This window comes from Elgaria multicarinata, chromosome 12 (assembly GCF_023053635.1).
Source record: "Elgaria multicarinata webbii isolate HBS135686 ecotype San Diego chromosome 12, rElgMul1.1.pri, whole genome shotgun sequence".
NCBI lineage: Eukaryota > Metazoa > Chordata > Lepidosauria > Squamata > Anguidae > Elgaria > Elgaria multicarinata.
This window is the reverse complement of record NC_086182.1, coordinates 2686531-2973201: the sequence shown is the minus strand read 5'-3', so window position 1 is coordinate 2973201 and position 286671 is coordinate 2686531. Positions and strand designations below refer to the sequence as shown.

Sequence of the window (286671 nt, the reverse complement as noted above, 5' to 3'; positions counted from 1 at the left end):
TGGGTGAGTTTGAGCCAGGGGGAATCCGCACGTCGTTCTCAGGGCGTTTCCATCCGTCCCCAGTGCACCCCGAAAACGATCGTGTAACTTGCCTGTAAAAGAGCCGAGGAAGAAGCGTCCTTGCCGCCGCCGCTGCCACCCAACTCCCTCCTCGCCAGCTGGGACGGAGAGCTCGGGGGAAGAAGGTGGGGTGGAGAGCTTCTTCCGCTCTCCACCCCACCTTCTTCTGCCGAGCTCTCCGACCCGGCTGCCGAAGAGGGAGTTGGGTGGCGCGGCGCCACCGGCAAGGATGCTTCTTCCTCAGCTCTTTTACAGGCGAGTTACACGATCGTTTTCGGGGTGCACTGGGGGCGGATGGAAGCGCCCTGAGAACGACGTGCGGATTCCCCCCGTCACTGACTCTCAGCCTAACCAGCCTCACAGGGTTGTTGTGAAGACAAAACGGAGAGCAAGAGGAGGACTATTCTGTAAGCTGCCTTGGGTTCCTTGCAAGACAGGAAAAAAGAGGATATAAATGCAGCAATAAATAAATAAATAAATAAATAATTTATGGGAAACACTTCCCCCCCCAATGCATATTTTCAAAACGTGCATTTTCCTAGTGAACGCATTTGTCAAACGCAATTACATTCTCGGGAATAATATGCGAGCCTTGGCTCCATTTGCATTTGGCGTTGCAAACAGGGCAAGTTCTGACGCTAAATGAACGGAAACATCCTCCTCATCCATCCCCTCTTGTGGGTGGGTGGAGGAAGGAGGCAGCATGAGCCTGGCTGCTCCACAGCTCCACTCGGATGGTGACAGACAGGAAGAGAAAAGGGGACGGCTGGTCAGGCCAGATAAACAAAATAAAAACAGACCAAATGCAGGGGCGTGCAACATTTGGCCTTCCAGATGTTTTGGACTATAACACCCATCATCCCTCACCACTGGCTATGGTGGCTAGGGCTGATGGGAGTTCTAGGCCACATTATCCACCCTGGACTAATGCGTAAAAACGAAGAGAGTGAAATTTCCTCTAAGAGGCCTGGGCAGCGAGGAAGGCCTTAAACAGCGCTGACAGGTTTTCCCTGGAGGCCACGGCTGTGGCTGTTGCCCGTGGGCCTCTTCTCTTTGGTAGCCCATTTGGCCCTGGCCATTTGCCCATAGCATGGGAAGGGGCTTAGCCTGGGGTTTGGAGCAGGGCCAAGCTGGGCATGAGTGGGGGAGGGGGGGGAGAGAATATAGACACCATTAAAAATAAAATAAAATTGGGGCCCTTTCAAATTCACAGCCCAGACTTCTAGGGAAGATTTTAATCAAGGTAGCTGTTGATCTCCCTATGTTGCTGGACTACAATTCATCCCTGACCAGGATGAAAATGCCCCTTCCTGTTAGCGCCTTTTAATTCTCCTTCTCTGAGTTGAACATGTGTTAACAGCTGGACCCAGCAATCCCACCAGGGTTGGGCCCGAGTGGAGGACTCTCTCCCCTCCATCTATCTGTCCGTCTCCCCTAATGAAATTGTCATCTACTAGCAAACAATGGGAAGGTGGGACCTTTGCATCTTGCAAGCAAGTCTGCTGATTCACTGTAAGTTTGTGAAGTTGTAGAAACATGTTTTATTTCTTCTTCAATGCTGCCTGTTTGTTTTCCCCCATTCCCCTGATCTTTACTTTTAACCATTTTTGCTAAATGGGGCTGAATTGCACACCTTGAGCTCCATCACACCTACTTTTTTTATCCAGTTTTCATCCGCGGTTTCCCCCTCCGTTTCCTTAGCGAGTCGAGCGCTGGGCACTTTCACGCCTGTGCATTGTTGCGCTCCTTCAGCTCATGCGTCTTCTCACCCGAAGCGCTACTGTGCCAGTGAAATCTCCCGCTCTGCCCCCTGCGTTCTCTTTTCTCCTGCAGTTGTTTATTTTTTTTAAAAAAACACATTTCTTTATTTCTGCCAGTTACAATGGTGCAACAGCCTGAAACTGCGCAATTATGGTAAAACCACACACTCTGCTTTCCCCTAAGACCATATTAAAGAAACTCCAAGGAAGGGAGGCTGTTTGTAGGAAGCAGGAGGGAGCACATGGGCTGAGACTGTTGCTGCCCCTTGGCTTTGGAAAGGTTTACAGGGGAAGAGGAGAAGGTTTGTTTTGCTCGTTTCAAAGGGTAGGCAGATGAACAATCATTTTAACTAATTTCTTTTGTAGAGGTGGTCAGGTCCCCTCCCTTGCTCCAAGGTAACCAAAATACTTACAACTGCGTAAGTTTTAAAGATAAAGTGATCAAACTTGGCACAGTGATAGCTCTTAGGAGGGCTTTAGCCACCCCAAGTTTGAATCAGATCAGTTCATCCCTTGATTTTAAGTCATTTTTAAAATGGAAATTAACAAAAATTAGGGTGACCAACTGTCAGGATTTTCCCGGATTTGTCCTGGTTTTTGTTCTTTCCATGGTGTCAGGGGGGATTTTCTATCATTTTCAATAATGTCCTGGAATGACACACCTTCCCCTTTAAGGCTGCCATTAGCATGGCAGGAGGGAATGACATGCGTTCTTGAGGCACATCATTCCCCCACCCCGAGCTCCAATTGAGGTCTTAAAGGGGAAAGTGGGTCATTCGTGGACATTATAGAAAAGGCCCCAATTGGAGTGGGTGGTGGTGGTGCAGAATGAAATCCTTTCCCCTCCTCCACTCCAATCGGGTTCTTTAAGGTGGCGGGGGAATAACGTACTTTCTGCAGGACTCAGAAAGCTGCTTCCCCACACACACACTAGGTGTCCTCTTTTTTGGTTTCCCAAATATGGTCACCCTAACAAAAATGCTTACATCTGTGTAATTTTTGAAGATAAAGAGATCAAACACAGTGATAGCTCTAAAGTAGAGCTTCCAGCATGCCAAGTTTGAATCAGATCAGTTCATCCCTTGATTTTTTAGGAATTTTTTTAACCCCCACCCCTTTAAACCGTTTTCCGGATAGTCCACCAGTGCAAAAGACCACCAGTGCGAAATTCAACCTATTTGCATTAGTGAAGGATCTATTTTCCTTTCCTTTCATCATGCGAAGCTGTGCATCTCCAAGTTCATAAATTAGAGATCTGCTGATTCCCCTACTCAAGAGTAAATCCCATTGCTTTCAACTGCATTTACATCCAAGTCGTACTAAAATAGTTTCATGCTTACCTTTGAGTAAACCCCATTGAACAGAGAGAGACTTACTTCTGAGTAAACAGAAGTAAGACCTCGGAAGTAAGCATAGGGTTGCAGAGCACTTCTTCCCAGTTTGCTGTTTCAGACTTTTAAAAAAAGGTTCTTGGTGACCACACTATTAAAAGTCAGTTCTATATACTTTTACTCAGAAGTAAGTCTCTCTCTGTTCAATGGGGTTTACTCAAAGGTAAGCAGGCATTGGTGGACTGTCAGGAAAAGGGTTTAAGGGAGGTGGGAAATGGTGGCTAAACAGACTCCACTGGGAAGCTACAAGCAGGAGGGCATGGCAGTGGGCGCGTGTATGCAATAGCCTTCCCAACCCACCCCGCTCTTGTTCAACAGCCGCAACTGGTTTTCAGAGGCATCTCAGCCCCAGTTAGCCTATCATGACTAGTAGCCAGGGCTAGACTTCAGGCCTTGCTAGACATACCTGTTAATCCGGTGAGGAGAAGGAGCGAGGCCGCGCTGCAGCTAGCACGGGCCGTCGCCTCTTTCTACACGTGAGACGTGATGGGGTAAGGGAAAGCCCCGCCGCGTCGGCCATTTTAAAAAAAACTTAAAGGGGCCATGTGCGCAGGAGCGCACCAACAACAAGGTAGGTCTTTTTTTTTAAAAAAAAGGGTTCCCCGCTCCCTACTGCCCAATTTTCCCCAATGTCTAATGCCCCCCCGCTCGCCCGTCCACTTGCTCGCCCGCTTGCTTACCCCCCGCTCACTCGTGTGCTCGCCCCCTCACTCGCCCGTCCGTCCGCTCGCCCCCCCGCTTGCCCCCTCACTCGCTCACCCGTCCACCCCCGCTCGCCTGTCCACCCCCCCAGCTCGCCATGTCCAACCCCCCACTCACCTGTCCACCCCCCTGCTCGCTCGCCTGCTCACCATGTCCAATGCCCCCTCCGGGCCCCCATCCATGATCTCCCCCCCCAGCCCAATGGGCACAGCGCTCTGCTTCTCCCTGCTACTTTCGAGTAAGCGAGCAGCCGAGAAAAGCCACGGAACTAGCTAGACCTTCCGCAGCCCCGGGCTCAGCCCCGGGCTGCAGAAAAACCGGGCCACAAGCGGATCCGGTTATCCTGAGTCAAGGGAGGGTTTAGCCCGGCCTGACCCTGGGATCCCCTGTACGTCGTTTGCACGCACAGCAGGGAGACCGGGCCTCGCACCGGGCTAAACCCTCGTCTAGGAAGGCCCATACCCTCCCTGAATTTGTCTCATCTCCTTTTAAATGATCTCATCTCGTGGCGGCAAATTGCGTAGCTTTACCAGGCCTCTGGTTTGTCTTCCTTTCCGCTTGCTCTGCCATACCTGCTACCTGGCTCCTTGGTTCCCCTGGGCAGCAGCGGCTGCCCGGACAATCGCCTCCGTTCTTCTCCTCGTAACCCAACAGGAACTTGCACCTTGGGGAGGGCGACCTGCCAACATCAACCCTTTATCCTGAAGGACTGGGCCTGCTTTCTCCTGACTGCCCCTCTGGGACAGGAAAGAGGTCAGGGGAAGCCTTGAAGCTGAAAAGCAAATTACTGTTCCAATCCCATTGAACAAAAGACCTTCATTCCCGGGATTTTAATTTTCTCTGCAGGGAAGACTGCTTTCGGCACAAAGTGGCCGCTGTTTCTTGGCAAGGTTTTTAGTACAAACAGGCCAACGTTCAATAGAATTCACTAATCCAGAACGGTTAGTTCTTGCAGCAGGGTGGGAGAGGGGAAGGCATGGGGAAATAGGCCTGCATTTCACACCCTTCTATGTATGGCTAAGTCTATTCAGATGACCTCTCTGCAATGCGCTGGCTTTGGGAGGAGCTTGTTATAGAATCATAGAATAGCAAAGTTGGAAGGGGCCTACAAGGCCATCGAGTCCAACCCCCTGCTCAATGCAGGAATCCACCCTAAAGCATCCCTGACAGATGCTTGTCCAGCTGCCTCTTGAAGGCCTCTAGTGTGAGAGAGCCCACAACCTCCCCAGGCAACTGATTCCATTGTCGTACTGCTCTAACAGTCAGGAAGTTTTTCCTGATGTCCAGCTGGAATCTGGCTTCCTTTAACTTGAGCCCGTTATTCCGTGTCCTGCACTCTGGGAGGATTGAGAAGAGATCCTGGCCCTCCTCTGTGTGACAACCTTTTAAGTATTTGAAGAGTGCTATCATGTCTCTCCTCAATGTTCTCTTCTCCAGGCTAAACATGCCCAGTTCTTTCAGTCTCTCTTCATAGGGCTTTGTTTCCAGACCCCTGATCATCCTGGTTGCCCTCCTCTGAACACGCTCCAGCTTGTCTGCGTCCTTCTTGAATTGTGGAGCCCAGAACTGGACGCAATACTCTAGATGAGGCCTAACCAGGGCCGAATAGAGAGGAACCAGTACCTCACGTGATTTTGAAGCTATACTTCTATTAATGCAGCCCAAAATAGCATTTGCCTTTCTTGCAGCCATATCGCACTGCTGGCTCATATTCAGCTTGTGATCTACAACAATTCCAAGATCTTTCTCGTTTGTAGTATTGCTGAGCCAAGTGTCCCCCATCTTGTAACTGTGCATTTGGTTTCTATTCCCTAAATGTAGAACTTGGCATTTATCCCTATTAAATTTCATTCTGTTGTTTTCAGCCCAGCACTCCAGCCTATCAAGATCACTTTGAAGTTTGTTTCTGTCTTCCAGGGTATTAGCTATCCCACTCAATTTTGTGTCATCTGCAAATATGATAAGTGTTCCCTGCACCTCCTCGTCCAAATCATTAATAAAAATGTTGAAGAGCACTGGGCCCAGGACTAAGCCCTGCGGTACCCCACTCGTTGCCTCTCCCCAGTTTGAGAAGGTTCCATTGATAAGTACTCTTTGAGTCCGATTCTGTAGCCAACTGTGGATCCACCTAATAGTTGTTCCATCATAACGTAAGAATCGCCTTGCTAGAGCAGAGAGAGGGTCCTGTTTCCAACAGTAGCCAGTCAGATACTTCTGGAAAGAGACCTCCACTCTATTTGTCCCCAGGATCTGGTGTGCAAAAGTGCACTGCCCCTGTGCATGGAGGTTCCATTTAACTATCTTGGCTAATGGCTATTGATAAACTTATGCTCCATGAAAGCATCAAGAAGCTTTTCATAACATATCTTGTAGCAAAGAACTCCATGTTGCGTGAAGGACCTTTTGTCAGTCTGAACCGACTGCATTGAGTGACTTCAACTAAGCCAATACTGGCTTCGTCCATGATCAGTCCACTGGTATGATTCTGGCTGGTGGCTTCAGGCCGCTGGCTGGCATTATGGCATCGGCAGGAGCCAACTGCTTCCAATCCCACCTGCGCGGGGCAGTTTCTCTCAAGAGCCCTGCTGTCCAAAGCTGTGTCTGCAGAATGTGTCCCTGCCTGTTCCAGATGTTTTGCCCTTTGGGCATTCAGCATGGGAGGCCCCGTAATTGACTTGAGATCCAGGCAAGGGGCTTCCATCCAGACACAAGGCTCCTATTAGAAGAAGGCTTTGCACAAATATTTTTCCCCTGAACGGATTTCTGGGATAAGGAAAAAGACAGAAGAAGTGGTGGTGGTGGTGGTGGTGGTGGGGAATGTGGGAGGGTTACTTGAGGGGAAGATGGTGGCACCTGGGATCCATGAAAAAGTCCGTGAATGGGGCAGGGCAACAACACGATAATGGCCTCATCTGGAAGCGTGCCAGTGAGGTGCAGCGGTGGCCGGAGTGCAACAACTGCGTGAAGGGTCCTGCGTCATGCACTCTGCGCGTGGTCAGAGGGAGCATGCAAAGTGAGAGAAAAGATGGTGGTGCTGATGCCCAGTAGGCCCCTTCATGGGTTTAGGCCTCAGCAAATTCTCAACCGTACCACCAGGGCTAGCAAAGTGGCAACTCTGCCAGTAGGAATTTGAAGGGAATGTGTTCCGCTCAGCTCCAAAACTCTCCTCTGCCTGATACATCACAATGATCTTCATTCAACCTCTTCATTGCAAAGAAGCGGGGTGGAGGAGTCCCAAGATATTTGGTGGACAGAGCACGGCTCCATCTCTGGCGTTTGGTATATTTGATACATCGTGCAGCCATGCTTTCCTTTGGGTAGGGGGGAAAGTAACACTTTGTTTGATTAGCAAACATCGGATCAAAAGCATCATGCAATGATGTGTTTCTCCGATTCAGAGGAGATGTTGAAAGAGTCGGCTGAGCTCAGAGAGCAGCCGGGCAAGGCAAATGGAAAGCATTCCGGCCTGTGGAAACATCCACAGTTTCTTCCAGAAGGGACATTTGGGCCTAAGCAATTATAGCATAAACCACACAGAAAACACAGCAGCTATGGCTTGAGACCAGGTAAGGGCCTTTGTGGAAAGTGTTCCCTCTTCAGTTCCTTAGCAGCATCTCAACATCCAGGAAGAGTTTCTGGGCAGGGGGGCTTTTGCACTCCGCCCTGTTTGGCTAAAAGCAAACAAAGTTGCCACGACTCTGCCTGGAACACAACGTATATTGTGGCCTAAGCTTTTTGTAGGCTCAGGCTCCATCATCTGCTACGAGGTGGTCACCCAAAGGGGTACACGGGCTTTCCCTCACCTGACACCCTCCAGGTGAGTTGCACTGCAACTCTCATTATTCATTCCCAGCCAGTATGTGCAGTTTGGCCCCAAATAAATGGATTCAAACCAGGAATTTTAAATGGTTGCACTCAGAAATCGGTGCAAAGCTGCTAAATTAGTTAGTCAGTTTGACGCTGTGGAACTTAGACCACAGCTAGACCTCAGGTTTATCCTGGGATCATCCAGGGTTCGTCCCTGCCTGAGCACTGGATCCCCTGTGTGTCACCTAGATGAACAGGTTTGACCCCTGGACGATCCAGGGATAAACCTTAGGTCTAGCTATGGCCTTAGTCTCAATCAATCCCACGAGCAACTTGCTCCGAAACACTCTTAAGGTGCCACTTACTGGTGCTGTTGATCTTGCTAGGCCAGCCATTCTCCACCTGGTACCCTCCAGATGTGTTGGACTGCAACTCCCATCATTCCCAGCCAGCCCTCTGAAGGCATCATTACTCACACGAGGTTTTTTTTTAAAGCTGCACCATGCTGGCATTTCTGGTCTTGGGGCCCCAAGCCCTTTTGCCTAAGACATGGCGGCATTTTTGGCACCGCCCCGTCTCTCTTCTGCCCTGCCCACCCCTGGAATGCAGTCCTAAGAGCTCCGCCGGACATGCGGGCAGCTCACGGCCTGCATGAGGCTCAGCACACCTGCTGGGTAGAGTCAGCTGGAGTTCCATTCATTTCTTGGATCATCTGACCAAACACAAATAGCTTCATCCCATGTACCTGTTTCTCTCGAATTATCCCCTACAGCGCTAAGCTGTCGTTGTTGTTGTTGTTGTTGTTGTTGTTGTTGTTGTTGCTAGCTAAATCACACCCCAGGTGGCAGCACTCCTAAGATCCTTTGCATACCAGGAAAAGGATTTAAGGGGAGAAATGTAAAAAAATCATTAAAAATCAACGGATGACCCAATCCAATTCAATTTTGATATGCTTAAAGCTCTTCTTAATATCTATTACTGTGCCAGTTTTGATGTCTTTATCTTTAAAACTTACGCAGATGTAAGCATTTGCTTAATTTGAAGATTAAAAGTATCAAATCGTGCTCCTGCACCCCCAGTGGCCGCTCAGAAAACAACAAATGATTCACTCCAAAACTAGTAGCAAAATAGGTCGGGTCTTTTGGCTTTATAGCACAATTAAAGCAAGATGCATGGGAGTACTTCACAGACAAAGCAGATTATAAACTGGAAAACTTCAGAGTACTTCACAATAAAAGCAGGTTATAAAATGGAAAACTTTGGAGTCCTTTGCACGAGGCAGCAGAGCAGGATGTGAGAGGGGGACTGAATACATCACCTCCCTCTGGCTGCCAGTTCCCCCCTCTTTGTTTTAATTTTATAAGCTCTATCTGCGGAGCTCTGCAGAATCATAGAATTCAAATGAAAACGGCGGGAAGGAATGAGGCAGCCAGAGGACACAATAGGTGGGAAGGCAGGAAATCGGCCAATCACTTTGTCCTGCCGTCAAAGCTATGCCCACATTTCAAATTTTGATTTAATTCCCCCAACTACACATAACTATAACTTGAACAAACTTGAACGTTGATCCAAAAGTCGCGGTAAATCGCAACTACAAATATGCGCATTATCACAATAAAAACCCGGCACTGCGGCGAATGGGCAGCTCGTTATGTGTCCTGAAATGCGAATCTGCGCATTTAGGTCGGGGTAAAGAAGCCGTATAGACATCCCCCAAGATGACCGAGAAGAGATCCTGGCCCTCCTCTGTGTGACAATCTTTCAAGTACTTGAAGAGTGCTATCATGTGTCCCCTCAGCCTTCTCTTCTCCAGGCTAAACATACCCAGTTCTTTCAGTCTCTCCTCATAGGGCTTTGTTTCCAGACCTCTTGTATTAAAATGGGCTGTGATTCTTCTTAGGAAATTTTGGGTCCCCGAGAGGATGCTTTAATACTAAAAACAGCATTTTAATGGAGAAAATGTGTTGCTTTCAACTCTCCCTCTTGAATGTCTTCACTTTATAGTTTTCTTCTTTTTTCTGTTTTCCCATCCTCCCTGCTCCCCCTCTTTTTTTACACTGGAAATATGGGTGAGGATTGGGGAAAGTTAGCTATTCAAAGCATTTCATGTGGGTTTCGCCTCACCCCCACCCGCTGCTGCCTCGTCCAAGCCACCTAATTTGGGGAGAGTATTTTCCAGAACAGAATCACTAGCATTTTTCTTCTGCTTTGGGAGACATGGCAGGCACCCTCTTGAAGGCCGTGAATTTGTTCGTCCTCCACCCCCACCCTCAGATAATTGCCTAAGATTCCAGAATGTTTCTGCTAATGCCATGTCACTTGGGGTGGCTGTTCCTTTGGGACATGGCGTTTGAGGCCCTGATATCACAGGCAGCGCTCTTTCCTACGCCCTGGCGGAAGGAGGCAGCGTCCTGCATTTCGCTCGTGCCACTAATCAGCAGAGGGCACTGCAGGTCATTCAAGCTGTGTGTCAAGGCCAGAATGCCCCTGCAACCAGAAGTCAGCTGGCCCCAGGGAACCAATCATGTGCCACTGCCTGCTATGTATATTATTCTTATGCAAACCACCTTGGGATTTATTTATTTATTCAAATTAGAAGCAGCATATACATATTGCAAATAAATAATCAGCCATAAAATGTAGCTCCAAGGTAAGCTGTATTCCAGTGTTCTTCAGTGCAAGGCTGGAGAGTCACTAGCAGCCTCCCAGGCATCCCATCACTCCTACTTTTTTTTCCTGGTATGCACCCGCAATTTTGACCTCCATTTCATTAGCGCAGCTCTTACACGATTGCCGCTGTTCTTTGCTCTCCTGCTATTGTGCCCTTCTCTTTCCCCCTCCAGTTCATTGGTTCTTGTCGGGTGATGGACGTGGTTGCCTTCTCCCCCCCCCCCTTTGCACTGGTTTTGTTGTCTAGGGTTTTACCGATTCAGCGCTTAATCGGCTGGGCGCCATTTCTGCAGGCAACAAGAGTGGGGTTGGAGCAACAAAAGTCTGTTCGTTCGACTGACAGACTCAGCAAGCTGGAGGAGAACTGGCTGCCCCGCCCTCCTCTTTCATCAGCAGGACCGCCCCCAACAAACACAACATAGCGGGAGGACAGCAATACACGAGATGGAAGGGCGCTTTATTTCACGTGGAGAAAATAATATCGGACTTTCTGGGTGTTTTTTTGTGGTGTGAGGAAGGCCAGAAAGGGTGGAAGGCAGATGACATCATGAGAAGGACCTGCGAAAATCCGTGAGTGCCCAGCAACGAGCTGCAATAAAACACTCGTCTGATGGAGCTCTAAGAGAGTCATCACAAGGGGGGAAATCGCGTTTGCTTACCGTTGCTTCTCTGCCCACGCATTTGTCCCTCATTACTTCCTTTTTTAAAAGAGGAAGGAAACAATGTGCACGTGGCCCATTCAGAGGGTCGTTTTGATCCCATTGCTTCTCCTGCACACAGTAGGAGATAGTGGCAACTTGTGTTTAAAAATTGGGTGTTTTTCTGTGGTGTGAAGAAGGCTTGAAGGGGTGGGAGGGGCACGGGAGGCAGACGACGTTGTGAGAAAGGGACCCATGGAAATCTGTGAGTACCCAGCAACGAGCGTGCAAGAAAACTGATGGAGAAAGCTTTACAGGTGGGGAGCCAGGAGACCTCCAGTCATCAGTTGTAAGGTGCCGGGGGGGGGGGGGGGGCAAAGGGAGAATGCAGAACCAATCAGCTGTGGTGGGGAGGAGCTCAAGTGTCAAAGAGCAGTATGATAGGCTAGCTGCAGTGGCGTACCGCACAACAACTGGGGCCAGAGGAGAGGCCTCCCACGGCCTGTGAAGGGCCCTGAAGTAGCCAAGGCAGTGGTGCCTTTTGCTTAAAAACTAGTGAAGGTCACTGCTGCAAACCCTGGTCTTTTTGAGGGTTATATATGCAGCTTCCCAGCAGAGCTCTTAACGCAAATCTGCAAAAGGGTTTCTTTCTTCTAGGCTGAGGGAAGGGAGAATCTGGCAGCTGGGCTTTCCTGGGGGGGGGGGGCAAAGCACAGGTCACTATTCTGGTATGCCCAACACAGCCTCCAGCTGTCCTTCTTCAACTCCTCTTTCAAAAGGTTTCCCCATATCCTCTTCACCTAGGCTCCTAACCTGGCTTGTGTGTTTGTGTGTGTGAGGGAGAGAGGGAGGGGGGCATTAAAGTAGTGGAAATAACCAATTCATAACCTGCTTTTGGGTAAAGGATCACCTTCTTCTTGCTTCTTCTAGGAAACAAACCAGGCTAGTTATACTAATTGATCCCTGACAATTAGCTAATCACAATCAAGCCAATAATTGCTTCTGCTGTTCATTTGCATTTTTAGCCCGCTGCTTCCCAGTTAGCTGAATGTAGGCAACAGTAAAGCTACAAACTGAAAAACGATCTAAAAATTAAGGCGATCTAACAATTAAGTTGAACAACAACAAACGAAAAACTGAAAAACGATCTAAAAATTAAGGCGATCTAACAATTAAGTTGAACAACAACAAACGAAAAACTAAAAAACCCACCTCCATGTGAATGTCTTGCAGGTGGCTGATAGGAGTTTTAGTTGATTCATCAATTAATCTATAGATTAAATTTGCATGTGGGTTATAAGCAGTCACTCTGGAGCAAGAAGTATTGCTTTGTTTTCAAATGATTGACAGCAGCTGTAAGAGGCACACACCCTCTCCTGGGAGATAAAAGGGGACACCTCTCGTGAGGGGGTGGGGCTCTGCCTGCCTGCCGCAGTTTTCAAAAATACTTGTATTAAAAGCTAGGTGTGAAATGTGCCTTTTCAATCCATTCACCCTTGTTGCCCAACTTGCAATGCTTTTGAAGGATGCTCAGGTTCTGGGTTAATCAAGGGAGGAAGTTCCACATCTGTGGTTCAAGGGCTTTCTGCATGCCCTTGCAGGGGGGTGTGGTGCTCCATGAGCAAAATGCAGGCCATGGGCCTCCCTGACTACCTCGCAGCCCCTCCCCCAGCGTAATTGCAGTGGGGGTGGGCAATGGAGGGTTTACAGCTGGCAAGGGGACTGCAATCTGCAACCCCCATGAAGATCACCCCACCCCCCAGCAACAACTAAGCTTTTAACCCTCTCATTGGTTCCAGTAGGAGGCTCTTTTCAAGTCTAGTCACTGAGGAATGGCTCCCTTTGCTCTCTTCTTAAACCCTCAGTTTCAATTGTCACGCCATTCCCCTGCGAATCCTGGGATTTCAGTTTGGCAAAGGAGCTGGGCATTCTCTTTAGAGTGTCATCACAGGGGGGGAAATTGCCCTTCCTTACCGTTGCTTCTCCGACCCCACTTTTGTCCCTCATTACTTCCTCATCTGCCTGAGGGGAAAGACGAAGTAAACAAAGAACTTGTGGCCCATTCAGGGCCCGTTTTTATCGTGCAGATTTCCCTGCACAGAGCAGGTGATTGTGGCACATTCCTTTAAAAAAAAGAAAAGTCAGAATAAAAGGGGTCTATTTTGTGATGGAAAACGAGCGGAAGGAGCAGGGGGCGCACAGGCGGCAGACGTCGTCATTGTCTTCTAAAGGACGTGCCCACATCCATCAGTGGGCAGTAGCGAGCATGCGCTAAAACGCCTTAGAGGCGAGGAGTCCCATTTCAGCGGAGCTCCTGCGCTGCAGTCTGATCCGAAATGGAATGCGGTCACATATGACAGGCAAATGAAGTTAATTGACTCTTCCTTCCCACGCTATTTTCCTGTCCTACCAACTGTGGCTTTTAATTGGGCCTGTGTGTCACTCTAATCTTTTCTTAGCTCTATGGTTAGTGATGCCTTCACCACAACCTCCTCACTGCAAAGTTAGATGGGAAATGATTTTTTATATTCTTCAGCAAAGTGTTCCACATATTTTATTCCAGCATTCTTAATAGCACGGAGTTTCTCAGTGGACTGTATATGCTGCAATGATTACGCATCTTTCGTTCTGCTGGTTCTGTGATTAAGTGTGTGTGTTTACACCACCCCCACCACCCCCGCTGCCCCCACGAGGGCATGGATGTTGTCTGCACACTCGCAGACATTATGATGTGGCTGTTTGTTCTGTTCCGATGCCTGGGTGGTTCCAGGAGGCTGCCTTCCATAATTACCAACCGGGCATTTCCTCCACCACATTCCCAGGTAACTGTTCAGCAGGCAAGTTAGATCTGCCCCTGGGCAGGCCAAGCACATGCCCCGTGCCTGACTCAGGGGATGAGCTCAGCTTTCCAGAATGCAAATTTATGCTTTTGCTTGGGATTAGCCATCTTGTCTGGGTAGCTGCAGCTGCGTTTCCTTGACTCTGCAAGTCCAGGCTTTCCCAAGAGGGTTCTCGACTTTTGAAATAAAAAAAGCACTGATAACTGGGTGGTGTCAAGAGCTGACAACACATCCAGGGGCAGAAGCCTAGTGCAAATGTCTAAAGAAGCCGTCCCCGACCTGGTGCCCTCCAAAATGTGTTGGACTGCAACTTCCATCATTCCCAGCAGGCATGGCCAATGTTGGCCTGGAATGATGGGAGTTGTAGTCCAACATATCTGGAGTGTGCTAGGTTGGGAAGCTGACATTCGACAGATTTGTGAAAGGGAAGCCTAGCGGTGGTGTTCATGATAGCTGAATGCTCAGTTGAACCTCCGTATCCAGGTGCAGTATACTTCTAGGTTTTGAAGACAAACGACAGGGGAGAGCCACTGCCTCTGTGTGCTGCGCATATGAACTTGGAGGCTGCCTCTGGAATGCTGGGTGGGTTGAACCTTGCTCTGATTCAGTAGGGCAATGAGATGATTCATGCGAGTTTCTCAGCCAGGTGAGGTTAGTTTCTCCCTCGAATGGGATGGAATCCAGTTCAGTGTACTTGTATGGCTGGGTCACAATTAATTCCAAAATTGGCACATTGTGTTTCACTGGAGGGGCCCTGATGCAATCACCCGCAGAGTTCAGGGATCCAATGATAAAGGCAAGGCCTCCAAAGCTGCCACCGTGAGCAAAACCAGCGGGATTTGTCCCTCCCTGCCCAGCGTGCTCGGCACAAAAGCACTTGGCACTGGCTCAGGTAACTCCTTTGCGGGACACAAGCGGCACCTACAGATGTGTGCCAAGCCCCAAGGCGGGGGCCCATGGAAACAAACAGGTGTGTTGCCTAGAGAGCCTTCTGCAAACATTCCTGCCATCACTCACCCAAGCCTGTCTGGCTGAACCGGCTTGAGAAAGCTCAATGTCTCTTGCACAGACACAACATACGTGGGCAACAGGCCTGTTTAAGCGCCCCCTCCATTGCCACCATCACAAGAGGGGGCAGCTTTGAGCCCCTGATGGGGGTTGCTGCATCCAGACTGTCAAGAGTTTTGCAAATGGGCTTGAATCAATGTCCCGGTGATGCTTTCAAGGGGGCCAAAGCAACGAATAGCTTGAGAACAGCACTGGCCTTCCTCGACATGTTTATGCCGCTTTGGAGTGTTCTTCGAAGCACTTCACATCCATGATCTCAGCCCTTCTTACTACAATGCTGCAAGGCAGCCCAATATGATCATCAGGAGGAAGCAGATGGCCTACGGTCAGGTGGTGAGTTGGCAGCAAAGGGGAGATTTGAATGATCATGTTCGTAATACAGCTGGGAATTTGTTTGGTGGCTAAAACAAATCCGCTTGACCACATTAGTTGCAGTGGGATGGTGCCGATAGGACCAGCCATTCCTTATTTCATCTCAAAATGCCTTCTGCTTCTTTAAATAGGAAAAAGCTGTCAATAGTCAGTTGGCAATTACTTATGTTACCTCATAACATTACATTGTGTTTTCCTCTTTACAACGTTCCCAACAGATTATAGGGTTGCACTTCATCCTTCACTTTATTATTCCAAAACATAACAAATTTTCCAATAATTTTTTCGGTTCCCTGTCGACCCTCGCTAAATCAAATAATATCGAGTTTCAGCAGAAAGACCAGGCAAAGACTTCCCCCACCCCTCAGGCATTTTCAAGATCTAGTTCTAGATTTTCATGGCTGGTTTATAGATACTTCTGCTGTTTATTCTTTTAAATATTTTAGTGGGTTTTTAAAAATATTTTTTAACTGTTCTATGGCATTTTAGTTTTTTAACTGTTTCTAATCCAACTGGAGAATTTTAGAAATGTAATAAATAAACACCAGTTCTCAAGGTGGTGAGGTGGAGGGACAGTTGAAGCTCCTGCCTACGGGCCCTTTGCACTCACAGAGGGAGGAGGACATGGAAGGAGCTTTGTCCACAGGAGGTGGCACTGCTATTGGCATTTTGCAATATTTGTGTTCAGCTACAAATATACACTCTTCTCAGTCATGTCCCAGCACACTTTGGCTGACTGGGACACCCAGGAAAGAACTTCCAAGGATGAACTCTGGGAACAGACACATTGATACTGAAATGAGCTCTTGAGCTCCATCACACCTATTCCCCCACCCTGTTTTGCCTCCGTGTTTTTTACCTCCATTTTATAAGCGGGCCAGCGCTCCTCCCTTTCATGATTTTTGCTATACCGGTGAACTCTCTTTTTACTTGTTTACGTAGGGTGACCATATGAAAAGGATGACTGGGCTCCTGTATCTTTAACAGTTGCATAGAAAAGGGAATTTCAACAGGTGTCATTTGTCTGCATGTCACACCTGGTGAAATTTCCTCTTCATCACAACAGTTAAAGCTGCAGGAGCTATACTGCAGCTATATAGCTGTGACCAGATTTAAAAGAGGGCAAGGCACCTGCAGCTTTAACTGTTGTGATGAAGAGGGAATTTCACCAGGTTCTCCATATATACAAATGACACCTGCTGAAATTCCCTTTTCAATACAACTGTTAAAGATACAGGAACCTTGTCATCCTTTTCATATGGTCACCCTAGCTTTAGGCATGCCAAGTTTGAATCAGATAGGTTCATCCCTTGATTTTTTAGGCATTTTTAATTTCCTCCCCTCAAGTCATTCCTTCCCATTAACACACATACATCTCTCCGATTCTGCGCAGGGGTGGTCTTAAGGCACAATCAGAGGTGTGTGTGTGTGTGTGTGTGTGTGTGTGTGTGTGTGTGTGTGTGTTCAATGGAGCTTGTTTATTGCCCGGGCTCAATTCTCTTACTCAAGAGTAAATTCCATTAATTTCAACTGCATTTACATCCAAGTCATTCGAAAATCTCATGCATGATTTCCTTTGAGTAAACCCCGATGAACGCAGAGAGACTTATTTCTGAGTAAACAGAAGTAAGACCTCAGAAGTAAGCATAGGGTTGCAGAGCACTTCTTTCCAGTTTGCTGTTTCAGACTTTAAAAAAAAAAAAAAAAAAGCTTCTGAGTGACCACACTACTAAAAGTGACCAGTACATAGTATGTGAGATTGATCACGGCACTTTCCCGCACCCCCAGCCCTCCAGCCTGGGTTGGTGCTGCACCGAATAACCCAGTGAGCAAAGCTGGTTACTTCTCCATTTGTGCCATCACGTTCCCCACCCCCGCTGCCCCACACATGTTCCTTTCTTCCCCACCACCAATTTCAAATGATTTGAATCAAAAGCTAAACATGCAGAATATCTCCAGGCAGACAAACTGCGGGATGAATATGCAATTAAGGTGACGCAATGCCTGGGGTGGCTGCTTGACTGGAGTTCAACCTATCCAAGAACATCCCCCCCCCCGCCCCCAAGCTGCCTCCTGCCTCTTAGAAAGGCATCACAGCCCTCCTTGGCAGAAGGCCTGCATTCATAGAAATGAATGAGTGACTTGAAAGCGATAGTATTGTTATTTTTAATTTTAGGTGCCAGGTCAATTGGGGAAGGAAGATAAATGGGGTGAACTTTGGCAGAGATCCCCAGCTGTAAAGCAATGGAAAAACAAGCTGCCTCAGACGTTTCCGTTTAAATTCCCTGCTCCAAAAGCCTCTAGAGTAGGAGACGTTACGATTTTGGCATCTGTCAAAGGAGCTGCAAGCAAATAGTATGGATGAATGATCAGTGCTGGCTTCTATCCAGCATCCTGCTTCTCTGCCAGACGATCAGATGTTATTTCTTCTCTAATTGCAGCTAGTAAAATGAAGAGAACGATGATGATACTCATCATTTATATTATTTATGGGCTGCTTTTTGAGTCTTCAAAGCAATTCATACATAGATGATCTCAATAATCTTGCCATATGCCTGCAAGGAACGTCAAACTGACGGTTACTACCCTGCACAGGCGTGGCTGGGGGTGGGGTTCACGGCTGAAGCGCGATGTGACCCACTCGTGGTCTCTCCAGCTCAGGGCTAATGCACGTGTGTTTCATGCAAAAGGCCTCTGCAGGTAGAACGAGGAAAGACCCTGCTGGAAACCCTGGCTAAAGAGGGTTGGTCGCATGGAGCTTGATGGCCTCTTCTGGCTCAGACACTTTTCAAGTCTTGGGGGGGTCATCAGATGGGTGTTTTATTATTGCACACTCATTATTGGGCACTCACAGATTTTCACAGGTCCTATTCACAACTCTGTCCACCTCTCATGCATCTCCCATTCTTTTTGGCCTTCTTCCTGTGACATCAAAGACCCCAGTAAGTCTGATTTATTTTTAGAAACGGAAGTTGCCTCAATCTCCTGTTTGCAGGCGAAGCAGTGCAATAAAAATGCCCACTGAGTGGGTCATGTGGTCATTGTTTACTTATTCTTTCTTCTCAGTTGAGAAAGAGGAAGTATTGTGCAACAGAAGCAGGGTTGGCGAAGCGGCAGCAGGGAACTGTGATTACCCCCCACCCGCCCCGGTCTGATGAAGCTCTTGGAGGTGCATTTGGGATTGGCTGTGCTGTCTTGTAGGGTGACCATATGAAAAGAAGGACAGGGCTCCTGTATCTTTAACAGTTGCATTGAAAAGGGAATTTCAGCAAGTGTCATTTGTATATATGAAGAACCTGGGGAAATTTCCTCTTCATCACAACAGTTAAAGCTGCAGGAGCCCTGTCCTCCTTTTCATATGGTCACCCTATGTCTTGGGATCCATGAAGTCCCAAGACATGGTCTGAAAGCATGTGGGGCGGCCACCTTGCTGAAGCTAAGCAGGTCTGGATCTGGTCTGTGCTTGGAGGGGAGACCCCCAGTAGCCACATTGAGTTCCACAATGCACTCATCAACTACTTTGGCCTTGACATAAAGCAGCCCTTAGAGGAAAGCAAGGGGATCTTGGGCCCCCCAGATTCTGCCAGATGACAACTCCCAGAATCACTGGCCATTGGCCGGGCCAGCAGGGCTGACTGTATTCCAACCACACCATGAGAGCCACACATTCCCCAACCCTGCCTTAGAGAGCCTGATTCTACTGACCTTCTGTGACTGTTGGTTTAATTTTATGTATTGTTGTAGGTGGTGGGTTAATAGAAAGGTGGAATAAAAATAAATAAAATATACCTATCAGGAGATTAAATTTGGCATGACTAAAGCCCTTCCTAAGAGCTATCATCATGTCAAGTTTCATCACTTTATCTTTAAAAATGACGGAGATATAAGCATTTTTATTTATTCCCATTAAAGTAGAGCTGCCCTTTGGCTGGGGAGGATGGGAAAAATCCAAATTGTCTTCAAACTGGTGGAAATAACCCCTCCCTGGAAAAAGTTTACATTTAGAGCTGAATATCCTTGAATATTTGGAATTCACCACATTTGCCAAATTCACCACATACATTTTTGACTGTGGAATTCTCAATGCAGAATTTAAACAATATTTACCCAAAATTTGAAAACCAGGTGTCTTAGGCCGTAGCTAGACCTAAGGTTTATCCCAGGATTGTCCTGGGGTCAAACCTGTTCATCTAAGTGCCACACAGGGCATCCAGCGCTCAGGCAGGGACGAACCCGGGATGATCCTGGGATAAACCTTAGGTCTAGCTACGGCCTTCGAGTGGCTTTGGCACCTTTTCATAGATGTCAAATATGGCTATCAGCTCTCAAATCCTAAATATATCATTGCATTCATTTATCAAATGTTATTAGGTACTAATAGTTTAGCCCAAAATTCTACTTAAATGCCATTATATACTACATGTCGTTACATGCCAGCTATCAAATATTGAAATCAGTTATCATATGGTGCTAATATCAGTAAAGGAGAATTGATAAATCAGAATTTGCAGAGAATAATGTTTGCATCTAAATGCATTCCAACTCTAATTCCTCCTCCTCCTCTTCTTCTCCCCTTGTATTGCTCACCAGTTTCACATGTCAGGGTACTTATTCACCGGGAGCCTTGGCAAGAACACAAAAATGCTTTCCCCACGGGAGCTGGCTTTGAGACCAGCTAAGCCTGATAAGACTCAATGCTTCCGTGTTCTGTTCTCACTGCATTCACTCTCTCATCATTCCTCCAGTGATGCAGGCCTGAGCGTCCACCAGCTTGGAAGAAATATAAGCCAGAGACGTCTCTCGCAAAGCAACTGACAGGTACTGCTAAGGGCCACAAGAAAGGCCTCCCCAGCCTTGCCCAAAAACATTTTCTCTCTCTCTGCTTGTCCAAACCTTGTCAGCTCCCACTGCAGCTTGCTTAGTACCAGTCCCTCATTTATTTAATTTAGGGTGACCCTATGAAAAGGAGGACAGGGCCCCTGTATCTTTAACAGTTGTATTGGAAAGGGAAGCTCAGCAGGTGTCATTTGTATATGTGGAGAACCTGGTGAAATTCCCTCTTCATCACACCAGTTAAAGCTGCAGGTGTCCTGCCCTCTTTTAAATCTGCTCACTCTAGTATAGCTCCTGCAGTTTTAACTGTTGTGATGAAGAGAGGATTTCACCAGGTTCTCCATATATACAAATGGCACCTGCTGAAATTCCCTTTTCTATGCAACTGTTAAAGACACAGGAGCCCTGTCCTCCTTTTCATAGGACAGGGCTCCTTTTCAACCCTAATTTAATTTATCCGCGCAAACAGCATTTATACCTCAACTTTCTTTTGAATCTCAAAGTGGCTGGCCTCATCAAAGTATGTGTAAAGAAAAACGTTTTTGTCTGGTGTCAAAAAGTTATCAAAGTAGGTGTCAGGAAAACTTCCCATGATACAGCAAGAAAGAAAGCCATCTCTCTGTCTACGGTTACCAGCAGCTGAAACTCCAAAGGCTGGAGAGGAACCTGGAGAAGGGGACCTCTGAGGGAAAGCCCCAGGTGTGTTTTGTGTTCCTTCAGCATTTATTTATTTATTTATTTATTACATTTCTATACCGCCCATTAGCTGGAGTTCACAAAAATTAAAAACATTCAAAGTATAAAACAACAGTATAAAACCATAATATAACATACAATATAAAAGCTCAACCAGATAAAAACAGCAGCAATGCAAAATTACAAATTTAAAACACCAAGTTAAAATTTATTTATAGACTGTTAAAATGCTGGGAGAATAAAAAGGCCTTCACCTGGTGTCTAAAAGCATATAATGTAGGTGCCAAGCAAACCTCCTTAGGGAGCTCATTCCACAGCCGAGGTGCCACAGCAGAGAAGGCCCTCCTCCTGGTAACCACCTGCCTCACTTCCTTTGGCAGGGGCTCACGGAGAAGGACCCCCTGAGGATGACCCCATGTGGCATAGCGCTTGGATCTCTAACATTATATATCTCCTTCCAACCCCCTGCTTCCTTCTCTATTCCTTTTTCCTTCTGTGTCGTGTCCTCCAGAATGTAAGCTTGTGGGCAGGGATTGTCTGTTATTGATTATTTGTAAACCATTCCAGGAGCCTTTATGGTTGAGGAGTGGGCTAAAGGTATTCTAAAAGCTCCATCCTACGAGTGTTTTTTTGCACGCTCGTTACTGGGCACTCACGGAGTTTGCTCAGGTTCCTCCCATGATGCCATCTGCCTCCCGCCCCTTCTGGCCTTCCTTGCGCCACAAACAGACACACCCCAATGCTCTCTCTTGCTGTGTGCAGGGGAATCAGTGCCATTAGAACAGCGGACTCTGTGGGCCTCGTGCTCCTTGGGTACTTCCTTTTTTGAAAGGGGAAGTAACTTGAGGAAGGAAAACACGGGCAGAGAAGTGAAGGTAGGGAGCGTGTTAACCCCTGGAGTGATGGAGCTTTAAGAGAGCCATGCTATGGTTGCTGGGCAATTGTCCCAGGGAGCATAGGAGACTCAGGAAATCCCCTTGAAGTTGCAGGCAGAGCACTGACCTCAGAAGGGGGAGTCAGATCCGATCCCAGACCACTCCCCATTGCAGCCCGCATGGAGAGAACCACCTCTCCAAGGTCAGAAAATGCAACCTCAAAGGAGGAAAGGGGGTGTTCTGGTGGGCGGTAAGGGGAGGAGACCAAACAGGCCAGGATAAGAATGATCATGGGCCTCCTCTAGCTTTTATTTATTTAGTTACATTTTTATCCCACCTTCTTCCTTTCAAGGAACCCAAGGCGGCTACATAATCCTCCTCATGTTATCCTCACAACAACAACCCTGGAGATAGGTTGGGCTGAGAGTCTGTGATTGGCCCAAAATCAGCCAGTGAGCTTCCATGACCGAGTGGGGAATAGAACCCGGGTCACCCGACTCCCAGTCCAACACTCTAACCACTACACCTCCTTCCTTCCCTCTGCCACCACCCTGGCTAGATGGGCTGAAAAGCTGTTCGAGTGAAAATCAGGAAAGACGGAGGATGGGAATGTTAAGATCACTTCCACCGCTACTTCCACCCTGAGGGCTTCAACCCAGAAGGGCGCAGGAAACAGGGGAGCCTTGAGTTCAGGGGCTTCCAAGTGGTGAGGGCACAATGGATAGGATTGCACCCTCAGTAAATAAAGAGTGCCCACGGACTTTAAAAATGATCACAACAGGTTGACTTCTGCTTGGAGACGAAGAGGCAGCCAATGATGATGTTCATGCATGTTCTTTCTGGTGGGCTGTCCAATCAACAACCTGCCAGCAGTGCTTTGGTCCTGCTAAATTTCCAAGAGGGCGCAAAATAGTCTGGCCCTGGCCCTGGCTTGCCTGCAACCAGCCGGTGGGTTCATAGCAGTGGTGATATTTCAGGCGGCACCTCTGGGGCCACACAGCTTGGTCTCGTCATCACTAAACTATGGCCCTCATTGCTCGGCTAGTTCCTCTTTGAGTTTTGTCTGGAACCATTATTATCTAAAGCAGGCATTGTGGCCCGCCGGAGTCCAACTGTCCGTTGCCAGCACTGAGCGCGGTGCTCGCGTGGCATCTCTCCGTGTGGCCTCGATTACACCATGAACACTGGAATTATTTTAAAGTACAGAAAGCAGCCTCCTGAAAAAGCCAGTTTCTGGCTTGGGTGGCTTCAGCAAGAAAACAGCAGTGACAGTCATCTTAATGTTGTTAAGATAAGTGGTGCTCGGAGCTTGCAGAAAGAGGGGCAGCAGCAGCTGTGTTGCAGAAACCTGATCCGCCTTCGGGGCTCCAAAAAGTCCCTCCGCCTTCCCGGTAGACACAGCCCTCCCACTTAACTAATGGGGGAGATATTTTTTGCCATGTCACACATTCTCCAGATGCTTCAAGTGCTTTTGCATTTCTGTGGGTTTTGCAACCTCGCAGCTATTTCTTGCCAACTCCTTTGTTAGGAACCTTAAGTTATCCAGAATAGGTTATTCATTACTTATAACGATAATCATTATTTTTATATCAGTAAAAATGTTTGGCAGCTTTGTTTGCCCCAACAACAGCCCTGTGAGGTAGGAGACAGTTCCCATTTTATAGGTGGGGAGCAAGGCCGGTGATTTGCTAGAAACAGGATGGACTAAGGTGCTATATAAATAATAATAATAATAATAATAATAATAATAATAATAATAATAATAATAACCTTGTTTGGGCTGCAGGGTCTATTCCTACCGTTAAGACCCAACTCAACTGGCAAATGTGTGTGTGTGCTTGCGCGCACATGCCCCGTTACTATTCAGTTTATTGTCGTTCTAACACACGATGGGGAGGAGGCATTTGAATTTTCTTCCCTGGTCATCGAACTGTCTGGTGTATTATCACCTCTTCTGGGCAGGTGTGGAGTTTGTGGGGCCTGGGGGTGCTTCTAGCCTCAGCCACCCAAACCCCAGCTCCATTGCTAACCATCAGCCTTCCTGCAGGCCCCAAGTGGACCTCCTGCTTGTACTGCCGTAATTGAGACCCCATCCATTCTTGCAGAAGTTAAAACTGCCACATGCCGATAGGGGAGAGTGAACGACTGAGCCAAGGCATTTGACTTCACGTGAGGTCATTGACATAAATACCCCTGTTGGATTGTTCACAAGGCTGCGGAATGTTCTGGATACTAACAACACAGGATCTGGTCCCGAGGATTACATAGCAGAGCTGTGCAAACATGAATGGAGTCAGGATTTGGCCCATGAGGCAACACCGTTCTAACGGACCAGTTTCCTTATCCCAGCAACACTGGTGGAGAGGTTCTTATTTTGGAGAGAATGCCATCCATTCCTATCAGTTGTGCTTGCCTGGACTATCTTCAATGAAACCTAACCCACAGGACTCTAATTTTATTTGTAGACATCTTTAGGTTTCCACTGTTCTTTCCTGGCACTTCTGTTACAACGAGAGTTGGACTTTCTGGAGAGATCTTGGACAAGATGGCAGCGAGCAGCCCGCTAAGACCCTGTTCCTAGAGGCCCCCTCCTGGGGGCTGTCTTCAGGGTGCCGGGTTGGTGCTGCCTCCCTCTCAAACCCCACACTTTCTCTCTCCCGGGGCGATGCCAAGGAGGGAACATGGGGTTTCTTGGCGGCCATCCGGGTACTGGAGCCAACCCCGCTCTCTTTGTGGTGGAAGGCAGCCAATCGCCCGTCACCTTCCACCAGGAATCACCCCTGGATTGGCCGTGGAGCAATGTCAGATGGCAGAAGCACCATATTGATGTTGCTCCGATTGAAAAAGTCGGGGTAAATCCCTGACTTTTTCAAACTGCAGCATCATGGGAAAGCCCTGCGGTGGCTGCACAGCTGTGCGTGCATTGTCTAACCAATGTGGCACAGCCCCTTGATGCACCACAAAACACAGAAGGTACTTCCAAGGGTCCTAATGTTGACATTCTGAAGACATTGCACAGCTTTTAATGGCTTTTTTTGCCCCATGGTAAGAAAAAGGATAGAAGGAGTGGTGGGAAGATATGGGGTTTTTCATGGACCCCACCCCATAAAATGATGTGAATGAGGCAGGGCACTGGCACAAGAAAAGCAGCCCCCAAAGCCGTCAGGGTCTGAGACGGGCTCCTGAAGTGCCCTGCTCAGTTTGCAACTTCCATCTGCCATCCGGGGTGGAGCGGAGCAGGGGATGACTGAGCCGTGGCCTGTGGGCAGCGCTCACCTCACTTAAAGCAGCGGCAGAGTGAGAATCTCAGGGTATGTTAATCTCAATGTTAGTCCTACTTAGAGTAGACCTACTGAAATGAATGGGCCTTAAGTTGGACATTGCCCTCAATGCTGAGGGACAGGAGCAATGCACATACTCCTCAAAGATGGAGTTCAGGATGCTAGGAAGCCTCAAGATCGTAAGCGGTCCTGGGAGCTCTTGTAAAAGGCAGCCTCTCCATTTTGATCATAAATAAAGCCATGCTAGCTGGGGATGATGGGAGCTGTAATCCAACACATTTGGAGGGTCCCACGCTGGGGCAAAGATGATACAGGTGATACAGAGAGCTGCAGCTGTAGAAACAAGCTGTGTCTGCTGGGTATACCTTTTTTCTTTTCTTTTTGCAAGCAATTTTTCTAACATATTACATTTTAATGTTATTTCCCTTAATCTTTGAATTTTGTACACTTTTTGTTTTTGGGAACACAATTGCAAAATTCAGAGAACTGCAAATTTTGGATAACGGAGTTTCGGGTCAAAAGTGCAAAATTAAAGTGTGAAGTGAACTAATTCCCCCCCTCCCCCATCTTACGGGTCCTTTACATGTTCAGTTTCCACATCATAACTTACCATTTTTATTTATTTATTTATGTATTTATTTATTATTTAAAGAGTAAATTTTAGTGAGCAAAACTATATTTTGAAACGCCGTTTCTTTTGCTAATTGCAAATTAGATCTTATATATTCAGTCCTGAGAGGATAGTTTCGTAAAGGGCAAATAAATTATACTGTAAATAAAGCTAATATATATGTGATGATATAATGATGACCATTATGAAACCTCTAGAATGATTGAACAAAATTGAGTCTCTCATCACAAGCTATGAACCATTGGTTGTACATAAATTAAAAAAGCAGAAATGATAAAAACATAAGAAGGGCCCTGATGCTGGATCAGACCAGGGGTCCATCTAGTCCAGCACTCTGTTCACACAGGGGCCAACCAGCCATCGGCCAGGGATGAACAAGCAGGACATGGTGCAACAGCACCCTCACACCCATGTTCCCCAGCAACTGGTGCACACAGGCTTACTGCCTGCAATACTGGAGATAGCACACAACCATCAGGGCTAATAGCCATTGATAGCCTTCGCCTCCAGGAATTTATCCAACCCCCTTTTAAAGCCATCCAGATTGGTGGCCATCACTGCATCTTGTGGTAGTGAGTTCCATAATTTAACTCTGTGCTGTGTGAAGAAGTCCTTCCTTTTATTTGTCCTGAATCTCCCACCAATCAGCTACATGGGATGACCTCACTGGGTTCTAAGTATTTTGAGAGAGGGAGAAAAATGTCTCCCTATCCATATTCTCCACACCATGCATAATTTTGTACACCTCTATCATGTCTCCCCTCAACCTCCTTTTCTCTAAGCTAAACAATCCCAGCTGTTGTAACCTTCCCTCATAGGGGAGATGCTCCAGCCCCTTCATCATTTTAGTTGCCCTTTTCTGCACTTTTTCCAGCTGTGGTGACCAGAACTGTAGACAGGGACGGCGCTGCCATAGAGGCAGCTCAGGCGGTGGCCTAGAGCGCCAAGCAAAGGAGGGCGCCGAAAGGCGCACCCGGAAGCCACTCCTGCCCTAGCCGGTGCACTGTACTGAAGCCGCCCCCCACGCCCGCTCCTGGCTTTGAAGCCAGGATGCTGGGGTTGGGGGGCGGGGCGGAGGCTTCAAAGCGGCGCGCCGGGTGCGCCGTTCTGAAGCTGCCGCCCCGCCCCCCAACCCCAGCATCCTGGCTTCGAAGCCAGGAGCGGGCACGGGGGGGGGCAGCTTCAGTATGGTACGCCCGGGCATGCTATTCTGAAGCCACCGCCCCGCCCCCCAACCCCAGCGTCCTGGCTTCGAAGCCAGGAGCGGGTGCGGGGGGGGGGGGCTTCAGTACAGTGCACTGGCTAGGGCGCAAAATAGTCTGGCACCGGCCCTGACTGTACATGAGAATCAATGTAAGTAATAAACCAATGGATCAAAAAAGAGAAAATGCAAATATAGTCGGAAAAATAAAGTAATTAAATATATTGGGAAAAACAACAATTGTGAATTATATAAACATAATTGTAAACCTTTATGAATTGAGTTCATAATACCAAACTCATTCTCTACGTGTGGCTCTTTATGTGGCCGTACTGACACCACCACCACGCGCAAGAGGGAAATGTCATCAGATTTTAGGGAAGCTCAACAGTTGCAGGAGTATAAAAAATCTTTAGGGGAGGGGAATCCCTCACCTCACCCCACCCCACCCCATAACAGCTCAATAAGGACTAAGCATGGACAGTGGCCAAAAATGTCTGTTGAGGGGACTAGAAAACTAGGGCAAGGGTGACTTGGAATGGAACCTCTTGGAAAAGAGCCTGGCTGGCTGGAAATCTGAAAAGGGGCACTCCACACAGCAAAGTTTTGTTGCAGGTCTCCCTTACTAAATTCCCTTTGGGATTATTATACTTATCTCTTTCTGTCAAAGCAATATTACTACCAAAAGTAAATGTTTTTGTTTCAGTTCCTTCCTATTACCATACAACAAATTATCGAGTGGCAACAATGTCTGCTGAAATATAAATAGAACAATAAGAAGGCTAGAATTAAGGCTATTTTTACATTATTAAAAAAAGCAAGGTGGCCCATCAGTTCCTAACAGAAAGCCATGTGGCCAGCTGTATTTACTGGACAACTGAATTAATTGAATAAGGGAGCCAGAGCCGTCCATCTCTTCGTTTTTTAAAAAGGCTCTAATTAAAGCATCACTTCATATCAGGAAGCAGAATAAAAACATAAAATAGCAAATTTATGAAGATTAGTATAATCTTCATTATAAGATTAATTGAAGACCATCTATATCCCTGTTTAGGCAGCCCGAGTTTCACTGCTTACAGACAAGGCAGTTAACCCTACTCACGTATTTGAAATAGGGCAAATCAATTAACAAAGGATGTATTAAAACACATTAAACTCAAATAACTCTCCTCTCTGAGGAGAGACACATTCTCGGGGAGAGCAACCCTTTCACTGAGTATAATCACACACACACATTCAGCTCACTTCTCCCCTGAAGCCAGAAAGGTAGAAGCCAGAGGTAGAACACTCTTGATTTGAGTGTTGTTGTTTTTAAAATGGTCCAAGGTAAATGGGGCGGGACCCGGGGTGGGACCCTGCCTCTTAGATATATGCTGGAGCTGGAAAGCACTGAACCAGGGAGGGATGCGCTGAGGTGCAGTGGCCCCAATCCAGTGGCACGGCAGAGCGGCTCCTCCCTCCCCTCCTCGTTACAACCCCCACACTCTCTCCTTTGCATGGGGACAACATGAAGGAGCACAAACGCGGGGTCCCAGGGCTCACGCCACCAATGCACCACCGTCCAGACACGGCCCCTGTCAACAATCTTGCTGCCCTGTTTTGTACCAGCTGAAGTTTGAATTCTTCCCAAGGAATGCCTAGAGAGCGAAGCACCTTCTGGTCCAGGCAAAATCCATCCTCTATTCCCCCCACCCCCAGAAAACAAAAAATGAAGACATAACACAATTTTATTACTACTAACTGCATTCTGCTTTTCATAATTCCATATCTAAACTAATAATAAAACAGCCGCTGCCAGCCATCTGCCCTGAGTGAATACCCACCAAGTGCGCTCACATTAACCCCCTCCAAGCCATGGCAGAACAGCACCGTGAAAATTGATGGCACTATATAAATAAATATTATTATTATTAATATTAATAATGATACAATATGACATCACATTATTCATTTACCTTTATGAACCAAAACATTTCATGGGCTTTCTTTCCTGCTTACTATGCCCCATTACATGGGAAACGCCAATCTGTTACGTTTAGATGAGTCAGAAACGACCAAAGATGGGATTCTATTTTAAAACTGAACATCTGGAAAGCAAGCAACTTTTTTTGTTAGAAAAGTGTTGTGAGATGCAATAGAATGTTATATAAAGAATTGAAAATGAAATTGAATGGGATAACTTCCCCTTGGCTTTTTGTTTCGGGGCCCGTGTTTGTGTTTCTTCTCTTCCTTCTGATCTTTTAATTCAGGGGTTGTCTTGCTACTTGGCTGCTTTGTGAGGGCCGGATCTACACTACTGCTTTAAAGCGATTTATAACAGTTATAAAGCGCTTTAACTGCTTTAAAGCGCTATAAAACTGTTATAAAGCGCTTTAAAGCAGTAGTGTAGATCCGGGTCTTTTTCAGCACAGGCCTGGAAAAGCCGCAGGGTCAGAGTCCTTTTACCGCGTTCGTTTTAGATAAAGTAGCTCCCAGGTGCTTGATCTGCAATGTGCCCCGTGCCTCTGCATTAAATCCTGGGTGTGCCTCTGTGTCCTGGTTGTGACATGGGCTGGCCCTTCCCCTGTTCATTCCTTTAGGGTTCCCATTGCGAGACATCTATGCTCTTCCTGTGTTCATTAACTCCAGAACTTTGTTAATTCACCTCTGATGTGTAGTTAGCTCCTCCGGAGCTGCACAGCACCAGAGTTGCAAATAGGGGACTTCGTTAATTCACTTCTGTGACGTTAGCTCCAAAGTTGGGAGCTGCGTTAAGTGAGTTCTCTGATGTCGATTACTGGTGTGATACTTCTTGGAGTGGCATTTGTGCCAATAGGGTGCTCTCTTAGGGAGCCAGTACTGTGGGTTAGTTACTCCCCATTCCCATTCATTCAATTGTAGTGGCGGGGGGGGGGGCTGGAGAGAACAAGCCTCTCTCCAGATGACGTTGGTCCTTCTCTGCCCTCCGCCCACCTTGAAGTATGTGGTTTTTTGGCACTGAAAAACTGGGGTTTAGGGATGGCTGGTGCCACTATGTAATACTAATGGAGCAGAGAGTAACAACAATGTGCACTCCACCAATGCTTGTTAAGATGAGGCCTCGGTTTCCACTTCAATGCAGGATGCAGCAGAGGTCTCTAGTTCAGCTATAAAATCTATTGCAAGGGCACAACTGTGACAATTTGCAAAAATTGAAGGCATTTCTTGGTCTCTGTTACTATTAGGATCAGGTAGGCTCCCTGCCCTTGTGCATCAGCTTGGGTGTGGCTCAGTCCTTTGATATAACTAGGTTACACAGCAGGTGTAAAACTTGCTTCCAGAAATGTTAAGGTACGGTGACCATATGACCGGATTTGCCCGGATTTGCCCGGGTTTTTGATGGCAAATCCGGGAGGGGAGGGGAAATCTGGATTTCCCCCCGAAGAGCAGCTCTAAAGGGAATTAACAAAAATGCTTATAACTCTGTCATTTTTTAAAGAAAAAGACATGAAACTTGGCACAATGGTAGCTCTTAGGAAGGGCTTTAGTCATACCAAATTTGAAACAGATCAGTTCATCCATTGATTTTTTTTAGGAATTTTTTAAAAATTGAGGTTTTAAAATTATTATTTTTAAAATCATCATTTTTAAAGTTAAAGAGATGAAACTTTATACCATGATAGGATTTAGGTAGAGCTTTAGTTACACCAAATTTGAAACAGATCCATTCAGCCATTGATTTTTTAGGAATTTTTTTTAAAATTGAGGTTTTAAAATTATTATTTTTAAACTGTCATTTTTAAAGATAAAGAGCTGAAAGTTGGCACCATGATAGCTTTTAGGTAGAGCTTTAGCCATACCAAATTTAAAACAGATCTGGGGCCAGTAGCAAACCCTGTTAACAACAGCAGCAGCTTGCAATGAGTGAAGATACAGTCAGAAAAGATATTTGAGGGAAGGGGAGAATGTAACACACAGAGTATAGCAAAAGCTTCAAAGTACAGCAAAACCTACAAAAGTAGGAGTGAGTGAAGTTAATTTCAGATACATTGAATTTCTCACTTGTTCTTTATTTCAGCGATTTTAACATTAAGATGTTATGTAGAACAGATTTGTCTTAAATGTGTGCTGTAAAATCAGACCTGTGACCAAGGCTATGTTTGGGTGGGCACGCCCCCTTGGTACTGGACATGCCCCCTTGGGAGGCGACCATGTTGTCCTGCTTTTTGGTTTCCAAAATATGGTCACCCTAGTTAAGGGCCTTGCTGGCCCTCTCAGGTAGAAACACCTTTCAGCCTAGGGCACATTAATTGCTTGCACCAGCTTTCCCCAGTCCACCCGCCCCTCCACATGTGTTGGAGAGCAACTCTCCAGCATGACTGACTGGGGGATTCTGGGAAGTCACCTTCCACCTGGGAACGCCCCTGGCACAACGTGAGATCAGACAGCAGAAGAGCCATAATGACTGACTTCACACCAGCAGGGAAAGTTGGGGCCAGTGGCTTTAGCAGTAGTCTGGCTCCGAAAGAGAGCAATCAGCCCTTCCTAACCTTCATCAGGGCTCTGATCCCAGAATGGGCCTCCACCTCCTCCTCCTTCCAAAGAGTCTCACCAGTATTCCTTTGCCTCTAGCCAAGCACTTCACTGGCAGCTCTGAAACCCTGCAGGACTTGCTACCATCATGGCTCCTGTGGCCCTTGGGGTGACAAGGGCAGGCCAAGATTGCAGGCAAGTGGTCCTGCAGCCCAGATGCTGGTGTCCCAACACTCTGCAGGAATGGAAGTTTCCTGGGCTGGGCTGAGAAAAAGGGCTAATCATAGCCACACAGCACCAGAAGGTGGACCCAGTTCTGTGCAGCAGTTTAGGCCTCACTCCTTTGCATCTTGCTTAAGCACCAACGTTATTGCCGCAGTGCTGCAACGCAAGAGGAAATCCTTGGGAGGAAATTGTCACCCAATTGCCACTTTCTTGGCTTACAACACCAAGATCTTGGCTTCCTGCCCTTGCGTGCTCAAGATGAGTCAGAGTGGTACATTCAGACCCTTTGCTAAGCAGCTGTTTCTCTTGCAATAGCCCGAGAGGTCCATGAGCCACCGATGTCATCACACAAAGGGGTATTCTAGCGTATAATGACGCAAGACAAAGGATGCCTCACTGTGCGTTGTATCGCATGGCATCATGTCATGGTGGCGAGAGGCTGCAGGGAGGCAGCTGCTCCTGAACGACCAGTCTGCCACTCAGTTTTGCCTTTAAATGTGAAAGGTCACCCAATGGAATAGAGGCCAGTTGGAAAACATTTGCAGTATGTTGCAATTCCAGCTGCTCAGTACTGGGAGATTGATTCAGAGGTTGTTGACCAAGGGCAGTTTCACACATTACACAAAGGAAAATCTGGAGTTGCTGCAGCCGATCATGAGTCCTGGATGAGTCCCTGTATGTTACATGTGAAAAACGCATTCTCTACCTACATGATTCCCTGCATGAGTGTGAAAACACACGCTCATCACACGTCCACACTTCTTTAGGTGTACGCTTAAAACACTGTAAGCACACCTAAAACTGTAATTTCAGTGGAAAGCACTATCCACTGGCTAGCTGTGTGTAGTTTGAAACTTGTTTGCTTTTAGCTGGTCATTGGTCCTTCTATCTGGCACTGATTACTGGTCTTTCTGCACTGTTGATTAATGGCTGACTACTTAGAATCATAGAATAGCAGAGTTGGAAGGGGCCTACAAGGCCATCGAGTCCAACCCCCCCTGCTCAATGCAGGAATCCACCCTAAAGCATCCCCGACAGATGGCTGTCCAGCTTGTTTTCATATTGTGTGTTTGGTCTAAGTCATCTGCTTTTCCAAACCTCCAGGACCGAATCTTCATGGCCAATTCAATGCAGAGGGAGAACACATCAGGATCATTCATGACAGACGACACGGTTGCTAATCCACAGCCACCCTGCCGCTTCCATCTCAAGAAGGTGCATTTTGGGAAAGTCGTTTCCGTGTGTAGTTTTTCTTAAACCTGGCCCCAGAGTGGTGCTGCTGCAACGTGCCCTGTCCCCCTGCATTCATTCCTGGGTGTGCTTATTTCTGTGACATGGCAGAGATCTGAAAGTGGCCTGAGGGCTGCCTTGACAGGGTTTTCCCTGTGGTTTGGGTTCATTGTCAGGTCCTTCGTGACAGATGATGTCATGGCCTGCCATTTCTGCCTCAAAAAGTTGCAGTATCACTGAGTAGTTTTACTTCGTTAGTTGAAGCAGCTCCCATGTGCTTGTTCTGCAAGGTGCCCTCATTCCTCCACATGGCATCCTGGGCACGCCTGTGACCTTGCCATGATGAGGTCAAGCGGTGAGGCTGCCCCTTCCCCCACGTGACTTCTTCTCCTGTCCCACTGAGAGCTGCAATTAGGCACTTCCTTATTGCGACCTCCTTCGCTTCTCCGATGTTGTATTAATTAGCTTCTCTGATGCTGCATTCGTTCGCTTCTTTGATATTTAGCTTCTCTGAAGTTGTGCTACTTCGTTTTGTTTCTCTCATGTGGTGTTTATAAAAACTGTGCATTTATGGAGGGAGATTTTATTCTTTACTTTGCTGTTGCACAGCTGTGCATCTCCAGTTTGTAAAAATGGAGATTTGTGGGATTAGTTCCTTCTCACTCATCCAACATAGCAGTGGGATCCTGGACGGGTGGGTAACAAGCCTTTTCTTATTGATGCCACTGGTTTTCCCCTTCCCCCCCTCCCCCTACACACCCGGAAGTATGTTTTTCCTGGCACTGAAAACCCGGGTTTTAAGTAGGGGTGTGCACGGACCCCCTGCTCCGCTTCACTTCCAGATCCGCGATTTGCGGATCAGGCTGCTCAGCCCCGCCCCCACTCCGCCTATGTCCACTCCGCTCCGCTCGGAGCTCCGGATCCAGATTGGAGCTCCGTTTCCCCCCCCCCCCATAGCCTTGCATTAAGCTAAAAAAGTATACAACTTTTTTTCTGTTATAGTTAGAAACCTCAAGTTTGGCACCATGACACCTCATGGAGGTATACACATGCACACCAAGACTCAAGGCAATCCCATCATCCCCTGATTTGGGGGGAATTTATGAAAACCGGGCACCCCATTCACACCCCTTTCCATAGCTCCGTCAATTTGCACGTTAAAAATCTCAAACTCGCCACCATGATAGCTTGTCCAGGGATACATATGCACACTGAGACTCAAGGCAGTCCCATCATCCCCTGATTTTGGGGGAATTTATGAAAACCGGGCACCCCATTCACACCCCTTTCCATAGCTCCGTCAATTTGCACTTTAGAAACCTCAAACTCGCCACCATGATAGCTTGTCCAGGGATACATATGCACGCCAAGACTCAAGGCAGTCCCAGCGGCAGAGCCCAGTAAAGGACCAAGGGAGAGGGGGACCTTACCTGCCTCCGTCCGCGGTCCGTCGCCGTCTTCAATTGAGCCCGCGGTTCAACCAGGAAATCTGGGCTGCAAGCGGCCCAGACTTCCTGGTGGAACCGCGGGCTCAATTGAAGATGCCGATGGACCGCGGACGGAGGCAGGTAAGGGAGAGGAGGGCGGGGAGGGGGGTTACCGGGCCCTGCCGCCGTCGCAGCATGGGCAATGGCGACAGCGGCAGGGCCCGGTAAACCCCACTTACCTTTCCAGCGGAGCTCCGGATCGAGGCGAAGGATCCACCTTCACCTCGATCCTCTTCGCCACGCTCCGCCGGGCCCCCAATCCTCTTCGCCTCCGCCTTAAGGGCAGGCGAAGCCCCCCGCTCCGCTCCTGCTTCTCCGGTCCGATTAGAAGCGGAGCACATCCCTAGTTTTAAGGACAGCTGGCACTGGCATGTGAAACTGACAGAGCAGAACCCATTTCAACATACAGCAGAAAATAAGAGCAATGTGCTTCCCTCCCATGCTCATCAAGATGAGGCCGTCCTGTCCCCCCATTCCCTCTTTTTAGACATGTTTCTTCCTGCTTAGCACTACTTCACATTCATAAGCATTTACTCATTAATAATCTGTAGTGTCTTTTTCCCATTGAGAAAATTGGAGCTACACAGTTTCAGTACAGCATACTTCCTGCTTTACCCCCATTGAAAATCTGTAGCATCTTTGTCTCATTGAGAAAATAGGAGCCGTGCTATTTACCCCAGGAGGGCTGCTTTCTTATTCACATAATGCAGCTCCCTCCAATCAGGCAGGATTGGAGCTTGGGGCTTGACTCATTCACAGAACGCAGCCTGTTTTCTCCATTCATAAAAGCACAGTTTCAATCATTCATCTTTTATATCCCAATGGAGGATAAGAGGGGAGAGGTTAAACTACGGGGGCTTAATACACAGCTTCCAATTAACATCCTTGAGCAGGGGAGCGTGGGCAGGGGCAAGGAACAAACCTCTCTTGGCAATGTTCAATTCTACTCCACCCACCCAACCCTGAAGTCTGGGGGGGGGGGGCGGGTTCAAGCGCTGTGTGCTACTCAAGAAAAGCAAGCTTTTAGGTGTCATATTCTCCTCCTTTCTTGCCTCGTATGCCCCTGACAGACCTGAATCAATTCCATGAAAATTTAGATAATACCTGGAGGTGCTTCTCTTTCCGTTTTCATGTAGATGACCCCCAGCAGCTCTCTCTCCGCCTGCTGATTTCTAAGCGCAAAAAGCAAATCACTCTCCCCGAACCAAAGAACATCAGAAGTGCCCTGATGCCGGCTCAGACCAAGGGTCCATCTAGTCCATCACTCTGTTCACACAGTGGCCACCCAGCTATTGGCCAGGGACCAACAAGGCAGGACATGGTACAACAGCACCCTCCCACCCATGTTCCCCAGCAACTGGTGCTCACATGCTTACTGCCTCAAATACTGGAGACAGCACACAACCATCAGGGCTAGTAGCCATTGATAGCCTTCGCCTCCAGGAATTTATCCAACCCCCTTTTAAAGCCATCCAAATTGGTGGCCATCACTACATCTTATGGTAGTGCGTTCCATAATTTAACTACGTGCTGTGTGAAGAAGTACTTCCTTTTATTTGTCCTGGATCTCCCACCAATCAGCTTCATGGGATGACCTCACTGGGTTCTAGTATTTTGAGAGAGGGAGAAAAATGTCTCCCTATCCACATTCTCCATACCATGCGTAATTTTGTACACCTCTATCATGTCTGCTGTTAGCCTCCTTTTTGCCAAGCTAAACAATCCCAGTTGATGTATCCTTCCCTCATAGGAGAGATGCTCCAGCCCCTTAATCATTTTAGTTGCCCTTTTCTGCACTTTTTCCAGCTCTATAATATCCTTTTTTAGGTGTGGTGACTACAACTGTACACAGTATTCTAAGTGTGGTCGCACCATAGATTTGTATAATACCTAACATGGAGTTTGCCTTCTTTACAGTGGCCGCACACTGCGTGGACATTTTCATTGAGCTGCCCACCACAATCCCAAGATCTCTTTCTTTTTTGGTCACTGCCAGCTCAGATCCCATTAGGTTATACTTGAAGTTCGGTGGTTTTTTGCCCCAACGTGCATCACCTTACACTTGCTTACATTGAACTGCATCTGCCATTTGGATGCCCACTCTCAAGCTTGGAGAGATCCCTTTGGAGCTCTTCACAATCCCTTTGGGTTTTATAGCTTCATCCCACCAGCATTATACTCTTCCATCAGGGTGAATTGCATTCAAAGGACTCAGATGACAGCCACCTTATAGTCTGCTTTCAGAGTGAAGGACTTGAAGACTTGCACCAGCTGGACATGGTGTTCCCCCCCTCTTAGCAGTGTATTTTGGTTCAGGGAAAGTCCGGTTCTTCCAGTAATGTGCTCAAACTTCAACATGTATTTTCATCCATCTCGTTTTCAGTACGATGTTCTGTGGGCATGTTTTCAATGATGAACGACGGGCGTACCTTTTCTCCAGTGGGTGTTTTTAAATTCTTTCCTCCTCTTGCTTCCTCCTGCATGCCAGATCCAAACTCCCCCACTCCCATTGATTTCAACTGTTCCATCTCACCTACACAGACTATAAGGCTGGTATGATGGAGCTCTTTCTTTTCTCCCCATTTGCAAGACACACAACCTGCAAGTGGTGGGAAGGGCTTCCATGGGGTCCTAAAGTCCCGGCAGCTTCTTCCTCCCCTCCTCTTCTCCATTCTCCATGGGGGGATCCTGGTCATCTCCTCCTAGACCTGCCTGCTGCCCCTCTCCTAAACCAGGGTAGCCCGGTCAGCGCTGTAACTGCCCTTCACTCTCCAAAGCGCTTGTAGGGATTGGGCGGGGAGCGAGGAGATGAGACCAAGGAGAATGAGCTCGCCTCTGCCGCTACTGTATCTGCCTCCCCCCATGGAAAACAGAGAGGAGGAGGGGAAGAAGAAGCTACAGGTGAGGGAGGACAAACTTCATTTTCAAGGGAAGTGTAGCAGGCTGGCTGAATCAACTATCAAAGGAGAGCTCGGGAAACTTCTGCCCAGTACCTTGGAGGTCCTGGTGATGTGTTTGACGTCTCCTCCTCCGTACACTGGGAGTTGAGATGGCCACTTTGTCCCCACTCCGCTCCCCCACCCCAGCCACCCACCCCGTTTTTTTTTCCTTTTTAAAGTTGCAAAAATTAAGGTTGCAATCCGAGGGGCTCTTATTTGGAAATACATTTCGTTGAACTCAATGGGATTTATTTACTGAGTAAGCATGCATAAGTGTTGACTGTGTTAGCAGAACCACCTCCATTTTTAACAGGAAACTGTAAAATCTCCATTGCACACCAAGCGAGATGTCACGTACCAAGAATGTCTTCAAGGATGTTTCCTGTGTAACGCCCCCTTGGTACTGGACATGCCCCCTTGGGAGGCGACCATCCAGAACAATAGCTTTATGTTCCCAAGCGGAATGTACTGTTACAGAGGAAATGTTTTGCAGAAGATAAGGGGGCTCTCTAGTGTTACATTCTGATTGGTTAATGCTGCTACTGGGCCCTGCCCCTTGAAAGCTTTAATACTGTACCATATTCCCTATGTCTTTTGTCTGATTGCTCCCTTTGAAGAGACCAGGCCTTGATTACTAATCAATAAAGCGCTTTTGAACCCTCTGTCGTTGGAATGGTGGAGTCGTGCTTAAGGGCTGTTTGGATCTCGTCCTTGGGTGAAAAGAACATTGATCTAACAAATGGTGCCGTGACTCGGATCTACCCCAAGACGGATTCATGCCTGCCAGTGGAGCGTAGATTGAGAAGCGATCGCCAAGAGAGATTTCTCTTGCCTCAAGTAGGTTAACATGCACTGTGCAGACATGGAGACCGAATTGACGGGACCATTCGAGCCAAGGTTACAAAATCGACTCCACCCGACAGATGGAAGGGAACAGGCAACAACAATTTGCAATCAGACGTGATTAGAAAGGGCGAAGACGGGAGACGGCTATTTGGTGAGTGAAACCTTTAATCCCATGGACCCTGACGGGAAATGGAGGGAGTGGTGTTCACAATTGACCTCAGAAATGGGAAGCTTATAGTTCGTATTGGAAAAGAGTCCCCGAGCCCATTGGTAAAGTTGTTGTCTTTGGGAAGCTTTCATTGAAATTGAAAAAGGAGAGTTTGAAACTGTAACAGTGTAACAATGAGTTAAAAATGTTTGTGACTGTGAATGGATGTCTTTTTTATGTTAGATTGTGGATTTTTTTGAACTTGATCCAAAGTTAATTTCAGCTGTGTCATTGGAATCAATTTGCAAACATAGAAATGTAATTGAGTAAATGTACCTCTCAAAGGATCGCCCTTTAGTGTTGGAATGTGAATTACAGAAAAGTTGGTGTTGTGTTAAAGTGAAAGGAAAAATTGTCAGCTTGTGTTTTCCACCCGGCCCAAGTGAAAGAAATTTGAAGTTTTTGTTTTCCTTCTCCTCCCTAGTGTTTTTTTTGCTTCTCCTATGCTTAGCAGCTAGAGATAAGCAGTTTTATTTTCAGTGAAAGTAGTCCAAAGATTTTGAAGACTTTGTGTATTTTGTCTTTCACTAACCTCAGATAATTAGAAAATGTAGAACCCCATTTTCACGGAAGAAATGTCTTCCATAGCTTTGAAGATTCACTGCCTGAGTTGAAAAGCTCAAGTCCTTGTACAAATAGTTTTGCCAACCATTTTGCCAAGATGGGAGAAAGAAAAGTATGTTGCTGAAAGTGGGGAGAGAGAGAGAGAGAGAGAGAGAGAGAAGGCTGTGCAGAAGAGATAGTTTGAAAGACTTTTAAAAAGGTTGTTTTGGTTGTTTTGAAAAGATGTTGATTTGAAGTGAAGTTGATTTGAAGAAGAGTAAAGTATGTGAATAGCAGAGGTGAAGAAGATGAGAAGTTGAAACATAGTGAAAAAGGAAAGTGTTTGAAGGTTAGTGTACGTGGCATGGTTTTTGACCAGAAGGAAAAGGGGGGTGAAGAAGCCCTGCCTTGAAAAAGTTAGTGAATGGACAATCTTTCATCCTCTGCTGACGAAGATTGGAAATACTGAATTGCTATATTTTTGTGTGTGTTTTGAACGTTGTGTTCTGAAAATTGCCCAGTGGCTCTTTTTTTTGGGCAGAGATATTCTAACTTTAGCCTAATAGAACTTTTGAAATGCTTTGAGCCCTGAGCCTGAGCCCTAAATGCAACTACAATTGAAGCCTAAAAGCACCCCTGTGTTCTTGCATCAGTATCCTTTGAAATTAGAAGCCAGAAGAAGAATACAGCTATTGCTTTTTAAAAATGGACTTGTGAAATGATTAAAGCAATTAAAAACTCCAGCTTGCATTACTGTGTTTGCACTACCAGTCTCAAGTGTGCTGTGCTAAAAACGTGGCACAGACCAGTGGAGTACAGTGGAAGAAGCTGACACCTGAACCCTGCCTGCCAGTCCAGATATGAGATCAACCTCCTCGTGGACCCAAGGCTTGCCTCATTGAATCCTGCCACGTTGATACCTGAACTACAAAGAAAAGAAGTTCCAGAGCATGAATGCCTTGAAGTCTTGCAACTTGGCACCAAACCTCGCCCAGACCTATATGATGACCTCGAGTTGTTTACTGATGGATCCAGCTACAATTGTACAACAAGCAGCTGAACTCGTAGTATGCACAGAAGCCCTGATACTTGTTTCAGGCAAAAGACTATATTTACTGATTCAAAATATCACATGGACAGATTTGGAAAGAAAGAAGATTTGTGACCCATGGAGCAGTGACCCATGGAGAATTAACAGTTGATCTGTTAAAAGCCCTGATGTTGCCAAAATAATTGGCTAATTTGTCTACAAGCGAGCTGCCATAATTGGAGCTAGCCCATTTCTCAGTATTTGAATCCACCTTATGAAAAAGACTTGGAATTAGCACAATAACTCAAAGTTTTCGAGAACCCAGAAAGATGGGATTTGTTACCCCTGATGTGCCAAGAATCATCATAACCTCCCTGTCATGACCTCCCTGAATCAGCCAAAGAATATAAATGCACAGTGAATTGTTTTTACTGGCTTCATTTGTAAATGCATCAAAAGAAAAGCCCCTGCAGACATGGACTTGTTATCTTTTTTTTAAGAATCCAGATTGACTTTGTTGAAATGTAAAAGTTTTTTTGAACACCTACTTGTTTTTGTTCAGGTTTTCTTGCCTGAAACCATAAAATCAGATCTAGAAAGCTATTTTACTTCTTAGGTAGTGTAGAACATGGCACTTTTGTCCTAAAAATAGGCTGGCATCTCATGAAGATTCCAGTCTGGAAGGCAGATAGAGTTAATAGGACCCTGAAAAGAGACCCTAGCAAAAATTAAATTAGAAATTTCCTTGAAATGGGTGGATGTATTTCCAATTGCATTGTTAAAGTCAGAAAAAGTCTTAAATTGTTTCATTTTGAGCTAATGTTTGGCTTTTCCTCTCAGGTTTTAGTGGGGGAACAAGAAAAAAATTAAATAGGAAATGGGGAATGTATTATTCCAAGAATATGTAATTGCCCTGCAGTTTTCTCTTTTCCAGCTCCATCGTTACCTGCACCTTTCCAGAGATTGTCGTTAGAAGAACCCTGCTTGTTCCAGCCTACCTGCTTAAAAGTAGGACCCCAGGATTGAGAAAGCCCTTGCTGCTTTGTACTTGTAAGTGAAATTATTATAGACACATAAATGGACACATTGTTCTAGAATAAAACATTTTCGTCAACCTCTGCCTCCTCTGAGTAGCCGGAGCTCAGAGGACACAGGCAACGATTATCTGCCTTCTGGTGCACCGGAAGCCACCAGCAACATAGGCGAAGAAACCAACAAGGAGCAGCCTGAGTACTCAGCTCAACATTTAGAGGACACTAAAGTTATCTTACATGTGTGTGAAGATTATGTAGCTGTAATTTTGATAATTGTTACTTTAGTAGGTTCCAAGTGTTTCTTTAATTGCCATAGCAAATGTTTTTAAGAAAGGATTTGTGCCTTTTACCACTCATAAGTAACTTGGCTTCGTTCCACAATTGCCAAATGTTCTTTGCAAACGCTTATCTTCCTTGCAAAAGCTTGTGATCACCACACAAGCCAAAATATAAGATAATTAAACGTTCAGAATTGTGTACACATATTATGATTCTACCCAAGGATTTTTAGAGCCCTACGTTAGTTGTAAATGAAAGTTAACAAAGAATCATAGAATAGCAGAGTTAGAAGAGGCCTGCAAGGCCATCGAGTCCAACCCCCTGCTCAATGCAGGAATCCACCCTAAAGCATCCCTGACAGTTAGTTGTCCAGCTGCCTCTTGAATGCCTCTAGTGTAGGAGAGCCCACAACCTCCCTAGGTAACTGATTCCACTGTTGCACTGCTCTAACAGTTAGGAAGTTTTTCCTGATGTCCAGCCGGAATCTGGCTTCTTTTAACTTGAGCCCGTTATTCCGTGTCTTGCATTCTGAGAAGAGATCCTGGCCCTCCTCTGTGTGACAACCTTTTAAGTATTTGAAGAGTGCTATCATGTCTCCCCTCAATCTTCTCTTCTCCAGGCTAAACATGCCCAGTTCTTTCAGTCTCTCTTCATAGGACTTTGTTTCTAGACCTCTGATCATCCTGGTTGCCCTCTTCTGAACACGCTCCAGCTTGTCTGTGTCCTTCTTGAATTGTGGAGCCCAGAACTGGACACAATACTCTAGGTGAGGCCTAACCAGGACTGAATAGAGAGGAACCAGTACCTCACGTGATTTAGAAGCTATACTTCTCTTAATGCAGCCCAAAATAGCATTTGCCTTTCTTGCAGCCATATTGCACTATTGGCTCATATTCAGCTTGTGATCTACAACAATTCTTGTTTGTAGTATTGCTGAGCCAAGTGTCCCCCATCTTGTAACTGTGCATTTAGTTTCTTTCCCTAGGTGTAGAACTTGGTATTTATCCCTATTAAGTTTCATTCTGTTGTTTTCAGCCCAGCACTCCAGCCTCTCAAGATCACTTTGAAGTTTGTTTCTGTCTTCCAGAGTATTAGCTATCTTACCAAATTTTGTGTCATCTGCAAATTTGATCAGCGTTCCCTACACCTCCTGACAAATCCATGTTGGCTTCTAGTAATCACTGCATTGATTTCAAGGTGTTTACAGATTGACTTCTTTATAATCTGCTCCAGAATTTTCCCAGACTGACTGGTCTGTAGTTCCCAGGTTCCTTTTTGCCCTTTTTGAAGATAAGGACAACGTTAGCCCTCCTCCAGTCGTCCGGCACCCCACCTGTCTTCCATGATTTTGCAAAGATAATACACAAGGGTTCTGAGAGTTCTTCTGCTAGCTCCTTCATTACTCTTAGATACAGTTCATCGGGCCCTGGAGATTTAAACTCATTCAGGGAAATTAGGTGTTCTTTGACCATTTCTTTATCAATCTCAAACTGCAATCCTGCCCCCTCAACTTCTGCTTCACTTTTTCCAGGGGAGTCATAGACCCGCTTTTAGGAGAAGACCGAGGCAAAATAGGAATTAAGCACTTCAGCCTTTTTCTTTGTTGTCTGTTATCAATTTGCCTTCCTCATTAAGCAGTTGAACCACCCACTGATGATCTATTTAGATGGCTCACTAGTTAGTTATCCAATATGGAGTAGTTAAAAGAGGGATTTCTTGCATTGTATTTTGTTCCATTGTAATGATTTTTGTTTATCCTTGCTTTTTGCCTTCCCTGTATTTTGTCTTTTATGAAAAGTCTTGCAAAGTCTGTAATCCACCAGCAAATGTATTTGTATTGTGAAGCCTTAGCCACAGATGATCTAAAAGAAGCTAGCAAGCTTAAGTTTTGAATTGCTTTAAAAGGGGGGAAATGTTAGCAGAACCACCTCCATTTTTAACAGGAAACTGTAAAATCTCCATTGCACACCAAGCGAGATGTCACGTACCAAGAATGTCTTCAAGGATGTTTCCTGTGTAACTATCTTATCCATCCAGAACAATAGCTTTATGTTCCCAAGCGGAATGTACTGTTACAGAGGAAATGTTTTGCAGAAGATAAGGGGGCTCTCTAGTGTTACATTCTGATTGGTTAATGCTGCTACTGGGCCCTGCCCCTTGAAAGCTTTAATACTGTACCATATTCCCTATGTCTTTTGTCTGATTGCTCCCTTTGAAGAGACCAGGCCTTGATTACTAATCAATAAAGCGCTTTTGAACCCTCTGTCGTTGGAATGGTGGAGTCGTGCTTAAGGGCTGTTTGGATCTCGTCCTTGGGTGAAAAGAACATTGATCTAACAACTGCAGTCTTAGATCACATTCTACCTGGGAGTCAATCCCATTAAAATAAGTGAGACTTGCTTCTGAGTAAATATTACATTGCATGCCTCTCTCTCTCTCTCTCTCTCTCTCTCTCTCTCTCTTTCTGTCTGAGACTTGGAGTGTATAAGAACCTTGTTCCTCAGCAGCAGCTCTGAGGGCATGGTGTTCAGTAACAAGAGAAGCAAATCCCAGTGCAAGATCCTGTTGTCTGAGGGGGAGTTGTCCCACTTCAAACAACCAATAAATTGTAGGGAGAAGTACAAAGGAGAGCTGGGGGATGGGGATAACAAGCTGTGCGAGTGAACCTCAATGGATCACAGCAATGCGCTACAGCAGAGGTGTAAGTTTGCAAGCTTTCATACGCTATATAAGCGCTTTATAACTGAAGTGGGATAATTTGAAGGAAAACCAGGACAAATTTGTAGATGGAATGGAGTTCTTAACAACCTTCAGTAACTAGGGGTGTGCATGGACCCCCCCGATCCGCTTCTCTTCCAGATCTGCAACTTCCGGATCAGGTCCGCTCCACTCTGCTCTGCCTATAGTCCGTTCCGGTTCGCTGCAAAGCCACGGATCCGGATCGGAGCTCCGCTTTTCCCCCCATAGGCTTGCATTGAAATCCAAAAAAGCCTACAGCTTTTTTTTCTGTTAATGTTAGAAACCTCAAACTCGGCACCATGATAGCTTATCCATGTATACACAAGCCAATCAACGCCTCCCCTGATTTTTGGGGAATTCTTGAAAATCAGACACCCCATTTTCAGACATGGACTTTTCTCCGACATTTTGACAGATAAAAACTTGGAAGCAGGCACATCCACATTCATGGCAAGTTTCAAGCAAATTCCATCATCCCCTGATTTTTTGGGGGGGAGCTTTAACCTCTAACGCAGCACCCCTAACCCCAATTCACACCCCTTTCGATATCTCCATCAATTTTCACGTTAGAAACCTCAAACTCGGCACCATGACACCTCATGCACGTATACATATGCATGCCAAGCCTCAAGCCAATCCAAGCCTCCCCTGATTTTGGGGGAATTTTTGAAAATCATACACCCCAGTATCTCAGGGATTTAAAGCTGCAGACAGCTCAATGGGGCCATTTCAAAGGAAATCCCAACATGCCATGAATTGGGGAGTAGATAACCCTAAATATGAATCTTCTTCCACACTTGAAAAATTGATTTGGAACTTCAAAAAGTCTAAGTGAGCGCAGGAAGGACTTGTCCCCTGAGACAAAACAAGACACACACAAACCATCCCTGCGAGGCGGTCACAGAGGAGGACAGGCGGGCAGAGAGCCAGGCAGAGATATGCCATAGATCTAGTATGGGGGAGTCAGTCCCAGCAGATGCCCCACCACAGCAGCACCCCGGGGGGGAAGGCACGCAGGCAGGCAGGCAGGCATTTCTGGGGGCACAAGGAAGTGAGGCAAGGATGGTTTGTTTCAAAGCCAGCAGTAAGTCATGCATTGCAAACCATCTCTGCGAGGCGGTCACAGAGGAGGCGGACAGGCGGGCAGAGAGCCAGGCAGAGATATGCCATAGATCTAGTATGGGGGAATCAGTCCTGGCAGATGCCCCACCATAGCAGCACCCCGGGGGGAAGGCAGGCAGGCAGGCAGCAGACATGGGGGCACAAGGAAGTGAGCCAAGGATTGTTTCAAAGCCAGTAATGCAAACCATCCCTGTGAGGCGGGAGCAGCACAGAGAGATGCCTTTTCTTTTGCATCCCATAACTAGGAGGCTAGGAGGATAAGAGTAAAGCTTTGTGAGCCTTGCTTCAGAGTTGATTGACTGCACTGTGATCACAGCCATTATTAAACAACAACAACAATAGTAACATTAATAATAGCAGTAATAATTAATATTAATAGCAACAACAACAACAACAACAACAATAAGGAGTTGAACCACAATGAAAGCCTGCTTGACTTCACTGAAGAGGAAAAGCCAGGAGAGCTTGGGCTATGGGGTGTAAATATAAAATGGAATAAATAAATAACTAAACAAAGGAGGGTGGAATTAAAAGCAGCAGTGTTGCTGAATAAACAACAAGAAGATTTTTTAAAAAAAGGCTATGTCTGTCTTTTACCAGTAAGAAGAAAGTGAACGTGCCCAGAGGAAGGGGGATATGCCAATTTTTGACTGGCCCTAAGTAAGTACCAGTGTTTAAGAGGCTACCAAGGAGTGCACTGGGCACATCCACATGCCCTAGGGGACCTCATCCCCTTGCACCTCATCTATTCAGTTGTTCACCAAGGTTAGGATGGGTAGCAGTGCTGTGTTTCCTATCTGTTATTTATTTGCTTAGTATATGATTTCAGGTTGTGTTTGTGCATTTGGTGGGGCTACTGTTTTAAAAAACACTGGGAAAAGTCCGTTCAGACTAAGAAAGATAAGTTTCCCAGTATCCCAAGTTACTAAGTATCCCGTTTTGCCTATCCCCTTCTCCAACTTTGGGATTGGAGGATGCTTCATCAGGTGATCATGACTGGGAGTTGAACCTGCCTCTCAGCACTTCAAAAAGATACCTCTCCCGCTTTTTTTACCCTATTTTTTAGAAAATTATAGCAAGCAAACCGCACCACGCAGAGTGCTGAGAATAGGCTCAAAATGACCCCCACCCACGACTCTCTAAGCACACCATTTATCAGAAAGATAGCTTTAAAAACAAAACAGTTATCCCCTAATCTTTTCTGCAATGCAATCCTATGGGAGAAAAAATCCAAAATGGCGGGCGGATCGTTCCGCGAAAAGAGAAGCGCTCCGCCTATGGCCGCTTCTCTTCGCCATGCTTCTCCAGGCCCCAGGTTCACTTCTCCTCCTCCTCTGGACAAGGCGGATCAGGCCAATTCACTCCTGCTTCTCCGGTCCGAGGAGAAGCGGAGCACATCCCTATCAGTAACCTCATCTCAACTGTATCTAAAGTAGCAATGTCCCTTTACTTTGCCCCAGACAGTGGTGGAGCTAGGCTGTTGTAGACCCTTGTTCTTATGGGGACCATGCAGGTATGTTTTAGCTCACCAGGAAAGTAGACACAGCTGTAAAGCATGGAATAGTGCGGGCGACGGGGAAGAGAACAGAAAACTGCAGTTGTGAAGCACACAACTCGGTTCTCTTCTCCCACGCCACCATGCCATGCTTTACAGCTGCGTCTACTTTCCTGACATGCTAAAACAACAAAACTATTTGCCAGGCCTGATATTAAAAACAATGATCTCTCTCTCTCTCTCTCTCTCTCTCTCTCTCTCTCTCTCTCTCTCTCTCTGTAGTTTCATAGTTTAAACTCACTTAAATCATAGCACCATCATGACTACAGGAATAAAATTGGGTTTGCTTCAGCTGCTCTCTGGGGGTGGAGAGGCACTGGTAGGGTGGGGGGTGCATGGCATTGGACTTTGACCCCTCGGTCCAGGCCTGGCTGCACCAGTGGCCCCAGCAGGCTCACTAGGAGAGCCTGGGAAGCAAGCCCCCTCCCCAGCGTCTCCTTGCCCTGCCCCTGGCTTCTGTTTCTTGGGCGTGGCAAAGGGCGACGGAAGGCCAGGGTCTGGCTCTATTACAGTGCAGCCCCCTGGTTCAAGGCCACTGGCCATTTCAGCACTCTGCCATTATAAAGCCTCTTCTTTGCAAAACAAAGTTTTATCTCATCTGTTTGACGTGTGGCAGGTAGAATAGAATTGCTGGAATCTGGAAAGGGGAGGTGTGGGTGCATTGGAGGCGAAACTGAAAGTGAGCGCAATAGGGGAGACTGTAGAATGAATGGGTTTACTGCTTACATGTAATTATTAGGTGGATTCACAGTTGGCTACAGAATCGGACTCAAAGAGTGCTTATCAATGGTACCTTCTCAAACTGGGGGGGAGGTAACGAGTGCGGTACCGCAGGGCTCAGTCCTGGGCTCAGTGCTCTTCAGCATTTTTATTAATGATTTGGACGAGGAGGTGCAGGGAACGCTGATCAAATTTGCAGATGACACAAAATTGGGTAGGATAGCTAATACCCTGGAAGACAGAAACAAACTTCAAAGTGATCTTGATAGGCTGGAGCGCTGGGCTGAAAATAACAGAATGAAATTTAATACTTGAAAGGTTGTCACACAGAGGAGGGCCAGGATCTCTTCTGGATCTTCCTAGAGTGCAGGACACGGAATAATGGGCTTAAGTTACAGGAAGCCAGATTCCAGCTGGACATCAGGAAAAAAATCCTCGCTGTTAGAGCAGTACAACAATGGAACCAGTTCCCTAGGGAGGTTGTGGGCTCTCCCACACTAGAGGCCTTCAAGAGGCAGCTGGACAACCATCTGTCAGGGATGCTTTAGGGTGGATTCCTGCATTGAGCAGGGGGTTGGACTCCATGGCCTTGTAGGCCCCTTCCAACTCTGCTATTCTATGATTCTGTGTGTGTGTGTGTGTGTGTGTGTGTGTGTGTGTGTGTGTGTATGATACAAAAGCACAATAAAACAGCACAAAATAAAACAATACAAAGTAAAATCAGCAGCTGGAACAGGGCAGCACACAATAACACCAAAGTAAAACCAAAAGAGAAAGAATAAAACTGTGCACAGATCTCAAAGCCATAAAAGAGTTCTTAAACTGCCTGGGAGAATAAAAAGATTGTCACCTGGCACTGAAGAGACCCAATGTAGATGCCAGGCAAGCCTTTCTGGGGAGAGCATTCTGCAGATGGGGTGCCACTACTGAAAGGCCCTCTCTCCTTAGTAGCCATGCACCTTGCCTCATTTGATGGAGACTCCTTGGCTGATGACCTTAGTGTCTGGGTGGGTAAATATGGAAGGAACACCACATGAAACACAATCAGAGCTGAGCAAACCTGCCGCACAAGCCGTTCTCCAACTTTGCAGCTCCTGCAAGGTCCATTGAGCCAGGTGTGGGCCACAATGGAGGGCGGAGCTAGAATGTTTACTACTGTGTAGTGTTTTGGAGACTTATTTGGATCTAGGAGTGTACTTGGAGTGGGCAGGAAACAATTTCCAGCAGCTGCTGAGCCCGTGCAGCGGCCAGGCTAGGCCAAGAGTTATGCCTGTCATCTGAGGAGTCAGCATTGGGCTGGCCATCTTGACATATGGGCAGGCGCTGGCCTCCCACCTCGCTCCAGCCACGTGCCTGGGAAAAATACAAGCAGCCTGTCGTCTGGTGAAGTCATCTTGTTCATGGAGGCCAGGAATGTGACCCCGCTAATTGTGGAGAGTGAACGCATGAGAAAGGCACACAGTCAGTCCCGTCCCTCCCCCCCCCGTCTGACACCCCCCCCCCCAAATTGGTTTCTGACCTCCTGAAGGGCTTTTGCATGAGCTGGCAAGGAACAAAAGGGAACCCTTGCAAGAACGCTTCTGAGTGACATGAAGAAAAGGGCTAATCCCAAAGGTCTGGGCCTCCATTTCCCTGGATCGTCAGCCCAAATCTGTGTACTGCAGAAGTACACCTTTTATTATTATTTAGAAAGTGGGGAAACACCTCCCACCCCCCAAACAGCCCAAAGAAGATTGAATGCATTCAGTGGCAATAGAAAGCAGACTAGCTGTTGTGGGGTGACAGAAAACTGAATGGAAGGGGAAGGGGGTGGAATTGTGTATTCTGGAGCAGGGGAATGGCTGGCTGGCTAGATGGAATAGTGTATACGCCCATGAGGTGTCATGGTGCCAAACATGAGGTTTCTAACTTCAACCGAAAAAAAGTTGTTTACTTTTTTAGCTTTCAATGCAACCCTATGGGGGGGGGGGGGGAAACGGAGCTCCGATCCGGATCCGGAGCTCCGAGCGGAGCGGAGCGGAAGTGGGAGGAGCGGGGGCGGGGCGGAGCGGCCCGCTCTGAAAAATGGCGGATCTGCAAGTGAAGCGGAGCGGGGGGTCCGTGCACACCCCTAGTGAATAGGAGTATTCATACTGCAACATTTTGTTGCAGAACTCGCTTTTGGCTTTCAAACTTCTTATGTGGAGAGAATCCTTTCTGCATTACTGTGTCTAGTGAGGAAGACTTGGGCAATGGTGGAGGCTTCTAGGGGAATGTTTTGGGGTATATTCCCATCACAACAGCCGCCCAACTGCTCCAATGCACCACATAAACAGAAGAATAAGACCGGCAACAGCCCTCTGTGAAGCTGCACAGGAGGCCAGGGCAGGATCTACACTATTCATTACACCGTTGTTTAAGTGCATTGTTGCATCCTCCCTTGCTACGTTACAAAATGCAACTTGAGCCCAGTCAATCAAAATACCTTTTCTTCTATCGTTTTACCCCGGCACACTCTTCTTTAGAACGTTCTTCATTATGCTCATACCGTCTCTGAAGTAAACCTCCTTCTTCCTGTGACTCTGAGCTTTGCTAGACCTGCCGGGATAAGCCGGCAGGGAGGCGGGGCAACGCGTAGGGACGAGGGAAGCCCTGCAGCGTCTTAAAGGGGCCACGTGCGCCCCAAAAGATAAGCAGTTTTTTAAAAAAATTAAGCCTCTGTCCCCTCTTTCACCGCCCTCCCTCCCCCTCCCCCTCCCCCTCATCGCGTTGTGCCAGCTCTCCCTCCCCTCGTCTAGAAAAGCCCTCACTTGTCCTAATCAGGAAGCAAAGACCACGGTCACGAGACATGACTTTGAAAGACGGCATTGAAAACAACGAAAGGTTGGGGCACATTGTTAGTTTTAAAACGATTTTAACAGAAAGTGGAACGGTTTTAAAAGTCAGAAGAAACGTAACAACAACAGCATCATGTGACTGCTGACGTCATCTCTGCCAACTTGTTATGTTTCATCTAGACAAGTGTAGACGGGCCCCTAGAGTGGCTCCTCAGGGCACCTCAATAAGCCAAGGTTTCCCCCAGAACATGGTTGGAAAGCCCCTGTCCCAGGCTGCACGCGGTTCCCATTAAAACTGTTGGTCCTCCTGAGCGGTGTTTCTGCTCTACCTGGGGTTGTGGTAGACAGCTCGATAAAAAGGTCCACCCAGTGTGCGGCCGCTGTAAAGAAGGCAAACTCCATGATAGGCATTATAAGAAAAGGAATATTGAGAATAAAACGGCCGGCATCATACTGCCCTTATACAAATCTATGGTGTCACCACACTTAGAATACTGTGTACGGTTCTGGTCACTGCACCTAAAAAAAGATATTATAGAGCTGGAAAAAGTGCAGAAAGGGGCAACTAAAATGATTAAGGGGCTGGACCATCTGCCCTATGAGGAGGCTAAGGATTACAAAATTATGCATCGTGTGGAGAATGTGGATAGGGAGACATCTCTCTCTCTCTCTCTCTCTCTCTCTGTCTCTCTGTCTCTCTGTCTCTCCCTCTCTCTCTCAAAATACTAGAACTCAGGGTCATCCCATGAAGCTGATTGGTGGGAGATTCATGACAAAAAGGAAAGGACTTCTTCACACAGTGCACAGTTAAATTATGGTATTCACTACCGCAAGATGTAGTGATAGCCACCAATTTGGATGGCTTTAAAAGGGCGTTGGACAAATTCCTGGAGGAGAAGGCTATCAATGGCTACTAGCCCTGATGGCTAAGTGAAACCCCTAGTATCTGAGGCAGTAAGCCTCTGTGCACCAGTTGCTGGGAACATGGGTGGAAGGGTGCTGTTGCACCATGTCCTGCTTTGTTGGTCAAGAGCTGGTTGGCCACTGTGTGAACAGAGTGCTGGACTAGATGGATCCTGGGTCTGATCCAGTAGGGTACTTCTTATGTTCGCAAACAACAAAGCCTTGTGGCAGCTTGAAGACTGGCAAATGGCATCTGATTGAAGCATCCTCGCGCTGGTAACTTCGAGGCTCGACTTCTGCAATGCACTCTACATGGGGCTACCTTTGTGCCTAGTCCAGAAACTTCAACTAGTTCAAAATATGGCAGCCAGGCTGGTCACCAGTACACCTACGGGTGACCACATTACACCAGTTTTAAAATCTCTTCACTGGCTGCCAATTAGTTTCCGGGCGAAGTATAAAGTGCTGGTTGTCACCTTTAAAGCCCTACTTGGTTTGGGTCTAGGCTACCTGCGGGATCGCCTTCTCCCATACAATCCGCCCTGCACACTCAGGTCCTCTGGGAAGAATCTACTTCAGTCAGTCAAAGTTAAGCTTACAACTGTTACCCAGAGGACCTTCTCTTCTGCTGCTACCAGACTGTGGATTGGCCTGCCGGAGGAGACTCATCAATTTAACAGTTTATTAGCATTCAAGAAAGCTATAAAGACTGATCTCTTTCGGCAGGCCTTATTCAGGGGGATTTTAGAGTGTTTTTAGGATGTTTTAACAATGTATATTATGTCCTTAATTCAGTTTTATGTATTTTATATTTGCTGTTGTTCCCCACCTTGATCAAAATGGAGAGGCAGGTAAGAAATAACCCTCAAACAACCCCTGTTGCCTGGGTTTGCATGGCACAACAAGCCACAGCAAGGACGCATGGTGAAACGTCCCCCAGGATTAATTAAGCCATGGCGGGCTGTCGTGCTGTGCAAGCCAAGTCAGAGACACATCCCTTTTAGAGCCCTTGCGTGGTTGGGCCTACACTTGCCTGCAGTCATCCCCATCCCCCAAACCTAAAACTACTACTCTCCAGCAACAACAGGCCACATAACACAGATGCAGACCCAGGAACCGGACCTGCACCTAGATGCCAGGGCTTTCCCCATGTCTACTCTGACAGCAGTACTGCATGATCTGCTAATGTCACCCACAACCCCTGGGGTTCGTACACCTGCTCATCTTCCAGTGTAAACTCAGTCAGCATTGGCCAGCAATACCCTATTGCCTTCTGCATATATGACAAACAGGCCAGTCAGTGTCCAAAATAATACATGATGGACCCAAATCTGGTATCAGAAATGGAAATATTCAGAATCCAGGGGATCCATTTCAATCTCCCAGACTCCTCTGTCACTGACCTTAAAGTAGAGCAAAGGAACTTCAAAGGCTGATTACAATGCAAAACAGCTGAATTCCAATCCACCAAGAGATTCAACTCTATCTCCTGTGGCTTGAATAGGGACAAAGTGTTTTGTTTTTATCACGTTACATGTGTTAATCAGCTCACCACTGCAAGGAACTCTGTGTTATCACCAAACAACTGTTTTGTGAATGGCCACTGCTAATAAGATAATTATCACACTCTGTTCTTTCTGTTTTTCCTTTCCTTTTGACCTCACTGTTTACAATCTCCCCACCCCCCCATGTCCCCATGTGTGCGCGCACAGGCAGGCACGCAGGCACGCAGGCACGCACACACACACACACACACACACACACACACTCAGCATAACACTTCAGGCATCAGCGCAAGCACGCTCCAGTCCATGGAAGCTTATGCCAGAATACAACTGGGCGGGATCTACACTACTGCTTTAAAGCACTTTAAAGCGCTTTATAACAGTTTTGACAACTGTTGGGGCCCAGGACACACTGCATATACGGTTTTCCAAACGTTTTCAAAGTGCTTTAAAGCGCTTTAAAAGCAGTTGTGTAGATCCCCCCCCCCTGCTGCCTTTAAGGGGCCACAATACCCTTTGTTGTTTTTGCTGCTGCAGACCGGCTGCCCCTCTGGGCTCCCTATGAATGGTGAATGGACGGCATCTGGTACATCCTTGGAGAAGGAAATTGTGGGAAAGCCATCTTGTAAGGAAGATGGTCGTGGTCCTGCCCTGAGAATCCCCAGGGGTTGCCTAGAACACAGTTTGACAACCACTGTCCTGTGGGATGAAAATGAGGGTCACAGTTTCCTCCGCATAGAGGGTCATCAAGCGTTTTATTGCAAGCTCGCTACTGCCCACTTATGGATGAGCAGGGGGTTGGACTCGACGGCCTTCTAGGCCCCTTCCAACTCTACTATTCTATGAGTCTATGATTCTATGTGTGCGTGTCCTTTAGACAACATCCACCTCCTGTTCCTTCTGCTCGCTTTTCTGTCATAAGATAGACCTCTTTTAATCCGGCTTTTTTTAAAAAACGGAATTTGCCACGATTTTCTGCTGTGTGCAGGAAAAGCGGCACAATAAAAATGGCCCCTGAATAGGCCATGTGGTCTTTGTTTACTTCCTCTTTCATCTCCAGGCAGAAAGAGAATAATGAGGGACAAAAGCAGGAGTGGAGAAGTGATGATAAGGAAATGCGATTTTCTCCCATGTGATGATGCTCATAGTGTGTTTGTTACACTTATACTTTGCTTTGTCTGCCAACAGTAGCTCCCACAGCAACTCACAACAATTCAAACCTGAGATGGGGGGTGGGGGAAGCTGCAGTCCAGCCCTGGCAGCTTCTGACTTAGGGGAGCTCTTCCCCTTGGAGGGAGGGGGCAGAAGGAGCTGCATGCGTGCACATGCGGGTGTGTGTGTGATGGTTAAAATGCCAACCTACAGAAGCAGCCATTCCGCTGTTGCTAGATTCTGAGGACCAAATATTTCCCACAAAATATGACCTTCTCCAACAATGCAATGTTATTTCACAGCCCTGTTCTTGCAGTGAACAGCGACTGCAAAGTGGCCCCAGCTGTTTTCCAGAGGTAAAGTCAGAGCTGCTCATTCCACAGAAAACAGCAACAGGGATGCAGGATGGAACTGGATTCTCAGGGCATCTCTTTAAATGTGCAAATGCCAAATGCGCAATCTGAGCCTATGAATCAACTGGAGCTGCCACAAAGATGCCCTGCGTTGCCCGAGTTGTTTTTACCCACCGTCCAGAGAGGAACAGGATTTATTCATGCACGGTTGTTCTTCAGAATGACATGGTTTGGTTTGCTTGCTTATTATGGGGGAATCTTCATGGCACCTCCTTGCCACCGCCGATGCTTCTCCTCCTCCTCCTCCTCCTCCGCCGCCGCCTCCTCCTCCTCCTTCTTCTTCTTGAAACCCCACAGTATCGCTGCTGTGGGATGGGAGCAGGAAATCCCCATGGCAGGAAGGAGGGCAGGTTTTCCGACAGGTATTTGGCTTGTTGGGCCCGCTCCCTGCCCTCTACCTGGACTTCCTCACTCTTCCAACAACCTGTCAGCCCCAGAATGCCCCCAGCTCAACACGAAAGGACCGTGATGACCTCGCTGCAAAGTAAAAAGTCCCCAACTTTTAAAATTCCCAGCTTCGGGAAAAAGCCCTGTGGTGGCTGCGAATTGGCAGCTGCATCATATCACTGACACAACGCCACTATATGCAGCCAATGTGGGGCAAATAAGGCATATAGACAGCCCTAAATTTTATTTTTTAATCCATTTGACCAATGAACCAAGGGCTTCCTGATTTGTAGCTCAAGTCTCTTAACCACTCTGCTATACCAGCTCTGGGCAAAATACCACAGAAATATGTGTGTTGTTATGAGAAAGTTGCCTCTTTTGACTCTGCAAAAAATACAACTATGTTTTGATTCCAGCCAAAGACAGCATGCTGAAGAAGAACGGTTCCAGAGAGATGGGTCTTCTGCTGGCTCCCCTGCCACAAGGGGAATTGCATGTGACTTTCCACAGGATCAGGGGTGTTGCAGTTTTTCTGTCAGTGGCTGTGATGTAGCTGCTATGGCTGGCAATGGGAAAGGCCCAGTTCACCGGAGCGGCCATCTCCTCCCCCCACCCCCAACCCTTTAAAAAACACACTTCATTGGAAAGCTCGGGGCATCCACAAGTAGGAAAGGTTTTTCACTATAATTTAAAGTCAAGACTTTACGTATGTCCATAAACCTTTTTTAAAAAGAATTAGACTGTGTTCTGCAACAATGTACTATGAAGTTTATTTTTAACATCAAAAATGTCAAATATAATTAAATAAACATAATTAATTGCAAATTGGATCAAAATTAAATATGAACAAACACAAAATTCTCTGTAAACCTTTAAAAACAAGTGCTAGCCAAAGTACAATGATATGCCATTAACATACAATCTGCAAAATAATCATGAAGGGATTAAGAGACGCCTATAGTCAAAAGTAACCCGCTCAAAGTTTAGTTATTGCTCAGAAAGGAAGTCTGTAGTTGTTAAATTTAACAAAATAAAATTTAAAACTCTCTGTACACCTCTATAAAAATACAGGTGCAGGCTAATGCTATTCCAGTAACATCTGGCCTGAAAACAAATCAGAGACTTGGGCCATAGCTAGACCTAAGGTTTATCCCTGGATCATCCAGGGATCAAACCTGTTCATCTAGGTGACACAAAGGGGATCCAGTGCTCAGGCAGGGGTGAACCCTGGATGATCCCAGGATAAACCTTAGGTCTAGCTGTGGCCAGACTGTGGACTTAGTTGGCATCCTTCATTTCTTTTGCCCCATTGTTGTTTCTGGGACATAAGGCTTTTGCCCTGGGTCAGAATAGCTGCCTCCTGGGGCATTTTCCACACCTAGACTGTGGTGATGGTACCCTGCTATTTACACAAAGGCGCAATCCTCAAAAAGCCTGGCTTTAGCCCTACCTTGAAAAACCAAACACCAGGCTTTTGGCTCTGCTTCAGTGCCAGCAGCCCTAATGGATGAGTTGTTGTATACACTTCAGATGGACTCCTTCCAGCGCCTTCCCATATAAGGCTTGGCAGTTAGTGCAACTATGTCAGAAGGAGCCCTGGAGGCATGTGGTTCCTCAGATAGAGTAAATTTGCAAGATGCTCATGAAATGACTTCACAGGCCTTAATTTAGACCACTCCTCACACTGCCTAAAAACAAGTAGCTGTCAGAAGGAGATGGCTGTGAGCAACCAGAACTGAGCTCCTCAAGGGTCATTCCATCCCCCTTCGGATAAGGCTCCGGTGTCAATGCAAAACCATCAATCTTTTGCAGTTATTCTAGATTATCCATAGCCTGTCTGCTCCTTCTCCCTTGTGCTTCCACAGCTATTCCTTCTCCGTTATTGCTGTCATTCATTACTGTATACACAGTCAATAGGCCTAAATACGCCGCCACTGTGCAGATACAGAAAAGGCACAGAATGTTGGGGGGCGGGGAGGAGGCAGAATTCAGTTTCCTGAGAATTTCAGCTTTCGTGTTTTTAAAGCAAGTTTCCAGGCCTTATGGTGGAAAGATGCTTGAATGAGAAGAGACTGAAAGAACTGGGCATGATTAGCCTGGAGAAGAGAAGACTGAGGGGCGACATGAGAGCACTCTTCAAGTACTTGAAAGGTTGTCACACAGAGGAGGGCCAGGATCTCTTCTCGATCCTCCCAGAGTGCAGAACACGGAATAAAGGGCTCAAGTCACAGGAAGCCAGATTCCAGCTGGATATCAGGAAAAACATCCTGTTAGAGCAGTACAACAATGAAACCCATGACCTAGGGAGGTTGTGGGCCCTCCCATACTAGAGGCCTTCAACATGCAGCTGGACAGCCATCTGTCAAGTATGCTGTAGAGCAGGGGTTGGACTTGATGGCCTTATAAGCCCCTTCCAACTCAACAATTCTATGATTCTATGATCTTGATGTAATCAATGACTGGTGAAATCTCAGAAACCAGAGGGGCCATGGAATAAGGTATCCATGGATCAGGCCTTCAATGGTGTGCATGATTCGTTTGCCCCTCCCCATAACTAGTGGGAGAAGATTTTTTGCAGGATTGTAACAACTGCAGAATAAATCCAAAAAACACATGTGCAGAGTAGACCCAGCCTTGTCCAACAGCCAAGAACACTTAAGTCTGCTCCAGGCAGGGAGTCAAGGACCATTTCCAGACACAGTTTAAAGTGCTGCTGCTTACCTTTGAAGCCCTATATTGCTTAGGACCCTGTATTTCCCCACAACAGCCTGCCTGGATATTACTCTCCTCATCAGAGGCCCTCCTCAAGGGTCCTCCTGCCTGGGAAAGGGCCTTCTTAGTTGTGGCCCCCACCCTAGGAAGTTTGGCTGGCATCATTTCTGGCCTCAGGCAATGGCACTGTTATTTGCCCAGGTCTTCTAGCATCTCTCCATCTGGTTTTAACCCTGAAATTGATTCCTTTTTCTGGTTTTTATTAAATGACTTGCTTTATAGGTTTTGTGCTGTTTTATTCTTTTTTGTTGTAGTTATTGGTATGATTCCGTACATACCTTGCCTTGATAGCTTTCAGCCTGCCCGCTTAACCTGGCAGAGGCGGGGCGTGCAAAGTGAGAACCGTGCAAGTGGCCTCCTCCGACCTTCGTGGGGTTTCAGTGCAAAGCAAAGCTGGTGATGCTGCTGCTGGGAAATGCTGGGCTCTCTCCCAGTTTGTGGGGCCAGCTGATACACTTCCCCCCTCCGCCCCCCGCCACACACACACACGTGGCCAGCCCTGATTGGCAATGATTTTACTTGTTGAATTAAGAATACGTATTATTATTCATCTCCTCATTACGAGGTGGTGAATTATACAATTAATAAATCTAACAGCACATGAAAAGCGGCAGCCATCCCTCCACCCTGCCCCGCCCCTCTTTCAGGAGGGCGAAGCCGCTAGCCACTAATTGGGCTGGATGAGGGAAGGCGACTTGGGCTGACCTTCCTTCCCAGAACAGCTGGATAATAATAATACCCTCAGCAGGCAGCACTTCGTCTCTCTTAAATGGCCCATGGTGAATTCAAGCCAACCACAGCACCAGAACAAAGGGGGGGCCCTCTTTCCCTGGGAAAAGGCCGCCGCAGCTGGGAACCCTCTGCAAAGCCTGCCCGGTTTCATGAGCTCACTGTTCCTGGAATCTTCCTTAGTCTTTTGATGTGAGAAGGTTTTTCCAAGCTTGGAACGGAAGAATGGAGGTGTAAGCTTGGGGTGGCTGCAGGCCACTGAAATGTTCAATGTGGTTGTGGGAGGGAGCCTCATTCATCCAGAGAGGCAGGGAACACCGTGCATGCCCGGATTCCAGCGTGTGTCGTTTAGGTTGGCAACTCGGAGGTTGTGGTTGTGGCTGAAGGAATAATTCCGATTAAAACAACCGTGTGGTGTCTTAATATTATTTGCACTTAACCATTTCCTCCCAAAGAGATGAGGGGAGATGGTTAATTCCTTGGGCCCTGCTTTGGAGTCTGCAGCAGCAGCAGCAGCAGGTGCAGGACCGGTTGGCTGCATTCTCTGCGCTCCGCTGGGTGCTCTCCCCCTCCCCTGTTTCTTCCATCGGGCACCTCATGCAGAACTCAACAGGAGGTAATCAAAGAACAGACCTACCCAAAGGGCGCTTGGTGACTGCATGGCTGAGGCAAAAATTGATCCAGGGACTTTCTGGTTACACCACTCTCTCATGACCAGTCCATGGTACTCACCAGAGGTAGGAAGGCTTCAGGCTCGTGAATCTACTTCGGTGGGTTGTTGTTTTACTAGAAACCTCATGGGAGGGTGGCCACATGCATCACCCACAAAGAGGATAAAAGAGGACACAGATTTGCATAATATTTGCATGCACTAATCTATATACATATAGAGAGATGCAAATTCAGAAAGAATGGCTATAATTTAAATAGAAATGCATCTCACTGCAGTAGGGAAGACTATGGCTGGGGCCGTGCAGCTGAATCGCTTCCAACTAGGCTCCTCTTCCCATCCTGGGAATGGCTCAACATCCCTGGGACGGAATATCCTTGGGTTCTATAGCATGATGTCGGAACCTGGAACTAGGGCTCTCCTGCTGATGGAATGCCCTTGTGTAATTGTTACATGTGAACCAGGTCACCTAGAAGTTTAAAACACAATAAAACCAAAGTTAAAAGTTTTTTAAAAAAAGAGCACTGCAAGAACTGGAAAGCACTAACATGTTTTTTTTTATTATTATTAAAAACTGAACTGAACTACTAAAAAGCCTGAGAGAAGCAAAAGGTCTTCACCTGGCTCAGAAAACACAACAATGTAGGGACCAGGTGTTGTGTTTCTCAAAACCTCCTGCCCTCTTGGGAGACAATAAATGACGCCTGCTAAGTAATCCACAAAGCTTTATTTAAGCAATAAACATCTCTTCCCACCTGAAGAGAGTCTAATCTCTGGGAACTTTCCCCTAGGCAAAACTATGCAAACTAAGCGAGACAATTGTCCTTTCAAGAAGAATGGAAAGCCATTTCTCAAGACGCGTTAACTTCAGAGAGACTAATTCTGAGGCGGCTTCTGACATGATGCGAGCCGGGCCGACTTTCTTTCATCTTCCTTTCACTCCGCCCATTTTAGTCTGCGGCATACTCTAGGATTGGCTAACTTGTCTGTGCTCTCTCCTTCAGAAGAATGTTGGCTTCCCACTGACTGTGTATTATTTGCCCTGGACAAGATAAGCTCTGGAGAGGGTCCACCACCAGTTGACGAAGAGCCTGTGAGAGCTTTCTCCCCCACTGGTACAGGCTGGCCTGTTTCTGGCGCCAACTCCTCTACTTCAGAGTCTGATTCTGATGGATCTCCTGAAACACCTTCTTCCAATCCAGGGGGAGCAGGGCTAGATATGACACCAGGTGAGCCTCTCTGGGTAGGGCATTCCACACACTGGGTGCCACCACTGAAAAGGCCCTCTCCTTAGTGACCCTGGCCTCACGTCATTTGATGGGAGCACCAGGAGGAGGGCCTCTGAAGATGATCGTATACATAGGCAGGTAGAGATGGTAGTCTGGTTCCAAACCATTAGGGCTTTGAAAGTCACTACCAGCACTTTGAATTGGGCCCAGAAATGGACTGGAAACCAGTGCAGATCACAGAGCACTGGCATCATGTGATTGTATGGGCCAGTCCCTGTTAACAATCTCACTGGCATATTTTGGACCAGCTGAAATTTCCGGACCATTTTTAAAAGCAGCCCCACATATAACACATTGTAGTGAACTCAAGGAGAGTTTACCAGAGCACGAATAACTACTGCATGGCTTTCCTTGTCAAGATAAAATTGTAGTTGGTGTACCAGTCTAAGCTGATAAAAGGTGCTCAGTGCCACCGAGGCGACCTGTGCCTCCAGTGACAGAGCTGGATCCAAGAGTATCCTCAAACGAGGAACCTAGTTCAGACGGAGTGCAACCTCTTCTACATGGAACAGTTGTCAGCCTGGCAGACAGCTGCCACTTACTAACCGTGTCTCCATCTTGCCCAGATTGGGTCTCAGTGTATTGGCTCTCAGCCAGTCCATTACTATACCCAGGCACTGATCCAGAACACCCACTGCCTCACTTGCTAGATCTGATGAATAGGAGAGACAGAGACAGAGCTTGGTGTCATCATCTGCATATTGATGACACCTCAATCCACATCTTTGGATAGTCTGTTCCAGTGGTTCATGTAGCCATAGAAAAGCATGGAGGATAAATTGGAGCCCTGTGGATTCAAATAGCATAATTGCCAAGGGACAGAACAATAAACCTCCAGCTCCACCTTCTGGAATTAGCCATCCAAGTAGGAGCAGAATCACCTCAATGCAGTACCTCCAAGACCCAGCCCAGCTAGCCTATCTAGAAGAATACTATGGTCAATAGCATCAAAGGTTACCGAGAGGGTCCACGAGGACACTCCCACATTCCAAGTCCAGCCTGAAACCCAATTGAAGTGGATCTAGATAATCAATTTCATTCAAGATTATCTGTAGTTGATTGACAAAAACCCATTCAAGTACCTTGCCCAGGAAGGGGATTTGGCAACCGGCTTATTGTTGTCCAGGTTAGGCTTCTTCAGGAGTGGGATTATTGCCACCTCCTTTAAAGTGGCTGGAACCACCACTTCTCTCAAGCAGGAATTTACGACCTCCTGGACCCCACCGGATATGCCCTCCTTATTTGATGTAATAAGCCATGAAGGGCAAGGATCACACACACAGGTGGTTGACTGAACTTGACCATGCCCCTTCTCCACATCCTTGGGCCTCAACAACTGAAAGTCATGTAATAAAACTAGACCCATGAGTGCTTTCAACACCTCTACTGATGGGATTGCACTAACTGTGGAGTCGAAGTTGTCATGGATGTGAGCGAATGTCTTGCAAACTTATCATAGGATGCTACCAATGGTTCCACCATATCTTGCTTCCTGGCCCAAATTGCAGCAGCTATGAACCACTGAGAAAAGCTCTGCTGGGTGAGAATGAGAAGCTGCAAGGGTGGCAAAAAAGATCTCTCTCTCTCTCTCTTTCTCTCTCTCTCTCTCTGGGGCTGTCTAAACATCTTGTAAGTCCCTCGGTGCATCAGTTATACGATGCAGCTGCTGATTCACAGCCACCGCAGGGCCTTCCCCAAAGCTGCACAATGGAAAAGTCAAGGACTTTTCCTGAAGAAGTGAAGTCACCACAGCCCATCTGCCGGGTGGCCTCATTCCAGGGTCAATCTGTGGACATTCCTGGGTGGATGGCGGCAAGTGATTGGTTGCCAGGAGCAGGGAAGAGGGTGGGGGTGGGCTCGGGTACCCAGATGACCACCAGGAAACCCTGTGCTCCCTCCTGGCATAGGGATTTTCCACCCCCACTGCACAGCAGTGATACTGTGGGGTTTCAGGGGGAAGGAGTGGTGAAGAGGCACCATGAAGACAACCTCCCCCTCTCTTCTACCATCACCCCCACGTAGGCTCAATAATGTTTGGTTGGACTCAGCATGAGTTTTCCTCCACTTGCATTCTAGCCATCTCCGCTCTTGCTTCATTGCTCTCAGCTCAGGTGTATATCAAGGAGCTACCTGGCTCTGCTCAGCTGGAGAGAGCACCTGGGCACAATTGTGTCAATTGCTTCAGTCAACTCTGCACTCCACAGAATGGAGTGCCAGCCATATCAGCAGGAAACTCCCTCCGGAATCCACCGGGATCCATTCGCCTTTCAGAGAAGCTAATTTTAATGGGTCCACACCATTGCAGAGGGGAAAGATGGTCGAGAATCTAAACCTCAATGCAAAGCGATCTGACCATGACAAAGGGATAGATGTTCATTCCCCCACTTTCAGATCACCCCCCCCCCCCCGCCCACTTGAGAAAACCCAATCAAGCATGTGCCCTGCTGCATGTGCCGCCTGGAACCGCCTGATGGGCGACATGGGGGCCATTTAACCATTTAACCGTGCAATCTGGATTTCTGCAGACTAACTTTCCATGTGCTTCCCTCTGCTGGAAAAGTAGAGCCACTGGCACCCAGTTGCAGCAGGAGAGGGCTCATGAGCCCCCAGAGGTATCTGTTTGGCCTTTGTGGGGAACAAGAGCAGAGAGGGCTTTGGTCGGATCCAGCCGCCAGGCTCCTCTTACCTGCTGATGGTGGGGTTCATCTTGAGGGAGCCCGCAGGAGGCCTTTGGCCCTAGAATCATAGAATCATAGAATCATAGAATAGCAGAGTTGGAAGGGGCCTACAAGGCCATCGAGTCCAACCCCCTGCTCAATGCAGGAATCCACCCTAAAGCATCCCTGACAGATGGTTGTCCAGCTGCCTCTTGAATGCCTCTAGTGTGGGAGAGCCCACAACCTCCCTAGGTAGCTGATTCCATTGTCGCACTGCTCTAACAGTCAGGAAGTTTTTCCTGATGTCCAGCCGGAATCTGGCTTCCTTTAACTTGAGCCCGTTATTCCGTGTCCTGCACTCTGGGAGAATCGAGAAGAGATCCTGGCCCTCCTCTGTGTGACAACCTTTTAAGTATTTGAAAAGTGCTATCATGTCTCCCCTCAATCTTCTCTTCTCCAGGCTAAACATGCCCAGTTCTTTCAATCTCTCTTCATAGGGCTTTGTTTCTAGACCTCTGATCATCCTGGTTGCCCTCTTCTGAACACGCTCCAGCTTGTCTGCGTCCTTCTTGAATTGTGGAGCCCAGAACTGGACGCAATACTCTAGATGAGGCCTAACCAGGGCCGAATAGAGAGGAACCAGTACCTCCCGTGATTTGGAAGCTATACTTCTATTAATGCAGCCCAAAATAGCATTTGCCTTTCTTGCAGCCATATCGCACTGTTGGCTCATATTCAGCTTGTGATCTACAACAATTCCAAGATCTTTCTCGTTTGTAGTATTGCTGAGCCAAGTGTCCCCCATCTTGTAACTGTGCATTTGGTTTCTATTCCCTAAATGTAGAACTTGGCATTTATCCCTATTAAATTTCATTCTGTTGTTTTCAGCCCAGCACTCCAGCCTATCAAGATCACTTTGAAGTTTGTTTCTGTCTTCCAGGGTATTAGCTATCCCACCCAATTTTGTGTCATCTGCAAATTTGATCAGCGTTCCCCTGCACCTCACCCTGCACCTGAGGATGTTTCATCAGCCCCACTGTAAGCAACCCAGAAGGCTCAGTTGCTGCTGCGGCGGCTGCTTTTGTAACTGTGACACCTTCTGCTTTCCCCTTTCTTTCCAAGAACAGCCTGTCACCACAGTGCTTCTAAAGGGCACTTCCAAAAAAGGCATTTCTTTAAAGTGCAGTCGCCCTGCCTCCTATACAGAATATCATGGGGGGGGGGGGGGAGGTGACATCATCATCCACTCGTAACTCTTGCATTTTCCCACCACTTCTTCCACCTTTTAAAATCAGTCAAGGAAGAAAAGACGGAAGCACTGCACAGCGTCTTCTGACAGTCAGTGCTGGAAGCCCTCCGCTGGGAAGCCCCCCAAGTGGCAATTACTGATGTAGTTGATCTACAGAACTGGTGCTGCACAGAAGGCAGGAGCTTCGAGGTCCGAGCCCCCGACCTTCGCTCAGCATAAACATGTGGGAAATGAATTACTTTGAAAAGAGGCCTAAAGGTCGGAGCCACAAACAACGAAAATGACCCCGCCGGGCGGCCTTGGGCAGCCGCCCCTCCTCCCCTCCCCTCCCCTCCCCTCCCCTCCCCTCCCCTCCCCTCCCCTCCCCCTTCTTGTCTGCAACACGGGAAAGAGAAGCCTTTTGCCTACTTTTCTCCAGGGTTACCAAGGAGCAGCGTGTTTTTCAAGTGCTGTTTGGATGGGGGGTGGGGGTGGGGGTGGGGACAAGGCCCCCTGCCCTGCATGGCCCTCTGCCGCAGTCTCTGCATATTTCCATCCCGCTTGCCTAGGAGGTGATGGTGGCAATGGCTCTATTACCAAAGCAGGCTTTCACTGATGGCCAAAGGGTCCTTGGGGAAAGGTCACACTTCCTGCTAGGTACTGCTAGCAACAGAGTCACCATTTCGCTCACCCATTCCTCTTGTCATCTCCTATTTCTCAGAGCCTCACAGCCTCAGAGTCATTATCGACTCACCCTTTTGTGAGATTTTCAACTTCCCCAAAAGGCGTTCTTCCTTTCCTCAGTGCCCACTGATGACACCCTCATCCAGGCCATGGTCACATTTCACCTTCTGATTCCCTCCCTGACCAAATTCCTTCCTGTGATCTCTCCCTTTCGCCACTCCAGTGGACTCAAAACACATTTTGAACTCATCTTTTAATGCCTTCATCATGATGGCCCGATTTCCTTAGGTCTTTGAACACCGATGCTCCTTTTCATGGGGTGGCCAGGTGTCCTCTGCTTTGCGGTCATCTGCTTGATGAGCTTTTGGAGGACAGTCTGTTTGAAGGCTTCCTCTGTTTGAAGGATTGTCCGGTCCACGTCTGGTGTAAAGATAGTGGAGGGAGAGTAGGGGCCTTGAAGTTGTCAACTACCGGTTAGGACCTGGACAGCAGATGGTCTGCATTGTAATTGGGGTCGAGGAGAGGTGGCGAAGGAGCCCATGTTCAGTTGGTCATGGAATCTAGCTTTATTCACTGTATCCAGCAACTCAGGAATTCCTCATTCTATTACTGATGCAGAACCTGCCCTCAATGGATGGCATATTCCAGAAGTTGGTTGTGCAACTAAAGGGGAGCAGAATATAACCATCCAAGGGATTTGCACCAGTGCAGGAAGATCGCCACCTCTGGCACTGATGTTCCTCCTGGCTTGAAGTGTTGGCTTGAACTGAGTCACGATCTCCAGCCACTGAGTGTTCACATTGTGAGTTCAGCGGATTTAAATTCAGTGGAGTCTCCCAGGGCAAAGCCTTTCAAAGAGAATCCATAAATCGTTCTCTCCAGCCAGACCAGGCTGCATCCCTTGGCTTTCTTCGCTGCTTTCCAATGTGTAATGCACTGTGTAGGCCTGGAGTCTCTTGAACTCTTTGACCCCAGCTTCACACACTGCCGCCCTTGAAGGGGGACTTTTCCATCCATTCCGAGCTGTCGCCCCTAATTTTATTTTACCGGGATGGAACTTTTGCAAGAATCATGAATTAGTTAATGTCTGCAAGAGGCACTTTGAAGATGTAATGTATTTTTTTAGCCGCGAGCGTTTCACATTAGGGATGCAGAGGGATTGCTTTGTTTGTTGCAGCTCTGCAAAAACAAACTTCTCTTTTGGTCTTGGTTGTGTGTTGATGCAATTTAAAATTCTGGCAATGAATAAGTACCACATACTTTAGAGTTTCAAAGTGCATTGCCTATATTATCTTACTGATCCTTACAATTCTATATGGTAGGTCGATATTTTTTCCCCATGTTGCAAATTGGGGACTGAGTCCCCAAATTGGGGATTGCGATTTGAATCAATGTCTTTCTGGGCATCATTGTCAAATCACTGTAGTCTGTTGTTTTCTGTGTTTTTCCAGACTTGATTTGTGGCTGGTTTTGTGTTTGTTTACTTTTTTTGCAATAAAACCATTATAGCCTCAGTTTGACCAATGTAGGGCAGGCAAAGTGTTATTGTGGCTTGTCAAGAATGCCAGTGCTTTCATGGAAGTTTCCTGTTTCCAGTCCTGCTTTATTGCCTCCTGCTGATAATGACTCTGGGGCCGTTGCTAGACGAGGGTTTAGCCTGGGCTAATACCCCGGGGTCAGCCCGGGCTAAACCATCCCTTGGCCTGGGATAACCACCACCAGTTATGACCCGGTATTTCCGCAGCCCTGGACTGAGCCCAGGGCTGTGGAAGGTCTAGCCGGTTCCGCAGCTTTTCCCGGCTACGTGGCTTACTTGCGAGTAGCTGGGAGAAGCCACGCACTGGGCACAGCGCTCCACAGGAGTGCTGTGCCGATTGGGCCGGGGGGGGAGTCATGGGGGGAGGGAGATTGGGGCCAGGGGGGAAGAGCAGACCTGGTGGGAGAGATGAGGGGGAAGAGCGGAGCCAGGGGCGATGGGGGGAGGACATTGGACATGGCGGGCGGGGGGGATTGGACATGGGGGGGATTGGACATGGTGGGCTGGCGGGGTGGGTGGGCAGGGGATCGGACATGGTGGGCGGGGGGATCGGACATCGTGGGGGGGATAAATCGGAGGCAGAGGGGGAGTGGCGAACCCTGTTTTTTTAAAAAAAGAACCTACCTTTTTTGTGGTGCGCTCCTCTGCACATGGCCCCTTTAATGCAGAAAAAAATGGCCAATGCGACAGGGCTGTGCTTTACCCCATTGCATTGACATGTGGACAAGAGCGACAGCCCGCGCTACTTCTAGCGTGGGCTGGCCCCTCCACAAGCCGGGATTTAAAGGTAGGTCTACCAAGGCCCTGGGATTAGCAATGAACAGATTTTTTATTATGCCAGTGTCAGTTTCTGTTCCTGTGTGAGACCAGGGCTTCAATTGCTATTTTCCACTCATTGTTTTTCCTTTGAATTTTTAATAATGCTGTTTTGCTATAGAAATGAAAAGAAAACACACACAGAGAAACTAGCCTTTCCCCTACTTCTGTGGAAACAGAAACTGACATTGAGGCAATGAAGAAAAGTTCTTCAAGGAGCAATTAAGACGTAATCGGTGATCCCTCAGCTGGGGTCTACAAGAGAGGGGGGAAATGGGCAGAACCTGATTACCACAGGATGTAGTGATGGCCACCAATTTGGATGGCTTTAAAAGGGGGTTGGATAAATTCCTGGAGGAGGTGAAGGCTATCCATGGCTACTAGCCCTGATGGTTGTGTGCTATCTCCAGTATTGAAGGCAGTAAGCTTGTGCACACCAGTTGCTGGGGAACATGGGTGGGAGGGTGCTGTTGCACCATGTCCTGCTTGTTCATCCCTGGCCAGTGGCTGGTTGGCCACTGTGCGAACAGAGTGATGGACTAGATGGACCCTTGGTCTGATCCAGCCTCAGGGCCCTTCTTATGTTCTTACTAACTTACCTCGGTGTAAACTTACCTGAGTAGAGATGTATAGGATTGTGCCATTAATTACTGTCGGGAAGGACTTTTGCTGACAGTATTTCCCCCAAGATTGAAATGAGTGTGTGTGTGGGGGGGGTGTTCAGGGAGTGAAGTCTGGCAGCCTTCCCCCTTTGGCCAAGGTGGTCTCAGGCTGCAAGGCACCATAGTTAAAATATTAAAAACTTTTCACAATCATCACCATTTCATTAAGTTTAAATTAAAAATTAGCCATCTTTGCAGCGTTCTTGTTGGAATTGTGCACAACTCTGTTTGATAACTTCTCAAATGAATTGTGTTCATTTGCAGCTGCTTCTTGCATAGCCTTCAGCTGATGCACATATATATCAGCTCATTGCTGTGATCAGGCAGAAGGTGACGCCTTCCATACAGGTCTGTTTAGTGATGTCAGCAAACACTGACAGTGGTGACACAAGATGTACCGCTGCCGCCTGAGGTGGGGGGATGCACACTGCTGCTGCCGCCCCTCTGCAGCCTCCTCCCCTCTCCCCGGATGAGAGATTGGGCGGCTGGTGTCTCCAGAAAGGTGCCACGGTGTGAACGCCACGCTTCGAGGAAGGACCCCTTTTGTAAACCACCCAGAGAGCTTCGGCTATGGGGCGGTATATAAATGTAACAAATAAATAAAGCGTGGCATTTGGGCCTGGGTGCCTCTTTTGAGAGCCCACCTGCCTGATCCCTCACTTGTGAGAGAACTCAGAGCGAGGGAAGGGGGAGGTGGCTGGACTTCCAAAGAGTCCTGCATGTTGCTCTCCCACTGCAGCATTTGCCGCAACATGAGAGCAGGACCAGTGCAGCAGGCGTAGCAGTGCCCGCAGGGACCCTCCCAGGAATGGAGGGGGATCCACCACCCCTCCCAGTGCACTGCCTGAGCAAGGGATTCACCCTGCCTCATGGGTAGGCCAGCCCTGAACACTGACCTACTCTTGTTGTGTTTGGAAGTAGCTGGATATGAATTCCTACGTTGTTCTTGAATTCCAGATAACATAGCGTCAAGCCTGGGCTGAAACTATTTCTTTCCCAACTAGAAAATGACAATGCAGCATCCGACTCATTAATCTGTGGAGCAAGTGTTCATCGGGGGTGGATGTAGGGAAACCCCTGTTTACTGAACAGGTTTCAGTTGTGAGTAAATGTTGTAAAATGATTGTAACCATGGAGATATTTATTTATTTATTATAGGAATAATATTACTCCACCCTCCTAATATGTTCCCAGGGTGACTTAGAAATGACAAGATAAGATAAGATAAGATAATTAAAATAAACAACCACAGACTAAAATTAGCAGTTCAAAACACAACTAAATCTAAATCTAGTAACAACCCATTTTAGGCTACCTTTAAAAGATTATTAAAGAATTGCACAATTGACCCTAGTTAAAAACACACACACACTTTAGCATAAATTACTTTTTTTTAATTTGCATGCTCAGATGACTTGCTTCTTTCTCACTCACATGGACAGAATATACCAGAGGGGATGACACATGATGCAGACACCCATTCACCGCAGCGCCGGGTTGTTAATGCGATAATGCACATATTCATAGTTGCGATTTACTGCGACTTTTGGATCAACGTCCGAGTTTGCACTGCATTAGAGTTATGTGCCCTTGGGGGAGTTAAATCACATTTTATTTATTTATTTTATTTTTATTTATTTAAGCATTTTTATGCCGCCATTCAGCCAAAATAGGATCACGGTGGCTTACAAAAGTATTTCTTGACAGTCCCTGCCCACAGGCTTACAATCTAAAAGACATGACACAAAAGGAAAGGGGATTGGGAGGGAGGAGGAGGGGGAAAAGGAAAGCAAATTCAGGCACTACAATCTTAGTTACAAAGTTCAGCAGTGACAGTTGGCAGCAGCAGGGAGGGGGCTCTCAGCTGGAGCTGGACCCAGGCACGATGGAGAGGTGCCTGGCTGCTGCTTCCTCCCTCACTGGTGGTCTCTGCAGAGACAGTTGGTAGCAGGAGGAAGGGGGGCTCTCAGCTGGAGCTGGACCCAGGCACGATGGAGAGGTGCCTGGCTGCTGCTTCCTCTCTCATTGGAGGTCTCTGCAGAGACAGTTGGCAGCAGGAGGGAGGGGGTCTCTCAGCTGGAGCTGGACCCAGGCACGATGGAGAGGGGCCTGGCTGCTGCTTCCTCCCTCACTGGTGGCCTCTGCAGTGACAGTTGGTAGCAGGAGGGAGGGGGTCTCTCAGCTGGAGCTGGACCCAGGCACGATGGAGAGGTGCCTGGCTGCTGCTTCCTCCCTCACTCATTTTGACTTGTGGGTGTAACTTTGTGGGCAGGACAAAGTGATTGGCCAATTTCCCGCCTTCCCACCTATCGCATCCTCTGGCTGCCTCATTCCTTCCCACCATTTTCATGTTGAATTATGGAGCTTTTAAAATGAAAACAAAGAGGGGGGAACGGGCAGCAAGAGGGAGGAGACGTGTTCAGTCCCCCTCCAGCATCCTCCTCTGCTGCCTTGTTCCTTTCCACCCTTGGTTTTCCTCTTCTATGAATCTGCAGAGCTCCGCAGATAAAATGTATAGCTTCACTCATCTATACTCCATAGCACCATATGTGCATATTAATAACTGCACTACAAAAAAATTCAGGAGATAAATTGCTGTTGCTGCTGCAGTGTGACGCTCTTTGCATAGATTCAAATCTATGAAAATTCGGGTTTATATTCAATGTGGAGCAGTCCCGTTGTCAGATAGACAGGGGCCAGGTTGTACATTGGGGTGGCCAGCTATGACCCAGTGGTGGGCTGGATACTCTCCCTCCCAGCCCTCCACGGACTGTGTGACGTCAGGGGGCAGGGGCATGCCTGCTGACATCATTTGGTTCCCTTCAGCTGCATCGGGAGGTTGATGTCTCTGCTGCAGCCGCTGGGAAACAGCTACCCCTCCTGCCCCATGCCTCCTTCTTCAGGGGAGAGGCCAAAGGGCAGACAAAGATGCTGCTTCTCCAACCTGCTTGGCATGTGTGCCACTCGGCCTTCATTGGGAGGGGGAGCAGCGCCCAGGGGGGTCCCCTTGTTCTCTCTGGTCACAGATTCCTCTCCCCCTGCCCCCTTGCCAAGATCTGCCCCCATTAGCCTACAGGCCAAGAAACCTCCATCCATCCTAAGCCCTGCTGCAAGAGCTGTGTAAGGCGGGTGTACGGGGTGGGGGCTGGGGCGGCAGAGGCGTTTACAGGCTCGGCATCGTCCTTTGCACTTATTTTTGCTAAATATGTGGCAGCCCTCGTAGCTGCCACATTCTGCCAGGACCAGGACCTGAGAGGCCTCTGGATCCTCTACCTTTCCCCTTCCTCCCTCGTCCTAAGGGGCTGGGATGGTGGTGGCAGAGTTCCATGATCCAATCTCCTTGCCTCCCAGGAGGGAGACTGCAGCATGCCATGCCATGCCCCCCCCCCCAGCACTACCTCGGGTCAAAGGGTTGTTCTGCCAGTGTCCACTTTGAACAAAGACTGAAGATATGGACACGGCCCTCATCTTGGCGATGACGATAATGCTGTGTGTGGCGGTGCATTGATGCTCCTTCCGACCGTCTACATCGGAGGGAGCGCAGTTGAGGGCTTGGCATCAGCGCCACCATTGCCACCACTCCCACCCACCTGAGCACTCATGTTGCTGGTCCGGGGGGCTCCTGGGAGCATCCGCGCCCCCTCTTCTATGGTTAGTGGGGGTTTTAAGGAAAAAATGGGACTGATGTGTGTGTGTTTTGTTTTTTAAACTGTAAATGCAAAGGATCGCATTTACAGCTAACTGGGGGGAACAAGGGGGGAGGAACGGGGTGATCCCTCCCTGGAAGGATTTCCAACACACACACCCCTTTAAATTTTATTTATTTATTCTTAATAAGGCTCCGCAGAGGCACAGAGCCTCGCTCCAATCTAAAAAAGTTGGGGTAAGTACCCGACTTTTTTAGTGTGGAGCTTTGGGGCCTTGCCCCTGGGTTGCTTCGGAGTGACAGCTGCGTCATGTGGATCACCTGCCCCTACTCCAAAGCAATCCAGGGGCAAAGTGCCCATGTAGACGAGCCCATGGCCAAAGGAGTTTCTGCTCAGCCTCTCAGAAGAGGTCCGTCCGTCCGTCCGTCCTTCCTTCCTTCCTTCCTGATAAGCTGTCTCGGTTGGCCTGGCCAGGGGTGAGTTTGAGGCCTGCCATTGTTTACATGATCAGTAACCCTCGGGAAACAATCCTTGACCTCACCCAATCTTGGGTCTGCGTACACGTTCATGTGGTGAATCAGAAGCCGGGAATGAATTGAATCAGAACCAACAACTCTCTCAGGGACTCTGGGGCCTGAACCACAAATCCCGTCGCCCAAGGCTATGACTTCGGGCACAACTAGATAACACAGCAGGAGACTTGTCATTGGATTTCCTGGCATTCTTTAAAACCAAGCAGCCACTTTGTGGGTGCGTGAGGAGGGGCGGAATAGGGCATATCACACAGAGATTGAGGCTCAGGTGCTGGGGGCCGGTTTCTGACCCTTTCCCCTGCTGGCAGGAGTTCGCACCAAGAGGAAATTTCATCGCGGGCTCGCTTGTTCTTAAGTCTGTTAAAGATCTAATAGCTGAGATCTATTGTGAAAACAATAGCTGAGCTGCTGTAAAGAAGGCAAACTCCATGTTAGGCATTATAAAGAAAAGGGATTGAGAATAAAACGGCCGGCATCGTACTGCCTTTATACAAATCTATGGTGTCACCACACTTAGAATACTGTGTACAATTGTGGTCACCGCACCTAAAAAAGGAGATTATAGAGCTGGAAAAAGTGCAGAAAAGGGCAATAAAATGAATAAGGGGCTGGAGCATCTCCCCTATGAGGGAAGGTCAACTGGGATTGTTTAGCTTGGAAACAAGGAGGCTAAGGGGAGACATGAAAGAGGTGTACAAAACTATGCATGGTGTGGAGAATGTGGAGAGGGAGACATTTTTCTCCCTCTCTCAAAATACTGGGTCATTCAGGACAAATAAAAGGAAGTACTTCTTCACACAGACATAGTTAAATTATGGAACTCACTACCACAAGATGCAGTGATGGCCACCAATCTGGATGGCTTTAAAAGGGGGTTGGATCAATTCCTGGAGGAGAAGGCTATCAATGGCAGCTAGCCCTGATGGTTGTGTGCTGTCTCCAGTATTTGACGCAGTAAGCCTGTGTGCACCAGTTGCTGGGGAACATGGGTGGGAGGGTGCTGTTGCACCATGTCCTCCTTGTTCATCCCTGGCCGATGGCTGGTTGGCCACTGTGTGAACAGAGTGCTGGACTAGATGGACCCTTGGTCTGATCCAGCATCAGGGCACTTCTGATGTTCTTATTTCTTAAGTGTTTAAGATGCCCCAAGACTCTTTGTCAGTTCCCCTTCATACAGCTTCTGCAACACGTTCAACTAAACATCTGGATTGAAGAATACCACCACAAAGGGTGGAATTTGGAGCTCTGTCCTTTTCCACCACTTGAGCCCCCAAGGAATGGGAGTCAAGTTCAGCTTCAAAGAATTCCCTGGGAAGGCCTCCATCCAGATGTCTCCCTGACCAGCTCAACTCAGCTGTGGTTGCGGCTGCTTCTACTTTTGTCCTTTCATGTTTTTAATATGACGGGCTAGAATAACTTCATAGCTAGAAAAGATGCTGTCGCTCTTGGCAGGTCTCAGATAGCTCAGATCAGATTGGCCTGGGGAGGCGCACCACGCCCTCTCTGGGCTGATCTCCCTTCATGGCTAGGCCAGGAAATGAGCAAACCTTTGCTGAAGATGTTAAGAAGCAAGGTCAGGCTGGTGGCGGTGGGTGGGGAGAGCTTTCCTTCAGGTCTAAGGGTGGTTTGGAGGGGCTCACCAGGGTTTGAATTCCATCCAGGAGCACAGAGGCACCTGTGCAATAGGAGGAGAATGGCTGCTTTTCATAGGTGATCATCAGTGCACATTGATTACCGCATGGAATTTACAGGACTGTGCACCAGCTTGCAGACACAGGGGCTAAGAGGCGGACGAGAGGCAACCCAGGACGCTCCCTGCTCAAAACTCATCTCTTTGCCAAAAGCCCCTTTGGCTTAAGCCCAGTTCTCAACAAGACCAAAAGGAAGCCTGAATTCTTGGCACTGCATTTGCACCCTTGCCTCTCTTCCCTTTGTCTCCCTTTCTGGCAAAATATTGCAAACTCCTGGCAGGCGGACCCTGCCCTTTTTGTTGTTGTTATGTTCTACAACTTATTACTATTATGGTTGTTATTATTCCCGTTTTATAGGCATGAAAAATGAGTGACTTTTCCTCCGTGAAACAGTGCAGATTTCTGTCATTTTAACATGCCAGGGTGCCCACCTGGCCATCACGTGGCCTTCTGGGGATTTGGAGCAGCAGCTGTGAGTTAGCCTTCCAGGGAGGGGAACACATGAAAGCTCTGAGGATGAATTGGGAAGAATTTGGGGGTTGGGTAAAGAATCATAGAATAGCAGAGTTGGAAGGGGCCTACAAGGCCATCGAGTCCAACCCCCTGCTCAAGGCAGGAATCCACCCTAAAGCATCCCCAACAGATGCTTGTCCAGATGCCTCTTGAAGGCCTCTAGTGTGGGAGAGCCCACCACCTCCCTAGGTAACTGATTCCTGATGTCCACCTGGAATCTGGCTTCCTTTAACTTGAGCCCGTTATTCCGTGTCCTGCACTCTGGGAGGATCGAGATGGTGGCAGTGGAGTCAGGGTTCGTAAGCGCTTGCATCTCCAGGGGGACTTCCCAGCTTCTTTCGCTTGAACGAGGAACTGAAAACCTTTCCTAGAAAGAGGAAGGGCTTAGGCATACGATACAAACTCCACATCATCACTCAAGTTTTGCCCACGTTCTCTGTGATGAAATGCAGGGCATCTTCCCTTCCGAGCCGAGCCTCCATTCAATGAAGAGAATATCCATTCATTTCCTTCCTTCCAGCCTTTCAGGCTCCTATTATTGGGTGCAAGAGGATTAAAAAAAAAAAGAGATCACCTTTGACTTCATTTCCCCATGCCTATCACAATGTGCTTTTCTGAGTAATTTCCTTTCAGAAATCCCCATTAACCAAATTCTTTAACAGCAGAAAACGTTCTTTGGCATAAGACACATTGCAACAATTCAGCATATTCTCAGAAGGGCAGAGTCCACAAATCCGCACCAGCAAGCAATCAAGCACAAGGATGGGCCCTCCATCACACCAAACCCCAACACAAAACTGCTGTGGCATCTTTTATAAACTGGGCTCAACCATACAAGTAAAGGTGAATTCTCTGGCCCCTGTCAATTATGTAAATTGACCTGCATGATTTATGCAAATTGGATTGGCCTCATTTGCACTTTTATTTTACTATGCTGTATCGTTTATTGTGCTCCATGGGGTAGCACAATAAACAGCATGGAGGGTACAAGGCAGCATGGAGGGTACTGGAATCCCACCACCACTGCACTCTGGAAATCATCTTCAGTCAACTCTCTGGCTTCTGGGGTTTGGCCGGCCCCACTTTCAAGATTTTCACCCCACCCATGAGGGGCTAGAAACTTGCCTTCTTTGTTTACAAGCAAGCAGACATTCTCAGGAAGCTGGATTCTGAACCCAGCAGGCTCAGCAGGTTTTCTGCTCTTCCTGAGAACCGCACAGCCCTACTCATGATGCGGGCATCTCAATAAAAGTTGTGACATTACCACTTGGCAAGACCATCGTTAGCGACTCTCCATGGAGAGAAGGGTAAATGAGACAGGACAGTGGAAAAATGGTGGTGAGGCCTGCGATGGCTAGGTTCAGTCTGAACAGGGAAGGGCACCATCTCCCTATCCACACTGTCTTACCTTTGTTGCCTACGCGCGCACACACACACACACACGTGGAAATGTAGTTTGTATGCTCCTTGGGGCAAAGGCCTGTCTTTAATCCATGTTACTCTGCACTTCAACATTTGAACTCCTGCTTTGGGTCCTCCGGCTGATGACTGTGGTTCAGTGGGTGGGCACAACCCTTTTGGGTTGTGGTACCAACACTCTGGCTTGCCCTCCTGAGAGAGGCCTGCATATAAGCATGTGATATTTTCAGCTCCTCTACATTAGGCAAAAATCCCACATCTTTACCAGTGGGTAAAGTATTTACAGGTTTATGATGGGCATTTTTAGGTGGCGAACGGCAATGCTCTATATGTTCAATGAAACAGCACCATCTAGTGGCTGTATTATAGTGCTACCTAGCATTACACATTGGTGATATGGCACCTTATCTTTTATTACAGCTTATCTGCGATCTCTTTAAAAGCGGGATAAAGGGAAAGCGCAGGAAATGTTCTGGATGTTGACAGTGTCCTGCAAAGTTCTGTGAATGACTAATCATGAGCATGCAATAAATCACTTGTGTAGAGAAGCTCTCTATCTTGCTCTTTCATATTCTCAGTGATATTTCTTGTATCTCTATGCCATTACCTGCCTTGAGCTCCCCTGGTGGAAAAATTAGTACTAAAGCAAGCAAGTAAGCAAATAAATAAATAAATAAATATAATCATACTGTAATAACAATGACAAAGTGCTTTACCAAGTGACACAGACATTTTGTGGGATGTAAATATGTGAAAAACAAACATGCCCACCTATATTTGCACTGCAGGTAGAAGTACATGACCTTTGACCCCAGCCCTCATTTTCTGTCCACAGCAGCCTTCCCTGACCGGGTACCTTCCAGATGTGTTAAACAGAAACTCCCATCATATGCTAGGTGGCAATGATGGGAGTTGCAGTCCAAAACATCTGGAGGGTACCAGGTTGGGGAAGGCTGGTCTACCGTTATTTGCTTTCTTGTTTAAGCAATGCAAGAGCTCCCTTTCTGCTGCCAGCTGTGGAAGGGCGACCCGGCCAGCTGCTCTGCTTTGGTAGCCATTTAGGGCAAATACAGCCTAGCCCTAGGCAGAAAAGGATCGGAGGATCCGGCCACTTCACACCCACCTTAGCTCTTGGTTCTTCTGCTCTCTAGTGGAAAATGGATGCATTTACAACCTATAGAAGATGATGGATGCATCTGGACAGTGACTCCCTGCTTTACCTGCACCACGTAGCCGTTTTGAGCAGCAGATTCTAGGGGAGAAGTTACTGCCACTAGTGTCTGTCACAGCTCCCCTGTTCTAAACTCTCTGTTGCACAACAGCCAAATGCAAACATGAGATATTCAATGGTTTGCTTCCCTTCAACTGTTTGCCCAAATTTTCCATCTTCCCTGCCTAGAGCTTTGTGAAGAGCTTTATTAGCCTGGAGAAGAGAAGATTGAGGGGAGACATGATAGCACTCTTCAAAGACTTAAAAGGTTGTCACACAGAGGAGGGCCAGGATCTCTTCTTGATCCTCCCAGAGTGCAGGACACGGAATAACGGGCTCAAGTTAAAGGAAGCCAGATTCCAGCTGGACATCAGGAAAAACTTCCTGACTGTTAGAGCAGTATGACAATGGAATCAGTTACCTAAGGAGGTTGTGGGCTCTCCCACCCTAGAGGCCTTTAAGAGGCAGCTGGACAACCATCTGTCAGGGATGCTTTAGGGGGGATTCCTGCATGGAGCAGGGGGTTGGACTCGATGGCCTTGTAGGCCCCTTCCAACTCTGCTATTCTATGATTCTATGAAGAAGGAGCCCCTCTCCACAGATGCTCCTGCCAGGGCTGCAGCTGAGCTTCTAGCAGGCTGCCCCAGAGTTCAGGTCTCTTTGTGCCTTATCTGTCACAGGTGAGGCAATGGTCACATGAGGCAGGGGGCATGGCTGGAGGTCAAATGCCAGACTGGGGAGTTGGGGCAAGGCTGCAGTTGCTCCATCTGCTGGACCAGCCCAGAAGGAAGGGCTTCACAGGGCCTGTGGTCTCTCCCTTGGCTTGGGCGGTCAGCTGGCAGCCCTCAGGCCCAAAGCCCTGGGGGCACAGGAGCAAAGGGGCCACTGACTGCTGCTCAGGCCCTTGCGGCATCCTTCTGCAACCCAGTACCCTCCAGATGTTTTGAACTTCAACTCCTGTGGCCAAGGGTCAGGATGCTGAGAGTGGTAGTCTAAGACACCTGGAGGGCCCCAGTTTGGGGAAGGCTGCCTTACACCTTCTCCCCTTATAACTTTTACAAAGTCAGTTGTTCCACCGCTGTTTTTGCTCTTTGATGAATGCCTTCTTGGCTATCATCCTGTCAACACTCACCACCAGAGTTCACTACTAAAGGGAGTGGTGGCTGCCATACCCAGATGTAAGGAACTCTGGGACTGGTAGTTCTTGAGACTTCAGAGATCGCTCACAGAGATCATTCACGTACCCCTTTGTCTCTCAAACTACAATTCCAAACGTTCTTTCTTTTCTTTTTTTCTAGAGGAAGCCAGCAGCTTGAGCTTCAGAGTGCTGCTTGTTCGAACGCTTCTTTGATTAGGGCCTGCAGATCTTGCAAGATCTGGCCAACCCCTATAGATTAAATTATTATTACTTATTACAATTCCATACTGCCCCATGGCCAGAGCGCTCTGGGTGGTTTAGACACGAACATCTTCCTGCAGACTTACTTACATCATTGTGAGGGGCTGGCAGCACCCTTCATGAGTGCCCACCACCCAGCCCCTATGCTTGAGCCTGTTAGAGCGGTTTTATGCTTTGTTATAGTTGTTATTGTCATGTATTATTATGTCAAATTGCTTAAATAATCCATTACCTTTGAATGAATTAACATATAATCAAACCCTGAATATAGCTGTATTTTGAGATACTGAATGGGGGACAAGTTAAATTGCAGTGGATTAAACTTAAGGAGGAAAGGCCATCTTACATATTTTGTTTCATTGTCTATTACAGAATCGAGCCAGAGCATCACAGACCAGCGTTTTATCACACGCTTGTAACTACCCACTCATGGTTTTTCGCGGGTCCTTTTGACCACATCATCTGCCTCTCATGCGTCTCTCACTCCTTCTGGACTTCTTTCAACAACAAATAAGATCCCATTAAATCTGATTTTGGGGGGAGAAGCGAAATGTGCCGCCATTCCCTGCTGTGTGCAGGAAAAGTAGAACAATAAAAATGCCCACTGAATGGGCCATGTGGTCTTTGTTTACTTCCTCTTTCTTCCCCTGTGTGAAGAAAGAGGAAGTATCATGGGACAGAAGCAGAGGAAAAGCAACAGTAAGGAAATCCAATTTTCCCTGTCTGATGATGCTCTACAGAAAAAAACCAAAAAACCAAAACAAAACCCCACATTAAAACAAAAACACAAGTGTAGCCCATCAACTAAAGCTTTAGTTCAATCTGTATCTATCCATTAAAGCTGACATGCCAGACTTGCATCCATAGTGGCGGAGCTGACAGAGCAAAGTGAGGCTGTCAGTAGAACTAGGGCTGTGCACGGACCCCCCGATCCGCTTCGTGGCCCGATCTGGAAAATCCAGATTGGGCTTGATCCTCTTCGGGCTGATCCACCTGTCCCCCGCTCCGCTCCGCAGAGCGAGATCCGGCTTCGCCACTGTCGCCACATGGATGGTGCTGGCAGCGCCAGGTAAGCCACCCCCCCTTACCTGTGTCTATCATCGTGAGCTTCAATTGAGGCCCCGGTCGAAGCCGGAAGTGAAGGCCAAGGCCCCTTCTGGCTTCAAGCCAGGGCCTCAATTGAAGCTCACGATGGACCATGATGGACGCAGGTAAGCCTCCCTCCTCCCTGCCCCCTTACCTGGCTTCACCGCCACAGCATGGACGGCAGCGCCGGCGGCGCCAAGTAGACCAACCCCCCTCGCCCCCTTACCTGCGTCTGTTGCGGGCTTCAATTGAGGCCCCAGCTTGAAGCCAGAAGAGGCCTTGGCCTTCACTTCCGGCTTCAACCGGGGCCTCAATTGAAGTCCGCGACAGACGCAGGTAAGCCTCCCTCCTTCCTGCCCCCTTACCTGGCTCTATCGCCGTCGCCACAGGGATTGCGCCACCGCCGCCAGATGAGTCCCCCCCACACTTACCTGCATCCAGAGCTCTGGATTGAGGCGATCCTCTTTGCCTCGATCCACAGCCCTCCCCGACTCTCTTCGCCTCCGCCTTTTCCAGAGGTGAATCTGGCCGCCTCGCTACTGCTTCTCCAAACCGAAGAGAAGCGGAGCACAGACCTAAGTAGAACTCTTCCCATTTTTTTTGGAACACGTTTGCCCTATGCTGGTGCAGTTTTCTGTGTGGAAATGAATTTATATGTGCATATGTGTGTGTTTGTGGGACTAGTCTGTGTCATGCCCACTGGTGCTGTGCAGCACAGGAGCCTAAGTTTGTATACCCAGACATGTGTAGTTTCCGTATGAGGATCCATACCCTAAGAACATAAGAAGAGCCCTGCTGGATCAGACCAAGGGTCCATCTAGTCCAGCACTCCGTTCACACAGTGGCCAACCAGCTGTTGACCAGGGACCAACAAAGCAGGACACGGTGCAACAGCACCCTCCCGCCCATGTTCCTTAACAACTAGTATATACAGGCTTCTGCCTTGGATACTGGAGGTAGCACATAACTATCAGGACTAGTAGCCATTGATAACCTTTTCCAGGAATTTATCCAACCCCCTTTTAAAGCCATCCAAATTGGTGGCCATCACTACATCCTGGGGTAGCGAATTCCATAATTTAACTGTGTGAAGAAGTCTTTCCTTTTATCTGTTCTGAATCTCCCACCAATCAGCTTCAGGGGATGATCCCACTGGGTTCTAGTATTGTGAGAGAGGGAGGAAAATGTCTCCCTACCCACATTCTCCACACCAGGCATCATTTTGTGCACCTCTATCAGGTCTCCCCTTAGCCTCTTTTTTTTTCAAGCTAAACAATCCCAGCTGTTGTAACTTGCCCTCATAGGGGAGATGCTCCAGCCCCTTAATCATTTAGTTGCCCTTTTCTGCACTTTTTCCAGCTCTACAATGGGCTCCATCACACTTATTCCCCCCCGCTCCCGGCCCCCAGGTTTACCTCCACTTTTTTTAACCTCTGTTTCATAAGCGCGTCAAGGGCTCCATCACACACATTCCATTTCATGTGGGTTTTTGGTTGTTTGCTCTTCCACTCCACCAGACCACTTTGTCGTGTTCTTGCCTGTTCCTTCTGGCATTCACACATGCTGGCAAGCTTACACGAGACACTCACATCAGTGAGACTTCTTTTATTGAGGAAACCACATGGTTACAGAGTCTCCAAAACACACTTAAAGCTGAACAATGGTTAGGAAGCTTTAGGCTCTTTTTTCTGAAACGATCCTTAAGGCAAACACTCGGAGAGGGTGTGTGTGAATAGGGTACGCCAATAACAGCTTTGAGCTTCTTCAGACATCGCATTTGCTGGCTCCTCAAAGGGACATGGCCAAGCTCCTAAAACAAAGTTCCAGGAAATGTTGCTCTGAGCCACCAGAGCCGGGCAGAGAGATCCGTGACGCACTTGTCAGTCTCAGCCTACCACTACTGAGCCGACCCTGTTACTATGACTTCAGGAAAGGTAAAGCCTCAGGAAAGGTTAAGCCTCAGGTTAAGTCCTTCTGCTAAGGACTGGGAACTCCTTGCCACCTGAGTCTGGGCACGAACACAGAATCCACAGCATATGCAAGTCCAAGTCTATGAAAAGCAGAGTGCTTTCAAAGTCCCAAGCAGAGATGGAATCCAAAGCAGGAGGGAGGTCAGGCGTTGCATTGAGATGGAACCTAGCAAAGCCTTTTCAGCTTTGCACCAGCCTTTAAGGCCTATTCAAAGTCACTTGACAGACAGGTCCTCTGACCTGTAAACCATGCCCACATGCCAAGAGGGCAGGATGTTACAACCCACTTCAAAGAGCGTCCCCCACCTTTCCCAAAACACTCTGAAGTTCCCAGAGAACCAGCTACTTCAAGGCCAAAGCAAAGGAGTGAACCAGCTACTCCCATGGGAACTGCTTACAGAGAACAGCTTGCAGGGAACATCTGACATTCTCAAAGTGTTTCCTAATAAATCTAACCACTAGGTACAAGGCCTATACCTGACACCCTTCTCCTTTCTCCTCCAGTTCATTAGTTGTGGTACTCTGATGGGTACCACAACCAATGAACTTTCTCCCCCTTGATCTGGCTTTGTCATCTAGCGATTACTGATTTAAGGTTTCATCTGGGTTCTGTTTCTGCGGGCAATGGGGGGCGGTGGTGGTTGGAACACTAAAATGTCCATTCAACCGACTAACAAGTCCCTACGCCGATGTGCTGGAGGAGGACAACGGCCCTGCCCTCCCCTTTCTTCAGCAAGACTCCATTAGCATATGGCCCCAACAAAGGAAAAAGCAAGAGGGGGAAATAATCCAGACTTTCCCTGCACCAAAATAAAATGCAACAAGGAGGGGAAGGGGCGAAATGAGTGCAGGACAGGGACGACGTCATATGAGTCCCGCGCTGCAAATCCACATACCAGGCATGGCGAATGTGTGATAAATCGCTGGTGTGATGGAGCTCAATAGCTTTTTAAAAGTATGTTACTCTCCATCTTTTCAGGTTATGAGTCATGGGCTGGGGAGGCTCCAAAAGGCTTACAACAAATGCCTGGACAGGGGGAAGCAGGTAGTGCTCCTTGCCCCTGCATGCTTCGCCATGTGAAAACATCTATGCACTGACACGAAGCATGTGTAAGCACAGGGACTGGCAGATGTGATGCTCATTCCTTGTAACCTGTGAAATCCTGTGTGTGCTTGAGTGTAGGCAACACAGTGACCATGTGAAGTTCAAGGAGCAGGAATAATGTTGCAACAAAGCCCTATGAAGAGAGACTGAAAGAACTGGGCATGTTTAGCCAGGAGAAGAGAAGATTGAGGGGAGACATGATAGCACTCTTCAAATACGTGAAAGGTTGTCACACAGAGGAGGGCCAGGATCTCTTCTCGATCCTCCCAGAGTGCAGGACACGGAATAACGGGCTCAAGTTAAAGGAAGCCAGATTCCAGCTGGACATCAGGAAAAACTTCCTGACTGTTAGAGCAGTGCGACAATGGAATCAGTTACCTAGGGAGGTTGTGGGCTCTCCCACACTACAGGCCTTCAAGAGGCAGCTGGACGAGCATCTGTCAGGGATGCTTTAGGGTGGATTCCTGCATTGAGCAGGGGGTTGGACTCGATGGCCTTGTAGGCCCCTTCCAACTCTACTCTATGAACCCTGAACACACACACACACACACACCGCCACACACACATACTTCATGTGTTCACTTGAAACAGCTGAATGGACAACTTGACTGAATATACTGAGATCATGGAAGGAAATTTGACTGCCACATTGAAGACACAGCTTGGTATGTCAGGTTTGAACTTCATTTCAGATGCTGGTGCGTGATCTGTAATGTTCGGAGGCGGGCTACCTATGAGTAGCAGACACTGGGTGCAACGTGGAAGAGGGCAGCTGTCCTCCTCACATCCCAGCTGTGGGCTTCCAAGGGGCCTCTAGCTAGCTGGGCACCCTGGGAAACATGATGCTCAACTAGCTGAGCCCCCCGTCCTTCCTAGGCCTAATCCAGCAGCATTGCCGGCCCTACCACCAGGAAGACAGAGGCTGAGGCAGCAGAACCTGGATGTCACGAAAGGGCAGAATGTGGTTAGCTAATGAATGTGTTGTGAAGGCATTTTTATTACTGGGATGTGGGATTTTCTGCCTCCTGTGCCAAAATAACTTGGCTGCCAGGCGGTACGATGCGCCTGAACTATGGGGCTGGGCACCCTTTGAGCTTCCACCTTGGGCCTTCAGCAGGGCTTTGCTGATATTCTTTAAACATTCCTACATCCACGCGGTGCAATTCCTTCACTAGGCCGACTCAAAGATGTGCAAGCTTTGCAGATGTCCTCATCAGGCAAGATGTGACCGAAAAGGAAGGGGGCGGCAGCGTGGTGGGGCAGGATGGGGGGGACGGGGCAACACACTCCGGCTGAATGCAACCTCTGCTCAGCCTCCCCCCGTCCCTTAGCGAGATGGCGCTCCGTGCCCGCCCAGCTGAAGCGAAGCCAGGGACGTGGGGGTGGGGTGGCTCCACGTTCGGACTTCCGGAATGCGCCGGAAGAGAGAGAGAGAGAGAGAGAGAGAGAATGTATGGGTGCATGGGGTCTTTGAGTGAACGCATGTGTTCATGCATGTGTTTGTTTGGAGTGAGTGATGCTGAGTGTGTGTGTGCGCGCGCGCGTGTGTGAGTTGGAGGGTACGATTTAGAGGTGATATTCCTATTCAATAATGCATTTTAGACCCGTAGACGTTCCTTTCCAATTTGTTTGCTATAATTGGCACGATGTATTTCTTGCACTTTAAAATAATAAATTTAGCAGTTTCAAGTTTTGTGCTTCTTATTTTTTCCAGGAAACATCTGTTCTTCAAAATCAAAGCCGGCATTTTGGGGGTGGGGGGTGGGGGTGAAAGTAGCTCACCTTGCCTAGGGCGCAAAAGAGTCTGGCCCCGGCCCTGTCTCGAGATCTGGAAAGCCTGCGCACCTCGAGCCCCCCAACCCACGCTTCGGGGCTTTCTCTGGCCGCCGCCTTTGCTTGCCGGCGTCTCTTTCAACGCGCTCCGCCGGTGCAGGGGCGGCTCGGGAGGCGGAGATCCCGCAGGCGGGGCTCTGCTGCTGCAGTGCCCGGCGCTGGACGCGGGAGGCTGCTGTGGCGCTCGGAAGCGCCGCGCCGCTGACCCGGGAAGTGCACACGGGGCTGGGCTGGCCGGGCTGCTGTGCTCGCGGGGCGAGGCGAGGCGGCCAGATCCGGCATGGCCGAGGCTCAGCAGCTCCGGGTGCAGGAGACCATCGACCGCATGGTGCAGGGGCTCGAGCGGGAGAACATCCGGAAGATGCAGGTCAGGCCAGGGAGCCACGCGTTGGCGCGCACGTGGGGAAGCGGGCAGGGCGGGCGCCCACGCCTGACTGCCTGCCTGCTCCGCAGGCGCTTCTGAGCCCCGTCAAGGGCTTTACGGGCCTTGCTTCTCGGCGGGAGAGACCCCCACCCAAATCCCTGTTCACAGCCCCGATGGTCGCCCGGAGACCTTGGGCCAGGCACTCTTGCCTCTCGGTCCGACCTACCTCACTGAGGGGCTGTGAGGATAGAAAGGGGATAAGGCCGTACAGGCGACTCTGACCTAAAAGCAGGGGACAGATTCACACGTGGCGGATGATGCGTGTTGACCTGTTGATTCTAGGGACGAGGAAAGTTCGCCCAACCCGCGGGATCCGCTGGGAGGCTGGTTGGGGTAAGGAGGCGAAGGGCAGGGACGGCCTTTGGGGTGGGCGTCGTGATGCCAAGCCGTCATTCCAATCCTGTGACCTTCCTCCAGAGTAGGGTGACCCTATGAAAAGGAGGACAGCGCTCCTGTATCTTTAACAGTTGTACTGAAAAGGGAATTTCAGCAGGAGTCATTTGTATATATGGGGAACCTGGGGAAATTTCCTCTTCATCACAACAGTTAAAGCTGCAGGTGCCCTGCCCTCTTTTAAATCTGGCCACTCTAGTATAGCTCCTGCACCTTTAACTGCTGTGAAGAAGAGAGAATTTCACCAGGTTTTCCATATATACAAATGACACCTGCTGAAATTCCCTTTTCTATGCAACTGTTAAAGATACAGGAACCCTGTCCTCCTTTTCATAAGGTCACCCTACTCCAGAGAGCTTGTGTTTGTGGCGCACGTGGGGTCGTCCCATGCATGTCCTCACAGGCACCCTCGACCAAGGGTGCTTCCAGGCAGAGGAGGAGGTGGAGGAGGGCTCCTGACACGAGACAAGAGGAGGCCTCCCTTGGCCAGCGCTTCCATCTCTCTTTCCTTAAGGGAATTTCTGCTCTAAAGAAAACAGCCAAAAGAAGTGGTGGAGGGAAAACACGGGAGGGTTATGAGAGGGAGGCAACAACATCTGGAAACTCCCCTACCCCAATAAAACTGTGAATGAGAGGCAGGACAAGGACGTGATAAAAGCCTCCCCTGGAAACACCCTGACACATGAGTGTAGGTCGAACCATGGATTGTCGTTGAATCGTGTGAACCCAGCTGTGCTGACAAAACATGGTTTGTAAACCCCAAACAATCCACAAAGACAACCCATGGTTTGTTGTTGTGTTGTGTGAACCCAGCTGCGCTAACAAACATGGTTTGTTAACCATGAACCTATGATTCAGTGATAACCCACACTTGACCTGTACTCTGGCTTGTCGTGTTGTGAGAATCAGGGCAGTGACTGCTTCCCTCCCCCCACCCCAAGTCTGACCTAAGTGAGCTTCACAACTGAGCAGAGATTTGAACTTCAGTCTCTTTTGGTTCAAGTTGTTCATCATCATTCTATAAACTACACATCAGGGGTGGCCAGGAGATGGGCTGTGATCTACTGGTGGCCCACTAACCAGTTTGTAGTGGACCCCCGAGATGCCTGATGGTAGCTGCATTCTTGCAAAGAAAACTGGGTGGAACTTGGTCTGATAGCGCTTCACTGGTTCTTAAGCAAGGGAGCTGGTTTCATTTTGATCCCATCCTTTGCTGCTGTTTTCATCTTGATTTTATTATGCTCTGGTTTTATTTTTTGTTATAATATTATGATTATGTTTTTAATTGCACACCGCGTAGAGAACTTTGGTCATTGGGCAGTTTAAATGTACAATAACACAAGTAAATCAAACCGCACTAGCTCTCCAAGGGCAGTTCATTTCAGCAGTCCTTATGGTGTTGGGGGCTTCTGCCCACCCAGCACCCTCACTGAGATGTCTCTCCCCAAACTAGCCTATTGAGCAATAAAAAGGCAACTGATTGCTGCTGCTAGAGAGAACCTTGTAGAAAGCAGGTCTGCCAGCTTAGATGAAACACCCATGCTCAGAGGCCGTGTTCCCCTAAATGCGTGTTGCTGGGGGGACAAGCAAAAGGCCAAGGCCGTTGACGCTGTGCCCTGGTTGTGGGCTTCCCAGAAGTATCTGGTTGGCCACTATTGGGAACAGAATGCAGGGCAAGAAGGGTCTCTGGTCTGATCCGGCAGGGATCTTGTGGTGATCTCTCACTGACCTCCAGCTCTTTGCAGGGAATCATGTTCCGGTGCAGTGCGACCTGCTGTGAGAATGACAAGGCCTCCATGCAACATGTGCACCAATGCATCGAGCGCTGTCATGCTCCCCTGGCACAGGCACAAGCTGTTGTCACCCAAGAGCTGGAGAGATTTCAGGTGAGAAGGACAAAGTCTGGCTTGTCAGTGGAGTGTGAGCTTTGACCTGCATAGAATTCCCGGCTCCTCCAGGGCTGGTATCTAATCTTTTAAGAGTGGCCGTCCTCCTCCTCCTCCGGATTGAGCAAGAGCAGACGGGTCAGCAGCGCTGGCTCCACCCAAGGCATGGGCAAAGGGCTCTTTAACCACTCCCCCACCCACCCCACCCCATGTGAAGGAGACTTTTGAAAGGGGGTTCCAGTTAGGCATGAACTGATATTTTTGGCTGTACTGTTTTCAGCCATTTACAGGAGGTGCCATTTTGAAGGTGCAACAGAGACTTTGTTTAAGCACGTGTTCTGGCTCACTCTGGGGTTTGAAGAGCCCTTTGCTTGTGTTTCAGCATTTGCAGGAGAACCTGGCTGGCTGCTCAGGTACATGTATAAGGTGTCGAAGGTATTGGGAGTTCTGCCATGGTCCAGCTGGGAGGCCCTGGAGATTGGGGTGGGTGTTTTTCCTTCTAGCCAGGAGTGATAGTTTTTGTTTATAAAAGTATTACCACCTAGATTTAATAAGTGATTAAATTGTAAATTACCTTACACTTCCTTTAGTATCTTGGAAAAGGCATCTATATTAAAGGTTTTAGTAATAGTTTCATTTAAATGGAGTTGATGATTACTTTAAAACTCAGTTGACAGCCCTGTGTTATTAGGGTGACAGTCTCTAAGCTCTTCATGTCTGGAGTGGTAAACGAGGTTCATGCAATTTGTTTTCGTTTTTATCCACCCCAGCCTCTGACCACCCTGTGTTTTCCCCCTGCAGGACCGCCTTTCTCGCTGTACAATGCACTGTAATGACAAAGCCAAGGACTCCTTAGAGACGGGCAGTAAAGAGCAGCAGGTCAAGCTGCAGTTGGAAAACTGCGTGACGAAGTGCGTGGATGACCATGTCCACCTCATTCCCAGCATGACTAAGAAGATGAAGGAGACTTTGGCAGGCATTGCGCAGTAGAATACCTGGCTTTGGGGAGGGACGGGAATGGGTTACTGGTTAATACTAAGATGGGTGTGCTAAACCTTGGTGGAAATGTAGACAGTAACATTTGGGTACATCCAGGGTGATGTCTGGTGGCATGTATTGTATTGTGGTGGCCCCTGAAGTGCTCCTGATCTTTTCAAGACCATGGTGTTGACTTGGGAGCAAGGCTGCAGATTGTCAGAGTGAGGAACAAGTAATTCTATTTTTCAGGGTCCCTTGGCGTGAATAATGTGTATGTGCAAGCAGTTTCTCCTCCTTTCTTCGCCGTGGTTCTTCCCTCCCTTGTAGCAATGATGGGGCAGGGGAACCTGTAGCATTGGCAGCTCTGAAGATGTCTCAACAGGACAGATTCACTGGCTGTGCATCCTTTTCTGACACTGCCTTACAAATATGCCTCTAGTGTCCTGTAAAGGCACATATGGTCTTTTTCTGTGGTTCACTGCAGGAGGTGGTTTGCTGTGGGTTTTCATTCTTTCCTGTTTGCATCTTTTTCTATTGTGACATCATAATTTTAGTAGCGTGCACAAATTTGAAATCCCCAAAGCTGGGGACCATTTTATACCTTCAGGAAAATCAAGTATTGATTTTTTTTCCCCGCTTGAAAATGGGTTTGTATTCTTGAATGCTTCCCACTGGGGTGGGGAGAACACTGTTCCCTGCATGTTGAAAGATTGGAAGAGGTCTAAGCTGAACTCTTCTCTCTGACATGCTGGTTTTCAACATACAAGGAGAGCCCCCCAGGCCCACTGAAAAAGACCCCCCATTTGTATCCTGGGAAGTGAACTATAAATGTAGGATTCTATTTATATATATATTGCTGAATATCAGAATTGATTGTGTTACTGGAATATATAGCATTCCTCTAATAAGGCTGAGTCTTCCCCAAAACCTCTAAAACAAAATTCTTACATTAAAACCTTGTATTATTTTTTAGTCATATTTGAATTCTGTGCATTTATATTTTCACCATTTTCAGCACAGGGAAATTCTTCAGCACCTGGTCACTCTTCCTTTCAAAGTTCTGAGGGACAGTTCTCAAATGGAACTGTCCCGCAGCCAGCTGTGATGTCACAAACAACTCAGAAGAATCATTTCATGCATTTAATTGGTGACTATGAAGGTTAAATAAATGGACCATATAACACAGAAGCAGCACTTGTATTATACTAGGGGAATAAACTCCTCTGATTGATCTGTACTGTGTTCAAGAGAGTTTCTCCAGTTACTGGAAATTTCACAACAAACCTAAGTACTGTGTGGATTCACAGAAATATACATCTTTCCTGTTGAAGAGCAGCATTAATTTCTTCCTTGTGTGGCAGTCTCCTCACATGTAGGATGCACAGTATTGAATGTTTGGATTTCATGAACAATAAGTAAAATGGAAAATATTATGACCACCAATTAGGGAAGCACCAGTTCTTGTAAATCTAAGTATATTTATTCCAACAGGAATTATATTTGGGGGTTGCAAGAATACCACTTCATGAATTAATGAAGTCCCTGTTTCCTACTTCCCCATCCTTCTTTTAACTGTGAATTCTTTTCTAAGAGTTTAAATAAAAATATTTTTAAAAAATGAAAAGTACCGCAGGGTTTTATCTGTGTTGTGTCCTGAATTATTGTTGTTACAATCTGCATGTTTCTGTGCAAAAGTCACAGTGCAGATGCTATTGTGGGGAAGCAGCTTCATGACTGCTGCTTGTGGTGAACAGGCAGCAAAACCATAGCTCTGTTGCAAAGCCTCTGCTTGGCATGTAGAGGAGGTCACGGCTTTGATCCTTGCCATCGCCTGACAGGGCTGGAACAACTCCATCCTAAAGGCCTGGAAAGCCATTGCTGCCGGATCAGTGTCAACCATACTGGGCTAGATGGGCCAAAGGGCAGACTGCTGGAGTCAGGTTCCTAGGAGAAAGTTGCATTTTTGTCAAACTCCAGTTGGGCTCTCTTTAGAGAAAATCCTATGGTTAGGCAAAGAAAAACTCTGTGCTTGCTTGAAAGTAAATGCCATTGATTTAGATGCAAGCCTGAATTTCCCTGGGAAATTCCCCGTTTACTAACAGGGACTGACTGGCGAGATCACATTACGCCAGTCCTTTTACAACTTCATTGGCTGCCAGTCCAGGTCCGGGCCCAATTCAAAGTGCTGGTATTGACATTTAAAGCCCTAAACGGTTTGGGGCCAGGTTATTTGAAGGAACACCTCCTCCCTTATGTACCTGCCTGGACCTTAAGATCATCCTCAGGGGTCCTTCTCCATGAGCCCCTGCAAAAGGAAGTGAGGCAGGTGGCTACCAGGAGGAGGGCTTTCTCCGCTGTGGCACCCCGGCTGTGGAATGAGCTCCCCAGAGAGGTCCGCCTGGCGCCTACACTGTACTGCTTTCATCGCCAGCTGAAGACCTTTTTATTCTCTCAGCATTTTAACACTTAATTTTAACTTAAATTTAAATTTTACTGTTTTGACTCTGTATTTTAATCTTATATCAATTTTGCTGCATGGTTTTATCCTGGTTGTGCATTTTATACTGTATTTTGTAATTGTGCTTTTAACCTGTTGGTTGTTTTATTGTGGTTTTAATTTTTGTGAACCGCCCAGAGAGCTTTGGCTATTGGGTGGTATAAAAATGTAATAAATAAATAAATAAAACCTTAGCTTGTATTTGCCCCTCAGCTAGAATCCAATAGATATGTTAAAACGAGTGTTTATTTAAGAACATCAGAATATGCAAATAAGTGAGAGCAGGCAACTTAAGAGCTCAACCGGTCTCTGCGCACCAGCACGCGGTGGAGGACAGTGAACTGCAATCGCTGCTCTAAAAGGGCGGGCGGGGCAATGCTACTAGGCCGCTGATTGGCTGGGGACGGGCAGTCGCTCTGGATTCCACAATGATTGGTTGCTAGGGCTCTGCAGGCGGAACTTGAATTGACCGGTCTGGCGCGTGTGCGTCAGCTGCGCTTGCGCACCAGGCTCTTCGTGATTGGGAAGGACGCGGCGTGGTGACGTCACGCCACCAGACGGCGCTGGCGGGAGAGTGAGAGAGAGACGTTTGTTGTAGCAGCGGCTGGTCGTGAGGAGACACGATGAGCAAAGCGCACCCGCCGGAGCTCAAGAAGTGAGTGGCGCGGAGGGACGGTGGAGGGAGGCCGGGAGTGGGCCGGGCGCGGAGGGCGGCGCCGGCGCCGCGGGCGGCAGGCGAGCCGCGCTTGGGCCTACTCGCTCCCATCATGCACCGCGCAGGCTTGATGCGAAAAGGGCGGAGTCGCTCCCGGCAAGCCTCCTGGGACCCTCTTTCCACCTCTCCCCCCGCGACCATCCCCCTTGCCCTCCCCTGAACCTGCCCTGGTTCGCCCCCCCCCCCCGCCGCAAGTGTGGACGTGGACCCTGGCTAGTGCGTGATGGAAGCGGAACTGGTCCCTCTGGTGAACTGCTTGGCGCTCGTCATGCCGGCCTACACAGCAGGGCATCTCTGGGCTTCTTGCCCGCATCCCGCGCAGGCCTCAAAATCTTTCCCAGCCTCCCCCTTGGTATGGGGTTTGGGGGGGGAGACGAGACACAGTACTGGTCCGCCCCTGACCTCGCAGTGCAGGAAGTATTGGCAGGAAACCGTTTTCTCTCGGTTGAAAACCTTGTATTCCCCCCCCCCCCCAAATACTTGCATTTGAAAGACAGGGCGCTCCCGTCTGTGCTTATGCTTTTGAGGGAGTGTTTCTTGAGCTGGGCCTGCCTTTCTGAATTGAGAGGGAAGGCCTATTTTGCTCTTGTGCCTGGAAAGACGGCTCCTCCTCCGAGGACAGGTAATCTTGTGCATTGGGTCAGATAGGCCCAGCATTGGGCAAAAGGTGGGATACAAATAATAATAATAATAATAATAATAATAATAATAATAATAATAAGGATTGGAAGGAGGTGAGGCTATGGGCAGCTTTGTAAGGCAGCCTCAGGAAAAGACGTATTGTTTGAAAACTAGAGTTCTATGAAGACTTGAGAAGAAGTTTATCAAGATTCTTGCCCATCCCAGGAGTATATTATATTATTGTAAACCTTGTCTGGCACTGACATCATCATCATTATTGCCATTTTTCTGATTACAAGAAACCCAACGCGGCTTACATGGTTCTTCTCTTAATTTTTTATCCTCACAAAAGCTCTGTGAGGTATGTTAAGTTAAGAGTCAGTGACTGGCCCAAAGTCACCCAGTGAGCTTAATGGCTGAGGAGGGACTAGACCCTGGATCTCTCAAGTGCCAGCCCAACACTCTGACCACTACACCACACTGACATCTTTTTGATGTCACACAAAGATGTACTTATGTTCCCAGACATTCGGACATCAGTCACTGCCCAATTGTTGTGGACTTCTGTTGTGATGTTCATTCTAGGCTGTGACCAGAGTTAGATTTTATGTATTTATGGATGAACACTTTTCGTGTTGAATAGTGTCTAGAAGGGTTTCGTGTTGTTGAGGGAGAGAGTTAGCTGTTCCCTTCCTACCAGTGAGTACCTGCTGAAAATGCCCCATGCTACAATTAGGCTTTTAAAAAGTGTAAGTGCATGGTGTGTGTGTGTAAATAAGGAAAAACTCTGATCAGAGATAAGAGATTTTTCCCTGCCTGAAGGAGAGGGCTGGGGAGAGGCTGGCAGGCTAGCTATGGAACTCTTGTGGGACGGAGGTTCTCTATTCCCAAACTAAATCAATAGATCAAAGGGTCTATAAAATTTGTTGCTTGTCACAAGAATGTGTAGGAAGAAAATTATTTCCACCTCCAATACTACCAAAATATTGATTTGCCTCTTTTGTATTGGATGTCTTTATTTAAAGATATTGAATCCACCAATTCCCTTTATTGAGATGAACACTTAGAATTAACTTTGTTTTACTGTGCACTTGACTTCAGTGATGCTTAATTGCTTTTTTTCTTTAATTTTCAGATTTATGGACAAGAAGCTATCATGTAAGTGAAGTTGCTATTTTCTGTTTATCCTGTATTGGAAGGAAAACTTTACTGGGACTTTGCATTTTGCCTCTTGTCTGCTTGCTTTGTACAAATAGTACCGTGTGAGTAGTCAAGTAACAATCTGCACTCACTTCTCCACTACTTGTCCCATTCTTTGCTGCTGCAACATTTTTCCAAATATTTAGTCAAGCCTTGTAAATAAGCCAACAAATATTACTAGCTTTCAAAATTTCTTGCTAGCTTGTGGATAGAAGAGAAATGCAATTTTACACATCCAGAAGACCAGCGCTAGTTACCAACACACCATAGTTAAATACATATATTCGGTCTATACTTATTTTAGTGCAATTTGTCTCATGCCAAAGACGCAGATTTGCACAAGTATGTATATGTATGTATATGCACATACACGCACGCACACACACACACAGAGCATTCAGTTGCATAATTCAATATGTTCAGCCTCCCCATTGCCATCTATTTTTCAACCTTCCCATCACCTTTAGATACTCGCCATTCACGTTTGCGCAGTTGAGTAGGACTGTTGTGCTTGGAGGATACCTTATATGCCCACGATGGGGCAAAAGACACTGCTACCTACCCCCAATACTGTTTAAGTATAGCTGGGCAGCTGCTATTAGGCTTGGTGCCCCTTCTTATCTCCCTCCTCCCCACTGGAGAAATGGTGAGGCTTCTCAGTCGCAGATGGACCAACAGCAGCATTAGCAGTGATTGTGGAGTAGCAGGAGGGAGATGGCAAGCCCTCTCTCCCCCATCCCCAAACCAATTTAGATACCATCCAAATCTCTCTCTACCCCTATCAGTCTCTCATGTCTCCACTATTTTTATTCCTACCAACAAAGATGGAAACAAAAGGGAGAGAAAACAGCAGCAGTGTTTGTAATAATTTCAAGCTGCTGGAGAAGGCAGCCCATTTTTCACCTCTTTCCCATAACCCAACTTTACATACTGTCCAATCTCTCTCTTCCCTCTGCACCCTATGATCTCGTCTTTCACATCTCCACTGATTCTGTCCAGTCTGCCAGCAAGGAAAGGAGAGAGAGAGAGAGTGAGTACAAATAGCAGTGTAATCAGCAGTTTGGAGCTGCTGGAGATAGAGGGAGGTGGCAACACTCTCTTTTTTTGCCTGCTAAACAAACTGGCAAAGTGGGGCTGATGCTGGAAGAGGAGGACAAAGATGTTGTGATCAGTTGCAATGCCGCCTCTTTTCTTGGAGCTTGAGCTGCAAAGGCACTGCAGCATAGCCTGCAACAGACTGCAGGTGGTTGTTGCTGCTCCCTGCCTTCCATTGTTGGGGGATAGGAGAGGTGTGAGCAAGACATGCCTGTTTAGAATTCCTCACCACCAATGTTGACCAGGTTAGTGTTAAATACTAGGCTAATTTCATCATGAAAAGCAACTCAGATAGCTCTGCAATGCACAGCCTACTGTCATGCACAGAGGGGTGGACACTGTGATCAGTCTGGTACCTGGCTTTAAAATCGTTCACACAGGAATGGAGAAAAACAGACCGGGGCCTTAATGTTCTGAAATGCTGCTGTACTGTTCTTCAAGTATTGGCTTCATAAGTGCAGCATGCAGCATTTTTATTTATTTATTTATTTATTAAATTTATATACCACCCCATAGCCAAAGCTCTCCAGGTGGTTTACAATATATGTCGTAACTATGTTTCAAATGATGGTTTAGGCTAGTAAGCTGGCAAGATTAGAATGTTGCTTGATAGGCTCCAGTAAATCTCATAAAATCTTTCAAGATCTGGACAACTTGGATATAAAAAACTACAGAGAAATGTTTGTATAAACAGCACTGATTCTTTGTTATATTCTTTGTTTTTGTAAAGCACCATAAACCTGGATAGCATTAAAATTATGGTTATTGGTTTTGAATTGTACTGAATTCTTAATCCTTAGCTTTTCTAGGAGCAAAGCGCAAATGAAGTGGTACATACATCTGCTGAATTATTTGCGGTTAATTAATAGAATATCGCCTTCTCTGTCCCTTCCCAGGCTACTTCCATCCACCATATAGAGGAAGGCAACTAATTTTGGAGAAACAGCAGAGAAAACTGGGATATTCTCCTGATCTCATTGAATGTAGTCCAGTTCATGGGAATTATATTGCTTTGCTTTTCATATGCTATGTAGAGTAGTTAGGTACTTGCTATTAAGAACATAAGAACAGCTGAGCTGGATCAGACCAAGGCTCCATCTAGTCAAGTATTCTGTTCAGAGTGGTCATCCAGCTGTTGACCAGGAACCCACAAGCAGGACATGAGTGCAACAGCACCCTCCCGCCCATGTTCCACAGCAACTGGTGCACATAGGCTTACTGCATCGGATACTGGAGATAACGCCTACAGGAATAACAAGTGCCATTCAACTTTGTGCAAGCTCAGTGCCTCACAGGCAGCTAGATTGCATATAGAGATGTTTCTGTATATCTGTTAATGGGGGGAGGAGACACTTTAAGGAACTGAGCAAGAAGAAATACCAGTAATATATCTGTCCACTGAATACAGCTTGATTTAGTTCCACAATATTTTACATATTTCAACTGTTAACTCCTTGATGTAGTCCATGAATAATCCAAGGCTATTTGCCTATGTCTGTTGCATCTATACATATTCAAGACCAAACTAGTGTAGAACTTTGTATAAACAGGCAAACTAACCAGCTGACTGTTCCTTGCAGTGAAATTAAATGGCGGCCGGCACGTCCAAGGGATATTAAGAGGATTTGATCCATTTATGAATCTCGTAATAGACGAGTGTGTGGAAATGGCACAGGGTGGACAACAGAACAACATAGGGATGGTGGTAAGTAGAGATTAATTAAAATGGTTAAAGTTGTTCAAACTGCATTTTTGTCAAATCAGGAAGAAACGCTAAGCTAATGTAACATGTAAATTCTTTGAGCACAACTTAGTATTATTTCAAGCCCTTTCTAGACAAACATATTATGTTGATTGGGAAGGCAGAAAAAAATGTGAAGTTTATATCAGTGGCTTGGTTGTCCAGAACTTTTAACTTTCTACCTCTAGGTTTTGGGGCTAAAATAGAATTGAGTGCCTTGCATTCAGTGTGTGATAAAGCCACAAACAGGGTGATCTTTAAAGGTTGCTCTGTTGTATAGTTGTTTGTGGTGATGTGCCCCCAAAACCATCCCCAGGCTTTGTAGCATAAAGTGACACATCATCATTGCAGGGTGATTTATCAAAGTAGGAATGTAGAATTTATCTTGAAAGGCTGCTTTTAGATCAGTGGTGGGCACCCTTTTTCTGTCAAGGGTTGCATTCCCTTGAGGTATCAGGTAGGAACAATATGCTGGTGGCCTCTTCTCTCTCTAATATACCTCCCCCTTTCTGCCTATAAAGTGCCAGGGAAGAGACTGATCACTCTTGCAGGTGGACTGATCATTTGTAGAGGGCTTTTGAAATTGGGTAGAATGCTGGGTGTAACCCTATGGCTGCATGTTCCCCACCCATTTTAGACCCATTGCATTTCTTATGCCTCTTTTCAATCCAGAGTTTCAGCTACTGGGTAGTATAGAAATGTAGTACCAAAAAAAAGTCAAGTCATTTATGTCAAATATCAAGATAATTTTATCAGATATCAAGACAATTTTGTAACATTTTTGTCCGCATCCCTTTTTTAAACTGGGGTCACTTCAAGCATTTTTCTGTGCTAAAACATTGAGAAATGAATGGGCCAGAATAAGAGAATTGCAGTTAACCTTGAAACCAAAGGTACTTGTGGATCTTGTCAAATTTTTGAACTCTTCGAATCGTTGGTGGAGAAGGCTGAAATAAGTGCAATGAGGTGTGTGTGAAAAAGCCAGCCTCCTACCTACCCACCCATTGGAATTTTAGAGAGCCTTTTTAGTGGGGGTGGTCCAACATAGGAAATGCTGCCTCAGGGAGTATTATCCAACATAGTCTGATTTTGGAAACGGGTGTATTTATGAGACAGTCTCCCCTTTAAATTCCTCCTTAATCAGTTAGTGATAACTGACCACCACTTAACTTCAGCATTTTGATTTTTAGGTAATACGAGGAAACAGCATTATTATGCTAGAAGCCTTGGAACGAGTCTAAATGAACCAGTGGGTCTTGCTGCAGTGAAGATGTCTTTTTGTATTGTGGATTCTATTTGTATTGTGGATTCTACATGCCTTGTGTGTTTTTTAAATAAATTGTTAAAATTGTACTGGCATGTTTTACTGGTTTTGCAAGTTAATTGAGGTTGGTATGAAATGTGCACAGTTGAATTGCCAATGCACCAACAGAAGGGTAGCCATGGGAATGTTCACATCTAACGTTTCTTCCATGAAATGCTTTCATCTGATAAACAGGACAGCAAATGAATTCTACAAGCATATAGCAGAAAAGCTAGCAAAATGGATAAAGAATTTTTTCTGTTTACCCTTTGAGAGCATGTACAGTTGAATGAAGAATAGGCAATCTGTTAACTTCCAGTTGTTTAGGACTACATTTCCCACAAGCTCTAGGCAGCATGATTGGTGGTTAGGGAGTAATGGGAATTATAGTCAGAAGCATCTGGAGGACACCGGGTTGTCACCAGAATAAGCCTGGTGACCCCACTCTAAATCCTTGAGCCTTCTCTTTCATCGCCAGACTAAAAATACCATCAGAATTCATTCATGCTTTCTCTTTCCACTTGCAATAGTAAAAGGTCAGTATGCATAACTGCAGTGTGTTCTCTTACCAGGCATGTTGCTACTCCTCATTTTGCCCAAAATACAACTAGCAGTATTGTGCTTGAAGTTCAAATAAACTACAGTAAATGCGTTTAAGATTATCTGATCATACTGCTTTTAGTAGACTTAAAGTTGTTTAAGCCTTAAAAGTACTCTTCACTTAATTTCGCTTGCAGCAGTCATAGTTGCCCCTTCTAGAACATGACTGCCAACAGGTTAGGTACCTGTGGTGAACACTAACTTACAAATAAGAGTAAACTGTACAAAATACAACCCCCTCAGTTGTCAAACAGTGGAACTGAATTTTTGTATTTTAATGGCAGAGCTGTATCTAAGCAAAATAAACCTTATTAACTTCCACTGTCTGATATCGACCGAAAATGTTGGTAAGGGAGATGCATATTTACACAGCAAAACAATTGACACTCATTCTGTGTGATTTAGTATACTTTTTAAAGAGTAGTGAAGACCACCTGCTAATGCAATTTTCCTGGCTACTTTAAGCTTAAAAAGAAACAAAAGCATAATTATGACAATTTCAATTAATCTCACTAAACCTCCTTTTGCAGGTCCTTTCCTGTGAATTCCTGATTTTTCACTCGTCATGAATATGCATCTTTTGCATATTATATTCATGAAGTAAATTCCATAAACTTCCTCTATGCCATGCTTTTCCTGTAAGTGTTCTTTATACTAAAAGCTTTCAGTAGGAGCCACACCACATGGATCTGCAGTAGTTTGAAAAAAATGCTACTTTCTCTCAAGGGCAAGGTGGGAGCTTTTATGGGACCACTGCCCAAGAATTTTCAACTTAGAGGCTATTGGAGAAGTTGAATTATGATCGTTACCTGTTACTCATCAGAATTAGTGAGAGCTGTATGTACATTACTCAAGGCAGCTTGTAATCAACTTATTTTTCTTGCACTCAGATACAGGAAATCTGTACTGTTCATTGCCAAGTATTCTCTTTAAATGGTTTTTCTTTAAAACTACAGCAACAAATTAGGCTCAACCAGCAATGCCATTACAAGTCACACACGGCTCTAGACGTTTCCTTCCAGCAGAGTGTATCCTAACTCAGAGCTCTGTTTTGAGCCTCTCATGCAAATCTTCTTGATCAATCATGTCCTCCTTATTGTACCAGCGATGATAAGCCAGAAGAGCAGCATTTTTGGCTGAGATGGCACTCATTTCCATAGCACTGGCAACCCATTCTATGCTGTTGACAAAGTACATTTGATCGTGTAGAATGACAGGCGGGACCTTCTCTGGGGGGCTGTAATGTGGGTAGGCAAGCCATTTCTTTACCGCCATGGAATCATAGGATGAGAAAAGCATGTTCATTTGCTCCTTGGTCAAAGGCTGGGGTGAGAACACTTTCCAAACAGGAGGGCCCAGCAATTTGTCCTGAACTGGAGAGACAATACCTATGCTACTGATAAACAACTTTGGGTTTTCCGTTGTGAAAATGGCACTTAACAAGAACTGAGAAGGATCCTGGTAGCCAAAGAAAGAAGCATTAATGTGTCCATGAACAAACGTTGCCACAGTTTGTTGGTAAGGGCTAGAGAAATCTGGTATGGGTGGCTTAAAGTTGCGGAAAGTTATGTTAGCTATTTTACGGTGCAAGGGGGTAGCAATCAATATGATGTCATACAGATCTGACGTTCGCCCTGCCGTAGAATTGTAGAGGACTTCATACTGCTTCATGGTACCTCCTTTTAAAAAAAAAAGTTTCTTAAGCAACTCCAGTATTATGAGTTTGGCACAGCCCTACCTCACAAGACTAAGATATGGGCCCTAAATTTTTGTTGGTAAATTTTCCATACATTTCAAGTTCCCCACTTCCTTATGAGTGGCCAATGTGAGACAAGAAACAGCACTCCCTGCTCTGGAAGGACAAGAGGTCATCTTTTCAGGGGCAGGAAATGACCCAGGAGGGTATTAGGAGTGCTGCTGTTTGCCACAGTGACCACACAGTATTTAAGAGGGAAAAGGAGAAGACACCCACCTATCGGGTACTCAAAACATAACTCCCCACCCTAAATCTCTTTTGATTTGATAGCCCCAACCCCAAGTTAACCTAAAAGAGCCTCCCCACTTCCACAGCAAACGAAATGGGGGCTGCTAAAGTAGAGTCACTTAAAGCCCCTTCCGTTCAGATGACTGAGAGGGTCTTCGCATGGTCTGACCTAAGTGTCACCTACAAGGGGTGTTTGCCAATATAACTAATGTCCTGCTAATGGCTGTAAATGTTTCCTGAATGACCAGTTCAATTACAAGGGTCGGGATCTTCGCAGGGTGTGTGGGAGATGCCAGAGGTAGCAATTTCTACATGGAAGAGAAAGCAAGAATTGTTGCCTAGAATGGGAGGCCAAGTGAGGATCGGAACCCATGTTTTCCCAGCCCTAATCCTACACTTAATAGCACTCTGGGTCTACACTTTACAGATGGTTCTAGCTGTTACAGATTTGTTCAGTGTTGTAAATATTTCATGTAACTCAGAAAATGGAAATGTCTAGTCTTCGTTGTTGTGGTAAGAAGTTTCACCACTATGTCCATCCTGCTAGCAACTCCCCTCAGATTCTGCCTTCCGCATAGCTGCTTGTTTTTACCCTCTAGGCCCCTTCCCCTCATCCACTTAGGCAATCCTGTCTCCTTTCCTTCGATCTCTCTCAGCTAGCATATTATCGTTTTAGGAGATTTTTCTGCTGTATCCCAAGAAGGAGAATATTAGGGTAACCTCACCTGAGCGTCCATTTTGCCGTGTTTTTTCTTCTAGAGAGATAACAGTGCCAGGAATCAGTTGTGCCTTAGAAGCAGAAAGAAGGCCAGTGCATACCAGTTTGTTGCCACCTTCCACTGACCAAAGTCCTGAGTCAGCACCTGCCAAAGATACTACACCTGATAGAGGAGGAGGAAAAAAGAAGTGAGGGGATGGAATCAAAGTCCAGGAACAGAAAAAATGCGCAGTTCATACAAACCTGCAGAAAGGCAACTGGTTTCCAATTGCAAACAAAGCAAAAAACCACAATAAAACTGATGCTAGAATATAAAGTTAGAACAGCACAGTAAAATTGTAAATCTGATGTTATAATATAAAGTACAGAGTACTTGGCAAAATGGTATGTAATGGACCCCATTACAGAGAACATTCTGTAGAGGATGAGGACCCCAATATTTGGTGGGGTACAGTTCATCAACTGAGCAGTGTGGAATATGAGACATCCTGAACCAAGGAAGGAGAATTGCTGTTTAGCAAAACACTCAAGCTCCTATCCTGTCAACTTTCAAAGAATTTCTAAATGACGGTTAAGTCTGAGGAATCACTTTAAGCCAATAGAAGTTTTCTATGGAGGAGCATTTAATAACAACTCAGATAGTAGATAACTTGAGAGTTCATAACATAAGAGGATCCTATTCATAAGAAAATAAGAAGAGCTCTGCTTGATCAGACCAAGGGTCCATCTAGTCCAGCACAGTGGCTGACCACCTGTTGACCAGGGACCAATAAGCAGGATATGGTGCAACTGCACCCTCCCACCCATGTTCCCCAGCATCTGGTGTATACAGGCTTATGGACCCTTTTGTATGAAATAGAGGGAGCAAAACATGAAGCTGCCACTGACTCTCATTTGCTGGCCTCTGTCATGGCTGGACTCAGCAACACCATTCCCCTGGACTGCAAAGAACATCTTTCGGAAGATGGGACCAGATACAAGTTTTAGCATTCCACCACTATCTAGACAGCCCACCCTCTTCCTGGCTGCTTCTGGGGATCTAGAAAGGCTCCTGACCACTGGAATCTGCTATAAGACTTGTTTGGACTGATAAGTTGCATGTAACAAAGAAAGGGTAAGTTGTCAGTGCGAATGGAAGACCAACTAGGCAAGACGGAAAAGGGAACTGGATTTAGGAGGAAGAAGGACAGATTGGTTAGAGCAGGCTTGGGGGACCTTTGGCCAATGGGTCAGATACGGCTCATGAGGGTTGCCTGTTTCTTCCCCAGGGAGGGAAAAAAACTCCTCTCTGATCAAAGCTTAGACAGACATCAGAAAGTGAACTCTGCCAGTGAGATCCTTTTTCAAGGCCCTCTTTCTCCTCTGCCAGTGCATAAGCAAAACACTTGATCCTCTACCATCAGGTAGAGGAATTTGGGCAAACAAATCAAAATAACTGTTTTTGATTAAAGATTACACAAGAGGCCCATGGGGATCGGCTGGGGATTTTGGCTCTTCAACATGTTTGAGTCTTCTATCCTTGACCTAAAGTCCATGTTTTCCCCTATCTAAATATTTTTGTGTTTGTGAAGTATTATAACTTTTGCCTAACCCTTCAGGATGCAAGACTCCAGATGTAAAGTGGTACCCAATTAACTCCTTCCACTAATGGACTGGCTTTAGTCAGTGGAATGAGAGCACTCTCCCACACCCTTACAGTCATCCCCGTCACCCTGCCATGCCCTCAAACTCTGCTGCAGAAGATTGGAGATCTGGGGACACAGAGGGCTGTAGGGGGAGGACAGTAGGGGAAGTTCTGTTGCATCAGCAGACATCAACTGGGACAATGTTGGATTTTATACCTTAAAAAGAAACACTACTTACCCACAAAGCCGTTGATGCTAGTGCCTTGTCCGTAGTTAACTCTCATGACTGGAGTCACCATCTCATTGATGAACTTCTGGGAGAAACTAGCCTTCTGCATGGACTCGTCAATGGTCTGATTCAGCAACTGAATGAAGTCGGCTCCTCCGAGGGCATGAAGCAAACCCTCATTGCTGCTGAAGGCGTAGTCATGAGACTGATAACGATAGATCCTTTACACAAAAGGGGGAGGAAGCGGTAAGAAATGGAGGCCTGGCAGGTTCCCCAAAAGGTCAGGAAGAAAGAGAAGTGGGTGACTTATAGAAGACTACTTCTACTGCTTACTTGTGCTGTTTTAAACTCTGTGCTTGTGTGTTTTAACAAAAAAGCAGGGCTCATACTCCATATGCAGGTCTATTTTAGGGACTTTAAGGTACTTTCAGGTCAAAAAAAAGGTACCAAAATAGGGACCTCATAAAAACTATGGAAACAACAAAAACATCACTCAAAAGAATGTTTAAAAAACCAAAACCAAAAAACAACACTACCACTAAGCCGGTTAAGGTCAAACCAAAAAAACTTCAATGCATATCAACCCTTTAAGTTCAATTTTTAGCTTGTCTTTTAACTTTAACTTAACTTTTAAGTTCACTGATTATTTTAGCCATATTAAACGACCAAAAATAAGGTTTTTGAATGATTTATGTAAATTTTTATGATTTTCAGTATAATTTTTTAGGCAAGTTGCAGCAATTCAGGCCCGATGTCTTTAAAAATTGGTAAGTTTCAACCTTTCATCCCTGGTAGAACGTTAAACTGCCTCTTCAGAGCCTTTTCCCCTTGTTGAGGGGTTGTTGTTTTTTGCCCTGGAGCCTCTCCTCTTCGGTCGGCATCTCTTCCGTTTCTTGGTAGCTGTAACCTTTCTCCTTTCCTGTAGGTCTCCCTTGGCCACTTCTTGTTTTTTTTCCATCCCGAGACTGTTAGGTTATTGAAGGGCTAAGATTGTTTTGTTGTTGTTGTTGTTATAAGTGCTTGGAGAAGATACGAAAAAAATTAGATCAAAAGTTTAACTTTGTTAAATGGAGAAGTGCCGTCCTAGTAAAGATGGGTTGCTACAAAAGGATTCACTTGGACATCAAATTGGGACGTGGGCAAAAATTGTAAGTGACACTGAAGTGTTATGTATTGTTTGTGACTCTAAAATAAATGTTACCAAAGGTTTGGGAAAAATTAGTCAGCATGTTGCCACAAGAAAACATTCACAAAACTGTGAAATAAAACATCGTACTCCAGACGAAAGGTTGAAACTTACCAATTTTTAAAGATGCCGGGCCTGAATTGCTGCAACTTGCCTAAAAAATTATACTGAAAATCATAAAAAATTCATATACCCATTTTTAGGGATTTTAGGGACCTAGGATTTAAAAAAGGGGACTTTTAGGGGCTTTGTTTAAGTTTAGGGAGTTTTAGGGACCAAGTATGAGCCCTTGAAAAGGGATTCATCTCCAGCGCTCAGGTTCATCATCCCTGTGCTAAGTGCTGCTATTATACACTAAATCTTACAAATACTATTTGATTTCGACTCCAAGCATAGAACTGGTAACTGAAAAACGCACATCCCATGTTGCTTTGCTAGTGCTTCTAAATGTTTATCTAGGAATCTGTCTGCATGCAGCATGGGCGGGACAGCATTTTTTTTCTCCCTTGTACATGAATGTAAAATCTATTAATATGGATTTCTGTTCACTTCGTTTTGACCCCTAAATATCTGATCAAGTTAGGAAGGGTCTCCACTGCGACTGCGGATTGCAGTTCTGTACCGCCCCCCAGGCTCGTCCTTAAAATTTATCTCTGATTTTGATTCGTGGCTGTCCTTTTTCCTCTCTGATAACTGTCCTACTCTTATCTTGGGTGATTTCAATATTCATGTGGATGATCCGCTGTCAGATCATCACCTAGTTTCTTTCAATATTACTCATAATCCTCCTTCACGTCCCGCTTCTCGCTCTTGTCGTGACTTGCAATCTATCAATTATGAGGCTTTTTCCCAGTCTCTAGCCTCCTCCCTTCCTTCTGTCTGTTCGGCTGTCTCCTTGGACTCAGCTGTCTCCTTCTTTAATTCCTCCTTATCTTCAACTCTTGATAATCTTGCTCCATCTACAACTCGGATAGTTCGCCCTTCTCAACCCCAACCGTGGCTCACCTCTTCCCTCCGCTACCTTCGCTCTTGTTCCCGGGCAGCTGAACGCCTTTGGCGTAAGACCAGGGACCGGGCAGACTTTGTCCATTACAAATTTGTACTCTCCTCTTTCTCTTCTGCCATCTCACTGGCCAAACAGCAGTACTACTCAACGCTGATCCAGTCAAATGCTAGGCATCCTCAGCGGCTCTTTGCGTCCTTCAATTCTCTTCTGAAGCCTAATCCGCCATCTCTCCCCGCCTCTCTGTCTGCTAATAACTTTGCCTCTTTTTTCAATGCTAAAATCCAAACTATCCGCTCTGATCTGGCCAGCTCTGCTCCTCTTCCAGTTCCTGTTCCTCATCTGTCAGTTCCTCCTGCAAATTTCTCTGCGTTTCCTCCGGTCTCAGCGGATGAACTGTCTACAATACAAAGAGTACTACAATACTCTTTGAAGCCTTCCACTTGTTCTCGTGATCCGATTCCTTCTCGCGTCTTTATTAATCTTATTCCTGCTATCCTCCCTTCTTTGCTACATATTATTAATCTTTCTCTGTCCTCTGGTTCATTTCCTTCTGCTTTTAAACATGCTACAGTCTCTCCCATTCTCAAGAAACCTACTCTTGATAGGCTATCTCTGTCTAACTACCGACCTGTCTCTTTGTTGCCTTTTGTTTCAAAGATCCTGGAGCGTGCGGTCTACTCTCGCTGTCTTGACTTTCTTTCTAGTAACTCTGCTTTGGATCCATTTCAATCTGGATTCCATCCACTGCATTCCACCGAAACAGCCCTTTCTAAGATCACCAATGATCTCCTTACTGCCAAGTCTAAAGGCCATTATTCCGTTCTTATTCTCCTTGATCTAACTGCAGCCTTTGACACGGTTGATCATGATCTTCTCTTAGATTCCCTTCATGACCTTGGATTTTGTGGCTCTATCTATAACTGGTTTGCCTCCTATCTAGCGGGTCGCTCTTTCAGCGTGTTGACTAATGGCAGCTCGTCTTCCTCCTTTCCCCTTTCAGTAGGGGTTCCGCAAGGCTCAGTGCTTGGCCCGTTGTTGTTTTCCTTATACATGTTGCCCTTGGGCAAGCTTATTCAATCTCATGGCCTCCAATATCATCTGTACGCCGATGATACACAACTATATCTGTCATCTCCGGAACTTTCTCTTGATGTTCACGATCGTATCTCGGCATGTCTTTCAGATATCTCAGCTTGGCTGCTTAATCTTCGCTTGAAACTTAACATGGCAAAGACTGAATTGCTTGTTTTTCCTCCTAAACCTTCTCCTCATCTCTCATTCTCTCTTACTGTCAATGATGTTACGCTTACTCCGGTCAAGGAAGCTCGTAGCCTTGGCTTTATATTCGACTCCTCGCTCTCCTTTATTCCTCATATTGAGGCAGTAGCTAAATCTTGTCGATTTTTCCTGTATAATATTGCCAGGATTCGATCATTTTTGTCTGTCTCTTCTGCCAAGACGCTTGTTCATGCACTGGTTATTTCACGGTTGGACTACTGCAACCTTCTTCTCTCTGGCCTTCCTTCTTCTCACGTCAGTCCGTTGGTTTCTGTTCACCACTCTGCCGCAAAGATCATCTTCTTGGCTCGCCGCTCCGACCATGTTACTCCGCTTCTGAAATCTCTTCATTGGCTTCCAATTCACTTCAGAATCCAATATAAACTTCTCCTGTTAACCTTCAAAGCTTTTCACGGTCTAGCTCCTTCCTATCTCTCCTCTCTCATCTCACACTATTGCCCCGCTCGTGCTCTTCGCTCCTCTGATGCCATGTTTCTCGCCTGCCCAAGGGCCTCTACTTCCCTTGCTCGGCTTCGTCCATTCTCTTCTGCTGCCCCTTACGCCTGCTCTTCCAGAACATTTGAGAACTACAAGTTCAACCGCAGCTTTTAAAGCTCAACTAAAAACTTTTCTTTTTCCTAAAGCTTTTAAAACTTGATGTTGTGCAGACTTCTACTGTTACTTTCTACTGTTAGTTTTACCCTACCCTGTGCCTGCTTACCCTACCCTGTACCTGTTTGCATTCTCTTCCCCTCCTTATTGTTTTACTATGATTTTATTAGATTGTAAGCCTATGCGGCAGGGTCTTGCTATTTACTGTTTTACTCTGTACAGCACCATGTACACTGATGGTGCTATATAAATTAATAATAATAATAATAATAATAATAATAATAATAATAATAATAATAATAATTTAAAGCTGCCAGTGCCTAGCTTTGCAGGAAAATAATTGCACCACCAAAAATAAATTGTCAGCTTTGCAATTTTTAGTTTATAATAATTTGTCTCGTGGAGTCAAAGAGGTGTCATGCCCCTACTTGAGGAGTCCTCCTCAGAGGAGGAGCTAGAGGCCCCAGCAGCCCAGGGTGACCCAGAAGCCGAAGCCCCAGACCCATGACCACCATCAGACCCACAGGAGTCTGAGCCCTCGGGGGAGGTAGCAGGACAAAGGGACTCGGCCTCTGAGGCAGAGGCTGAGCACCCCCTTGACCCCCGGGAGCAACGTCGGCTCAAGCGACAGGCGAGTAAGGCTCCTGTGCGACGGAGTGCTCACCTGCAGAAAGGGTCTCCTCAGGAGTAGGGCTCTGAAAGGAGAGCTTTGACTACTGCAGCGGAGCTCTGGGTGGGGTCCAACAGGCTTTGGGCTTAAAGGCCTGCATTTGGAATCAGCCAGCCTTGGAACAACTTTGGTCCATCCTGCCTTGTACCCTGAACCTTGCCTTTGCCTGATACCCTGTTTACTGAGTTTTTGGACTGCCTACCAACTCTGCCTCCGGACTGTGTAAAGTACTGACTGTTTGTGGAGTTTTGACCTTTGCCTGTTATTGTGACGACTCCTGTTACTGCCTGACCCTCTTGACTGATGGACTGCATGTGCTCTGACCTTGGCCTGGATTGATCGTCCCTCTGTACAGACCTGATCTGCAACTACAGCATCCTACAGCCCAAGCAGGACAACAGGTAGGCAATACAAGATCGCATGCCTTCACTACTGAGGGACAGCCCAAGGCACTGGGGCTTGCATACATCAGGGATGCAAAATCTCACAGCCCACTAGGGGTCCCATCTGGCCCTTCAGGGCTCATAGATGGGATGAGTGGTGTTCTTTCTGTTGAGGACCACATTAGTGCAGTCAAAAGCTGTCTGGGGTTTCCCCACCACCACATCCCAGCAGTGGGTGGAGCCAGAGCCAAAGTGGGTGGCGCTTCAGAAGTAACTCTTAATTTTGCCCTGCGTACAATGGGTGGAGGGTGGGGAAGGCCATTTGTGTCCAGGCATTCTCCTTCCCCAACATGCGTGAGCCTCCCTTTGTAGTTGGAAGGAATCAATAGTTGGAGTAAATACTACCAGTAATGTGGAGTGGGGCCAATGAAGGAGTGTGGCCTTGGAAGAGCCTGGAGGTCCGCCTTTGGCCCACGGAGCCGTGGTTCCGCACCCTAACTCTTGTACGTGCTATAGGATGTCTGCCAGAGGTGTCGAGCCTCTTTCAGCCCGAGGGCCAAATCCCATTTTGAACAGTTTATTTATTTTATTACAGTTATATACCCTCCCATAGCCAAAGCTCTCTGGGCGGTTTACAAAAGTTTAAAACAGTAAACATTTAAAAAGTATTCAAAATTTAAAACCAAAACCATAAAAACAACAGTATCCATTTAAAAACAAAAGTTCTGGGGCCCATTAAAAAACAAACTTAGCGTTGTTAAATGCTGTTAAATGCCTGGGAGAAGAGAAAAGTCTTGACCTGGCTCCTGAAAGATAACAGTGTTGGTGCCAGGCGAGCCTCATGAGGGAGATCATTCCACAGTTGGGGAGCCACTACTGAAAAGGCCCTCTCCCTTGTTGCCATCCTCCGAGCTTCCCTCGGAGTAGGCACTCGGAGGAGGACCTTAGATGTTGAGTGCAGTGTACGGGTAGGTTCATGTCGGGAGAGGCGTTCCGTCAGGTATGGTGGTCCCAAGCTCTCGGGCCACATTCCATCAGTGGGTGGAGCCCAGGCAAGGGGAGGACCCAAAACATCAAGAAGACGAATCTATTGTAGATAAAGCTCTCAGCTGCCAGTCAGGAAGCCTCAGGGTTCTGACCCTTCGGAATGGGGAGGAAACGGCACAAGTTCTGAGAAACCTACTCAGCAACCAGTGGCCGGGGGAAAGGGTATGTGGCCATCTGCCCCGAAGGCCTGGATTGGGACCCCCAAAGGGCGAGATTTTCCCCCTTGGTCTGAGATTCTGCACCCCTGGTATCTGCAGTCCCCAGTGCCTTGGGTCGAGGGAAAATGTGTGCGTGTGTGTGTGAATCTCCTTCAAATACAGAGAGGGATTTTCTTAGAGCACCTGTGATCACACATTGTTAGTGCCGCCAGTTATGAAAACATCGGAAGATGTAATGGGGTTGGATATGATGCTTTAAAAGAAGCGTCTCAAGCACGTAATTAGCTAATTGAAGACGGGGAAGGGGAAGGATGTCTGGAGATCAAGAAAGAATGGTAAGCATCGACGTTTAGTACTTGATCTAGCGCTGTGAATTCTTTACACGCACTTCCATTTTGAAATCTTTTGCCACATCACATATATTAAAACATGAAACGTTTTCTTTAGCAATCAATATCCCCAGTTCCACTTGGTCGATTTACATATCCTTTTTTTAAAAATTAAATAATTTGCCACACAGATTGAGGGGGAAAAAAACCCTAATGTTGTGGGTGCTAATTTCATCAACATAATTTGGTAGAATATGTTTTTCTATTATGTATAACTCCCAAAACTGTGGGTCACGGCAATTTCTGGTACTTTTTATTTTGAAAAAGCTTTCAGAACAGGACAACTTTCTCGCTTACCACACCAGCCTATCTCTTAACAGTTTTAATACAAATTTAATATGAGGATGTGAAATTTCAAGCTCAGGTAAAACAGCTTATTAACCAAGTTACTAAATCACAAGTTACACACACACACGGATGCAAAAAAATTCGCAACGGGTGCAGCTAGTAGCAAATAAAGCCAGAGGTGAAATTCTTATAATGCTGACCAATGAGAGAAAGGCAGCTGGTAGAGGGCTGAGGGCAAGCCTGTTCCACTCTGCACAGAGGGAGGCGATGCCGCTTATGTATGCCTTAGGTATGAAATGTAATTTCTTCTTTGTTGACTACCACACCAATGTGTTTCATTGTGGGGGCCATACCTGGTTTCACCTACTATTAGACCTGTAGTTGCATGTCTACGGTTAGTCATTTTGTGAACTGGTTCTCCTGTCTGCTCCAGAAGCCTCTCAATTGCAGGCCATGTTATAGAGATTACATCTCTAGATTTTGACCACCAGCTACCTAACAGGAGCAACTAGAAATTCTGTACAATTAAAAGTGCTGATGTTGACCTTCAAAGCCCTAAATGGCTTGCGGCCAGAATATTTAAAAGAGCAACTCCTGCTGTGTATACCTTCCCAGACTCTTTTAAGTCATTTTAGGATTTAGGTTTTGTAGTTTTTATGGATGTTCTTATATATTTTACACTTACTCCTATGCTCTTTGCTGTTTTATACCACTCAGAGAACATCTGTTATTGGGCTGATAAGAAAATAGAATAGAATAAATAAAAGAATTTAACTATGGCACTTTTTAAAATCTTGCTCCTCTTAATAAAAGATGGGGCAGCTTCTCCCCTCCCCAATATTAAAACCATTCCAGTTTTGAGTTCTGGTCTGGTATGTGCATCCCATTACCTCATGAACTTGTCCAAGATTTCTTCTACCCACATGTACATTCGCAGGGCGTTCAGTCCATAATGCCAGATGAGCTTGAGAAAATTCCAAATGTACCAGCTGCTCTCCTCAAAGACAAACTCATCTCCATTGTAAACACCCATGAGTCCACCTTGACACAGAGGAGCAGAAAGTCCTGCAAATTTGAAAACACAGCCAGTGAGCTGACAGAAGTATTGGGGGGGGGGGACAAGACCTCACTTTCCAATGTCCTTCCTTGGCCTTTACTAAACAGAGATCAGAAGGAAAACATTCACTGGGAACGTTCAAAACCTGACTTTAACTTGGGGTGGTGAAAGAGAATTGGGTGCCGCTTTGAGTGTGTGTGTACGTGTTTGAATTCAGTTTTGGTGGGAATCATATTTTTAGATCAAATCTGAGTTTCAGCAACCCTCGATGAAAACTGCAGATTTAGTGACAATTGTTCTGGAAATCTTCATATTGTGGGAAATACTCATTTAATTTCAGGAGATGTGGCAACTGCTGAAGTTTTCACATTCCACAATCATCGAATTGCACAGCTTCCAGAGATGCTGCTGTCTGTTTAAGTGTAAAATCTGGGCTATATAATCCACACAGTGCCAACACTAAACAACAGAAGTCTCTTCCCAGAACTTGCGATCTAGATTTTGGCAGTGGGGTGACAGCAAACGAGGTGGCCGGTGTTGCCAAGGGCAGCAGTACAAAGAAGAAAGCAATGCACAAACATGTGCACACAGTCCAGAAAGAAGGTGCCCCTTCCGTTCCCCCACCCCCACCCCGCCAGGAGCTATTGAAGTATTGCATGTGGATGAACCTGAACCAAATCAGTTCCCACTGGAGTCCACGCAGTGGGGAAGGATCTCTTTCTTGGCAAAAGAAAGCCATACCTAGCTCTTTGACAAAATGCTTCATGTGTAGATTAAGGGGGTGGATGACCGATCCTCCGGCTTCATAGTATTTTCCTTCCAGGTTGATAGAAGCCAAACGGCCCCCGACCTCTCCTCTTTCAAATACGTCAATGCGGACGTCTTTACCAAACTTCTGTCGCAGAAAATAGGCCACGGATGTCCCTCCAATGCCAGCTCCAATCACACCTGAAATGCAGTGAGTTTTCCCATCTTAATTCCTTTCTACAGCACAGTATCATTGAAAGCTGCCCAAGACCAGGTTAAACTCTGTGTCCCTCTAGCCCAACATTGCCCACTCTGACTGGCAGCTTTCCCTTCCCTTCCCTTCCCTCACTTACTCCATTGTTGGTCTTGAACCCGCAATGGAAAGGAGTTTCACCCCTCAGCTACAACGGGGAGCATCTCATAGGGACCCCTTTGGCACCGTTCCTTCCTCCAAACATGCGCGCCTGCCTACCCCCAGCCCTGAATTTGATTTCAGGCCAGAGTCCACCCAAAAGGTAAAACACACCAGCTGCAAGTGACCCTGCGGGCAAAATAAGTCTCTACCAGCAAGCCATACAACAGCAGGTTGGCAAGACATGGAATGACCTCCACTCTAGCTCTTCAGAGCCCTGAGAGATCAGACACCACTTTCTTCTACTTCCCAATCTTGTGCCTGTTTTCTCAGGATTAAACACATACGGCAGCCGAAGGAGAAGAGCCTTCAGCAATGCGCACAGGACAGCTGGGGGTTGGTTTGAAATCAGGCGCTTGCCCTAGCATGAGAACAGGGCGTATTTATTTATCTCTTCCTGTCCTCTAAGGAGCCCAAGGAAGTGTACATGAGCCCCGTCTTCCTCCTCTCCCTTCACAACAACCCCGTGAGGTAGGGTAGGCTGAGGGTCAGCAACTGGCCAAGGAGCTTCATGGCCGAGTGGAGACTAGAACCCGGGTCTCGCCAATCCAGGCCGAACGCTCTAGCCAGTACAACACATGGGCTTTCACGCCAAGCTTGTCCTTGTTTTCACCTCTGAAATGTTGGAGGAGATGAGGGCCAGATCTACACCAAGCAGGATGTAACACTTTGGAAACTCTCTATGCAGTGTGTCCTGGGTTGTCAATACCGTTATAAACCATTTTAAAGCAGTGTTGGAAAAGTGCCCTCTCTGAGGCAGAGTTGCTACGGTAGTTGCTAACAAAATGTTGCAAAACGTCTATGAAAAGCCATTCCAAGGGTAAGCAAAATCAAGTATTGTTCTCTTAAAGACCATTCAGTACCTATCTCTTTGTATTGAGGCTTGCCAAAAGAGAAATGCAATGTATTCTCTTTTCCAGCTAGAAATTTCCTGTTAGATGGTGTCTACGTATGTAACGCCAGAGAAGATAGTGTATAAAACCTAGCTGCCTCCCTTGCGAGGTAGGCACATGCTTTGCAGCAATTAGCTCCTTGTGTCTCTTATTCTGCAGAATAAACACTGTTAGACCCCTACTTCATCTCCTCTCCTCATGTGCTGTATTGGGCTTGGTACACCAGGGAATGAGCTATTTTTGCAACAGCAGTAGGGTAGATCTTGCCGACATCACGAGTCACAGCAGCAGCAACAGCAATTACACAATTTCCAGAACACAATTACTGCTAGTCCTCACAGTGGGGGAGCAATGAAGGCAAAGGTGTACGGCCTCGCACCTTTCCCGTGGAGTCAGATGCCTGGCGAGGCATTCTTCCCTCTAGCCCAGCTTAGCACCTAAGGCTACTCTGAGGATAAAAATTAGATACCTCAATTAACAACACCTTGAGCTTTCAGAGAAAGAGGTTGCCTGGCAGAAGAAGTGCACTGAACCACGGAGGTCATTGTTCTGTACTCTGACTGGCCACTCGCCAGGGCCTCAGTCTGACCTCTTGCACATCACTTGATCCTTTCACTCGGGAGTGGACACCACATAGCCTGTGGGCCAAATGTGCCCCCCATTGCAGCCCCCATTATGTCCCCCCAGGCTCACTAACAGCCCCCCCCCAGTTCAGAAGACACCTTAAACCACAGCAAATAAGGCGTTCTCCGTGCTTTAAGATGTCTTCTGAACAGGACCACTGAGTTTGAAAACAAGTTAAAAAAACAAGCCTAATTTCTCCTTAGTAATCCTCTGTATTGGCTTGCCTTCAAATTTTGGTGGCAAACAACTGTGTTGCTGTTGTTTTTAATTGCTTGCACAGCTGCGGAAAGAGTGTGGCCTGTGTGGGGTGGGGAGAGGTGGCCCAAAGTTGCAAACCCCTGGTTAAACGGGAGATGACAGGGATTGAACTTATTTATTTATGTGTTACATTTATATACCTCCCCATAGCCAAAGCTCTCTGGGCGGTTTACAAAGATTAAAATCATTGAACATTAAAAATCAATATACAAAATTTAAAATCATAAAAGCACTTTTTAAAAACAAAACAAAAACAAGAATACATACATATACATACACACACACACACACACACACACACACACACACACTTAAAAGAACTATAAACTCTCAGCAGATCTGGGGTGAATTACAAACTCAGTATATGCTGTTAAATGCCTGTGAGAAGAGAAAAGTCTGGGCCTGGTGCCAAAAAGGTAACAATGATGGCATCAGGCGGGCCTCATAGGGGGGATCGTTGCATAATTGGGGGGCCACTACTGAAAAGGCCCTCTCCCTTGTTGCCATGCTCCGAGCTTCCCTCAGAGTAGGCACCTGGGGAAGGAACTTAGATGTTGAATGTAGTATACGGGTAGGTTCATGTCAGAAGAGGTGTTCCCTCGGGTATTGTGGTCCCGAGCCACGTAAGGCTTTATAGGTTAAAACCAGCACTTTGAATCGGGCTCAGAAACATACAGGCAGCCAGTGCAATCAGGCCAGAGTCAGTCTTATATGTTCAAACCTTCTGGTCCTTGTTATCAATCTGGCCTCTGCATTTTGCATCAGCTGCAGCTTCTGAACTGTCTTCAAAGGCAGCCCCATGTAGAGTGCACTGCAGTAATTTAAGTTGGAGGTTACCAGAACATAGACAACTGAAGCCTGGTTATCCCTGTCCAGATAGGGGCGTAGGTGGGCCACCAACTGAAGTTGGTAGAAGGCACTCCGTGCCACCGAGGCCACCTGAGCTATGAACTTGCTCCATCAGGGGGAGTGCAACCCCATCCACCCAATAACAGCATCTCAGTCTCGTCTGAATTGAGTTTCGGTTTATTAGCCCTCATCCAGTCCATTGTCTCAGCCAGGCGACACATCCACAGCCTCACCTGATGAAGGTGAAAAGGAGAAGTAGAGCTGTGTGTCATCACTATACTGATGACAGTGCACTCCGGATGACTGCACTCAATGGTTTCATGTAGATGTTGAACAGCATGGGGGACAAGACAGGCCCCTGCAGAACCCCATACTGGAGAATCCATGGGGCTGAGCAATGTCCCCTGAGCACCACCTTCTGGGAGCACCAAGTAGGAGCAGAACCACTGCAATGCAATGCCTCCCACTCCCAACTCAGTTGGTCTCAGAAGGATACCATGGTCGATGGTAGTGAAAGCCACTGAGAGATCAAGGAGAATCAACAGAGTCACACTCCCCCTGTCTTTCTCCCAACATAGGTCATCACGCAGGGCGACCAAGGCTGTTTCCGTGCCAAAGCCAGGCCCGAACCCTGACTGAAATGGATCCCAATAATGAGTCTCATCCAAGAGTGCCTGGAGCTGGCTCGCAACTACCTGCTCAAGGACCTTGCCCAGGAATGGAACATTTGCTACTGGCCTATAGTTATTAAGATGTTCTGGGTCCGTGGAAGATTTCTTCAGGAGTGGTCTCACTACTGCCTCTTTCAGGAAGCCAGGGACCACTCCCTCTCACAGAGAGGCATTAATCACTTTCCTGGCCCAGACGGCTTTTCTATCCCTGCTAGCTTTTATTAGCCAAGAGGGGCAAGGATCCAATACGGAGGTGGTTGCGTGGATCCGTCCAAGCACCTTGTCAATGTCCTCAATCTCTACCAACTGAAACTCATCCAAGAAAACTGGACAGGACTGTGCTCTAGATACTTCGCCTGATTCACGTGCCATAACACGAGTCCAGGTCTTAATGCAAGCAGGAGATTTTATTCTGGAAGTGCCTAGTAAATAGATTACAGTGGGCCTCAGATGGTTCTGCAATATCCCTGGGGCCAGCATGTAGTAGCCCCTCTGAAAAGCTCCGCTGGGCGGCATATTGATGATTCAATAGTGGCAGAAAAATATTGGGTTTTTTGCTGCCCTCACTGCCCCTGAATATACCTTACCACAGGCATTTACCAGTGTTTGATTTCATCCACTAGGAGTTCTTCTCCATCCGCACTCAAGCGGTCTATTTTGATTCATTGTTCTCAGTCCTGGGGTATACCACAGAGCCCTACGAGTTCTACTCAGGAGAGGACTCGTGCTCTTCACTCCTCTGAGGCCATGTTTCTCACCTGCCCAAGGGTCTTTACTTCCCTTGCTCGGCTTCGTCCATTTTCTTCCGCTGCCCCTTACGCCTGGAACGCTCTTCCAGAACATTTGCGAACTACAAGTTCAATCGCAGCTTTTAAAGCTCAGCTAAAAACTTTTCTTTTTTCTAAAGCTTTTAAAACTTTATTTTGTTCTGACTTTTATACTGTCGGTTTTACTCTCCCCTGTGCCTGTTTGGTGCATTCTCTTCCCCTTCTTATTGTTTTATTATGATTTTATTAGAATGCAAGCCCATGTGGCAGGGTTTTGCTATTTTATTGTTTTACTCTGTACAGCACCATGTACACTGATGGTGCTATATAAATAAATAATAATAATAATAATAATAGGACACTCAGGAGCAATCGTGTCAACCGCCTGGGTCATTTCTTCATTCCACAGATCAACCGGGATTTCGACAGGAGTGCCAGCCCTATCAGCCGGAAAAATCCCCAGAGCCCTTTGGAAACCATTTGGATCCATTAGTCTCCGGGGGCTGACCATCTTGATGGGTCCCCCACCATTGCAGAGGGGAAAAGCCGCTGTAAGCCTCAGCAAGCAGCGGTCCGACCTTGACAAAGGGACTGATGTGGAGGTCCCCCACTTTCAGATCACCATCTCCAGATGCATTGGGCTGGTGGTGTGCTGGGACAGTCCCATGGTTGTCATGAAAAACCATGAAATCCCGAGCTGCCCCAGATAAGTTGCCCTCGGTGTGAATGTTGATATCCCCTGGAACCAACAGTATGGGGGATCTCAGCAGTGCACCCGAGACCATCTCTGTCAGCTCACCTAGGGAGTCCGTTGAGCAGCGTGGTGAGCGGTACACCAACAATCCCTAATCTGTCCCGCTGACCCAACACAAGGTGCAAACACTCCAGACCAGTAGTCACATGGACAGGGAGCCTGCAGAGCGAGATGGAATTCCTATAGACCACAGCAATGCCCCTCCCTGGCCCTCAGGTCTACCCTGATGCTGAACCACGTACCCTGATGGGCATAGCTGGGAGAGACTGACTCCTCCCTGCTCAGGTTCTTGGTTATACAGGCCAGATTGGTGCTCATCCACAATTAGGTCATGAACGAAGGAGGACTTACTATGCACCGATCTGGCATTTAAAAGTAGCATCCAGAGACCTGAGGGCTGGCTGACAGGGCAACAGACAAACCTGCAGTTGCAGGGGGGACTGGAACATGGCACAGCCGTTAACTGTCTGGGCCGCATGCCCCTTACCTGGCAAGTCCTCACACGCCGCGTCTCCTTCTACCCGTCACTACACTGATTGGGGCCGCTCAACTCTCCCCACTTGGCTGAGTTCCCCCCTCCCAGGCACATGCAAAGCGGGGGGCCCTGCCTGTGGTTGTGGCGGCCCCTTTTCCACCCCCCACCTGTTGCAATCATGGAAACGTCTGCCTGGCCCTCTCCATGGGTTCTCAGAGCGGCTTCTTCATGCAATTCCCTACATGAGTAGGATCACGTAGGGATCTGCTTTGCAAGTCTGAACAGGTGTAATGAAAGGAACTGCCAAGCAAGGAAGTAGTGGCTTTTCCTTGGAAGATCCCGTGGGAGGATTAGGTGAGTATCTGACTCAACAGGCTGGATTTGGGCTTCAGGCCAGCCTGTGCTATTTTACACCTCAACTACTTAATTGAATACAAAAGCTCATCCCACAAGAGACCTGTTGGCACAAATGTTTCACCTTTATTTTCGACTGTTATTTGTAACTGGAACATCATGTCAGATGAACGCCTGTGCAGCTATGGGAACCCCAGTCCTATGCATGGATATTTGGTAGAGAATTTGGCAGGCTCCAACCTTGTACTCCTTTCGGCGCCTCCTGAAAACGTCTTTATTTCAGGAAGCCTTTCCTTAATATGCAGCCTTGAGCCTCTGTATTTGCTTCTTTTAAAATTTGTTTTTAAGTGTTTTATTCTGTTTTTTATTATTATTATTTTCATTTTATCTTGTACACGGCTCCGAAATTTTTCAATGGGGAGCGGTATATAAATATTCTAAATAAATAAAATGATAAATAAATTCAATGGGTTAATTTCCAAGCACATGAGCACAGGATCACAGCCTGCGAAAGCGAGGTGGCAGGAATGTCACCCTCGGCTCGCGAAGCCCCCCCCCCCCCGGTTTGCACAAGACCTCCAGCAGCATTCGAAAAGCTTACGACGGCAGCCGAACCACAGAAGAGCGAGGTGGGGGGGGAACCCTGCTCTGGACAACACTGGCCCGGGGCATGTGCAGAGCGCCTCTCCCTCTCCCCTGAAAGCAGGCGCCAAGGGGCAAAGGAGCTCGTGCCCAGCGGGGAGGCGCCCCTTCGCCTTACAAGAAGGCGGCCGGCCGGCCGGGCAAGCCAGGGGCAGCGAAGCCTGGCCGGGGCCGCCCTTCCGCCCCTTCCCTTCCCTCCGCGCCTATACCTATCCGGGCGGGCGGGCGGCGCAGCTCCGGGGTCCCCGGCGCGGCCCCGCGCCACAGGCAGGCCAGCAGCAGCAGCGGCAGGAGGCGCGCGGCGGCGGCGGCCATGGCGAGCGATGAATACGCACCCCGCGCAGGCGGAAGGCAGGAGGCCGGGCCTCGCCTCGCCCGCACACCGGGCCCGCCCCGCAGCCTCCCCGGGTGGGAGGGACGACAGGAGCCTGTTGCGCGCGGGGTCAGCTGCCCCTGCCCCTGGCCTGGCCCGGCCCGCTCTGGCTCCAAAGGCCGGCCTGCTTCTGACTGCAGCCAGGGCCGGTGCCAAACTATTTTGCGCCCTAGGCAATGTCAGCTACTTTCACACACACACACACACACACAAACGCCAAGTTTAATTTTTAAGAACAGATGTTTCCTGGAAAAAATAAGCACAAAACTTGAAACTGCTAAATTTATTTTAAAGTGCAAGAAATACGTCATGCCAATTATAGCAAACAAATTGGAAAGGAATGTCTATGGGTCAAAAATGCATTATTTAATAGGAATGTCACCTCCAAATCGTCCCCCCCAACTCACGCACGCACGTGCACACACTCTCAGCATCACTCACTCCAAACAAACACACGCATGAACACATGCATTCACTCAAAGACCCCATGCACCCCATTCACCCATACATTCTCTCTCTCTGTGTGTCTCTCTTCCAGGCGTGTTCCGGAAGTCCGAACGTGGAGCCGCCCCACCCCCACCCCAGCGTCCCTGGCTTTGCTTCGGCTGGGCGGGCGTGGGGCGCCATCTCGCCCGCCCAGGCCCAGCTGAATCCTCGGGCTGGCCCGGCTCAAAGCCAACAACGCACGTGGGTGCTGCGCTGTGCCCGGCACCCCTTTTAGCTTGGCCTTCTAGGCGGCCGCCTGAGTGGCCTCTATGGTAACACCGGCCCTGCTGGTTGGCCACTGTGTGAACAGACTGCAGGACTAGGTGGACTCTGGCCTGATCCAGCCGGGTTCTTGTTATGTACACACTTGCCTTTTGGAGCCAACTTGTGAAGGCACTGTGCCCTGAAAGGCAAGTAAAAATTCTCTTTAATATTAATGAGAGCAGCAACAACCTCCAGATGTGTTGGAGTGCAACTTCCATCATCCCCAGTCAGCATAGCTTACTGCAAGCCAGACATCCCCAGTTCACAAGCAGGTTAGGAAGGTAAACAGCCCCCACCCACCCGGTTCATACCCCATAAAACTGGTATCTGGAGGTGGATTGCTTCTGAACATGGAGGCTCCATTTAACTCCAATTAAAGCTACAGAATTGCCTGGCTGGCTCACCCAAGCCCAGGATTCTTTTTCCAGTCATGGCCAGCCAGGAGCCCTCCCCAGCTTTGGGACAGAGGCTCCATTTGGGTACCAGGATTAATAGCTGTCAATAGAAGGATTTTTCATGAAACGCAATGGGTTGGTGCCAGAGCTAGTGATGCTTAGAACAGATCCATTGGAATCAATGGGACGTAGGTTAATCATGATTGCCTTGCTCTACTGACTTCTATGGGTCTGCTCAAAGCATGACTAAATCTGAATCCAACCCAGCAGGTCTGTACACATATTTGCTTGCTGTCTTATGCCAAAGTGGTAAGATTTTCTTTGGTGAATGGATCACACGAAATCAACCTTCCCCAACTTGGTGCCCTCTAGATATATTGGTTATATCTCCCATCATCCCCAGCCAGCATGGCCCCTGCTGTTGGGGGGATGATGAGAGTTGTAGTCCAACATCTGGGAGGCACCAGGCTAGGGAGGATGTTTGAGAGACCCTGGCTGAGTTCGGAGGATGCACTAATCAATGGTTGATTCCCATTCTGTTCCTATTAAACCCTCCAGTTGATTAGTGTGTGGTCCAAACTCAGCAGCCACTGTTTGCAAGTCCTTGTGAAAGGGCCAGCTGCTTTAGAAGAAAACACCAGTGCACAAAAGATTGCTGCAGGAGGTTGCAGTGCTGAAAGAGGTTGCAAGGCCTTCAGGGTTCAGTGATCTAGTGTGGTGAGAAGGATGGAACAGGGTTAGGGAGACCCAGACTCAACCCACCCACCCCTTACACTCCCTTTCTCATACCAACCTACTTCACAGGGTTGTTGTGCTGGTAAAATACCAGGAGAAACTAGAAGAAAAATAGGCTAAAATGTAATGAGTAATTATAAAGTATGCACAAGAGTGGAGCCTTGCTCACTTGGGAGCCAGGCCCACTGGCATGAATGGCATTTACTCCAAAGTGAAGGTGCTTGGGAGGAAGGTGGGCAGCCTCAGAGTGCCACGGGAAGCGCCTCCTACTGAGCTCAGTGAAATCTAAGAGTGAGCACAGCGGGACTTGGTCCCAGGTAAATTGCCATGGGACTTACTTCTGAGCAGACACACCTGAGATTTCAGCCTTAGGTAGAATCCAACATAAATCACATTACGCCAGTCCTTTTACAACTTCATTGGCTGCCAGTCCAGGTCCGGGCCCAATTCAAAGTGCTGGTATTGACATTTAAAGCCACAAACGGTTTGGGGCTAGGTTATTTGAAGGAACGCCTCCTCCCATATGTACCTGCCCGGACCCTAAGGTCATCCTCAGAGGTCCTTCTCCGTGAGCCCCTGCCAAAGGAAGTGAGCAGGGCTACTAGGAGCAGGGCTTTCTCCACTGTGGCACCCCGACTGTGGAATGAGCTCCCCAGAGAGGTCCGCCTGGCGCCTGCACTGTACTGCTTTCATCGCCAGCTGAAGGCCTTTTTATTCACTCAGTATTTTAACACTTAATTTTAACTTAAATTTAAATTTTACTGTTTTAACTCTGTATTTTAATGTTATATCAATTTTGTGGCATGGTTTTATCCTGGTTGTGCTTTTTATACTGTATTTTTTGTATTTGTGCTTTTAACCTGTTGGTTGTTTTATGATGGTTTTAATTTTTGTGAACCGGCCAGAGAGCTTCGGCTATTGGGCGGTATAAAAATGTAAAAAATAAATAAATAAATAAATAAATATCCTACTTAAGCTAGACCCATTAAAATGAATGGGATTTGTGCTAGTCATGGCATGGCTGACTTAAGTTCCATTCACTTCAATGGGTCTACATAATGGGTCTCCCAACGTAAGGAGTTATGTGGGATTTTGTGTCCTATTTGGGCACCGATTTGTCTCTTGGGAAGAGCAGCACAGGCGTGGGCGTGTGTGAAACTGGGGGCTTCGGGCCGCCGTGCTCATCTTCCTAAGGCCTCTTTTTCAGCTACATTTTCATCCGCGCCGCTGGTGTAGTGGTATCATGCAAGATTCCCATTCTTGCGACCCGGGTTCGATTCCCGGGCGGCGCAGTGTTTTCCCACCCCCTTGCTTTCTAGCCCCCACCAAAATCTATGCTACTGATCATAGCACCGAACTATCCAGCCGGATAAAAACTTTTTTAAAATTATTTATTAAATGTTAAAATGAGAGAAAAACTTAAAAAGAAGGAAGAGAGGCGCAGGTTTGCCCGCGATTTAAAGCAATACCCAGTGCGCATGTGCCCAGCGGAAGTCTCGCGAGAATCAACAGGAGAAAGAGAAGACGAAACGCGGCGGCGACGGCGGATGCGCGCGCTGCCGAGAGATTGGCGCATGCGCTGAAGCTTCCTTCCGTCGGCCGGCCCGGGCCTCTCTGCCCGCCAGCGCCATCTTGAGAGGACGAGCGGCGGGTTTGTTGTCCGTCGCGGCTACGTGAGGCCTTCCTCGCGCGTGGACTCGGCCCACGGGTCAGCGCGGTGGATCTCGCCTGGCTGGGGGGCTGACGAGGAGTTGCCGCGGCCATGGAGGACGAAATGCCCAAGACGCTGTGAGTCAGTCGGTCCGCTGTGAGCCGGTTGGCCGGCCGGGGAGCTCCTGAGGCCTTTTGTGCGGAGGGGGAGGGGCCCCGCCACGTTGTTTCCCGCTCCCCTCCTCCCTTCCCCCACCCCGGACGGCTGCCGTGGCTTTTCTCCCCGGCTTGTCCCCAGAAAGAAATTAAATAAAGGAATAATCAAAACCTCTGTCTTTTCTCTATCGATAAAACCGGGGGAAACGGGCGCGTAGTATCCTTTCTTTGGCGGGGGCGGCGGAGAGGGAAGTGGGGCCTTCCCGACTCGGAGGCAGTGGAATGAGATGGCATAATTATTTAATATTTGTCACGTATGTTTTAATAACGCTTTCCCCTCAGGGTGGCCTGTGTGGCGCCCCCACCCCAATTTGATTCTCGCAAGTGTGTGCGAGTGTGAGTGAGTGAGTGACTGGCTGGCCTAAGGTCACCTAACAAAGCTTGATGGGGGAGTCGAGATTTGAACCCATGCCTCCCTGGTCCAGGGGGAGATTGAACTATTTATTTATTTATTTATTTATTACATTTCTATACCACCCAATAGCCGGAGCTCTCTGGGCAGTTCACAAAAATTAAAAACATTCGAAGTATAAAACAACAGCATAAAACCATAATATAAAATACAATATAAAAGCTCAACCAGATAAGAACAGCAGCAATGCAAAATTACAAATTTAAAACGCCAAGTTAAAATGTATTTATAGATTGTTAAAATGCTGGCAGAATAAAAAGGTCTTCACCTGGCGTCTAAAAGCATATAATGTAGGTGCTAAGCGAACCTCCCTAGCGAACTACTTCAGATTAGGTGCCACGTTTTTTATGCTTCCTTGGGTAAAACAAAACTAACTTCAAATAGAAAACTAGAGGACCAGCTAGTGAGGTAGGCTAGAATCCTTCTTCTATGTATGACACTTTACCGATGTGAGATGGCAGATCCCTGTCCTAAGGGGCTTAAAGTCTATTTAGTGGAGCCTGTGGATGTGGGTTAAATGGGGAATAATATGTTATTCATTCAATTGCATGCAGTTAAGCTTGGTTACAGTAGAGCTCCTTCTGCAGTTTTTTTTTTACATGTAATTAAACATTTGTAAAGGTCTTATAAAAATGACATCTTCCGCTTGCAGTTTGAAGCGGTAGAGGTGATTCTACCACCGCATTCTGCTGTATGTATAGACCAGAGCAAAGCATCTCTCAGTTTCTCTTCTGGCTCACCCCACCCTCCTTGCTGCTGCCACCCCGACGGAGTGAGCGTCTTTTTGCTGCCCTGCTAGTTAGGGGAAAGCCATATCATTAAAAAAAAAATATCCTCAGGAGTAGCAGTGTTAGTCTATTGCAACAAAAACAACAAATCAAATGCACGAAAATGCACAGGGTCCACAAACGCTTATGCCATAATTTAGACTTTTAAGGTGCCACAAGATCTTGTTGTTTTTACAATAATAATAGTATACATTTATATGATGTCTTAATAGTGTGTTCAGAACACTTTGTGTACGCTATAACAGGTCTCTCTTGGACTGAGCTTGACAACGCTCTGGTAACCTCTAGATAAGATTAAAATGTACTTTGAAGCTTACCTTCTCAGACTTTCCAAAATCTTCAATTTGTCCAAATACAGCCGTTAAGTTACTAAGGGAACATATAGCACATTTTAAACAGCTACACTAGTTGCCAGTTGGTTAGCTCTTACCTTTTAAAGCTGTGTATAGCTTAGGGCCCAGATATCTGAAGTTTATCTTGTCATATACTGAGATAACCTTCATATACTGAGATAACCCTTCTTCAGGTGCCTGTACCTCCTCAGGTGAGGCAGATCAGGACCACAGAAAGTGCCTTCTCAGGGATGGTGTCATAAGTGCTTTCTCCAGAGAGGTTTACCTGAAGATACTTTTATTTTTCTCCTGCAACTGGAAATCTCATATTCACGTGTATAAAGAACTCCATGATTAATACTTGGTTTAATCTAAAACCCCTGAAAGATAACTTTTGCTGAGAAATGGTGACTTGGCTAAGGCCACGCAGTCTTAATTGTGAACCCTGGATTTGAACCTGAGCCTCCCATGACCAATCCCAATATTTTGGTACACTAGTTAAAATTCTATCAAATCTTAACAAATGCATTATATATTGAAGGATGCAATAGATTCGGCCCTCAGCTTAATTTCACTTGGGCCTTAGCATCATCTGCCTCTCCAGACACTGGTGGCAAAATCTTAGTCTCCACTCTCCAGACCTCCTCCCTGGAAATGGATTCCAAGTTCCAGATAATAATCTTTATTTACCTTTTTTGCTTGCATTTCCATGTTTTTCATAGCTTCTAATATGCTAAAATGTATGTATGTTTTGTGTGTGTTTTCTGTGGTTCTTTTAACTGAATGATGGGAACAGGGAGCATGTGCACATAAACTATTAGGTAGATGAATTTTATTAAACTTGTGATGCCATTTTTCAATTGAAAATTATGAAAGTGGTTTGCAAGGTAAAATAACAATATACGGTAGCTTGAAACAACATGTACCAAATATAAATAATATTTTAAAGGCAGAACAAAAAAGAAAGGTTTTGGCCTGCCTCTGAAAAGGAGGTAAAACTGGGACCATGAAAAATTGGAGGAAGTCTAAATTGGTCTCCACATCTGGTAGATTATTTTAGCAGAGCCTTATTGATGATTCTTAATTATTGGACAAGAATTCATATGGGCAGAGGTATTCCCTGAACCTGGGGCATTAAAAGTTAAAATCAACTTCAGTTAGGTCCAGAATCACATGCATTATCAGAGCAGCTGCTTTAAAATATTCATAGCAGCTACTTTAAACCATCTTTAACCCATCAACTATTAAGCTACCACATTTGAACTTTTGCAAGCATCTTCAAAGGCAGCGCCATGTAGAATGCATTACAGTTGTCCATCAAAACATGAATGATAGTGCTAGAACCCCTATCTTTGACTGGGAGTACAGCCACTGACCCAGTTCACACGATCACTGTAGCCTACTGTGGCAGTGTGCACTGGGCGGGTTTTGAATATTCAAGCCATGCCTTGTTCTGTTGTTCAAACCTGGATGGTGTGAGTTGTGCAAGGGTTAAGCAACCCTTGTGTAGCCCTAGAGCGGGCCATAGGTTATGTGAGGATTGTTTAATCCTCGCACAACCTGTGCTGCCTTGGTGTGGATGTCATGACAAGTTGCAGCTTGAATATTCAAAATGGTTGCCGGCATGTGCCGCAGCCCATCATGGTTTAAGCCACTGTGGCTTGATACAGTTCACTGTATCAGCCAAAGCTGGTAAAAGGCACTCTAGGCCTCAATTGCAACCTGACCCTCTATGAGCAATTCCCAAATTGTGAACCTAGGAAAGCGCAGGCTATGTTTTTGCTTGGAATAGTTTAATGCCTCTCAGATTGTTTTGCACCAAGGTGGTGTAAAACTGAAAAATGATAAAAGGAAGCAAGGTAAAGGGAGAACATTGGGTTGTATCGTTTTTTTAAATGTCCAGTTCCCATAAATTAAAGTGCAGGAAGATGACAGGGTTTGTGACAAAGGAGTAGTTTAATGGTTACCAGTTGCTGACTGGTCTTGTAAATATGGTGCCTCTAGGAAGGATTTTGTCGAGGGATTTAAATGAAAAAAGGGAGATACATAGTAGTACTGAATTTCCTAATTTATGTAGCAGATAGTTTAAGACATATGAGAATTTACCTATACTCAGATCTCATTGTGGCTACTAGCCTTTTGCTTTATTAACAATGAAAAAATAGTCATTTGCTCTGCACAGATTTTCATGCCATGGGTCAGACTGATCTTTTGCCTCTGTCATTGTCTTCTGAGCACCCTGCTCCTGTAAATAAACTTAGATTTTTATTTTAACCAGCATTGGGGAGGTGCAGTAAGTACCTTGTTTTCCTTTTATTAAGGAAGTCATACAATCATAGTTTGAGATGCAAATTTTAATTGATCTAAAATGTTTGTAAATTTGCAGGTATGTTGGGAATCTATCAAGAGATGTTACCGAAGCTCTCATTCTCCAGCTGTTCAGCCAGATTGGACCATGCAAAAACTGCAAAATGATAATGGATGTAAGTTTACCTGTACACCACGCAGAGGACATGATTGGTTATTGGGCAGTCTAAAAGTATCATAGTGTCTAAGAGAGCAATCCTATGGTGCCCAGACATGATCGGGGTTGGGTGGGCATAGGATACTTAAGATTCCTAGATTTGAGACTGGAGACACTGCTCAGACCCAGGAGTATGAGGTTCGTGCCCCATCCCAGCCAGCATGGAGAGAACCATGCTAGCTGCCTCTCCAAGGTCAGAAATGGGGTGTGCCAGTGGTGTGGGGAAGAGAGGGGATAGATTATGCCTTATCCTCAGAACTCCATCCCTCCCACTCCTGTGTTACAATTAGACAGGTGAAAAAGCCCGTCTAGCTAAATGGCAGACCAGGAGGCAAATGCCTCTGCTGCACCTCCTGCTCTGCACTGGATACTCATAAGCCTCTTAAGTTTGGAGGCATATGGGTACCAAGGACAGATCCAATAGGTTTGCGCCTGTAGGGTCTGGGATATGGCCACTATATTTAAATTGACTAATATGAGAAGTAAGAGTGTTCGTTTATAGAAAAGTAGAGTTTCTTTATCATTTATTGGAATGAAAAAGCTCTTAAACGCCATTTCTTTGCTGGGGACGATTAAATGTCAGTTTTGGTATTGTAGGTGTTTAAATTCGTAACACTGCGTTTAATTTCTAATATCTTTAATGTTAGAAATTGATCACTCTGAGCAGTATTTTGTACTAAAATAAATAACTAAATCTATTAGGTTCTGAACACTTAATTTGTCATATAGTCTCGATTGTTTCAATGGAATGTTTTCTTCTTGATAATCCTAGAAAAGGGGGCAGTAATTTTGGCTAGGTTGCAGCTCTAGAGTTGCTGCTTGTTTGTCAGAGAATATTCATTAAAAAAATTAAACTCATAACTCAAGAGGGCTCAGCAGTAGTCTTTGACAGCCTTTCTCTTTCTGTTTAAACAGACGGCTGGAAATGATCCGTATTGTTTTGTGGAGTTCTATGAGCATCGTCACGCAGCTGCAGCTTTAGCAGCTATGAATGGACGGAAGATAATGGGTAAGGTAAGCTTTCAGGTCTAAAGGTGAGATGCAGCAGAAGTGTGGCTTTAGGTATGTGGATGAATACTACTTTTTTAAAAAGAAGAAAATCTAAAGGTAAACTTCTGTCTTGTTTTAGTCTCGTATATAGCAGAACTTTAAACTTAAAATTTGAGCTTTTAAAAAATATTTTGAGATAAAAGCTGTATGATGATTTCATAGAACAAAAGAGTAGTGAAATACTATGAAATTCTTAATTTTGCTTGATTTACAAATAAATGGCTTGGCAAATTAATAAAATATAATCTGACATCTTAGGTTATTTAAGACCCCAATATATTATTCAACCTCATTAGTGTGGTGGATTTTCCTCACAGACTTTTAAAAAATCAATCAGTTATTTGACAAATACTACAGAATAAAAAATTAAATATAACATGTCAAATACTTGTCAAATTACATGTTTTTTGAGGGATTGTGGGTTAAATAAAACTGCTATAACTTCTTTGAATATAATTTTAGCAAATATTGTTTGTAGGAGGTCAAAGTGAACTGGGCAACAACCCCCAGCAGCCAGAAGAAAGATACCAGCAGTAAGTCCCTTATGATTCTGAGTAATTGCTCTTTATTTGCACAAAAGTGTTTTTAATGTTAAGCAATAAGCATCATGCAAATATTTGCCCTATTGTTTTGATCATTATCCTAAGATATTATTTAATGTGTTTGTGTTAATAAACTTAAGAACAAATCTAATCTTTGTCATCAGGTAGTACCGTTGTCAACACACTGCGTTCACAAGGTAATTGTATCTTCTTAAACATAAAATGAAATCTCTCAGGTGTATTCACTAACCGCCTGAAGCTATTTGGGGGGGTTGTTCTGTTGTCACAAGATTTCTCCCTCCTCTCTCAAATGGATCAGGATGTGGACTGTTGCTGACTCTTAAGCCCTTTGACCCCCAATTGCTGGCTATTGCTGTCAGAATTCTTTCCCTCTCTGTGAGGGTGAGATAACCAGCTTCCTTCAAGGCTGCTGTCTGTGCTGCACCATAAAACTTCCTTGTGGTGTATCAGTTGCTATTCCAATTGGATCCTTTTCCCTACTGCTGTTGGGCAACCCAGTGTGTTGCTTCTCTACTTGTCTGGCCTTAGAACTTTTAAAATGTTGGGGGAGGATTTAACTAGACTCTTCCCAAAGTGGAGTTGCAAAGTATCATGTGTGCATTGAAACCAGTTAGAGGTGGTGATAATTAAAATGGGCTTTGTGTGTCTATGAAGAAAGTCCTTAGATTGAGATCTTTGTATCACCAGTTCTTATGTAAATGGCTCTAACATAAATTGTGAAGGGATTACTGTTTCCGTTCTGTTGCCTTCAGTCTTAGTTCACTTGCTCATGGATTTCACATACTTTGAATTCACATGGATTCACATGGTGTAAAGGCTGGGCAACCAAAACTGTTGGCTTTTCAGGAAACTGTCAAATGCTTTAACATCAAACTGTTGCAATGCAAGGTATCTTTTTGACTGTTCTTCACAAAATATGAGTGAGATTGAGCTATTTGTAACTTACGTTGTCCATACTGGTCTGTGTAAACTTTACTCTATTTTCCTCGCAGTACCAGTAGACATTTAGCTCAGTGTTTTTAAACTTATGTATAAAATAAGACTGAATTCTAGTATTACAAAATAAGACCATAATGTAAAATGTTTGGCTTTGAACTAAATGAACATAGCTCTCATGGAAATTTAATGAGAGCTATAGATAATTTAATGAAAAACAATTGCTAGTTTTATATAACTTTACTTATGTACTGTAATGTCTGTTGATGGGCATATTTTAAACAATGATGTATTTTGTTATCTGATAGGTTAAAAGATTCTAGTTCTCAAGTAGTTTCCTGATGTTTGGAAATTGATACAAGATTTTTTTAAAATACCATACCCTTTATTTCCATGAGTACTCTGCAAACTTGTACATTTTTTTCTTTTTCTTGATAAGACCACTTCCATGTCTTTGTTGGAGACCTCAGCCCAGAAATTACAACTGAAGATATAAAAGCAGCGTTTGCACCATTTGGAAGAATATCGTAAGTAACTTATTATGATAGATTATGACAGATCATGGGGGCAATCTATTATTTATTTGAATGTGGTGAATACAATGTCAAAGGATATCTATGTTCTCTAAAGAGCTGTATCTTTTGGTACTTATTCAGGGATTATTAAACAGTTCATTTTGTTTAATTAAATGTGCATATTTAGCCCTTGGTTTTATATTTTAGAACATTTCTGTATTTTCATGTCATGGTGGTAACTTATTTTTAAATCTGGGCATTCATTTCATTATCATTAAATTATTAGACATTCTGGAATGGATTTTCAAAGGTAAAGCTGATCACTGGGTGACTTCTGCCAATAGAAAGGCATTGTATAGTCTCATAAAAGCAGCTTTAACATGGATCACATTTCATAGAAGTTATCGCCTGCAAGATTTTGGCTTTTTGTGAAATGGGTGCTCTATTAAATAAAATAAACTAGAAATTGGTCTTCAGTGTAGTTTCCTGCTTCAGTTGTTGTCCTAGTTTATAAGGCATGTGAAAGTGTGCATAGCAGATCAGAGAACCAACTGTATTTTTTCTACAGAAAAACATTTTTTCATTTTGTGGCTGCTGGTGATAATGATGATCAGTTAGCCAGAGTGGCTCCACAGCATTGGATGTATTTTGCAATGAAGTATTGTTCAGTGATTCTGATATGCGTTCTCATCAGTGTTTGAATAATTCTGTATGGAGGTTAATGTAGCATGTTATGAGTTTATTGGTTGTTTTGGTAACTGTCATGCAGACCTGCTGAAACAGAAGGAAGATGTAGTGTGTCCCTTGGGGACGTTTATTTTTGTCTTTGGCTAGTTCTTTCGAGTCTTTCTTGCTTCCCCAAAGCAAGTAACCAACTCTACCCCTTTCAAAGTCTTTTACTAGTGCATGCATTCTAGCGTGAGGCCTTCATAACTGTCCTGCCAAGCCAGAGCTAGTGTATGACTATCCTGGGCCAATTGAAGAAGGAATGGGGATTGGCTATTTAAGGTTTCCCCATCCCAGGATGTTTCCTGGTTGTACAGTTGTTTAAGGAAGGTGAATCTTGGATGTTTCCAGGGCAAAGAAAGCAGCTGCGGGTTGCTGACATGGTTTGAGAATAAGCACAACTTCAGGGGAAGACGAGAAATCCCCTTAAAAAGTGTTGGCTTGTGGTTGCTGGTGTTTCCCCTGAAGGAGAGCTTTTGCCCAGAACATGTCAGATGCTGAGGATCAGAAGCAAGGAGGGTAATAAAGGTCTAATCATGTTTATAAACTATTTCAAAAGTGTTTTGAGGGTAACAACTTGGAGTATTATATAATAAATGTACAATATTAGTTGTAGATTAACTATAGCCTGGTTCAAAGAAATAATTTAGAATTAACTGCAACTGAAATATCAAATTCATAAACCCCTTTTGTGAAACCCTTCCCCCCGCCCCGAAATATCCTGCCCTACACATTCCCTTTTTTAAAGTTTCTGTAACATCTGATTAGGTATGAATGCCTCTAACATAGAGGGGACAGGTCTCCATAATTGTTGTGAACTGCCCAGATTACTTCCAATATAATAGATTAAAAATATTTACATTTGCTATCTTAGTAAGGGCTTCAAGTGGTAGGGGTGAGATTAAAAGTTTGGGGATAAATGGGTCTAGAATTCCACTTACTGCCCCCCAAAAGTTCTACTTCATTTGCAGGGAGGCCACATCAGCCTGGCCCATTTGTTTTTAGCACCTGCTAAGCATGTATTTATATATTTTATTCAGACCTGACATTCTCAGGGTTGAAATTGTCATCCTATGTACAGAGTAGCACAAAGCAGTTCACAGAATCCTGTTGATAGTTGAGTATGAGGGCCTTAGATATACCTACATCCTGTCATTTTAATTGTAAAAGCATGAGGTTAAGCATTTAACTTTGATTTAAGCATCTATGTGTCCCAAAATCACGGAGTTTCAGGTATTCTAAATTTGATGAAACTCAGATCCACATCGATAGTACTGGTAATATTCCCTCTTCAAGCCACAAGTTCTGCTAGTATTGTGATGTAGGTCTGTACTGCAGTTCTATTGGTATATCTCTAAGAATGCCAGGACATGGCCTTATCCCTGGTCCAGCAGACTTCATGTTAAGTGACTCAGTTTTGAACAGCTTCATGTGAGTTGACCGGCCATTGTTGATTTACGCTTAATTGATGTGCTGGAACTAATGTGTGAATGTGTATTAGAAGTGGGAATTGAAAAGATACACACGCTTCCTCCACACATACACACACACAAAAACGACAACTTGGTAAAGCATATATACTTCCCTCTGCTCCTGAGAAATATTCCAGGCACTAATCCTGGCCAGGGACAGTGGGCAGGTTGTGGGTATGTGTGTTGTACTGCAGCACAGTCTCAGCCGAAATTCTTGAGCCCTTCCTTACCTTTGAAGCAACCGTTTGGAGGAGAAAGAACATATAAACCATGGATACACAGTAGTTCGGCATATGCAGCATGTCACCTTAACCATTAACTTAAGCTATTGAAATGCATCCTGTTAAATCAGTCTATGAAAAACAAATTATTTTCCCAATTCAGAACGTTAACTCATTTTAAATGGCAAAATAAAGGCAGCGTTTTACTGGGTGGTGATGGTGGGGAACTGGGGTTTATGTTTCTGGGTGAAAATAATTTCTGACGTTCTCTTAAATAGTCTGCTGCCTGTTCCTGGAAATATGAGTTGATTTCAATAATACAGTATTAATATGAATTCATGTTTCCTTTTAAACATGTTAATATGCAGTTATCACAACTCTTGGTAATTATAAATTATGAACTTTTCTGTAAAATGCTTAGTGGCTTGCTTGGTTTACATGTGCTTGTGTTCTTGAGCCTTATTTCTAAGAAAGGCAGTTAAGGGTAAGTACAGAGGCTTTCCCCTTTTAGGGTGTGCATAGAGAACAATCCATGTGATTATGACGGTAACTTTTCTCAAACAATTTGTAACAGGGCCCTACAAACTAATGAAAGTTTTGAGGTATACATCTATTTAATTAGTAAAATTTGCTTCTTTTATTTTCCATGGAGTAACATATTAAAATGGTCTTGAAGTTTAGTTGGATCTTTTAGTGATCTCCACAGTATTTAGCTTCTTTCCTAAAATCAAATTTGTTAACGTAGAATGCAATAATGGAGTATGTTGGCACTCTTCTGAGGACCATCTGGCATCATAAAATCTCTCCTAGACTAGATGTATAGAGCTTCAGTTACACTGCATGGCTTTTCTTACTGGCTTTATTTTGTGGTTGTGTGTGTGTTAAGTGCCAGAATCTTGTGGGTTGGGGGAGGGTACAGTAAACCTGTATGTTTGAGAACATTCTTGACAGTTCACTTCTGTGCACAAATTACCTGAGGAGCCTTTAGTTAATAAAAGCAGCGTTTCCACTTGTGGGGTTTAGCTATTGTAGCTGGGTCTTTGTCTTTTTTTTTAACTCAATCTCAAATAATAGGGCTCTGGTTATTTTGCAGAATGTCTCTGAAGAATGGACAGCATTGCCATGGCTAACAGCAAGCTACAGTTCACAGTGGACAAACGTTGTAGTTTTTCTATTTACTTTTATAAATTTTTATTTTATATACTTTGTAGTTTTCAATCAGTCCTGTATGATTGTTAATTACGAATGCACTTTTTAAAGGGTTATTTAATAGTGTATAGTAAAAAAAAACATGTTAGTGTTTATTTTCTTCCATAATGCAACCATTTCTGAAAATGTCAATTTCTCAAAATTTACAGCTGCCCAAGTCCAAAAAGGGGGTAACGAATTGACCTGAGAAAATTAAAGAATTCAGTTAACAGGCGACGTATGCCTTTTAATTCCTATTTTTTCATTTTTTCTATTTTCTATTTCTAATAAGTAGGTAGAATGTGTTGGCCAATAGTAAGTTTATAAATTGCATGGTTAAAGAGAGCCGGTCGCTAATATGCTAGTCAGCTACATGCCCTCAGTTATTCCTTTGAATAGCTGCTTTGACCATGCGTAGTGTTTTTAACAGTATATAAGAGCATTTTGAACTGTGAACCAACGATTGTAAAATACTTGTTTTTAAAAGCTATTGATTTTGCATGTTTACACAATTAAGTTTAATTTTTTGCTATCATGTGATAAAGCCTTAGTAAAAGGGAGAATTGCTTTGACTATAATTGCTGGTGCATTTAAGAAGTTCATTTTATTAAAGGAGAAACATGAGAAATGAGCTGCGTGTGAGACATTTTCACTTGGATTCTGTTCTGTTGATGGTTAACTGGCCTTCTCTTTCCTTTTTAGGGATGCTCGAGTTGTTAAGGATATGGCAACAGGAAAATCTAAAGGATATGGTTTTGTTTCTTTCTTCAATAAATGGGTGAGTGACTGCAAAATGATTCTTACATGCTCTTTGACACAGTAGGTCTTCGTTGTCAGAGTTAAATCATTCTTAGATAATAACATGGAATTCTTCATCAATATATAAAGCACCTGCATTGTCTAGGTATGCTGTATATAACTAAAAATCAGAGACAGGCGGTGCCTGAGGCTTGCAGTCTAAAAGACAAAACTCACAAGGAAAGGGGAATGGAGGGGGGAAATCAGTTTGATCCAGAACAAAGATATGAGTTGTTAATGGATATCTACATCCAGTTGGGGACAGTTTGGTATGTTTTGGTTGGGAGGGAGGCAATGGACAAGGACCAGAGTAATCTTCCACTTTTTTTCTGCTGTCACAGAGAAACTGACTTAAGATCTGCAAGCATAAAATAGTTATCTGCAGGTGCAAGAGAATATGGGTGGATGGTCAGATCACCTTGCACATCAGTTGAATAAGAGTTTAGTTCAGTTAGCCCTTCCCCAGCACAGTGTCCTAGGACTCCTGACCATTGGCGATGCTCACTGGGGCTGATGGGAGTTGATGTCCAAAACATCTGGAGGGTAGCAGGTTGGGGAAGGCTGGTTTAGTCTACTGCATGTAGTTGTTCCTAAAAGCATTTTGAAGATCCTACTCTTTTGTTAGTAAGATTTCTGTAAAGGGGAACTGAGAGCTTTCTCTGTTGTGGCACCCCGGTTGTGGAATACCCTCCCCTTGAAGGCCCAACTGGTGCTGACGCTGGCTTCGTTTTGGCTCCAAGTTAAAACATGGCTCTTTATCAAAGCCTTTGAGATCTAATTGTCTATGGTCACACATAGTTTTAATTATTTTTATTGCTTTAATTTTTTTCTACTGGCTTTAATTTGTTAGCAATTTAATACTTTTTTTTAGATGTGTATATTATTTATGTTTATATTCTGATTTTATCTGTCCATCACTCAGAGATCCCGATGATATAGGGTGGGATACAAATGTTTTAATAAATAAATAAATAATTTCCCATTGCCAGGTTTTTTTGGGGATCGTAGCACATTGATAGGCACATATTTAACAAATTGCATTGCAATTTTAAATTTGTTTTTACTTTAAGATGGTGTCAGTCAAATTTATCCTGCAAATACAGCTAAATGCTCCTCACTGAGGGGTGCAAAATGGATACTGTTGGATACTCTTGGTGCTAAAGAAGCCACATCTTTCTTTCTTAGTCCCATAATTGCATCACATTAATGGCAGTGGTCTAAAATTTGCAGTGGTGGTTAACTTCAGGAGTACTAGATGGTTTGCACCAGTACAGCACAGGCTTCTTAGTTTTCCTGATGTCTTCCTGGCCCAATCCTGAGGGAAGACTATAGCTTCAACAGGGCCTCAGCCTTACATTGATGAGTTTCCACTGCTTTTAAGCAGTCCCATGGCTGGCTTCAATTCCAGAAGTGAGCTATGCAGAGAGAGTACTGCTTAAAACTATGGAGTGCAGCGAGGTAAGTCAGGGGAATGGGGACAGGTTTCACTCCTGCCCTTACATGCCCCTATTTATATGAAGAGTAGATTCCCCCACTCATCCCTTCTATGTATGCGAACAGAGTAAATGTGCTTAACACACATGCAGGTGTGTTGCCTCACATGTCTAATTTGGCACTTTGTGCTCATGGAGCTACAAGCAGCTGCCTGTAATGTGTGTGTAAACAAAACATTCGAGGCACTTGGACCACAGTAGCAAAATTAGAACATTCGCCTTCTTTGATTTGGAGATACTGAACACATTACTAATTCTATCATAATCTTTCACATCATAATAGCAGATTACCTGTGATATTCATCAATTCACACTTCTAAATTCAGGTGGTTGGGTTTTTTGTTTTTGTTTTTTTACCTTTCGGAAAAGGCTGTTTTCAGAACAGAATTGTCCAGGTGAAATAGCATTTTTGTGTCTGCCTTCATTTGCCAATTACTGCACATTCATGAGGTACTTTGAACATCTGGGGGAAGATTTATGGACAAAGGGCCTGTTTACAAATGAGTCATTTGTAAATTGACTTTGCTGTAATTAGAAGTCTTTTTCAAATTAAAAAGTGACTAGTTTTCCAAAGCTGATACTTTTTACAATGTTTATTTTGTAAAAAGTGACCCTAACATAAACAGAGATGTTGTTATAAACTAGCATTGTCTGAGGATTTGTATTTTTAAAGACTTTTCTTATGGAATTGCTGGCTAACCATTGCTGAAAATGTTTTTCTCTCTGGGTAGGATGCAGAAAATGCAATTCAGCAGATGGGGGGACAGTGGCTTGGTGGAAGACAAATCAGGACTAACTGGGCAACACGCAAACCTCCAGCTCCAAAGAGTACATATGAGTGTGAGTATATTAGCCAGTACAGCTGGTGGAAGTACTGGCATCATGTGATTATATTGATAAGTCCCAGTCAGTAGACTAGCAACTTTATTTTGGACGAACTGAAGTTTCCAAATTGTTTTCAAAGGTAGCCCCAACATTATTTATTTTATTACATTTATATCTCACCTTTTTTCCTCTAAGGAACCCACGGCGGTGTATATAATCCTCCTCTCCATTTTATCCTCACAACAACAACCCTGTGGGGTAGGTTGGGCTGAGAGTCTGTGACTGGCCCAAAGTCACCCAGTGGGTTTCCATGGCCGTGTGGGGAGTAGAACCACTACACCACACTGGACATTGCAATAATCCAATTGGGAAGTTACCAGAGCATGGATAATTGGTGCCAGGCCATTTCTGTTCAGATAGGGTGCAGCTGGTATATCAGCCTAAGCTGATAAAAAACACTCCCAGCTCCACAAGTGTCAATGATTGATCTACAACACCCTCAGACTTCAGGGAGAATGCAACCCTCTCCAGAACAGGCTGGACATCATTCAACTGGGCAAATAAGCCATTCATTAACAGTGTGTCCATCTTGTCTCAATTGAACTTAAGTTTATTGGTGCTTATCCAGTCCATTACCCTGTTCAGGCACCAATTCATAACATCCACTGCCTCACCTAAGTGGGATGCAAAGGAGAGGTAATCTATTTGCATATTAATGACACCTCAGATTAAAGATCTGGATAACCTCCAGATATGAGGTTATCATAGATAGATGTTAGATAGTGGTTTCATATAGATAGATGTTAAATATCATGGGGAATAAAATTGAGAATAAAACAGCCAGTATCATACTGCCCTTATACAAATCTATGGTGTGACCACGCTTAGAGTACCGTGTACAGTTCTGGTCACCACACCTAAGGATATTATAGAGCTGGGAAAAGTGCAGAAAAGGGCAACTAAAATGATTAAGGGGCTAGAGCATCTCCCCTACGAGGGAAGGTTACATCAACTGGGTTTGTTTAGCTTGGAAAAGAGGAGGTTAAGGGGAGACATGATAGAGGTGTACAAAATTATGCATGGTATGGAGAATGTGGAGAGGGAGACATTTTTCTCCCTCTCTCAAAATACTAGAACCCAGGGTCATCCCATGAAAACTGATTGGTGGGAGATCCAGTACGAAAAAAAGGAAGTACTTTTTCACACAGCGCATAGTTAAATTATGGAACTCACTACCACAAGATATAGTGATGGCCACCAATTTGGATGGCTTTAGAAGGGAGTTGGATAAATTCCTGGCGGCGAAGGCTATCAAGGGCTACTAGCTCTGATGGTTGTGTGCTATCTCCAGTATTCGAGGCAGTAAGCCTGTGTGCACCAGTTGCTGAGGAACATGGGTGTGAGGGTGCTGTTGCACCATGTCCTGCTTGCTCATCCCTGGCTGATGGCTGGTTGGCCCCTGTGCAAACAGAGTGATGGACTAGATGGACCCTTGGTCCGATCCAGCATCAGGGCACTTCTGATGTTCTTATGAGTCTTGTGGAACTTACTGACATAATTGTCATGGGATAGACCAGTAATCCTTCATCACTATGTTCTGGTAACGGCCATCCAGGTAGAAGCAGAACCATTATAAAATAGTGCCCCAATCTCACATAGCCGATTCAGAAGCATACCGTGGTCGATGGTGTCAAGACTGCTGAGAGGTCCAAGAGAATGATAGGGTTGCTTCACCTTTGTCTCGCAGCAAAGGTCATCTTGCAGGCCCATCTAGGTAATTTCTGGGACTAAAGTATTGAAATTGATCTAGAAAAATACCATCATCCACAAGTGCCTGGAGTTAGCTGGCAACAACTCTCTCAGGCACCTTATCTGACAAGGGGATGTTAGCAAGGGATTTTCCTCTTCTGGATTCACGTTAGATTTATTCAGAATCCTGATTGCTACCACTTTCAAAGAGGCTGGAACTGCAACCTCTCTCAAGGAGGAATTTATAATCTTCTGGACCCAACTATCCATTCCCTCCTTATTAACTGTAACAAGCCAAGACAGGCAAGGGTCAATCATGCAAAGGATTTGCCGAATTCAAGCATGCAAATAATTCAACGAATTCATCCCAGGACCTTGTCTGCATCCTCAGGCCTCAGCAACTGGAAATCACCCTATACAAATGGACTGTGGTCTGGATATCTCCATTAATGGAACTACATTAATTATGGAATCGATGTCATACTTAATCCAGGCATTTTTATCTCTGAAGTGTCTTGCAAATTTGTCACAGTCAACTGTTGAGGAAAGGATCAATTCCTTTTTAAGGGCAGATTGTAATAAAACTGTTCATCACCCAGAACAGTTCCGCTGCAGAGATTCAATGGAGGTGAAAAATAACTGCTTTCACACCTTCACCCTCACAGCGTAGACGCAATAATGAGTTCTGAAGTGTGTTCTGTCAGATTCAGCAGAGGTCTTTCTCCACTTATGTTCTAGCCATCACCCCACTTGCTTCTTTGCCCTCAGCTCCAAGGTTGTGATTGTGATAAATCCTGGTCATAGTGTGACCAGGGCTTTCTCAAAGAGGGTAGGTTTAAATCCTCCACTTTTGGAACACCATTTCCCTGCCTAATAGAGAAAACCAAATCCACGGTGTGTGGGGACAGCCCTATGATGTGCAGGGTGCCTGAGCCATACCTGATTACACCACCTCAGATCTGAATAGAATTTTGCTGTAGTGGAACAGTGGAGCAGTCTTAGACTGTAAACCAAACCGTTCAGGGAAAGGAATAGTAAGGTTTTGGGGTAGATTGTGGCTATAGATTAAAGTAATATATTCCAAGAGTTAAGCTGTGACAGTCGGAAAGACTGTCCAGTGTTCCTAGAAAAGTTTCCTTTTTTTTTAGTGGGCACCCTTTTTTTCCTATACAGCAAATGCCAAACAGCTTTCCTATGATGATGTTGTAAATCAGTCCAGCCCAAGCAACTGCACGGTGTACTGTGGTGGGGTTACTTCAGGACTAACAGGTATGAGGCATCATAAATTTTGAGTGACTGGAATGAAGCTTCTAACTACACATCCTGACTTCGTCTCTGTCTTCTGGTTTGCAGAACAGCTGATGCGTCAAACATTTTCTCCATTTGGGCAGATAATGGAAATTCGAGTCTTCCCAGATAAAGGGTACTCCTTTGTACGGTATGAAAGAATTTTTGTTTGTGTGTCTGTGTTTTAAGTAAGTTTATGTTACCACACATCTTTGATCATACATTATACCTGACGTGTGAGTGTACACGTGTGACTGACCGACACATGTAAGTATTGATCTTGGGTGTGCTATAGGCTTTACACATACGTGATGGGGAAGTTTGCTACTGAACACAGCTAAGGGTTGAATCAAAGAATATATTATTACAAAATATCTGAGACTACCAAATTTATTGAAGAGTTAATAGAAAGGAATTGGGAAGGGTAGGAAAGAAAGAAGTTTGAAGTACACACTCTTTTTTAGAGGAAAAGGGGAGTCTGTGGTCTTTTCCAAATGTTCATGGTGATTCATCATGAGAGACTGGATAGCAACATGAACGTACAGTAATTAACACAAAGCCTTCATCACTCATTAGACTTTCATTATACATGAGTGAGCTTTGCGATGTTGTACATGGGTAAGATGGAGGGTGGGATTTTGGCCCCCTTTCCCTTCCCAAAAGTCACTGTCTTCAACCAAGCTCTCATAAAGTGTACTCCTCCATGCTTGGCAGTCCAACCTGATAGTCTACCCTTTCTCCAGAGTCCTCCACAGAGTGCTGGCATTGTCTTCTCTCCCCCCCCCCCGCTCCTCCCTTGCAGATATATCAAATAGAAAACGAAGGGGGGGGGAACAGCAACAAAAGAAGGGGGGAAATAAAGGAGAAAAGACATGACATAAAAGCATATCCATACACAATAATAATTTCCATTCACAATCATATACAACACTAATAATAAAAAGAAAGGGAGAAAGGTTGACTTTTCTATTTCAAATGTATATATCAGTATAAGCAGTCCATATATCTAGATAAGCATCCATATGAAATTGATGACTGTGAGATATGTTCAAATGTAGCAAGATCAGTAAGATCTTCAGATCATTGAATGATAGGTGTGGGTATTTATCCTTTGAATACTCTTACAGTTGCAGATACTTCGGACCTCAAAGTCCACATTTGCTGTTCATCTGTTAATTCCCACATCATAGCAAGAGAATTTAAAAGTACATGAACTTTTGCAATTATTGCAGATTTTTCAAGAACAATATTTATGTGGACAGTGACTTCAAATCAGAAATAACTCATCACATCATATGCCTCAGTGAGGCATTAACCACATTGCATTGCCAGCAACTAGCAGAGTCAGCCAGCTTCTTAACAAGCTTCTGTGGTAACACTATCCACAAAACATTTTTGTTATTGAAATCTACAGAAATAGTATATAAGGAAGCTAGGGCAACTTTTCATTGATTAGGCTTTATAGAGAATTCTAATTCCCTATTCCCTTCCTCTAACATTCTGAGCATCCTCTTTGTTACATTCCAAAAGACATTCATAAACAGCTATTGTAGGCTTAGCTTTCTGTAATTTTCCTTCAGCAGTATCACTGATGACCAATATATAGACAATAGCAGGTTCAGTAGTTGAATATATTGTCACCCAGCGCTAGAGTGTAAGTGATACCTAAGATGCAATACTGAAAATGGTACAAACTCTTCATTTGATCCTATTAACTGATCTAAAGCATAAATTCTACTATCAAGCTTGTTCATCGCTCTATTTTCAAATCTGTACTCCCCCCATAGTCAATTTTGCATGAGAATATGGATGAAACTGCGTCTGACAAGATGCCTGGCCAGTTCACATGATCACTGTAGTCCGCCATGGCTTATTTAAGCCATGGCCAATTCGGGTACATGCCAGTGGCTATTTTGAATATTCAAGCCCTAGCTGGGTTGGGGGGCAGGGACTGTCATGGTTTGTCATGTTGTCTGAATTTGGGCAGCAGAGGTTATTTGAGGGTTAAACAACTCTCTCATATTCATGGGCTTTGGTGATCATGCAAGCCCAGACGTTGTGTACCATGTCTCTCCAGCTGCTGAAGTAGCAGGAGGAACCAATCCTTTATTTTTAATATACCTAAATTCTAACGCCACCCAAATAAGTTGACTCCAGAACAACGCTGAAGGAGTATCAAAAGTAAAATATTTTCCACTCATTTGTGTGCGTTCACAGATGACCCTTATGATATCAACTACTATCTGGAAAATTAAATCCTCCCTCCCTGATCGGCAACTGCATCCTCTTAAGCAGATAGCGAGGAGGAGACACCACCACCCCAGTCAATTTCTGAATGCTGCATAAAGTTTCTGAGAATATGTTTGGGGAATATTTCATGTAGATTACTTGTGGCAAAATATTCTCCTTAGTATGTTAACCGTACCCCAAATGCTTAAATTAAATGGTGCTCTTCTTTCCCAGTCCAAAAATATTTCCACTTATTTTCTGTTTAACCATTTGAGAAATATCTCTAGTCACCAATATGGCAAGGTGCTTCCTTCTGGGCATCGACGACGTTGCATTTGATTATTACATTGTATATCTTGATATAGACGCATTAATTCAGTTTTGGATCAGTTGATAGTATACCAAAGATATCCATCTTATTAATTTCGGAAATAAAACTTATACATATGTCATACAATGTGAAGAATCTCTACATGGTATACTTTGGATAGATACTCCCTTTAAATGACTTGTCTGCTAGTTGTTGAGAGTGGTTTGCATTGATTGGCTATCTTCAATGGTTACAGGTTCAATTCTCATGAAAGTGCTGCACATGCAATTGTTTCAGTCAATGGCACAACTATAGAAGGGCATGTTGTGAAATGTTATTGGGGCAAAGAAACGCCAGATATGATAAGTCCAATTCAACAGGTAAGAGGCCTTTACCAAAACAAAAATCTGAAAAACTTCACTGCTTCCTAATGGACCACAAATCCTTCTCTCCTAATTTATTCTTTCTAAACACCATGTCCAGTAGGTTTCCCAGTGTAGCATTTGGCATAATCATAAAACATAGGAAAATAATATCAAAGTTTATTAGAAAATATGTTGCATTCTAAGTTTCATGTACTTAGCACTGACAGTTTTATATCTGAATATTGGTTATGTTTGGGGAGAGAGTGGGGGGTGTTATATAGCGGCAAATGGGACTGAGTGGAAGCTTTTTGTCTCACTGTCATTGACCTTACCTAAGATGCCGCTTCGCTTTTGTGCTCCAAGTCTCTGCTTATGCTGCAGCAGGTAAACCCGAAGAGAAGATGGAGCTGTAAATGTCCTTTTGGGTGCAGGGGTAGTGATTCTTCATTTCTCAATAGTGCTACTGCTAAATTTCCCTAACAGGGCTACAGTTTAGTGGTAGAACACATACTTTGCATCCATAGAATCCTTGGTTCATTTTCTAGCATCTCTTTTTAAATGTGACATGGCCAGCTGGATTGGGAAACACCTCTGCCTGAGGCTACTATCAAAGCAGACAGTGTTAGGCGAGATAGACCCAGTGGTATGGTTCTGTAAGGCAGTTTCATATGGAGAAAATGATCTATCCTTCAGCTCTGTAACAGTGCAGTTATTTATATATTGAATAGTGTAATGAAATATAATCCATACAGATCTCTGGACTTGGAATGCTTTAATGCAGGAGTCTCCAACCTTTTTGGATCCGTAGGAACATTTGGAAATTTGAAAATCCCCAAAATGGCTCCCATGGAGGTTGTGGCTAGTCACATAATGACTGCCATGGGGGGCTGGCTTGTCAAAAGTGATATCATATCATACAATTGTAGAGTTGGAAGGGGCCTCTAAGGCCATTGAGTCCAACCCCCTGCTCAATGCAAGAATCCACAAAGCATCCCTCTTGAATGCCTCTAGTGTGGGAGAGCCCACAAACCTCCCTAGGTAACTGTTTCCATTGTCATACTGCTCTAACAGTCAGGAAGTTTTTCCTGATGTCCAGCCGGAATCTGGATTCCTGTAACTTGAGCCCGTTATTCCGTGTCCTGCGCTCTGGGAGGACCGAGAAGAGATCCTGGCCCTCCTCTGTGTGACAACCTTTTAAGTATTTGAAGAGTGCTCTCATGTCTCCCTTCAATCTTCTCTTCTTCAGGCTAAACATCTAATGAAACGGTTGTTGGGGAGAGAAATAGCAAGTGTAGATGTTGCGAGGGAGGAGGAAATAGCATGGTAAAGAGGCAGGGGAGAGAGAAAGCAAGACTGGAGGCTATGAGGGGAAGAAACTGAGCTAAAGAGCTGAGTGGGGGTGGGGATAGATGTAGCAAGGATAGGAAAGGAGAGAAAGAAGGCTGCCCTCACATTTTCCAAGGGTTTTTTTGTTTGTTTGTTTATTTTTGAAGGGAGCAGAGAGCTTCATGGGTGCCCATGGTATCCATGGACACCACATGGAGCCCCCCCCCTTTAATGGGCATTGTGCTGTGAATTAAAATACTTTGTGTACATGAGTGCATGTGCATTTAGGTAAATGAATTGTATGGGAAATGTAGAGGTTTAATTGAACAACAACCACTTAATTTTTATTTATTTTTTTGTCTTCTGTACAATGCATGCTAACGCTGAATAATTGTATCCTTTTAAAGCAGAATCAAGTGGGATATCCACCGCCTTATGGGCAGTGGGGCCAATGGTATGGAAATGCACAACAGATTGGCCAGTACATGCCAAATGGCTGGCAAGTCCCTGCGTATGGAATGTATGGACAGGCATGGAATCAGGGATTTAGGTAAGTATTTGTTGCCTAAAGGCTCTGTGCCAAGAAATCTTTTGTCAGAATGAAAGTACTTGCATAATTATGAAATTGAGTGTTCATTATAAAACTTTTTGCTGAATGTCATTACTGGCTTTCCAAAACAATCCACTGGGTTTGCAGTTTTGTGACCTTGTAAGTATGGAACCTTTTTAACAGCAGTGCCACTTGTAGAATCGAAGAAGCTAGTGGTTATTGAGCAAATTGATCTATTTAGACTACTTTATGTATTTGTTATTCCCTTGATAATGATTTGTTGACACTACTTCATTTGTCTCTATGTAAAGCTTGCAAGTTCATCTAACCCCGTTTCCTCTTCCATTCAGTCAGACACAATCTTCTGCAGCATGGATGGGCGCAAATTACGGTGTACCACCCCCTCCACCACCACCCCCGCCACCACCCCAAGGGCAAAATGGAAGTGTTCTAACTAGTCAAACTGGATATCGGATGGCAGGTTTTGAAACACAGTGAGACAGACAGAGAAGGACTCTGGAATAGAACAACTGGTGGCTTTGAGGCTATATGGAGCATTGTAAATCCTTTTGTTTACTTTAAAAAATCTATCCAATCAAGTCAGTGCAAAAGTCAAACAGTATTTATTTTTAATCATGAAACTTTGTTGTCCACATTTTTTAAAAAAACACACACAGGAAATACTAGATGCTGGATATCTGCCAACTTTTGCCTTCTTTTCCTCTTTTGAGATGTGTTTCTTAAAGATCTTTGTTTGAAACACAACTAATGCAGGGATTTCTGCCACTTTTAGATTGCGGCAGAAAATTGCACAATATCAAAACTTTTTTTTTCCACTGAAGTAGTGTGCAGTTCTAGTTTGCATTCCTAGTATGACTTAAAATGTATATGAAAGAAGTTGTACAAAAGAAAAAAAACACGCCAAAACTGTGTGAATTCTGAAGGTTTGTTGTGATCTTCAGCGTGTGCACAATTCTGTTTTAAAGAGAGCCTATTGTATAAAGTGTCCATCTCCTCACTTTTGTTATACTGGGGTTTCAAATATAACTTATTGGTTTACATTATTTTGTATCTAGACATTTTTCAAAAAGTGGTTTTTGCCTTACTGTCAGCTATTAAATTATTAACTAGGAGTGGCGATGGGGAAGTCATAATTGACCTAAATAGTTGTACAGAGCTCTCGGCTGGATCCAACTCTTCATGTTGTTGTTGCTATTGTTAGATATGAGAAGGTGCCTGGGAAATCCCTGTTGGATTTACTCAAAGATCTTTATCTTCACTGATGAACTTCAACCCAGTTTCAGATATTAAAAATGTGACACATTCTTATGAACCAGCTTTTTTAAATCTGTCAGTTTTTACATTTACATGTATCCTTTATCATGTAAACTATTTTAGCAAATTAATATTTTTCACAAAAGTTGGTCAGCTTTTGTATGTCTCCTTCTTTGAAAGGGTAAGAGGCAGAGAGATTTACGTGAATTATGAGTACGATTTAAGCTTTGGCTTTTGCATGTGAATATCAAATACACTGTTAGACTTTGAATAAACAGTCATGCTCTCATTTTTCAGAGATATGTAGAGAATACATTGGTCTTAACTGTTAGCAACTTTTTGCTCGAGTGGAGTAAGTGACTTGATTTAGCATGTACAGGTAGAGCTATGAAATCATGTAGCATTACATGAATCAGGCCAGGAGTATGAGAAATGCTCCAGTTAAGCCCGAAGGACCAGCTGGATAAAGCAGTTTGAATTTTTCAGAGGCCAAAAAATCTCGCTATCCTACCTCCTTGACTAGCCTTCAGAGAGTGCAAAAAAAGAAAAGAAAAAGAAAACTACCCCTAGGTGTAGTATTTATTTATCCCTGTTAATGTCTGGGCATGTGGAGGTGTTTCGTTCTTTGTTCTGCATTGGTTGTAGTGGAGCAACTTACCAACAAATTCCTGAGCTTATGCTATACAGAGTGTCCTGTGACAATGTATTTTATGAAAAGAAGTGACCTGCTGAGAGACTAGAGAGCTAGCTTTGGAACTGTTGGTTCTATTTGTCTTGATTTCGACCCCTCTGTCTTTGGGGGTGTTTTTTTTGTTTTGGGTGGGTGGGGAGTTTTGGGAAGCTGTTCTAAATTTTGAAAGCTTGTATGGAATCTTAGGGAAAGAAGAAAAGACAAAAGAAAGCCTATAATGAGAAAACATCTTGTCCCCAAATATGTTAACAACTGACATTCTGAAAAGTACGGTGTGCCAGCTGGCTCGAAATTTTAGGTATCAGTTAAGTGGAGCTGTGTTAATAACATCAGTTGTTACCTGTAGACAGAGCCTGACCTCGAAATATTTAAAAAATAAAGCATGCCCCAAAGACACCTTTAACTCCATAGATTTTTCTCATTTATGTATCCATGCTGCCTTTTAAATTTGCAAAAAAAGAAAAAAACCATATCTAATTTCTGCTTACCACCTCTGCTTGTAAAATTCTTTGAAAAGAGGACATGAATAGGTTTGAGGTGAGTTTGGTGCCGCATTGGAATTTCTATGTGTAATTTCAACAATAGAACTGCCCAGGTTTGGTCTGCTTAAATAAAATTTCTTTCACTTGAACAGTCTGAGATCCTATTACCCAGTTTTAAAAAAGAAGCTTTTTGTATCATCAGTGCTGATTGCTGTCCTTGGGCTTTTCTCTTTATTTGAATACCCAGGAAGAATGTCAGTCCATGACAACTAAAGCTTTGATACATTTCAAAAACATGAGTTCTTTGAATGGATAAAGCAAAAGGGAGAAGTAATGGCATTTCAGTATTATTTAAGAGGCTTGAAAGTTCTGAAGATTCTCAGTTAGACTTCAAAATATGATGACAAAAATAAATTGATGGGGCCCTTTAAACTCTGCAATGTTCATAGCTAAGCTAGTTCTGTTTGTTAGTTTACTGGAGGTTACTCCTAACTTCTGCTACATGAGCCAGAGTAAAAACTGTTTAGTAGAAGCTGATCAAGTGCCAGCTTTATTGGGGTGTCCTTCCTTTGCTGTAACTAGTCTACAGTGTCCCTAAAGAAAAATAGGTCAACTCGAGCCTATTCCTTCCCATTGTTGCCCCTTTCCTTACTTTTAGTTTAAGCATCTGCCAGGCCTTTCAGTTTAAAAAGGGACCTTTCTTAATACGAAATGTGTAAATGCCCTATACAGATCTCAAAGGAGGAGGATGCTGCCTGGGGTGTTTGGTTTGGGTTATTTTGTTTTTATTTTTCAAATAGCAGCCCATTTTTGTGTCTGTATAAACATTGAAAAGCTTCATTTGAACTAATGTATTTTGATACTTGTGTTTAGAAGTTCAAAAACTTCACTCCAGAAGCCGTGACTTTTGAAAGCCATTAAGATGTTAATAAAAGATGTGAGCTTGCATATTTCATCCTTACCTTTTGTTTACTGTTCAGACATTCCAGCATTGGTTTGGGAGAGAAATTGCATAAGAATCCTATTCTGATCCTTATAGCGACATAGAATTGAAAGGAGCCTTATGAATTGCCAAGTTAAATCTGTCAGCTGTAGGAATCCTCCTTAAATAGCATTTCATCTCATGTGATGAAATGCTCAGAATATACCGCTGGAAAGAAACTTTATAAAGAGCATCTAGTTTCTAGGATAGTCATCCTAAACCAATCCCCCGAAAGGGCTATTGAAACATTACTTCCTGTCCTCTGTGCATTAACTGGCAAAATAACTACCTTCCCCTAAATTATCTCTTACTCCTGTCGACAATCTAGATTCATAGGATGTGCTCTGAAAAAAAATACAGTAAGTGTAGCCAGGTGATACGACCTGAGGGAAGTGCACCTCATAACCAATCACTAAATAGAAAATTGGGGAATAGTGTGAAATATGCTTCCCTAACAGTTTATTCTCTGGAGTCTTCCATCACTGCTATGGAGTTGTGTGTGGTCTCTTGAGTGCAACTACTGCTACCTCCTGAAACTAGGACTAAATTGAGCCTCTTTCTAAGAAGTCATCACTGTCTCCTCAAAAGAAGTAGTCATTCCTCTTTTCAAAAATCTCTGTCAACTCCCAAGAGAAACCAGGCAGCCAAGGGCTTACTATCACTCTTTTAGGGGAGGGTGTCAGTGTCACTGAGAAATGTAGTTAGGGCCCTGGATGTTTCCAGAAACCTTCACTTCTGCTAAGAAAGTGCCGGCTGCTAGCCACCAGAATCAAAATGGGGGCCAGAACTGTCGGTGCTATCTAAACCGTGGTGGGAAACTTGTGGCTTTCCAGGTGGTTTGTCCTACAACTCACCATCAATTTTTGTGAACCACCCATAGAGCTTGGGTTACTATTGGGTGGTATAGAAACGTAATGAAACATTCCTCACCGTGGTTATGTGTGGTAGGGCTGATGGCAGTGCATAATTTGGTACCGCAAAACGTAGTGATAGCCACCAACGTGTATCAGAAGGGCATCTGGCATTGATATGGTAACTGGAAGGTATGGAGAGCCCATAACATCCGTCTGCAACTCAACTGTGCATGAACACGTTCCTAATTAACAGTCCTCCTGTCACGGGTGTCACAGAAGCCCAGTTCCACTTTTCCAGCTTGGGCTTGCAGCCAAGAATGTGCATAATTAAACTAGGGGATGCAGCACCGCAAGACATGGTGAATGCCACCAATTTGGATGGCTTTAAACGGACATTCTATAAATCCCTGGAGGAGGAGGAGACTTCTCAATGGCTGCTAGTACGGATGGATGCTACAGCCAGCATCGGAGGCAGTTGCTGGGGAAGATGAGCTGGAGGGTGCTGCGCACGTGTCCCTAATCAGAAGGCTGCCCTGGAGAGGCCTTTGGCCTGATCCACCCACCACCAGGGCTGCTGGTTTTAGGGCTGAGCCCTACTCTGCGCCCTTAGGGACGCAGCCCTGATTCCGCCTCCCTCCCTCCTCTTTTCCACGACCTTTCTAGTGCCGAAGCGCTGGAGGCCGGGAGTGCTGCTAAAAATACGCTCCTGCTGAGCGAGAGCCGGGCAGTGGCAGTGGGACTCGGTTTCCCGTCGTGCTGCGCGGGCCTGCGTCCTGTGACCTTGCTCGGCCAATGGGAGCCGCCGTTACAGACGAGTTTCGCAAGCCGTTTGTAAGGAGCCATAGCGGAGGCCGCTCGCCGACTCCCCTCGCCGGCTGCCGGGCTGGAACCCGAGGCTTTCGAGGCCGCCCAGGTAAAGGCGACGCTGTGAGGCCTCAGGCTTGGCGGGAAAGGGAGGGGTTCTGCCCGAGGCCCGCCGCTGGGGGAGCGGCAGGAAATGACGTCAGGCAAGCTGGCGGCCCTTCGGCCTGGGCCGAACCTCTCCCGCCGCCGAGTTGCCATGGCAACGGCGAGAGCGCGAGGTGGGTGCTGGCTTGTGACGTCAACGACCCACGTCAGCGGAGCCGCTGCTTGTGACGCCACGCAGAAGTTGCCCCCGTGTGGTTCTGGGGCCGGCTCGGCTCCACCTGCCCTTCTCGGAGGACGCCAGAGGCCTGGGGGGCAGCATGCGCGCCCCCCAGAGGGGCCCCCGCTCTTAGGAGAGCTGGGTGCCTCTGGCCATGTGCAGAGTTCCTCGTCCTCTTGGAAAGACGCAGCAGCAGCAGCCATGGGCACAGTCTCCCCGAGCATGTCTAAAGCGCCTTTCTTTTGTCCAGGCGATGCTTCCTGGCCCACCTGACTGGAGACTGGCCAGGTGAGTGGCCCACAGGAGCTGCCCTGCTTGAGACGTGGCCTGCACCGAGAGGGCCGGAAGCAGCGGTGTGGCCAATGCAAACACCGCCACCGCTCTGTGTGGTGACGCCTTGGTGCGCCGGTCCACGTCCATGCTGCTGACAGTAAACACCTCAGGCACAGCAAGCCCAGCTCACCTGGGCTCTTCCTGGCGTCGCCTCCTCCCACACTGACAACTAGTGAAGGACACACAATTGTGGCTGGCCCTGTCAGATTCTGGATTCGTGGAAAGCTGAGATGTGAACCTAGGATCAGCATCCTTCTCTCTTTTCTTTTTTCATGGAGGCTACTGATCATATATGTTATCCCCCAGTATAGGAGGCCGGATGCCTCTGGGAATTATTATTATTATTATTATTATTATTATTATTATTATTATTATTATTATTTATATAGCACCATCAATGTACATGGTGCAATGTACATGGAATGTGAGTAGGGCGGTGCTGCTGCCTTCATGTCCTGCTTGTGGACTTTCGATTTGGGGGCATCTGATCAGCACTGTGGGAGTAGAATTCTGGATCAGACAGGTCTTTGGTCTGATGCAGCAGGACCTCTCCTGCTCCTTTGCTTGTAACAAGTGCAGGTAAACCTTTTCCTGGAATGGAGATAAAGTGAGGAAAGGAAGTTTTACATGCTTAATTTCTGCATGTCGTCTAGTCGTGCCTTAGGCCACAGAAGCAGAGCTAGATATATATTAAGGGTGGCAACCCTATTATACATATAGTAGACATATAACTTATGAGATACCAGCTTCAAAATGTCTTTATATCTTTTAGTTTTGGCATTTGGGTTTCGCAATTCTTGTGTGAAGTGAATGGTCATTAGGGTCAGTAAGTCGAATTAGGGAAAATACCTCTGCAGTTTCTCAAGTGCATTGATTCAAACCTATGCAAATATAAAATTTCAACCTGTATGGTGTCAGATTAGACCTAGGGAGACCGGTGTTCAAATTCCGACATGCCCATGAAGCTCATCAGGTGAATGTATCCCGTTACTTTCTCTTAGTCTAACCTACCTCATACAGTTGTCATGAGGATAACAGGCGGTGGGGAGAGCCTAAGTTAACTGGAAGAAGAGAGGGGAATAATAATATTAATATATCATCTCCTAGTCTTATAGTTCTGAAGCCTCCAGTTTAATGATCACTTAGGTTGCTGTGGATTTTTTACCTAGCACCCTGGTGAACTATGGAATGGTCATGTAAGGGTGAGAAATGAATGTTCATTATGATTTCTGGCAAAGGCTGGGACCTTGCATAATAGTTTATGTAATTTTAAAATGTGTTGGCTGTTTGGTTGTTTTTTTGGTTCGTTTTTTTGCAAAAGTCAAAAGCATCAAGTAGTCTAAATCAACAAAATTAAAGTGATAGAACATTAAAATGCCAAATAACGTAAAACCACCAAAAATCCATATCAGAAGCACAATAAAGCAGCAGATCCAGGTAAAAACCAACAGTGGACAAAATTAATCTAAGCTGAAGGCCCGTCTGAAGAAAATGACCTTCATAGGAACAAATACTTGGGAGGGAACGAAATGAGCCTCTGGGGAGAGGGTGTTTGGGCACCATCACCAAGAAAGCACTGTCCAGAGTATTAGTTGACAGCGTATTTTATACCCCATTTCCACTTTCATCTTAAAGAACTGTTATTTTTGTGTAAGGAAGGGTCTTTGAGTTAGCAAAAATGATTTCTAGGGATCCATCATTTCATATTTACTGTACAATCTTATGCATGCATGTCAAAGTAAGTCCCATTGAACTATATTATAGTTACTTTTGAGGAGACATATATAGGATTGTGATGTTTAAGTAACCAATAACTGGAAGAACTTAATATGCAACCAACCATTTATTTTCAGGCATGGCGTTCTTCTATATAAGAGGAAACACTTACAAAGTGATTGGTGCAAAGAATTTTAATCATTTGTAATTGTAGTTTTGCTCAGAAATAAAAGTAAGAACTAAAATAGTATTGCATCCAGTTTTGGGCACCACACTTCAAGAAGGACGCAGACAAGCTGGATCGTGTTCAGAGGAGGGCAACCGGGATGATCAGGGGTCTGGAAACAAAGCCCTATGAAGAGAGACTGAAACAACTGGGTATGTTTAGCCTGGAGAAGAGAAGATTGCAGGGAGACATGATAGCACTCTTCAAATACTTAAAAGGTTGTCACACAGAGGAGGGCCAGGATCTCTTCTCGATCCTCCCAGAGTGCAGGACATGGAATAACGGGCTCAAGTTACAGGAAGTCAGATTCCGGCTGGACATCAGGAAAAACATCCTGACTGTTAGAGCAGTACGACAATGGAACCAGTTACCTAGGGAGGTTGTGGGCTCTCCCACACTAGAGGCATTCAAGAGGCAGCTGGACAAGCATCTGTCAGGGATGCTTTAGGGTGGATTCCTGCATTGAGCAGGGGGTTGGACTCGATGGCCTTGTAGGCCCCTTCCAACTCTACTATTCTATGATAGGTGGCAGTTACACAAAGTACAAGTGATTAAACTTTGCAGAATAAGCTCTGTGTCTGGTTACATGGTACAGAGGAAGAGGAAACATTTGAATGAGTGCCAGCCTCAGTCCTTATTGTCCAACTGTACTTCAGAGGAACAGATGATCGCCTTCTAATCTTGCTGTCCAATTATCACAGTGAAAATGTGTCTGAGGCTGTTTGCCAAGCAGACACTTCTGTTTTTCCAGACACCATCTCCATGTTGCAGGCTTGGTAACTAGCCTGTGGGGTAGTTGCTGATTCTCATCTGTGTTTGGACAATATAGATGATATTTTAAACTTTAACTGCCTAGAGAAGGCATTTGAACGTCTTTTGGATAGATCTCATTCCTCCCCAGCTGACAGAAGGCTTCCTGTACCTCTGTTTGTTCTTTGAATGTTGAGGCATCTTTCCCTGCAATTGCACCGACGGTGTCACATGCTGTCAATGCCTGCTTGCCTATGAGGGCATAAGATCTGGGACCTCCCTGGCTACCTTCAGATGGGACTTGCTGGTATTTGTCTTCAGAAGCTACGGATTATCTTACCCCGAAGCACTCTTTACTCTTCAAAAATGAAACAAGGGTTGTTTCGTTTCTAACTTGTTTTCTCTACTGCCCAATTATTTGTGAGGCTCTGTAGCTGGAGTCCACGGTCTTCCTCTCTGCTCATCTTTACACTGTTCTTATAGCTATCTCTGGATATCTGCTCAACACCCCTCAGCATTACTTTGACTGCTGCTACATTTTTCTGCTTATTTTGGCTGCAAGTGCTTTGTTGGTCTTTTGACGGAGCTCTTCTGAGCTTGTCAATTCCATGCCAAAAGGATCCAGATGATGGGAGAATGTATCTGTAGATACTGGCTTTGTGCCATCACAGTTATGCAACTGGAGAGGATCCTGTCTGCTTGCACAAATTGCAGGAGGTTTTTGTTCATTTTATTCAGCATCATGAAAATTCCGCATTTATTTATAATTTGAGATGTGCCCATTTATAATCTGAAATGCAGGACATTCACTAGATTCAAAGATAGGCAAGAAATTCTATTATGCATCTGGACTACTGGAGTTGTCACTTCTAAATAGAAAAAAGGACCACGTGACTGCTCTAGGCCTGCTGGCAGAGTTTAGCGAGAAAGAACAGACACACAACACACACACACCACCAGCAGCAGTATTGGCAGATTACTCTGGGTCCCAAGGAGTCCTGGGCCTGCCCCAGGAATTAGTGTTAAGGTGAACAGTCCATATGCATCTTTTCCTTACTATTGTGACCTCGCTGAAACATCATAGTACAGAACATCAGAGGTTCTGTGTCAGAAACGGCTTTATTATGACACCACTGGGTTGATTGTCCATGTTCTTGCCAGAATCACGAGCAAGATCAGGGCTTCACCGGGTCCCATTATTTCCCATCCACCCTCAGTGGATGGCAACACAAAACAGACCTCTTAATAGATTATACTGCACTCAGTGACACTGGTTGATGATATTTCATGAGATGCTGGGGAAGGCAGAGATGGGATTGGTATGTAGGGATTGGTATACATCATTTACTCACATTTTATAAACTGCCCTACTTCTACGGCACAGAGTCACAGCCTATTCATCTGCACAACAACCTGTGAGGGAGGTCTCTTATTCCTATTTTAGTAGATGGCAAACGGGCTCTTATTAACGTAATAGAAATAGAGTTTTAGTTTCTCTTCCCCACATACACTTTGGTTGCTGGTTAATTATATGGCCTCCAAAGTGGGTGGGAGCTAACGTGTCAGCTTGCAACAGTTCTGCTTAATCCAATCTTCCTTGCAGAAAAAGGTCAGCAACTTGAAAAAAAAATGATTGTGGAAAATGATCAGCAGATGAGGGTGTTTTGAATTGAATTCAGAATTGAATACGGACTGTTTGCTTCTTCTAGGGCAACGGTTCTGACGTTAAATTTGCCGCTCCAAAAAAATTAAACAGACAAGTATAGGATAGCAGAGGACTTGGTTTGGCAGCAGTACATGGCAAAAGAGCTTCGGGGTCTTCGTGGATCACAAGTTGACTATAAGCCTGCAGTGCAATGTGGCAGCTAAGAAAGCTAGTGAAATCTTGGGTTGCGTTCAGAAGCCTAGTGTCCAGAGCCATAACAGTACCGCTGTATTCTGTGTTAGTCAGGCCACATTTGGAGTACTGTGTCCATTTCTGGGTGCCCCGTTTTAAGCAGGGCATGGTTAAGTTGGAGCATGTTCAGAGAAGAGCATCGAGGATGGTGAGGGGGCCGAAACGAAGGCCCGTGAAGAGCGGTTGAAAGAACTGGATATGTTCAACTTGGAGAAGAGAAGATTAAGGGGAGACATGATATGCTACCTCCAGCATCAGAGGCAGTTTGCTTATGTGCAACAGTTGCTGGGGAACAAGGGCAGGAGGGCGTTGTTGCACTCATGCCTGCTTGTGAGTTCCTGTGGGGGCAGCTAGTGGGCTGTTGTGTGAACAGAATGCTGGACTAGGTGGACTCTTGACCTGCTCCAGCGTGGTTGCTCTTCTTATGTTCTTATGACAGCGGTCTTCAAATATCCGAAAGGCTGTGATGCAGAGGAGCGAGCTGACTTGTTCTCTGTTGCTCCCAAGGGAAGGACTGGAACCCACAGCCTGAAATGGCTGCGAGACAGATTTCAGCTAACCCTTAGGAGAAATTCCATAACAGCGAGAGCTTTTCAGCTCTAAAATGTATTGCCTCAGGTGGCCATATTTCAGGAGTGCTGTAGCTCCACCCTGCCTTGCAAATCCTTCACTGAGTTGGACTAGATGATCTCCCAGGTTGCTTCCAATGCTATGATTCTAGGGTGGACGAAGATGTTTGTTTTTTCATAAGGTTGGAAAGACAAATCTGGCAGTGGGTATCCGAGGGACAAATTAGACATGATATCAGATGCCTGAATACATTTCTGATATCTTTTTGGTTGCTTAAAACAGCCACTGGAGGGAGGATTGCATTTGTTCACCTTCACACAGAAAGACAGCTGCATGAATTGATATATTTCCAACACGTTTAGAGTATCCAGAGGAAATTCTTTTATTTACTCCTTTGTGGTTGACAACAACTGGTCAAAGGAGCTACATGTTGCAGTTACCTTTAGCAGAAAATATGAACATTTTCGCTTAAAACATGTTGGGAGCTTTCCGAAACACTCAGCCGTCTTTGTGTATCCTTTCTTCTGTGGATTTCACAGCTGTGTTTGATCCCCTTACTTACTTGTTTGTATACAGAGGTGCCTCTCCCATGGGACAAGATGAGGTAGCTAATTGCCCAAGATGGCTCCTTCTGAGGGAGAGACGGACAGGCCTGACCATTGGGAATCCTACTGAAGAGTTCTTCTGTGCAAGACCCAGTGAACTCAGCTGCATAAAATGCTCGTGAACAGTGTAATGGTGCTCTTATACTGTTCACTTCGATGATGCCTGTGCAAGAGAAATTTCTAGTGTATTGCACCCCATCTTTATTGGGTTGGGGTTCTTCCTGACTGTTAGAGCACTATGACAGTGGAACCAGTTACCTAGGGAGGTTGTGGGCTCTCCCACACTAGAGGCCTTCAAGAGGCAGCTGGACAAGCATCTGTCAGGGATGCTTTAGGGTGGATTCCTGCATTGAGCAGGGGGTTGGACTCAACGGCTTTACAGGCCCCTTCCAACTACTGTTCTATGATTTAACAGCTAACACCAAAGTTGGCCCTGTGCATCTCTTTCGTCCTTTTCAGGTACTGTTCTCACATGTCTCTTAAAATGTTAGTAGGGAATAGTAACCATTCTTAAGCACTTTATAATAAGTTTTTAAATACTTCAAGGACTTGGGGCAGTGAATTCCAGTGGATCAAGCTTTTCATTTGTGTGTGGCTTTCTTTTGTCCAGGCTCTGTGAAGAATGGAATCAAACTCTGTGAGGAGTAAAGTCCCAGCGTTCTTATCGGACTTGGGGAAAGCGACCCTGCGCGGCATCAGGAAATGCCCGCGATGTGGCACATACAACGGCACTCGTGGGCTAAGCTGCAAGAACAAGACTTGTGGCACAGTCTTCCGCTACGGCACTCGGAAGCAGGCTGGAGTGGATGCGGTCAAAATCGTCACTGGCTCCGAGCTGCAAGTCTATTCGGTGCGGCAGAGGGACAGGGGGCCAGACTACCGGTGCTTTGTGGAGCTGGGTGTTTCAGAGACCACCATCCAAACTGTGGAGGGGACTATCGTCACGCAGCTCAGCTCTGGGCGCTGCTACGTGCCGTCATGTTTGAAGGCAGCCACACAAGGTGTGGTAGAAAACCAGTGCCAGCACATTAAGCTGGCGGTGAACTGCCAGACGGAGGCCACCCCGCTCACCCTGAAAAGCTCCGTCTTGAACGCGATGCAGGCCTCGCCTGAAACAAAGCAAACCATCTGGCAGCTAGCCACCGAGCCCACGGGGCCTCTGGTCCAAAGGATTACCAAGAGCATTATGGTGGTAAAGTGCAAAGCCAGCCAGAAGCACAGCTTGGGCTATCTCCACACCTCCTTTGCCCACAAGGCTGGCCATAAGAACGTGATGGAGCACCGCTTTTTCTGCTCCTGCCAGTCCCTGAAGTCCAGCAAGACCACCTCTACCAAGGAAGAGGCAGGCCAGAAATGCCTCCACTTCTTTGCCTGCCTCTGCGCCTTTGCCAGTGACGATACTTTGGCGCAGGAGTTTGCAGATTTCCTCAGCTATGATTCCACTGGTGGGTAAGGGCAGGGGAAAAGGGTGGGGCTGGAAGGCGGTGCCCAACAGGCAGCTCAGGCCTAGTGCCTGAAAGAAGAATCCCCCCTGAGGGTTGTGCAGGGGTGGGTGGAGATTTAGCCTCGTCCTTGTGAGGAGGAGTTCTCAGGGCAGACCTGAAACTAAAAACCTGGTGGTGGTGGTGAGGAGCCAGCTTGACTTCTCATGGAGCAGTTTTGTAGTAAACTGCATGCACGCTTTCCCTGTAAATAAAAGTGACAGAGGTGTTCTTTAAAGAACAAACAACCTCCCCACACCCCTGCCAGAAAAGGAATTTCAAGCAGGAGGCCTGGAATGTCCCTGAAGGACCGGTTCCCTGGACTCCTGGCATGCCTTTCGGCAGGCTAGAAATGAAGAGGCCGAGGAAGCTGCATTGCATAAAGAATCAAACCTTCAATCTCTCCCCATCCGCAACCCCAGGTCTGAAGCCAATGACAGGAGCCCAGCTGGTTTGCCAGCCTGAATCTGTTCTGCACTCAGGAGACGCTGCTGCCTCCAAGGCAAAGAGGAGGAAAAAAGACGAAGGGTTCGGTGAGAGGCTTTGGCTTTGACTTGTTCTTGTGAGTGGGTCTGTGTGTCCCATGCTCCACATCCATGGAGTTGACTCTCCTATCTGCATTCACGGTGCAGAGGAGCCAGGTGGGGCTTGGCTCCAGGGGATGGATGGGCATTCCCAGGTGGGCCTCAAGACCAGCTGTGACTCTATGGATCCCGCCATTCTCCATTTGTGAGAGGCATTTCCTGCCCCTGCAATCCGGGTTCTGGGACTGAATGTAGGCTTTGTGGCCAGACCCCTATGAAACCTGCAGAAAAAAATGCTGAATTCCTCAAACCCTGTAACTTGAATTCATTTTGCAACTCACAAAAGTATTCTCCCAATTTCAGTATTCTGACTGCAGGATTTGACTTGTCAAGGAAACTAGATTTTACTGCAATGTGAGATCCACACTGTCCCTAGCATAGACTGTGACAGTCTGGAAAAGGTTAGAGCAGCTCCTTTCCCAGCTTTCTCTCCTCTTCCCTCCTCTCTAGTTACTTTCTCAATCATTGTTCCTAAGTGATTTCCCAGGCTCAGCCACTGTGAGGCTCGGAGGAGAGGCAGTCACTGGTATGATCCCCTTTTTACAGATGAATTTTCATCTACCCTTTCCACAATTTTCTTACACAAATTCCCCTCTGGATAATAACAAAAAGGAGCATGCTGGCTGATTGTGGGAGAGGCTTAGGGTGGCTTTCCTGCCTCAAATGTGGTGCTTCCCTGCCTGGAATACAGGAGGGCCAGACCATGATGTCTTCCATTTTCCACCACTTCTGACTTTTTTCTTACCAGGAAAAATCCGTTAAGGAGGAAAAGACAGAATAGGTGCACAATGGCATTTGATTTGTAGTGCTTAGGAGCCCTTTGCCTAAAGCCCTTCTTATCTGTAAAGAAAACTAAATCAGAAAAGAATTTAGGCTTGGAGATGCTTTTATATATTCTATTTTTTGCAGGAAATATTTGTTTCCATGAGGTGAACTTTTCCTGTCATTCTTCTATGGCGGGCTTCCGCAACCCAAGGATATTTTGGACTTCAACTCCCAGCAGCCCCAGCCAGCATGGCCAATAGTCACAAATGCTTAGAGTTGTAGTCCAAAACATCTGGAGGGTACCAGGTTAGGGAACACTGTTTTATGGTTACTTGCTCTCATAAATGCAACCTTGCATTGTGAAATCAAAATATATAAACAGTTACACTGGTTTTTCAGGGTATGGGTTTCATGGGGTTATGTCTCATGTTTCACTCTATGGGGCATGTTTATAAGAACTGATTTATAAGAACTGCTTGTCAATCAACCAAAAAGGGCCTCTTTTCTTTATGTTTAACGTCTTGTATGCCTTGAAAACGTCCTTCCACAGTCAAAATGTGCCACCCATTCTAAAGCTTTTAAACATTTAATTTAAGGCACACCTACAAATAGCCCCCTCTTGTCTCAAGATCTGGCAAACAACAACCTACGGAAAGGTGGACTGAAAAAGTCATCAGCTGCTTCATTGAAAAGGCAAGGTGAGTTTGTTTTCAGCATGTTCATCAAGGTAGCAAATCTCTCTCTCTCTCTCTCTCTCTCTCTCTCTCTCATGCACCCACACATGCATGCACTCAATAAATCAAAGCAGGACTATTTGGGCTGCAAAACCACTGTGTGAACGCAAAGCAAAAGCAAACAGTGATATTTCCATAGAAGACCCGTGGCCTTAACCTAGAGGTGACCATGTTTTAGACAATTTCTTTAGTTACAGATTAAAATTTGATCTAAGGAAATGTTTTCTTTAACTCTTTAGTCCTCCTGCCTTAGTCAACACTGACTTTAGCTCTTTCATCTTCTAAACCTCCTAAAATTGATGGCCGCTTTTCATAATAGATTAGGGGAGGATAGATATTGGCAGGAGACGTGAGACTAATCTGTCTACTCCTCCCTACTCCCCCTTTGGATCCAAAGACTACTTTTTCCGCTTCCCAGGGCTAATTTTTAGGCTTTCATACAAATGCTGTCTGTTGTGGCTCTTTGGAAGTGTCATGTATGCATTAGGAATGTTTTGAGCATGAGATCACCAGGAGCTCTCAGGTCAGGCATAGAATCATAGAATAGCAGAGTTGGAAGGGGCCTACAAGGCCATCTAGTCCAACCCCCTGCTCAATGCAGGAATCCACCCTAAAGCATCCCTGACAGATGGAAGAGCCGTCCATGCCGCCGATGACGAGGAGAGCTCTCCGCCGGCGAGGAGAGCTCGGCAAAAGAAGGCGGGGTAGAGAGCTTCTTCCGCTCTTCACCCCGCCTTCTTTTGCCGAGCTCTCCTCGCCGGTGGAGAGCTCTCCTCGTCGTTGTCGGCGGCAGCCTGGACGGCTCTTCGTCGTTTCTTTTACAGGGAAGTCAGACTATCGTTTTCGGGGTGCACTGGGGTCGCATAGAAGCGCTCTGGGAGCGACGTGCGGATCCCCCCCAGGTGGCCTCAAAATACTTTCATGAATAACAAATCAATATTTGAAATGTGCCTTTCACCCCTGACTTTAGGTTGTCTGTGCATCACTGACATGGATTTCATGGCAGAGTCTGTATTAATGGTTTAATTTGTTTTAGAATTGCATATTTATTGTTTTATTTTATATGTATAGTTTTATCCCTACACTGCCCTGAGATCCTTGTGATATAGGGTGGGATATACATGTTTTAATAAATAAATATAATATGCACAGCTACACCCCCTTCCGCCCATTATAATAGACACTTTGTTAATCCGCGTTAAAAGAGTAGTAAGTGTCCTGTCTCAAATGTCCTGTCTTTTGTGCCAAGATGTGTTCTGGCTTCTTCAGGCCACAGGCTAGAGAGTGTTTCTACCAAGGATTGAATGCTGTAGTTCAACTGTAGTCCATAGCCCTGGCTATGGGAGCGGTATATAAGTTTAATAAATAAATAAATTAATTAAACAAAATCTTTACTTTTTTCTTAGCTTGCAGCCAATTGCTTGATGAATCACAGGTGATCTTGTCTTTCCAAGAGTGGTTGGCCAGCGCCACTGAACGCATCCATCAAGCCATGCATTACCAGTTCGATGGTAAGTGCCCCACCCCACCCACACAGAGGCCTCGTTTAGAAACTCTGCTAATAACAGAGCAAACAACAAAACAACCTCTTTTTTGGGCAGTTTGGGTATCCAGTTGATTGCCTCGGTGGATTATTTCAAGATGCTTCATCTGAGGGGATTAGTCAGTTTTAAATGATGATCATCTTGAGCATTGGTAATTGGAATAAAATTTCTAACAGCGCAATCCTATGCATGCTTAGACAGAAGAAACTCCTACAACTCCCAGCATTCCCTGGGCATTATAGGACTTTTTTCTGTCTAAACATGCACAGGATTGCACCCTAAATATTAGGGCTGTGCTCCGCTTCTCCTCAGACCGGAGAAGCAGAAGCGGATCGGGGGGGCTTCGCCTCCCCTTAAGGCAGAGGCGAAGAGGATCGAGGGAGCAGCAGAGCGTTGTGAAGCAGATCGAGGTGAAGGAGGATCCTTCACCTCGATCCGGAGCTCCGCAAAAAAGGTAAGGGGGGTTTACTTGGCCCTGCCACTGTTGCTGTCGCCCATGCGGCGACAGAGGCAGAGCCAGGTAAGGGGGAGGGGGGTCTTACCTGCATCCGTCCTTGGTCCCGCAGCTGCTTCAACTGAGCCTGAGGACTCAAACAGGAAGACTAGACCGCAACTGCGGTCTGGTCTTCCTGTTTGAGTCCTCGGGCTCAGTTGAAGCAGCCACGGGTCCATGGATGGATGCAGGTAAGGGGGAGGAGGGAGGGGGGGTTACCTGGCCTTGCTGCCGCCACCGCCCATGCGGCAACAGTGGGAGAGCCAGGTAAGGGGGAGGGGGGTCTTATCTGCGTCTGTCGCGGCCCGTCGCCAGCTTCACTAGAACCCTCTGCTCAACCAGGAAGTGTAGGCCGCAAGCGGGGCCTACAGTTCCTGGTTGACCCGCAGGCTCTAGTGAAGCTGGGAAGGGATGGGATGGACACAGGTAAGGGGGAGGAGGGAGAGGGCCCTTACCTGGCGCCGCTCCCCGCCGCTGCGGAGCTCCGATTCGGAGCTGGAGCTCCGCAGCGGAGCGGAGCAGACCCTAGGCGGATTGAGGCGGAACGGGCCCAATCCGCAATTTGCGGATCGGGAGCGAAGAGGATCGGGGTGGGGGGTTCCGTGCACAGCCCTACTAAATATGTCGTCTCCCCCACTTTAAAGCTCTTTCTGTTTTGTGTGTGTTTTCTTTTAGGCAAACCAGAGCCACTGGTATTCCACATACCCCAGTCATTCTTTGAGGCTCTCCAACAGAGGATATCCATTGGGAGCATCAAGAAGCGGCTCCCAAATTCAACCACAGGTACCTGACCTTAACAGCATCTTTTCCCCTGGAAGCCAGCTGGGATATGGAGTGCTGCCTCCTAAGAGAAAAGGCTAAGTTGAGCTGGCTTTCCCACATGTCTGGTCTCTGCTGCATACAAAAGGCTACTCTTAAGGAGCAAGTTGGTTCCTTAGGGTGTGAGCAGCATCTGAAAGGACCCAGTTCTTGCAGTCCTCTGGAACTGCAAGAGTGAAGAGACCCTACGCGTGGCCTCTCCGTGAAACTTCAGAGAACTGATGCCACCGTAATGTCATGGTGCTCACAAGACTCCCCTGAGATCATGTTTAGCTTCAAGCAGTAGGAGAAGTCTGGCCACCTAAAGTACCAGCCTTCCTAATGGGCTTGTTTGTTTCCAGCTTTTGTCCGGAAAGATGCCTTGCCCCTGGGTACCTTTTCTAAATATACGTGGCACATCACTAACATCTTGCAGGTCAAGCAGATCTTTGATACTCTTGAGGTAAGACCCATTTGCGCCTCTGTCTTAGACTCTCCTCTAGTCTGTGAACAAGTTGGGAGGGCATTCATTGGGCGATGGGGGGAGGGTCCCGCCCTGACTATTCAAATATGCATCATGGAATTAAGGGTTTGTAGGACTGGAGTTAGCTCAGAAGGAGCTGGCTTGAAAGCTCTGTGTTGTTTTCTGGATATTAAAGACATTTTCTGGAATTCTCTTGCCATTCTGCATTGAGCAGGGGGTTGGGCTCGATGGCCTTATAGGCCCCTTCCAACTCTACTATTCTATGATTCTATGATCATTTCCCAGAACTCTTGACGTCCTCTTACTATAGGGGGATTATCAATCACTGGGCTTAGAGAGGCTAATTCAGATGGACACCTCCAAAGGGAGTTGATCAGAGGACCCTCTGTTCTCATCTTCTGTTCCTGGCCCCTCTTCCCAGATGCCCCTGGAAATAACACGCAGCTTTATCCAGAACCGAGATGGCACCTACGAGCCCTTTAAGTGCCCCAAAGTTGAGATGGAGAGCATCCCAGAGACCTACGGACGCCTGGAGAAGCAACCGGTTCTTCTTCCCTTGGAGCTGAAAACCTTTTTGAAAGTTGGTAAGTTTATGATGCAGAACATCTGCAACTTGAGGAGTTTTCAGTTTTCTGCAGCTCATATTAGAGGTGACAAGAGGGAATAATTTTTTCGTGTGTCATGTGGGAAGAGGCTCCAAAGGACCTGATAGAGGTGTACAAAATTATGGAGAATATGGATAGGGAGATATTTTTCTTTCTCTCCCATAATACTGGAACCCAACGGGGTCATCCCATGAAGCTGATTGGTGGGAAGATCCAGGACAAATAAGAGGAAGGACTTCTTCACACAGCGCAGAGTTAAATTTTGGAATTCACTAACACAAGAAGTAGTGATGGCCTCCAATTTGGATGGCTTTAAAAGGGGGTTATATCAATTCCTGGAGGAGAAGGCTATCAAAGGCTACTAGCCCTGATGGTTGTGTGCTACCTCCAGTATCTGATGCAGTAAGCCTGTGTGCACCAGTTGCTGGGGAACATAGGCAGGAGGGTGCTGTTGCACCATGTCCTGCTTTGTTGGTCCCTGGTCGACAGCTAGTTGGTCACTGTGTGAACAGAGTGTTAGGCTAGATGGACTGTGGGTCTGATACAGCATCAGGGCTCTCCTTATGCTCTCATGCTGTTCTCTTCTTTGTGGTTTTCCTCCTGCCAGGCAACACATCCCCTGACCAGAAGGAACCGACACCATTCATCATTGAATGGATCCCAGACATCCTTCCCCAGTCCAAAATTGGTGAACTGAGGATTAAGTTTGAATATGGCCACTACCGGAATGGTCACACCACTGAATACCAAGAGCAGCGCCCTTCCCTAGAACAGGCGCTGGAGCTCATGCCGCTCACCACCATCACTTTTCCTTGAACTCTACTACTGGTTCATTTCTTGCACAAGCCCACTCTGGAGGTGGCCAGCCTTTGCCGCTCTCTGGTTGCTGCTTGACTGGGGAGCTTGCCAGGAGCTGGAGCTCAATGCGGCTTTGTTGTACGCGACCCACTTTTGGTTTTTAAGCAACTGTTGGAGCTACAGTAGTGACTCACACCTCTTTCCTTAAACAATATTTTTTTATGGCTGCTCTGTATGAAATTCGTTCAGGTGTTCTCCATTTCTACCCTGAGACTAATTTGTGTTCCAGTTTTTGATTGCTATGTTTCTGGCACCCCCTTTTGCGAAGTTGATAATTTACCTGCAACACACAGGTGGGAGAGGGGCAAAATGTCTAACTGTTAGGCTGTCTTAGGTAATTACTACCTATTTACTTGCATACTTTACAATATATTTTTAAAATAAATTAAATTGAACCAGTTCCAGTGTTTTGAGACCAGTCTCTCATATAAAACCCAGTAAAATTGGGTCTTGCCATATTCAGACAGTCCCTGTTGTGATTTACTTCTTAAACAGGCTTTTAAAAAATCCCAGGCTGGAATGACTGGGTTGTTTAACAAGCATAAAGCAAGTGATTAGCAGCACATGGGGCTATTTTGTAAGTGAAGTTGCTCTACGTAAGTGAAGTGTGGCCTTTGTAGTTTGTGTACCAGGGACAAGTTCAGTGTAAGCGGTTTGCTAAAGATGGCCTTGCGTTTTTCAGCACCTGAAAGGAGTCAGAGGCCGTAGCTAGACCTAAGGTTTATCCCAGGATTGTCCTGGCGTCAAACCTGTTCATCTAAGGGCATCCAGCACACAGGGCATCCAGCACTCAGGCAGGGATGAACCCGGGATGATCCTGGGATAAACCTTAGGTCTAGCTATGGCCAGAGACACTGAAGCGAAGCACATTTTGTTCTACTAATCCCATAGAATTTCCAAACCCACATAGTAGCCTAAAAAAAGATATTGCATCATATGGGTTTTAGCATTTTCCTTACAGCTAATATGGCTTCCTTTGTTTTTTGTCATTCTATGGAAAAGATTTCGGCCCATGTTTCATTCTCCCTTTGAAAATGAATCATTGGGATTTAAAAAGCCAAGACCACAAAGTGCTCTCAAAAATCACTCTGCTGGGGTGAGTTCCTGCTATCCCTTCTGTAGTACAAATTACATCACACTTTGTATTTCATTACAAGTCAGTAATGTGGAACAGGTTGGTAGGGAGGTGTGAATCAGAATGACATAAGGAAATGGGGTAAGTTGAATGAAATATTATAGAAGTGGGAGGAACTTGAGATGGGGCTACTATTTCTCCCTGGGATTTTAATATGCAGCCCTGCCCTTGCTTTGCCTGGATGGTCCTGACTGTAAACGGAATAAGGACCTTTTTCCCTTCTTTCTAGCGACGCAAGAAGGCAGTGTTGGCCAAAGCAGTAACTGCAAAGGATGCTCAGTTCATCCTAAATTTCAGGCTGCCTTTTTCATCGCTGCAGGGAGAAGCAAAGGATGTTACTCTGCTTCGATTTCCAACTCCTCCCAAATAGTCACTGGTATTAGTGCAGCAAAGAAAATGTTGCTTGATTGTAAACAGGCAGCTCCAACAGGCTGTACCAGGCCATTTAACCCAATTCACAACAACCCTTTGTTCCAACTCGGTACTGGGCCTTCTACTGCCTGCATAAGCAGAGAGTGAACAATTCTTGATTACAATCAAGGTGTGTGATTGTAATAGCTTAGCCTTCCTCAACCTGGGGCACTCCAGATGTGTTGGACTGCATCTCCCAGAATGCCCCAGCCAGCTGGCTGGGGCCTTCTGGGAGTTGTAGTCCAACACATCTGGAGCGCCCCAGGTTGAGGAAGGCTGAGCTAGCACAACGATTTGGATGTCAGTTTTGAACTCAACGGGACTAAACACATATATTTAAGATTAAGGCATTAACGGAAAGAACTGTAATGCCGGCCTGTGACGGCTGCTGCTTTGACCTCTATGTGGGCCTGCGAGACTCACGAGGCTCACCACGGCCCTCTCCATTTACATCAAGGTAAGTCTCTAAATGACAAAGAACCCTACTGTCAAAGGTGGCCTAAAATCATTCTAAGCAAGCAAATAAATAAATACCAGATTAATTACAATCCAGAAGGCAAATGAAATTGAAAACAACTCATGGGACATCTTCCATTTTGATATTTTTTGTAACAATTTTATTTTGTCCCCTCCTCAAGATTACATTCAGGAAGAACAAAATACACAGCACTCGGGTTCTTCCCTGCCACTTTGAATAAAAAATATATATAAAGCAAGCTCTAGAACCACTCTTTTAAACTTCAACTCACCCTTCCTGCAGGTACATTTCCCTGGGTGTGTGTGCGTGGGCTCTTCTCTCTGTTTAGATCTACCTTGGAGGTGTAAGACGCATTAACAGCAGGCATCTTTTCCCCTCCTGGGTGTGGGAGATACTGATCTCAGTGGCCTGAATCTCCCTAGGGAAGCCCGCAAGCCATCACTCTCCTCTCTGCCAGTATGGATTGGTTGCAGTGAGGAGGTCCCGTGTAGGTAGACTGCTGTCTCTGGTGTATCCTGAGCCTTTTCCAAACCTCCCTAAAGATAAGCCATTTCACTGATTGCCATTGAGGCTCATGTCACGGTCATTCCATCACTTCATACAGGCAAGTAGTCATTAGATTTTAGCTAGCAAAATGAATTCTGTTTGGTTAGATACAAAATGCAGAAGCCGACTCCATAATTCCCGTGCCTTTAATTGTGGGAGGGGTGAGTGCTGTTGCTTGCCAAGTCACTGATCCTTGCTGAAAGGGTAGAACTTATGGCAGCCCATCCTAGGAGGAAAAGAAACACCCCTGAATCATCAGCAGCACCAAGGTATCTTTCCCCCTAAACATTTTGCTACTAATGCTAGTAGATCCTACAACACAAGGCTATTCCAAACAGAAAAACTGGGGCCAACAGTCCCCCGCTTATAAAAATCAGAGACTAAAGATATCAAAACAAATTAAGGTTGCATTCCTATATATGTTTAGACAGAAAAAATGTAGGGCTTCTTTCTGTCTAAACCTGCATAGTTTTGCACCCTGAGTTGCTTAAAGACCACGTGCTGACCCTATAGAGTCTAGGGCAGAGGCCCCCAGATGGCCCCACCCCCTCCCTCCAACCACCTATCGATCGTTCGGTGGATTCCCGGCTTTTGTGCTGTTTCCCCCACATTTTACAAGGTTGAAATGTCCCCCCTACGGCTTGGTTACTGGCAGTCAGATCTTTAAGCAAAAACAGGCAGGTTTGAGGGCCTGCCCATTTTGCCATGGAATGTGCCCCACCCCACCCCGAAAGCTTCTCCAAGCCAAAAGTGGTTCTGTGCACCCCGTGAGTGCCAAAAGTGGCACAGGCAGCTGAGAGGAGCAGGGGCCTGAGCAGGGATGCCAGAGAACTCTGCAGTGGATCAAAATGGCAACGGATTTCCATGAATCCGCCCCGCAGAATCTGCAGAGGACGGGCTTTCCAGATTTGTGCAGATTTGGGGACTGTCTTTCAAACTTTCTGTTATTGTACACAACTTTGGCCGTTATGTAAAAATACTCCAAAGTGTACACCACTTTGTGTGTGTGCTCTGCTTCTTGATTTTACACTGGCCTAATAAATTATGCAAAATGCTACATGCCAGTGAAAGTTCCCTAAATTCTGATGGATTTTTTGGGCATACTTTTCCAGGCGTGGTGGTGGTGGAACCTGCATGCATCAATGACCAGATGACACAAAACGCAGTGCCATTGCAGCCTGAGGCCTGAGGGCCTGGCTGTGGCAGAGTGTCAGACCCACAGAGTCCTCCCAACGCAGCCGCCTTCAGGGCCGTGCTGTTGCACGCTCAGGATGGAGAGGCAGGCGAGGAGCTGCCCATTGCTTTAATTAGGGTGACCCTATGAAAAGGAGGACGAGGCTTGTGCCAAAGAGGGAATTTCAGATAGGGTGACCATATGACAGGAAAAAACCAGATTTGTTACGATTTTTGGTGACAAATCCAGGAAGGAATGATGAAATTTGAAGGAAAATCTGGATTTTTACCATCCTCCCCACTCAAATGGCAGCTTTACTTTAATGGGAATTAATGAAAATGTTTACAGCTCTGTCATTTTTAAAGGTAAAGAGATTATTTTTTTAAGTTCAAGGTTTTAAAATTATTATTTTTAAAAACCGCTGGAGCCATATCCTTCAAACTCAGGTTGTCAAACCTCCTCTTTGGGGTCTTGCACCTTGAGTAGTTTCAGCCCTTGGCATCAAGGGGATCTTGATACAGAGTGAGGATACAGTCAGAAAATATATTTGAGGGAAGAGAGTATAGCAAAACCTTCAAAGTACAGCAAAAGCTACAAAAGTAGGAGTGAGTGAAGTTAATTTCAGATACATTGAATGTCTCACGTGTTCTTTATTTCAGTGATTTTAACATTAAGATGTTATGTAGAACAGATTTGTCTTAATTGTGTGCTTTAAAATCAGATATGTGACCAAGGCTATGTTCAGGTGGGCACACACACACCCTTAGTGCTGCACACGCAGCACTAAGGGGCCGGACATGTTGGTGGGCACGCCCCCTTAGGGTCTGACCATGCTGACCTCCTTTTTGGTTTCCAAAATATTGTCACCCTAATTTCAGCAGGTGTTCTTTTTTTATGCATGCAGCACCTGGTGAAATTCCCTCTTCATCGCAGCAGTTAAAGCTGCAGGAGCCCTGCCCTTTTTTGTATCTGGTCACACTAGGCAGGGCTCCTGCAGCTTTAACTGCTGCAATGAAGAGGGAATTTCACCAGGTTCTGCATGCATACAAAGGACACCTGCTGAAATTCCCTTTTCTCTACAACTGTTAAAGAGACAGGAGGAGCCCTGTCCTCCTTTCCATATGGTCACCCTACTTTAATGCATGGTGCAATGGGACTATTTCATCACGTGGATTTGACTTGCAGTTCATCTGCCAACTTGAGACCCAAAATGAAATCCCTGCTCAGTCTGCGCTTGGCTTCTGCTGGAGTTGGCCACGGAACATCTGCAAAATGCACTGGGCAAGAGGCGCTTCCCCAAATACACGGAGGATGTGGACTAAGTAGTTTCTGCCAACCCAGTGGTTGCTTCAGTTGCATCGCAGGCAGAAACAGCCTCAGACAGACCTCAGCAAGCCCAACGCTTTACCTCTTATTTACTTCAGCCTGTTTGAGGCCGGCCAGGAGGCAGCCTGGGTGTTGGACCCAGCCCTCACCAGGCTGCATTCTATGTAGCATGTCCAAAAGTGTCCGCCCCCTTCACCAAGGCTCTCCTGTGTGCATTTGCTCTCGTACGTGCACATAACATACCCCAAGATATCCCAGGCCACAGCTCGTGCTCCACAGTGGAGGGATTCCAGCTTTTTCATCTCTTCATCAGTCAGTCTGAAATCAAAAACCTAGGGAAATGGGGGGGGGGGAGGGGAGGCAACCTTCACTTGGAGTACTTGACATAGCATTGTATCAGTAGGTGCAGATTTTAAAAAGGAAGGGACCGAAAGGTTTGGCCTTGCACACCCACACTGGTAACTTTATCCCCAGGGTGCAGAACCTCCGCCCCATGGGCCAAATCTGACCTTCCTGGGGTCCCAATCCAGCCCTCTGGGGTTTTCCAGATGGTGACACCCCTTTTCCCCAATTACCAATCATTTGGTGGCTCCCTGGATCGTGTGCCGATTACCCCATTCCAAAAGTCTGAACGGCCTCTCCAAAGGCTTAGTGATCGGCAGTAAGAGCTTCAAGCTCAGCTACTCTGGTATATTTGGCCCCATCCATCCACCCCTGGCGTGCAGGCCCTGGGAGTTTCGCCAAAATGGAATTTGCCCCCTGGCCTGGCAGAGGGTCCTCCATGCCCTGTTTTAACCCCACTTGCTTTGAAGGGCGCATCAAAGATATTTATATAAAGATACTTTATAAAGATACTTTATATATCTTTATATAAAGATACTATATAAAGATACTTTAGGGTGGATTCCTGCATTGAGCAGGGGGTTGGACTCGATGGCCTTGTAGGCCCCTTCCAACTCTGCTATTCTATGATTCTATATTTGTGGGTATTTTTTAACTTCTTTCTCCCACTTCTACTCTAAGGATTGCCCACAGCTTTATTATACCATTGAAGGCTAAATGATGAAAACTCAGTCATATTTGGCTGCCTTTCATCCACCATTTAGTACAGCGTTTACTACTGAGGTTAAGCAGCCCAGCTCCTCCTCCTCCTCCTCCTCCTCTCTCTCTCTCTCTCTCTTTTAAAGTATGGGCAATTTTAACTTGAGTTTAAGTGTGATATTGGCTGTCGTGTTTCAAACTCTGTCTTGCATTCTATTACAAAATTTATTTTCATGTGTGCATTTAAAATATGTAAATATTAAAATAGTCAAGTACAAACTAACAGTTTTGCAAAGCAGTAGTTTGCTATTTATGAGTTTACCTGTCATGGCAGAGATTGCAATCTCCATGCTCCAAATAGCATCCTAAGGAGGGGTCCTTTAGGGAAGAGGTTAACTTGGGCCCCATCTTGATGGCGGTGATTTGGCGCTGTGAGGCACCTTGCGCCCACATTTGCGTTCCTTCCCGGCACCTGCACAGGAAGGAACGCAAGTGCGAACTTTCCCACTCTGTACCAATAAAAAAAGAAAGGAAATGGCGGGGGGGGAGGAGAGAAATGGGGCCGTTCCTCCCCCTTTTATTTTATCGTCTGTATCTGCGCAGCTGCGCAGATAAAGATAATTTTAAAAAATTAAAGCGGGGGGGAGGAATGAGGCAGCCAGAGGAGGACGCGAGGAGAGGGACGCCGGGTGAATCACCTCACCCCTCCCTCTGGCTGCTCATTCCTCCCCCTCCTCATTTTTTATTTTTTTTTACTTTTACAGAGGCACGGGGCTGCCCCCGTCCAGCCCATGGTGACCAATCAGGGGGAGCCATGGACTGTGACAGGCCTCTGCTGCCCAAAAAGTCAGGGTAAGTCCCCGTCTTTTTTGGAGCGGGGTTTCCAGGGTTTGCCCCTGGATGGCTTTGCAATGGCGGCTGCATCACATAAATGACTTGCTGCTACTGTGAAGCCACCCTGGGGCAAACGCTTCATGCAGACATGCCCGAAGACTCCAGTCCATAGCATCTAAAGGATTCTAATGTCTGACTTACCTTTGAATTCTCAATGATGTGAGCAGGTGTCTGGCTCTTTGGAATAGTGGCTATGTCAGATTGAAGATTGAAACGGATCAGAACCTGTGAAGACATCAGCGGTAAGTGGAGATGAACAATCATTTAAACACCCCATGTCCTGGCTCTAATATTTGTAACACTTGGGACCCTGCACTGTCCAAACCCAGGAACTTCAGCTGGGTTGTTAGCGGGGACTGGCCAAGGTGTTCATATTAGGCCAGCCCTTTCCCATCTGCACTGGCTGCCCATCCATGACTGGGACCGATTCAAAATGCTGGTATTAACTTTCAAAGCCCTAAAGGGCTTGGGGCCAGGTCTCCTCCCATATGTACCTGCCCAGTCTGTTCTCAGCGGTCTTTCTCTGGGAGCCCCTGCCAAAGGAAGTGAGAAGGGTAGCTACTAAGAAGAGGGCCTTTTCTGTCATGGCGGCCTGATCATGGAATGAGCTTCCCAGAGAGGCTCACCTGGCGCCTACGTTGTGTCCTATTCCTATTTTCCCAGCCATTTTACTCTTTCAGTTTCTATTGTTTTAAATATGTTAATAAACTTTAAATTTTTGTATTGTTGCTAGATTTTATTTTATACTGTCATTTTAAACTTCTAAACTTTTATATTGTATGTTATTCTTAGGTTGTATTTTATGGTTTCATTGCTGTGAACCATCCAGAGAGCTTTGGCTCTTTTTCAGAGTCAGAAACACGGACCTGTTTCACCTGTCACCTGCAGCCCACGCGGGAACCATTGACCACTTCAGCCAGCACCAGAGCCTTGTAAATATTTCATTGTGTGTTTTAACTTTTGTAAGCTGTTTTGTGTGTGTGTGTGTGTGTCATCATACATAATGGTGTTTCCTTACCATCTCATCCCCCGCTTTTGTCCCTCATTACTTCCTCTTTCTGCCCAGAGAGGAAAGAGGAAGTAAACAAAGACCATGGGGCCCATTCGGGGGGGGGGGCATTTTTATCACGCCACTTTTCCTGCACACAGCAGGAGATTGTGGCACATTCCGTTGGTTTTTTTTAAAAAGTCAGATTAAAAGGTGTCTATTTTGCAATGGGAAAAATGAGCGGAAGGAGTAGGAGGCGTACAGGAGGTGAACAATGTCATCTAAAGAACACGCACACATCCGTAAGTGGGCAGTAATGAGTGTGCGATAAATGCTTGTCTGATGAATGTCTCTCTCTCTCTCTCTCTCTGTATGTGTATTTAAAATATTATAGCCAGCCTGGCAGCATATGTCTGTGTGTATAATTTATTGCACATTGAATGGAGACACAACTGCCTTCTAACTGCACAAAAAACTTCTCCACTTGGTCACCTAGCGGAGATTCTCACTTGCCAGAGGTGACCAAGCAAGTGCGTAATTACAAACTTTCTACTGAAGCCACCAAGGTCAGTACGCACCAAGTTGGCACCACGTCCCCCCCCCAAAACCCCACACTTTCGCTCCTGCAGGGTTGCGCCTCATTAGCCCCATGCAAAGGAGGGAGCGCAGGGTTTATACGCCTTTCACGGCTTGGGACTACAATACCTGACAGAACGCCTCTCCTGACACGAACCTACCCGTACTCTGCGCTCAACATCTAAGGTCCTCCTCCGAGTGCCTACTCCGAGGGAAGCTCAGAGGGTGGCAACAAGGGAGAGGGCCTTCTCAGTGGTGGCCCCCCAATTATGGAATGATCTCCCCGATGAGGCTCGCCTGGCGCCAACATTGTTATCTTTTCGGCACCAGGTCAAGACTTTCCTCTTCTCACAGGCATTTAACAGCATTTAACAACATATGCTAAGTTTGTTTGTTTTTTAATGGAACCTAGAACTGTTGTGGTTTAAATGGATACTGTTGTTTTTATATTTTGATGGTTTTAAATTTTGTATACTTTTTTTAATGTTCACTGTTTTTAACTTTTGTAAACTGCCCAGAGAGCTTCGGCTATGGGGCGGTATGGATTATAGGAGAGGGGGCTGCTGCCACCCTGGCTTTTTCCCAGGGATTGAAGCCAGGGGAAGGAAGAACCTCCTCCCAGCCAAAGGGAGACACTTGTCCCCACAGAGGTGGCCTAGGGGTGTACCAGCAGCCATTCAGCTTGCTGGCTTGCCCCCTCCCCCTCCCCCTGCCCAGGCAGACGGCGACCAATAAGGGGTCGCCATCTGCCCAGCCATGCCTCTGGCGTGACCCCGGAGCAGCAGCAACAGACGCCCATGCACTGTCCTCACCGCACTCCAGACAAAAACGTTGGGGTAAATCCCTAACTTCTTTGCTTTGGAGCTTTGGGGGAAAGCCCTGGGATGCCTGCATAGTGGCTTCTACATCCTATAATCAACCCTGAGCCACTGTGCACCCACCCTGGGGCTTTTGTCACCTATAGACAGCCCCCAAGAGAAACTCAATATGCACAGGCTCAATACCTGTGGCACACTTGCAGTGGCTTGGTACATCTTCCATGTAGGAATCTACAACCTCCTGCCTAGTTTTGTGCCACTGCCCAGCGAGAAGTCAGCTGTACTTAGATGCTTCCTTACGAATACAGTACATGGAACTGCTTTCTTTAGCCCCGAATGGTCTATTTTGAATGGCAGCAGGTCTCTGAGGTCTTTGCCAGTCCTGCCTTCTGAGATCTTTTAAAATGGAAATGCCAGAGACTAAGCTGTGAGCCTTCTGCCTGCAAAAAGCTTAGATCACAGAGAGAGAGAGAGAGAGACTTTTCCTTACCAATGTACAAAGTTCAGATACAAAGGCACAAAGGGAGGCAATCTCCGACAGCCTTCCCCAACCTGGGACCCTCTAGATGCCTGGGATTTCAGCTCCCATCAGCCCCAGCGAGCATGGCTAGTGGTAAGCAACGCTGGGAGGCCGACCTAGGTTGTGCCCATCTGGAGATTCACCAAAGCCATTGGAAAAGCTGTTTATTTAGGAGACTTCTGAAGGGGGCGGGGAGAGGGTTGGCAGCACACAGGGCCTTTGGGAAATTGTTTTTTAGCCTGAATTTATTGAATGGTTTGTTGTTTCTAGCACACGAAGCCCTAAAGTTCTCGGGTGAATTTGCAGTGAATTTCCTCTGAGGGAAAAGGGAGAACAGGAAAAACGCCGGGTGTGCGTGCGTGCCGCTGTACCTGTGCAGGCGATTTCCCGTGCTTCTTAGCGATCTCCTTCACCAAAGGGTCCTCCATGGCATTTTTAGGATCCAGTTTGCCTGGAGGGCTAAAGGAGAAACATTTGTAGAGGCCTTCAAAATGAACAACTTCCACTGAATTACTTCTAAGCCATGGATTAAACAACCAACGCTTTATCGAGGGAAGCTCAGAGGATGGCAACAAGGGAGAGGGCCTTTTCAGTGGTGGCCCCTCAATTCTGGAACGATCTCCCCGATGACGCTTGCCTGGCGCCAACATTACTTTTCGGTGCCAGGTCAAGACTTTTCTCTTCTCCCAGGCATTTAACAGCATTTAACAACATATGCTAAGTTTGTTTGTTTTTTAATGGACCCCAGAACTGTTGTTGTTTTATACTGTTGTTTTTATATTTTTGATGGTTTAAAATTTTGTATACTTTTTTTTAATGTTCACTGTTTTTAACTTTTGTAAACCGCCCAGAGAGCTTCAGCTATGGGGCGGTATATAAAATAAATAAATATACCTGATTAATCTGGGTAACCAATTTAAATTGCTGAGACTGTGTCATAGGTTCTCTTACAAAATGGCTGCCATGGGGTGGGGTGGGTGATTCGCCATTCATATAATGGCTGCCCTCCAAAACACTCATTTCCCAGAAGGCAAACTGCTGAGGCTAAAAGAAAAGTAACTTGCACAAGAACCTAGGTACAAGGCAGAAGCAAGGTCAGAGCTCCAAAATACAAAACCAGTCTTTTGAGCTCCCAGTTTTATGCTCCTGCACCCATTTCACAGAAGGCAAACTATTGAGGCCCAGAGGCAAATAAATTAGCCAAGAAATGGAGTAGTAGAAGGCAGAGATGGAGCCTAAGGCCCAAATGCTAAATCCCGTATTTGTCTTACAAGGGGCGCTTTGGCGATGTCAAGGGGCTGTATCCGATGAGGGCCATGCCCTTGGACCTGGTGAATGGAATCAGCTGGCACTGGGTCTGGTAGACGTGACGTTCCACCTGTAGAGTAAAGAGATGGTTTAGATTAGCATAGAGGAGACCGATTATCTTGCAATATGCAAAGCAGATCCAAAAGAGGCTGAAAGCCTCCGGATCGGCACTACAAAGGTAATGAGGAGGCACTGGATGGAGGAAGGCGAGCCAGAGGGTGGATCTCTGCCCTAGGCAGCTAGTCATGAACCGTGTGAGAAGAGCGCCGTCTGCCAAGCGGAGTAAAGTGGCCCCTGCTCAGAAAAGAAACCCCCACCCCAACTGCAAGCTGCTGCGATCCAAGGCAGCAGTCTTCCAGTGTAGCAATCATATTTACGGCAGCTTTGATTGGGTGAAACCCAGGGCCAATGAAAGACCGCAACGGATGCCCCTCTGTTTGGCCTGCTGCCTTTGCCAAGCCCCCCCCCCCCCCCGCAAATGCCTGGCTTTTTTTCCCTTATGCTTTTATCAGCTTAGGCTGATATACCAACTGCACCCTTATCTGGACAGAGATAGCCTAGCTACAGTTATCCACGCTCTGATAACCTCTCGTTTGGATTACTGCAATGTGTTATACGTGGGGCTGCCTTTGAAAACGGTCCGGAAGCTTCAGCTGGTACAAAACAGGGCAGCACGGTTACTAACAGGGACTGGTCGGTGAGATCACATCACACCAGTCCTTTTCCAGCTTCATTGGCTGCCAGTCCAGGTCCGGGCCCGATTCAAAGTGCTGTTATTAACATTTAAAGCCCTAAACGGCTTAGGGCCAGGCTATCTGAAGGAACGCCTCCTCCCGTATGTACCTGCCCTGACCCTAAGGTCATCCTCAGGGGTCCTTCTCCGTGACCCCCTGCCAAAGGAAGTGAGGCAGGTGGCTACCAGGAGCAGGGCCTTCTCTGCTGTGGCACCCTGGCTGTGGAATGAGCTCCCTAAGGAGGTTTGCTTGGCACCTACGTTATATGCTTTTAGACGCCAGGTGAAGACCTTGTTATTCTCCCAGCATTTTAACAGTCTATAAATAAATTTTAACTTGGTGTTTTAAATTTGTAATTTTGCATTGCTGCTGTTTTGATCTGGTTGAGCTTTTATATTGTATGTTATATTATGGTTTTATACTTTGATTGTTTTAAATTTTTGTGAACCGCCCAGAGAGCTCCGGCTATTGGGCGGTATAGAAATGAAATAAATAAGTAAATAAATATTTATTCATTCCACACTGAAACGAAAGCACTGACCGGCTTCTCTGACATTTTAGCCAGCCAATATCATTGTGTGGCTGTTGATGCCTATTGTGCATCCCTGGGAGATCATTGGCACTCGACACCCCGCCACACACAGTTGCACGACCGCTTGCGAGCTCCCCTGAAGCAGCGGACAAAACTCAATGCAAACAAGGCGGTGCCTTTGCTGTGAACCAGGAGGACAGAGCTTCACGTGCGGATGTCCGGGCGGGCAGGGAGCCGTGCTGAGAAATCCCGCACAGGACCAAGAAGGGCATGCATTTTTATTTATTATAGCTGATCTGCCCGGCGTTGCTCAGGCCCGTGAATAATGTTTATAACACTTATTTGATATGTAATAAATTTCTATGCAGCTTATTCATCTTTAGGTTGGTTGAGTTAGTAAATTGTTTTGTTAGAATAAATAGGACATTGTGTTAATAAGAACTGTATTTTAAAGTAGAGCTTTGTGATAAACCACATTTTTTGTTTTACCTGAAAAGCCTACACCTCCCATCATGCCTAAACTTCAAAAACAATCAGGACACCCAACACCCTTTCTACCAGCTAAAAAAGATGCAAACCTAAGAATATGTTTTCAAAATATACCCAGCATTGCCCAGATATCTGAATAACATAAAGTAGGGAAGTGGATCCACCATCTTAAAGTAGCAGGCCGGTGCTAGGCCTGTGAGTTAACCTTTAAACAAATTAAATTCATTTTCCCCCATCCTCTCTTACCCTCACGACAACCCTGCAAGGTAAGCCTTGCCTAGGCCTGTGAGGTAACTTTAAAACAAATTAAATTAGTTTCTTTTCTCTCTCACCCTCTACGCCTTCTTGAAGCTGCTGTCATGATTTTCTTTGTCCCCACAGAAAACAAAAACTACAACTCCCAGCATGCCTTTTGTCCAGAGCTGCAACCTCCTTCCCTTCTGCTCCTGATGGGGCCCAGTAACTGAGGCAGCCAACCCAGGCGCTCTCCCTTCAGGCCCAGGATGGCGAGCCACTTCCAGATGATGGCTGCCACAACCTGATCAACCTCCCCTCCCACCCAAGGCTATTGAAGCAGAAGAGTGAATGGAGGAATGACTGACAGCTGAGGCTAGAATGGAGTGGTGGGCGGAGTTAGTGGCAGTCGGGGAACGTCAGTTAGTGGGGGCCGAGGTAGGACTGAGAGATCGTGATACCAGTACTACACCTCCCAGCATGTCTCTGGCGGCCCTCAGGTGCCCATGTCCTCTGAGAGGCACTTTCCTCCTCTCATGGTTGATGCTGCTCCTTGACAGAGCATCCAGGAGTAGCATCGCCAAGGAGGGGAGGTAAGTGGCTGTCAGTGGGCATTCACAACTCTGGCCAAGTCCTGCTGGGACTGCTTCAGACCACATTTCTCACCCATGAAGTGCTCCATCAGGAGCCTGTATTGAAGGGCCAGGACTGGGCCAGGCACTTGCCCCCCTTTGTCAAGCCTGTTTCTGGGCATGCACAGAGTGCTTCCCTTTCCTCCCTCCCAAGGGTAAAGGCTGCGCGCGTGCTTCCCTCAGCTTCTGAGAAAACCGGTATCAGGATGCGGTGCCTTTGAGCATGTCCAGAGTTCAGCCCCTCAAAGACATGCTGTTATATCTAGTTATGATTTTAAAACCAGACATGGCAGGTGGGAGGAGGCACTGCAAACGGATGCAGCCCATTTATGTGGGTGGTTTCTTTTTATGTGGAATTGGGTCGACTGCTTGAGACTGAGCTTAGGAATCACAATGGCCACCAAAGGCCTGTAAGTCTGGCCTCCCTACCAAGGCATGCTGGGAGTTCCACCCAAGGCATGCTGGGAATGGTGTGTGTAAACCTAGATTTTTTATTAAATTTTAAAAAAATACTTAAAACTCCAAAATTCAGGTTTTTATATTTTTTTCTGATCCATGTACATCAGCCTTCCTCAACCTGGGGCGCTCCAGATGTGTTGGACTACAACTCTCAGAATGCCCCAGCCGCTGGGGCATTCTGGGAGATGCAGTCCAACACATCTGGAGCGCCCCAGGTTGAGGAAGGCTGATGTACATGAAGACCTGTCTGGGTGAACAGCATTACGGCAGTACCATATGTGGAAGTGGGTGGACATTTCCGGACATACGTGACACACACATACTTTCCGCTTTATAGGTAAAGAGTATTGCATCTATCTCTTGCCTTTTTCCCCTCTTGCAATGAACCCAGAGTGGCTTACATGGTCCTCCTCCTGCTCTCCATTTTGTCCTCACAACAACCCTGTGAGGTAGGTTAGGCTGAGAGTCAGTGACTGATTCAAAGTTCCCCAGTGAGGAATAGAAGCTGGATCTCTGGAATCCCAGCCCAACACTCTAACCACTGCACCACACTGGCTGTCTCTGTATGATTGGGGATTTGAACCCAGGGCCAAGGCTGTCTACTGTTGCCACCAGTCCTTCTCACATTAGGAGCCATATTCACACTGCCCAAAGGAAGGAGGGGAGGAGAACCAAGGCAATACCTGGAGGACATCAGGCTTCACTCTTGCCACAGAAAGCAGCCTCTCCACCTGGCTCTGGTTAAAGTTGGCCATCCCGATGCCCCGGACTAGTCCGTCATCCACCAGCTTTTCCATCGCCTGTAAGAAAAGTGAAGCCCCACAAGCTGAAAAGCAGTTGGCTGGCCTGATGCGCTTGCCAGGACAGACTCCTCGCAGCGTGCTGAGAAACGGGGAGTCGGGGACAGCGCAGGAAGAAAGGGCGGTGCTGCAGGAGTCGATCTTGCCCTGCACGGGGACCCCAAACTCAACGATGCACCAACAGCTCTGCTACAATTCCAGAGAATGACGAGTGACACGATGAACGCCCCTGATGTCTGACACTGATTTCCTGCTTTTCCTTCCCCTCTTACCTTCCATGTGTCCACGTAATCAACATCACACATTAGGACTTTCCCATCCTTCTGTGGCAAGAGATTTCCCTTGACATTCTACAGGGGAGAGAGAGAGAGAGAGATGGGACGTGCCAGGATCATTTGGCTTCCTCTGAGTGGTGCCCGTGTCCCACTCATGGACATGGGGCATAAATTGGTTCTCCTGCACAGATCTTGTGGGGGTGAAAGAGAGCTCTGCAATGGGACTACCAGGCCCTTGCACGGATCCTGCTAATGCAATGCCACGTGTGCAGGAGAACCGATGGTGTGCCACGAAGCAGGTCTGTCTTTGACGTGGCTGCCTGCGTCACTGCTGCTCTTGGCCCCACTTCCAGTCCATGGGGAATAGACACGGGTAATTTAGGTCAGGGCTCAGAACTCCAGTTTAGATTTCAGGGCTCGATCCTGTAACATATGGAGGATGAATTAGCAGATGAAAATACTAGGGATGTGCTCCGCTTCTAATCGGACCGGAGAAGCAGGAGCGGAGCGGGGGGCTTCGCCTGCCCTTAAGGCAGAGGCGAAGAGGATTGGGGTGCCGGCGGAGCGTGGCGGAGAGGATCGAGGTGAAGGCGGATCGTTCGCCTCGATCCGGAGCTCCGCCGGAAAGGTAAGTGGGGTTTATCGGGCCCTGCCGCTGTCGCTGTCGCCCATGCGGCGACAGCAGCAGGGCCCGGTAACCCCCCCCTGCCCTCCTCTCCCTTACCTGCCTCCGTCCGCGGTCCGTCAGCGTCTTCAATTGAGCCTGTGGTTCCACCAGGAAGTCTGGGCCGCTTGAGGCCCAGACTTCCTGGTGGAACCACAGGCTCAATTGAAGACGCTGACGGACCGCGGACGGAGGCAGGTAAGGTCCCCCTCTCCCTTGGTCCCTTACCGGGCTCTGCCGCCGTCGCCGCATGGGCGGCGATGGCGGCAGGGCCCGGTAACCCCCCCTATGGGGGGGGGGAACGGAGCTCCAATCCGGATCCGGAGCTCCGAGCGGAGCGGAGTGGGGGCGGGGCGGAGCAGCCCGATCCAAAAATGGCGGATCTGAAAGTGAAGCGGAGTGGGGGGTCCATGCACACCCCTAGAAAATACCACCCCCCCCCCCGGAGTATGTGCTGAGGCCATTTCCCTAGTCACCACAAAGTATGTCCCCAAATCAAGGCTTCCAGATTAGGAAGTGGCAATTCTAGACACTCTTGATATCCAGCCATTCCTTATCTCAAAGTTAAGCACTTGTCTTGAGTTTCCGGAGGCAAGGCTGAAGAGCCAGTGATTTCCCCCCAGGCCTTTTCTGGCTGAATCCTGACTGATTCTCATTGCACAGTCAAGTGCAGATGGTCACGGCATCCCCCCCCCCCCGCTCTCCTGCCTGGGTTTAGAGGCCACAGCTGGGCCACATGAGGAACAGAGACCATCTGGCTCAAGGACCTTCTGGCTCCAGGCAGCCCCTGGAACTCTCACAGAGGCACAGATGGCGCAAAGAGGAGGGACGACAGCAGTGCGGGACGTGCGGCTGGCTGGGAAAAGGTTGGGTGGTTGGTTTATTATTTCTAACATTTATAAACTGCTTTTCATCCACAAGGGATCCCAGGATGGGGTACACAGCATTACAAACAAGCAAACCCTTTAAACAAAACCCAACATTCAACCAGCAACCCCAAAAACACAACCATCAAAATGACATAAGACTGTAAAGTGTTAAAATGCTTGGGCAAAAAGAAGCATTTCAATCTGGCCCTCTTCTGCTCATCTCCGGCAAACGCCTGTCACTCAGCCAGTGATTGCCTCTTTCCAGCGGAGGAGGGGGGTGTTTTTTCCCCAGGGACAATGTTTTGTGCTACAGTGACATTGAAACTTATGGGACATAACCAGCAAAGACACGGGGGAGGGGAGCAGATGTGTTGCGCCAGTCCTTAAACCCGCAAAGACTCCGGAAGTCAAAGTCCTGGTGAGGCTGCCATATTTTGCTAAAGATAGAGAAGCCCAGAGAGTGTCAAGAGGTTTGGCCAACCCTCCAGATGGACACCTCTGCACCCAAAGAAGGCTCCTCAGGAACTGAACTATGTTGTCCCCTTTACCTTGATGCCCATTGGAGAATGCATTAGGTACAGATCCAGATAATCCAGTTGTAACAGCCGTAGGGTTTCCAAGAGGGCTGTTTTCACATCTTCAGGAGCATGGAAGCTATTCCACAGCTGCCAAGACAAGAAGGTTCTAGTGAAGCTGGGCGGTGAGGCTGAACAGAAGAAGCGCCCTGCTGGACCCCCCACCCCACCCCAGGGCTCCCATCTGGTCCAGCTGCCTGCTTCTCAGCCGGCTGCCCCTGACAAGCCCACAAGCAGGGCATGAGGCAATGAGCTGCTCCTATTGACCCAGGAGGCAGTCTGTCGCCATCATGACTTATAGCCACTGACAGACCACCTCTTCCATCTTGTGGTAGCAAATTCTGTACTTTATGCATTGTATGAAAATGTCCTTCCTTTCACATGTCCTAAATCTTCTGCCAATCAGCACCCCTGGACGAGCTGCAATTCTAGGGTTGGGAAAGCGGTGGGGGGACACCTCTCTCCACTTTCTCCACCCTGAACGTAACTGAATGTGCCCGAGTCATGTCCGCAAGGGCACCCCTCAGTAGACCTGGCCAGGGCATGTGCATCGTTTCTTACGTCTGAGTTGGGGGGGGGGGCATGAAAGCAATAGGAGGGCTTGGATGGGGAGGGGGTCTCCAAGGCTTTGGGGGAAACTGCCTGCTGGTCTCCTCACCCCTACTTCTGGATCAGTCGGTTTACCTGTAAATGAACCCATAGCACAAGATTTTATGATGCAAGATTTTGATCTGGGTCTGCTAAAAGGCATGCCTGAGTGAATGGCGCAGGAAATGCCCCCCCCCCCCCACGATCAACACAGGCCCACACTGCAATTGCAGGCTTTTCTCCTTAGCAGGCCCATCATCCGCTCAACATGTTGTTCTCCTTCCAGTGGAGGCTGGTGGCTGCGACGTCAGTGGGGCTGTGAATCCACTCCGGGTTTCAGAGCTCTAGAGCTCTAGAGGAGCTATCCAAGGAGCTTCTCCTTTAGAGTTTGACTGGTTCTGACTGAAACCCAGAGTGGATTCACAGCCCCACTGACGTCGGAGCCACCAGCCTCCACTGTTTCCTTCTAACCAAAAACCAAAGGGGAAATACTCTCAACTGAGCACCACATGTGGTTTGTGCCTCAGGCACATGATCATCCTTTGTGGCAGAGGGTAAACGTCCTCCGACCATCCCTGGTTGCTGCCACTCAAGTCAATGTCCACGTCACATTCCATTTTGGTTCCCATACTCTGAAGTAGCAAGAGTACTTCTTTTCATCCCACCCTGTCCAATCCATTTCCCCCAAACCACTCTATTTCTATTGCTCACCAGCTTGTGGACTGGTGAGAGGGACTGCAGAGTGGAACGAAAACATGCAACTCACCTTGCTAATAATAAACAGCTCCTCTCTCTTCACACAGCCTTCCTTCAGCACCTTCTGGAGACCCTCACCAATTGCCCCCTCATTGTCATAAAAAAAAGCACAGTCGATGAGCCGGTAGCCATTTTTGACAGCCACTGCGATGGCCTCCTGAACAATTCCTGGAGGAGACTGACAACAACACAGGACCCAGATTAATACTTGGTAGAGCAGGGATTGTGCCATCCATTTCAGAGCCTGAACACCCACAGTGAGCTTCTCTGCATGACCAATTTATTGCACGGTCATGATTGGCCACTCATGGAAGTTTGTGGGTGCTTTACATGATGACATCAGCCTCCAGGATGAATCCCACACCTTCCCCCAGTAATCTCACTTTAAAAATTAACAGAGATAATACACTATTTAAAATTATTGCGGGATATAATGTAGTCACTAGATGGCGCTATTTCATTAAACTTTGTGGAGAGGGGAAGTTTTCAATTACAAATCCCATGGTTGCCATTTGTCTACATCTGCAGGAGCTGTAATCAATGCAGAAAGACCCAGTATGAAAAGAAAGAAGGATTATCTCATGTGCCTGGAAGCAAAGGATGAAGTAAAGGTGTCCAGGGCTTTCCAAGAAAGACCCGAATCTGATACGTATGAACTTGTCATAAAGAAGGGTTTCTTCATATGACAACCACTACACTGGCTGTAATCCTACCCACACTCACCTGGGTGTAAGGCTCACTGAACTCAAAGGTCCAGTTCGCACAATCCCCAGGCAGTTAACGAGCCATGGTGGCCTGTTAGCCATGCTGTGTGTGCCTAGAGATCATAGAATCATAGAATAGCAGAGTTGGAAGGGGCCTACAAGGCCATCGAGTCCAACCCCCTGCTCAATGCAGGAATCCACCCTAAAGCATCCCTGACAGATGGTTGTCCAGCTGCCTCTTGAATGCCTCTAGTGTGGGAGAGCCCACAACCTCCCTAGGTAGCTGATTCCACCGTCGCACTGCTCTAACAGTCAGGAAGTTTTTCCTGATGTCCAGCCGGAATCTGGCTTCCTTTAACTTGAGCCCGTTATTCCGTGTCCTGCACTCTGGGAGGATCGAGAAGAGATCCTGGCCCTCCTCTGTGTGACAACTTTTTAAGTATTTGAAGAGTGCTATCATGTCTCCCCTCAATCTTCTCTTCTCCAGGCTAAACATGCCCAGTTCTTTCAGTCTCTCTTCATAGGGCTTTGTTTCTAGACCTCTGATCATCCTCGTTGCCCTCTTCTGAACACGCTCCAGCTTGTCTGCGTCTTTCTTGAATTGTGGAGCCCAGAACTGGACGCAATACTCCAGATGAGGCAGGCAACGGTTGCCTGGTGACATTCTGCAATGCACTCGTTATTTTATACACTCCTGGCATACATGGGAATATACATGGGAATGTATATGGGAATCATTTATGTATGATGTTGTTAAATGGAAACATAAACTACCAGGCTATGGTGTTGCAGGTTCCAGTCTGCTGATTGGCTCCTGCAGCTGTAAGTAGAGGAGGCATCGCTCAGTGCTGGATCACACACTTGGCACATAGAGGGTCCCAGGGTCAGGCCCAGGAAGAAAAATGGAAAAATTCAGGGGGAAACCAGTTTTTCCCCCATCCCCCCACCAAAGCCTTTTTTGTCCCCCCACCAAATTAGAAAAATGGGGGGAAATGAAGAAAAAATGGATTACGGAATGTTTTATTTTAGCATGATGAATAAAATGTTTAAAACAAGGTGTTTATATATTTATTTCTCCAAATGATTTCTAAAAACTATATACAGTATCAGATTATTACATTTATGTGCACCAAGGACAAGCAAGTCCTAGGTTGCAAACTGAGACTACAACTCTCACATGCAAGAGCAAGATGCATTTCTGTCTCTAGGGGGCAGCACTGCCACTGAAGCAGAGACTGGAACTGATAGCGACGGCTCAGGAAATGAGTCTGATTAAATTTCATGCGTATTCATGGAGTCTTGGTCCATGAACTTTTTCTCAGTTCTTTTTATGGTATGCTTTATGTCTGCTTGACACTGTGGAGGACTAGCAGAGACATAAATAATTTTCTTTGTTACTAATGTTGGTGGTTTCTTCCGTTGTTGTTTTAAATTGTTTTTTGCCTGCCCCTTATAAACTGGCAAAACCAAAGAGGTTCTTTACAGTACAGGAGCTTGTAGTGCCATTTGTTACAAAAAAAAAAGTAAAAATTTTAAAAAGTAAATTCAATTTGTAATAATTGTTTGAATACACTGTACTTTTAATATACCAAATGTAACAATTTTATGCCAAACCAACTTGTACATAATTACACTTTATGTTCCTAAAGTAACAAAGTGAATCTCAATCTGTAAAAAGTTCTAATATTGCATCACCCCCAATTTTTCAAAAAAATAATAATCATTTTTTTCCGAAATCCCCAGGGGGAAAAAAAAGCTCCCCCACCCCACATGGCTTCAAAATTTCCAGAAATTTTACATCTCTACGCGTGCCGGTGTGTCTGCTGGTTTGATTTGCTCTGTTACCCTTGCTGGTGCAGCTTGCTATGTTATCCGAACCAACCAAGGCAGCTTGCTCTGGGGTTAACACTCCAGAACTCTAAAACAGCCCACTGAGTTCTGGGTGGTTTGTTAACAGGCTGGCCAAAAGGCCCTTGGTAAGGATGAGGCCAGCTGTAGCTAGGATCCCAGGAAGCTGCCTTAGGCAGCCCTTAGTCCATCAAGCCTGGTATTATCAACACTGACTGGCAGCAAAGGCTCTGGGGGGTTTCAGGCAGGATTCTTTCCTCACCCTGCCTGGAGAAGCCAGCAACTGACCCTGGGACCCTCTATGTGCCAAGTGTGTGATCCAGCACTGAGCGATGCCTCCTCTACTTACAGCTGCAGGAGCCAATCAGGAAGCCGTTGGCTGCGCCCAATCAGAGGCTTGGAAGGCAAAGCCACCCATCTCTCTTTCTTATAGGGGTGCCTCCATTCCACCTGTTCCTTGGCTTGACAATGTTGGTGTTCTTTTGTTCCACTTGTAAAATGAGCAGAGATCTGTGGCTGGTGTTTTCTCCACCCGAGAAGGGCACGGTGTGAAAGTGTAATGATCCCAGGCCTTTTATCTTATGTTTTAAGCTATAAACTCACATGTTTTTAAATCAATAGATCCCTGTAGCTGGGCTTGCTGCTGGCTTCATCCTTACCAAGAGTTGTAGTTTGGTTACAGTGCTGAGAACATCCTGCCAGAGGTCCCACACCTCTCTCTCAGGATTCCTTGTTCCCGGAGAGGGAGAGGGAACAACGCTGGTGCCAGGTTACGCTCGCTGATATGCCCTTAGTTGACTCCTCTAAAGCAGATGCAACTTTTATTTGCGTGGAAGATTTGATTGCTGTTTCTTCACAGGCCAGCTTTCTGCTCCGCTGAGCTCTGTGTTGGCAGCCAAACCAGATCGGCTCTGTGTTGGCAGTCAGGCCAGAGGCTTGCAGTCAAAGGGGGCCTCCTTCTGGGGCCTGGGACATGGCCAGAGGCAGGGTCAGAAATGGCGGGGGGGGCGGCGCTTCATCTGCACCGCAGCCCGTCTAACCAGCAGTGTTTTGGGGTGGCGATGGAAGCAAGTCAAACCTGTCCTGGGAAATTTGGGATCTGGGGTGGCCCAAGTCACTTTACCGCCTGAAGTGAAGAACAAGATGCCGCCCCTCCCATCCCAGGTACAAAAGCCTTTCTTCAAGACTGAACATCGTTCGTCAATGCCAATGATGGTACACCCACACCTGAAGACAGTAGGTTAGCTCAGGGGGCGTAGGGAAGGCTACGTGGCAAACAATTCCCTCCTCCAACACTTCGTGGCCACCTCTCAGCATTTGCTGCCTGAGGCAACCACCTCACTTTGTCTAAAGTGAGGGCTGCCCCTGCTTGGGATTCCAATCAAATGCTTTGAGCAAGAAGACCACCTACGGGCATCTCTAGACAGCTCAACCCTTAACGTGGATTCCTGAAAACGCAGCTGAGGTAGCAAGCAGAGATGGGCAAATTGGCGAGAGCAGAGCTGGCTGAGGTTCTCCGAGCTCCGCCGCGTTGCCCCTCCCAATTGTGAGCTCCCCCCTGCCCCTGCTCAAATGGGGAACTTGCACATTTAGGTGTACATTATTTGGAAGTGCCCACCCAAATGTGTACTCCCCCCTCATTGACTAAAGCAAAAACAAAATATTGCATTTCCCCTCCCCCCCAAAATGTGCATTTTAAAAGTACACAGTTTTCTAAAGCATGCATTTTACAAATGAGCATCACAAGCTTTCTCCACAAAATGAGTTTATAAGCTCCATCCGACGAGCGTTGTATTGCAGGCTCATTCCTGGGCCCTCACAGAGTTTGCTCAGGTCCCTCCCATGATGCCGTCTGCCTCCCAGGCACCTTCCGCCCCTTTCGGCCTTCCTTGCACGACAGAAAAACCCTCATTAAGTCCAATATATTTTTAAACTCAGAATTGCTGCTCTCTCCTGTTGTGTGCAGGAGAAGCAGCGCCATTAGAGCAGCCGACTCTATGGGCTTCGTGCTCGTTCTGTACTTCCTCTTTTGAAAAGAGGAAGTAACTGAGGAACGAAAACACAGGCGGAGAAGTGACGGTAGGGAGCGTGTTAACCCCCGGTGTGATGGAGCTTTAAATTTGGGGATGTGAACAGGGAAAGATCTTATCTTAAACTAATGGTACTGAAATTTTCATACATCCCTGCTAGAAAGTCACTCGCTGTGGCGTTGGCGTCCCACTTTAGCGTTGTTTAGGGTTTTGCTGATATTATTTTTCACCTTATAGAGATCTTTCATTTGCAAAACCCTGGCAATGGGGCTTTTTGTGGGCTGCCCTAAAAACATGATGGGATGTAAATTTTTCAAGTTAATAAAATAAAGATGCAGCATTCAAAGGGAGAGAGGAATTGTGCTCTGGATTTCCTAGTGGGAAACCTAAGTTCAGCCTGCCTGAGACATTCTCTTCCCTTGCTCCAAGCAGCTGAAATACACGGCCTAAGAATTTGCACCCCACCATCCTCTGAGACACTGCAGGGTTTCATGGAACACATATTTTGGATTTACTGGGATCCCCCCCCCCAACAAAAAAAATATTGCTGTCATTCCTTCTGTTGAGGTGGGGCAAGCAACATTTCCCTGTAGGGCTACCATTGTACTTAGTTCAGAAACTTCAACTAGTTCAAAATATGGCAGCCAGGTTGGGTTGACCATATTACCCCAACATTAAAATCACTCCACTGGCTGCCAATTAGTTTCCGGGCAAAGTACAAAGTGTTAGTCATTACCTTTAAAGCCCTACATGGTTTGGGTCCAGGATGCCTGTGGGATCGCCTTCTCCTGTACAATCCGCCCCGCATACTCAGGTTCTCTGGGGAGAATGTACTTCATTCAACCAAAATTAGGCTGACAACTGCTACCCAGAGGACCTTTTCTTCTGTGGAATGGCCTGCCGGAGGAGATTGGCAATTTAACTCTCTCTCCGAGTTTAAGACAGCTATAAAGACTAGTTTCTTCTGGCAGGCCTACCCAGATGAATTTTAAACCAAGAATTTTAAGATGACTTGATTGTTTTTCGATATTGTATTGGTTTTATATGCTCTTTTAATTAAGTTTATGTATTTGATTTAAATTGTATTGTTGTACTAATGTTGTTCCCTGCCTTGATCCAAAGGGAGAGGCAAGTAAGGAATAATAATAATAATAATAATAATAATAATAATAATAATAATAATAATAATTACAAGGTTCCCCCATCTACAGTTGTGCCGTGGGGCCTGCCGTTGGCTCTACCTGAGCAAAACAATTTGTACCGTATGCATCTCTGCTTGATTAAATTCATACAGATGGTGTACTTTCCAGCCCTTCCATCTGGACTTGCTTAAATTAATTTTGGGCTTGGCCTCAGGAAGGACTGTTTAGAAGTCATGTCAGTCAAGCAAAAGGCCTCTTAACTGTGAATGTAATTTAATCATGGAACCAATCCAGTGGCTGCCATCTTGAAAAAGCCAAAGTAAACAATGTGCCATTTCCTGAGAAATGCATAAAAGTAGGGCAGTCCTTGCTGCTACTACACAAACTGTTGCTGGTTGTCATCAGATTTTCAAAAATAAAGGAAGACTAATATTGGATTGATCAAAACTTACTTTGACTTTTTAAAGGTTATAAATCCTGAGTTTACAAGGGGCCCCTTTACCACTTTCTGTCCTGCGTTAACAATATTCACTTGTGTTTCTTAAGTACTTTGAATGACATGGGTAAAAACGCTCTTAAAGGGCATTTTTAAAAACATGCACTGTATTCATTTTAATAACATTTAGCTAGACGTAGAAAATAAAGAAAAAGAGGAGACTAAGCGATTAGTATCAAAGGAAACAACAGCCAAGAGACAAAGAGGTTCATCAGACGAGCGTTTTATCACATGCTCACTATTGCCCACTTATGGATGTTTGCGCATCCTTCCGTCGGCTTGCTTTTCCACTGCAAAGTAGACCCCTTTTAATGCGACTTTGTTTTTAAAACAGAATGTGCCGCCATCTCCTGCTGTGTGCAGGAAAAGCAGCACAATAAAAACAGCCTCTTAATGGGCCACGTGGGGGTCGTTGTTTACTTCCTCTTTCCTCTCCAGGAAGAATGAGGAAATGTGGAGAAGCAACAGTAAGGAAATGCAATTTCCCCCTGTGTGATGATGCTCAAAGGGAAATATGAAGTCCATCACCATGACCTGGTAGATACATATGTTGTTCACACAACACGCTGACCCACACTCAGTGAATGAGTGTGAGTTGTTTTGAACCATGCCATGTTGTCTGAATGCAGCCAGGGTGGCTTATTAACCACCCATAACAAGCCAATAACAAAACATAAATTCTCAAGGTAGCTTGTTTGAAAAAATAATCCATACTGGATTAACAAGACACCCTGACTGCATTTAGACAATATGCTAACCAATGGTTCAACTGACAACCCATGGTCCAAAACAACCCTCACCCAAACACTGAGGGCCTTGCTAGACCTGCCGGGATAAGCCGGCAGGGAGGCGGGGCGACGGCGTGCTAAGTTTAACGCGCGCCGCCCAGCCTCCTAGACGGCCGACCCGCAGGGACGACGGAAGCCCTGCAGCGTCGGCCATGTTTTTTTTTTTTTAAAGGGGCCATGTGGGGCCCGAAGCCGCCGGAGAAGGTAAGGGGTTTTTTTTAATTTAATCCCCCCCATCCGCCCCCCTCGCCGTCTCCTTCGTCGCCCTCCGCCCCCCCCACCATCTCCTTTGTCGCCCTCCGCCCCCCCACCATCTCCTTCGTCGCCCTCCGCCCCCCCACCATCTCCTTCGTCGCCCTCTGCCATCACCTCATCGTCTCCTTCGTCGCCCTCTGCCATCACCTCATCGTCTCCTTCGTCGCCCTCCGCCCCCCCCCACCATCTCCTTCGTCGCCCTCTGCCATCACCTCATCGTCTCCTTCGTCGCCCTCCGCCCCCCCCCCACCATCTCCTTCGTCGCCCTCCGCCCCCCCACCATCTCCTTCGTCGCCCTCTGCCATCACCTCATCGTCTCCTTCGTCGCCCTCCGCCCCCCCCCCAACATCTCCTTCGTCGCCCTCTGCCATCACCTCGCTGTCTCCTTCGTCGCCCTCTGCCATCACCTCGCTGTCTCCTTCGTCGCCCTCTGCCATCACCTCGCTGTCTCCTTCGTCGCCCTCTGCCATCACCTCGCTGTCTCCTTCGTCGCCCTCTGCCATCACCTCGCTGTCTCCTTCGTCGCCCTCTGCCATCACCTCGCTGTCTCCTTCGTCGCCCTCTGCCATCACCTCGCTGTCTCCTTCGTCGCCCTCTGCCATCACCTCGCTGTCTCCTTCGTCGCCCTCTGCCATCACCTCGCTGTCTCCTTCGTCGCCCTCTGCCATCTTCCCCCCCCCCCCCGATCACCCACCTCCTGGCACGATGGGCACAGCGCATCGTGCCAGGTCCGTGGCTTTTCGCGGCTCCTCGCGAGTAAGCGAGGAGCCGCGAAAAGCCGCGGAACTCTCCACACTTTCCCCAGCTCCGGCCTGAGGCCGGAGCTGGGGAAAAGGCGCGCCATAAGCGACTTCGCTTATGGCGGGTAAGACCAGGCCTCAGCGCGGCCTGTCTGCGGATTCCCCTGTGCGTCATCTGGACGCACAGCAGGGAAGCCGGGACAGAATGCGCGCTAAGGCCTCGTCTAGGAAGGCCCTGAGTGTAGGTTAACATGTTGTGTGAACAACCCCCTGATCAAATACTCAATATGAGGTGTATCTGTGTTTCTGTGGCCCTGGCTAGACCAGGCCTGTATCCTGGGATCAACCCTGTGCATCCAAATGCCACACAGGGGATCCGGGGAGCAGGCAGGGACGACTCCTCCATTTGCCTGGGATAATCCTTAGGTGTAGCTAAGGCCTCTGTTTCAGCAAAACAAAGAGTCTTGTGATAGTCTTTAAGGTGCCACAAGACTCTGTGTTGTTTTCATGAAATATGAGCGTCCATAGGTACATAAGAAACACTTTTATAAGGAATCAAAATAGGCCCGTTCAGACAATACGCTAAACTATGATTAGGCCACTAACCCTTTTGCAGGAAATGGTTAGTGAGCCTTTAAACTGTGGTTATGTAGCCACTGTGGTTAGGACTGGTTCACACAGCACACTGATTCATGATTCACCCAACACACTATGCCATAATGTTTAGCTCATCTTAGTGTGTCATCGGAAAAGGGTCAATGAGAAACTGATATTGTTTAATGCTTTTTGGAACAACAAATTACAAGACTGCTTATGTCTGTTTTGATAAAAAATATCTTGGAAATTTCCAGGACGTTACCAAAAGAAGCCAGATAGAAGAGGTCGACAGCCTGCCCAGTAGAATATGCATTGGCCGTACTTGATGTGTTCAGAAGCAAATATTTCTAAGAGGGTGATCTGGTGATTTTCTAAACCCAAGATTGTAGCTATTAATCTATGCACATTTTAAAAATAAACTTATTATTATTATTATTATTATTATTATTATTATTATTATTAATAATAATAATAATAATAATAATAATAATTTTAAAAATGTATTGCTTTAAATGTATTTATATCTTGCCTTTCTTCTGTTATGGAACTCAAGATAGGGTTCATAAAGTTCCAGATGGTCACCCAAGGTAGCTTCTTATGTGGGGTACGCAAGTTGCACTTGATCCATGAAATGAAGATGCAACGTTTTAGGACCCAATCCAACTGGATGTTTTAACATTTCCCTACAAATCCCCCTCCCATGAAATGATGTTGCTTATGGAGTCAGTCTATTTCTGGTCTGTGTCAGTTTTGCATCCAGCAAACCCTGACCCCAAAGATCATTCATTTGCTGGCTGATTTGCTGAGTGGAGTGGAGATCTGTTTTGGGTTATTCTGTTTTCCAAGTCAGAGCGTGAGTGAATTTGTTTTTTGTCCTCGAGAAAGTTTTGCCCCAAGCCAGGTTTACTCCAACTGGAAGAAATTTTGTTTCTGTATAAACAAAGGAAATTGGTTTGCTGGCAAGAGAGGGCGGGAGGGCGGCTGGGTCTGACGTGGCTTGCAAGGGGCTGGAAGCCAGGACTTCATAGATGGAGTCCACTGAGGAGCCGCTTCCAAACAGGGGCCCCATTCAGGGGCGACTTAAAAGCTGCCTCCGGGGCAGGGCTGATGACCAGGCAGGGGAAGGGGATGGCCTTCAAGTTGGCCCAGGCACACAAGAGACCCCAATCACAAGGCCGGCCGGCCGGCCTGGTTCTCGAGGGCTCAGCACTGAGGGACGCAGCCAGATGTGGTGGCAGCAGCTGTGCCCCACGGATCTGCCGAGGCCATGTCTGATCCTTACAGCGGAGGGGGCCTATGAGAAAGGAGAGCAGAAGCCTGCCTCCCGCCCACCCCATCCCCATTAAGCCCATTTCTGGCATCAGAGCTCAGCTGTGGAGAAAGCATGGGTCCCCCCACAGTCAAAAGAGATTCTATGGCTTGGTGGGGGGTTAGATGGGCAGGCTTTTTAGAAGCTCCTGTTCATGTCCCCCTTTGGCTGGTAAACCCCCTCCCCCATTTCTAATACGGCTCTGAAGCTGATCCAAGATTAAATACGGAGCTCTGCCACCATTGTGCCTAGCTGCACTTCATCCTAGAGCAACACACTTCATCTCAGCCCATGTAGAGCATCTTTCAATGAAGGACAGGATGTTCAGGACAGTCTCCTTTCAATTCCTCTAGGAATGCACGCACTGATCCTGCCTTCCAACAGCCATGTGGAAGCTGGCATGCCGCCTGGATGCTCAGCCACCTCTTGGATGTGCTTCCGCATTGGACTAGGCTTGGGGAGGCCTCGATTCAAGTCTTCACTCAGCAATGAAGTTCACTGGGTCACCCTGGCCCACTCCCTGCTAGATGTACACGGCTGCTTTATAGCGGCATTGAAGTGCACTGATAACTGTTTCATAGTGTTATTTCCTACTTTTTATTCCACATTCGTAATGATTTGACACAAGGAGCTCCATCACACCTATTTTTTTAATCCAGTTTTCATCCGCGGTTTCCCCCTGCGTTTCCTTCGCGAGTCGAGCGCTGGGCCCTTCCACGCCTGTGCGTTGTGGCGCTCTTTCAGCTCATGCGTCTTTTCACTTGGAGCGCTGCTGCTGTGCCGGCGAAATCTCCCGCCCTGCCCCCTACGTTCTCCTTCCTTTGCAGTTAATTTTTCATTTTTTAAAAAATATTTCTTTATTTCTGCCAAATACAATCGTACAGCAGCCTGAAACTGCACAATTACAGTAAAACAACACACTCTGCTTTCCCCTAAGATCCTATTAAACAAACTCCAAGGAAGGGAGGCCGCTTGTAGGAAGCAAGAGGGAGCACAAATAGAAATCTGCTGTTCCCTTACTCAAGAGTAAATCCCATTGCTTTCAACTGCATTTACATCCAAGTCATACTAAAATCAGATGCAAGCTTACCTTCTGAGTGACCACACTATTAAAAGTCAGTTCTATATGTGTTTACTCAGAAGTAAGTCTCTCTCTGTTCAATGGGGTTTACTCAAAGGTAAGCATGCATCTGATTTTAGTATGACTTGGATGTAAATGCAGTTGAAAACAATGGGATTTACTCTTGAGTACAGGAACAGCAGATGTCTATTTGGAGAGGCACAGCTTTGCGTGTTCAAAGTAAAGGGAAATTGTTCCTTTGCACTTGTGGACTATCAGGAAAAGGCTTTAAGAGCGGAAATTTAAAAAATCCTTTAAAAAATCAAGAAATAAACAAATCTGATTCAAACTTGGCAGGCTGAAAGCCCTTCTTAAGAGCTATCACTGTGCCAATTTTGATCACTTTATCTTTAAAAATGAGGGAGCTGCAGGCAAGGAGGGTGCATTTTCCACATTTCTTTTAGGGTGAAAATGCCTACTCAGGAGTTAGAGTTAAATGGGACCTCCCTCCCTCCCTCTTCATGGTTGAGTGGAGAACTGCCCCACCCTCCTCTTTTGTTTGCGAGACCACCCTAGTTTCCCTCTCGCGGCAAACATGGCGGCGGTAGCACATTAGGGGGTTCAGTTGAACCCTCTGCACCCCCTGTGCGCACACCAATGCCTTAGACACACACGCCCCCAACGAAGAACGGGATGGTCTGATAGATCGCAAGGACAGCAATACACGGGAGGGAGGAGTGCATTTATTTCGCATGGAGGGAAAATAATCCAGACTTTTCCTGCTCCAAAGAGAAATGATACATGGAAGGAAAGAGGCGAAATGAGTGAAGGACGTGGACGCTGTCATGTGAGTACTGGGCTGCAAAATTGCATACCAGCCATGGTGAGTGTGTGATAAATCACTGGTGTGATGGAGCTCAAGGTATAGAACTCCATCAGAAGAGCGGTTTTTTTGCACACTCATTGCTGGGCACTCACAGATTTTCACAGGTCCCTCCTCCCGCCCCTTCTAGCCTTCTTTGAGCCACAAAAAACCAGCCCAGTAAGTCCGACTTACTTTTAAAGTGAAGTTGCTGCTATTTCCTGTTGTATGCAGGAGAAACAGCACAATCAAAACAGCCCACTGAATGGGCCATGTGTGGGTGGAGAAGGGATGGTAAGCAAACACGATTTTCCCATGTTCATAGATCACTCATAGATCACTCATAGATTGCTCTCTCAGTCTAACCTACACCACAGGGTGGTTGTTGTGAGGACAGCATGGGAGAGAACCTTGAGGTTCTTTTAGGACTGGTGGATTAAACATGATGATGATGATGATGAATAGTAGGGGTGTGCAGAGCAGGTCTGCTCCTCCCCAAAATTTGGAGCACCGCTCCAATGAGGTGATTCCCCACCCCAATTTTCAGGGTGGCTCTGTCTCCCTGCACCATCGAATTACCTGGTGGAAAACTGCTCCGTTTTCAGAGTTTTATTTAATAAAAAACTTTATTAAAACTATTTCAGAGTTTTACTCTATTAGTGACAATGGGAATTAACAAACGTGCATACATCTCTGTCATCTTTAAAGATAAAGAGATGAAACTTGTCGCCCTGGTAACTCTTAGGTAGGGCTTTAGCCATGCTAAGTTTAAAGCAGATCCCTTCATCTCTTGATTTTTAGGAGTTTCTAAAAATCCCCCTCAACAACCCCCCATATATACACACACACACACACACACCCCCCTGTGCAGGACCTTTTATCCTTTACTTTGCTGATGCACAGTTGTGCATCTTCAGTTTATAAAAATAGAGATCTGTTCCCTGACCATTTGCTCTAATGGGGTGAATTTGGGTGAACAAACAAGAACAAACATCTTTTTTGTAACATGAGATATGCTAGTACTAGCAATAGCAACTTTTCTCCTCAGGCCCCTTCTTCCCTTGACTTTACGTCTGTCTGAGTTGGCTGGTGAGACTGTATAGATCTACACTGCCTGCCAGTCATCAGCACTACCTGGGACAAATCATTTACATGGAATGGTTTTCATTATTTTCATAATGTGAGTCATTTTTCTTAACTGCTTCCATCGATAGTGCATATGGGGAGTGGAACTTGGACTCTTCCTTGTTCCACAAGCTAGCAAACAAATGAGTTCCAGGTGGGGAAAATGGGTTATATCATTTGCAATCCCTCCCTCTAAGCACTGTGATTGGAGGGGGATGACAGAGAGAAGACTGTGGCTATTGGTTAGCCACAGATGTCAATCTCAAAACTCCCCCTTCGCTCCTCGGCATTTTCCTAATAGGGACGTGTGTTCAGTTCGCTGTCCATCAACATGAAACATGCCCACATGTCGCCTGAAAAACCTTGGGACCTATGGATCCACACCACCCTAACCGCACCGCAATTTCAGAGGTTTGTCGGAGGTCCATCAGACCCCCAGATTTTCGGTGTGGAGCGCACACCACTAATGGATAGGGTGGCAGGGTTGTCGTGAGGCTTACTGATGTATATGAATCTCTTTGACTACTCTAAAGCAGCACTGTGTAAGCACTAGCTATTAAGAGTAGTATTTGGTGGGATCAAACGCGAATGTTGTGGGGGAGGGCGTGCTGTGCCTGCCTCCTCCCCATCGTGCACTTAAAGAGCCGCATGGGGGCCCCTCCCTCCCTCCCTGTCACCCCTCTTCCTGTTTGACTAACCCTGGCCTAAAACGACAGAGGGGGGATGCTTCACTCCTCCCACCCCCAGGATCCAGATGGAGCCCGGAGTGACTCGGTCGCCAGGGCTCAATGGGTGCAGGAGGGAAGAGCTCTTTCCGTCCCCAAACAAAGGTGGGCCCCGGATGGTCCTGGGCAGTGTCTGCCGCCCTCCCGCTGTGCTTCCACCCCTGCCTTGCCCCAAGGCCCTTCCTGGCTGCGCAGGCTGGGATACAATTTCCCTAGCACAACGTTTCCTCTTCCCTTTCGCTGCCTGCCCAGCCAAGGTAAGCTCCCTTCCCACCTGGCAGTCGGGGTCTTCTGGCCAAGGCAAGGAGGAGGAGGGCAGCCAGCAGGGCCGAGGAGGGCTTGGAGGGGATGCAAGCCAGGAGGCACCAGCGCTCCTCTGCCCTCAACCCCAGGGCCTGAGCCCCCTGACACCCACACCCACACCCACACCCCACACACACCGCGCACGTCGCTAAAGGCTCGGTTCTGTCTCCTGTATTCATGACCTTTGCAACAGCCTCTGCTCTGTTGTTCTATACGCCAAGAAGGTGTTTGTTCTTTGGGTGATGCCTCATGCGACGATGACTAATGGGTTCCCAGGGTCCCGGAGCTCAGCGGTAGAGCAGGAAGTGCCCACAAGACTGGAGTGGATGGACCAACGGCTTGACTCAGTATAAGGGAGCGGCTTCCTAGGGGAGCAAGCTGGAGGGGGGAGGATTGCTCTCCTGCCCCACTGGATCAGCCCCACAATATGGGAACGTTATATGAGAAGGAAGGAAAAACAGTACGAGACAAGCATGACTGAAGCAGAGAGTCAGCACGACGTAGTGGTTAGAGCAGTGCTCCTTCACTGGGGCGATCTGCAAGATCGTGCAGGGCTTTTGGTGGCCAATGGGGGCATTTGGGCTTTTAGGCAGCTCTGCTGACAATGGCTTCTAATAGCCAGCAGAGGACACGGGCTGTGTATCCTGTCCTCCACCCCACCCCATGGACACCCCCCCCCCAGAGATCTTAGCATTCTCCACCAGGCCCTTAAATGGAGGGGGGGGGACATGCCAAATCAAATAGGAATGCCCCGTCTGCCCATGGAGGGGGCAAAAAACAACATCCATTTACAACAGCACTAGGATGGGAGCAAGGTTAAGGTCTCCCCCCAACACACACACAATCTGGACGTGTGAACATGTATTTGTGTGAAGTGTTTGCATGTGACTTAACCTGCAATTCTATACTGACTTCTCTGGGAATAAGTCTCCTTGGACTCAGTGAGGTTTACTTCTGAGTAGACATGTTTAGGATTGCATGGTAAGTATGCATGATGAACTTCCAGAAAGAGAGCAAGGGGCAGGGGCCCTGCAATAGCTGCGAAGATGAGGGAGAAGCTCAGAAACGTGTTCTGGCCAAGTCCTGATGGGGCTCAAATAAACCCGAGAGGCAGGGGTCGGCTAGCAGCCTCCAGGCACTGACGGGATGGCTGAGGTGTGCAGCGCGCCTGTGCACACACACCTGCGTAAAGTGGCCTGGGGCTCGTCTACATGGGCGCTTTACCCTGGGGTAGCTTCAGAGTGGCGGCAGGTAATCTGTATGACGCAGCTGCCACTCCGAAGGGATCCGGGGTGGGGTGGGGCGGGGGAGAGAAACAGGGCAGCCAGACCAAGCTCAGAGGGAGGAGAGCCCCCCTTCCTCCCCTCTTCTCGGTTCTGCCAGCAGCAACTCCGAATTGGCGCCCAGGCCCGGGGCCTCGGGACACAGACCCAAGGCCATCAAGACAGGGGCCTGGTCTGGAGCCCTGTGCTGCTGTCTGAATCTTTTACTTGTGGCTTGAGGGGCATTTGATGATAATGTCATGGGTTAAAGGTTAAGGCTGCAAAAGGCTTAGGCAAGGGCTGGGGAGAGCTGGGTTCAAATCCCCACTCACCTGGGAACTTTGGGCTGCTCACGCTCAGCCTAAACCACCTCACAGGATTGTTGTGAGGATAAATGGGGGGGGGGAGACACAAAGAGAGAATAGACGGCCTACAAGAAAAGACCTGCTGAATCAGATCTAGGGACTGCCCAGGTGGTGCCGGGTTGCCAGCGCGTTTAAAGGAACGCCGCACGTTCGCTGCTGTGGGATGGTGATGGCTAATCCCGACGCAAAGAAAGAGCGGGGTTTCCAGTGGCCATTCGGCCCACCCGGCCCACCCGCTGCCCAGGTGGGTAGCGGCCAATCAGGGGGCGCCATCTGCCCGGGGATGCCTCCGCCGTGACGCAGGAACAAGGTTAGATGGCGGATGCGCCATATTCTCCTCGCACCAGAGAAAAACTCTGGGTAAGTTCCCAAATCTTCAAATGTGCAGCTTTGCGGGAGAGCCTGCAATGGCTGTGAGGCGGTGGCTGCATCGTACAACTGATGCAGCAGCACACACTCACCACAAGGGCATCTAGGCGGCTTTCTAGGCACCCATATGATCCAGGGCTGGGCAATTCGGGGCCTGCCGGTGGTGCTGGAGTGTAACCCAGCCCTAGCCAGCACAGCCAACGATGAAGGATGATGGGAGTTGCAATCCAGCCACTTCTGGAGTGCCATGGGTCCCCCTCACCCCCCAATTCTAGTCCACTGTCCAACAGTGGCCAGCCAGGTGCCTCTAGGGAGGCCCCCCAGTGGGGCGTGAAGGTCACCTCCCTGTGTTTGGTTCCAGCAGCTGGTACTCAGAGCTCTTTTGCCTCTGAACATGGGGGATCTACGTGGGCCTCATCACCCCTCATGCAGTCTCCTAACATTTTTTTAAAAACCATTGAGGCGAGTGGCCATTATCACGCCTTCTGGCAATGGATTCCATAATAGGTGTGCATTTTGTGAAGAAGGACCTCCTCCTGTCTGTCCTGAATCTGCCGCAAATTAGTTTCATGGGGTGTGTACAATGTCAGGTGTTTATTATAAGGGTGCCAGATTTCTCCCTCTGAAACCACCCCGCCTCCCTTGCCCGGGGCTATCTTCTTTCTAAATGGCAAAAGGCCCAGAGGCGTCCCGCTGCCCTTGGCGGAAAAGTGCTCCAAATTAACCCCTCGATCATTCCGGTTTCCGTTCCTTTTCCACCTCTGCAAGCATGAGGCTCCTTGTTCTGCCGCGTCTGGGAACGGAAGGTTCCTAGGGCTGCATCAGAGGCAACACTTTTTTTTGTGAAAGGGCAGGAATTCCTCATTCTCATGTCTGCACAGCACACAGGCAAATGTACTGTGGGAAAAGCTCCTGGGCTCGTGCAGAGTTTAATGAGGAGTGCTGGGCTCACAGCTTACGTGGGAGGTTGACCTCTTGTGCCACGATTGTAGAAGTAATGGAGACTGACTTTTGGCTCCTTAGTGGTGAGGAGAGAGCACTCTGTACATGCCCAGAAATATTTTTCTTTCCCAGCAGCCTGGATATATAGATATGGAATGTACAACACTGAAAATACAGTATGTCCCGGAGTCTTAAAAGGCAGGCGTCTCTTGCAAAGATGTGTTTGAAATGCTGCCGATGGACGGCTCCGGGGCTTGGGCAAAATAGCAAGAGGGGAAAGAACGTAGTGCCCCTTCTAAGTCCTCAACTTCTTAAATTTGCAGCTTCGTGGGAAAGCCCCGCAATGGCTGTGAGGTGGCCGCTGCGTCGTATAACTGGTGCAGTGCCACCGCGCACCCACCACGGGGCTTTCAGAGCGTCTAGGCAGGTGTGAGGATCTCTAGGCAGGCATCAGCACATGAAATAATTGTGTTACTAATACGTTTGTCACATTTCCCTCACATGCAACCCATCCCTTAACTCAGGGGTGTACAGAAGGGCCCCTGTGGACTGGAAGTGATGGGAGGTGCAGTTCAACACACCTAGAGGGGAGCAGGTTGGGGAAGGCTGGTTGAGAAATAGCAGCAAGCCAAACCCTCCCCCCCCCTCCTAGAGTAGTCAAGGAAGTCGGACTGGGCCTGGGGGCTGGGAAGAGGACAGGATTCATGCTGGAAAATGTGGGTGAAAGAATTGGTTGTTGCAGCAGTGATTTTACTATTTAGTTTTAAGCTGTAACAAAAAAGAAGGAACATTCAGAATGGCTGCAAGCGCAAATAATGTAATGTACAACTTCACTAGGTGGAACAGAATTCTTCCTGAGACTAAGCTCAGACAAATACTTTCCACGTGGACCCTTATAAGAGGACACTGGGTAACATAATGCACAAGAATGCTGTTCCAATGGTAATTTCTTTTAAGAGTCTTCTAAGAAAGCAGAGGGCGTAACATTAAATCCCAATTCCCTAAAAGTACTGCTGTGTGGAGCTAAAGTCATAAGATCCAGGTAACTGGCTTTCTCATGAACTCACTTGATACATGGATGCAGTCTAGAAACTTGAGAAGTGCAGATGGCTATCTTATCAGTCAGAAAGTCTGTTCCAAACATGAAAACCCTGAACCAAGATTTAAATCTTGGTGACTTGTCAAGCAAGACAAAGGATTTGCGTGTGAGCTGCAGTTCTGGTGCTGAGCAGGTGCTCAGGAGCACCTTGGTTTGTCATTCTTCATGAGTCCCTGCATTGCCACTGGCTCTGCTTGGCAGATCTGGGGTCTGTCTTAGAATCATAAAATCGCAGAGTTAGAAGGGGTCTACAAGGCCATCGAGCCCAACCCCCTGCTCAATGCAGGAATCCACCCTAAAGCATCCCTGACAGATAGCGCATTAAGCACCCCCCCAAAACCCGCAGTTTCGCTCCTGCAGGGTTGCGCCATGTATCCCCATGTGCAGGAGTGAGCCCAGGGGGTTATATGGAACATTCAGGGGGGGAGCTGATGCCACCTGCCCCTCCCTGGCTTTGTCAAGAACTTTCCAGAAGGGAGACTCTTCTCCCCACCCCAGAGGCAGTGCAAGGGTGTTCCAGTGGCCTTTCAGCTCACCGGCTCACAAGCCCATATTCTCACCCTGCCTGGGCAGATGGCGACCAATCAGGAGTCACCGTTCACCCGACCACACCTTCGCCATGACCCTGAAGTGCAGCAACAGACAGTGATGTGCCGTCTTCACCGAGCTCCAGACAAAAAAGTCAGGGTAAGTCCCCAACTTTTGTTTTTGAGCTTCAGGGGGAAGCCCGGGATATAACCAACGCCACGCCACTGCGCATCCGCCCCAGGGCTTTCATCACATACAGACAGCCCCCAAGTAGATCCCCAAAGCCTAAAGCTTTGCCCACCCCTGCCTTCACTGTCCCCAAAGACAGCTGTGTACATATGTCACCGTGCTCGTCTTTTCGGTAGCATGAAATGCCTTACAACGCTGAGACTGACGGGGAGAAGGTTTTGACAAGAGCCGGCTTTGATCTCATACTCGGTTTCCAGCAGTGTGTACCAAAGGAAAAGGGGTGGGGTGGGGAGAGGGAGAAGGAATGCTGCTCTTTTGCTTACCAGCCAGGTCCCCAAGCCAAGCTGGGGCATCCGCCGCCCCGAGGGCAGAGTCAAGAATGTGGTGGAGGCCATCTGGACGCTTCAGGAAGGTTTCGGTGGGTCTCAGCTTCAATGCTTCACCATTCCAAGCACTGGGTTTTTATGCATGGTCCATCACACCCACAGACAGGCCCACAACTTTGGGGGTTAACAACACCCACGTGCTGCCCAGTCATTGGCTACAGAGCAGCAAATGGGAAGGCTTGAGAATGAAGAGAAGGGAAGTTATCCAATGCCAGTCCACTAAGACACACCCTTCGATGAACATAAAGTTTCCTGAAATATTTTCTTCCAACCTCTAACGAGAAAACTTATTTCAAGCTAATTAGGGAGTAGCAGTGACGGCAGGCCAGCCAGCCAGCCAGCTCCAAGAGGCTGCTGGCTGCTCCCAGATGCCTTCCTTACCGGGCAACTGCTGTGCCTCATTCACTGAACAGGGCCCCCAGGTGTCACCACCTTCCATTTGTAATTCCCCCGTGTTTTCCCGCCACTCTTTCTTTTTTTCTGACCGCAGAGAAACTGTTGACTGGCTGCACAGTGTCCTTTGTCTGGTAACGCCAAGAGCTGCCTGTCCCTCAGCGCCTGCTGAAGTCGTCGGGGATTCTGCGGGATTAAACGCTTGTTTTCAAAACTCAGTGGTGAGCGAGTCCAGCAGATCGCTCTTGCAGAACCCTTTCCAAAATTGATTCGGAAAATAATTCCAAGAGGTAAGAAAGGAAATTGAGCCACTGCGCTAGGAAACAAAGAAAAACAAACGCTTGTGAGGTCATGAGCGGAGGATGAGGAAGCGAGGGGCGGGAGCGAAGGCTGTCGTGGCCAAACGCAGCCTCCGTGAGGGGAGCACCCACTCCCCCCACAGAAGAGGAGAGGCAGCAGGTTTAAAACAAGCAAACCGAAATAGATTTTAGCACAACACCCAGTCAGGGCTTTTTGGATCCTGGGATTCTGTGGTAGTGTAGAGCAGCTGCTGGTTACCGGACTGGCCCCAGCAGTCAGCATCCTAGGAATGTCTGCTTTCTGTTTTCTGTTTTTTAAAAGCAACATCCTGACTGGGTTCTGTATGGGTTATCATCATGGGTTATTGTGTCATCTGATGGGAAGTTTTTTAACCCCTAACGGCTTGTTTCACCAAAATAACCCACTCTGATAACCCACGCTAATCAACTGGGGGATAATAGGAACAGATACCCTATTTCTTTGATTCTAAGACACACTTTTTCTCCCATATAAACATCTTTAAAAACGGGGTGCGTCTTAGAATCGCGGGTACATTTATTACTTCTTAGAATCGAAGCTTTTTTTCTGTTGGTGGTACTGAAATTAGCGTGCGTCTTACAATCGATGGCATCTTAGAATCGAAGCAATACGGTAATAGGAAACAACCGTTGATTAGTGTGTCGTCCAAACTCAGCCACAGTCTGCAAGTGGGTTATTTAACCCATCATGGAATATTGTGTCATGTGGTGGTCACAGTGGGTTATTTTGGCTGGCTACACAGAGCTATGCAGCAAGAGCAGTTAAAATAGCTGCTCCTCTGCTGTTCACTGACTTATTGATTAGGTACATATTAAAGGGACCAAGCCAGCAGTGTCGAGGCAGGTTCTGAGGTTTGGTCCTGATCTGCAAACCCACCCCCCACCCCCCAAGGTATCATCCGCATGTCTACCTTTTTGGTGCACTAGGGATTTTCACTGCTTTCAGAATTAGGGTGGTGAGTTTTCATAATGCATCAAGTGCCTCCTCAGCAGAGGAGGCTGGCTATAAGGTCCAGTCCTGATCCTGCAAACCCCCAGTTTTCTAACCATTTCTCCCTTTTGGGGGCACTTGGGATTTTCATTCCTCTGGAGTAAATGCACAGAGGTTTGCTGCTGGATTGGGTTCCTCCAAACTAGGAGAGGCTGTGTGTGGAGCTTGGTACTGACCTTGCAAACCCCCAAGGGCTTCTAGCCAGTTCCCCTTTGGGGGCACTTGGGATTTTTGCTCCTCTGGAGTAAATAGACAGGGGTTTGATGGTGGATCAGGTGCCTCCTGACTGAGGGAGGCTGTGTATGAAGTTTTGTCCCGATCCTGCAAACCTCCAGTGCTTCAGAGGTGAAACGGCGTGGCTGCTTGGGTGGGAGAACAGGGAACGGGGGTGAGTCAAATTAAACACAGTGGCTTAGTAGACTACTCACAGTAGCTTATTTGTCTGATCGTGCAGGGGATGACAATAGCTTATGTTCAAAATAAGCTACTGTGAGCATCTTATTAAACTATCATGGCTTAAAGTAATGTCCAAACACAACCTCTACATTTGAAAATAATGGAAACTTGCAGTGAACTCTCAGAAGCTAAAGGCATTTCTGAATAAGGCCTGGAGTGCTTCTATGGGGGGATCTACACTACTGCTTTTAAAGCGCTTTAAAGCGCTTTGAAAACGTTTTGAAACCTGTATATGCAGTGTGTCCTGGGCCCCAACAGTTGTCAAAACTGTTATAAAGCGCTTTAAAGCACCTAAGTAGCTGTAGCTCTGTGCAGGAAAATTAACACGGGTCTCTGCTACCAGTCCAAAACTCTAACCAGCGGGGCTTCAATGGTGTGTTTGAAATAATCTCAACAGCTGGGGCTGCCAAAAACAGCCCTCCCCGTCTGCACTGCTAAAACTTTTCAATTTGGTCACCCATCCAAACCCTGACCAGACCCAGAACTTCTTAGCTTCAGCAAAGTGATTGGCTCCTATGCATTCAGGCTATTCCCTGGGACTTGTGTTAAGGTGTTTTGGGAGGGAATTTGTGTGTGTTTATGACTATTGCCCTGTGGCAATAGTCAGAACCAAGCAGCTCTGCTTACTCTCAGAGAAGAGGAAGAACGGAAAGGATGGAACCATGTGCCCTGAAGTTCCGTTGCAGCGAAACGTAAGTCACGCTAGTGTGCCCCGTGATACAGAGAACCGATACAGAGAACCACATTAGAAACGGACACTAGCAACGTTATAAGACTAGTGTAGATCCGGCCCTGGAGATGTGTTTTGCCAATGAGCACCTACTTAGACAATCTACAATGCATTTCATTTGTGCCAGTTGTGTAATGTTCACTGCTAATGCTGCTATAGGAGGCACTTTCTTTTCGTTTATATATCTTCACTTTCACAAGAAACTTTCCTCCACAAAGAACTTCTACAAAGAATTTCCATATAGACTTCTGCATTAATATTGAATGAAGTAGTCTACAGACAAAAAAAGATGTGGCACATTTTGGCAGTGTAGAGGTGGTCGACCTCCTCAAGGAAGCGGAGGTGGTGGAAAGGGTGATGGCCCTTTTCTACTGCCTCTGTTTTTGGGTGGGTGGCTCTAGGTCCTGCTGCCTCCTGGTTCCCCCAGGCTCAAGCCCAGGGCAAATATAAGTGGGCAAAGGCTGATACTATCAGGCCTTATGGAGCGACCACACTTGGAATGTGTGTAACAGCACTGGTCACCGCAGCTGAAAAAGGATCTTTTAGAGCGCAAAAGTGTGCAGAAAGGGGCATCCGGAATGAACAAGGGCTGGAGACCTACCATCAAGGGTGGCAGAGTGGGAGAAAGAACTGACTCAAGGATGTTTATGATGGATTTTGAGGTAAATACATTTAATAAGACAAACGAACAGGCACCGTTCCATTGGGAGGGTCTCTTGAGACCTGCTTAGGAGAGCTTCCTTCAGGCGGATTGTGCCACAGCTTAATGCTTGAAAAGGCTAAAGTATCATTTGGACCTTCCATCGTAGGCAACACAACTTCTGGACTAGCCTTGGACATGCTTTGCCATCTCTGCAGCTGCCCATCCTAATGGTGCCTTTGTGTTTCTATCAAAACGGCTCAACATCTGTTCGGTGCAGCTTAGACTGTCAGCCTCTGCCTCCTGAGGCAAGGATTATGTGCATAGGGAAGAATTTTGTTTGGTTGGTGGAGATGAGATACGGGCTGAATTTGGCATGTATGTTTTTCTGCTTAAAACTTCAGCCAAAAATTCGCATTAACGAAATGAGTGACAATTCATGGGACTCGTAGGGTTGTTGTTTTTTGTTCCTGCAGAAGTTCAGGTGCATCTAGGGTAAAAAAACAGAAACAAAAAAGCAGGTGAGAAATGTTTGTCTTATGCTCTGACATGCTTTCTCCTTTCATTAGTCTGTTCTCTTGGGTCTGGGAAAGGAATTTTCTATTGTAGGTTTTGTTACAGAAGATTAGCCAACTGTTTACATGAATCCATGCTATTCCACAGAGAGCCTTGAACTTGACTTGAAGGCTTAGAAACTTGACACCTCATATTGACTTCTACATTTCAATCAGCTGGGAACAATCTAGCAACCCCCCCCCATTCATTTCCATGGGGACAGGGACTTCCATGGTCACTGAGACTCTCCAGCAGTCATTGTCTTCTCCTGACATGGAAACTCCAAACAGCATCCCCTCCAAATGAATGATCAAGGGCTACAATCCAGTAGGCAACTCGCCTGGAAAATGCATGCAAAAGCACCCTGCTGTTCTTGCACAACTCCCATGTATTTCAGTGCAGGCTATGCAGCAGAACTTCCCAGGAAATGGGAGGGGGGGTCAGACGTCTGTCTCCCACTATGCCAGTGTTAAGGCCCCCAGTGCCTGCTACCTGGCGGCTGCATCACCTTCCCACATGGATGGCCCCATTCTGGCTGGTGGGTTGTACCCTAGGATGACTCCGACCTGCCTGTCTCTGCTACTCATGGCTTGCTTCCAGATTTAGTCATACTTTGAGTAGGCCCATTGAAGTAAAAGGGACTTAAGTTAGTCATGACTAAGCCCCCTTGATTTCAGTGACTCTAAGTATAATTAAGTCTGGATCCAACCCATTCTCTTGCCAGGATGAAAAGCAACTTGTAGGTGTGGGTGGTTTGACAGTGGGTGGGCAACTGCTGGAGAGGAAGGGCTGCATTGCAAAACCGAAGCAAGTTGGGCAAAGGCTGCAGGCAATTTAGCATCCCATCTCGTTTGGGCTCAAGGCCTTCTCCTCCGCTTATCTCAGGGCGAGTAAAGGCTGGTCTTTGAGCAAAGCCCGGGATATTTTGCTTCATGCTTGTTGTTCTCAGCCTTTGTTTGACTTCTCATTTGCTATGATGCAGTTTCAATTTTCAAAACATGTTTGAGAAGGCTTTTGTGCCTTCATGAAATGAAGCTTGTTATTTCCTTCTTTCAGCAATGGATTAAGAGCTGACAAAACTTTTGGAGATACTCCATAACTTCCTGCCCGCAAAAACAAACAAACCTAGAAGGGCAATTATATAAAGATATTGTATCATACAAAAAAGCCATAAACTGTGTATTTCCTTTAAAAGCATCAACAATTAATAACATTTATACATTATTTTTGACAGGGGAAAATATCCTGATGTGCAAGTTGCTTCACACAAAATTATTTTCCCCACGTGTTTGTCTTCCGCAGAAAAGCATGCCACACTGTGAGGTGAAACACCCACCCACCCATTTACCTTGCCACATAAACTCTGATTTTCCAGCAGATAAATCTTGGATTCGTGGTGGATAGCTCACAGAAAACATCCACTCAGCAATGAAAAAGGCAAATTCCATGCTAGAGCTATTAGGAAGGAGATGGGGGGGGGGACCCCACAAGTTATCGTTAATTAGGGGTGGATGAATCTGCCCATTTTTGGTTTGTCTCATTTTTCCAATCTTTCCCAGTCCTGAACTTTGAGATTTTTCCCAATTTCAAACTTGGTTCATCCCAGAATTTGAGAAATCCTTCCCCAAAAAATGTTTGTATGCACTTTTGAACGTATTTCTATTTTAATACCTGCTTCTTCTTTTTTTGGCCTAACCTAGATATTAGACACCAAACAAACATGTATATCAGACACCACAAAAATTGCAAACAAAATCCCTAATATAACTTATTTTTATTGATCTTTTCACTAATATGTGCATTTTGTATGCATTTTTATGATTGGAAGACTGCATTGAAAAATTTGGAAAACAGCAAATTTCAAAACTGTGAAATTAGGCATATTCTTATTTAAAAAACAAACTGAAGAAATTTCTCCCCCATCCTTATTTGGAACAAAATAAAACAATGTATGCCTCATATATACAGTTATGTGAAAGCAATGGTAGTGCTGTCCCGGTGAGGGGGAACCCCGAGGATTTCAGTGCAAAGACCAGGGCGTACTTGACACCAAACTGAAAGCGTGAAAGTGTGACATTCGCTCTGTTGACATTAAAATGTGAACCAAACAAATTTCTCCACCATAGCGACATTGTATAAATCTCTGCAGCAGTTGAACTCGGAATTACATTTTGTTTGGTCATGGAAAAGGACATTTCATAAATGACATTGTAGCGCTGGAAAAGGTGCAGGAAACGGCAACCCAAATAATGTCAATGAGGGGCATCTCTGCCCTCCCCTCCCATTCTTGTAGAAGTCAGGGGGTTATTATGTCACCCACAGATGCCTGAAACTGATGCTCAGATGCAGTATATTTTGGACAGTTCTTTTTAGAAAGTAATTTATCAAACAAAAATACAAAAGAACTTCATAAAAACTAAAACGGACCCCCCCCCCCCGAATTAATTAAATGCCAATGGAAATGCAAACAAAGGTTTGAAAGAAATGTCTTGATTTTCTTTAGAAGAATTGTGGAGCAGGGACATCTCCTGGAGAAAGTTGGGCCTTGGAACAATGGCCAGGGGGGGTGGGGGAGGAGTCCATGCCTACTATTTTTTTCTTGTGAAAACGTCAGACATACCTGGTCCTGGGCTTTTTACAACTGTACAACAAATAGAAATTGAAACAGCTCATCAGTATTTCTGCATAAGAAGAAAAAAGCATTCAACTGCTGAATTTCTCTTTGAAAATGGCTATGTTTCGGGACGGGGGTGGGGCTTGGCAGCCTTCCTGAGCCCCAAAGGTGTTCACAGCCAGTTCCAATCTCACCTGAGGATGCCATTGTCCCTCAAACTGGTCTGAACATGTGGCACTTCTTTCCCAGGTGTGCTGTCAAAACTTATTATGGCCCCTTTAAGGTACAGAAATGGGTGGAAGCCTGCTGTGCCTCTCATCTTAATGGCGTCTCTAAAGGAAGCTTAGCATTGGGGCTGTTCAGGTTTTAACTTGCCCCTGCTTGGGAGAGGCCTCTGCTGCGTATGTCTGCCTTCAAGGTGCCTTTTGAGTTCTGAACGTTGCCGCCATTGTTTCAGGCACTGTCATCACTGGGGAGGCCTATGCGTGTCAGATAACTGGGGCTTCATCTCTCACTCTCTTGATGGCAATCTTTCTGACACGGAATGGAGATTTGGCCAAGTTATTTAAGGGTGTAACTCTGCCAGCGGCATTTGGCTGAGCCAGGGTAAACCCAGGGCAGCTTTAGTTTTAATGTAAGGTGGGGCCAACTAAAACAGCAACTCGGTGTGGGGCAGGAGCTGCTTCTTCAACCCACAAAGCCATGCTTCTGTTGTCTGCAGGCACGAGGTGTGGGAATCGGCCTCCGTGAGTGCAGATGACCAGTGTGTGCAAGGACATGTGTATATTTGTTAACATGCACCCCAGGAATCTGTACATGGGACGTGCAAATCCAACCCACCAGGAATGGCCAACACATGCTGCCTGCTTCAAGAGGTGCACTCAAGGATGCCCTTGCAGCGGAAGCGGAATACAAGCTGGAAAAGATACAGAACAAGGAAGCCAAAGTGATCAGGGAGCAGCAGCACTTCCTGTACCAGGATAGGCTGAAGCACTCAGGGCTTCTCAGCTTGGGGAAACATGACTAATGGGGAGATTAAGGCCCATAAAACTGTGAACAATGTGTGTGTGGGGTGTGTGTGTGGGTAGCTGGAGGGCCATTCCCACTGCATTTGGATCCCCTTCTGGATCCCTGCTCAATGCCCCCCTCGGTTCAGTGCTTATTACTTGAGATATTGCAGCGGTTCTCAACCTGTGGGTCGGGACCCCTTTGGAGGTCGAACGGCCCTTTCACAGGGGTCGCCTAAGACCATTGGAAAACACATATTTCCGATGGTCTTAGGAAACTGTATTGACTGAACTATGTCATGTATCATCTTTTGTATTATTAAAGCTATTGTTATGTACTATTTTCATTAGCAAACCATCCCATGACAATGGATCGTGTAGAGAAGAACGAAAATAATTTTATGGTTGGGGGTCACCACAACATAAGGAACTGTATTAAAGGGTCGCGGCATTAGAAAGGTTGAGAACCACTGTATTAGAGTGTGCCTGGGCACACCTGGCACACCTCTTCTGTTTGTCTATGCTGGGTGCAGGTTCTTGTGATGTCATCCAATCCAATGGACTGGAATTGCCAATCTATTGGATGACCCCAAATTCTAGTATTATGAAAGAGGAGGGGGGAAAGCTAATAATACTAGAATTTGGGGTCATCCAATAGATTGGCAATTCCAGTCCATTGGATTGGATGACATCACAAGAACCTGCACCCAGCATAGACGTACAGAAACGGTGTGCCAGGTGTGCCCAGGCACACTCTAATATCTCAAGTAATAAGCACTGAATTGAGGGGGGCATTGAGCAGGGATCCAGAAGGGGATCCAAATGCAGTGGGAATGGCCCTCCAGCTGCCTCCCAGCTGCTCTGCTGCCATGCCAAAGACCTGCTGCCTCTGAGAGAGCCCCATTGCTCCTGGCAGCAGGAATGAAATGAATCACTCTGCTGGGAGCCTCTCTGCCAGGAGCAGGGCATCAGTGTCTACAGTGTTTAATAAATAAATGAATAAAAATAATGTCCTTTATGATTGAGTATTCAATAAATATTCACCTTTAAAAAACAAACAAACCTGGGTGGACACCCTAATGTAATGTGCTGTGCACAACTGTGGCGCTCGGTGAGGGTAACTCACAACCAACACACATGGGGAATGAAAATACTCTACCATGGCTTATTTTTCCTCTGTGATTCTGTGAACCTGGTCATTGTGTTGCCATGTGGTTGGTATGAAAATGTATTGACTAAAAGGTCTTCCAACTAGGAATTTGGCCTGCTGTTGCAATTACTCCAAAGTTCATGGGAAGCTAAACAGTACAATCCTATACACATCTACTGACAAGTATGTGCCATTGAATTCAATGGGACTTACTCCCAGGTAAGTGAGTGTAGGACTGCAACCTAATGGGACAACATGCAAGCAGATTTTCCAAGGACAAGACAAAGGAACTTCAAATAGAGCAACACCTGTCCTCTGCAAAAAGGCAGGTGGGTTAATTATTGCACTGTTACATATTATTGTATACTTTCTTTTGCAGTACATGGACATTAGTAGGTGCAGAAATGGCACATTCTTAAATTTAGTATTCCAGGCTTTCTGGCTGTTGCACTTGACTAATGCTTTAGAAATGGTCTGTGTACTTCTGTTCCTAAATAGCCTCCTTGGCTCATATTGCGTACTTCCATTGTCAAATAGCATTCATTGACTGTTCAGTGAAATAAAGTCTTTATAGACAAAGCTTTGCAGGAGCAAGGCTCTAGGTCAGAAGCTATTTCTTGCAGCCATCAACCTCTCCAACATCTTTTCCAATGTGCAGAAGAGTGGGCAATTTAGTTTACTGAGGCTTCTATTCACTGCAGTTATAAGCACTTTAGAAATGGAAATCAAATTAAGCAAGGAAAGCCTTGAGCTTCATCAAACGGGAGAAAATCGCATTTATTTATTTATTTATTTATTTATTTATTACATTTTTATACCGCCCAATAGCCGAAGCTCTCTGGGCGGTTCACAAAAATTAAAACCACAAAAAAAATCGAACAGGTTAAAAACACAATTACGAATTACAATTTCACAATTACAATTTCCTTACTGTTGCTTCTCTGCCCCTGCATTTGTCCCTCATTACTTCCTCTTTCTGCCCTGAGGGAAAGAGGAAGTAAGTGGCCGCATTTATCACGCCGCTTTTCTTGCACACAGCAGGAGATCACGGCACATTCCATTTTAAAAAGAATGTTAGATGAAAAGGGGACTGTTTTGCTATGGAAAAAGGAGCGGAAGGAGCAGGAGGCGCGGGGAGGCGGATGTCATTGTCTAAAGGGCACGCACACATCTGTGAGAGGGCAGTAGCGAGCGTGTGATAAAATGCTCGTCTGATGAACCTCCTTGTCAACATCCAGCTTTCTCCAGCTAACGTCCTTGAATTGCTGTATGTTCTTGAGCAGAAAACTAGGAGAAAGAAAGGGAGGGAATGGGTTGCAAAACAATTGTATCACAACAAAACCAACTGCCCATGGCAGCTTGGAATATTTTATAGGGAGTACCAATTAGGGCTGTGCATGAACCCCCCGATACACCTTCGAGGCCGATCTGGAGCCCCTGAAGCAACCCCAATCCGCCTTGGGGCTGCCTTGGGGGTTTCTGATACCCCGAGGTGCCGAGGCGAAATTCGGACCCTCCGAGGCGACTTGGTGTTTTCTGGGTGCCAGCTGAGCAGCTGGCACCCAGAAAACTCTCCCCACTTACCAGCGTCTGCTGTCCACCACTGACGGATGCAAGCTGGTGGCGGCAGATACAGGTAAGTGGGGGAGAGGGGAGGGGGGCTTACCTGGGTCTGCTGCTGCCACCGCAGCTGGCTTATGTTCGGTGTCAGCAGCAGACGCAGGTAAGTGAGGAAGGGGGGAGGGGGACTTACCTGCTACTTCGTCGCCATCTTTCTTCTGGCGGCTTCTGGTGCCACTGGAAAAGAAAGGGAGTAGGCCGCAAGATAACTTAAAATACTCCGGATGAACGACTGGCTGTGAAGGTGGTGCTGACGTGAGAGCTTTGGATTCTGGGACCACGGGCTACGCTACCTGGAACATGGACTGCTGGCAAGGGATGGGTTGCACCTCACAAGGGCTGGAAAGAATGTTCGGTCACAGCATGAAGAACTTGATCAGGAGGGCTTTAAACTAAATCTTACGGGGGCGGGAGACGTAAACCTTGAGGCAACAATGGATGAAGGCCAAGGCACCACAGTACAGAGAACAGCTCCAACAGTGCCCCAAAATAGTGTCCGCAACAATCTAGGAACAAAGCCAGACTATAAAACACATGGTCTTTGATGTCTATATACTAATGCCCAGAGCATGGGAAACATGCAGAACGAACTTGAACTCTTATTGTTGTTTATTCGTTAAGTCGTTTCTGACTCTTTGTGACTTCATGGACCAGTCCACGCCAGAGCTTTCTGTCGGCTGTCACCACCCCTAGCTCCCCCAAGGTCAAGTCTGTCACCTCCAGAATATTATCCATCCATCTTGCCCTTGGTCGTCCCCTCTTCCTTTTGCCTTCCACTTTCCCTAGCATCCGCCTCTTCTCCAGGGTGTCCTGTCTTCTCATTATGTGGCCAAAGTACTTCAGTTTTGCCTTTAATACCATTCCCTCAAGTGAGCAGTCTGGCTTTATTTGTCTGGAGTATAGACTGGTTTGATCTTCTTGCAGTCCAAGGCACTCTCAGAATTTTCCTCCAACACCACAGTTCAAAAGCATCTATCTTCCTTCGCTCAGCTTTCCTTATGGTCCAGCTCTCGCAGCCATAGGTTACTACGGGGAATACCATTGCTTTAACTATGCGGACCTTTGTTGTCAGTGTGGTGTCTCTGCTCTTATCTATTTTATCAAGATTTGTCATTGCTCTCCTCCCAAGAAGTCAACGTCTTCTGATTTCCTGGCTGCAGTCAGCGTCTGCAGTGAGCTTTGCGCCCAGAAATACAAAGTCTGTCACTGCCTCCACGTTTTCTCCCTCTATTTGCCAGTTATCAATCAAGTTGTTTGCCATAATCTTGTTTTTTTTGAGGTTTAACTGCAACCCAGCTTTTGCACTTTCTTCTTTCACCTTTGTCATAAGGCTCCTCAGCTCCTCCTCGCTTTCAGCCATCAAAGTGGTGTCATCTGCATATCTGAGATTGTTAATGTTTCTTCCTGCGATTTTAACTCCAGCCTTGGATTCGTCAAGCCAGGGGGCGGCGGCTTCTTCCGCCGAGCTCTCTGACCCAGGTGGTTCTTTCGCTGAGAGCAGGAGGCCGGTGGGGTGGTGGGCGGCGGCGGCAAGGACGCTCTAGGCACCAACGGTGTCACTCACTCGGAGCCGTTCCTCCTCGCATCTGACAGGAGCCCTGGGAATTTTTCGCCTCCTCCTCCTCCTCCTCCTCTTCTGGCCAAGATCTACACAGTGAGTTTCGGGGCGCACTGGAGGCGCACGCAAGCGCCTTCACGACTCTGTGTAGATCCTCCCCTGGGCATGTTTATTCTGGAGAAAAGAAGATTGAGGGGAGACATGATAGCACTCTTCCAATACTTAAAAGGTTGTCACACAGAGGAGGGCCAGGATCTCTTCTCGATCCTCCCAGAGTGTAGGACACGGAATAACGGGCTCAAGTTAAAGGAAGCCAGATTCCAGCTGGACATCAGGAAAAACTTCCTGACTGTTAGAACAGTACGACAATGGAACCAGTTACCTAGGGAGGTTGTGGGCTCTCCCACACTAGAGGCCTTCAAGAGGCAGCTGGACAAGCATCTGTCAGGGATGCTTTAGGGCGGATTCCTGCATTGAGCAGGGGGTTGGACTCGATGGCCTTGTAGGGCCCTTCCAACTCTTCTATTCTTAGGAATAAACAGTTCTCCATAAACAGTTTTCAAGCCATTTTCAAAGTGTTATATCCTGCTTGGTGTAGATCTGAATGGCATGAAAACAGTCTTTCCTTTCTGGTCCTCATAAAGGGAAACCAGCAAACACCTGAGGTAGATTTGCCAACCCCCGACTTAGGCTGGGCAACGTGGGATGAGGCTTTTTATAGCCTCACCCCAAGCCCTGGTCCAAATCTCCCTTGCGAGTCCCCCCCCCCCCGCAACTCACATTTCCTGACTTTCAGTGGCCCAGGGGACCCAGCCATCGGACGGACAACGACGGGGCTCTTTAGGCTGCTGCAACTGGGGGCCCTTGCTGCGACTGGGGGGCGTGGGGAACCCTTCTGCGCCGTGGATGAGATCTGTAAAATATCCAGTGGTTTCTTTGTTCCTTTTAGATGTTTTAACGGCAGTGCAATTTCATACATACAAAGAGTCTAGTACTTACATATCCTAATTAGGATTTCCCCCCCCAATGAGAAGCAGAATAATAATAATAATAATAATAATAATAATAATAATAATAATAATAATAATTTATTTATTCAAACCTGAGGTGCCATGGACTTCAAGTGGCTTATAATAGGGCATTTGCGCCCTCTAGTGGTCCAAACATGCTTTTTTGGGTATGTTTAGCCTGAAGAAGAGAAGATTGAGGGGAGACATGCACTCTTCAAATACTTAAAAAGTTGTCCCACAGAGGAGGGCCAGGATCTCTTCTCAATCCTCCCAGAGTGCAGGACGTGGAATAACGGGCTCAAGTTAAAGGAAGCCAGATTCCAGCTGGACATCAGGAAACACTTCCTGACTGTTAGAGCAGTACGACAATGGAATCAGTGACCTAGGGAGGTGGTGGGCTCTCCCACACTGAAGGCCTTCAAGAGGCAGCTGGACAACCATCTGTCAGGGATGCTTTAGGGTGGATTCCTGCATTGAGCAGGGGATTGGACTCGATGGCCTTTTAGGCCCCTTCCAACTCTGCTATTCTATGATTCTATGATTCAACCAGGTCATTATTCAGAGCCACATCTGCTCTTCCTGGTGTTTGCCCCTACGTCTGTGGAGTACCCAAAGCCAGGGGGATGGTATTACCACATTTCCACCCAGTCCATCCTGTGGGAAGTACACTTGAGACCATTCCTTTTTAGCCTCAGAACAACCCTGTGAGTCTGGCAAATGGGATAACTCCCATGGGAACTCATTGGAAGCCTGGTGAGACCCATAATCAGATGATAATGAAGCCCATGCCACTCAGCTCAGCCCCCAGCTCGCCCACCGTTAAAGCTGGCCGTGGCTGCCACTGACATCTTTGGACACAGGAGCTGCTCAGCCTCCCTTGACTGAAGGTCACCCCAGGATCTTCTGCTAAGTGAGCCTTTGAACCTCTGCTCCCTTGGTCCATCACACCATTATATGGAGTGATTGAGTGAGACCACGTCAGTATCCAAGGAGTCCAGCTGTGCTTCTGGCTGTTTTCAGGTGCATGTGCTGCTTTAGTTCAAATTATTCTCACACTGTGATGTTTCCCCCAAAAGTTGTCAGGTCAGCTTTTGATCTTTCTTTGTATCTTTCAAAATCTTACGACCCGTTTATTTCTGGAATGCTGCTGGGAGCTTTTGCTGACAAGGGCTAGATCAGCCTTCCTCAACCTGGGGCGCTCCAAATGTATTGGACTGCACCTCCTAAAATGCTGGCTGGGGCATTCTGGGAGTTGTAGTCCAACACATCTGGAGCGCCCCAGGTTGAGGAAGGCTGGGCTAGATGATTGCTAGTTCTGATGCTACTTTATATTGTGCAGGCAAATACGTATACTTGCCTTGTATACTCCAGGAGCAGGTACAAATTCCATTTATATCTTCAACTTGTACATATCAAGAGAGAATAGGGGGGACCCCTGTGAGCAGAACAGAATTGGCAGTCACGGATTTTTCCTCATCTATCTCTGAGCTGCCTGGCAGGCTGCACTGGGAAACACTAACTGGAAGAGGGGGAAGTCAGGCAAAAACCCGTCCTTACCCTTCCAAGAGAGAGCTGTGTAGGTAACCTCCTTCCCTTGGCCTCTCCTCCTCCTGATGCCCCATTCACCTGATCCTTGCATTGCATCAAAGTAGGCCTGTCACCTGATTTTTTTTTCAAAAGGTATGTTTGTTGATTCACTGCATGAGTTTTAATCAATTCATTAATGAATGCAATCTGCATACATTTGCATATGATGGCAATGAAGGAAGCATACTCTCTTGGTCTTTAGATGATGCATGCAGAAAGGAGGGAGCTCGATCAATAATCAGCATTCAGCTGGTTGTTGCAGGGGCTGTGGTGCAAAAGGAATGTATTTACATATGTGGTGGGATTGTAAATTTGTGCAAAAGCTGTGGAAGATGGTGTTTTCAGAGATTGAAGAAATTGTTGGAATGAAAATAGAAGATACACCAAGAGTTGCATTACTCTCACTGCAAGAAGATTTTAAATGTAGTAAAGAAATTAAGGAATTGATAACGAATTTGCTGACAGCTGCAAGGTTAATCGTAGCTAGGAACTGGAAGACTCAAGGTGATTATTGCATTGAAGAATGGTATAAAGAAGTGTGGGATATTGCTATTAATGATAAATTGACATGCAATATTAAAGTGAAAAGAGGTATAGTAAAAATGAATGATTTTGAGGAATCTGGAAAAAGTTCCTAGTATATGTATTTTCTAAGGGAAGCGGGAAACCACCAGCAGAAGAAACTATGAGTTTTTGGAAACAGGAATGAGATCCCGAGGCGGGGGGGGTGCACTTTTATGTTGAGTATGATTATGTCTAATAGATTAAGTGCGAATATATGATATAAATGCTATTTTGTGTTTATGTATTATGTTCTTTTTCTGTTAATTGTATTGTTGTAGGTAAAAAGTTAATAAAAAATTATTTAAAAAAAAGAGTAAAAAAGAAAGGAGGGAGCTCAATGGGAAAGCATCCACTTTGCATGCCAATGATCCCATGTCCACTCCCCCCCCCCCGCCTCCATCTCCAATGGCAGTCATGGTGGAGTAGGCAAGACTAACCTAGAGGAACCGAGGATCTCACTCAAGACGTAGGCCTTCTCACGAGCCAGACCCTTGGTCCATCTCGTTCAGCGTTGTGAACACTGATTGGCAGAAGCTCGCTAAGGTTCTGCGCAAGTGTCTTTCCCCCCAGACCTAACTGGAGATGCTGGGACCTGAAACTGGGACCATCTGGCTGCAGAGCAGCTGCTCTGCCACTAAGCTATGTCTCTCTTGATATCAGGCAGCTTCTGACATTCATTAGGAGCATCTACTGTTCAGTGACAGCAGAGCCCCTGCGTGGCATGCAAAGGGCTCCAGGTTCAATCTCCAGCTAGGGCTAGGAGAGACTTTTCCTTAGACCGTGGGGGACCACTGCCAGTCAGTGTTGACAACTCTGGGCGAGTTGGAGTAATATAAGGCAACTGCTACCAACCACCCAATCAAGGAGAGGATGAAACTTTGAAAAGCAGATTGCCAGTGTTTCAAGGAAGTGCATGTAATGGATGTCAAGGTCCACCTGACAACCCTGCAAGGTAGACTCCTGGACCAGACGTCCCGAACTCCCAGCAACCCACCTCCTGAACCTTGTCCACAACCGGGACAAGCCAGAGATTCAGGGAATAACACACAAACTCACATTTAGGGACCAAAGCAATTTTATTGCAATTACTAAAACTCACACGCAAGGCCTTGGTCGGTAAAACAGCCTTTTAAAACGGAAGAAAGGGAAAAGGGAAGATGAGAAAAAAGGCAAGTGAGGAAGGAGGTGAGGAAAGGCTCTAGTCTCTAGCCATTACTCTAGCCAAACAATCATACGTCCCCACACCCAGCCGAAACGACAGCTGGCCTTCTCCAGGATACCCACACATGTTAAAACATAAAGAACCTTTCTAACTCCAAGTAACCCCCTCCTGGTTACCTCGGACCTGATCTTCCCACTTGACATAAGCGCGCACCTCCAAGGAAGATCGAGGGCTTTCTTCATAGAGCTTTTTATCTCTTTTTGGGACCTTTGGTCCCATGACCCAAAGAAACCAACCCGTGCCCTTCCTGGGGGGGGATCTACACTACTACGTTAAAGCGCTTTATAACAGTTTTGACAACTGTTGGGGCCCAGGACACACTGCACAGACAGGTTTCAAAACGTTTTCAAAGCGCTTTAAAAGCAGTAGTGTAGATCCCCCCCCCCGCTGGACTTTTGTCCACCCCCTCCCATAGGGGCCAGGCCACCTCTTTTCCCCACAGCTGAACCCCGTTAGCTTGTTCACTGCCCTGATCATCTCCAGGTGCTGGTGGGAGTGAGCCTGGTTCGAGGCAGGGATGACCTTGGCTGGCAGCCACCAACTTCCGCCTTCCCCGCCCAAGCCTGGCACAGCCAATTTGAAACAGTAGGCCATAGATCATACATAGGGACAGATTTTACAACACCATAGCAACAACAGGTTTAGAGGTGCAAATTTGCACCCCTGTCCTTCACAGTGTGATGTAGTAGTGATGGGGGACTTCAATTACCCTGATATCTGTTGGGAGACAAATACTGCCAAAAGTGTCCCTTCCAAGAAATTCCTGACATGTGTGGGTCATAACTTTCTCCTACAGAAAGTGGAGGAAGGAACTAAAGGATCAGCAATCCTTGACTTGATATTGACCAATAGGGATGACTTAGTGGATAAAGTGGCAGTTACGGGAACTCTGGCGGAAAGTGACCACGTCATACTTGAATTCTTGATTAGAAAGGAAGCAAAAGCTGAGTGTAGTCATATACATACTCTGGATTTTAGGAAAGCTGATTTTAATAGAACTATGATAATTAAGGTCCCATGGCAAGTGACTCTAATGAGAAAAGGAATCCAAGATGGGTGGGAGTTTTTAAAAGGAAATTTAAAGGCACAATTACAAGCATTTCCAACAAGGGAAGAAACCAATGTGGCTCCACAAAAAGCTTAGAGATGACCTGAAAACAAACAAAAAAAGATACATATAGGAAATGGAAAGAAGGCCAGGCTACAAAAGAAGAGTACAGACAGGTGGCACAGAAGTGCTGAAATGGTGTCAGGAAGGCTAAAGCTGAGAATGAGCTGAGACTAGCAAGGGATGGTAAAATAGGGTGAACATATGAAAAGGAGGACAGGGCTCTTGTACCTTTAACAGTTACATAGAAAAGGGAATGTCAGCAGGTGTCATTTGTATGCATGTTGCACCTGGTGAAATTTCCTCTTCATCACAGCAGTTAAAGCTGCAGGAGCTATACTGCAGCTATACTGTGACCAGATTTAAAAGAGAGCAGGGCACCTGCAGCTTCAACTGTTGTGATGAAGAGGAAATTTCACCAGGTTCCCCATATATACAAATTACACCTGCTGAAATTCCCTTTTCAATGCAACTGTTAAAGATACAGGAACCCTGTCCTCCTTTTCATATTGCCACCCTATATAATTCCTAAAGTATTTGAGAGCCGTACATAAAAATGCTTGCACTTATTTAATGGGAACCCCACGTTTCTAACACAATGATCATTTTGGGACAAATAAATCCCAGAGGAAAAGGAACCCAAGGACATACAAAACTGTTTTTCGGTATGGGATACGTATCTTATAAAACACAGTCAACATTGCTCATCAGGTGTTGTTATTTCCTAAATAATAATGATCAAATACTATTTCTTTAATGTACTTGTCATCCCCAGCTCTTCACTGGCAAGTCTCCCAGAATGGCTTGCATAAAAAATATTAAAAGAAATCACAATTACAATTTTAGAAAGCCCATAAGACAAAACAGCAGCCAGCCAAGCTGATAATATTTCCAACTTTAAAATGAATTCCTGGAAAAATAATATTGCTTTATATGAAGTAACTTTGTATATCTAATAGAAATAATCTAAGATGGACTCATTCAGCAAGCCTCAAATCATATCTCTGTTTCATATACCGCCTCATTACTATTATAAAGGAACAAAGGATTGGCCAAAAAAAAAAAGTCAACTTTGATAAGCCAGGGATAAGGGACAACAGTAAATATTTGTGAACTGCCCAGAGAGCTCCAGCTATTGGGCGGTATAGAAATGTAATAAATAAATAAAAATAAATAAATAAATATATTTAGAGCTGTGTCTACAATAATTTTATGTTTTAATAAAATATTTATACAGAAGTTATAGACCCTTCCTCTCCAATTTGTTTGATATATGTGGCATGCCGTATATTTTGTAACAATTGCTGATAATTGTTAATCGTTCTTAAAAAAAACTTTTAAAAAAATTAACAGGGTTGCAGCATTATTATTATTATTATTATTATTATTTCTTGCTTGTGGTGGTTTTTATAGATGAACATGATGAGTTTTGCCAAGTCATGCTGTCTTTCACTGATTCAGAAATTTCCTGACTATTGAACATGCTTTAAGTATGACCGCTTTCTGGATGTTGGTGTGGATGTATTTTGATAGGCCTAATGTCTGAATGTTTTCTGTAAAACAAATTTAAAAAATGATGTGATGCTGGTGACTGATGTGACTAACAGAATACGTATAACTTTCTCCTGTTGCCATAGTTCTTTAACTTCCATACTGGTTTATATTTTTCCTTTTCTGCACTGTTTTTGCCATTAGGTATTGCTATGTCAATGAGGTAGGTGTGTTTTTCTTTTTTGTTTGTGACAATTATGTCTGGTCAATTGCAAAGTATTGTCTTCTCTCAGAATTGATCTCCTTGATCTAACTGCAGCCTTTGACACGGTTGATCATGATCTTCTCTTAGATTCCCTTCATGACCTTGGATTTTGTGGCTCTGTCTATAACTGGTTTGCCTCCTATCTAGCGGGTCGCTCTTTCAGCGTGTTGACTAATGGCAGCTCGTCTTCCTCCTTTCCCCTTTCAGTAGGGGTTCCGCAAGGCTCGGTGCTTGGCCCGTTGTTGTTTTCCTTATACATGTTGCCCTTGGGCAAGCTTATTCAATCTCATGGCCTCCAATATCATCTGTACGCCGATGATACACAACTATATCTGTCATCTCCGGAACTTTCTCCTGATGTTCACAATCGTATCTCGGCATGTCTTTCAGATATCTCAGCTTGGCTGCTTCATCGTCGCTTGAAGCTTAACATGGCAAAGACTGAATTGCTTGTTTTTCCTCCTAAACCTTCTCCTCATCTCTCATTCTCTCTTACTGTCAATGATGTTATGCTTACTCCGGTCAAGGAAGCTCGTAGCCTTGGCTTTATCTTCGACTCCTCGCTCTCCTTTATTCCTCATATTGAGGCAGTAGCTAAATCTTGTCGATTTTTCCTGTATAATATTGCCAGGATTCGATCATTTTTGTCTGTCTCTTCTGCCAAGACGCTTGTTCATGCACTGGTTATTTCACGGTTGGACTACTGCAACCTTCTTCTCTCTGGCCTTCCTTCTTCTCACGTCAGTCCGTTGGTTTCTGTTCACCACTCTGCCGCAAAGATCATCTTCTTGGCTCGCCGCTCCGACCATGTTACTCCGCTTCTGAAATCTCTTCATTGGCTTCCAATTCACTTCAGAATCCAATATAAACTTCTCCTGTTAACCTTCAAAGCTTTTCACGGTCTAGCTCCTTCCTATCTCTCCTCTCTCATCTCACACTATTGCCCCGCTCGTGCTCTTCGCTCCTCTGATGCCATGTTTCTCGCCTGCCCAAGGGCCTCTACTTCCCTTGCTCGGCTTCGTCCATTTTCGTCTGCTGCCCCTTACGCCTGGAACGCTCTTCCAGAACATTTGAGAACTACAAGTTCAACCGCAGCTTTTAAAGCTCAACTAAAAACTTTTCTTTTTCCTAAAGCTTTTAAAACTTGATGTTGTGCAGACTTCTACTGTTACTTTCTACTGTTAGTTTTACCCTACCCTGTGCCTGCTTACCCTACCCTGTACCTGTTTGCATTCTCTTCCCCTCCTTATTGTTTTACTATGATTTTATTAGATTGTAAGCCTATGCGGCAGGGTCTTGCTATTTACTGTTTTACTCTGTACAGCACCATGTACATTGATGGTGCTATATAAATAAATAAATAAATAAATAAATAAATAAATAAAAATAATAATAATAATAATAATAATAATAATAATAATAATAATAATAATAATAATAATTGTTCCATCCCAGTAAGATAATATGTGAGTGCATAGCGTGCTTGGCTTGACTTGTTTGAGTGTGTCTTGATCTCCTAGGCTCTGAAAGCATCTTTTTGGAGAGCACCTGCTCATTTCATGATCCCGGAGGCCAGGTTCTGGTGAGTGCATAGTTGTCCTTGACAGGAGGAGCTTGCACTTGCTAGAGTAACAGATGTGAAGAGGCTGCAATCCTATATTCATTAATCTGGGAATAAACTTTATTGAAATCCACGGGACTTATTTCTGAGGTTTCCTTGGTAGTTTTCTTTAGGGCTGTGCACCGTTTCGGATCCAAACCCCAAATCCAAAACAGATAGGGGTGTTTCGGACCATTCCGAAACAGATCCAAAATGGTTTGGTGGAGGTCCAAAGCCGTGTGGATCAATCCGAAATGCTTCGGAAGTATTCGGAGCTTCGGACGTCATTTTAGCTCAAACTGCGTTTTGTTTTGCTATAGGATTACATTCGTCTAAATAAATGCCTATAACTTTTTTATTTTTAATGATAGAAAAATGAAATTTGGTGAGCTTACAGATACCTTGGAACATAGATATTAACAAAAATGTAGGAATGCATTGCGTTTTTTAATAAGGATGGCCATGGCACATGGGGCCAACCCTTTAAGCTGAATAATTGAGGCTTGAAAGGAAGTAGATATTAATATAGCCAATCCTCCACTAGGTCTACCACCCTCGGAGGAAGAAAATGCGGGGGTTGAGTAAGCCACGTATCCAGGTAACCAAATCTCCTGCATTAACCAAGTTTCTTGAAACAAGAGAATTTGGAAATGAATTATGTAATGCAAAAATAATTATCCTCTAGTTTGTTCCAAGATAGGGTGACCATATTTTGGAAACCAAAAAGGAGGACAACATGGTCACCCCCAAGGGGGCGTGTCCAGTACCAAGGGGGCGTGCCCACCTGAACATAGCCTTGGTCACATGTCTGATTTTACAGCACACATTTAAGACAAATCTGTTCTACATAACATCTTAATGTTAAAATCACTGAAATAAAGAACAAGTGAGAGATTCAATGTATCTGAAATTAACTTCACTCACTCCTACTTTTGTAGGTTTTGCTGTACTTTGAAGTTTTTCCTATACTCTGTGTGTTACATTCTCCCCTTCCCTCAAATATCTTTTCTGACTGTATCAACAACAGAATTTAGGAATACTTTAGGAATTATATAGGGTGACAATATGAAAAGGACAGGGTTCCTGTATCTTTAACAGTTGCATTGAAAAGGGAATTTCAGCAGGTGTCATTTGAATCTATGGGGAACCTGGTGAAATTTCCTCTTCATCACAACAGTTGAAGCTGCAGGTGCCCTGCCCACTTTTAAATCTGGTCACAGTATAGCTGCAGTATAGCTCCTGCAGCTTTAACTGTTGTGATGAAGAGTAAATTTCACCAGGTGCAACATGCATACAAATGACACCTGCTGATATTCCCTTTTCTATGTAACTGTTAAAGGTACAGGAGCCCTGTCCTCCTTTTCATATGGTCACCCTAGCTAAAAGCAATAAAAAGGCTTTCTTCAGAATAGTAAAAGACAGAGGAAAGAAATGGTGGTTCAACTGCTTAATGAGGATGGCAAATTAATAAAGACAAAGAAAAGGCCGAAGTGCTCAATTCCTACTTTGGCTCAGTCTTCTCCAATAATTGGGTCTATGACCCCCCCACACACACACCTGGAAAAAGTGAAGCACAAGTTGAGGGGGCAGGATTGCAGTTTGAGATTTTATTTATTTATTTATTACATTTTTATACCACCTAATAGCTAAAGCTCTCTGGGCGGTTCATAATGATAAACAAATGATCAAGGAACACCTAATTTCTTTGAACAAGTTCAAATCGCCAGGGTCAATGTCAAGTCATTTCCCCCCTTCCTCTCTTGCCACACCTGCCAAACCAACCTTTTGTGACATCTTGCCTGATAAAGGCCAGATCTACACCAAGCAGGATTTGACATGTTGACAATGGTTTGACAACTGTCTATGGCACGTGTCCTGGGCCCCAACAGTCTTTACTACTGTTATAAACCATTTTGAAGCAGCAGTGTAGATCCTGCTGAAGAGATCTGGAGATCTTCAAAGTTTGCACATTTTTTAGATCTTTTGGTTGGCCTAATAAAAGTATTACACTAATCTTTATTCTTGTTTGCATTTTGGTCTGCTAATTTTGATTTTGCTCTGTACTTGCTACTTCACTGTAATATTGAATTTAATCTATGTTTATTGAATGGTTGCTTTTGTCTTATTTGAATGCATTGATAAGTTTGGTAACAATTGCTTTTTTCTCCCCAGATAAGAACATAAGAAGAGTCCTGATGCTGGATCAGACCAAGGTGCCATGTAGTCCAGCACTCTGTTCACACAGTGGCCAAGCAGCTGTTGACCAGGAATCACAACAGCACCTTCCTGCCCATGTTCCCCAGCAACTGGTACATATAAGCACGCTGCCTCTGATGCTGGAGATAGCGTAGTGCCATCAGGTAGGGTGACCCTATGAAAAGGAGGACAGGGCTCCGGTATCTTTAACAGTTGCATAGAAAACAAAAAAGGATACATATAGGAAGTGGAAGGAAGGCCAGGCTACAAAAGAAGAGTACAGACAAGTGGCGCAGAAGTGCCGAAATGGCATCAGGAAGGCTAAAGCTCAGAATGAGCTGAGATTAGCGAGGGATGCTAAAAGCAATAAAAAGGCTTTCTTCAGATACGTGAGTAGTAAAAGACAGAGGAAAGAAATGGTGGTTCAACTGCTTAATGAGGATGGCAAATTGATAACAGACGACAAACAAAAGGCTGAAGTGCTCAATTCCTACTTTGCCTCGGTCTTCTCCCAAAAGCGGGTCTATGACCCCCCCTGGAAAAAGTGAAGCAGAAGTTGAGGGGGCAGGATTGCGGTTTGAGATTGATAAACAAATGGTCAAAGAACACCTAATTTCCTTGAATGAGTTCAAATCCCCAGGGCCCGATGAACTGCATCCAAGAGTAATGAAGGAGCTAGCGGAAGAACTCTCAGAACCTTTGTCTATTATCTTTGCAAAATCATGGAAGACGGGTGAGGTGCCGGACGACTGGAGGAGGGCTAACGTTGTCCCTATCTTCAAAAAGGGCAAAAAGGAGGAACCTGGGAACTACAGACCAGTCAGTCTGACATCCATCCCTGGGAAAATTCTGGAGCAGATTATAAAGAAGTCAATCTGTAAACACCTTGAAATCAATGAAGTGATTACTAGAAGCCAACATGGATTTGTCAGGAACAAATCCTGTCAGACTAATTTGATCTCATTTTTTGATAGGATAACCTCCGTTGTCCTGGGCCCAGTGCTCTTCAACATTTTTATTAATGATTTGGACGAGGAGGTGCAGGGAACGCTGATCAAATTTGCAGATGACACAAAATTGGGTTGGATAGCTAATACCCTGGAAGACAGAAACAAACTTCAAAGTGATCTTGATAGGCTGGAGTGCTGGGCTGAAAACAACAGAATGAAATTTAATAGGGATAAATGCCAATAATTTAATGTATATGAAAAGGGAATATTTTGAAAACAGTGATAAGAACTCGAGGTTGCTTGCCAAGCTCACACAAAAAGAAAAAGGGAGGAATGGGATAGAAACGTTGAAAGATAGCCGAGGGAATTATTGTCATGCAATGAAAGCTAAAATAAAAATTTTTCAGGAATTTTATCAGGAATTGTACAAGGGTAAAGAAATTCAACAAGAAAAGGTGGAGGAGTATATTGGAAGGTTTATAAAGAAGGAAATAAAATCAGAATATAAGGAGTTAATGGAGTCAGTAATAACTCAAAGAGAAGTTGAAGAGGTTATTGATAAGTTAAAAGTGGGTAAATCACCAGGAGCAGATGGTTTGGGTCCAGAATATTATAAGGTCTTCAAAGATTGTTTAGTTCCAAAATTAATGGAACTTTATAATAGGATATTATCAGGAGAGAAGATACCCGAATCATGGGAACATTCAGTGATAATTCTGATCCCAAAACCAGATAAAGATTTGACTAATCCCGATTCTTATAGACCTATTTCTTTAATAAATCAGGATGCTAAAATTTTTACATCTATTATGGCCAAACGACTAAATAAATTTTTGGCAGAATATATAGGAGCAGATCAATGTGGGTTTGTGGTAGGAAGACATATGCATAATTTAGTGGGTAGAGTTTTAAATGTAATAAATGTAATAAAAAAAGCAAATATTAAGGCAGGTATTATGGCATTAGATATTTTTAAAGCTTTTGATTGTGTGAGCTGGCAGGCACTAAAGAGTATTATAGATAAATTGGGATTTGGAAATAAATTTAAAAATGTAATAGAACAGCTATATTCCCAAAATACGGCGGTAGTGGTGGTAAATGACGGACTTACTGAAAAGATACGACTAGCCAGAGGAACAAGACAAGGATGTCCGCTCTCGCCGGTCCTTTTTGTAATGGTTATGGAAGTTTTGGCGAAGGCACTAAGGGAGGATAAAGAATTAGAAGGAATTGGAGAGGTAAGGGAAATAAAGCTAAACATGTTTGCGGATGATACTTTATTGACCATTAAGAATCCATTAAGAAAATTAGAAAGAATTAAATATCAGTTGAGGGAATTTGAGGAAATTACAGGGTTAAAAATAAATTGGTCTAAATCAGAGATGATGTTGTTTAACTATACTAAGAAGGAAGAAAAGGATTGGGAATTTAAGGGAATGGAATTGAAAGTTAAGAACGAGATTAAATATTTGGGAATTAAAATTACAAAAAATCTAGAGAATTTAGAAAGGGAAAATTTAACGAGGTTAAAGAAGGAGGTACTAGAGAAATTGGAAAAATATAAAAGATTAAATTTATCTTGGTTTGGGAGAATAGCTTTGATAAAAATGAAGATATTAGCTAAAATTAATTTTGTATTTAGGATGTTACCTATAAAAATATCAGAAACCGAGATAAAAAGTTGGCAAAATATTATTAATAAATATTGTAATGGAGAAAAGAGAGCAAGAGTGAATAAAAATAATTGGTACCTAAGCCAAAAAAAGGGGGGAATGGGTCTCCCAAACATAAAATTATACTACGTAGCAAATAGATTAAGACATGTTGTAGAAGCAATTATGGGAGTAGGAGATTTATATTGGATGGAAGAAAAAATCATAAGTAAGGTAGAGATGAATCTGGAGAATGTTTTTTTTAAAGATGGAGGAAGAAAGTGGGTTGGAAGTATAGATAATCCACTCCTGAGGACTCAATGGGAAATTTGGAGTAAATTTAAAGGGAAGCTGCTTCCGAGCAACTCTCCCTTAGCACCGATAATAATGTTAAAGAATTTCCCAGAGGATCTAAAGGGTAGATTATGTAAAATATTAAAAGAGAAAAATAAAATAAAATTAAAGGATTGGGTAAGAGATATTAAAACAAGAGAAGATATGGAAAATTTGTTAAAGGAGAAGAAGCTATCTTGGCTAGAATATGGTCAATTAGAACAATGGAATAAAAAGTGGATTAAAGATAATAGAATGTGCAGAAAGATGACGAGGTTTGAAGAATTAGTAGTAAGTAAGGAGAAAGGAAAAGGAAGTAGTATAGTTTCAAAAGGATTAATGAGTGAAATATATAAAATATTGTTAGAGAAGGAGTTTAGAGAGAATACAGAGAAAATGATTTGGGAATCAGATTTGAAGATACAAATAGGGCGACAGAGCTGGGAGGGACTATGGAAACAAAGAGTGTTGAGAAGTTTATCAGTAAGAATAAAGGAGAATTATTTTAAAATTTTATGGAGGTGGTACCTAACCCCGGTTAGATTGAATAAGATAAGTGATCAACATTCAGCAAATTGTTGGAGAGGATGTGGGGAAAAAGGAACGTATTTACATATGTGGTGGCAATGCAAATATGTACAAAGATTATGGAAGATGGTGTTTTCAGAAATTGAAGAAATAGTGGGAATGAAAATAGAACAAACACCAAAAATAGCATTGCTGTCACTATTTGAAGATATAAAGTGTGGAAAAGGAACTATAGAGCTGATATCGAGTTTGTTGGTTGCAGCACGATTGATGATAGCTAGGAACTGGAAGATCCAAGGGGAATATTCTATTGAGGAATGGTATAAAGTAGTATGGGACATAGCCATTAATGATAAACTGACATGCAATATTAAGTGGAGAAAAGGCGTAACTAAAATAAATGAGTTCGAAGGAATCTGGAAACAGTTCCTAGTGTTTGTGTTTACTAAGGGAAGTGGGAAACCACCAGCAGAAGAAATGATTAGATTTTGGACTCAAGAATGATCCCGAGGTGGGGGGTGCACATTTATGTTAAGAATGAAGATGTTGTAGTGTGATAAGGCATATGTAATAGTTTTTGATATTTGTACTCAACAATTATTCAATATGTATGCAGCAGATATTTGATGTATTTTTTTTTCTTATTGTGTTAGTTTCAGTTATATTTTGGAAATGTTTATCTATGTTTATATAGTGTTGAAAATGAATAAAAATTATTATAAAAAAAAAAAAGGGATAAATGCCAAGTTCTACATTTAGGGAATAGAAACCAAATGCACAGTTACAAGATGGGGGACACTTGGCTCAGCAATACTACAAACGAGAAAGATCTTGGAATTGTTGTAGATCACAAGCTGAATATGAGCCAACAGTGCGCTATGGCTACAAGAAAGGCAAATGCTATTTTGGGCTGCATTAATAGAAGTATAGCTTCGAAATCACGTGAAGTACTGGTTCCTCTCTATTCGGCCCTGGTTAGGCCTCATCTAGAGTATTGCGTCCAGTTCTGGGCTCCACAATTCAAGAAGATGCAGACAAGCTGGAGCGTGTTCAGAAGAGGGCAACCAGGATGATCAGAGGTCTAGAAACAAAGCCCTATGAAGAGAGACTGAAAGAACTGGGCATGTTTAGCCTGGAGAAGAGAAGATTGAGAGAAGATTGACATGATAGCACTCTTCAAATACTTAAAAGGTTGTCACACAGAGGAGGGCCAGGATCTCTTCTCGATCCTCCCAGAGTGCAGGACACGGAATAACGGGCTCAAGTTAAAGGAAGCCAGATTCCGGCTGGACATCAGGAAAAACTTCCTGACTGTTAGAGCAGTGCGACGGTGGAATCAGCTACCTAGGGAGGTTGTGGGCTCTCCCACACTAGAGGCATTCAAGAGGCAGCTGGACAACCATCTGTCAGGGATGCTTTAGGGTGGATTCCTGCATTGAGCAGGGGGTTGGACTCGATGGCCTTGTAGGCCCCTTCCAACTCTGCTATTCTATGATTCTATGATTCTATGAAAAAGGAATTTCAGCAGGTGTCATTTGTATATATGGAGAACCTGGTGAAATTCCCTCTTCATCACACCAGTTAAAGCTGCAGGAGCCTTGCCCTCTTTTAAACCTGGTCACTTTAGTAAAGCTCCTGCAGCTTTAAATGTTGTGATGAAGAGGGAATTTCACCAGGTTTTCCATATATACAAATGACACCTGCTAAAATTCCCTTTTCTATGCAACTGTTAAAGATACAGGAGCCCTGTCCTCCTTTTCATATGGTCACCCTACATCAGGACCAGTAGCCATTAATAGCCTTCTCCTCCAGGAATTTATCTAACCTTCTTTTAAAGCCATCGAAATTGGTGGCCATCGCTACGGTACCAAATCCCATAGTTTACCTATGCACTGTGTAAAGACATACTCCCTTTTATTTGTCCTGCATCTCCCACCAATCAGCTTCATGGGATGACCCCACTGGATGCTAGTATTATGAAAGGGGGAGAAAAATGTCTTCCTATTCACATCCTCCACATCATACATAATTCTGTACACCTCTAACATGTCTCCCCTTAGCCTCCTTTTTCCCCAAGCTAAACAATCCCAGGCGTTGTAACCTCCCCTCATAGGCAGGGCTGGTCAGAGGGTCCCCCCAGTGGGGCCAGTTGGCATGGGCCTATGGTTTTGAGGGGGCCTACTCCGAGTCCCCCTTGTAGAGGCAAAGGGAGACCTTTTGTTAGAGTTGTTACAAAGTAGCTCTCCTGTGAGTGAGCAGTACTAACATTGACAAGGCAAAGTTGCTTGGTTTTTCTGTTGTTGATGATGAATTTGCCCAAAGAAAATCATGTAAAGCATTTCTGAATGTGAAGAAGTGATGTCTTGAATAAAAATGCTTGCCATTACTTTTTTTATATAAATCCTTCTAGTTCATATGTATTTAGAACTGATTTAAAATACTTAATGAGCAGTTTGAAATGGGGCCTACATTTCCTATCTGGCCCGGGCCTATGACCAGCTTTGCCCAGCCCTGCTCATAGGGCAGATGGTCCAGCTCCTTGATCAATTGCCCCTTTCTGCACTTTTTCCAGCTTTATAATCTCTTTTTAGGTGTGGTGACCAGAACTGTACAGTGTGGTTGCATTATAGATTTGCATAAAGGCAGTATGACATTGGCAGTTTTATTCTCAATTCCTTTTTCTAATTGTGCCTAACATGGAGTTTGCCTTCTTTACAGCAGCCGCACAGCGGGTGGACATTTTCATTGAGCTTTTCCACTACAACCCCAGGATCTCTTTCTTGGTCAGTCACTGATAGCTCAGATCCCATCAGGTTATACTTGAAGTTGAGATTTTTTTGCCACGATGTGCATCACTTTACGCTTGCTTACATTGAAACACATTTGCCATTTGGATTCCCATTCTCTCAACTTGGAGAGATCCTTTGGAGTTCCTCACAATCCCTTTTTGTTTTAACCATCCTAAATCATTTGGTGTCGTCGGCAAACTTGGCCACTTCACTGCTCATTCCTAATTCCAGATCATTTATGAACAGGCAGAAAAACAGCGGTCTCAATACCAATCCCTGTGGAACCTACTATTTACTTCCCTCCATTGGAAGAATTTACCATTTATTCTTATTCTTTGCTTTTTGTTCTTTAACCAGTTACTCGTCCATAAAAGGACCTCTCCTCTTATTCCATCACAGCTATGTTTGCTCAGAAATATTTGGAGAGGGACTTTATCAAAAGCCTTTTGGAAGTCCAATTAAACAATGTCTACTGGATTGTTGTCTATTGACACTCTCAAATAACTCTAAAAAGTTAGTGAGGCAAGACTTACCTTCACGGAAGCTGTGTTGAAGCTTTTTCAGCAGGGCTTGTTCTTCTGCTTACCGGTTTTGCCTGTTTCAACCAATTTACCCAGAACAGACATTAAACTAGCTGGCCTATATGATGTTGTTGTTGATGATGATGATGATGATGATGATGATGATAATTTCTTACCCACCTCTCCATTTTGATCGAGGCAGGGAACAACAGTAAATATAAAATACATAAAAGTGAATTAAGAACATAATATGCATTGCTAAAACATCCTCAAAACATTCGAAAAACATCCTAAAATTCCCCTGAATAGGCCTGCCGGAAGAGATCAGAACTTCATCTTTTGTTACCACTATTTGTCTCAGTTCCTCAGACTTCTTTCCTAAAAACCTCAGTCCAGGCACAGGCATCTGTCCTGTATCTTCTGCGTAAAGACCGATGAGAAGAATTCGTACAGCTTCTCTGCAATTTCCCTGTCCCCCAGATTTGTTGGAGGACAGCTCTCATCTGCTCCAGGCCATGATAGGATTTGTAGTACAACACTTCTTTAGCCACTACACAACACTGGCTCTTTACTTGTAGGGGTGGGGAAGAATTTAGTTCAGTTATCATTTTATTAGGGCTTTACTTAATTTTGCACTTTCAAACCAATACACAAACCAAACCAAAAACCAGTAATCATTTTAAATTCACTCTTCTATGAATTTTGCAATGGATTTCTTCAATCAAAAAACGTGACTAGCATAAGTAGTGTGGATCGCCTTTATTGTTGTTTGCTATTTTGTCTGTTAATTTTGATTTTGCTCTGGATTTTGCAATAAGGAACAAAAAGAATATTGGAGGCAAACAGAAGCCATGCGGCATCTTTCCTGCTCCAAGGCGTCTCTCCCTCCTACCATTTCCCCCCTGGATGAATAAACCACTTGATTGTAACATGAGAAATGGCAGGAAATGGGAAACAGAAACGCAATATGGGTCAACTAATCTGGTTTGCCTGCTTTGCCTAGCCAAAAAGGCGCCTTGGGCTGAAAATGGAATTTGTTATTTAATTCTATTTAGGGCAGCCCCACATCACCAGCTCTTTGTGTGCTGCTGATAAAACAGGAGTCCTTGCATTAGCGGTAAACAGTCTGTTGGAAACCTGGCTTCTATCTCCTCTTATTAAGAAAAACCGTGCATGAAACAGATGGCTGATGCCCCGTCTTTTTTAACAGTGCTTTGTTTTCACTTTGCAAATGTCTTGTCTCTGTTGATCAGGATGGAGGCGGCACTCATTCATAGTTATGGTTTGAACACAATTTTGCATGTATTTCCATAGGGGCAAACAATAACTTTTTGGGACATAGCTAAGCTCCCCATTGTCCAATCTATCCCAAATTTTGCACACAGATAGCTATGCAATTTTCCAGTGGATTACCTAAATTTGGTGCATAACAAAGCTTATTATGGGATGTTATCAGGAAAAAGAATTCACCCCTCCCGTAAGGCTGCATGGGCAGAGGTTAACTTTGCCTTTGAGATATAGGTCTGTGGGGAGTTCTTCTATGGTAGATCTGAGGAAAAAGTGTGAAAAGGCGTGACCAACCGCCAGTCTTGTGAAATATGTATGGAAAGCTGCCAAGTTCGCTTGGCTGGGAGAGAATGGGTTAACTAGCAGTGAGTTTGAAAATCAGGAAAATCGGTCACGGGTTGGAGGAGATATGAGCTTCCCACCCCCTACACACAAAAAATCCATTTGTTTGTGTTGAGGGAAATTTGTATTGGAGCCTTCTGAATGGTCACGATGAGCTGTGATATGTGGCCGGAGGGGGAAGGGATTTGGCATGGGGGGGGGCATGGGGGACTTGTGGAGCCCATGGCTCCAGTTTGGCTTCAAGTCAATTAATCAAGGTTAAGGCTGGAGGAGGGAATTACAGGGTCTGTTGTCTTGTGTGTGCCAGGTGCTTTCAAGTGATGGAATATACAGCAATCTTGTGGCAGTAGAAGGACATCTCGCTGAATTCAGTGGGACTTACTCCCATGTAAGCATGTGCCAGGAGGAGGGCCTTCTCTGCTGTGGCACCCTGGCTGTGGAATGAGCTCCCTAAAGAGGTTCACTTGGCACCTACATTATATGCTTTTAGACACCAGGTGAAGACCTTGTTATTCTCCCATCATTTTAGCAGTCTATAAATAAATTTTAACTTGGTGTTTTAAATTTGTAATTTTGCATTACTGCTGTTTTTATCTGGTTGAGCTTTTATATTGTATTTTATATTATGGTTTTATACTGTTGTTTTACACTTTGAATGGTTTTAATTTTTGTGAACCGCCCAGAGAGCTCCAGCTATTGGGCGGTATAGAAATGTAATAAATAAATAATGTGTGAGAGAGACAGAGATACTGGTGGAGTACGGGTGGGGGCTCAAACTCAGCGAATTACTGCCAGCTTGGGCCCCCGGACTGGAGTCCGCAAACCTTCCACTTGCCGGACTTGGTGCACACCTATTCGAGCAAGCGTGGTGGGCCCCGCTCCCCACCACAAGTCACCATGGTGCACAAAACAGTGACTTGGCCTTTTTTTGAAAAAGCCAATTTTATGTAAATGGCAGCTTTGGCATTACACCCCACAAGTCAGTTCCCTAATGTATGTCTACATTTGTAAGTCTATTGTGTTTAGAATGTTGACCTGAGTGGGTGGAGATTGAATATCTTAGGAAGGGGGAGGAGGATATATAAGGGAATGACTGAGGTGATAAAGGGGGGGGTGTTTTTAAAGTACTTGGGTTCGAGGGGAGAATTAGAGGCTCAGGGTAAAGAGGGCTGTCTTTTGAGTGTAGTGTGCAGATAGTTAGTTGGTGTGTATTAAACAATCCTGATAATAAAGAAAGTTCAAGAGTGAAGGTGTGAGAGGAAGGAAAGCGTGTATGAGAAGAGAGAAAGGATCGGGTGAGAGGTTTTAACAAGAGTCTGACAAGTTTTATTATGAAACAAAGTTTGGGAACATTGAAATAAAGTTTTATTCAGTTTGTTTTGCTACCACAAAAATCCCACGTGTCTCCTTGGCATTTATCATCTGCAGTTATATACATATAACGCCCGTTCTGACATTAATTCACCATCAGCACATATAATTCACAGCGCATTACGTTATTCCTGAAATTATTCCTGTTTAACCCCTTTCTCCACAGAGTTTGTAGAACCCTCCCCTCAGGCTCATAAAGTGGTGGCGCTTAGCTTGAGCAGGGAGTGTCCGGGGGGGCGGAGCTTGGCGGCCATGGAGATGGCGGGTTTCTTTTGAGGCTCTAATCAGCTTCGCCGGGAAAAGCAATTATCTCTCTTTTAATGGGCATAAATCTTTGAGCAAATGATGGAAAAAGGACTATAAATGCTGCCGGTGTTGGAAAAAAAGCTGAAGAGATAAGGTGAGACAGACGGAATGTTTGTATAAGCTTCGGCTGCAAAAGTGAAAGTAAATCAAACTTGGTTGGTGTGGCGCAGTTTGGAAAGAAAGAATTTGTTTTTGTTAGACGCTGAACTGATTTATAGCGATTCTCACCTTTCATCTTCTATCTTAAATGGAAAAGACTGAAATACTGGCTTTGTAAAGTGGAAGCTGTTTGCTGTAATTATCGTCGTGGCGAGAAGGGGGGTGTAGGGGTGGAAGAAAACAGCATTCGGTGAGGGTGATGTGGGATATTGATAGACTGTGTATGATTAGTTCTGATCCCCTCTAGTGAATGCTGTTGTGAATCGGATATATCCCCCCCCCTTGGGAAGAAGGAAGAGTGTTTAACACACAGAAGATAAGCTAGTAAAAGCCGCCAAGAAAGTGAGCTGGACTCTAGGATTTATGCCCTGCCCAGAAGCGTCCTATGTCTCACATTAAAAGGAGAATTAGAAAGGAGTGGGAAAGGTTAAATACACAAAAAAAGAAACCATCCAATCATAATCTCTCCCACCTCTCCCACCTGGAAAATACAGTCCCTGAAGCAGAACAGGAAGACGAAGATACAGGCCCAGTTTTCTTAGACACAGCACCAAATAAAGAAAAAAACATGGCTGAAGGGGGAAAAGAAATTGGCAGTCAGCCACCCTCTTTAGTGGAAATTAAACCGGCAATAGCCGAGAATAATATTGTTATTTTTTAAAAAATGGATCAGCAAATGGATGTTTTTAGACAACAAATGCGTGTTCTGGCTGATAAGACATCTGAAAATTCAAAAAAGATTAAAAATTTGGAGGCAAAAGCTGATTTGGACCAGAAGAAGCAAGAGGCTTTCGAAAAATCAACAGAGATTCAATTTAAAGATTATCAATTAAGACTGATTGCCTTGGAGGATCAATCTCGTAGATCGTCGATTCGTATAAAACAGCTGAAGCAGACACAAGGAGAAGATCTAAGAGAAATCATTCTGAATTGGTTCAAAGAGCTGATGCCTGACCTATCGATAGATGGATCGGATTTAGATCGAGTTCATCGTGTGGGGGGGCAAAACTACAAAGGGACTAGAGACATTTTGGTGAAATTTGGTAATTATTACAAAAAAGAGCAAGTAATGAAAGAATTGAGATCTATGACCCAGTTGCAGTACAAAGGCAAAGCAGTGCAAATTTATAATGATCTTTCTCAACACACACTAAATTGGAGACGCAGTATTAAACCAATAACTGAAACATTAATGAAGAACAAAATTCCTTATGCATGGGGTTACCCTGTTTTTCTAAGATTTACATATGGGAGGGGGGAACACAGAGTAACCTCACTGGATCAAGGTAAAGAGTTGCTGAAGAGGCTGGGTCTGTATGGGGAAGCAAGTGGGACTGGTGTGGGTGGGTGGGGGGAATGAGGCTGGGACATCTGGGGAGTAATAGAATTGTTAATTATGTCTTGAGATAATTGCAAATAGAAATGCCAACATAGAAACTTGCCGGCCAGGCGCAGCACTGCCTCCCCCCCCTCCCTTTAAAGTAGATGGCTGGAGTATTAGGCTCACGGGGATATGGGGGGGATTAGAGTGGGGGGGTGGGGAGGGGGGGAAGGTAGGAGGGAAGGGGTTGGGGTAGGAGGGTGGGGGTTTGTTGTATGGAGTTTGTGTTTTTATGTAAGTAAATTTGAGTTGCAGAGCACAAGGGATCGGAAGAGATTTCAAAAGGGTGAATATGGATAAAAAGATAAAAGTATCAACACTCAATGTTAAAGGTTTGGGGGCAGTCGTGAAAAGGAGGAGAATAGAACAAATGTTTAATAAAGAAGGATCGGATATTATAATGGTCCAAGAAACACACCAAGGCTTCGAGAATTCGAATATGATAAAATTAAAGTGGGTAGCTTATTATGAAAAGTCGTTAGGGACATCAAAAAAAATGGAGTGGCCACTTTGATTTAAAAAAAAAGTGGGTTTATATTAGAAGAAACAAAAAAAGATGATAAGGGCAGATATCTTATGTTAAAAGGTAAAATTGAAGGAAAGGTATATACGCTAATTAATGTGTATGCCCCAAATGAGAGACATAGAGAGTTTTTTATAAAGCTATTAAAAGAAATAGAAGAATTCAAGGAGGGGTATGTCATATTAGCTGGGGATTTTGATATGGTTATGGATAATAGATGGGACAGGTCAAATCCCACTAATGTTGAAAAGAGGAATAATATAACTATATTGAATAAATTAGTAAAAGAAAATGATTATTCAGATTCGTGGCGTTTACTCAACAGGATTAGGCCTAGATTCTCGTACTTTTCCCCAGTTCATCATACATACTCCAGGATAGATTATATATTTGTCTCAAAAGATTTTGCAACGAAGATTTGTAAAATGGAAATGGGGGTAATAAAAGTAACTGATCATGCCTTGTTAAGTTTAGAATTTACAGTTAAGAAGAATTATAAAGAGGCATATAGATGGAAGTTGAATACAAAAATATTGAAATATAATAAAGTGGTAGAGAAAATTCAGAAGGAATTGTCGGAGTCATGGGAAATTAACGAAAAGGAAGGAACAGCTGGGTCAGTCGTTTGGGACACCATGAAGGCTGTAGTAAGAGGAATCTGTATTAGAGAGATGTGTAGCTTAAAAAGACAACAACGTGCAGAGCAGGAAAAGTTAGAGATAGAAATTAGAAATTTGGAGGAAGAATATTGGCGAGGTAAAGATAAATATAAATTAGTAGAAATACAAGCTAAGAAGAAACAATTAGAAAATTTAAATATAGAGGAGGTTCAAACGAATTTAATTTACATGAAAAGGGAATATTTCGAAAACAGTAATAAGAATTCTAGGTTGCTTGCCAGACTCACACAAAAAGAAAAAGGGAGGAATGGGATAGAAGCATTGAAGGATAATCGAGGGAATTATTGTCATATAATGAAAGATAAAATAAAAATTTTTCAGGAATTTTATCAGGAACTATATAAGGGTAAAGAAACTCAACAAGAAAAGGTGGAGGAGTATATTGGAAGGTTTATAAAGAATGGAATAAAACCAGAATATAAAGAGTTAATGGAGAAAGTAATAACTCAAAGAGAAGTTGAAGATGTTATTGATAATTTAAAAGTTGGTAAATCACCGGGAGCAGATGGTTTAGGACCAGAATATTATAAGGTCTTCAAAGAATTTTTAGTTCCAAAACTATTGGAACTTTATAATAGGATATTATTAGGAGAGAAGATACCTGAATCATGGGAACATTCATTGATAATTCTGATCCCAAAACCAGATAAAGATTTGACTAGTCCCGATTCTTATAGACCTATCTCGTTAATAAATCAGGATGCTAAAATTTTCACATCTATTATGGCTAAACGATTAAATAAATTTATATCAGAATATATAGGAGAAGATCAATGTGGGTTTGTGGCAGGAAGGCAGATGCATAATCTAGTGGGAAGAGTTTTAAATGTAATAAATGTAATAAAAAAAATCAAATATTAAGGCAGGAATTTTGGCACTGGATATTTTTAAAGCTTTTGATTGTGTGAGCTGGCAGGCATTAAAGATTATTGTAGATAAATTGGGATTTGGAAATAAATTTAAAAGCGTAATAGAACAGTTATATTCCCAAAATACAGCTGTAGTGGTGGTAAATGACGGACTCACTGAAAAGATACGACTAGCCAGAGGAACAAGACAAGGATGTCCGCTCTCGCCGGTCCTGTTTGTAATGGTTATGGAAGTTTTGGCGAAGGCACTAAGGGAGGATGAAGAATCAGAAGGAATTGGAGAGGTAAGGGAAATAAAGTTAAACATGTTTGCGGATGATACTTTATTGACCATTAAGAACCCAATAAGAAAATTAGAAAGAATTAAATATCAGTTGAGGGAATTTGAAGAAATTACAGGGTTAAAAATAAATTGGTCTAAATCAGAGATGATGTTGTTTAATTATACTAAGAAGGAGGAAAAGGATTGGGAACATAAGGGAATAGAAATGAAAGTTAAGGAGGAGATTAAATATTTGGGAATTAAAATTACAAAAAATTTAGAGAATCTTGAAAAGGAAAATTTAACGAGGTTAAAGAAAGAGGTATTAGAGAAATTGGAGAAATATAAAAGATTAAATTTATCTTGGTTCGGAAGAATAGCCTTAATAAAAATGAAGATATTAGCTAAAATTAATTTTGTGTTTAGGATGTTACCAATAAAAATATCAGAAACGGAGATAAAAAGTTGGCAAATTATTATTAATAAATATTGTAACGGAGAAAAGAGAGCAAGAGTGAATAAAAATAATTGGTATCTAAGCCAAAAAAAGGGTGGGTTGGGTCTCCCAAATATAAAATTATACTACGTAGCAAATAGATTAAGACATATTGTAGAAGCAATTATAGGAGTAGGAGATTTATACTGGATGGAAGAAAAAACTACAAGTAACGTAGAGATGAATTTGGACAATGTTTTTTTTAAAGATGGAGGGAGAAAGTGGGTTGGAAGTATAGATAATCCACTCCTGAGGACTCAATGGGAAATTTGGAGTAAATTTAAAGGGAAGCTGCTTCCGAGCAACTCTCCCTTAGCACCGATAATAATGTTAAAGAATTTCCCAGAGGATCTGAAGGGTAGATTATGTAAAATATTAAAAGAGAAAAGTAAAATGAAATTAAAGGATTGGTTAAGAGATATAAAAACAAGAGAGGATATGGAAAAATTGTTAAAGGAGAAAAATTATCTTGGTTAGAATATGGGCAATTAGAACAATGGAATAAAAAGTGGATTAAAGATAATAGAGTTTGTAGAAAGATGACGAAGTTTGAAGAGTTAATAGTAAATAAGTAAAAAGGGAAAGGAGGTAGTATAGTTTTAAAAGGGTTAATGAGTGAAATATATAAATTATTGTTAGAGAAGGAGTTTAGAGAGAACCCAGAGAAAATGGTATGGGAGTCAGATTTGAAGGTACAAATAGGGCGACAGAGTTGGGAGGGGCTATGGAAACAAAGAGTGTTGAGAAGTTTCAGTGAGAATAAAGGAGAATTATTTTAAAATTTTATGGAGGTGGTACCTAACCCCGATTAGATTGAATAAGATAAATGATCAGCATTCAGCAAATTGTTGGAGAGGTTGTGGGGAAAAAGGAACGTATTTACATATGTGGTGGCAATGCAAATATGTACAAAGATTATGGAAGATGGTGTTTTCAGAAATTGAAGAAATAGTGGGAATGAAAATAGAACAAACACCAAAGATTGCATTGCTGTCACTATTTGAAGATATAAAGTGTGGAAAAGGAACTATAGAGCTGATATCGAGTTTGCTGGTTGCAGCGCGATTGATGGTAGCTAGGAACTGGAAGATTCAAGGGGAATATTCTATTGAAGAATGGTACAAAGAAGTATGGGATATAGCCATTAATGATAAATTGACATGTAATATTAAGTGGAGAAAAGACGTAACTAAAATAAATGAGTTTGAAGGAATCTGGAAACAGTTCCTAATATTTGTGTTTACTAAGGGAAGTGGGAAACCGCCAGCAGAGGAAACGATTAGATTTTGGACTCAGGAATGATCCCGAGGTGGGGGGTGCACTTTTATGTTAAGAATGATTATGTTGTAGTATGATAATGTATAGGTAATAGTTATTCAACATATATGTACTCAACATTTATTCAATATGTATGTAGCAGTTGTTAATGTTTTTTTTGTTATTATTATTACTATTGTAATGTTTTATGTATGTTTATATAGTGTAGAAAACAAATAAAAACTATTAAAAAAAAAAAAAGAGCAGGGAGTGTCCACAGACAAGCCTATTATAAAGAGCCTGTGTCGTAGCAGCAGCTGTAAAGAAATCCCTTTATACCAAACTACAGGTGTAAATAATCCATTTATGCCCAAAATTTATATTTGACTCCTCGCTCTCCTTTATTCCTCATATTGAGGCAGTAGCTAAATCCTGTCGTTTTTTCCTGTATAATATTGCCAGGATTTGATCATTTTTGTCTGTCTCTTCTGCCAAGACGCTTGTTCATGCATTGGTTATTTCTCGGTTGGACTTATGTTCTTAGAACCAGGGGGTGGCTTCCTAGGGGGCAAACCAGCTTTTGGAGTTGTTGTTTGAGGTCAGCTGCCATCAAAAAGCCAAGGGGTTGGGTTCCCCAATCCCTGCCAATAGATTTAGCTCTAGGCCAAAAAGGCAAAGTTAGCTTTTGCAGAAGATTCTGCCCCCTGGTTCTACCCCACCAGACTTCTCTGGACTCCACCCTCTGCCACTGATGGTTCAGCCTCCCAGGACTCACCCAGATATATTTTTTGTTTCAAAACTTGGAAACCCCAACAAAGGGATGGGTGCCCACACATCCTTAGGTTGAGGATATACCATGTTCAAAGGAAACTTGGTCTGCTCTGTTTAGACAATCATAGAATAGTAGAGAGGAAGGGGCCTCTAAGGCCATCGAGTCAAATCCCCTGCTCAATGCAGGAATCCACCCTAAAGCATCCCTGACAGATGGTTGTCCAGCTGCCTCTTGAATGCCTCTAGTATGGGAGAGCCCACAACCTCCCTAGGTCACTGGTTCCATTGTCATTTCTTCCTGCAGTGAGGCTAGAACATGCAAGCCAGAATCCCGTTCCCATTCCCACTTCATGTAGGCATTCAAGAGCCAGATGAGTCGGCAAGCCCAGTAAATAAACACCACCATTCTGCATTGGTGTAATCCCAGTTCTGCTCCCAAGAACACCTGTAATTCTGCATAGATTGAATTTCAGCATCTAAAACAGGGTACAATCCAGCCAATGGCACTTTTAAGCCCCATTGATTTCAGTGGAAGAAACTGAAGCACAAGTTTAAAGCTCCCCCTTGAAACAAATGGATTCAAACATTGCTCAACATTGAACAAAATGTGCCTTGACTTGACAAAGGGAAACGGGTAACAAACAAAATTATGCAGGAACCTGTTTATTGGGGCTTCTCAAATCCTTTTTATTTGCCTTCCAAATAAATTTTCAAAACATCTAAATGTTCATAAATAAATAAATAAATAACAATCACAGGAGATCATGTGGAATGTAGATTCATGCACTGATCACACAGATGATTAATAAATAGCATTTGAAATGACTGTACGACCCTCTTGTCTTACATTCAGTTTGCGTTTCACCACACACACACACACACACACACACACACACACACACACACACACACATACAGAAACTCTCTATCTCAGGGCATTGCATGACAGCATTCTCTAATACCTCCTGTACTTCAGGACGCTCCAAGGGAGCTGGGGCACAGTCAGGAACATCCGCTATGAAAAGCCCAATGAAATGAACAGGAGCATTTAGAAACATAGGAAGCAGCCTTGGTCCATCCATCCTGCCAGTCGGCACTGACTGGCAGCCATGGCTCTCCAGGGTTTCAGGTGGGGTTCTTTCCTAGCTTTACCTGGAGAAGCCGGGCGGGCGGGGCGGACATAGAATCATCGAATAGCAGAGTTGGAAGGGACCTCTAAGGCCATCGAGTTCAACCCCCTGCTCAAGGCAGGAATCCACCTCAAGGCATCCCTGACAGATGGTTGTCCGGCTGCCTCTTGAACCCGGGGCCTTCTGCATGCAAAAAGCAAGGGCTCAGTCACTGCCATTTCTTGGTCTTCTGTTCTTCATCAGTGGTGTGATCATATCTTGTGGCTGTTCTACTAATGTAGAAATATTACAACAATATGAATATTTATCCTTGCAATGAATCTTATATTTTGTAGTACAATAGGATTCTGTTACACACCACTTCAGGTACACTTAGTAGAAGAGTGGGATATCAATCAATCACATTGTTTTTGTTTTTTTAAATATCAAAGGCTTCTCATTTATCTGTAGTATTTGGTTCGAATTTGATCACGCCCTCGCCTTTTTACGCTGCTACCAGAAGATACTTGCAGATTGTGTCTATTATTGGTCTGAAATTTGCACGACAAAGCTTTTAACATCCTCACTCAATTTCTTTCCCACAATCTTTTGGAAAATCAAAGGTCAGAACTAGGGCTGTGCACAGACCGCCCGATTCGCTTCAGATCCCAATTTGCTTCGGAACCGAATTCGAATCGAGATTTAGATTATTCGTTTTCCACATAGACTTGCATTGGGAGAAATAAACACCAATAACTTTTTTATTTTTCAAGATAGAAACATGAAACTTGGTGACCTTACAAATGGCCTGGAGCTACTTATGTGTGAAAAATTTCATACACATCTGTGCTGCAGTTTTCTCACAAGGAATTTTTAAAAATGTGATTTTTCAGGCAATCCAGTCAATGCAAAGTGCTATAACTCTCATTTTTCAAGATATGCACATGAAAGTTGGGCAACTTACAGATGGCCTGGAGGTATGCACGTGTGGCAAATCTCACACATCTGTGCAGGGTTTTCTTGCAAGGAATTTTTTACTTTAAAATTTCAAAAAGGGAGGGGGGAGAAGGAGCTTGGGGGTGTGTGTGGATTGACAGCTTCATCCCCCAATCGTGCTGAACACTCCAGCACTGTATACCCCAATCCTGCTCAAGTTTCCAGCCTCCAATCGCAATGGAGGAAGGGCGCCTGATTTTAACAATGGGCGAGACAGTCTGCCTACTGCTGGTCCCAGCAACAGCACCACGGCCACCTCTCCCAAGCCCCAACTGAGTGCTTCTTGTGCCACGTTTAATTTTGCTGATTCTTTTATTATGATTATTAATTATGATTTTTATTGTCTGTAATGTGCTGCTTTGCCCTTACAGAGTGAATGTTTGTGAATGTTGGCTACACTAACAGCCCACCAACATACACACACACACGCAGAGGGGGTTTGAATATATATGTGTGTGTGTGTGTGTGTGTGTGTGTGTGTGTTTTAAAGATGAAAAGAAAGAATGAAGACACACTCACAGAGACAGGGCCTGGTTGGAACAAGGGGGGAGAGGGGAAGAGAAAACAAACACACACTCAGCCTACACACAAGAACAAACAAAAGTTTAGATAACAAGCAGAAAAAAAGAAAGGCAAGAGAGAGAGGACAGGGAAAGCTAAGGAAGAGGAAGACCAAAACCAAACCAGAAACCACCAAATTCCAAAAACCTCCTAATTCCTTCCTAAACCACCCAGCACCAACACACTCCTTCTCCTACCAGATCTCCTGATTCTCTCCTTTCTTAAGCCCTCCACCACTGCGATTGGAGGCTGCTGCAAACTTGAGCAGGATTGGGGGATACAGTGCTGGAGTGTTCAGCACAATTGGGGAATGAAGCTGTCAATCCCCTCCCCGCAACTTCCTTCTCCCCCCTCCCTTTTTGAAATTTTAAAGTAAAAATTCCTTGCAAGAAAACCGCTGCACAGATGTGTATGAAATTTGCCACACATGCGTACCTCCAGGCCATCTGTAAGTTGCCCAACTTCCATGTGTGTATCTTGAAAAATGAGAAAGTTATAGCACTTTGCACTGACTGGATTGCCTGAAAAATCACATTTTTAAAAATTCCTTGTGAGAAAACCACAGCACAGGTGTGTATGAAATTTTTCACACATGAGTAGCTCCGGGCCGTCTGTAAGGTCACCAAGTTTCATGTTTCTATCTTGAAAAATAAAGTTATAGGCATTTATTTCTCCCAATGCAAGTCTATGGGAAAAAAGCATCTGCTGCACTTAAAATAGCACTTAAAATAGCGGCTGAATCAATCCAAATGGATTTGGACCAAGCCAATTCATTTCGGAATGATTCGGACCTCCCCCGATTCAATTCAGATCTGTTTTAAGGAGGTCCGAATCACCCCGATTTGGAATTTGTTCCCGAATCAACACACAGCCCTAGTCAGAACCCAAAGACGCACACTATTTCCAACGCAGGGTTCCGAGTTGGGTTTCTCAAGGACCAGCCCCTGCCCCTCAATGCTCATGGGAGATCTTTTTAATCTGTCAAGGAGGGATCTGTTCTGTGAGGAAGGAAAGTCAAAAATTCTACCTACCCACAGAACAAGGTACACAAAACAGCGCATGATCCCAACTTGGTAATGCATTTTGAGTGTTAATTAAACACTGCATTATTTTAATTGGAGAAAGACTGCTCAGCAAAAGTAGCACCAAAGTTCCAAAACATCTGAACCAGCTCCAAGCCTTACATTTTTCAAATCCGCTAGCAGGAGTCCAGGGTCCACTGGCTGTACATTCTATTCTACAAATTGCACAACAGAAATGATGTGTTGTTAGAGCCAAACCACACATTACACACCAATGTGTGACTGCAAGGAATGTAGAGATGCTATTGAGTAGAGAATTGGTGGAAAGGGAAATGGGTCCGCACATGCACACAGCTGCCTCTCCACTCTTTCCCCGTTAAGGAACATCCATCCTATGCAAGTCTGGGTATAATGTTTAGGTTGGCCATTAGAATGGACTCAGTAAAGGGAAAGTACACACAGATACAAACACAGAAGTCTTACAGATGAGCACACAAAATCCTTTGGACCCTCCATATCCTTCTGGGTACTTCTATATATGTTTCACAGAAAATATGACAGAAGCAGTTCCCCTAAACGTTTTTTTTTAAAGAAGAATACAAATACACAGGGCAGGTCCCACTTCGGTAACTCTAGATACAGAAAGTCCTCAAGGGTGGGGCCTGGATTAAAAAGGCCTAACTAAGACTATTAAAAAGCAGCCTGAAGGCTGAGGTTATAAACTGCTGACCTCCACAGGGGACTTGTGCTACGGGGCACCTTTACAAAGGAGCAAAAGTGTAATTTGCACAGCTCACGCTGGCGCTTACCTTAGAGTAGTTAGAGGGGCTGGGCCTTTAACAGCATCACAGCAGGCAGAGGAACCGTTAAGTGCAGGTTTGGGTGGGACAAAGATCTGAGGAAACGACACAGGTTGAACTTCTGCCTGTCATGTAGTTGTAAATGACAGACAACCTGCCAGTAAGGAAGGTGGCAGCTGTGTTAGAATCTCAACATGACTTATAGGCCTGAGGCCCAGATAAAAATTCTGATCCCAGAAACTACTGGGGGGCCTGCCATCTCACCCCCCGTTCTTTTCAAATATGTGCTGCTGACCTGCAGGCAGCTACCAAAGGGCCTTGGCTATGTGTGGCCTCTGCAGGGTTCTAGTCCTCTTCTATGGCACCCCACTTCTACAGCTCAGCATCCATGTCACTGAGGAAGAAAAGCCTGGAGAAGAGAGAGTGAAGGGGGACAGGCCAGCGCTCTTCATCTCCCGGAGAGTCTGCCACAATCCCAGCAGACTAGACACAATGGGCAGGAGGATAGATTTCGATGGACCATTAGGAGATACTTCCCGGCAACCAGTGCAGTTCAACAAGAGAACCAAAGACTTAGAGGAATGGCTGGGTGGGCTCTCCCTCGCTAGAGGTCTGCTCTGGATTCCCTAAACTGCCTCTCTCCAACTCGAGAGTGCAACGGCATTGAGGCAGACCCTCCCCCCAGCTGGACGGCTGCCTTGTGAAGGGCCTCCTCCCAAGCCACCAGCTCTCTGCTCTGACCCAACACTGCCTGGGCTCAGGGTCTCACGTGGCTCCGGCTGCCAGATGCCCAGAACTGCTCCGCCCACACTGTGCAGCCCCCTCATCACACTGGTGGTCTTATAGCTGTGCCCTTCTTTTCTCCTGTTGAGATCTTTCTTTCCCCAGAAAAAGATCCCACAGCTTAAGCAGAAGACAGGTGACCGGGGGGGGGGGGGAGTGCGTAAGCCTTTCCCTGCCAGCTACTTGCCTCCCTCAAAACTTTTTTTCTCCCTGCAGGAGGGAAAGCAGCTGAGAGAGGGAAAATAGATCCCTACAGCTGGCAAGGAAAGGATTCAGATGCCACATCACAAGATCCCAGCCTCCGCTGGGGGATTTTTCTTTAAAAAAAAAAAAAAACATCTGGAGGGGAAAAAATATCACAGAACCACACATGGGGTTGGATCCAGGAAGTGCCTTCCGTGGACCAAAGAGCTCCGCCCAGTGACTTTGCCCGGTTTCAGGGATCCCCCGCACCACAGCTCACCCCATTCAGCAGGGCCTCCTGCCACCATGCGTGGCATTTCAGGGGGCCAGAGGAGCTGCCAGGGTAAGGAGGAGAAGTGGGGAAGTCTGTTTCTGCCAGCCCAGGTGCACGTGCACCTACCTGGATCCAACCCCTAATATGCATTTTGGCCTTTAAAGCCAAGAACCCAACAGGGAAAAAAGACAAATACTAGGCTCAGAGCATCTCTATGTTAAGGGAAAAATCGCATGGCCTTACTGGGGCTGCTCAATGGGTGATTTGTGGCAGGTGCACAGGACCAACCGTGTGGTTTTGTAATTGAAAACTTCCCTACCTTTTGGTACCCATAGCCTTGAATGGGACAGCGCCATCTAGTGCCTGCTTTATAGCACAACTTCGACTTAAGACGCTGGGAAAACCTGTACTATTTCAAAAGGCCTGAATATCTCAGGTTTTGGTTTTCTTACAGTGAGATTTCCAGAGGAAGGTGCGGAAGACGTCCTGGAGGTTGATGACATCATCTAAAGGTCCCGCAAACCATATATTGCTGGTGTAGAAACACTCTTAGAAACCAAGGGCTCGGTAACAAATAACTTCAAAGTATTAAATACTTTACAGTATTCAAGTCCAGGGCTTGAAGTCAAGTCACAAAGGGAGTGGTGAGGGGAGAAGACTCCCACTTGCCCTCCAGACAAGACGAAGGGTTAGAGGGGATGGCAAAGGCAGGCTTGGCCGGGGCAGAGGACAGAATGCCCAGACGGGACGTGCTCCTCGCTGAGCCTCCCTCAGCAAAGGCTGCATTTCTTATCAAGGCTTCTCAGACAGGGGAAGATTCACAGACAACCGCTTGGGGACAATCCTCCACTTATCTACCTGGGAATACACCCCACTGAGCACCTGCACAAGGTGGCGCTGTACAAGGGCGAAGAGAAACCAAGAGCTCTAAAACCTCCGCATGCAAGAGCCACGCAAAGGGCACCCAGGAAGAGACTCCCAGCTCTGGGGATCTCCCCAGGAGCAGAATATTGGCACGAGTCTGCGGAGGTGGACCTTGCTGCCCCAGGTCTGGAAAACCCACTACAGCCTTCACCAACTTGGCACCATCCAGATGTGTGTTGGACTACCGCTTTCACCATTCCCAGCCAGCTTGGGGATGATGGTATTTCTAGTCCAGCACATACCTGGAGGGCGCCAGGATGGGAAAGGCTGACGTACAACTTTCCCCTCTCCCCCATGCAGAAATCCAAGGAGCGCGAGAAGCTTTGGCCCGGGCTAGTTTTGGGGCAGGACCGTCGCCGGTGCCTCATCCCCAGAATCCTCCTCGCCGGCCGCCTTCGACTCCCCTGAGCCTCTGGGGTCCTTGGAGCTGCCGTGCTGCGGCTCTGCCTTCTCCTCCCTCCTGATGGCAATCGTGGTGCCTGAGAAGCCCTTGAAGGCAGACAGGGGGCTCGCGGAAAAGGGGTAGCTGAGGCTGAGCACCGTGCTGCTGCTGCTGCTCCCACCGATGGTGCTCAGGCGGGTCTCTTCTCCTTCCAGCAATTTCCTACAGAGGGAAGCGGATGCCGCAAAAGGCAAGGTTAAATCCACGGAAGTGGGTTGGAGGGAAAGGCACCACAGTAGGCGCGAAAGGAGGGAGACTCTGATGTATTTAGCTATGTGTATTCATTAACTGAATAACAATACACGTGTATATTTTCTGTTAACTATAGCCCCTGAAGAAGGATTTCTAATATCCGAAATGTTGGGTGGGCCATCTGAAAAAAAAATTAAAAACTTTTTTAACAAGATCAACAAATAATCTTTCCACCAGCACCAGAGACAATCTCTCCCTCCTTTCACGCAAGGTTAAATCAACACCTCAGATTTTAAAGCGCACACCATCAACCCAACCCAGACCTTCTCTCGTCTAACAGAATTCCACAGCAGAGCTGCCAAGGTTGGCACTTTGGGGGCAGGAATTAGGCAACTGCTTGGCAAACGGGTTGCTGCAAAGGACTGTGGTGTGTGTGACTTCCGAAGATACATGGGGGATTGGGGGGGGGCAGCGTAGCCCTCCTGCGTCTGCCTCTTTCCCCCAGCAACTCCCTCACTCCACAGACACGGCCCCCAGGCGCTGATTTAGTTAATTATTTAATTACATTTCTATATCACCCAATACCTGAAACTCTTTGGGCACATCACAGTTAAAACCATAAAAAGCAACACAATGAAACACAATATAAAAGTTTAAAACTACAGTATAAAATAAAAAAAACAAAATTAAACCTAGCAGCAATGCAAACATTTAAAACACAGTAACAGATCTAAAACAAAAGAAACTGAAAGACAAAAATACCTGGGAAAATCAGAAGGTACAAAAGCAGTTCAACACAGGCACCAGGCGAGCCTCTCTGGGAAGCTCATTCCACAACCAGGGTGCCACAACAGAAAAGGCCCTCTTCTTAGCAGTTGCCCACCTCACTTCCTTTGGCGGGGGCTCCCGGACTACTGAGAATCATCTTAGGGTCTAGGCAGGTATATATATGGGAGGAACCTGGACCCAAGCCCTTTAGGGCTCTGAATGAATGTTAACACCACTTTGGTTCAGGCCTGGAAATGGACTGGGCAGCCAGTGCAGATGGAAATAGACAGGCATAATATGATCACCTTGGCCAGTTAACAATCTTGCTGCCCTATTTTGGACCAGCTGAACTTCCCAGACCATTTTCAAAGGCAGCCCCACGGATAATGCATTGGCTTTAATCTCAAGCAGGGAAACTGGCAGGTGGGGGCGGGGACTCGCAGAGGTAAAGCAGTGGCCCCCTCCCAGCCTCCACATGTCGCCTGCAAAGCAGGTCTTCCTCCAAGCTGCTTTGTGGTTGTCTAATGGTACCCATGAGGTCCAGGAACACAAGTAAGTAATGGTACCCATGAGGTCCAGGAACACTGTAAGACCTCTAATCCCACCTGTAGGGATGTCCCTGGCGCAGGGTCCTTCTCTGCAGGAAAGTGTACAGCTTCTCAACTGCACCGGCTCAGGCTGTAGGTGGGGGTCAGGGGGGCAGGTCTAGTTTGGGGATTCTCCCTACAGATAAAAAACAAAAGCCCTACAGTGCTCGTAGGAAACAAGCAGGTCAGGAGAAGGGTTCAACCGAGCCTCGTGCTCTTCTGCACTGCTGTGTGTTTCTGTGAGACTTGTGTGTGCAGGAGAGCTTTCCTGATGGATTGGGCCCCACTGAAAACTAGCATGGGGAGTGATGCCATTTTAGTTGTCCATTTTACAGGCACCACAGGGTCATGGGCAGGCCTTAGGCAATGCCAGTTCTTATGCCCACAACCCCAAAACATGTCACGGTTCATGCACAGCAAGGCTGCCCCTTTCTCCAAACTGTTCGCACATCTACCAGGGCAGGCTGCATGCGAGGAGACCACATTGGGGCAGAGACCCCCTACCTGTATGCCGCGATTTCAATGTCCAGGGCCATCTTCACATTCAGCAGGTCTTGGTACTCACGGAGGTGACGTGCCATCTGTCCCTTGGTCGTCCGCAAGGCATTTTCCAGCTGGCTAATGGTCTCCTGAAAGGTATCGTGGTTTTTACAGCAACATCAGTATGTGTAGCACTTAACACGCAAAAAGGATAGATCCCTGCCCTACAAAGCCTACAATCTAAATTTTGTCAAGGGAGAGGCACAGGTGGGTCACAGGAGGTGGAGGTGGGCATGCGTCATTGCACATGCGTCGCACAGCACAATCCCACGACTGCTCCCTCACAGTCCCTTCTCAGGGGCTCCTGCTGCCTGTCCGTCCGGGGTCCAGGAGCGTCAGAGGAGAGGCCCTGCTTGGCTGCACTGCCTCGCAGGTGGGACGGGATCAGCAGGGGTCCACTTAAATGCCTTCTCGGCAGCACAGCACAAAGGCCTTCTGGTTTCCCCCGAATTTTAAAGGGAAACGTTTTTGTGCATGTCGGCACCTGCAGCAGCACCTTCGGTTGTCAGGTTGCCAACTTCCCAACTTTACGGTCAAAACAGTTTGACTCTGGGGTGTGTGTGTGTGCAGGGACAGAGTCAGACGACAGAGTCAGACGACTGCATCCCCTTCAGGGGTCTGTAAGTGTGCACTGCGGCACAGACGGTGCCGAGGGTGACTGCAGCACACGCCTTCACTCACACAGGACAGCGTTACCGTATTTCTTCGATTCTAAGACGCACTTTTCCCCCTAAATAAACAGCTCTAAAAATGGGGTGCGTCTTAGAATCGATGGTGTCTAAGAATCGAAGCAATATGGTAGATGCAAAAAGACTCTATCCTATTAAAAAAGGGTCTGAAACATCCATTCTCTCTAGCTTTATTGCTTTTACAAAGCTGAGCAAGCCGGGCTTTTTAAGATTGCTTTGCAGGCTGATTGGGGCCTACAGCGCGCCCCGTGCAGCTCCGGCCCTCGTCAGCTGTGCCGGGAAGACACGCGGCTTCAAGAGTCAGGAGGCTCACCCCCCCCAGCACCGGGTCCCCCCCCCACAGCCGCCGCGCTGGGAAGCGCGCGTCCCACCTGGAACTCCTCACGCCCGCGGAAAAACCTGTGCCCAGAGGCTAGAGAAGTGCTGCTCCACCGAAGCTGCTCTCACGCGGCAGCTCCAGCTCCAGTCGTCTCTCTCCTCGTGCAGGCAGGCCTCCAAAAGAGGAAATTCCTGCAGCAGCCGCGAGCCGCAAGGAGGAGCTGGGAGGGTACACGCCTGGATTTTTGCTTACCCCTAAGCCCCTCCCAGCCCAGTGGCACCAAAACCCAGCTCTTTCTAAGAAATTTCTAAGACATTTCTAAGAAATTCTACTCATAAAAGATGTTCAAAGAAATTTATTTTTTCTTCGAATCAAAGCTTTTTCCCCCTGTTGGTGGTACTGAAATTAGTGTGCGCCTTAGAATCGATGGCCTCTTACAATCGAAGAAATACGGTATGTGTTACCTTAATGTATTTTATTGTATGATTAATGTCGCAGCCCCTTGAGGAAGGCCTTTGAAGAAAGTATAGGCCAAAACGCATCGAGGTTCGTGAAAATAATTTCCATCCCGAGAACCCATTTCTCTTTTTTCTGTCCTGTTTTGGATGCTTCTCCTCCTTGTGTGTTTGTGTGTGCGTGCAGAACACACAGTCACACGCTCCGAAGAACGCCACACAGCGCCCTCAGAAGCAAAGGGGGAAGAGCAGCCCATCCACCAGGCCTGCAAACACCCAGAACACAAAAGAAGGGAATTCCGCCTTGCCCAACCTGGTGATGGGCGACCAGGGCCCAGCGGAAGTTGGCATCCAACTCACTGAGAGGGCACCAGAATGGGGAAGGGAAGAGATGGGCACCTGCTTGCTGCTGCTCCCATTCTAGCCCGCAGGGGTGACGCCCGAGGCTTCGGAGGACTGGGGGGGGGGCAGGGCACTGCTCCGTCTGCCAGGCCAAGCGCCACGACCACCGGGGCCTCCGAGCAACAGCCGTCCGGCTCACCTTAACTTCGGAGGCAGCTTGTGTTTCTTTGCATAGCCCTCGATTAGGCTTTCCCAACTTGGTGCCCTCCAGATGTGTTGGAATGCAACTTCCATCATTCCCTGCCAATGGCCATGATGGATGGAAATGATGGTACTTGCAGTCCAACACACCTGGAAGGCTGCCCTGGAAATACCTCCGTTGGGATACTAGCTGGCTTGGGCTCCACCCTCGGTCGAATATATAGGAAAAAACGGACGAGACGACAGAATCAAAACTCATCAACATTCCCAAAGGCGCACCTTCCTCTGGCTCAGGTCTTTCTGCCCTTTTCACAGTTGGCCAATTCAAAATAATCAGCTCTGGCTTTGCTAGTTCAAGGGCGGGACATAAATGCACTGGTGCCCCTCCCGCTCCTGGAGGGAGCCTCTCGCTTCCTATTCACTTCAGAATCCAATATAAACTTCTCCTGTTGACCTACAAAGCTTTTCACCATCTAGCTCCTTCCTATCTCTCCTCTCTCATCTCACTATTGCCCCGCTCGTGCTCTTCGCTCCTCTGATGCCGTGTTTCTCACCTGCCCAAGGGTCTCTACTTCCCTTGCTCGGCTTCGTCCATTTTCTTCTGCTGCCCCTTACGCCTGGAACGCTCTTCCAGAACATTTGAGAACTACAAGTTCAATTGCAGCTTTTAAAGCTCAGCTAAAACCTTTTCTTTTTTCTAAAGCTTTTAAAACTTGATTTTGATCTGACTTTATACTGCTAGTTTTACCCTACCCAGTGCCTGTTTGGTGCATTCTCTTCCCCTCCTTATTGTTTTATTATGATTTTATTAGAATGTAAGCCTATGCGGCAGGGTCTTGCTATTTACTGTTTTACTCTGCACAGCACCATGTACATTGATGGTGCTATATAAATAAATAAATAAATAAATAATAATTCTGCAGTTTGGGGGTTTGTGAACCCCTGCCCGCCGCGCCCCTCCGGAGGCCTCCTCACCTGTAGGCGGTGGATCTCCTCGCTGCTCCTCTCCTCGGCCACCTGCAGCTGCCTCTCCAGGGACTCATTGGCGCTGCGCAGAGACTCCACCTCGAGGTTCCTGGCTTGCAGCTGCCGGCGGTACTCGAAAATCTCCTCCTTGGCCTGGCGGATGCTGTCGCTGCTGCGGGCCGCCTCTTCCGTGAAATTGGCGAATTTGGATTTGTACCACTCCTCAGCGGACTGCTGGTTCCTGGCAGAGAGGACTTCGTACTGCGTGCGGATCTCCTTCAAGGCCTCCGTAAGGTCGGGCTTGCTGACGTCGATCTCTACGGAGACCTGGAGAGGAAAAGCAGGGACGGAAGCCCATCAGGAGCACGGACCACGGAATAACTAGTATGGCACCCCCTGCCTTGCGCTCCGCCGTTTTCACTGAGTTGAGGTGCCCAAAGAGTCTGCTCTGCCGTCCTTTCGCTACAGCAGGAGGCCTGAACCTCAGGTGCTCAGGCCAAATCTGGCCCAGTTGGGGCCCCAACCCAGCCCTCTGATGGCCCCCAAATGGCCCCAATTGGTGGCTTCCCCCCCTCCCCCCGTTCTAAAAGGTTGGCATGCCGCTCTTCAGGGCGACCTCCTAGCAGTAAGACTTCTGAGCTAAAACATGCTAATCTTTTGGCCTCAGCCCATTTCGCCTTCAGCCCCCACTAGCAGTGGAACACCCCACCCCCACCCCGCCAAAAGCTTCTGCCAAACTGAATTCAGCCCTAGAGCTGAAAAAGGCTTGATGCCCCTATGCTACAGGGAACGTAGGAACCCTGGAATTCAAGGTCAACCAGTGAGATGGATTTAAAGAAAGCCTTTTCTAACTGCCTACACCCTTTAAAGCAGTCTTTCCCAACCTGGGGCCTTCCAGATGTGTTGCTGCAACTCCACGGCCACGCTGACTGGGAATCATGGGTGTTGCAGTCCCAACACAGCTGATGGCACTTTGCTCCAGCTCTTCAGCAGACCTCACCTAACAGCTTCATCTAGATTGTGAATAGCGGAATGGAGTCTTGTGGAACCCCCGTAGCACATGTGCCAAGGGACAGACCAGGAACAGCACCCCCGCCCCTGCACCACCTTCTGGTACCAGTCACTCAGGTGAGAATAGAGCCACTGAAACGCAGTAACCACCATTCCCATCCCAGGGAGGCAAACCAGGATACCATCGTCAGTGGTATTCAAGGATATTACTGCCATGAGCGATCACATTTTTATAAAGCATCCTGAATGCAGTTGGAGCTTCACGGAGTTATTCAAGTAGGCAGATAGTTCTCTGCCCCAATGAGTTTACACTCTAAATTTCAACGGCAGAGGAGACGAGAGAGAAGGGATGAGAGAGGCAGGGTAGCAAAGGATGGAACTGCAGCTACATGGACTTAGGCTCAATTTAGATTGGGAGGGAGGATAAAAACGGTAAGACAAAGGTTTACAGAAACGCAGTGCTTTGAGGGGGTGAGAGACGGCCCCCCACATCAGTGTTCTGGGAGGGGGTTTCAGGCGTGGAGGGAACGGCCAGCCACACCTGCTCCAGGTTTTGCAAGAAGCACAAAAGAGGCAAAACACAAGGAGAGCATCTACAGCTGGATCACAAAAACAGCTCTGCCGGCACACGGGCTTGTTGGAGCTGCCAGTTTCAAGCCAAGCGACCCACGCCGAGCCAGAGGACTGCTTTTCCAAGCAGCCTCTGAGAAGCGCAGGAGCTGGCCTGACACGGTCACCTTAAACTCCACTGGACAAAGGAGAAAAATCGAATGCTTCCTTGATGCCTAGTGCATCAAGCAGCATAAGGCCGGGCAAAACCAATTCACCGCGTGATAGAGGGTTCCTGCACACATCAATAAGGACCTTGACCTTTCCGACACAATTGAAGGGCAGCAGCTGAGCTTCAGAAAAGCAGCAAGACTAATGGCATTCACGACAGAGGTCTGGGTTTGTTCATTTTTTTTTTAACAGTTATTAAGGAGCAGCCCAAGGGCTTTTCCTATGCTAGAGAATAAGAACTGTGCACACACACCCTTTGTGTCTTATCGCAGTAGCACAGGGCCCAACGTTCTGGTTTTCATTTGTAAAGTTTGTAGCATCTTCCCCTTTCTAGAAGTGTTAACTCCCAGAGAAACTCCTCAAAGGGGCTGCCAGCTGTGCTATGCTGCACTTGTGCTTCTCTCCCAAAGGCGAAGGCAACCTCTCTCCCCCCTCACATGCCCCAAGGCATCTGCACAGCGGAGGCAGGAGCCCCTGGCATTTCTGGGTTGTCTCTGCGGTTGGGCAAGTCCTGCAGCTATTGAACATGGAGAGAGAGAAAAAGCCCACCCAGAGAACTGAATGGCCTACCCCATAGGTGAAATACAATGGAAAACTGAACGCTTGTAGGCCACATTTCCAAGTCAAAGTACTGAAGGTGCAGAAAGTCAAAAACAAAACCAAGGAAGCACAACTAACAGCACAGAAGGAGAATACAAGAATAACCTGGCAGTTTTCAAATGTGCACTGATGGTACCTGCAGATGACGCCAATCTGGAGGAGCAGCCTTGCGCTAGTCAACCCCCAGCTGTACAGGTGAGCCTGGGACTGCAGCCCCAGGGCTGGCAAGGAAGATTCTGCCACGCAAACACCTGCAACGGAAGAACAACGCTCCCCTCGGACCGCCGTTCACAGGCACCCTGAAGGCTCCTGCTGCCCCAGGCAACTGCTTGTGTGCATTCTGTGCAAGTGACCTTTTGCTTGTGAGAAAGGCCTACGGGGAGGTGGCTGGCTTGGCCAACCCTGATCAAGACACACCAAACCACCTCCAGCCTGCCTTCCACAGAACTGGGGAGGGGCAGGAAATTGGAACGACCCCCTGCTGAACTCTGCAGCTTCAAAATGGCGAGGAAGAATCATAGAATTGCAGAGTTGGAAGGGGCCTACAAGGCCATCGAGTTCAACCCCCTGCTCAATGCAGAAATCCACCCTAAAGCATCCCTGACAGATGCTTGTCCAGCTGCCTCTTGAAGGCCTCTAGTGTGGGAGAGCTCACAACCTCCCTAGGTCATTGGTTCCATTGTCGTACTGCTCTAACAGTCAGGAAGTTTTTCCTGATGTCCAGCTGGAATCTGGCTTCCTTTAACTTGAGCCCGTTATTCCGTGTCCTGCACTCTGGGAGGATCAAGAAGAGATCCTGGCCCTCCTCTGTGAGACAACCTTTTAAGTATTTGAAGAGTGCATGTCTCCCCTCAATCTTCTCTTCTCCAGGCTAAACATGCCCAGTTGTTTCAGTCTCTCTTCATAGGGCTTTGTTTCCAGACCCCTGATCATCCTGGTTGCCCTCCTCTGAACATGCTCCAGCTTGTCTGCGTCCTTCTTGAATTGTGGAGCCCAGAACTGGACACAATACTCTAGATGAGGCCTAACCAGGGCCGAATAGAGAGGAACCAGTGCCAGAGGAAAGCTGGTCCAGAGAGCAGAGGCACAGTTGCCATGGTAAGAGCAGAGGCCTAGAACTGCCAAAGCTCTGCGGGCATCTCTTGCTGTTGGTCCCACTGGCTGTGGGCAGTTGAACCCTTTTCCAATGCCATTTTGGTTAGCAGCCAACCAGCGAGGGGGACCTCCTGTCAGCCAACTGAGTGCAAGCTGGAGGAAGGAGAGGAAGGCAACGCAGAAACAAGGCGTCTTGTGGCACCTTCAACGCTAAACGCATTCGTTCTGGCAGGAGCTTTTGTGGACACCGTTGTTGTCCGCTTCATCAGGCGCGAGTGGCGAAGTGGTCAGTGGCCACAAAAGCTCCTGCCAGAACGAATGCGTAAGACTTTAAGGTGCGCCAAGACTCTTTTGTTGTTGCGTTTGCATTCCATGCCATTTCTCAGGTGCACCTGACATCTAGCCCCCAAACCAGGTGCTTTCAGAAAGCCCTCAAGAGCAGCGCATGGTGCCAAACGCCCCCCCCCCCCCCACTACTGCTCCCCTGCATCCAGCCATCACGCTAGTGGCCATGGAGAGGGAACCCCCCCCCTTCCACGAAACCATGTTTTAACCCCATCTGAGCGGGAGGCCAGCGCTCCTGCTGCAGCGGGGAATTCCCGCAGGTGGCCCCGTAGACGCCTGGACTCGCCCCTCCCTTGGCCTGTCCCGAATCTCTTCACTGAGTCGCCCGGAGTCCTCATCCAGGGGACGGGAGAAGCCTCTCGCTGTTCGCGTCCTGCACACGACGATGCATCAGTCTCTTGGGTCGCCACGTCCCTTTTGAGACGGAGTGGCCGGCCCGGAGACGGCCGCCCGCCCGCCCGCTCTCCCCGGCCCGCCTGCGCCCTACGCACCTGCGCGCCCTGCAGCTCGGCCTGCAGCTCAGCCAGCTCCTCGCCGTGCACGCGGCGCAGGAAGGCGATCTCGTCGCGCAGCGCCTCCACCTGCTTCTCCAGGTCGCGGCGCGCGAGGGCGTCGCGCTGGGCGTCCTGGCGGGCGTCGCGCAGGGCCTGCTCGGCCTCGGCGCGGCGCTGCGCCTCGTGCGCCGCCTGGTCCCGCAGGCGCTGCAGGGCGCGGCCCAGCTGCTGGCTCTCCAGCGCCGCCCGAGCGCCGTCGCGGCGCAGCGTCTCCGCCTGGGCGCGCAGCTCGCGGACCTGCTGCTCGTAGAGCCGCTGCAGGCGCGACGGCTCGGCCTGGCGCTGCCGCAGCGCCGCCACCTCGGCCTCCAGCAGCCGGTTGTGCTGCTCCAGCTGGCGCACCTTCTCGATGTAGGCGACGAAGCGGTCGTTGAGGCCCTGCAGCTGCTCCTTCTCGCTGCTGCGCGCCAGCTTCAGCTCGCTGCTCCGCGCGCTCGACGGCGCTGCCCCGGCCAGCAGCGCCTCCAGGTGGTCCAGCGAGCTGCTGGGCGCCGGCAGCCGGCGGTACGACGACGAGTAGCACGAGCGGGGGGCGCCGCGCGGGGCCGGAGCGGCGGCGGGGGGCGGCGGCGGGCCCAGTAGCAGCCCCGACGCCGCCCCCGCCCGGCCTCCGCCCGCCGGCATCGGGCCGCACAGCAGGCTCCGGCCGTAGGGCGAGGCGGGGAAGAGCAGCTCCCGGCCGTAGCTCATGGTGCGTGGCGGGGGGGGGGGGGAGGCGTCCGATGCCGCTCTAGAGCCGAGGGAGGCGCGGCGCCTCGGCTCTTCGACGGCGCGGGGCGGAAGACGCGGCGCCGCGCTCCGGCGGCGCTTTTATAGGCGAGGGGGCGCCGCAGCGGCCGAGGCAGTCGAGCAGCCAATTGCGAGGCCGAAGGGAGGGGGTGCGGGGAGGCGCGTTACCGCCAGCAAGTGCTGCGGGCCTCAGCCGGGAGGGGCCGGCCGCGGATGCGAGAGCGCTCCAAGGAACCTTCGCGTGGGATTCCACATCGCAAAACCCAACTGGAAGGGGGGGGGGGGCGAACGCAAAAGGCATGGAAGGCAAGGAACGGGAATCGGGGCCCCGAGCTGCCCTGGGGAGCTCCTCTTGGGGGTGGGCAACCGCATTCGCCCGCGCCTGGGAAGGGCTCCTTTCGGAAGGGACTCGGCGTCGGTCCCCGGGGGCCTCGCTTTCGCCAGAGCCCTGCAAGCTGCACCTGCGAGGTTCTGCCGCGGCCCACGCGGGGACAGCGGTCTCGAAAGCAAGAGGTGGCGGAGGCTGCTGCTGGGGGGTGGGGGTGGGGATGTTCCTCTGAGCACCTTTGTTACACCCACGTGTCTACAGGATCAGAGCAAGGGCGGCGGCGGCGGGGGGGTCATTGCAGTGGGGGGCTGCGCTCTTCTTTTCTGGTTAATAAAAGGATTGGAAGCCGATTTCTCGATGCCTCCAAGACAATCAATAGACCCTTTTGAAAGGGGGGGGGCTTTGCGTCCTGCTGCCCGCGGCTGGGCTGCCCCCATGGCAGAACGCCAGCTGTCCGCTTCTCCACCGCTGGCCATTTAATTTCCGCACCTTTGTTCAATAAATCAATGCTTCGTTATTTAAAGACAGAACCTACAGTCCGAGGGGGAGCGGGGGGGGGGTGCTTGGCCCTTGCTGACTCAGGCATATCCGTGGCACCCGTTCATGACTGCCTCGGGGCCTCCAGGGGGTGGGGGGTGGGGGATGGACAAGATGTCTAAAGGTTATAGGACAAGGGAGCTGCTCTTCTGGGGAGGGGGGTGGGGGCTTGCAAATGAGGCTTTCCCCCATGTAATCGCACTGCCCAATTCAGGGAATTTTACAGGACTACAGACGCCGTTGTCTTCACTTTTAGTTCCACAAAAAATCCAGGAAAGAGAAAACAAAATAGTTGCACAGTGTCTTTTGACTGGCAGTGGCCGGACCTGTCCCTCCGGAAGCGCCCTTGGAATATAAAGGTCTAAACCATGATACTCCACACACACACCCGACACACACACACACACACAAATGAGGTGTGATGGGGTGGCAGATTTGACACAACTTTAAGAGAGAGCTGACCAATGGGACACAATGAATCTTTATTTATTTATTACATTTCTATACCGCCCAATAGCCGGAGCTCTCTGGGCGGTTCACAAAAACCGCCCAGAGGTTTTTATTAGACTCTGCAGGAGCCCTGAGGCTGGATCAGCCCGAGGGTCTGTCTCGTCCAGCACTCTGTTCCCACAGCAGCCAGCCAAGCTGTCATCCAGGCACCAACAAAGCAGGACATGGTGCAACAACACCTTCCCACCCATGTTCCCCAGCAACTGTTGTACATAAGCACACTGCCTCTGCTACTGGAGATAGTACATAGCTATCAGGACTTCTCCAGGAATTTATCCAACCCTCTTTTAAAGCCATCCAGATTGGTGGCCATCACTACATCTTGTGGTAGTGAGTTCCATTATTTAACTATGCGCTCTGTGAAGAAGTCCTTCCTCTTATTTGTCCTGGGTCTCCCACCAATCAGCTTCAACTATGTGTTGTGCCATATGCTGCGTCCCCTGTCCCCGTCCCCCCCAGCCCCCGGTGCCAAGTTCTCCTGCACAAGCTTCACTGGAATTAATTTCTCTCAGTTGGGCTTGTGTGTGAGAACTCCCCTGTTGATGATGGACATGTTTTGGATCTCTTACTCGTAAGGAAGGATGGGGCATGGAGTGGATACACAATGGCCAGCTTTAAAAATGCCTATATGAAATCTATTAAATTCATGAACTGCGTAGCCTGACCCACCAGGGGTGACTTCATACATTCCACAGGGTAAACCTGGGCCTGTCACTGAGTCAGGCCCAAACTATAGGAGGTGGCAGCATGCTGGCGCCTTCAATAGGCAGCTGGTTGGAGCTTGAGGGAAAAGAATGCTGGACTAGAAAGGCCGTTGCTCTGATCCAGCACATCTCTTCTTATGAACTTATACTGCACGCAAATGCATATGAGAAATGTTTAAATAAAGGGTTACTTATGTGAAAGGCACTGGAATGTCACTCAGCCCTTCTCTGGTCAGTGAGCTTTGACTGGAAAATGTGGATCCCTTTCTTTCGCTACATTAAGGGAAAAAACCACACCCATACCAGGCTTTCTTCTTCTGGGGTCTTTCTGCATTGGCTATGATTCCTTTAGATGCTGTCCAACATTGACTATGTGATTTGTAATTGAAAACTTCCCCTCTCCATAAAGTTTAACGAAACATTGCCATCTAGTGGCTGTATTATAGCACAATGCTGGGGATATCCTGTTAATTTTAAATAGTGATCACTGATTTTTTTAAAAAAGCAAGAATACCAAGGGAAGGCACAGGAGAAGTCCTGGAAGTTGATGGTGTCATGTAAAAGACACACAAACTTCTGTGAATGGCCAATCATGAGTGTGCAATAAATTGCTCATGTAGAGAAGCTATTTCAAACACATGAATTTAAACACAGCTACTTTAAACACATGCAGAGAAGGGAGAGAACGTGAGAAGACATGGCAGAAGCAAAGTGCTGTGCTGTAGGGAGAAACACTTGTGACATTTCAGAAGTGGGCCTATGTTGCTCCTGGGCCCCCTGGGTGGACCTTGGGATGCAGCCCAGTTAGCCCATGCCGTGTTCTTCAAATGATGGTCAGCCTCCAACTATGTCCAAAGCGAGGGTAGGGTTGTGATTGAACACATCAATGGAGCAGGCTGGTGAAGGAGGGTGCAGCCCATTCCCCCTGCCCAGGCACTGGTCGTCCAGACAGGCACATTTCTAGGATTGGGGGAAAAGAATTTCAAGAGACAGGCTGCAGGGGGACGATTCGGCACCCCCCAGCCATGCACCTCCTCAGCCCTTGAAATTGCACCTTTATACCTGATAAAGTAACTCCAAAGTCTGCATCTGAAGATGTGGTTCTCCCATCAGGACGTGTTGTTTGGGCCTCAGCTAATCCCAGGTCCCTGCCAAGAGTATTTGTGTGACACACATGGCTGCAAATGTGTTCCTTGTATTCAACACTTTACATGTTTGCGAGTCCACCTAAGTGTGGAGAGAACCTCTGGGTTCCATCACCAGCTGTTTCAGACTGGGAATCCATGAGAACCAATGTAATGTTTTGACCCTCCAAGTCCACTTATAAGGTGGCCTGCTGCAAATCTTAAGGTATCTTTAAGAACAGCCTTCATATACGGGAACCTGCCCAAGGCTCAAGATTGGCATCTGAGGAATTGCCCTCTGGCCCGTCTTTAGCAGATGTTTGATTGTAGCAGGTCCCACAGGCTGGGCCTTCTTAGTGCTGGCACCCCAGTTGTGGAATTCCCTCCCTGGGGAAATTTCACAAACGCTCTTCCCTTGCATTTTTAGATTGGTGCTCAAAATCTTCTAGAAGGCATTTTATCATTGCATCTGTTGTTTTAATTGGACCCTCTGTTTAATGCTGATTTTAATGTTCTGTATTTGATATCTTTTATTATGTTTTTATTGTCAGTATACTTTTTCTTTTTGTAAGCCACTTTGATAGCTGATTTAAAAGCAGGATATACATAATTTAAATCACTTATCATTATTATAACCTTCGTTGGAATTGGAGGCCTTTTTATGGAAGAAAAATAAAAGTTCTTCCAACTTTGTTGGAACTGAGTGAGTGCGGGAGAAAGAGAAAAAGAGAGAAAAGAATCCAAAAACAGGCACCAGCAACCAGACATGATGACCCCTCTTGCTGTCAGGTTGATGAATCTAAAACCATCAAACAGAATGAGAGAAAAATAAAGTGCAGCGAGAGGGCAAAACGATGAGCGTGCCTCTGTTTGGAAGCAGGGCGCTGTTTTTGTGCTAGGGAGACGCTGAAGGCATCTTCCTGGAGCGTGGGGTGGCTCTTGCGTCATCCCACGGAGCAGAAAGAGGGACAGAAAAAGGCTCACAGGCAGCAGAGAAGCCTGGGCAGAGGGTTGCTTCCCCCGCACAGCAACTTGGGATGGCTCCTTTGTGAGTTACCTTCCTGCCTACATATTAGACAAATGGGGCCAAGGTGGCGGTGGGGCAGCCAGAGGCCCCTGCCCACCCAGGATGGCTCCCACTGCCCTGACAGACGTCTCCTTGGCCGTTCCGCCCCCTGTGAACAGCAGGAGCATTTTGAACAAGCAGCTGTTTCCAAGTGGGCTTGTGATGAAAAGGGACGATCAGTCCTCTCAACCTAAGGTTGCCACCTTTTTAACAAGCCCTGCTCCTATGTACATGCAAACAAAGTGCACGTGCTTCTGGCCCACGCAAACAAAGCAGGCAAAATCACCACCACCACCACTGCCACTTACCTCTGTGCCAGGAAAGGCTTCACCTGCTCAATTTGTGACTCACCTTGTTGTTAAAGGCACAGGAGCATGGCCAACAAAGATGGGATGGCTCTGAATGCATCTCCTGCTGTTGCAGGCCCAACAAGAAGAGCCCAAGGCCGCATCCTGCAGCTGCTGTCTCAAGATCATTGTAGGTACATAAGAGTTGGGAGAGGGCCTGACAGCCATGGAGGCTGGTAGCTCAGTTGCCAGTGGATCCTCTCCAGGTTTCAGTCCAAACCAGACAGAACTCTAAAGGAACTCCGCAAGGTGCCTAAAACAGCACCAGCCCTTTTAGCACAATCCTGAGATCCATTTCATACCTTCCACTGCCAAGTCAGGTATTTCCCATCCGATACCTGTGAATTTGATTATAATTGTTTGCCTAAAGCAGAACTCTGCCTTTGGTGAGTATTCATTTATTAGTTTCAGCCCAGTTCCCATTCTATCAAGGTCATTCTGAATTTTATTCCTGTCTTCTCAGTGTACCCCAGCCTTCCCAGTTTTTGGCTCATCAGCAAATTTGATAAGCATCCCCCCCCCCCATCGCTTCCTCTAGGTCGCTGATAACGATCTTGAAGCGCTCTGAGCCAAAGGCACAGTCCTGTCCACCCCCCCACAAAACCTCTCTCTAATTTGATAAGGAACCATTGAGTACGGTTTCCCAAACCACTGAAGATCCAACTGATGGTATTATATCTAGCTTGCATTTGCTTACCAAAATATCATGGGGAATTTTGTTGAATGCGTTGCTGAAATTAAAGCTAAATTTGCATCCCACAATCCTCTAAACTAATAACTTGATAAAAAAAGGAGAGGTAATATTAGTCTGCCAGGATTTATTTTTGACAAGTCCGTGTTGGCATCTAATAATCACTACATTTTTATCAAGGTGCTTATAAACTGAGTCCTTTATAACTGTCCTGATATCTTCCCTGTTACTGAAGTCAGACTGAGCAGTCCGCAAATTTCTTGGATCCCCCGCTTACACTTAGGGACCATTGGCGTGCGCACAGGGGGTTCAGAGGGTTCCGCTGAACCCCCTAATGTGCTGCCGCCGCCATGTCCCCCCGCCCCCCGTCACATCCCCTATGGCAGTTTCTTCTCAGAAAGTCCCGCTCCGTTGGGCTTGCTCCCAAGGAGGCGCGCCTGGCAGGGCAGCTTGGTGGTGGAGAGGAATGGAAGTTAGGAAGTTGCGCTCTGGAAGGAGGAGGAGGAGGAGGGCGGCGGCGGCGGCGTTTGGTTCCCGCAGGCCGGCGCCCTCCGCCTGCTGATCCCGGGAGGAAACCAGGGCGCCCCCGCCTGCATTTGCATCCATAAACGCTTGGAAGCCGAGAGGGAAAGAAGCGGGAAGAGCGCGCGCAAGGCGAGGCGAGGCAGGCGCCCCCACGCCAGGCCCGGGGCATGCCCACTCTTCCCGGGCTGCCTGCGCCTTTAAGGAGCACAGTCGGGCGCGGAGCGGGGAGTGTCCCGGGCAGGCGCTGGAGGTTGTGCGGACGGCGGAGTGAGTGGGACTCCTTGGGACCGCGGCGGCAGCAGCGGCGAACCGGGCTTCGGGTGGGCCTGCGGGGAGGAAGCCAGAGCGCGCAGCGAGGGCGCAGCCAGCATGGACTGGGGCACGGAGCTCTGGGTAAGCGAGGGGGCCGCCGGCCGGGCCGGGCGCCGCTCTCCTGTCCGTGGGGCACTGCTCTCCATTTCCTGATGCGCCCCCAGATTTCTCTGCTCCCTCCCGCTTGTTTGTGCTTTTCCTCCCTGCCCACATTCCCTCCCCATCCGAACACTCGCCTTCTTCCTTCCCCACCCAGGTCGATAATTTCTAGACTCGCCCTTGCTTTAAAGCTTGGTCTCTTCCCCGACCACAAATTTCTTCCCTTCCCAGATCCTAGTAGCCTCCTCTGCACCAAATTTCCCCCTTCCCTGCTGCTTTAGTCCCCCACCCCCCAAAATATATCTTTGGTGGTTGCTAACACTGCCTCTCCTCGCCCTGGGCTCTTTCCCATCCTTGTTCCATCCCACTTCTTGTTTGGCGACCCTCTTGCTCCTCTCCCTCTCCGGCCCCTTTTATGAGAAACTTTTTTCTCCCTGGTGGAGGGAATCGTGCGTAGGGCCCTCACCCCCACCCCACCATGAGTAGTGAATATAAATCTTCCCAGATCACAAGGTGATCTACTTTGAGCTTGTACAGCACCATGTACATTGATGGTGCTATATTAATAATAATAATAATAATAATAATAATAATAATAATAATAATAATAATTGTAGGAGGAATATCCCTATTAACACCGTTTGACTTTCTTTGGACCACCTGAAAGAAAGAGGAGGCACTTTCACATTTTTGAGCTTCACTATTTAAAGCTGTAGTTAAGGCTTCAATCTTAAATATAGCTTGTGTGAGTCTTGCAGCTCCATCCCATTCTATGCATATTTAATTTGGATTGCAGGTTTAAGGTGTGATCCTAAGCATTGAACTAAATGGGGATTATTTGAATAAACATGCTTAGACTTGCACTGTGTGAAATTCTGGTCAGAATTATGCGCACACTAGTCAGCTCCATTCAACTCATTGGGCTTTATTTCTAAGTTGAAAAACCACATTGTATGAGTGAGAGCAAAAAAATTTGCAATTATAATATCCAAGATGCAAGAATATAATGTTTGGATTTAAGTGTATGTGCCTATTTTTAAAGTTAGTCTTAATATCTCTGAATATCTCATGGAAGTAGTTTCCTGGTGCGGTTTGTTTAATTTAATGGAGAAGAATTCTATGGATAGCTACTAGTCAGGGTGGCTATGCAGAGCCTCCATGTTCAAAGGCAATCCAAAGGCTGTCAAATACCAGTTCCTGGGGATCAGGCCACAGCGGAAGGAGGGCGGTGGCCTCCATGTCCAGCTTGTGGGTTTCCCAGAGGCACCATTGGCTACAGTGGGAGGAAGATCACGGATATGACTAGCTGGGGTCTTTAGCAGGGCTCTTCTTACATTCTTAACAATCTCCTCGCCATTTCCTCTGTTTGCAGCTGGCGTAGCCATTTTCCTTCATAAATGTTGGGGGAATGTAGACAGGTGAATGGAGTTGTGCTTGTGAGTGCCCTGCATGTGCCCTCGCACCCTGGAGTCACTGAGGGCAGAAGATCATAGCCAGAATTCTGATCCGAATATTCAATCAATGTTTACCTTAAAAAAAACAACCCCTGGCTGAACCCCCTAATGAAATGTGCTGCGCACGCCTATGTTAGGGACAAATGTGACATGGTGGAACCGCCGCTGTTATTTTCGGTCAATGACTGGAGATAGCAGCAAGGAACCGCCGTAGCACACCACTCACCCTCCCAATTGGAAGGGAGAGCCACACACAGGGGAATCCCCACTGTTGTCTCTGATCACGGGGGATTCCTGTTCCTGCTGGCGTCCAGGGGCAGAGCTTGGAGCATGGGGCTTCTGCAGGGAACATTAGGCCCATGGACTGGAAGAGCTCCATTCCTGAAGCAAAGTCATTTCTGTCAAGTTCTGATTCCTTGGCTCACGCTCAATGGCTTGGCCTCGACAGCTCTCAGCCACTGGCATTCAGAGGTTCTGTTTTAACCCAATAAACAAGCCAAAGGGGAAGAAGAAGCAAGAGCTCTGAAACAGAAAATATCACATAAGATGGACTCTCACCAAAACATTTGCATACATAAACCAAGGGGCTGTCTTCACAGCGCTGGGTTGGCGCCTCCTCCCTCTTCAACCCCTCGCTTTAAGTTCCACCCAACGAGTGTTTTACTGCACACTTGCTACTGGGCACTCACGGACTACTCATATGACGTCGTCGTCTGCCTCTCTTGCGTCTTCCGCCCCTTCTGGCCTTTGTTGGGCCGCAAAACAACAACAACAACAACAACAACAACCTAGAGAAAGTCCAGTTGCTGGTCTCTCCTACCAGACTGAATGGGGCTAATTACTTCCTGTTTTCAGGAAGCGACTTCAGAGTGGCGACAGAGAAGGGACGGGAGCTGCACGTTTGACCTAGATGTGATGGGGCTCTTTCCCTCTCCTGTCCGCTAATTTGGAGTTTCTGGGCAACCATTTGGGTCCTGGATCTGCCCCCGCCCTCTTCCTGGTGGAAGGCGACCAATCACTGGTCGCCTTCCACCAGGTTCCACCTCCTGGTTGACTCTGGATTGGCCCCGGAGCAACGTTACATGACAGAAGTGCTGTGTTGACATCTCTCCTTTTGAAAAAGTTGAAGTAAATCCCTGACTTTGAAAATGCAGGACCGCGTGGTGGCCCGTGGTAGCTGCAAAACTGCATTTGTGTCATCTGACCGACGTGGCGCAGATCCACAGCTACCCTGGGACTTTCCCTGTGTGTAGACAGCCCCCAACAGCCACAACCCTTAAAATAGACCATCAACATGTATCAAATTTGTATGTATTAAAACATAACATGGGAAAACTCATAAGTGACAACACAAAAAGCTTGATCATGTTTTTCATTTCTGGCCCAGTTCCAAAAAGATGCTTGTGTTCTGGTGGGTCTCCAAAAGGTCCGTGTCTTGTACTATGCATGCATGCTGCGCTGGAAAGATAACCTGGAGGACACTGATTTCCTACCCCAGGGTGTGCAGAGTGCATCCCCCCTGCAACCCGCTATTTTGTGAACAACGCCGCAGCTTCTGTGGAAATAATCTCAGCTCTACCCCTTGTCAGAGCTTCTTCCGGCTAATGTCATAAAGAAGGGAGCAAGAGCTCAGTTCCAGAAATGGGATATTATGAAACCAGAATTTCCCCCCTTTGGGAAGGGACTGAAATAAACCTGGAATTCCTCCACACTGTGTTACAGTTAAATGGCTTTAATTATTCATCACCCCCTTTTGCTTAGCAACGGTGCTGTTCACAGCCTGTCACTCAGGGCCTCGTCTGTTGATGGCACTTGGCTGGGAGTGGAACGCACCTTTCACCCCTGCGTTATCACCAGGCATCGCCGGCATTTTTCTTCTTTTTTCTTTCTCTCCTTGAAAGCATCTGTGTGGACATCTTCAAAGATGGTTAGGGCAGGGTCAGCTGGTTCGGATGCAGCCGGAAGTTAAGAAGCCCCCTTCTGCAAGAGGGATTGCAGAAAATCGCACAGAGGAACAGTTCTGCAAATGGCTGCACTTGTCTCTGCATAACTTGGCACTGAAGGATGAATGTATGCTCCAAGGGGGCAGCTAATGGTACGTGACAACAGAGTCTAGTGGTAGCTTTGAAAACTAAGATTGAAGCCCTATACACATGTACCTGAAGTGGAATAGCCTCATGGATCACAGTGGGATGTACTGAGCAAATTTGCATAGGCTTGTGCAGCCAAGACTGTGGGTTTTGCTGCAAAAGATGTGCTATATAAATAAATAAATAAATAAATAAATAAATAAATAAATAAATAAATAATAGATGGCTACCCCTCTAGAACCCGTTACCGTAGCAACTGGTGGGCCTGGATGGGGAGAAGCTTCTCCCTGCCTATCAAAACATTATCCAGCTAGTTTAAGGGGACCCTGATGAGCATCAGGTATATAAACAGAAGGATGCTTCTGCGGACAACCTCCTTTGTTGGATCAAAGCACAAAAGCTGGGGCATTTGGGGGCTGAAACAAACAGAAGGGTGAATTACAGTCTTTATTTCAAAATGTTAGTTTTTATTTCCATTGAGAGATTTGTGAAAAGTTAATATATTTGTGGGCAGCAAAGTTGACACAATTTTTCTTTTCTACTTTGGGAATTTTAGATAAATGCAAATATTTTTTAACACCCCCCCCCCCCGCTCCCCAAGAATATGGACTGCTGAAAGGAAATATGCTTGTCGTGATCTCCCAAACCATGCATAGCTCAAAGTAATTTGGGGGCAGTTCCAGCCTGGTAGCTTCTAGTACTACCCAGTGATTGTTCTTCTGCTGCAAGCTCCAAGGAGAATTGCAACTGACTTTCCGAACATTAGAAACTTTAGTACTTTTTTAAGGGCACAAATCCTTTGCATGTTTAGATGGTGGGGGGGACCCTACAACTCCCACCATTCTCCAGCCATCATAGGGAATGGTTAAGGTATGCTAGGAGCTGTTGGCCTTTTTTCTGTCTAAACATGCATAGGGTTGCACCCTAAATGTCTAAGGGTGCAATGCTATACGGCTCCCCAAAGCCTGTCTTCAGGATAGCCCTCCCAAATGGGGAGGGGAGGGGAGGGGTGGAGGAAAAGGTGGGCGTGATGGAGAAGCCCCCGAAGCTGCTGGTGTGCCACCGGTGTTTCTTGAAACGAAGGCCAGATCTACACCATACAACACTTGGAACATGGTGTGAAAACCGTCTATATGGAGGGCGTCCTCTTTATAAACCGTTTTAAAGCAGTAGTGGCACATCCTGCCAAATCCGAGAACAGCCAGGAAGGGTCGGGGGCTCTTTTGTCGGGCGTCAGCGCCCCCTGCTAGTTATTGGGGAGAAATTCGCCTTGCTAGATTACATTTTGCACATGGGGGGGGGGAACAGTGTAAAAGCCGGAACGGAACAGGCTGGAACGACCCCTTTATATTAAAAAAAAAAAAAACATACCAAAAACAGTGGCATGTGTTAGCAACATTTGGGAACAATATTTTAGGACTAAAACCATTGCCATATTATATCGCTATTAACCCCAGAACTCCCAAAACCACATCCGAAACAGAATGGGATGGCCGGAACAGCGACTTCTGAACGAGCGATGTCAACCAAACTCCCCAGTCACACATAACTCCATGGCAGGGATGCAATAAGTCACAAAACATCCAAAGAAATGAGGTAAGTCAACTAAACTCACCAGACTCACATTACTAGGTGGGACAGATATAAAAAGCTCCAAATGTTGCCCCCCAAACCACGTTCCGATTTGCACAATATGGACTTTGGCCCGGAATGGGTATCGGAACGTGGGTTTGGTGCAACGTTTGGAACTTTTTTTATTTGTCCTACCAAGTAATGTAAGTCTGTCGAATTTGGTTGACTTACCTCATTTAGAAGCTGCCATTACAGCCCGTTTTGTGCAATACGTTTTTTTGCCCGGAACAGGTATTGGAATGTAGTTTGGGGGCAACATTTTGAGCTTTTTTTATTTGTCTCCCCCTAGTATGTGAGTCTGATGAGTTTGGTTGACTTGCCCCACTTGGAAGCTGCCGTTACGGCCCGTTTTGCGCAATATGCGCTATACGCAGAAGGGGTATCGGAACACAGTTTCTCTGGATGTTTTGTGGCTTATTGCATCCCTTATTGCTTATTGCATCCCTGCCATGGAGTTATGTGTGACTGGGGAGTTTGGTTGATAGTGTTTGTTCAGAAGTGGCCGTTTGGTTGATATCGCTTGTTCAGAAGTGGCCATCCCATTCTGTTCCGGATGTTGTTTTGGGAGTTCTGGGGTTAATAGTGATATAATATATTGCAATGGTTTTAGTCCTAAAATATTGTTCCCAAGTGTTGCTAACACATGCCACTGATTTTGGTACTTTTTTTTTAATATAAAGGGGTCGTTCCGGCCTGTTCCATTCCGTTCTGGCTTTTATACCGTCCCCACATGGGGGCAGACGAGGGAAGTTTAGGTAATTCTGTGGGATGCCCTGTCCATTTACATCAGGCATTTCAGATTACAATCCCCGCCAGATGAAGTGAAAAAGTAGCTTAACACTGACGGACTCATGCCCAAGAAACAAACATCTACTGTGCAACGGAACCAGAAAAGAAGGGTGACTGAAGAGAACACCACTTGTGGTCACTTCCAGCTCCCAGGTAATAAAATCACCCCAACGTATCATCAATGATCTACACAGTAGGGGTGCAAAGCCACGGAGCCGGGTGCCAAATCTGACCTGCCTGGGGTCCCAACCCATTCCCACAGATGGGGGGGCTTCCCCCACCCCTCATGCCCCACCATTTGGTGGTTTTCTGGCTTTGTACAGTACTTCCGCCATTCTAGAAGGTTGAAATGCCTCTCCTACGGTTTAGTCTCTGGCAGCAAGAGATATAGGGGTTCATCAGACGAACGCTTTATCACACACTCACTACTGCCCACTCACGGTTTTTTTGCACATCCTTTAGACAACACCACCCGCCTCCCGTGCACCTCCCATTCCTTCTTGCCTTCTTTCTGTCACAAAATAGACCCCCCCCCAAAAAAAAATCTGACTTTTTTTGTGTGTGAAACAGAATGTGCTGCCATTTCCTGGTGTGTGCGGGAAAAGGAGTGCAATAAAAATGGCCCCTGAATGGGCCATGTGGTCTTTGTTTACTTCCTCTTTCTTCTCCAGGAATAACGAGGAAGTATTGTGGGACAGGAGCAGGGGGCGGAGAAGCGACTGTAGGGAACCGTGATTTCACCCCTGTCTGATGCCACTCTTCAGCTCAACTAGGCTGACACTCTGACACTGACCTTAAAGTGGCCAGTCTTGAACAAAGGCACTTCAAAGACAAACTCTGGAAATAAGTTCACTGATCCCATATGAATTGAATTGTGATATTGGCTTCCTATCTCAGTACAAGTAATAATGCTAGATTGTTGTTGTCATTTTTAAAGTATCTGTCTTTGTGAATACCCACTATGCTTATTTTGAATACATTTAAACCTTAATGTAATTGTTACAGGTTGTATTTTTTTGCGTTTCGTTTCCGTCTGATTTCACCATTTAGGTCAGTGGTTCCCAATTAGCTAAGTACTGCGGACCCCTTGTTTTTCAAATGCCAAGCCATGGACCCCCTACTTTTAAAATTTTGTTATCTCTGTGGTAGTTAACTGTGCGAAGCATTTTTTTGGAGAAAATAAGGGGTAGCCCCTAATAAGCAAAGGATTTTAGGTATACTAAAAAAAAGCAGACCATAAAATCTGTGATATTTGTGATATTACCATGCAAAAATGACAATGATTTAGTTAGGAATATAAAGACAAATTTAATTTTACTAACGTCTACTTTACAATTGAACAAATTATGACATGTCTAGCATCTACTAAACCTAAATGTGATGGGAGAAATCATTCCTCTTTTTGTCCTGAACAATCCCTTCCACATCCGGTTCAATATTTCCTACTTTTAATCTCAAATCTGGATCAACATCGAGCCGATTCCTAAGCTTGTTCTTCATATAACAAAATGTCAAAAATGTTTGTTCACAAAGATATGTGGAACAAAAGGGAACTAAATGTTTCAAAGCTTTTTCACCTAACTTCTTATAATCAGGAAAAACCTTCACCCAGAATTGGTCCAGTCTATATTCTTCGAAAAACGATTTCAATGAACCATCAAAAGTCACGTCAACAAGTGCATCTTGCTCTTCCGCAGATAGAATTGTACATCACCACGTTCAAAAGGATTCCTTCTCCATGAGTTTCCAGGATTAGGTGCAGGGAAGTAATCTCTGAAGTTAGTTGCTAAATCACGCAGGTGCTTTTGCGCATGATGTCACCGTCGAAGCAAACAATGTGCGGGAGACGGCCTCTCTTGGTTTCTCTTCTCACAAGGGCTGATTTCCTTGCATGTTTATCTTTCCATTTTAAACAGCAAAATCTCCTTTTCTTTTCTATAAAAGATTTTAAAATGCAGGAGTCCTCTCCCCTGTGGTTACCCTCACTCTTCTTCTTCTTCTTCTTCTTCTTCTTCTTCTTCTTCTTCTTCTTCTTCTTCTTCTTCTTCTTCTCATATTTATCTCATTTATTTTCCAGCCATTTCTTAAAGAACTACAGGCATCTTGTTTTATCTAATTTGGTGGATGTCCTCAACATGGTTAGATTTGCATGCATGTATCCATGTTGATTCTATGTTACCCAACATGCACCTTTGGAATGTGACGAGCTAGACACTTAAAAACATGAATTATATTGGCTGAAACAAAATCTATCTTGCACAGGTATTTTGAAATTTCTTGATATTTTCAATATAAAGCACAAACTGCCCTGTACCCAAGAGAAATTACATGCTGAAGTTTATTCTCCCTGCATTAGATCTTCCAAGTTCACCGTCCCCTAACTCTCTGGCTCCCTCTGGGCTTCACATGGTCCAGAGTCTGCAGTAAATAACTGCCTGCAAATGAAAAATGCCCGACTCTCCAGCAAGCGGCACTGTAGTTTGCTCTTTACAAAAGCAACACCTGTGTGCAGAGGCTCACTCTCTCTCCTCTTTGGACCAGCTGCTTTGCTTATTGTGCTGCAGCCGGGAAAGCTACTCCACCATGACGACATCAGGGGTGGCTGGATTTGTTCTTGGCGCAATAACAACCAGAGCAGGCCACTGGGCTGATAAAGCAAGATGAAACATCTGGAGCGCAGAGACGTCTCCTTTAGATCTGCAGGTTTTTCTGCCTCTCTGCAGGAGCCCAGCCAGTGTGAAATGGATACTGGAGGGCCTGCAAAACACCCAAATTCATAGAATCATGGAATAGTAGAGTTGGAAAGGGGCCCAGAAGACCATCAAGTCCAACCCCCCCCTCAGTGCAGGAATCCACCTTAAAGCATCCCTGACAGAGTGCTGTCCAGCTGCCTCTTGAAGGACTCTAGGGTGGAAGAGCCCACCCACCCCCCTAGGTTTATCAATCTCAAACTGCAATCCTGCCCTTTCAGCTTGTCCTTCTCCTTCAGCTTCCCCTTCAGCTTGTGCTTCACATTCTGTTCATCTCTGCATACTTTACCCCTTAAAGGTGACTTACAAATAATTTTAGATACAGTGATGATGTTGCATGTTACATGCAATGTGTATGATACTTCACGGACAGAGGACTATGTGGAGGTTTGGGAGCAACGTAACTCCTGTAGACCCAGGATGGAGAACCTGCTGCCCTGCAGATGTTATTGGCATCTAACTCCCATCAGCCCCAGACAGCAGGGCCAATGGCCAGGTATGATGGAAACTGTAGTCCAACATCTGGGGGGGCACAGATTCCCACCCCTGCTCTAGACCATCCATCGAGCAACCCTGCTGTAGAGTGACCAGCTGCAAAGGGGATGCCCACCCTTCCTTGCTGGACCTGCTCTGATAAGACACATTTAAGCACCACCTCTGTAATGTTTGCTCCCTAAAGGTGACTGTGGCCAGATATAAAGGAGGACAGCAGAGGGTTTGTAGATCACGTAGTAGATGAAGGGATGGGAGAAGGAAGCTCTTTTCTTACCCCTATATGACAAGCTGTTCCTGCAGAAATTGTGTGTTCTGTGTGAATATTGAGCTGTGAATTAGGGTGACCATATGACCGGATTTGCCCGGATTTGTCCAGGTAATCCGGGAAGGGAAATCCGGATTTCCCCCCCAAATGGGAATTAACAAAAATGCTTATAACTCCGTCATTTTTAAAGATAAAGACATGAAACTTGGCACAATGGTAGCTCTTACGAAGGGCTTTAGTCATACCAAATTTGAAACAGATCCGTTCATCCATTGATTTTTTTAGGAATTTTTTTTAAAATTGGGGTTTTAAAATTATTATTTTTAAATCATCATTTTTAAAGATAAAGAGATGAAACTTTGCACCATGAAAGGATTTAGGTAGAGCTTTAGCCATACCAAATTTGAAACAGATCTGGGGCCAGTAGCAAACCCTGTTAACAACAACAGCAGCTTGCAATGAGTGAAGATACAGTCAGAAAAGATATTTGAGGGAAGGGGAGAATGTAACACACAGAGTAGAGCAAAAGCTTCAAAGTACAGCAAAACCTACAAAAGTAGGAGTGAGTGAAGTTAATTTCAGATACATTGAATCTCTCACTTGTTCTTTATTTCAGTGATTTTAACATTAAGATGTTATGTAGAACAGATTTGTCTTAAATGTGTGCTGTAAAATCAGACCTGTGACCAAGGCTATGTTCGGGTGGGCACACCCCCTTGGTACTGGACACGCCCCCTTGGGGGCAACCATGTTGTCCTCCTTTTTGGTTTCCAAAATATGGTCACCCTATGTGAATGCCTTCTGCTGTTTTCCCTAGTTAATACCCTCCCCATCCAATGATGTGGGGTAAATTTTACCCTGGGCAGACTTTTCATTGCAGAATGGATACGGGACTCTATCTATAATGTGTGGCCCTTTGAAGAGATTGTCACCTGCATGGTAGTAAACAGGGTCCCTGTATTACTAAGCATTGACAGATTTCTTTTCGTGCACAGGAAGTGAGCAAAATGAACCTGTGGTTGTGGTAATTTTTTGCCCTGGCCAATTGGACATGTTAGAACAAAAAAAATTCCAACAAAAAGTGATCCAGGGAGGCAGATTTATTTATTTATTGCATTTCTATACCGTCCAATATCCAAAGCTCTCTGGGCGGTTCACAAAAGATATGAATGGTCATGCAGAGTTTCCTTTTAAAAACCCAAAAAGAGTCCAGGACAACAAACAACCCTACAGAATCTATTGATGTTTGCCATTTGAAGGCTCTTCCCCCGCATCCTAAGTTAACGTATAGCCCCATTGGGATAAAGAATGTCCCACACCATGATAGCTGTAAGCAGAACTGAGTGTTTTTTGGCTATGTTTGGGGGTCATTTTACTGCCCTGAGAAACATTTGAATGTGATGTAAGGTGCTTCCAGATGTAGCTTTTACTATGCTATTACCTTGCCTCATTCATGGAATTTTATGGGAGGTCCAGAAATCATCTCCTGCCATCTATAGTCCTCCAAAGTTTTCTCATAGAATCATAGAATAGCAGAGTTGGAAGGGGCCTACAAGGCCATCGAGTCCAACCCCCCTGCTCAATGCAGGAATCCACCCTAAAGCATCCCTGACAGGTGGCTGTCCAGCTGCCTCTTGAAGGCCTCTAGTGTGGGAGAGCCCACAACCTCACCAGGTAACTGATTCCATTGTCGTACTGCTCTAACAGTCAGGAAGTTTTTCCTGATGTCCAGCTGGAATCTGGCTTCCTGTCACTTGAGCCCGTTATTCCGTGTCCTGCAGTCTGGGAGGATCGAGAAGAGATCCTGGCCCTCCCCTGTGTGACAACCTTTCAAGCACTTGAAGAGTGCTATCATGTCTCCCCTCAATCTTCTCTTCTCCAGGCTAAACATGCCCAGTTCTTTCAGTCTCTCTTCATAGGGCTTTGTTTCCAGATCCCTGATCACCCTGGTTGCCCTTCTTCCATCTGGTTGCGCCAAGATCATCACTTCTTCCATCTTCTTACTTAGTGCAGAAAATCTGTTACGGAAGAAAAAATGCAATAGCTGCACAAGGCCTTTTGGCTGACAGTGCTGGAGCCCTCTGTTTGAAAGCTTCCTGGAGTACTGAGAACCCCCAAACCATTTAGAGTTGGGCCTTTGTTTTTGTTCCAGGAAGGTTAAAGGGAATGGAGCAGGGCCAGTCAATAAAAGTGGGGAGACAGGGCTTCTGGAGCTTAGCTTTAGCAATTATGTCACGGAGGGAAGGAGACAGACAAACACACACACACTCAACCAGTGTTGAGAAATGCTGCATGTGCTGGCCCTCATCACCACTGCAGGGACAGGAGCCTGGCAGTACTTTCCTTTGCATGGCCGGAGTATTTACAGGATTTTGCCTGATGTTTCTCTTTAATAACCAGTTGCAAGCTCCAGAGGAACGAGCCCAACATGTGCCCTGCCCTGAAATTATGTTGGCGGCTTTGACTAGTGAAAACTTCCAGGCCACCCATCGACTGTTCACTGGCACCTGATGGATCTTTGAGATAAACAAGAGACTGCAATTGGGAGTAATATGGGTCACCAGGTAAGCTGGCTGCAGACACTGCATCGGATGCTGAGTGTTGGGTGCAAGATTTATGAAGACCAGCTTCAGACTGAAAGCTCAATGTTCTGTGAGATGCTCAGACTAGGGTGACCCTAAGGAAAGGAGGACAGGGCTCCTGTATCTTTAACAGATGTATTGAAAAGGGAATTTCAGCAGGTGTCATTCGTAGGCATGCAGCACCTGATGGAATCCCCTCTTCATGACAACAGTTAAAGCTTCAGGAGCCCTGCCTTCTTTTAAATCTGGTCACTCTGGGCAGGGCTCCTGCAGCTTCAACTGTTGTGATGAAGAGGGGATTCCACCAGGTGCTGCATACAGCTAAATGACACCTGCTGAAATTCCCTTTTCAATACATCTGTTAAAGATATAGGAGCCCTGTCCTCCTTTTCATAGGGTCACCCTAGCTCAGGACCTGGGGGCATTTGGGATAATGGTAAGAGCTTTTATTCCACCAGGCATTGGGGCTTGCTAGATTCCAACAGAGCGGCCAGCCTGCAGCCCAAAGATCTGTGCTCTAGTCTAGTGTTACATTCCCAGCCCTTTCCTCCCCTGATCCGGTGGCCAGTTGTGCGCCGCCGCCTCCTCCTCCTGCTGGTGCAATGGGCAGGCCTCACAGCAAGTAGGGAAGGCATGGGGGCAGCAGACAGGACCGACGAGCAGGGAAGTCCATGGCCATCTCTGCTCCAGTTGCATCGAGACATTTAGTAGGTGAAGCTTTTCCCACCAGCTCTCCCTGGGCTGGGAAAGCCTCACCTGCTCAATCTGTAGGTGTCAAGCTGCTGGGAAGAGCAGAGGAGCAGTGAAATAGTTGGTAAATTGACCATTGACAGAGGAAAGTAGCTACACTCACTTTGCCCTAAACAAAAAATGGGGTGGTTCATCACAGCGCCCGGCACAATGTTCAGCTGCAAATATCAGGGAGGTTTTTTTAAAAGGAAATTTTCCAGCTGCACAAATGCCCTGCCAGACAACCCCCGCCCCACCCAAGCCAAACACATTATTTCTTTTCCACGACTGGACAGATTATCACCAACCCTAGTAGCACCTTAAATTTAAAGACAAATTGACAGGGCCGTACAGATACCCAGGAAGGATGACAGACCCAAGAGTAGTGCACCACTGGTTGCCACCTACAGCCCCCAATAGAAACCACGGCAATGAATCATCAGTGAACTCCAACCCATCATCAGCACAGACTAGGGTGACCCTATGAAAAGGAGGACCGGGCTCCTGTATCTTTAACAGTTGTATTGAAAAGGGAATTTCAGCAGCTGTCATTTGTATACATGGGGAACCTGGGGAAATTTCCTCTTCGTCACACCAGTTAAAGCTGCAGGTGCTCTGCCCTCTTTTAAAACTGCTCACTCTAGTATAGCTCCTGCAGCTTTAAATGTTGTGATGAAGAGGGACTTTCACCAGGTTCTCCATATATACCAATGACACCTGCTGAAATTCCCTTTTCATGCAACTGTTAAAGATACAGGAGCCCTGTCCTCCTTTTCATATGGTTACCCTAGCACAGACACTTCGCTTTCACAAACCTTGGGAGGCAGACCAGTCCTGGCCTACAGACCGCCTCTCAACCTGAAGCAGATGCTAACCAGCAACAGTATATAAGACAGAGACACAGACAGAGGGACACAGACCATGCAATAGACCCAAGTACCAACTCTGCCCCCACATCTATTCAGGCAACACTGTTGCAGGGCCCAACGACATCAGTCACACCATCAGGGGCTCTTTCAGCTGCAATTCTTATATAATTTGTGTGACACGCCATCCCTGACTTTGTCTATTGTTAAGTTCTTAATAAACATGTAACATGTGTCTTATTTCCCCCCCCACACACACACACACCGCTTTTTTCAACTGCACGTTATCAGATTTCCAACTGCACATTTTGTGTCCAGCCAGCCTCATTCCTGGCTCCTGGGTTTGGAGCTTAGCTGAGTGGGGAGGTCTCTGGGGCCATTCAGCCGGACGTCTCCCTCTGAGACTGCACTGACTGACACCTGGCTTTGTTATTGCAGAGGAAGCCACATTGTCTTGCCTCAGATCTGAAACATGGAAGACAAAAGACAGGTATCATGCAGAGGACCATAACAGGAGAAAGACGTAGCTGCTCAAATAATTTACAAGAAGATTACTTGGTTAAATTAAAAGGCAGATGGCTGCTAATAAAATAAAATAATAATAAAAAAATGACTGGCACCCAGAGCGGGGGTGGGGTGGGTCGGAGTGAGTTTACACATTTACCAAATAAACACCTTAATAGGTATATAAACAATACCTATAACTGTGGTAACAACTGGGAGAGTGTGTGAAACATCACGTCCTCGGGAGCGGGTTGCATTACTCAAAACATATTACTCCATTTCAAAACTGACACAATGCAGTTTATGGGCAAAAGGGCAGGAAGGAAATCAGGGTTTTTTAAAACAACAACAACAACACCCTGATAGGTTTCTTGGAACAGCTGTGACGCTACCAGCCGCTTTACAGCAGAACTTGCTGTCTAGGCTCCTCTTCCTCTTCCTCCTGGGCCAACTTACCCAGGGCTGTGTAAGGGCCACCATGGAAGAACATGAGCAGAGCAGTGCGGGATCAGACCAAAAGCCCTGCTAGGCCAGCACCCATTTTCCTACAGCTCCAGCCTGATGCCTCTGGGAAGCCCATATGCAGGACAGGAGACGCCCACCCCAGAAACTATCACACAGAGGTAGATTGCCTCTGAACATAGAGGCTCAATTAGCTGTAATTACCTAAGTAGAGCAGGCCAAGTTCCATCAAGCCCAACAGTCTTTTCCCAGTTGCGAGAGGCTGGAAAGTAGGATGGGAGGGGCATCGCCTGCCCCTGACATGCCTCCCCCTTGCCCGGCCATGGAGAAGTCTGGCAAAGGCACACTGCACATATCCTGTGGCAACTAATCCAGGCTTACTACAATTCTGGCACCTGCATCATTACTAGAATCTGTTCTAGTAATTTTGTTCTGACTTTATACTGTTAGTTTTACCCTACCCAGTGCCTGTTTGCCCTACCCTGTGCCTGTTTGCATTCTCTTCCCCTCCTTATTGTTTTATTATGATTTTATTAGATTGTAAGCCTATGCGGCAGGGTCTTGCTATTTACTGTTTTACTCTGTACAGCACCATGTACACTGATGGTGCTATATGAATAAATAAATAATCCATTATCTCTGTCTGTCTGTCTGTCTGTCTAAAGGGCCCACCCCCAAACAGTAATGTGTGAATCAGCACCTGTTCACAGGATGTTGGAAAGTATGTCCCAAGTTTGCGTTTCCCTTTGCGTGGTCCTCCTGAGTGTCCTGGCTCTCTATCTGGCCCCAACAGGTCAGGTGGGAAAAGGGTCAGCTCCGAGAGAGACGCTTTGCTGTGTTCTCAAGAAACCAACTGTATCTGAGTTCCCTCCCACTCCCCCTGTGCTAAGTACTCCTGCTACTGGACATGGAATTGACAAGGGAAGAAGTATATTCATTGTAATGCTGCAGAGGGGAAGTGTATTGCCTTTTTTTTAAAAAAAAACCTTAAGAGCAAAGACCCCTGAAGTGACTGGGACCTGGCTCCAAGGGAAGTGTAGCCTTTCAAGAGCAAAACAAATGCTAACATTTTTTAAACAAGACCCCAATAGTAGAACACAAACTCTAAAATTACTAAATGTATACATTACTAAAATGTATAGAATTACTTTCAACAAGTAACGTTGCAGCTCATGTTCAAGGTTCCCAGCAATCCAGCCATGTCCTTCTCCAGGACACTCCATTCCATCCACAGTGGAGTTGTGTCAGAGTTGGGGCAGAGTTCCATCCGCCCCATCCACAGTGGAGTTGTGTCAGTACAGCCAATAGGTTGGCAACAGTTGTGCAACCACATGCACACGCAAATCACGGTGGCAACAGATGTACTAGTTTAGGGCAAAATGGCATTTTCCCAGTGTCAAAATATTGTTGTTTGAGCACATTGAAAATTTAAACCAGCAGCAAGATGGTTTAAGTATTGGGTCTCCCAGTTCTATGAAAAGGCTCTATTAGAGCATCTCTACATTAAGGAAATTATTTATTTATTTATTTATTTATTTATTTATTTATTTATAGTATTTTTATCTCGCACCTCAGCCAAAAAGGCTCCAGGAATGGCTTACAATCAATTAGCAAAGAAGCTAGTCCCTGCCCTCCAGCTTATATTTTTAAAAAGAAAGACATGACGCACGAGGAAAAGGGGAGGGAAAAGGGGAAAGAAAAAGAAATCAAAGAGACTGATAAATAAATAAATAAAATAATCATTTTGCAGGTGGCATCTTGGGCCAATAGTTGCCTGTGGGTTATACACACTCTTTTGTTCTGCTGTTGAGGGCTTTTGTTGACAGTGGCAGGATACACCTTCATGGTGTAGTAGGCACTCATTATTATTATTATTATTATTATTATTATTATTATTATTGTGGAAGATCATTTTTGGCTAAACAGGATGTGTAGGGTTTTGTAGCACATTGAAAACCTGCACTGTCCATTTGACCTGAGACGGCAGCAGGACAAAAGAATTGAGTACACAGTGGCCATCGAAACCAACCCCCTGCTCAATGCAGGAAACCACCTTGAAGTATTATTATTATTATTATTATTATTTATTTATTTATATAGCACCATCTATTTGAAGAGTGCTATCATGTCCCTCCTCAATCTTCTCTTCTCCAGGCTAAACATGCCCAGTTCTTTCCGTCTCTCGTCATAGGGCTTTGTTTCCAGACCCCTGATCATCCTGGTTGCCCTTCTCTGAACACGCTCCAGCTTGTCTGCATCCTTCTTGAAGTGTGGTGCCCAGAACTGGACGTAGCACTCAAGATGAGGCCTAACCAGTGACAAATAGAGGGGAACCAGTACCTTGCACAATTTGGAAGCTTTTCTTCTATTAATGCAGCCCAAAATAGCATTTGCTTTTTGGTATGACTAGTATTATAACCATTAAAAGATCAAGGTGAAATTGGCTGATTAAGAAGCACTGGGCTGAAAGCTGAACATTGCACACGCCTGCAAGAACACATCCAAACAGGGACCCGGAGCAAGGAAGCTCATATCGCCTGTTTGAAAGATGTTCTGCTGCCACAGGGCAGAGATGGTGCTTGGCTTCACTACAAAGGCCCTGGGGAACCACACACATCCCTGCAATCTCCTTGAGCTCATCCGTCCATCAGCCGCCCGGAACACGGGCTTTGCTAGATTGCTTGGGAATCACTAAGCGTCTCCTCTGGGTGGCTGCCTGTCCTCTGATAGGGAGTATTTATAGAAAGCAGGACGGATGGTTGCAGGCTGCCATCTTCCCTTTCAGAACGCTGTATTCTGGAGGGCAAAAGCCACAGAACCCAGGACAGGACTGAAGAACCATGCCATTGCCTGCAAGAGATCAGCCAAGGCAGGAAGAAAAGGCAAACTGGGTGCCAGAGGGGAGGGTGGCCACACAGCAGGTAATGTTTTTAGCGCATCCTCAGTGCGTGCAGGACGAAAGTGGGGCTCATGTTTGGACCTGTTGTCTGTCCTGAGGAAAAGCCAGCTCAGCGGGCCGGCGGGCGTGTCATCACCATCTATTCCCCATCCCTAATCCCCAGAACAGTTTTGCAATGGTTTCTAAAACGTCTGAAGGGGGCTGTGAGCTCTCCTGAAAACGTTTTGTTACAGGGCACCCTACACCCATGAAAAAGAGAGAAAACTTTGAAGTGCCCATGATGAGATGAGCAGAGCACAGTTTCAATGTGATGATGCCTGTCTTCGCCCTGCGTGCTGCAGTCAGTGTGTGTGTGTGAGAGAGTGAGTGAGTGAGAGAGAGAGAGAGAGAGAGAGATCATGTTGAACCCATCTCAACTCTGGCTTTTGTGAGATCAGAAAACTGTTGACTCGCTCTTCTGGAATTCCCTTGGACTGTGACATTTCAGCTCCCTGACATTGCTTCCTCATCATTTCTTTGAAGTCAGCTGACAGTTCCAGAGGAAAACCCTGCTGGGCCTGCACAGGCCTGTATTGCCTGGCCCTCTGGGACAGTGGTGGGGCTGATACAGGCCACACCTAGGAAGCAATGGAGGCTGGGGGCTCCGAGGTCAGTGGGGTGGAGAATCCACTCCAGGTTTCAGCCAGAACCAGTCAGAACTCTAAAGGAGTGGAGCAACTTGAATAGCTCCTTTAGAGTTTTGACTGGTTCTGACTGAAACAACCTGGCATGGATTCTTCACCCCACTGACCTCGGAGCCCCCGGCCTCCGTATCTAGGACGACCTTCACAAATCTGTTCCATGTCTATCCCGCCAGGAGCCAGGAGCAGCCTACTGAAGCCCCTCAGAATCTCTATCCTCTGAATAAGCCAGTGAGGTAGGCAAGGTTGCGCAGTGGCTTGGGGCGGGGGGGATTTGAACCTGCCTCTCCCTGCTTCTAATCCGACACTCTAACCCAGACTTCCCCAACATGGTGCCCTTGAGATGTGTTGGACTCCCATCATACCCAGCCAGCAGCCCTGTGGTTGATGGAGCTTGGAGTCCCACAGATCTGGAAGGTGCCGTGTTGGGGAAGGCTGCTCTAACCACTGCACTACCCAGGCTACGCTACAGCCCAAGCGACATCGCACAGCGCTGTGCACCCTCTACGTCCCCTGGTACTGGGCGGGGTGATTCTGAGGTGGCCTAAAGCAGGGGGAGGCGGCCTTCTGGGGCCAGGGGCACATTGGGCAATTGGCACATCCATCCTGGGCACCAGCGCGAAGTGGCTGCCTTGGGAAGCATAGCGAAGGACATTGCCTGCCCCAAAGGCCGAGTCCAAGGCCGAGGCGGGCTCTAAGCCCCAACACACCGGACCGGATGACGCCTTTGAACCCAGCAGAAGCCTGTTTCACAGCAATCCCAGCTGCCCGTAAGAAGAATCTGTTAATTAAAAAAATAATGATGTGGGTGGGAGGGATAGGGTACCTTGGTGGGCACCAAGAAAGGTGTCTGGGGGCAGCTTGGCCCCCACGTTGCCCGTCCCTGCCTTAAGCAAATGGTGTCGCTTATTATATTTCCACCTCTGGGGTGGGGTGGGGTGGGGTGGGGGCAGAGCCCGTGGGGTTTTCTGCCCTGGACACCCCAAACGCTCTCTGCCTCTGTTCCCCATCCAGATCCAAGGGGATCCGGTCCTGCCCCTGTCTCTCCAAGCACCAAGGGCGAGCCCTGCTGCTCTCCAACGTGTTCCAGGAAAAGCCCCCGCAGCTCTTGCGTCGCACTTTCTCCTCTGGAGGTTTCGAAACCCTTCCGCCGAGGTGGGCCAAGATACGGCAGGCGATGACAAAAGGGCTGCGGCTGAGAACGGATGTCTGGCCCGCTTCCCACTGAACGACCTGCCCAGGGCCAGCTCAAGGCATTTTGCAGCTCCCCTCGCCCACTTCAGTCTCCCCTGAGGAGCAGAGGGAGCCGGCAGCCCTCTTTTCCCTGCTGCCCAATGGCTCCACCAGCCACTAGAAGCTATGTGCAGCGCACACCTACACATGACTTGCCATGTGCACAGCATGGTGTTATGCGGGGCTTGAAGGATACCTAAGGGTGAAGACAGATGAAACATTCATAGAGCGAGGAGGTATTTCGGATGTGCCCTCAAAGTGATCAGGCTAAACCATCCTGAGCTAAGCTCTGAAAGAATCAGTTCTTCAATTTTGCAGCAATGCAAGAGTTCACTGGAGAGAACACTGACTGGCTAGTGCCCGTGCTGCCACCACCACCACCACTGTTCCCCTTTGTAGCCAACTGCTTTCCCCCCTATTTCAAATAATAATCAGTAAGGGAAAGGATGAACATATCAACCTATAGTGGCACATGGGGGTCTTTGACTCCTGGCAGGAGGGGCCAGACTGGGGGTGTGATGGATGCAAACGGCCCTGCAAGCCATGTGCAGGGAGTGGGGGAGGCCCACACGCAGAGCCCAAGGCTCGAGTGAGTCTGCAGGAGCAAGGGGCTGCACACGTCAGCCTTTAGGCTCCTGGGAGGCAACACTCTTTCCCCATCAAACAAGGCATCCTTTCCTCAGGGCAGGGACTGGGCAGCCCATCTGTGGACAATGCCCCAAGGGGCAAAAGAGGGCACACTGGCAGCCACCTCAGACCAGGTCAGGTTGTTCAGCCACCCAGCCCACGACCATCTGCTTTGCCCGGCAGCGGAAGTCCAGGGGCTTTTCTCCTGCTTCCTTATTGAGCCTTCTGCTTCTGGATTCTTTTCAGAATTAAGATCACCTTCTTTACCCGTGCTTTTCCCCCAGGGTCTTTTCTCTCTCTGCCTCTCTATATGTTTCAGTATACAACCATAGATGGTGCTGTGGTATAGTGGAATTGTGCAATTACACACCACTTTCATTCTGCCATTTCTAAATAATACCAGACTTTCCTCATTAGGAAAAAAAACCCCACACCTGTGATAATGGTCGCAAAGCATGGGAGAGGCCCGGGAGGAGGAGGAGGATGTTGTGTACAGGATGTGCAAGCTACCTTGAGTGAGCAATCACAAGCGCACAATAACAGCCTCGGGTGCTGGGGGTGGTAGACTCAGCACAGCCATGCGTAGAGCTGAAGGGGGAAATGGGCAAACTGGGCACTGTCATGGGCTAGCATGAGCCCAGGCAGCCTGCTGGCCCAGCTGGGGATGCTGGGGATCAAGCCGTGGCGCTCAGCCGACTCCACTGCCGCTGCCCCAGGCTGGGCCACAAGGCTACAGTGGCAAAAGGGCCGGAGGGTCCACGCATCCCCTTGCAGGCAGCCCTTGGGCTGGGTTAGCTCTGCAGTTGGGGCTCCATCCTCAGACTGAATGCCCCTCCATGCAAAATATTCCCTCCAGGGAGAAAGCTAGCAGGGCAGGAGAAAGGGTCCGAGCCCAGCCCCTTCCCAGGCATGTCTGGTTTCTATCTGGAGGGCAGGTGTGGGCTGTCCTAGGGCCGCCCCGCCCCGGCTGCTCCAGAGCGCAACACACAGGCAGAGCAGCCACCACGTTGAGGACCACACCTCGGAGCAGATGTGGTGGACTACAACCCCCACCAGCCCCAGCTACTACAGCAAGCTAGTGGGGGTGATGGGAGTTGCAGTCCCCTCCACACCCGGTTGGGGAAGGCTTCCTTAGAAGCAAGGCGGACTCCCGAGGCCTAGCCTGGGTGACCAGCGCCTTTCCCTCCTGCGTAGCATCCCCCCTCCCCCTCTCTGCCCTCCGCTCCCATCCACCTCATGCCTCCTTCCTGGGGGAGGTTTGCACCCCAGCGAAGCAACCCATGGCTCCTGGCAGGCCCTTGAGTGTTGGCATGTTTGGGTTCGGCGGGGTGGGGGGTGGGGCCTGGCTGTCCAGGGCTTCATTGCCACAAAGCCACGCAAGCACTGCTGCTGCTGACATCATATTTGTCCCACAGCACCAAGACGCCCAGTTCAGGGAAACAGAAAGCCCTTTTGCTTTGGCTGTCAAAACGAAAGTCCGCCTACGTGCCAAGGCAGGAGTAAGCCTGGTGCAGGTGATGTGGCAGCCTGCCCAGCCCAGCCTTGTGGTCAGCGAGCCTCGCAGAGAAGCTGCTCTCTCCCCACACGACCCAATGAAACCCGCTGCTTGGAGCCTGAGCGCTCGTGAGGCCAAATGCTCTCGGGCCAAAGTCCGTGCTGCCGGAGAACACCCTCCCGCTCCTTGAGGAAGCCAGGGTGGGGCTAGAATTGGCCCAGGTAGCCGTGGAGACATGATGATGGGCTGGGAAAGGGCAAGGCGATGAGCCTGGCAAGAGCGTGAGGGTGGCCACGTGCTTGCTTTTTACAGAAGACAGTCCTCTGCAAGAGGCCTGCCCTCTATTTTGAAGGCCTCCTCTATTTCAGGGGTGAGCAGAAGGTAGATCTCCAGGTGTTTGGGACTTCAACTCCCAGAAGCCCCTGCTAGCATGGCCAATGGTCAGGAATGCTGGGAGTTCAAGTGCAAATCACCTGGGTCATGTCTACATGAAGGGTTTGCCCCGGGGTGGCTTCGCAGCAGCGGCATGGCAACTACATGACGCAGCCGCCATTGCGAAGCCGTCCGGGGACAAACCCCGGAAACACCGCTCCCCAAAAGTCAGGCACGTACCCTGAGTTTTTTGGCAGCCCCCACGCCTGTAAAAGTAAAAGTAAAATAAAAATGGGGGGGAGAGGAGTGGGGCCATTCCTCTCCCCCTTTTAAAAAATATATTATCTGTATCCCTGCAGCTGCACAGATACGGATAATAAAAATCTAAAGGAAGGGATGAGGTAGGTGGGTGGGAGAACAAACAGGCAGCCAGAGGGAGCAGCGGAGAGGAGAGGTGGTTTGCCCCAGTCCCTGACCCCCGCCCTCGCGGCCTCCCTCTGGCTGCCCGTTCCTCCTCTTCCTCCCTCATTTCTTTTTCTTTTTATTATCTGTGTCCCTTTCTACACTTAAGGATTATCCCAGGGAAATGGAGGGATCGTCCCTGTGTGGCATTTGGACGCACAGGGATGAACCCAGGGGAAAAGGCAGGTGTAGAAACGG

At 46.5% G+C, this 286671-nt stretch overlaps 7 protein-coding genes and 1 non-coding gene across 14 annotated transcripts; 5 read left to right on the top strand and 3 right to left on the bottom strand.

Moving 5' to 3' along the window:
- The first annotated feature begins 84142 nt into the window (after window positions 1-84142).
- FAM136A (family with sequence similarity 136 member A) lies at window positions 84143-89204 on the top strand. Its single transcript, XM_063139343.1, has 3 exons — window positions 84143-84266; window positions 86462-86602; window positions 87404-89204. Exons 1-3 carry the CDS (start codon window positions 84180-84182, stop codon window positions 87590-87592), a joined length of 417 nt encoding a protein of 138 aa, XP_062995413.1. The 5' UTR covers window positions 84143-84179; the 3' UTR covers window positions 87593-89204.
- A 1422-nt stretch (window positions 89205-90626) lies between these two features.
- Window positions 90627-96802, top strand: SNRPG (small nuclear ribonucleoprotein polypeptide G). The gene is made up of 4 exons (XM_063139344.1): window positions 90627-90732; window positions 92549-92571; window positions 95289-95413; window positions 96640-96802. Exons 1-4 carry the CDS (start codon window positions 90701-90703, stop codon window positions 96688-96690), a joined length of 231 nt encoding a protein of 76 aa, XP_062995414.1. The 5' UTR covers window positions 90627-90700; the 3' UTR covers window positions 96691-96802.
- PCYOX1 (prenylcysteine oxidase 1) lies at window positions 96175-117743 on the bottom strand. The gene is made up of 6 exons (XM_063139449.1): window positions 117638-117743; window positions 110724-110930; window positions 109816-109990; window positions 101918-102129; window positions 100062-100217; window positions 96175-99031 (listed from the first exon to the last, which is right to left on the bottom strand). The coding sequence occupies exons 1-6, from the start codon at window positions 117741-117743 to the stop codon at window positions 98391-98393; spliced, it is 1497 nt and encodes a 498-aa protein (XP_062995519.1). The 3' UTR covers window positions 96175-98390.
- Window positions 117744-120902: 3159 nt separating this feature from the next.
- Window positions 120903-120973, top strand: TRNAG-CCC (transfer RNA glycine (anticodon CCC)). The gene has a single exon. It is a non-coding gene; the product is annotated as a tRNA-Gly (tRNA).
- A 302-nt stretch (window positions 120974-121275) lies between these two features.
- Window positions 121276-146602, top strand: TIA1 (TIA1 cytotoxic granule associated RNA binding protein). Of its 5 annotated transcripts, none has more exons than XM_063139321.1 (13): window positions 121276-121469; window positions 125466-125562; window positions 126519-126617; window positions 127132-127186; window positions 127360-127392; window positions 128592-128679; window positions 132977-133052; window positions 135297-135405; window positions 138313-138408; window positions 138493-138577; window positions 141222-141345; window positions 143067-143206; window positions 143557-146602. In XM_063139321.1, exons 1-13 carry the CDS (start codon window positions 121444-121446, stop codon window positions 143702-143704), a joined length of 1176 nt encoding a protein of 391 aa, XP_062995391.1. In that variant the 5' UTR covers window positions 121276-121443; the 3' UTR covers window positions 143705-146602. The 5 variants fall into 5 exon arrangements, with proteins under 5 accessions (XP_062995391.1, XP_062995390.1, XP_062995393.1 ...); XM_063139320.1 differs by having other exon boundaries at window positions 143064-143206; XM_063139323.1 differs by lacking the exon at window positions 127360-127392.
- Window positions 146603-148330: 1728 nt separating this feature from the next.
- Window positions 148331-163458, top strand: C12H2orf42 (chromosome 12 C2orf42 homolog). Of its 3 annotated transcripts, none has more exons than XM_063138832.1 (9): window positions 148331-148403; window positions 155324-156158; window positions 156617-156727; window positions 158140-158241; window positions 159684-159788; window positions 160990-161097; window positions 161475-161575; window positions 162018-162180; window positions 162809-163458. In XM_063138832.1, the coding sequence occupies exons 2-9, from the start codon at window positions 155336-155338 to the stop codon at window positions 163015-163017; spliced, it is 1722 nt and encodes a 573-aa protein (XP_062994902.1). In that variant the 5' UTR covers window positions 148331-148403; window positions 155324-155335; the 3' UTR covers window positions 163018-163458. The 3 variants fall into 3 exon arrangements, with proteins under 3 accessions (XP_062994902.1, XP_062994903.1, XP_062994901.1); XM_063138833.1 differs by lacking the exon at window positions 148331-148403 and adding an exon at window positions 148523-148572; XM_063138831.1 differs by lacking the exon at window positions 148331-148403 and adding an exon at window positions 148790-148904.
- A 2354-nt stretch (window positions 163459-165812) lies between these two features.
- LOC134407574 (aldo-keto reductase family 1 member B7-like) lies at window positions 165813-247525 on the bottom strand. Its single transcript, XM_063139448.1, has 10 exons — window positions 247472-247525; window positions 181892-182059; window positions 180511-180627; window positions 178427-178504; window positions 178038-178343; window positions 174238-174344; window positions 173338-173425; window positions 170206-170289; window positions 168373-168461; window positions 165813-165855 (listed from the first exon to the last, which is right to left on the bottom strand). The coding sequence occupies exons 1-10, from the start codon at window positions 247523-247525 to the stop codon at window positions 165813-165815; spliced, it is 1134 nt and encodes a 377-aa protein (XP_062995518.1).
- A 37-nt stretch (window positions 247526-247562) lies between these two features.
- On the bottom strand, window positions 247563-257805 carry LOC134407573 (low molecular weight neuronal intermediate filament-like). Its single transcript, XM_063139447.1, has 4 exons — window positions 257053-257805; window positions 252740-253057; window positions 249723-249847; window positions 247563-247833 (listed from the first exon to the last, which is right to left on the bottom strand). Exons 1-4 carry the CDS (start codon window positions 257803-257805, stop codon window positions 247563-247565), a joined length of 1467 nt encoding a protein of 488 aa, XP_062995517.1.
- Between the last annotated feature and the right edge of the window lie 28866 nt (window positions 257806-286671).

Coding starts and splice junctions, on each gene's coding strand:
- FAM136A (XM_063139343.1), top strand. CDS start 84,180: ATGGCCGAGGCTCAGCAGCTCCGGGTGCAGGAGACCATCGACCGCATG. Junction 84,267..86,461: donor AGAACATCCGGAAGATGCAG/GTCAGGCCAGGG, acceptor AGCTCTTTGCAG/GGAATCATGTTCCGGTGCAG. Junction 86,603..87,403: donor AAGAGCTGGAGAGATTTCAG/GTGAGAAGGACA, acceptor TTCCCCCTGCAG/GACCGCCTTTCTCGCTGTAC.
- SNRPG (XM_063139344.1), top strand. CDS start 90,701: ATGAGCAAAGCGCACCCGCCGGAGCTCAAGAA. Junction 90,733..92,548: donor CACCCGCCGGAGCTCAAGAA/GTGAGTGGCGCG, acceptor TTTAATTTTCAG/ATTTATGGACAAGAAGCTAT. Junction 95,414..96,639: donor AGAACAACATAGGGATGGTG/GTAAGTAGAGAT, acceptor TTTGATTTTTAG/GTAATACGAGGAAACAGCAT.
- LOC134407574 (XM_063139448.1), bottom strand. CDS start 247,525: ATGGGGGAGAGGGGAAAGTTGTACGTCAGCCTTTCCCATCCTGGCGCC. Junction 180,628..181,891: donor AGCTGTTTATTATTAGCAAG/GTGAGTTGCATG, acceptor TTGTCTTGGCAG/CTGTGGAATAGCTTCCATGC. Junction 178,505..180,510: donor ATTCTCCAATGGGCATCAAG/GTAAAGGGGACA, acceptor TCTCCCCTGTAG/AATGTCAAGGGAAATCTCTT.
- TIA1 (XM_063139320.1), top strand. CDS start 121,444: ATGGAGGACGAAATGCCCAAGACGCT. Junction 127,187..127,359: donor CCAGAAGAAAGATACCAGCA/GTAAGTCCCTTA, acceptor CTTTGTCATCAG/GTAGTACCGTTGTCAACACA. Junction 141,346..143,063: donor TGATAAGTCCAATTCAACAG/GTAAGAGGCCTT, acceptor ATCCTTTTAAAG/CAGAATCAAGTGGGATATCC.
- LOC134407573 (XM_063139447.1), bottom strand. CDS start 257,805: ATGAGCTACGGCCGGGAGCTGCTCTTCCCCGCCTCGCCCTACGGCCGG. Junction 253,058..257,052: donor CCGAGCTGCAGGGCGCGCAG/GTGCGTAGGGCG, acceptor TTTCCTCTCCAG/GTCTCCGTAGAGATCGACGT. Junction 247,834..249,722: donor ATTGAAATCGCGGCATACAG/GTAGGGGGTCTC, acceptor TTCCCTCTGTAG/GAAATTGCTGGAAGGAGAAG.
- C12H2orf42 (XM_063138832.1), top strand. CDS start 155,336: ATGGAATCAAACTCTGTGAGGAGTAAAGTCCCAGCGTTCTTATCGGAC. Junction 161,098..161,474: donor GCTCCCAAATTCAACCACAG/GTACCTGACCTT, acceptor GTTTGTTTCCAG/CTTTTGTCCGGAAAGATGCC. Junction 161,576..162,017: donor AGATCTTTGATACTCTTGAG/GTAAGACCCATT, acceptor CCCTCTTCCCAG/ATGCCCCTGGAAATAACACG.
- PCYOX1 (XM_063139449.1), bottom strand. CDS start 117,743: ATGGCCGCCGCCGCCGCGCGCCTCCTGCCGCTGCTGCTGCTGGCCTGC. Junction 110,931..117,637: donor CCGCCCGCCCGCCCGGATAG/GTATAGGCGCGG, acceptor ACTGCATTTCAG/GTGTGATTGGAGCTGGCATT. Junction 109,991..110,723: donor GCATTTTGTCAAAGAGCTAG/GTATGGCTTTCT, acceptor TCAAATTTGCAG/GACTTTCTGCTCCTCTGTGT.